At 41.2% G+C, this 243,146-nt stretch overlaps 7 protein-coding genes and 1 pseudogene across 11 annotated transcripts; 3 read left to right on the top strand and 5 right to left on the bottom strand.

Annotated features, from left to right (window-relative positions):
* The first annotated feature begins 7,180 nt into the window (after positions 1 to 7,180).
* LOC117455536 (exostosin-1c) lies at positions 7,181 to 95,822 on the top strand. 2 transcript variants are annotated; one of them, XM_034095072.2, is made up of 12 exons: positions 7,181 to 7,369; positions 20,291 to 21,682; positions 84,023 to 84,116; positions 86,566 to 86,673; positions 88,418 to 88,537; positions 90,535 to 90,667; positions 91,047 to 91,165; positions 91,571 to 91,666; positions 92,108 to 92,194; positions 92,291 to 92,451; positions 94,857 to 95,028; positions 95,118 to 95,822. In XM_034095072.2, the coding sequence occupies exons 2-12, from the start codon at positions 20,736 to 20,738 to the stop codon at positions 95,301 to 95,303; spliced, it is 2,223 nt and encodes a 740-aa protein (XP_033950963.1). In that variant the 5' UTR covers positions 7,181 to 7,369; positions 20,291 to 20,735; the 3' UTR covers positions 95,304 to 95,822. The 2 variants fall into 2 exon arrangements, with proteins under 2 accessions (XP_033950963.1, XP_033950962.1); XM_034095071.2 differs by lacking the exon at positions 7,181 to 7,369 and adding an exon at positions 8,089 to 8,370.
* Positions 95,823 to 96,305: 483 nt separating this feature from the next.
* On the bottom strand, positions 96,306 to 102,382 carry LOC117455181 (mediator of RNA polymerase II transcription subunit 30). Its single transcript, XM_034094577.2, has 5 exons — positions 102,234 to 102,382; positions 101,058 to 101,297; positions 99,905 to 100,063; positions 99,565 to 99,654; positions 96,306 to 97,439 (listed from the first exon to the last, which is right to left on the bottom strand). The coding sequence occupies exons 2-5, from the start codon at positions 101,283 to 101,285 to the stop codon at positions 97,344 to 97,346; spliced, it is 573 nt and encodes a 190-aa protein (XP_033950468.1). The 5' UTR covers positions 101,286 to 101,297; positions 102,234 to 102,382; the 3' UTR covers positions 96,306 to 97,343.
* A 10,680-nt stretch (positions 102,383 to 113,062) lies between these two features.
* LOC117455389 (ras-related protein RabV-like) lies at positions 113,063 to 115,012 on the top strand. Its single transcript, XM_034094897.2, has 2 exons — positions 113,063 to 113,286; positions 113,580 to 115,012. Exons 1-2 carry the CDS (start codon positions 113,233 to 113,235, stop codon positions 113,856 to 113,858), a joined length of 333 nt encoding a protein of 110 aa, XP_033950788.1. The 5' UTR covers positions 113,063 to 113,232; the 3' UTR covers positions 113,859 to 115,012.
* A 2,043-nt stretch (positions 115,013 to 117,055) lies between these two features.
* Positions 117,056 to 118,855, top strand: LOC117454659 (integumentary mucin C.1). 2 transcript variants are annotated; one of them, XM_034093781.2, is made up of 2 exons: positions 117,056 to 117,226; positions 117,702 to 118,855. In XM_034093781.2, exons 1-2 carry the CDS (start codon positions 117,191 to 117,193, stop codon positions 118,470 to 118,472), a joined length of 807 nt encoding a protein of 268 aa, XP_033949672.1. In that variant the 5' UTR covers positions 117,056 to 117,190; the 3' UTR covers positions 118,473 to 118,855. The 2 variants fall into 2 exon arrangements, with proteins under 2 accessions (XP_033949672.1, XP_033949671.1); XM_034093780.2 differs by having other exon boundaries at positions 117,057 to 117,232.
* Positions 118,409 to 124,567, bottom strand: anxa14 (annexin A14). Of its 2 annotated transcripts, none has more exons than XM_034093778.1 (13): positions 124,474 to 124,567; positions 124,129 to 124,168; positions 123,462 to 123,570; positions 123,236 to 123,324; positions 122,170 to 122,283; positions 121,992 to 122,082; positions 121,772 to 121,851; positions 120,893 to 120,931; positions 120,407 to 120,497; positions 120,202 to 120,297; positions 120,049 to 120,104; positions 119,488 to 119,595; positions 118,409 to 119,306 (listed from the first exon to the last, which is right to left on the bottom strand). In XM_034093778.1, the coding sequence occupies exons 2-13, from the start codon at positions 124,153 to 124,155 to the stop codon at positions 119,247 to 119,249; spliced, it is 960 nt and encodes a 319-aa protein (XP_033949669.1). In that variant the 5' UTR covers positions 124,156 to 124,168; positions 124,474 to 124,567; the 3' UTR covers positions 118,409 to 119,246. The 2 variants fall into 2 exon arrangements, with proteins under 2 accessions (XP_033949669.1, XP_033949670.1); XM_034093779.1 differs by having other exon boundaries at positions 123,474 to 123,570.
* A 4,738-nt stretch (positions 124,568 to 129,305) lies between these two features.
* Positions 129,306 to 191,315, bottom strand: LOC117454732 (uncharacterized). The gene is made up of 24 exons (XM_034093874.1): positions 191,015 to 191,315; positions 183,159 to 183,247; positions 164,248 to 164,400; positions 161,579 to 164,010; positions 149,102 to 150,182; positions 148,025 to 148,717; positions 142,933 to 142,980; positions 140,542 to 140,660; positions 137,019 to 137,232; positions 136,151 to 136,290; positions 135,892 to 136,018; positions 135,735 to 135,770; positions 134,994 to 135,133; positions 134,731 to 134,857; positions 133,798 to 133,955; positions 133,581 to 133,707; positions 133,464 to 133,496; positions 132,753 to 132,865; positions 132,477 to 132,606; positions 132,256 to 132,395; positions 131,533 to 131,656; positions 130,889 to 131,047; positions 130,608 to 130,767; positions 129,306 to 130,267 (listed from the first exon to the last, which is right to left on the bottom strand). Exons 1-24 carry the CDS (start codon positions 191,034 to 191,036, stop codon positions 130,179 to 130,181), a joined length of 6,654 nt encoding a protein of 2,217 aa, XP_033949765.1. The 5' UTR covers positions 191,037 to 191,315; the 3' UTR covers positions 129,306 to 130,178.
* A 33,920-nt stretch (positions 191,316 to 225,235) lies between these two features.
* LOC117455280 (PR domain zinc finger protein 1-like) lies at positions 225,236 to 229,933 on the bottom strand (annotated as a pseudogene).
* A 2,833-nt stretch (positions 229,934 to 232,766) lies between these two features.
* On the bottom strand, positions 232,767 to 242,079 carry LOC117455384 (PR domain zinc finger protein 1-like). 2 transcript variants are annotated; one of them, XM_034094891.2, is made up of 6 exons: positions 241,909 to 242,079; positions 238,154 to 238,273; positions 236,583 to 236,823; positions 234,278 to 235,197; positions 234,046 to 234,174; positions 232,767 to 233,628 (listed from the first exon to the last, which is right to left on the bottom strand). In XM_034094891.2, exons 1-6 carry the CDS (start codon positions 242,077 to 242,079, stop codon positions 233,053 to 233,055), a joined length of 2,157 nt encoding a protein of 718 aa, XP_033950782.1. In that variant the 3' UTR covers positions 232,767 to 233,052. The 2 variants fall into 2 exon arrangements, with proteins under 2 accessions (XP_033950782.1, XP_033950783.1); XM_034094892.2 differs by lacking the exons at positions 238,154 to 238,273; positions 241,909 to 242,079 and adding an exon at positions 237,087 to 237,167.
* Positions 242,080 to 243,146: the final 1,067 nt, after the last annotated feature.

The raw sequence follows: 243,146 nt of genomic DNA, 5'->3' as shown, positions 1-243,146 counted from the left end.
GATACTTTTATCACCCTTTCCAGCTTTATGCAAGTCAACCATTCTTAATCGTAGGTCTTCTGAGAGCTCTTTTGTGCGAGGCATGGTTCACATCTGGCAATGCTTCTTAAGAATAGCTCATTCAAAAGTGGTGTGTATTTTTTATAGGGCAGGGCAGCTTTAACCAACACCTCCAATCTCCTCTTATTGATTGGACTCCAGGTTGGCTGACTCCTGACTCCAATTAGCTCTTGAAGAAGTCTTTAGACTAGGGGTTCACTTTTTCCACCCTGCACTGTGAATGTTTACATGGTGTGTTCAATAAAAACATGAAAACATATAATTGTTTGTGTGGTATTAGTTTAAGCAGACTGTGTTTGTCTATTGTTGTGACTTAGATGAAGATCAGAACACATTGTATGACCAACTTATGCAGAAATCCAGGTCATTCCAAAGGGTTCACATACTTTTTCTTGCAACTGTATCCTCCTTGTATTTGCAATGTGTTGTTGTTGCTTTTCTGACTTTATAGAACCGTGAAGAACATGCAAAATGTACTAATCCTCACAAGGTTATAGTTATTACCTCATAGTATGGTAAGGTATAACTTTTGTTTTAAATATAAAGATTTTTTTAACAGACATACATAAGGACAGGGACAATGCTCACACACATTACAAACAGAACAGGACAATAACATGATGGGCCAGGGGGGTATGGGGGTTACAGTGTCAATTCAATTTTATGCATGCACATTCCGTTGTATTATACATGATTTATGTCATAACATAGATATACTTTCATTATTAATGAATAAATGTATATATTTTTTTCTCTAGTTCTAAATTAACTTTCTCCATTTGTCTCACTTTTGTATGGTAAGGTAACTCATTACTAGGCTAATTTCTTCATATTCTCTGAAGAGGACATCTGGAGCATGGCTGTTAGAGCTTGGAAATTAGTTATTGACCTTGGGAACTGTAGTTATATTTAAAAAGAAATCCTTACTCAAGGTGCCTACATTATTAGTTTATATCTATCCTGTTCACTCCAAGTGCGCTAATAACTCTTTCTAGGATTTATGACACTAGAGTGTTTGATAACAAGGACTAATTATATAATAATAATGTTTTTTGTCTAAACTGAATTGTGATACTTTCTTTTGTTGAAGGTAACACTTTAATTCGTCTTTTGACTGCACCAGTGGAGTCTTTCCGCTTCCTGGGCACCATCATCGCCTAGGACCTCAAATGGGAGCAGAACATCTGCTCCCTCATCAAAAAAGCTCAGCACAGGATATTCTTCCTGAGGCAGCTGAATAAATTCAATCTGCCAAAGATGGTGAACTTCTACACCTCCATCATGGAGTCCATCCTCACCTCCTCCATCACCATCTGGTACGCTGCAGCCGCAGCCAAGGATAAGGGCAGACTGCAGCGTGTCATCCGCTCTGCAGAGAAGGTGATCGGCTGCAATCTGCCATCCCTCCACGACCTGCGCGCCTCCAGGACCCTGAGGCGGGCAGGGAAGATAGTGGCCGACCCCTCCCACCCTGCACACAAACTGTTCACCCCCCTCCCCTCTGGCAGGAGGCTGCGCTCCATCAGGACCAAAACCTCTCACCACCTGAACAGTTTCTTCCCCTCCGCTACCGGCCTCTGAAACAAGGCCCGGCCCCCCCACTGACACAACGTAGGCTCAATATGCATTACATTAATGCACACAATGTTCAAATACTGCACATATTCTTATTTCATATTTTATATTCTATAACTCATTGCATTCCATTTCGCTGTAAATGACTGCTTTATTTTATTGCTATTTAACTATATTTCATTACAGTGTCCTTAAAGATTTCTTGTTTTATATTAGATTTCTTGTTTTATATTGATATTCTTTGTTTTATATTTTTTTCAATATTTATTTTCATATTGTATGCAACATGACATCAAGTCAAATTCCTCGTATGTGTGAACAAACCTGGCAATAAACCCGTTTCTGATTCTGATTCTGAAAGGGGAGTGGCTAGCAGCAGCTGTTCCATGTAAAGGTCACAGAATCAGCCATTTTGGAACAGGGCTGGAATAGAGGGGTATGAGGCATGGCTACAATGGGTGATCTGTTTGGTATTTTGAGCAAAAAACTTCACAGACATGTTTTGTATAGGTATGGCCCTATATATTTTTCAAATATAGCCCACTTTAAATAAACCACAACATCTAGTCACAAAATATGTTTTATTTAATCAGGCATTCAAAAATATTCTCTTTACATTATATTTCATTGCTGCTTCGTTCCCCCACCAAAAAGGAATTGTATCAAAAAGATGTGTAAGCATTTCACAATAGAACAGTGTTTGCATTTAAATGCCTGATCTGCTTTTCTAAGCTCTCTAAACTTGCAAGTGAATGTTTAAATGCTCTTTGGAGTGATTAGGTGTAAATGTTCTAAAGGTTCTACATTAATTTTCTCCATTTGTCTCGCTTTTTTTATGGTAAGGTATAACTCATTACTAGGTAGGCCTATGTATATTTCTTCATATTGTCTGAAGAGGAGGAATTAGTGTTGATACTGCAAGGAGACGTATTGTGTGAAAAGAAATGGAAGATGTTGTTGGCCAACTTGGGGCCCCAAGCGACATTGTGAGATGAGCCCCCCCCCCCCCCAACTAGTGCTGCGTACCTGGACTCACATTCAGGTTCAGGTCCGGACTCAAGTCCAGAGGTTCAGGTTCAGGTCCGGACTTATAAGTCCGGACCTGAACCCATGTCTTGTGTCAAGTTGTGTGAGTAACTAAAGTGAACTTATTGTGAGCTAATTATCAATTTAAAATTAACAATAATCAACTCAAATTCAAACTCATCAGGTTTATTGTGCTCCCATCTAACTTGTGTCCACATTTCTCTACAAAGTACAAATGTAGAAAAAACACTTTTTGCCACTTAGTCTACAAATGACTTATGACAGCAACTACAGTGAACTACTACAAAGTTCAAACATTTATTTCATTTACCAAACTAAAGTAACCAAACAGTCCCTGAGCTGACTGAGCCTAAATCCCTAAAACGTTGCTGAAAGGTAGAGTGTAGAGTAGACTATACGCATTACACTGTTACACACCTACTATACAGTATAGGCTAAACTGTAGTGACTGTACAGTCAGAGTGTACTGTCTGTACATTTTCTACAACTCTACATGTGTACATTATACAGTACATACTACATACATAGTGATGTACATACATACTGTTAGAAATTAAAATCAATGTTGATATGGCGTAATTTTGAATTAAATACACTATTTAATTTAAATCAGTTTTATTCTGAATAAAACGGAAGTTCACACTATTAACTTAACTAATACTTTTATTCTGAAAATTCTTCACTTCCGGTTAGCATTAGCATGTGGCGAAAGGCTACGTTTTCAAACCGTGAATCGAAGGTGAAATGACATGTGATGTTGTACACTGAGCACACTGGGATTAGCACTCATTTATTGACGCTGAATAACGTTTATCAGGGAATGTTTAAATAACAACAGACACCAGAATATACGTAAGTGCTAGTTTTTTTGCGAGTCCAAGTACCGGTTCCCGACGTTCCGGTTTTAACCGGACTTGAACCGAAACTTTTTACAAGTCCAGTACCGGTTCGGCTTGCCGGTACGCAGCACTACCCCCAACCGACAGGAGTGAAACATTTTTTAGGCTACATTTTTTAGGCTACCTTGCATGGCCTCAGAACTACTTCATATAGTAAACAAATCTCTTCACTCAGGTATTTTTCCACAGGCCCTGAAAACTGCAGTCATTAAACCGCTCTTAAAAAAGAATAATCTAGATGCTTCAGTAATGAACAATTACAGGCCCATATCAAACCTGCCATTTCTAGGTAAGATTATTGAAAAAGTTGTTTTTCAACAGTTGAGTAATTTCTTGCATTTAAATGGTTGTTTCGATGTGTTCCAGTCAGGCTTTCGTCCAAACCACAGCACTGAGACTGCTCTTGTAAAGGTCTTTAACGACATCCACTTAAACACAGACAGTGGCAGAACTTCAGTGTTAGTATTATTAGATCTCAGTGCTGCGTTTGACACTGTTGACCACAACATATTACTAGACCGACTGGAAAACTGGGTGGGACTTTCGGAAACAGTTCTAAATTGGTTTAAATCCTACTTAAAGGACAGAAACAACTTTGTTTCTATCGGTAAATACACATCTGAGTTGACAAATATGACATGTGGGGTTCCTCAAGGCTCCATCTTAGGGCCTCTTCTCTTTAACATCTACATGCTACCACTGGCTCAGATAATGAAGAACAACAAAATAAGTTACCACAGCTATGCAGATGACACACAAATGTACGTAACAATTTCACCAGGAGACTATGCTCCAATTAAAACACTGAGTAAGTGCATTGAACAAATCAATGACTGGATGTGTCAGAACTTTCTCCAATTAAACAAAGATAAAACTGAGGTAATGGTTTTTGGAGCCAAGGCAGAACGTTTAAAAGTTAGCGCTGAGCTTCAGTGTGCAATGTTCAAACCAACAGATAAAGCCAGAAATCTAGGTGTAGTCATGGACTCTGACCTGAGTTTCAACAGTCACATTAAAACAGTTACTAAATCAGCCTACTATCACCTAAAGAACATATCTAGGATTAAAAGACTAATGTCACAGCAGGATTTGGAAAAACTTGTCCATGCCTTTATCTTCAGTAGACTGGACTACTGCAATGGTGTCTTCACAGGTCTCACTAAAACATCTATTAGAAAGCTGCAGCTAATTCAGAATGCTGCTGCTCGAGTCCTCACTAACACTAAGAAAGTGGATCACATCACTCCTGTTCTGAAGTCTTTACACTGGCTTCCTGTGTGTCAAAGAATAGATTTCAAAATACTGTTGCTGGTTTATAAAGCTTTGAATGGTTTAGGCCCAAAATACATTTCTGACCTCCTGCTAAATTATGAACCATCCAGATCTCTCAGGTCTTCAGGGACTGGTCAGCTTTCTGTCCCCAGAGTCAGAACTAAACATGGTAAAGCAGCGTTCAGTTATTATGCTCCAAATATCTGGAACAAACTCCCAGAAACCTGCAGGTCCGCTGCAACTCTGACTATTTTTAAATCCAGGCTGAAGACTTTTCTTTTTGTAGCTGCTTTTATTTGAACTATTCATATCTTAAACTGCACTGTAACTTTTATCCATGTACTTTTTATTGTAATGTTTAATTGAACTATTTATATTTTAGACTGCACTGTAACTTTTATCCATGTATTTTTTTCTTAATGTTTATTTGATTAGCTTTTCTTTTTTAATGCTTAATGTCTTTTTTTTTTTTTTTTGTAAAGCACTTTGAATTGCCTTGCGTTGAAAAGTGCTCTATAAATAAACTTGCCTTGCCTTGCCTTGCCTTGCCTTGCCTTGCCTTACTTTGTAAATATAATTCCTGTTTATTATTGTTATCAACACAGTTACTTTTTTATACAGTGAGGTAAATGGTAAATGTGCATGTATGTCGTTCAGTATGCGTTTACAGGTGAGTCTGCATTTCCTGCCAAATACTAGCCTCAAAAAGATTAAAATATAATTAATGCAAATAAACTACTTCTACTAATAATAATAATCATAATCAATTCAATAATATAAATACTATATTATTTATCATAATATAGTCAAGACAAAACATTCTTATAACATGCTCAAAAACTGATATTTCTTAAATCTGTATTCAAATGTTCCCACACATTTCTATCAGTATTTCTCTGTGTTGTGGTTGACATGATGATGACTGTTAGGAGTTAAGGGGAGAAGCTGAGCATCACCATGAAATGTGCAAATTGACATAAAAATGAATAAAAGGGGGAAAAATGCTCCATGTTTTTTAAGCTGTAAACTTTAACTGTTATGTAAGCCAAGTAGACATACAGTGTATCACTCTTCCTCCTCTAGCAGATCAAAGGCATAACATACTTGAATGAATGGTAATGCTGGAAATAACTGCATCTCCATTAGCCTATAATATGCTATGCAGAGACTGCCTTCTTCATGTTGTGAATTGCAGCTGATGTTTTAATATAGCAATTGGCAATTTGACTTATACAACATGCGCAAGTTGTACATTGTTGACTCATACAATAACCCACCTTCGAGTGATGCTCAAGTTTCTTAATGTTTTGTTTTTTTCCCCTCTTGCTTGCGCCGGACTGAAACTGTCTTTTCACCGACGTATCAAAGCCGTGATTGATCAGATGTCGATTCATTGCAACGGTGTCGGATTACAGACGTGCTCCCCTTGTCACCTCTCCCTCTCACTCTCACTCTCGCGGGGGGGTGCGGAGAACTGCGCACAGCAGCTGAGGCCCTCTGGGCGGGGCCCCCTGCGCAAGGCGGGGCCCCATGCAGCATGCGTGATTGGCCTGTAGGGAGGGGCTGCCCTGAGCATGGCTGTTAGAGCTTGAGAATTAATTATTGACCTTGGGAACTGTAGTTATATTTAAAAAATAAATCCTTACTCAAGGTGCCTACATTATTAGTTATAAATCCGAGGGAAGGAAAGAAAGAAGGATGACTTAATCCGCACACAGGGCGGCGCAAGAGTCTCAGACATGTTTCAAGGCGCTCAGTCGCTCTCCTCTGTTTCCCGGGTATGTTGTAGCCTACCCACGTTGGCAGTCACACATTTAAAAGACACTCACTACAACACATAATACAGTTGACTATATTAAAATACTTCTGTTAGTGGTGCATTTCGAAACGATCTGATTCCTAACATCCTTGTTGGCTTGTTCAAATCCTTAACTTGAGGCTAAATGGGGATTATTTATTTTTAGATGATTAATGTGTTTAGCTAAATATATGCCAACATATTGCCATTCCAAAAGTGCCGTTTTATAATTTAACAGCTAAAACAACACAACTCTCCCACATTGGTCTCCCTGATAGTCATCATAATGATGGCCCAGTGTTTACACTGATGTATTTGAATAGTTTCCGCAAAGGTGACAAGATATCTATCTAAAGTTCAGCCCGAATGAATAGTCTACATTTAAAGGGGCCATGAGAAATGTGACGCCCATCCATGTCGGTTTAATTCCTGTGCGTAATTCGGTGTTTCCACAGCGAGTTGCACGCGGTTGCATCCAGATGTGTGTGTTTTTCTTTACGCTGAACGAAGACGTCGAGCAGCCTCTGGACCAATCGCTGCCTCTCGGGGGCGGGTCGTGTGTAGACTGTTGTGGATATGGAAAATGGACAATTTAACCCGCACATTCATCATTCATATCCCGACGGGGAGACCTGCACGCTGAATTGATTCGCAAATGCTCGGCCGTGGTGTGAAAAGGAAAATTACCAGAGAGGGGAAGAGGCTGCTTCGCCACCCGGTAAGAGAGCTCTGTTTCGGGGGGGGGGGGGGGGGAGTCGGTGCTCAGCGGGGGATCACACTGTGTTATTTCTGCTCTCTGTGTTTGGATTATGTGTTTCTTGTAGATGTATCGGAGCACTGATAAAGGGAATGATGAGTCTGTTGAGATTATAGATTGCATTTCTATATTCGAAGTTATAGAGCATTCTAAAGGCATGCTAATGTAAATACAACTAAACGCGTAATTGCCCGCTGACACATGTCACAGCCTAGGTTACTATTATAACATGATACAGTGCGTTTTGCCACCATGTAACCTTAAGTGCCTTCAGCTCCTGGTGTATTGTTTGCCCCGTCGCTCAGCAGCAGCGCACCTTTGTCACTCACGCTGCTCGGATGTGGAATTGCAAATGTTGGAGGCAGCCCTCACGATCATACAAAGAGGCAAAACAAGAAATAACCTTTTGTTATTCTGTTGCTTTTATATATAGATGGAATACTGCTATACAAGGTCACCATAATCTGAACTCGGTGTAGGTGCAACAGGGACACTTTAATTCGCCACTGCCTGGTTTATTTATTATGAGGACTGCCAGGTGGCTGTTGGAGCAGCAGCGAGTGATGATGTGCGATCCATGGTGCTCTGAGTGAGAGAGGTGCATGCTGGATAATAAAGGAGAACCCGACAAATCAGCAAATGCGAGATCTGGGAAATGTTGATAACAGACACGAGGGGGCGGTGGGACATGCAGCCTTATTATTTGATGGGCGGTGGGTATGTTTGCGCTTTGTCAGCCTCATAGGCTCGTAAATCGAGTGATGGGTCGCCCCATGAGGAGGAGAAGTTGGTGCTTTGAGCCTCTGCAGCTGGTGTCCTCGGCGAAGTGAGCGGTAGCAGCTCAACAGTTCAGTGCGCAACTGTTCTGCTTCAGGGGGACTGAGGGCCGGAACCACCCTGCCCACAGCTCCATGAACCTGCTGCCGCCACCTGCATCGGATCTCTGTAGCGTTATGTAACAGGTAGGCTGAACAGCTTGATCGAGAGACTTTCACATGTTAAAGTAGCGTCCAAATACTGTGTCACCGTGACTGATTCACTTATGGACCTAAATAATTATCTGTAATTATAATGCTTTGAAGATAATTATTCATTATCTGGATCCGTTCAAAGCTTCCGTAAACTCTCTGAGCTTTTGGAAAATATTCAGCACACGTTTGAATCTTTTGGCAGAGGATCATCTTCTCCCACTGCTCAGATGGGCTGTGGGCTGCACATGACTCTGCCACATCCAAGAATATTAAATAATGTTGCCACTTGTTCAGCTGTTTCTGAGTGCAGGATGGTGCGAAGAACATCCAACCAACCAGGGGCAGATCTAGAAAAAATATTCATGGCGTGGCAAGAGGGTGGCAGGAGATTTTGAGGGGTGACATCCCCTGGCAGAAGTATATGCTGATTTAATCACAGTCATATCAATCAATGTTAACTTGGAAAGCCACAATATTTATATTGTAACTCAATAACATTGGTGACATTATTGTGGCACATCAGTAAAGCCTTAAATAGAAATATATAAGGTGGCAGACAAGGCAAGGCAAGGCAAGTTTATTTATATAGCACCTTTCAACACAAGGCAATTCAAAGTGCTTTACAAAAAACGAAAGACATTAAGAAAATGGCATTTAAAATCAGTTATTAAAAAGAAAAGATAATAAAAGAAACATTAAAAGAAAAAATACATGGATAAAAGTTACAGTGCAGTTTAAGATGTGAATAGTTCAATTAAAAGCAGCGGTAAAAAGAAAAGTCTTTAGTCTGGATTTAAAAGTAGTCAGAGTTGCAGCGGACCTGCAGGTTTCTGGGAGTTTGTTCCAGATATTTGGAGCATAATAACTGAACGCTGCTTTACCATGTTTAGTTCTGACTCTGGGGACAGAAAGCTGACCAGTCCCTGAAGACCTGAGAGATCTGGATGGTTCATAATTTAGCAGGAGGTCAGACATGTATTTTGGACCTAAACCATTCAAAGCTTTATAAACCAGCAACAGTATTTTGAAATCTATTCTTTGACACACAGGAAGCCAGTGTAAAGACTTCAGAACAGGAGTGATGTGATCCACTTTCTTAGTGTTAGTGAGGACTCGAGCAGCAGCATTCTGAATTAGCTGCAGCTTTCTAATAGATTTTTTAGTGAGACCTGTGAAGACACCATTGCAGTAGTCCAGTCTACTGAAGATAAAAGCATGGACAAGTGTTTCCAAATCCTGCTGTGACATTAGTCTTTTAATCCTATGTATATTCTTTAGGTGATAGTAGGCTGATTTAGTAACTGTTTTAATGTGACTGTTGAAACTCAGGTCAGAGTCCATGACTACACCTAGATTTCTGGCTTAATCTGTTGTTTTGAACATTGCAGACTGAAGCTCATTGCTAACTTTTATACGTTCTGCCTTGGCTCCAAAAACCATTACCTCAGTTTTATCTTTGTTTAATTGGAGAAAGTTGTGACACATCCAGTCATTTATTTGTTCAATGCACTTACTCAGTGTTTGAATTGGAGCATAGTCTCCTGGTGAAATTGTTACGTACATTTGTGTGTCATCCGCATAGCTATGATAACTTATTTTGTTGTTTTTCATTATCTGAGCCAGTGGTAGCATGTCGATGTTAAAGAGAAGAGGCCCCAAGATGGAGCCTTGAGGTACCCCACATGTCATATTTGTCAACTCAGATGTGTATTTACCAATAGAAACAAAGTTGTTTCTGTCCTTTAAGTAGGATTCAAACCTATTTAGAACTGTTTTCGAAAGTCCCACCCAGTTTTCTAGTCGGTCGAGTAATATGTTGTGGTCAACAGTGTCAAATGCAGCACTGAGATCTAATAATACTAACACTGAAGTTCTGCCACTGTCTGTGTTTAAGTGGATGTCATTGAAGACCTTGACATAATTTAATGAATTTTAACTGAACAGTAACTGAAGGAGTTTGTTTCACTCTTAGACCAGCAGGGGTACCAAATCTATGCAGACTGCTGCAGTGCCGCAATAAGTACATTAATTAACTGTCTCATCAATGTTTGTCTGAATTAATATAATAATATTAACAATCATATTATTCCTATCAGCTGTCAATCACTGTTATGTTTCACATATTCATTTATTATTGAATAAACTATATTTTTTGGAGGAGTTAATGATGAATGTTCCTTAAGATGCTTGCTCACCCTCCTTCAAATTTGAAAGACAAATTACTATCATATCAAAAATACATAAGAATCAAAAGAACAGTTCAGCGCCCCACAACTTTACTGCAAACAGTTACAACCTTGACTTTACATCAGAAAGAACAAACATTAAAGAAGTGACTAACTGCATCAGTTAGGGTTAAAAAACGTGTATTCATTTAAAACATATACATCGCTGCAGTTATTATCCAGTGTAAAGCCCTTACCTACTGGCCTATGGTTAAATACATGTGGTTTCAGGACTTAAAACTGTTTTTTCAAAAAACAAAAAATATATTCATAAGGTCATCATCTTAACAGTTTTGTATGCTCATCCGTGAGCAGAGCATCAAGTTGGCATGCCCATTACAGCTGAATGCGGCGATTACCATCTTGTTCAGCAAAACGCCTCACAAACTTATTAAGATCCAAAGCTTTAGTGCGTTTTGATTCAATGCTGAGTACAGCCAAACTTGACAGTCTCTTCTCTGTCATTGTAGACCGCAAATACCTCATTCCTTCCGTCTACTTGGGTCCGAATCATAGACTGTTCGAATGCTTCTCGTTTTGCGCCGTCCCGTTCAAATGAAATCGTCGCCAATCATATTTCCACGCTCGCGACAGGGCCGGGGGAGGGCCTACAAGACTCGCGTCTTGTGCTGCATTCACTTGCACTCGGACATTAGGGATTTTCTCTCATAAATGTCCGATGAGCCACAACTTTTATTTCAAAACAAAGCTGCCAACTGGGGTGGCAAGGCTATTTTTTAGGGTGGCAGTTGCCACCCCATGCCACCCCAGTAGATCCGCCCCTGCAACCAACTATGATCTAAACGTAAACTGAATGTAAAGTCTACTTTGCAGAGATATGTACTGATGAATATAGTTACTGCCGCAATTAATTACACCTCTCTAGTTATTTTCATTTGATCCTTTAGTGATCCTAAATAAAGTGCTGCTATTATCAGGGATGTGGGTAAAAGGCTCTCTGGGGAGGCTGAATCCTGATGGCAAGCTGTACATGGATCTCATCTGATTTATGAAATGACTTTATTGTAATGGCGACCCCCTCGTCTAATAGGATTTTGCATTCGTGACGGTTCTCTAATACCCTCCCCGGTGATTAAGAGAAGCACAAATCTTGTCTTGTCAAAGCATTTGGCCAATACAGATACTATTCATATCCCAGATGTGGTGGGCATTTCCATTATCAAGGCTTTTAATAAAGGGGTTGAGGATGTCAGTGTATGACCTTTAAATGCTATTAACCTTGATGGGTCACTGTGCATAGTGATTATCTATTTGCATGCACTTTTGTGTAATAATAACCAAGTCTGGGAGTAAAGCCGTGGCATTAAGGATGACAAAATTACAGTTGTAGTATCTAGTATAGTAGTATAATATAGTGTATAGTAGTATTAATTAATAATACAATGATTGTTATATGTAATATAGAGGGAGACATTGGAGTCTGAAATGTAGCCTATTTATTCTCCTGAATCTTTTCAAGCCAAATTCTGCAAAAACTCCTATTTTAATCTCCAGTGTCAGGGACATTCTACTAATTAAGCCCCCATCTGGAATGTGTCCCTTCCTCCTTATCCCAGGGTCAGATCGTATATCATCCCCGTGTTGTCAAGGTCGGATTGTTTACAGGTCGATCTGATCTGAGTCCTGCGATAGGAATGCCTTCAGCCTGGAGCTCCGGAGATAAGATGAGTTGCAGGTTGGCAGATGGATTTCACTACATGCTGTGTGTGTTGTCAGGTGCACAGCCAGGCACCCTGAACACAGAGAAGCCCACTTACTGTATCAAAAGCTTTCTCACTCTATAAGCTCAGCGCTCTGTGCCACTGGTTTGTGTCATGCATCCTGGTCTGCATGTTTTTTTATCACATTTTTCTGGAACGATCCACTGCTTTGCCAAATTCCGAGCATGAGCTTGAACCCCCTTAATAACTGTTCCTACCCATCTTGTTCATTCTGTTAATTAGCCCTTGTGGCGTTGGAGTGCAGCATATTGTTGAGACATAATTAATCAACCCGGCTTGCAATTATGCGGAGTTTGGAATGTGAGCGCGGTTAGGAGGCCGGTTGCGTCGCAGGGCATTCAGCTTGAGGTAAACATCTTATTAACTGTGTCAGAGTTCCACTGCCCACGCGGAGCAAGTCTTTTTATGGTGCTTTATTAAAGTGAAAGAGAATGTGCTGTTATACACATTATGAAAATGGACTAGTTAAAGAACCACCTTTATGGTCATTGTGGTTCTGAGGTGGTCGATCTAATGGAAATATACTTCAGTAGCTGCTTGTGGACAGTGTTTTTTTATCCAGTAAAAAGCAAATGTTCTCAGCATACACCAAAATGCACATATAGGCTTGTGTATGTGTCTGCTTATATATGCATATGCTGTGTGGGAGTGTAAAGAGCATCTCAATTTCAAAGGGCAACTAGTAGGTGAGGACAGAAAATAGAACTTGGATCACATACAGGTTGTAAGTCTTTAATGCAGATCTGTCAGCAGGCACAGAACTTTTTATTTTGATGCCTGCAGACCTCTTTGACAGTCAGTGACTCCCACTCAGGATCTATGCAGTTAAAAAAAGATAGAAATGCAACCTTGCTTTAATGAAGGAATTTACACTCGCACTAAAAACACACACATATTCTTCACTAGGCTGGCCACTAAGGTCACTTTATCAAGGATGCAATAGTTTCCAACCTAGGCAAGGCAAGGCAAGTTTATTTATATAGCACTTTTCAACACAAGGCAATTCAAAGTGCTTTACAAAAAATGAAAGAGATTAAGCATTACAAAAGAAAAGCTAATAAAATAAACATTCAAATAAAAAATACATGGATAAAAGTTACAGTGCAGTTTAAGATATGAATAGTTCTAAGGGTTCAAGACCTAATATTTGATTTTTGCTGCTGATTTAGATAACTTTATATCCTTTGGCCTTTAAAGTGAGGATCTAAGATTTTCAGGAATCGAGTCCGCATTTACAACAACGTCCTTATCATGCATAAAGGACTCAAAGGAAACAATGCAGCATGGAACCCATTGTAATTTCATTTTATTGATAACCCTGTTCATCTCTTTAGAGCTAACCAAAGCTTTATAAAGATATCACTAATGCATTCCCCACATTTCTTACTGCTGCTGCTTTTCATTAAAAGCATTCAACTGGAAAATCATGGGGTGGCTCCATTAAAACAATGTGAGTTTGTTTTGCTGCACAGATAAACAGTTACTCTTGTTGAGTAGCAGCTCCCTCAGCGTTCACTGCTTCCATAATGCTGAGACCTGTATTACAAACTGCACTTGACTCTTTGTTCGAACTTTCCTCCAATCAGAGACATATTCAACCTGAATTGAGGGGTCACAACTGGAAAGAAGAATCATTTTGAGGGGTCACAAGCGAAAAGATTTGGAAAACTACAATAACACAACAAATTGCAGTGCGGCTATCTTCTGGTCCCAGGTCACGCTGTCACATCTCTCAGGCCCGTAATGACAGAGTCCGGGATTTAATTTTAGCTCGACTGAGGCTTTCACCTTACCACAAAATGTGTGTTTTCTTCAGAACACTTCATTTTACTGAACTAATATGTCGCCAGCAAAAACACACTTGCCAGATGTGTGTATAAGTATAGATCAGACACACTCAAGCACACTCAGCCATAAAAAGTCTCTGAAAGGCCTGGCTACCACCGAACACTGGTATTTGTAAATGCAGTGCATCACCCAGGAGTTATCAGCGTATCAGCTTCCATCATCCGTGTGGTCATAAAGACCACTAAAGCTAATATAAATTCAGATGGAAAAAGGAAATATCATTTTACCAGACATTTAGCCCATCCAGTGTCAATTTACAACCTGGTCTATGATACTACCCAAACAATGTCAGACATAATAATGGTGCTGCTTCTGCTTCTCACAGTATCAGTGGCTCAAACCTGCAAATGACTTAAATAGCAGTGATTTGTATTTTGTGCATCCACAATATTATGCTCAGAACTGGTGATGTGGCCAGGAAACCACCAATTAAACAACTATGAGGAAAGACAATCTGTCCCTGAAAGGCAAAATATCTTAATAAAAATATCCCATTTTCTGGAAGAAAAACGCAAATTGACAAATACTCAATTTGCTGCAGAAGGCCATCACCGGTGACATCCATTTCAAAACACGTCAGTTTTCATTTGTTGTCAAAGACTGCCTAACCACAGTTCAATAAGCTGCTGTGTAAACAGAATTCAGGGGAGACAGATGGGATGACAGAATTCTATTCCATTTCCCCGAATGACTTAATAGTGTAGTTCTGTGGAAAACTCACAGCAGGTAGAAACAGTTGAGGGAAGCCCTTAGTGCCCTCAGAGAGGAGAAGATATAGGGCAGGAAGTAAAGGGACTTGGTCCAGCTGTCATCCATGACATATGGATCATTAATTCCCTCTCCCACTTGTCATCCTCTCCCTCCATGCCTCTTAAATGTCCTTCATCCTCCCCTTTTTTTCCCCTTGACATGTTCCTTTCCTGTCCTTTTTTAATTAATGACCTTCCGTTGCTTGATTTGGGACACTCGCGGTTACTAGAGGTATCGGAAAGAACGTTTTAATACTACAGCACATACCTGTTAAACATTTTTCGATGTAAAGAGAGAAAAGCACCTTAAGTATCTGTTTACACCACAGCTAAACAAACATTGTATTTTAATAAAATAAGTCATTAATAATAGTAACTGTGATCTGATTTTACACTGTACATGGTGTAAGTAGGATCCATACAAGAGCAGTGTAAGGTAAAGTTGTTGACTTGCTTTTAATATTGGGGTGTGCAGCATGTTTTTTACTGAAAATAATGCATACCATACAAATAATCCAAAATAGCCCTTGAGTTAGTTGACATTGGGGATTCTATTTTAAATCCAGTGTGTTCACTCGGAGAGATTATCGAAATGGTTCCATTTTAGAGATGTGAGCAAACAATCTGAGAGGTTCCTCCCATTGCAGTGAGATTATGGAACATTCTCCTGCTCTGCTTGTACAGTACATGCTACACCTGCCACTTTATATTATCTGATTTGAATGCAGCATACATTATTGCCTTTCCATTTGCGGTGTTCACACAATCTCATTGCTTGCTCAGTAAACTCGAAATGAACCCGTCTGGAAGTTTCATGCACTCAAGGCAAACGAATGATCAAAGAATTGTTGGCCTTGCTGGGAGGATTCCTCGTGTCTTTTAAGTGTTTTGTGCTCACCTCCCCCAGCCCCATTTGAAGCGGAAGCAGGAATAATTAAAAGAGGAGAACAGTGCAAAATGTTATTGTTTAGTAAAAACCCTCCATTCAGGTTAGGTAGGAGAGGAAAATTAGGCAAAAAAGAAGGGGAATGATGGAGTGCAGGAAAATAAAAATTATAGAGGGACTGAAGAGCAGTGGAATTGTAGAGCTCTGAATCCTGCTCTCACCTTTCCTTGAACCCTTTCCTTCACCTCTGGCCCCTCAATTCAATGAGCCTTGTGGCTTTTTCCAGTGCTAGTCACCCAACCATAATGATCCATCATTGATCCACGACAGAGGGACTTCTCTCACCACTTAAAGCCACTTACGTGTGTGTATGTGTGCATCCATACGTGTGTGTCACCTTGCTGATTTGTATCTCCAAGGTTGTTGTCAGGTCCGGGCATGCCCGAGAGTTTCTCTGAGTTACATTTATCATTATAGCCGGTTGTTAATGGCCACACAAGGACCATTGTACAGGCTGTCCTTGCACACACAAATTAGGATGGTAGGGAGCAACTTAACAGTTTTAAATGGGAGCTGTTGTGAAGTGAGAGAAGGGTATGAACAAATATATATTATCATTCCCCAATTTTATATATTCTTTTGCTTCTATGATAATATTAATGTCACATATTATCCCCTTTCCTCCTCTAAACCCGAAATGCTTTATTGCCTCGGAAATATCTCTATAATTTTGAAATCAATTCAAATGTGAGCTGCTATTATTTGATAAGTTAAATCAAATAAAGGGTGTAGTGAAGTGAAGGTGTTTAAAAAGATTGTGTTTGATGGTGTTATTGCAGCTTAAAGCCCCTGTCACACTGTCCCGATGGACACACGGATATGGAATTGTGAATTTTGCACGAAGATGGCCCCGAACCACGCACGAAGGCAACATTTACATTACATTTAAGACATACAACTGCAATGAAAGTACCAAAAACAATTATGTTACAGTACTATGATACTGTACTGATATCTTCAGACTTTGTTCTTTACTTTATCCGTCTTTATATGTAGAAAACATTACGTTTTCTCCGTAATGTTGTTTCCATAACAACAACAACTTCCTGTCAACTGTCCTTCAAAATAATATATTATATCCTTTTTATTTTCACAGAACACAAATTGGGTTATTTACATAATATGTTTACATGATTTTGTTGTGCAATAAAACAACCCGATGGACACACGATAAAGGAAATGTTCAAATTTGGCTGTGATCGTAGCAACATCGGGCCATTCGTGAGGGCATCTTAAGCCATCGTATGACCGCTGGTGGAGTTTCTCAAGCTCCGGCAGCAACTTCGTGAGCGGTGGCAAAATCTTTGCCAAGCCAAAAGATTGCAGAAGGACCTTGCGAAGGTTCATTTTCGTGTTGAATTCGTGTGTCAATTTTGCCTTTCGTAAGGCCATCGTGAGGGCATCTTGTTATCATCGGTGCCATCGGGCATTCGCCCCGATCAGAGTGAGGACGAATGCCCGATGGCACCGATGATAACACGAAGATGACACGATTTGACAAGATGCCCTCACGAGTGCCTTACGAAGTTGCCACTCACGAAGTTGCTGCCGGAGCCTGAGAAACTCCACCGGCGGTCATACGATGGCTTAGATGCCCTCACGAATGGCCCGATGTTGCTACGATCACAGCCGAATTTGAACATTTCCTTTATCGTGTGTCCATCGGGTGTCAATTTCGGGACAGTGTGACAGGGGCTTAAGTAGGACATGGAAGCTCCTATTATTGATCCAGCAGTAATAGAGAGACTTCAGTGCACCCAAATCAATGAGGATATCTATACAGGACAACTGCGGGAAGACGAACAAAAGCAATGGATTTCAATAGCATTAGATGATATAAGGCAATGGAATCAATTCTGCGTGCCCATCATCATTACCATCATCATAATGATACCCTCCATCACTTTTGTATTACACCTTCTTGCCAACACCATCAATTATCCCCACAAACACAAATCATCAGGACACAGCTCGTTCTCATCACATGGAGTGTTCCCTGAAGAAGAGTGAGGTCTAATTGTGCGCGTTGGTGGCAGGGGATATAAAGCAGGAAAAAAAATTAAGAAAGACAAATCAATGCCTTAACTAAAGGAGCAAGTGAATTATTGAGGAGCAGAATGTAATGGGATCCCAAGTGTCTATTTCTCTAACTTGGACTGCTTGCTGCTCACGCTGCTACAGTCACAGCCAGAGAAGCAGAAACAAGGAAGGTGCCAAAACCACCCACTTACATCTCCTACAGATTAGCTGGCTTGAAGTATCTGGTCCAGTTTGGCTGACACTACCAGCTGTAGTGTTCACACGCTGGCACTGTAAGAAGCTCATGTACAGATGCTTCTGCTACAGCCAACCTACAGTTAAGTAAAGGGCCTATCACCTTGTCAAGTTTGAATAAATCTGAACTATCATGTCTTTGAATGCTGCCGACGTTGCCTAAACATAACCTCTGTGGAGTTACTGTCGTTCCATTTGTTTGCAGTGACTACTCTGCGTTGCATGATGGACAAGCTATCCGTTTTTTAAGGCAGTTGCATTTCAATTCAGCATTACCCGTGGCTTTTTCCTCTATCTATGGGATCAAATCCAAAATCCTTCCACACATGAATTCTCTGTTGCTTCGGTGACAGGATTATCTGTTTAGCACAGCTTGCTAGGCTTCTCTGTTTTGCGTTAGCAAAGAGAACAACAACATATGAGTGTGAGAACATGGAGGGATGAATTCATGGCAGCCGCTGATAGCATCAGCACATCATTGCAACAGCAATATGACCTGTCTTGAGTTCCCATTCTCAAAATGTAGTGCACTAATGAAAGTAATGAGAGTGTAATTTGCCATTTTAGTTTTGCATGTGATTGCATGTGGCAAAGTATAAATACGCTTGAGGCCTATGTGTCGGTTGTGAGGGTCAGAGCAAGCTTGAGATAGAGGTCTTGTTAGGAGGCTCACTTCCCAAAGCATAAAGACAGAGGAACAAAAAGTGGTTTAAACTAGGAGCAATAATATCTTTTTGCTATGAGGCTCATTAGAAATGGGCCATTTCGTGTGCCTTATGTATGCATTTTTAAGTTATTTTGATGCATTCAAATAGAGGTTGTAAGAGACACAATACTCTATTTTCTTGGAATTGCAGTAGGGGGTGTTAAAGAATGACGCAGTTTTGGAAACACAAATCAAATTAATGTTTTTTTGTGAATTCCCCCCTCAAATGATGAGTTTGAACAGATAATAACAGACTGAGTATTCTAATTTGTAATGGTTATCCATCTTCTGACTTTCAAAAAGTTACAGCCTTATTTCCAAAGCTAAAGACATTTTTCTTGACTGATAAAGTTTCAGGGATTCCGTTGAAAACCAGTTATAGATAAACAGTGTTCATGCTGTTTTCCTTTATTTCTCTGAAGCTGAGGTTTTCCCGATACAAAGCAGAGAACAATCACGAGTAGAAGCCATTAAATTCACACGTTAACCCTCACTTCCTGTAACCTTTTGAGGTGGGAAGATCAGAAAGTGCATTGTTTACGCACATTGCTGGTGTGCTGTTTGTTTTATGGCAAGCAGAGAAGGCAGGCATCACTTCTGCTTGGCTGGAGAAGAGGCAGACACGGGGAATGTGAATGAGAGGTAGAGAGCGAGAGCGGCCAGGTGAGAGCTGAAAGCTGCCTTTGTGTGGCAGCTGGCAGTACGAACACTGCCCTTCACTGTGAGACGATCTCCCCCTACACACACTACGATTAACTGTACATGTTGGGGAGTTATAGGGGGGATGTTTGGCAATAAATACGAGGCTGAAAAACCGTTACAAGTTTTGGGGATGTAACACAGAAAGCCTTCACTCCAAGGTGAACGGACGTTTTAGGGCTATAACGTTGCTCTGTTTTCACTCTGCGTTTCCAAAATCTCCATTTTAGATGCAGTCTCTTTTATTTTCCCCTTCCCTTCACCTCAACTGTATCTGTCTCGGTTGAACTGGAGCTTGAACATGATAATATCTAGTCCTGTCTAAGACTCATCCAGAAGTTAACACATATACATATTTGTACTGGAATGTGGAGGCCAGAGAGAGATGGAGATAGAGAAAAGTTGGACTTAATGAACAGATGGTTCTGAGTTATACTTACCTCTTTATGAGCTCAAGCTACATATGGATTTGAACAGTTTTAAATCATCTGCTGCAAGTTAAACAGTACCCAAATGTTCAGTATTGTTGTTTACATGTGTTAGGAGTGGCAGTCGGTCCAAAATGAAAAACAAATTAAAGCTAATACCCATTGGACAAACAAAGGTGTAAGTTATGGGATCTCTCGAGGCAGTAGTTTTATGATGTATGTCTCTGTATTTGTCGAGGGGCAGCAACTCTGACTGTGTACTGATCTGTATTGTTTTTGTTTACTTCTCCCAAGGAGGGGCCCTGCAGGAAGCGCCAGGCACCATGAGGCAGCAAGCTTGGCCCGAGAGAGTGCAGAAATCACCCTTCATCACCCTCAACCCAGCTGGGCAGCGGAGGAAATGCACACAGAAGCAGCAGCGCATGCCACAGCAGACACAGGCTAATTCACAAATCTGAGAGGACAGTGGAGAGCAAATGGGGGAGGCAGGAAGAGACTGAGAGAGGGGAGTCAGTTACTCGGATTGCGTTATCCTAAATGGCAAAGTGGACTGGGCCACCCTCAGAGGCAGTAATGTCCTTGTTAACACATTGTCCTTCGTTAGACCCTCCTTGTTAAAAAAATCACAAGTCAGTCCCCCCCCCGCCCCTGTGAGGCTGCAGAGCTGAGGGGCAGAGGAGAGGAAAATCAGAGGACGAAAGAGAGACAGAGCGGAATAAAGAGACAGTGACAGGCCCCCATGCAGGCCCGTAAGAAGTATGTTCTGCTGGGCTTGTGTGCGTGCTGCTGGCTGGTCCTCTTTTACTGCGGTGGAGGAGCCCAGCTACGTGTGCTCCGCCTGCTGACACGCCAGCGGGGTGAAGTGATGCGCCCCTGGCCCAACTGGACCGACAGGGCCTTCCTGCCCCGCTATGCCCACCTGGACGAGCTCCAGACGGACCCCGGGACGATTGAGTCGCCCCGCCAGCGACGCCAGGCGTGGTCGACCATTTATAAGGACAGTCGCTGCCGTATGGAGACCTGTTTCGACTTCTCAAGGTGTCGCCGTAGAGGAAGAGAAGGGTTCAGGGTGTATATATATCCGACAGAGAAAAATGACCATGTGTCAGAAAGCTACAGGAAGATCCTGACGTCCATAGGTGAGTCCCGGTACTTCACAACAGACCCCCGTGAAGCGTGCCTGTTTGTGCTCGGGATAGACACCTTAGATCGGGACCAGCTATCAGGACAGTTTGTGCCCAATTTGGATGAACGTATCAAGGGTTACCCGCTCTGGAATGACGGTAGGAACCACCTGATCTTCAACCTGTACTCGGGCACCTGGCCTAACTACACAGAGGACCTAGGCTTCAACATTGGCCAGGCCATCTTAGCCAAAGCCAGCCTCAACACAGAACATTTCAGGCCAGGCTTTGACGTGTCCATCCCGCTGTTTTCAAAGGAACACCCACAGAAGGGCGGAGAGCGGGGATGGCTGGTGAGGAATGCCACACCGCCACGAAGGAAGTACCTGCTGATGTTTAAGGGGAAGCGCTATCTGACGGGCATCGGTTCAGACACCAGAAACGCTCTTCATCACATCCACAACGGAAAGGACATTGTGTCGTTGACGACGTGCCGCCACGGGAAGGACTGGGAGAAGCACAAGGACGCCCGGTGTGACCATGACAACCTGGAATATGAGAGGTAAGAAAGGGGCTGCATGTCCAGCGGGAAGGGCAGTACTGAGGTTATGTTTAAATGAGAAGGAAGGCGTGAGCGAGTGAGGCTCTGTACTACACAGGGAGTTATGGGAAACTGTGTCAAGTGTTATTTTAAGTGTTTTTATAGGAAATGCACAGTGGTGTTTTTCCTTTTGACTTTGAATTTGAACTTAATATGCTGTTTTATTGGTCTTTTATTGATGTAGAGATATCACTGGTTTCTACATGCACTGTTAGCAGTAGCCTTTGGTCCCAGTGGTAATTTTCATGACAGCAAAAGTTTGACGCTTTAAGTTTATGATGTTTGCCATTGTGGAGATCTAAGGTTTTGGAGACGGACTCAAGTCTTTGGACATTAAGATTCAGGTCACTATTTAAAGCAATAATTGTATTATATTTCCTTAGTAATTGCTCAGCTTGTAATAACTGACCTTGAGTTCCTCCATTATTCAGAGTGTAAAATATTTTACACGATGATAGATGAATAAATAACACACTCCCACATTTTGTATTTGGGTGTGTACTTCTATACGACAGATAAATGAACAGCCACAGCTAATTTACTGAAATTACATTGCATAAAGAGCCAAAGCAAAGGTCACCACAAAGAATGGCTTTGTGAAATCTCTGATTACCTCAGAGAATAACCGCTGCTGGTTGTTAAGTGTGAATAATTATTATTTTTTCAATTCAGCCCCTTGTTTCTTCAGGTTTTCTTGCTGTTGTTATTGCGTGGAGAGATAGCCTTGCCATTTCAACTTTGGTTTTAAATTAGCTTACTGATTAGACAGGGGTTGAAGTGGGTACAAAACACTTGAAAAGGAGAATCCAGCAACATCTGCAAGAGTAAGAGCAATGATTTATTATTCAAACCAACCAATTTAAGCATATAACCTTAGCTGGCGTTTGAAAACATTTTGTACAAAGGCACATATATATTTCCAGTTCAGCCCCTATGTGCTTTACAGGCTTTTTCACTGAGTGGTTTTCAAGTATGTGAGAGCCATTGTTGAGTTAATAATGAAAAGCTTTATGAAACACACCCATCTGCCCAATACATGTCACAGCAGCAGCTTGGTGAACATGTCTCATCCACTGAGCACTTTTCTCCTGCTGGCTTATTTGAGTTCAGACAGTGATTTAAAAACAGATTGAAATGGACACATGACCTCAAAACACACAATAGAAACAATTTGATTGTAAAATAGTCTTTTAAATTCTCAGAGGATTAATACAAGAACTACAATATCTCTTACATCTTTTATCTAAATGCAAGTGTGAAGATATTTTTAAAGGGGTCGAGGTAGTGAGAAAAAGGATGTGAGAGGATGTTCAGTTTATCACAAGGTTATCATCTGTAGTAGTCATTACATCGTTTGTACAGAGGAGATATACAGCAGCCCCTCTGTTCTTGCTTAACTTACACTTTGCAATAAAAGTCTCTGAAGCTGAAGTGCTGACAGAGTTCCTCATTATAGAGTCTGAGCCTGTCCATTCATACCCAGTTACCAAGGATAGTCATGGTGCAGAACATCCAGACAGGACAAGATGCATATCAGTGAAAGAGAGATCGGCTGTGTTCCAATACTAACGTACGGCACACTAACGTACCACATCCTTACGACACACTCAATTTATATATTGAATACTGCCTACTAAATAAAGGTTTTACTCACTTGACGTTCCATCCATCCATCCATCCATCCATCCACACATCCATCCATCCACACATCCATCCATCCATCCATCCATCCATCCACACATCCATCCATCCACACATCCATCCATCCACACATCCATCTATCCATCCACACATCCATCCATCCACACATTCATTTAATTTCATTTCAAACCTTTATTTATCCAGATTGGTCCCATTGAGATCAGAGATCTCTTTTTCAAGGGAGACCTGGACCTACATCCACCCATCCATCCATCCATCCATCCACACATCCATCCATCTACACATCCATCCATCCATCCATCTACACATCCATCCATCCACACATCCGTCCATCCATCCGTCCATCCATCCATCTACACATCCATCCATCCACACATCCGTCCATCCATCCGTCCATCCATCCGTCCATCCATCTATCCATCCACCCATCCATCCACACATCCGTCCGTCCGTCCATCCATCCATCCATCCACACATCCATCCATCCACACATCCACCCACCCATCCATCCACACATCCATCCATCCACCCACCCACCCATCCATCCATCCATCCACCCATCCATCTACACATCCATCCACCCATCCATCCATCCATCCATCCATCCATCCATCCATCCATCCATCTATCCATCCATCCATCCATCCACACATCCATCCACCCATCCATCCATCCATCCATCCACACATCCATCCATCCATCCATCCACCCATCCATCCACACATCCATCCATCCACACACACATCCACCCATCCATCCACACATCCACACATCCACACATCCATCCATCCACACATCCACACATCCATCCACACATCCATCCATCCATCCACCCACCCATCCATCCATCCATCCATCCATCCACCCATCCATTTTAGGTTAGCAAGCTAGTTTGCCCGGTTGCTAACGCCACAATAAGTTCAAACAGACACATTTTAAATGTCATCTATTGTCTTAAAGAATTCAAATTAACTGGGACTGGGATTTTCCTTTACTATCAATTAATTTGCTAATCTTTTTTTAAGTATATGTTAAGTCCATTCTATGTCAAGCTCAGGCTGAAACCACAACATTGTATTTCCAAAGTGAGTTAAGCAATAATTGGATTATAGTTGAAGATTAATGTTGTCAGTACGCTAATTAATTAATTGAGTAATTATTTTAGTCCTACAAAGCTCATTCAAGTCATAGTGACATGTCAGGACTCATGGACTATTTATAAGTGAAATAAATGCTAGAAATGTTAAGTAGTTCCTTTTTGATACATTCCTGTATAATATTTAGTAGATCACTAATTCTGAACTGCCTCTGCTTCCTTGAATCGCCTCTCCTAAAGTTGGAAGTTGTTTTCATTTGCCATCAAATGAACACTCGAAGCGAGTATCTATACAATAGGACTTTTCAAATATCCTTTTCCCCGGGAACAGCAGTTGGATGATGGTCCTGATCCAGACACACTCCTTGCTCCTGTGGCTTATAATAACCGGCCACCTTAGGCTTGTTTACATTGGGCCGGGCAGCAGAGGGTCGGAGCTGCTCAACACTGTATGAATGAGCTCATTTATTCCACACAGCCCGCTACTCACACCCGGGTGGGCAGGGGGTGTGTGGGGTGGGTAGGATATTGGGGGAGGTCCCATGTGTTATTTTTCAGTAGGTTTGGATATGGCAATGGCTCTGAGGGTGTAAGGGTGTGAATGGGGGAGGCAACGTGAGAGATAGCTGCCGTTTGTAAGAAAAACACAAAAAGCTGGATGATTTGTTTTTCCCTCACTCCCCTTTTGTATGAAATCCCTTTCTCTGGAAACGGGAGGCCTAGCCTTGGAGATAGAGGTGTGAAGCAGCAATGTGGGGCGGAAAGGGAGGAAAGGTGAGAGGCAGTGGATTTCTCTGTTTGTATCCTTTGAACGTCCTTTTGGGGAGAGAAGAAGGGGACTTCAGAGGAGACACACCATCACCTCTCCATCTGTCTGCTGGCATATTCTCCCTGTGTCTTTTCTTCCATCTATCCATCCTTTTATTTCACTCATTTCTCTTGTCTTTCTGCCAAAAACCCTGCACCTGAAGTATGCTAATAATACCATTGTGCCCTGTGTCTACCTGTGTGTGACCGCCACGGCGATATATGCATGAGATTATTTCTGTGTTTTCGACTGTTGCACGGTCTGTGAGGCTCTTAGAAGGTGGCACCAGGTTAATGAGCGCATGCATCTGGTACACCAGCAGATTAGCCCTGAGGGACCCGGACAAGCTGACAACAAACAGACAAAAGGGCACGAGGAGGAGGGGGGGGGGGGGGGGGAGTCAGACGGACAAATCAATAGAGCGTCATGACATGATTTTACTGACCAAGTAAAGACCTTAACATCCCCTCACACATAACAAACAAATTGTGTGATTACTCCCTACTATTGCAATAAAGTTTGACAATAATATTATTAACTTAGTTTGGTTAAATTTAATGTCAGGTTGTGAACACATTCTACTATATCTCTTTACCGGAGACACTGTAGTGCATACACCTACCTCAGTATATTTCGTCCTGGTTATTTTAATGATCAATACATCTGTTTTATCCACAAAATGGAGTCATTGTCAATTCCAAAACTCATTAAAAGTGTTTTAATGAGGATGTATTAAAAGAGCCTGGCTCAACTTTTGCTGCAACTCAAAACAACATCATCCAGCATCTTCTGTCCAATCAAAAAGGAGCAAGCGCACATTCCGGATGGATTGCTTTATGCTTAAAACCGCCAATTCCTGCTTCTACCTGTGCAGTGTTTCAGTGTCAGATAAGCCTTCGGAAGCTAATGTTCAGTCCTTGTTTGTAGGAAGACCCACATTGACCCAAAAACACATGTTCTTCCCTTTGGTGGTATCTAGCCATGCACATGCAGATAGTGATGGCTTCATTTGCAGAGGTTTTGATCTATTTTATACCACATGGGACCTCCTCACAGCATTAACACAATCATACAGCATCCTGGTTGCTGTATGGGCACACACCATGCTATCAGCAGGCTTCCTTGTCTGTATTTCTTTGGGTGAAAAAGACAAGATCTGTTCCCAGTGGGGTCTCTGGATTATCCTGAATCATCCCTAACAGACGCACCTGTTCACAAAAAGTGAATGTTCTGCAACTCGTGTTCATTCCTTGTTGGCATGAAGACAGAAATGTACCCATTTAGACTGACTGTTGTTGCAGGTTCAAACCACATGACCTCCACTCAGTACCAAATTGACATCAGTGCAAAGCATCGTGAAACTGTTTTGTGCTGTATTGCCGCACTACGAACACTCTTCTGGCTTTATGAAACAATGATAATACCTCTATGGTTATTAACTTTTTTTAAAAAACGGATTAAGTTTAAATACTTTTGTCCCCCCTGCCATTTTTATTAACTACATTTCACTCTTTTAAAATATGGAATGATTGGTAAAGGGCACGCGAAAATCCCATTAAAATACGCCAAAGGGGAAAATAAATCTGAATGGGAACTGAAGCTGCCTGGAAATACTTTTCTCGGGTCTATTGAATTTGGTGTGTAATTTCTGTGTGTGTGCAAGTGTGTATGTGTGTGCATGGATTATGAATGATAGATGAGAAAACAGAACAAAGTAGCAAAGAGACAAGTTGGAGGGAAGACACAGTGGTACCCAAGGCAGTAAGAGCAACAAGACAGAAAGGAAGAAAAGGAGAATGTCATGCGATAAAGATTATGAAAATGAAGGAAAAGAGCGAAGGATACCGCAGGCAACTTAAGGAAAGAGCGCAAATGAAACGGGGCAGCAGGGAGGGGGAAAAAGTGGGAGAGAAAGAGTCGGGAGAGAGGGGATACTTGAAGCAAGGGAGAAGCTGTGCTGCAGCCTAATGGCCTAGTTTCCCTCACTTTAGAGAATTCTCTAAGAAAGGGAAGAGAAACGTGGATTGTACATAGAATGTAAATGAGCAAGAGTGTGAAAAACAGAAAGGGGGGAAAAAGAGAGGGATACTTAGGAGATACAAAGATACCAAAGAAAAGTTTTCAGGTTCCTTTCCTTTAAGAACCGAGAGTGTGTTTGTGCACAGAGATGGACAGGATAGGAGAGAGGGCTCAAAGTGACGGGAGGACGTGTAATGGCAAACCGCTGTACCTCTCTGTTTATCTTAAATGGCCTCGGCCTCGGTGTATTAGGGCCGGTGCAGGAAACCGATGGGTCATTATTCATGACCCTCCTTGAAGGAACTCAAGGTTGCTGAAAGAGAAAGAGAGCAATCAGACTTTAAAACCTGGGTAACACTTCAGCATGAATGCAGCATACTAATCAGACACAACACAACTGTGGGACTGCAACAGAGACGGCTTTAATAATTTATAAGCTACGGTAAAAGTTTGAAGGGAATGCTTTCGAAATGCTCTCATGCATATGTCATTCCAACAGGAGATGTGCAGACTTTTATGCCGTATTGTGTCCAAAAATCGTATAGTAATTTAGATTTCAATGTGCGTAGATCAGGGTTGCTCATTGTTATCAGCTGGCAGACATACAAAGCCCCCCCCATTGGTGTGTAGTTACTACTTCCGCACATGCACGATTTGTTTTAGTTTGTGTGTGTGTCTGTCCCTGTAATAGCTGAACGTGTGTGTGTGTGTGTGTGTGTGTGTGTGTGTGTGTGTGTGTGTGTGTGTGTGTGCACGTGCGATTTTAGATTTTGGCAAACCAAGTAAGAAACACTGCAGTCCACGGTAATTAGGGCCTGTGAAATTGTACCTCTGAAGATGCTGTGGTGTGTGTGTGTGTGTGTGTGTGTGTGTGTGTGTGTGTGTGTGTGTGTGTGTGTGTGTGTGTGTGTGTGTGTGTGTGTGTGTGTGTGTGTGTGTGTGTGGTTTGTGAGGCCAGTCTCTGCTGTCTCTGTTTAGAATACTTGGAAAAAAGAGGCGGCCTTCTCTGTCACTTTTACACTCTTTCCTCCGCTCTTTTTCCTCATATCTTTCCGGTGTATTTCTACACATCAGTAAATCTCGTTTCCACAGTGCCACATATTTATAAAGTCACAGAGTGCTCCAACAGTTCATCAAAGGTTCGACCGAGGGCATGAAATCGACCGGATTTCTCACTCACCAGTGTAGCTGATTGATTTAGTTTTCCTTTAAAGTTGCTCTTATCAGAAATATCATATTAGCAATGGATCAAATGAAAGCACGCAATGTGAGGGGGGGGCTCATAGTGATAAACCCACAGATGATTATCACTCTATTATGCAGTTCCTCCCAGCTATATGTCATTTCAGAGCAAATTTACATCAGTCTTTCATCAAGATCCAGACCACAGTTTTATGTTGCTTTGCTGTTCTGGTTGACGAATGAGACTCACGCCAAGGAATTTTGGGTTTGACTTCATCTGAAATTCCAAGTTTTCCATTATTGTTTTAGGCGCAACTACGAGAGGGATTTGATTTACAATCCCACAGTTGTATTTTCAAGGTCACAGAATAAATGTTATCTTCACTTCAACTGATGGGAATGATTTCGTTGGCTGAAACTCACTTATTCTGTAGGCAAACAAAGGAGTGAACAGTGTTGGCAGAGGTTCTTACAATCTCTGTGAGTCCTCCCTGCAGTTTCCCAGAGTGCAACAGCTTCATTCCTTAGTCTTGAGAAACACAATATTCTTAGTAAAAAAAACAACCCATTGGCAACCCACTTATCATTTCTCACTACAGGGTTGTGGTCAAATCTCCATTGCTTCATTGTTCTCTCAACCACTGCTTACTGTTCCAAAACTTGAGTCATAGTGGAGGCTTCCCACTGCCTACATTCTTCTTTGCAGTTGCTCGTCAGTCTTGTTCATCTATTTAAAAAAACAAAAGTCTGAGGGAGGGGCAAAAGTTTACAAGTCACACGACCTCATGAGACAATAAAGGTCTCAACGGCTTTTTTATTTTTAACAGACTCTGGAAAATGTCAACAGTGTTTGTCATACTGAAACTAAATTGGAAAATGCTACATGACAAAAAGCCTGCCACACATCAGCCACACCCGGACGTAACTACATTAAGGACGTCTTACCTCTAATCCCTGCATTGAAAACAAATCTAATTGCTGTAATAGATGCAATGCATACATGTAGATTCTTCGCAGCTTCCAATATGTATTATATCTTTAACTCGCTATTGGCGTGAATCTCTCCACAACCCCTTAACTTTTCTTGTCCTCTTCCTCCTCCTGTACTTTCCATTCCTACAGTTGAGTGCAAGCCTCCTACAATTTTCCAGTGCTCCAGTATGCATAATGGTATGCATCATTTATCTACACAGCCCTGCTTGTACATAAAGACACACTTTTTCAGACAGCACAGCTTTGGCTGTAGTGTTGCACACAACCGTCTGACACGCCATTGTGTTGTGTTACACGCACAGGGAAGTCCCTTCCCTGCTCTCATCTGTTAATCTACGGATCACTGCTCTGACACCGCTCTCCCCTCCCCCATCACTCACCCTTCACGCGTGTTTTCATGAGCCGGACCGCATCCGGAAGGTTACCAGTTCTTAGGCTCAGAGTGTTAAATAAGGTTACATCTAATCCACTCCCTAAGAAGTGATACATTTGGACTCCTGACTACTGGCTTTGCTAAAGCATGTTAGGCTCGATAATCAGCTGAACTTTTGATCTCGCTCTGGGTAGGGATGGATTGATTACGTAACCATACCATTGTAACAATTGCCAATAAGGCTCCTTTTAAGAGGACGTTAAATCATTTCCTGAAGCTTTATAGATCTGTAATAAAACACTTTAGATTTGCAGCTTGCGAAAATTCTATTTGACTATTTGACCTTTCGGCACTTAGCCTCTGGAGAAGGGTTGCAGAGGATTACAAATGTAATTTAAATCAATTTAACACACGTTTATTTTTTACATTTTACAAACAGAACAGATGAAGACATGCCAAAAGGATTGCGTTGACGATTTTGGCAATACAATAATTAATACTTCAAGGATTAGATTGACATTTTGGCAAACATAGAACAATTTCTTGTCTTTGAGAAGTCTCCAGGCAACCAGCGGAGACTCCAGATAATTAATACACAGAGGCAAATATTTTGTCACATGTTTTTTTGTTAGAAAAGAGAAAAAGATTACTATTAATGAGTAACCTTGGAAGGGTGGAGGTAGCTGGCTTGTGTTCGCACTTTACTTTTCTGTTCAAGGCTATGCTACCATGCTGCTATTTTTCTGTATTAAATGGACCATTATAAGAGAGATTAAAATCTTCCCAAGTAACTCTCTAAAAGAAAGTATTTTTAGTAGAACTATTTAATTAAAAGTCCACAATGTTCAAATTAAATATTGGAACCACTTATTTCTTATAAATTGTTTTTTACTGACTTTTAAATAATGTATTTACCACTCACAAAGAAGCCCTTAGTTACAATTTATAATCCCAGTATAGAAGTTTGCCTGATTATCAAGTGGCACCCTTACCCAGAATCCTCTCTGCTACCTCAGTGCTTAAACTAGACCTAAGCATTTTCAGTTCTCAATGCATGATGTATCATTTTCAGATGAGAGATTTGATTTATCAGTAGAGGCCAACCTTCCTTTTTGAATTCTTTCCATCCTAAAAAGAATCATAAAATGTTTTCATACAGCGTAACTAATACAGTCCAGCTGAAGGAGATCACCTTCCCTGCAATATCCTCTGTCTGTTGGTTGACCTCGCTGTGTTCACTTATTACAGACATATGTGGAAACAGTGATGATTTAAAAATACATATTTTTCGACTGATCTTCTCAAGGAAGGCAATGGTCGCTCAAAGGTCACAGAAGTTCAAACCAAATAACACGGCAGGAAAAACCTCTATTTATTTCATATTATCTTCATCTATGTAGACGATATAAGTGGTGCTGCAGATACTGTAGGGGCTTATCGTCTCACTGATAATGTCGGAGATTTGGTTCAAAGTTATGAAGGTTGTCATGCCATTATGTGTGAGTAGCCATTTTCACTAGAAAAAGTGCAGATTGGAAGGCTAACAAGAGCCAAATGTAATAACAGAGAGGACAAGGTCTTTGTGAAAGCTATGAGACTCAAACAATTTTGCAGGATTTCATCATTTTTGGGATCAAATTAAATGCAGACATAGAAATAAAAAAATTGTGTTGTGAGATTTTTCAGAAAAGGAAAGGTTGGGAAGGTTAAAATTTGGTTTGTGAGCTTTTGAGGAAATTCTGAAAAGAGATATGCAATCTGACCAAGGCTGATGGTCTGTGGGGTCGGTTTTTGTTCATCTGCATACTGAGTGTTTACAGAGAATATAAAAGAAACGGTGCCAGTAATAGTTGCCAGTTTATCAGGGTCTGGATGTTCTGTTCTTCTTTGTGAAGATTTACAGAACATGTGAACTTCCTCTTCGTCATTGTGTTCTGGTCACATCCGTGTAAAGTGATGAGTCAATTTTGATGACTGATTGATTGTTTAGTATGCAAAACAATATTGGTTTGAGGCCGGCTAGCTTTGGGCCAAGAAATTGTGTTAGCAAAGACTCTGGCATGAATCCCTCCTTGAAATCTGAGGGCCTGCATCGGAAAATGTATAACCGACAACCTGACACCCACTTTACAAAGCAATTGGCCAGGTGTGCGGAGGATGTCAAATTCTCTCTCATAGCTCTTTTCTTAGTTTTTTTCTTCTTTCTCGGCTAATATTTTGGCCACACATGCACAGTGACATTGAAAGAGATGTTGAAAATAATGTTTATTGTTCATCATTTTACAGACCTCACACTATGAACAATGTTCAGTCCCATTCTGCATGTTTGGGTGTCTGAGGTTAGGGTAAGGTTTCAGTGTACTATTTGCTGACTGCAGTGTTTCATACGGGTGTAAGCCAGCTCCTATCATTCTTTGTTTTCTCTTTTAAAATATCGAGTGGGCGGCTCCAGTCCGTCAGGTGCCTATCAGTTTTCCTAGGAAGGCCGTTTGGCCCCGGGCTCTCTCAGTCGTGTGGATGTCCTCTTAATGGGTGCCCATTCAGCGCCCTAATGGGCCCTTTATGAACCCTGGCTAACACCACAGCGATCATAGCAGGAAAAGCCTCTGGCGACCTTGCTTGCTATTGTCCAGGCCAACTGGAGCGTAAAAAAGCTTTGACAATGACAATGAATGAGAGAAAAATAGAGACGAGGGGGGAGACATTTCTCATACCTTATGCAGTGAAGGAGCCGAGCCTCCTCTCAGTGGCCTGGATTTCAACTGTTTACTGGTTTTTGATAGCATCTAGTTGACCTTTGACCCCCCCACATGATGTAAGACTATATGGTTTAGAGATTATGGAGCTGAGAAAGATGAGAGATTAGTGTTATCGTTGTGCCTTTCTTGAGATAATGCATGCAGGGGGGAAAGTGGAAGGCATGATTGTTAAGGGATAATTAACTTTTTTGATATATCTTTGATATAATGCCCAACCTTATCAGAACGTAAAATATGCATAAACTTAGAAGTTCAAAGCATTCATTTGAAGAAAAATCCAGCAGCCAAACACACAGCACTCAGACAAGATTTTGCCTCAATTAGGCTGTCCCAAACACACTCCCAAGATGTGTCTCTAGACCTCCTCACAGGACCCCCAATTTGCCTCCGATTTATGGGGTGAAATTAAGTCAAAAAATGTTGTGTAGTAAATTTGCAATAAGATGAAAAGGCTTTTTAATAACGTCTTTTTTTGGCTCTCTTTGATGTACAGAGCAGCCCTCCGATTGGCCGATCTTCAGATGAATGACTGATACATATTGATAATCCCCACCCCTGGAGGGTTCAAAGGACTCACTAATATATGCTGCGGTATCAGCATTAGCATGATCTACGTACGCTGCTTTTTAATAACGCGGTGGGGTATTGGGGTTAAACTGGGATTTGGATCAGAGCAACCTCAAGTATTTTTTTAAATGCAAACTATTTAATAACCCTTCATGTATATTGCTTCATTATTACGCTCATACATCCTCCTTTTATGGAGTTGTTGTCTGTGCAATGAATGTGTGTTTTTCTCCTTTTTGAAGCATGTATCTTGATGTATAATAGCCCTAATTGAGGTTTTTGGGCACTGAAAAAAAAGCTGTTTCTCTCTGAGTTCATGGTGTACCTTTTGAAGAATCTATTTAAAATGGCAGAACAGGCTGTCTTCCAATTGCTCACACTCAAGCAAATAATGCAGAGTCCCACTTCATTGTCACTTCAGGTGTTTGAAAGGGTGATGGTAAAACCGATCAGATACTTTGTTGGAATCTGTTTTCCATGCCATTATCAAAGGAGTACTTATTGTTCTATTTATTTTAATATTAGCCTGGGAAGGGCACCTGTTGTAGCTAACTGCGCACACATGCACTTTTATTTAATTGTGCAATGTCAGAAAGGTTTTGAAATCAGACCTATTGTGTTTCTTCTGTTGTGCTTTTAAGCCAACACCTCTTGATCCAATACGGTTGCTTGGGGAGGGTGGAAACAACTGCCTGAACTGAACAAAGTGGAACTTACAAATAATAAAATCCTCATCACGTTTATTTTCTCTTGTAGTTTTGCCTACGTGCATGGCAGAGAAACAATAATACTTAATTTTCCATGAGCCTCACCTTATTTCTTGTTTCAGTTGAAATGTAATACACTCATCACGAGTTGGAAAGTGCGTGCCAGTGCGTGCCAGTGTGTGTGTGTGTGTGTGTGTGTGTGTGTGTGTGTGTGTGTGTGTGTGTGTGTGTGTGTGTGTGTGTGTGTGTGTGTGTGTGTATGTGTATGTGTGCGTCACTGTTGCCAAGCCCAACAGCAGACACTACGGTATGTGTGCCCCAGATAAGGGCTTGTATTCTTCTACCTAGCAAATGAAGAATGTGTGGAAGATCATGAATTACTCATGAGCTCTGGTGTCGAACTCTTATTTAATGATAGCCGTGCCGGGACCGCTCTGTACCTCTCGCCTGTCTCCCTTCTCATCACCTTTGATGAATTAGAAACAAGGTGAGTGGGAAAGAGAGAGAGAGAGTCAAAACTTCCCCTGAGTTGCTCTCAAAATGTATTTAGTTCTCTCTGAAAGTGCTCCATAGACACAAACCTAGCCACAGTCGCACTTCAGAGTGTGTGATGTATGGCCTGCTGTACTTCCTTGTCAGATGGCCTACTACACCCAACACTCACCTACAGCACGCAACAAAACAGCTTTCCTCTAAATGGAACTGCACCAAATATACACACACTTTGTCAGGTCTGTGTGTCGTGTGAAAAATGGGCTTCATGTCGCCTCCGCCTGCTCAGCCTAAAAGTCTCCTCTCTAGATGAAAGCCTCAGCAAGCCGAGCTCCTTCACACTACAGCAGGCCCTGACTCATTTCAGTCCTCATTTCCTTTACATTTTACACACCATTAGGCTTATTAAGTTCAATGCCTGCCATCGCGCTGTTCCTTGCTTAAAATGATCAAGCTGTCGGTGTGCATCTCTTAACCCTCCAGCTAGATGGTGCGTCAGGGCAGGTGAGTGTGAACAACGCCACGGTTGGATAGTCTAGAATGTAATGTCATTTAAAAAGATTACAATTAAAATTAATGAGACTACACAGCCGTGCTAAGCAGCTCTGTGGAGTGCAGTGGTGCTTTGTGATTAATCAGCAACATTCTCAAAGTTGGGACGACGCTAATAAGCTGATGTTTAGTTTAGTATGTGAGCATACTGAAGTTGGCTGATAAACAAAAAGTAGACTCTGATGTGAAAGCCTTTGGTCCTGCAGATTTTCTACAAATTAGAATCTAGATGAAAAGTTCAGGATCACCACCGTCTTGACGTATCCTGGTGGTGTGGAGATATGTTCAGCTTGTTCCCCCTCAATCTCTTTTCTTGTATTTCTATCAATACCAAATAAATACTATAAGCGTTCCCCGCCAAATAATAAAGGTCTAGACAACATTTTATTCAATTTCACTCACACATTAAAAAAGGTCACATACTATTTCAAAACCTGCTGTCAACCTGGTAGATGTATCACCTTTAGGGTAAATCGTCTGGGAACCAGTACCAACGTTTATACAAAAATACCCAATGAAAGTTGAGATGTATAAAAGTAAAAGCTTCGAAAGTTGAACAACAAAGTCAATAGGGATCATCTTTTTGCGAAGAGGAAATGTCTGTGTAAAATGTCATTGCATTCTTTATAGCTTAGAGATCCAATATGGACCAAAGTGGTGGACTTACAGATGTAAAATGTTATTCCTATAGCCATAGCTAAACATGAAATATATGTATTCCCCCATGTTGTACCTTACCTTCTAACAATTTCCAAGGAGTCATTCATCTCTGGTTTATTTATTGCCTACAGTGATGTCCTGATACCATACCTGCTATTGGCTGTTGGCATCTACTATAACGACCTCTAAGAGTCCGGTATTGGCATCCAGTGACTCTCCCAACCTTTCACCCAGTGCCAACACACATACCCAACCCTCATATGTCCCTACCATCTCTTCCTCTATTTCCTGTCTCTGCTGCTCCTCTTTCGTCGACTCTCGAACACGCGATGCATGGAGGCACACACGCCCCTGCTCATGTTTCCCGCCGTGTGCCCGGCCAGGAGTTACGCTGTCAGCCCTGCGCTGTGTTCCCAGCTGTCCCCTAGTTATCACTCTCTCTGTCTCTCTGGCCACTGGCTGCCAGTAACCAGAGCGCTCTGTCTCTGTCCCCATGTAGTGACCTTCCCTTACTGTAAGATGAGTCTTCACATACTTCCTTCTCTTTGTTGCCTCGCCCCTCCACTCTTTACTTCTGTTTCATACCCTTAAGGAGAAGTGATTTACCTTCTCTGCCTCTTTTACATTTAATTCTCGAAAGTATTCTTTTGCTCCTCTGTTGTCTTTTATTCAGCTGCTCTTGCCTTTCCGCCCAACAGGATGTAATGTGATCAGGTGCAGTGTGAGTGTGAACCCTCTTGGTTATATTCACTTCAAAAAGTAGATTATGTCTGTGTCTTCTCCCTTTCTTCCTATTCCCTCGTGTCATTTTCTCAATTATTCAACTGCTGGAAGAAAAGTGGTGGAAGCCGTATTCAGATTTACCAAGTGAAAGTATCCTAGAGGTAAAACTTCAGCATTCAATTTATCGTAATGTATTAGTGTATCATATATTTCCCTATGTAACAACTCCATTTGTAACTACATCTTCCACATTTAGTGGATTTAAAAGCACAATATTTCCTCCTAAAGTTAAGTGAAGTAAAGTTATAAAACATAAATTCTCAAGTAAATTACCAAAGTAAGAACAAAAGCTTGTTTAAATGTACTTTCTTACCAACCGTGTTCACCTCATCCTTCATGATGCAAAGAGGGTGAATCAAGGTAAACCGTATTGATTTCTCAATAACAATAAGAGTAGTTAAGTGCATGTACTTTAGACATGTCGGATACTAAGAAGCAATTCCAGCAAATCTAATATTTTGTATTCCGCTTCCTTCACCCGCCCGCACCCAGCCTGCCTCTGCTCACTTACTATGCACATGCAAGCACTTACACACACTGTGTCACACTCCATCATGGCCTCTAATAGGGTATAGGCTGATGGAGCAGCCAGGCCTGCTCAGCAGACAGTGGAAGAGTGAATCCATATTCAGTCTCTGCACTTCCTCCTCCTCCTCCGGAGCCTGATGAACTCAAGGGAATCCATGGAGCCAATAAACGCGCTGTGATCTATCGAGGCACCGTCCCTCGAATGCAATCCACACTCCACGGGCCACGCACTGTTTTAGAGAGTCTGTATGTGGTCATTTTTTACTTCGGTGTCTGGTGGTGAGCAAGGTCCAGTGGTTGAGAGGAGGTTTAGCGCATGTGTGCCAGCATTAGTGTAACAGAGAGCCACTAAGTGAAAGTGACACAGTCGGAGAGAGAAAAAGAGGGAATGGATTAGCTGAGTCTCTGCTTTCTCCGTGTTGTGCCTATCGCTTTAGTACAGGTCGACTGCAGCAGATGAGCAAAAGGGAATCACGTTAGCGTCCCATCAAATGCAACTTTCCCTCAGAGGGCCATCACTGCCACATCGCCTCTTAAGTTAATGCAATGATCATTAAACAAGGGGGGGCTTTATTGATCCCCATAGAAACATTCTCTTCCTTCAGAGGTCAGGAAGAGCTAAAGAACGATGTGTCCAAGCTGGCAGTATCCAGTGTCTTAATTCAGCACGGTGATCACTTTTCTACATCGTTCTTAAATAAGTACTTTAATTCACTTCCTTTTCTCCCAAACTGGTTTCATATAAGCATTTCAGATTGTGGTTTGGCTTTACTATTGCTGCTATTATCATTCTCTGTGTTATGTTTGCACATTTTACCTATTGAAGTCTTTACCAAGCAAAGCACATTACCAAAAACATTGCTTCAACAGCTGAGGATGTGTTTAAATTAGAGCCGGGACTCGATTAAAAAAATTAATCTAATTAATTAGAGGCTTTGTAATTAATTAATCGAAATTAATCGCATTTTTAATCAAATATACATATTTGACCTGAGAACAGTGAGAAGCAATTTTCACATGGATGTTACTCCAAGTGGTCTACAGTCGAGTGCAATCCAGTGAGCCAGGGAGTTGGTTATTTTCTCAGACGTGGACTTACTTATCCTGGCCCTGAAACCAGTCATCTGGTTGAGTGTGGGTTGGGTCAGGGTGTGGTTCCTTGCACTCGGAGTCGGGCTAACGTCCACGCTAGCGGCTACATGCTTTGCATTTAGGTGATACTTTAGGCTTGATGTGCTGCGGTGATATGCAAATTATTTTTTGCATAGTTTGCACACAACCGTGCTCTTATCGACGCTTCCATCCGTCCGTTTTTTAAAACAAAATGTCCCATCCACGGGCCGACCAAAGCGGTCTCATCAGCTTGTTCGTTCATGTTTGACTTTTGTTCACTGTGGTTTGTTGTTGTTTGAAGTCCCATGCTGAAGTCATGAACGTTAGTTGGTGCTCCAGTATAATCGGTACGCCTGAAACTCATCCAGTGAGAAACGTTCCGCTGTGCAAAAATAAGTGCGATTAAAATGCGTTAATTGTTGTGTAATTAATTAATCTTAATTAACGCGTTAAAGTCCCGGCCCTAGTTTAAATGATACACAGGGCCTGAATTAAAGAAGTAATGTTAAGGACTGGAAAATGATAGACTGGAAAATGAAAGCATGAACACCAACCACTAATGTCTTAACGTCTTGCTTCTTGTCCTCTGCCTCTGAAAACCTCCTCTGCCTCTCCCTCGGTATTGTGAGCGGCCAGCATTTTGTTTAGCTTGCGCTGTGTCTGTGAGTCCGTGGAGAAAGGCATTACTGAGGTTTGTTTCCCAAACACCTGCTTGGTCTCCTAGGGCATCGGGTTTTTTGACATTGTTGGATTTACTGTTTAAATGTCAATACAGATAGGTGACAAAAAAGGAATATAATACAACATTTTATGTGTTTATTTATTTGATTACAGTTTAACAACGTCTATTGCCTCTATGGAGTAAATATGAATAGTCTCTGGTGGTTTCCAAACCCATACTGGCTGAACTTGTGTACATATCCAGATGATATACTTGCACTTATTTAACTGTTGTCAAGAACATTGGTGTGTAGATCAGCTAAAAGACAGCAGTCTCATCCTGAAAGGCTTTCGTATGCAGTTAGGACACACAATGTGTGTGTGTGTGTGTGTGTGTGTGTGTGTGTGTGTGTGTGTGTGTGTGTGTGTGTGTGTGTGTGTGTGTGTGTGTGTGTGTGTGTGTGTGTGTGTGTGTGTGTGCAACACGTTCTCACTCCCATCCCGTCACATATTGACGGACGGTCAGGGCCCCTCCCCGTCGCTATATTACGTACAGGGTACCCCTTTCCCGTCATTTTCTACGGGCAGGGCGTCCCATAGACCTTCATTGCGGACAGCGGACCCCTTGACCGTCAGGTTTCTACGGGAAGGGCGTCCCATGGACCTTCATTGCGGACAGCGGACCCCTTGACCGTCAGGCTTCTACGGGAAGGGCGTCCCATAGACCTTCATATTGCCTATTTTAAGGTTCATTTGGCCATTAAAATGCGTTTTGATGTCATTGTATAGGAGTAATGAGTTTTTATTTCTGATTATTTGTGCAGTACATGTACATGATGTTTAGTTTGCTAGTTATGACGAAGATTACTTCATGAATGTGTACACATTCATGGTTGCTAAGGTGGTTGCTATGGACGCTGCAACAGCTCCCAGACCACGTGATCAACAACAATGGCTGTCCTTCGTGTTATTCTCGGTGGAAAATGCCTATTTTATTGTTCATTTGGCCATTAATCAATCAATCAATGTTTATTTATATAGCCCAATATCACAAATGTTACATTTGTCTCAGTGGTCTTCACAGTGTGTACAGAATATCAGTATGACAATACGACACCCTCTGTCCTTAGACCCTCACATCGTACAAGGAAAAACTTCCAAAGAAAACCCAGTTTAAAGGGAAAAATGGGAGAAACCTCAGGGAGAGCAACAGAGGAGGGATCCCTCTCCCAGGACGGACAGACGTGCAATAGATGCCGTGTGTAAATTGAAAAGATAATACATTTGCAACATAGGTAGTCCAAATGTTTGGAAATGCATGTGTGTATAATAGGAAGATGAATCCACGAGGATATCCATCCAGGACCTATGATCCAGGACCACAGCCACGACTCAAGATCCAGCGCTCGCGATCCAGGACACAGGACCACAGGATCATCCATGACTCCGGATCCCAGCGTATATAGACACCAAAAAGAAAGACATTTGGGGAAGCTGGGTTAATCGGAACATGAGTGTACACGGGTATAGACAGAGAGAAGGAAGAAGTAAGATGTCCCCCGACAAACTAAGCCTATATCAGCAAAACTAGGGGCTGAATCTAATCAGCCCTAACTATAAGCTTTATCAAAAAGGAAGGTCTTAAGCGCACTCTTAAAAACGGATAGGGTGTCTGCCGCCCGAACACAAACTGGAAGCTGATTCCACAAATGTGGAGCTTGATAAGAAAAGGCTCTGGCTCCCATTGTACTTTTAAAGATTCTAGGAACAACCAACAACCCTGCATTCTTGGAACGCAATGCCCTAGTAGGACAGTAGGGTATAATGAGTTCTTTAAGGTAAGATGGCGCCTGCCCATTAAGGGCTTTGTAGGCGAGAAGAAGAATTTTAAATTCTATCCTGTGTTCTATAGGGAGCCAGTGTAAGGCAGCCAGAACAGGAGTAATGTGGTCCCTTTTCCTAACTCTGGTTAGTACACGAGCCGCAGCATTTTGAATCAGCTGAAGCGACTTGATTGACTTCTTGGTACTCCCTGATAATAAAGAGTTACAATAATCCAGCCTAGAAGTAACAAATGCATGGACTAGTTTCTCTGCATCGTTTTGAGGCAAGATATGCCTGATTTTTGCAATGTTACGTAGATGGAAGTAGGCGGTCCTTGAAATTGATTTTATGTGGGCGTTAAAGGATAAATCCTGATCAAATATAACACCAAGATTCCTTACAGTCTCACTGGAGGCCAAATTAATGCCATCCATAGTTAGTATGTCTTTAGATAATTTGTTTCGTAGATTCTTCGGGCCAAGTACAATAACTTCAGTTTTGGTCGTGTTTAACATAAAAAAGTTTAAGGTCATCCACGTTTTTAAGTCCTTAAGGCAGTCTTGAATTTTATTTAGATGATTAATTTCATCAGGCTTGATTGATAAATATAGTTGAGTATCATCCGCATAACAATGAAAGTTTACAGAATGATTCCTTATAATATTGCCTAACGGAAGCATATATAATGTGAACAAAATGGGTCCGAGCACTGAGCCCTGTGGCACTCCATGGCTAACTTTGGTTTGCGTGGAAGATTCATCGTTAACACGTACAAACTGAGAGCGTTCAGATAGATAGGACCTAAACCAGCCTAAAGCAGTTCCCTGTATGCCAACTAAGTGCTCTAGTCTTTGCAATAGGATATCATGGTCGATAGTATCAAATGCAGCACTAAGATCGAGCAAAACAAGAATAGAGACAAGTCCCTTGTCTGAGGCTATTAGAATATCATTTGTGACTTTAACCAGAGCTGTCTCTGTGCTATGATGTGTTCTAAAGCCAGACTGAAAATCTTCAAATAAATCATTGTTTTTAAAGTAATCACACAACTGTTTTGCGACCGCTTTCTCAAGAATTTTTGAGAGGAACGGAAGATTAGAAATAGGTCTATAGTTGGCTAAAACCTCTGGATCGAGGTTGTGCTTTTTAAGAAGCGGTTTTATCACTGCTACTTTGAATGATTGTGGAACATAGCCTGATAATAAAGACATATTCATAATATTTAATAAAGAAGTGCTAATTAATGGAAAAACTTCCTTCAACAGCTTAGTTGGAATTGGGTCTAACATACACGTTGATGGTTTAGAAGAGAGAATCATTGAATGTAATTGTTCAAGGTTAATGGCTGAAAAGCATTCAAGTTTACTATCTAGTGTAATATTAGAACTTACGATTCCGGGAGCTGTTGATAACACTATACTGGTCGAAGGCAAGAGGTCATTAATTTTGTTTCTAAGAGTAACAATTTTATCGTTAAAAAAGCACATAAAATCATTACTACTGAGTGCTAAGGGAATAGAAGGCTCAATCGAGCTGTGGCTCTCTGTCAGCCTGGCTACAGTGCTGAAAAGAAATCTTGCATTATTCTTATTCTCATCTATTAATGAAGAGTAGTAGGCTGCTCTCGCTTTACGCAGTGCTTTCTTTCATTTCCATTAAAATGCGTTTTGATGTCATTGTATGCGAGTAATGAGTTTTTATTTCTGATTATTTGTGCAGTACATGTACATGATGTTTAGTTTGCTAGTTATGACGAAGATTACCTTACGTCTGTGAGGAAAATGCATGGGGCTCAGAGCCTCGTATTTTTAAATATTTTTTTCCTTCTAATTTGTTATTCTTTTCAAAATAACACACTGTTATTTACTCACCAATAACATACAATTATCCTTGCTTTTATTTATTGGTTTAATTCCATAATCTCGGTCTTTTTTGGCGTTCGTCAGGAACTGAATTTAAAAATAAAAATAACCGGAAACAGACGTGGGCATTTCGAGCGATTACCCAAGATTCTCAGCTACGCTGATTGGATGTTTTAGCCGCAATGCATGCTGGGATTTGGTGTTTATATTATATGAAATCCGGAAAACATTTGAAAAGACTAAAATAATACTTAATTCCGAGTGCTCTTGCTTTTCTCTTTGAAAGTCATCACATAACGGCATTGTAGTACACGGTTCGGCTGCATTACATATTACAGATCTGCCGTAGTTCTTTATTTAGAGAGCCCTGATGAGAAGACCTATGGAAAAACTGAAGAAATGCCGCCGAAACTGAATACTTGACGTGGATCATAAATATATCAACAATTAAAAAACTTCTCAATTTCTCTTCACACAATACGTCTCCTTGCAGTATCAACACTAATTCGGCTGACTTTTACATTTGATGTAATTCATAGATAGGTTATATTTACACCATAACGGTGCACAGCTGATAAAAAAGGACTATAGTTTTTAAAGATATTACTGATTTGAATTGGATTGCATTTTGAATGTAAGAATGTAAATACTGATTCTGAAATAGTATAGCAATATGCTGTAAAATTATGTGAAAGCATGAATAAAACTACACATCTTCAGATGTTGTACATAAGTGTCTGTGTGTACCTTGTGTGCCTAGTGGTTAAAGCACGTTATTGAATTATTGTTTTTATGTGTTATATTTGATTAAAAAAATATTAAGAGTACATATACTTTCATAGGGGGAAAGTAGAAGGTCTGTGATAGAAATATAGAATATAAAAAATCAAGAAGATACTATAAGTGATCTCTTCAATAAAACAGTTTAGTGCAGGATGTACAAAGATATTAATAGGAGGAGGTGCAAAACAGAAAAACGAATTAACCTTTATTTAAACATTAAATAACAGATTACGGTCTTCTTTTAAATAAGAAAAAAACGTTGGGGGTATCTATCTACAGATAAATACAAAGTACTTAACGTCTAATATATTGCTTTCCTGCAATGTTAACTATGTTGAAGCACTTATTTTAACTGATATTATACATATGGATTATACTCTTATGTATGTAGATAGAATAAGAAATGTGCAGAATATGACAGTTTAATGGTGGAGGTACACACATATTGATAGATGTCTTGTACTGCACTGTTGAGGGACCTGTGACCCACGTTTTTCATTCATTTCATAACTACACCGTAAGTTGTGTAAATGATATGTCAATACACCTTTAAAATCTTGAAAGGGATGTGCAAAATAGCCATAATATATAGTCTTTAATTAACTATTAGTAGAGAATAACTAGTAATTAATATACTTTATTACTCGTTTCCATTAATGTCAATTGCAGATACATGTTTAGTCTTCTCAAGCACAAGTATCAAATATCTCTCCTGATTGTTGGCACTTGACAATCACCTTATCTGAATTTTACTCAGGTGTAACTAAAGTCTGATTTAAGGGTTGTTTATATTTCACATCATTAATCAGAATCTGCAAAGTAACTCAAATAAATGCAATAGAGTAAAAATACCAGGTTAACCTCTGAATTGTAGTGGAGTAGAATTACAAAGTATCAATGAGCTTTCATGTGGGTATATTAATGCTATATATTGATGCTGCGCATTATGGACAGCGATTTTTATCCATTTATTAATTATATGTTTTACATTTGATAACACCAATGTGTTTAATACTGGCAACTTCTAATTGTGGGAAAACGAAAAAGTTCAGTAGAGACGTCCCATAGAACATTTTGCGAAACACAATAGTGTAGTGTGTAGTTCTGGGGGGGCGTTCGATTCCAGTTTTGGATAGTCTGGCGTGGTTTTGTTCCATTTCACACAGCTGTTTGACGCTGTAACCTTGGCGCACTGCCACTCCAACATCCAATCCCAGACCTAGAAGAGTAATCACGGGGACTGTAGTCCTCAACGATAGCTGGGGATTCTGGGTAGTGTAGTGTCTTCGGCCGTCCTAAACTCAAACATTTTGACAATCGCAATGATGCTCGAACTGTCCCTTATAGGCCTACGTCTGTTTCCGGTTATTTTTATTTTGAAATTCAGTTCCTGACGAACACCAAAAAAGACCGAGATTATGGAATTAAACCAATAAATAAAAGCAAGGATAATTGTATGTTATTGGTGAGTAAATAACAGTGTGTTATTTTGAAAAGAATAACAAATTAGAAGGAAAAAAAGATTTTAAAAATACGAGGCTCTGAGCCCCATGCATTTTCCTCACAGACGTAAGGTAATCTTCGTCATAACTAGCAAACTAAACATCATGTACATGTACTGCACAACTAATCAGAAATAAAAACTCATTACTCGCATACAATGACATCAAAACGCATTTTAATGGCCAAATTAACCTTAAAATAGGCATTTTTCCACCGAGAATAACACGAAGGACAGCCATTGTTGTTGATCACGTGGTCTGGGAGCTGTTGCAGCATCCATAGCAACCACCTTAGCAACCATGAATGTGTACACATTCATGAAGTAATCTTCGTCATAACTAGCAAACTAAACATCATGTACATGTACTGCACAAATAATCAGAAATAAAAACTCATTACTCGCATAAAATGAGATCAAAACGCATTTTAATGGCCAAATGAACCTTAAAATAGGCATTATGATGGTCTATGGACGCCCTGCCCGTAGAAGCCTGACGGGCAAGGGGTCCGCTGTGTCCGCAATGAAGGTCTATGGGACGCCCTGCCCGTAGAAAATGACGGGAAAGGGGTACGTAATATAGCGACGGGGAGGGGCCCTGACCGTCCGTCAATATGTGACGGGATGAGAGTGAGAACGTGTTGGTGTGTGTGTGTGTGTGTGTGTGTGTGTGTGTGTGTGTGTGTGTGTGTGTGTGTGTGTGTGTGTGTGTGTTGTGTGTGTGTGTGTGTGTGTGTGTGTGTGTGTGTGTGTTTCCTCCATGTGTGCACAAATAGTGCTAATAGCCATTGGTACCCTCTTCATTCATTAAGCCTATAATCAGACCTTTCTTTGTTTTGAAATGGTTTTGCTCTTCGGTTATAGGCTGGAAAGCTGCCATAGTGGTGCTGCGATCTCCCTATTTGATTGGAGATGTAACAATATGGTTGGAATTGAAAGTGAAAGAGATTTAGAGAAAGGAGACATGCTCATAGCAGAGACAACTATTAGTTTGTAACTGGTTCTCTATCTCTCCTGGTCTTTTCCCTCCCTCTTTCCATCTCCCCTTCTCTCTTACGGTAATGCTCCATTGATCTATGCTGGGAAGAGATCTTTTTTAATTCACCGAACCCTGCTCAGTCTCTGCTCTGCCTTTGGCTGATTGCACTGGTTCATCTCTAATGTTCCCTTTCTCTTTGAGCTTTCGGACACGTTTGAACCCCTTCAGCCTTCGATGCAGCAGGGGGGCTGCCGGCTAATGTCGAGGCAGACTAGTCTCTGCAGCAAGTGGTGCTAATGATGACAGCGCCGGAGTACAAGTGCCAAGTGAACTGAGTTTGTAAAAAGAGATGATTTGATGAGCGGTGCTCGGAGCAGTGTGTGCTCACTGGGAACGTTTTTGGAAAAAAAACTTTTGGCTAAAGTTGACACTTTAGTAACTTTAACTACAGACACATTAAATGTAACGATGACTCCAAACTTGGGCTTCTTCTTTCTCCCACTCTCCTCATTCTTCGGTACTTTCATCCAGGGAACCATATAAGTGGATAAATATCAAATGAGGCCCTGGTTCAATAATGGAGCTGCTCATTAAGTCATAGGTAGCTCTTGGTAAACTGATACGGAAATAGAGAATGGAGGTTATTTTAGATATAACGTGTGATACCAACAGCTCGCAGGAAAGTGGAAATATGGCCTGCTAGACAATATTACAGGAAAAAAGAATAGTAAGAACAAAAAGGAAATATTGTATAAAGAAAGGATACAAGGAATGTCAAGGGGCAAAAAACAATACATTTTGAATTGAAATATTAGCTGCCTGGTTGAGGTATCTTTATCTTGGTTTCACACACACACACACACACACACACACACACACACACACACACACACACACACACACACACACACACACACACACACACACACACACACACACACACACACACACACACACACACACACACACACACAGGCTCTCACCCTCTCCCCCCGGATGTCCCCTGTGCGCTGCTTCCTTACTGCAACATAAGGATGCGCACTTCTTCCCTCATCCATCATCTGAATGCCAGGTGGGGCAACCTCTGAAGCACAGTGCGATTAAACTGAACACATTATAACTGAGTTAACTTTGCCAAGGGTAGAAACTTTTAAAAAAGGCAGCTCACGTTTTTTGTATACAAATTCAAGATATATTTAATTGTGCACACAAAGGACTGGGGGTGAACAAAATATTAAGGCTGAAAATGCGTGTTTTCTCCATCTGATCTCATGTTTTGTAAAATGTTTAACTTTATAAACTTCGAATAAACTTTTAAAAAGATGGATTTAAGAATTATTTTGGCATTTAAGAGGAAAAGATTAATGCTCTTTGAATGATAAGCTACATCCAGGAGACAGTTAGCTTAGCTTAGCACAAAGACAGGAAACTAGCTGGGCTCTGTCCAAGGGTAACAAAATGACTTTTTTTGGATGTTTCCTAAAAAGTATATTTTGTCAGACTACTATTTCATTGTTTTTGCCGTACAACTTAAAGGGCCCATGTCATGCTTTTCCGGTTATTGCCCGTCCCCTTGTGTGTTATGAAGGTTTTTATGCATGTAAACGGTCTGCACTGCAGAGTCAAAAACCCTCAAAGTACACCCTGAAGCGAGTAAAACTCTAACACAGTCTATGCTGCCCCAAAACGCCTCGTTGGAGATTTCTCATGTTCCATTGTTTACTTCCTGGGTACTGTGACGTGTGAATGGCCCAGAGGCCACACCCTCTGCCAGCATTTCACGAAACAAAGCTTCCCAAACCTTTCAGCGATTCATGCCGGATATGTACAGCGTAGGGCACTGAAGAACGATGCATGCTGTTCCTACTTAGTTTGGACCAGCGGGAGATTCGGGTACACAACCTGTACGTATTCATTGTTGTTTGTGTATTTATGATGTTTAAAACAAACAAGGTATCTACCACGACTGTTTAAATAAATGGGTAAACGTTTTTCGGGCTGCTAAGTTGGGATCGCGGAGAAATGCTCTCTGCAGACCCATTCTCACAGCGTTATAAACCTTTTTCTTACACAATATCAAGCCACACTTATTGTTTTTACTTCAGCTGTGAGTGTTTGTGTGTGCTCAGGATGAGTTTCGCTTGTTCTCGCTGTATTGCCGACACGGAAGCCTGTCTGCTCCTCGCAGCAGATCACAGCAATGAGCCTCGCAACTTCCCGACCAATCAGAGCACACTGGGCTCACCAACAAACGACGTCATCCGACCAAACCTCCTGTTCTACCTGAGGTCCCTGGCCTGTGCTGACAGTGTGCTGGTTTCTCCTTCCCTGTTCCCCCCAGCAGCTATGTACAACTATGTGACATTTATGCTGCAGAATACCCGCTCCCTCAACAACAAAGCACTACTCATCCACGACATTATCACTGACAGAAGCATTGACATCCTATGCTTAACAGAGACATGGCAAAATCAGCAGGACTTTGTGACACTCAATCAAGCTACACCCCCAGGCTATTTGTACATCCAGAAGCCCTGCTCCCTGGGTCGTGGCGGTGGATTGGCTGGTATCCACCGAGCTGGCATCCTGGTTAAAGAACTCCCAGTACCTACTACCACCTCATTTGAGTGTGTTGTCTTCAAACTGGCTGGGTCTGCTCCACTCCAGGTTGCCCTCATTTACCGCCCACCTAAAGCTTCCACTACCTTCCTGTCTGAGCTGTCTGAGTTACTCACCTCTCTCTGCTCCATGTCTCCATCAACTCTCCTGCTCGGTGATTTTAACATCCACGTGGACTCGAGTAACTGCACATTCGCTGCTGAATTCCTCTCACTTTTGGACTGCTTCAGCATCAAGCAACATGTCCAGGGCCCCACCCACATCAAAGGCCACACGCTGGATCTGGTGTGCTCTACCGGCTCTCCGCCCCCCGACCTACAGCGCCTCGACCTGGCTGTATCTGACCATCACGCCATCCTCTTCACTGTTCCGGTCTCCCTGCCCAGGCAGCATCCTAAACGCACCATTATGTTTAGGAACATTAGGACTGTGAGTGCACCGGCCCTATCCGACCTGATAGCTACCCACATGGCCTCGGGTCCCTCCGACTCCACCGTGGACGGCCTGGTAGCCCACTACAACACTGCCCTATCCCTCAGTCTCAACTCTCTCGCCCCCATTAAAACCCGGACTGTTTCCTTCACCCGCCCTGCCCCCTGGTTCACCACTGAACTCCGCCGTTTGAAGGCCTCTGGTCGCCAGCTGGAGAGGCTCTCCAAAAAAACTGGCCTCACAGTCCACCTCCTGGCCTTTCGTGAGCATATCAAAACGTATAAGGAAGCTCTCTCCCATGCCAAGGCTCACTACTACTCCCGTCTCATTGGTGCTCAGCAAAGCAACCCCAGAAGACTGTTCTCCACCATCAACCGCCTACTACGGCCCCCTGACGCCCCCCAGCCCTCAGGAGCTCCCGATCTGTGCTCCAAATTCCTCGACTTCTTCCAGGCGAAGGTCGAGGCCATCCATCAGCAGCTACTGGTGACTGGCCCTTCCCCCCTACCTGCACCTCAGCCACCTGGTAACGCACCCCAAGTGCCGCGCCTCTCCCACTCCAACCTCTCCTCCTTCTCCCCTGTGGATGCTCTCCAAGTGGCCAAACTGGTCAGCTCGGCCAAGACCTCCACCTGCTCCCTGGACCCCATGCCCACAGCCCTGGTCAAGGACTGCCTACCCACCCTCTGTCCCTATACATGTTGGTCATCATCAACGCTTCTCTGGCTCCTGGTATAGTCCCCACCAGCTTCAAACTGGCCTCAGTCACCCCCATACTCAAAAAACCTGGCCTGGACACCGACGACCTCCAGAACTATGGGCCGATCTCCAACCTTCCCTTCCTCAGCAAAACTCTGGAAAGAGTGGTCGCCGGCCAACTCCATCTGTACATGTCCAACCATGAGCTCTATGAGCCCTTCCAATCCGGCTTCAGACAGCAACACAGCACTGAGACCGCCCTCATCAAGATCACCAACGATCTCCTCATTGCTGCTGACTCTGGCCGCCTCAGCATCCTCATCCTCCTGGACCTCTCTGCAGCGTTTGACACCATCTCTCACAACATCCTCCTCACCCGCCTCTCAGACCTCCTAAGTGTCACTGGCACAGCTCTGTCCTGGTTGACATCCTACCTCCATAACAGGAAACAGTTTGTCTCCATCAGTGGCTCAAACTCACCCCCGGCCCCAGTCCACCACGGCATACCCCAGGGCTCTGTGCTTGGCCCCCTCCTGTTCACCATTTACATGCTCCCCCTCGGCCAGATCATCCGACATCATGGACTCAATTTCCACTGCTACGCTGATGATACCCAATTGTATCTCAGCACCACTCCATCCTCCCAGCTCCCCCCTCAGTCTCTCATCAACTGCCTGCATGACATCAAAACATGGATGTCTTCCAACTATCTTAAGCTGAACAGCAATAAAACAGAGCTCATGGTTGTGGCACCCAAGGCCCTGCTCCAGAAGGTTGGTGACTTTGTCCTTGAGGTCAACGGCTGCTCCATCTCCCCATCTCCTGAAGCCTGCAACCTGGGTGTCATCCTCGACTCCACCGTTTCCTTCCATTCCCACGTCAAATCTATGACCAAATCGGCCTTTTACCACCTGAGGAACATTGCCAGACTCCGACAGTCACTCTCGGAGTCGGTTGCCGAAACCCTAGTGCATGCGTTTGTCACCACCCGCTTGGACTACTGCAATGGTGTCCTGTTCGGGGTTCCCAACAAAACCCCGGACAGGCTCCAGTATGACCAAAACTGTGCTGCTAGGGTACTCACACACACAAAGCCGTGGCAGCACATCACTCCCACCCTCATCCACCTACACTGGTTGCCGGTCAAGTCCCGCATATCTTACAAAGTCCTCCTCCTTACCTACAAGTCCCTCCATGCCCTTGCCCCCCAGTACCTATCGGACATCCTTCACCCACATGCCCCACCCCGGAACCTGCGGTCCTCAGACTCTGGCCTGCTTACCACGCCCCGCACCAAACTGCGAACCTTCAGGGACAGAGCCTTCAGCGTGGCAGCCCCCACCCTCTGGAACGCTCTCCCTGCGGAGATTCGCAACATCCCCACACTTGACGCCTTCAAAAGGGCCCTCAAGTCCCATCTGTTTGCCAAGGCTTTCGGCCCTAAATCGATCTGTTGTTTTGTTATGTTTGTTTTTGCCCTATTACTTGTAAAGCGACCTTGGGTCCCTTGAAAGGCGCTATATAAATCAAAGCTATTATTATTATTATTAGGACAGAGAGTGAATACCGGTGAATACACATACTTTACAGAGATGCTGTATGAGAAACCAATGTGAGTTTGGAAATTGCACACTATCTATTCTAGTAGACCTCAACAATGGAATTATGATCAGTAGAAATGGCCATGACATGGGACCTTTAAGTCGACCATAGAGCTATTTGAAAACATTTTCATCGTCATCACCTTGCCTTAAGCAGAACTTCACTCGCCCAATGTGATTTCCATGACCTCTTTGATGCTTTTAAGGGGCTATTTACATGTCTTTCAAAAGCAGAAAGTTATCTTTGATGGATCTATCAAAGGGGAAAGCTGTTGTGTTTATGTTGAAAGGTTTGTATGTGTGGTGGAACCTCTGTCCCCTACCACAGAAATACTGAAGTGTGTGTGGCGAGTTTGGAGAATGGTGTTTATGGTCCTACTGAGTCGTGACATTTAAAAAATTCTCCATGCAAATCTCTTTTCCCCTGTCTGTCTTTCGTCTCCTCTTTCAGTCTGCAGTCTCGAGTGTCACATCGTCCAACCATCCCCTCTTCTCGCTTCCTCTTCTTTGCATTCTTCTGCACCTGGAAATGTAAATTGACATAGCTTTTAATGTGCACATTGCACACGAGGTGTCAATCACCATTTTGTTTTCATTACATGTTCCTTATCTAGCCTCTCCAGATGTGTGAGAGGGAGGACGAACTGGGGAGTAAGGAAGCATTCATGCTGCTGTTCGCGAGAGTTGAGTTTCTCGCAGTGAGCTGTCCCCAGAGGCTACTGTAGTTCTGCTCTTGTTTTCTGAGCAAGCGAAACCTCTGATTGGCTTGAGGGCTGATCCCCGCATGCCAGTCAACTCTTCCGACTTAATTAACCACTAATATCTCAACTGTCAGCATCTGAGGCGGAAGCTGGATTGACTTCAATCTCCAGCTCTTCTCTGTACCTTTTCCCATGAGCTTTAGGGTCCCTGTTGTCAGAACCCCAACATAGACCGCCACGCTCAAACCAGAGAACTCCAACATCAAATACCCAGCATCATCCCGCTCCGACAGCCAGCAGACGTCAGCCACCCACAGGAAATTGAAATCCGGGTTGGAGCGAGTGAAAATAGCTGTAATTTTTTGCTAACGTTAGAACAAATAATGCAAAGGAAGTCAACCCTGCCAGGAGGGATTGGTTGATGGACAGGCATGTAATGAATTTCTCTCTGAATCAATGATGGAGGGGAGAAGGGGCATTGATGTCAGTGTTTGTTACAGAAGCAGGATAGTTAGTGATTCAGTGAAAACTGAATGCATTACTTTTCTGTTATTCTATATCATGTATCTTTTAGTTTTTTTCCACCTAAAGGGTTAGATCTTCCATTGAGTAAATGATCAATAATGTTTTACTGGCTAAATCAATGTTGCTCTTGGACAAAAAAAAATATCCTTTGGTTAAATGTATTCTGCTATGCTTGCCGTCGTCATGACAGCACAATGGATGCACCCACATTCTTTGGCCTCTACATCACATCATTCACTTTCAACTTTGTTGCCCCTGAGGGGACAACTTGTCTTGCAATTGGGGAACAAATAGACAACATCACAGATCTTAACACAAGATACTGTACGTAAAGCATACCAAGATAGAAATAATAAGAGGGAGCACCGTAGCAATATGTAAAAAGATTGTAAAAATCCACTCAGCAGAAACCCCAGAGAACAGTCATCATCATCTTAAATATATTCAGTGGTTGGAACAACTTCACTGTCACCTGCTGGTGTGCCGGTTTCAATTTCTACAGCATTTAAAGTAATTATTCGCTCACATGGTCTGTTTCAAACTGGTGTCTCTGAGACAGGAATACGCCTCACACGTCAAAGTCTGACGGTTGTCGGCACTTGCACTGATTTAAGGAGGTCACATTGAGAGCAAAACATTCCCACCACTTGTACACAGCAATGGCACTCTTTGTTTAAAAATGTTATCTGCTTGAGTTCATTCCATGCATTCGCTTCCCTTTTTTTTGTCCATTTCCTCTCCGACTTTCATCTTAGAGTTGGTATCAGTCCTCTTGCTTCCAGCGATTCACAAACGATGCTCGGCATATTTTTGAATATGCCCTTGTATGTATGATTGTACATATCGTCTGCACCTCTATGAGCCCACTAGGCGAGTTCAGTGGGAATGTTAGCTCCAATATGTTGCTCTAATTAGATGCAATGTGTCGTTTTGAGGGTGCTCAGCAGGGAGCGGTATGAGGACTTTTGTAGTGCAACGCCAAATATAGTGCGCAAGTCTTGTTGTTTAATTACTGGATGACTTCCCCTGAGCTCCCTTTGCTGCTTCTTAATTCCTATTTCATCCCTTCTTCAGTCCTATCCTTGATATTCTTTCCCCCACCCTCACTTTCTTCCTCCTTCTCAACTTCCTCTATCCATTCTTTTTTCAAACCCTACTAGACCACTTATCATTTCTCCTCTGCAGCTATTCCCTATCTCCTTCCCTCTTTTCATGCTCGTCTCCTCCTTCCTTGTAAAAATCTGTTATCAGAGATGGCTGCTGGCTCATCTGTGACCCAATTAGGCATAAACAAACATTTGGACATCTCCCTCCTGATCCCCTCCCCTGTTGCTTCGTTCCTTTTCTTCAATGTTTCTCCTCACTCAAGGACAACAACATGAGTTTCTTTCTCAATTATAATCGGTGTTCTCAGTGACCCTGACCAACTGAACATAGACGAAATGAGTAGCATAGAAATACAATTTGACAGTTGAAAGAGACAGAAATAAAGAGATGGAACCAGGGAGAATGTGCAGTTTTATAGCAGAGAAGGAATAAAGTAGGAGACGGCAGGATTAAATGGGAGGGAGAGATTTATCTGCAGATGGCAACGTATGCGTCACAAGTTTTTTTAAATTTGTATTCCTTCTTGTATTTGTCTTGCTCTATATACTGCAGTTTCATAAACACTTTGTTATTGAGATACCTTTCAATGTGTTCTGTGTGTGTGTGTGTGTGTGTGTGTGTGTGTGTGTGTGTGTGTGTGTGTGTGTGTGTGTGTGTGTGTGTGTGTGTGTGTGTGTGTGTGTGTGTGTGTGTGTGTGTGTGTGTGTGTGTGTGTGTGTGTGTGTGTGTGCCCACCTGTGCTGGATGTTCATGCGTTTCAAATATCTGTGTGCTACTTTCAATGTAGATCACAGCGAGATACAGCAAGGGTTTTAATACTTTTTTTTGTTATTGACAGTTAATCCCATGTGATGAAGAAAAACAACTTTGATTTTGTTTTTCTCTCAACACTTGTTAGCTTCCCCAGCCAGGCTGCGGCCCATTACCCCAAGCCCAGTCAGTTTCACCAAAGCAAAGATCAACTAGGAGCTGTAGTTAGCAAACATGACTCAAACAAGAGCAAACAGTGTTAGTTTGCTCTTGTTGGGGACTATCTTTAGCTATTGATTTATAAATATTTGGTTATTTGGTATTTATTCAAAGGTATATTTGTGACACACAAAAGTCAAATGTGTTATGTAGAGTAAGTGCGTGCAACATAAAAATATATATTAATACTTATTGACCATTAGTGTAAATACAAATGATCACCAGCCTTATCATTAGCCTTATTTAAATCATGTTTAAAATGCTCTTTCAGAAACATTGACCGTGTCACTTTTCAAATGTTTAGTTAACAGTGAGGAATAGTTTGTACACACCTTTTCTTTAGTTCTTTAACTGAAAACTGAGGACTGTTTTTATGAGAAACCATGAACATCGTTTGAAAATGTTCAATGCTTGGTGCAGCATGAATGAAAGTCCATTCACCTCCACTGTTGTGGTTTGCGGACACAGACAAACTTCAAACCACCCTTTCGCCTGTCTCACTCTTTGACATTGAGGATCCAGACAGACACACATATGCTCACACACATACGGAAACACACAAAGGTGTTGTGGACTAAAAGAAGCTGCTCTGAATTCAAAGCATGACCGAGCTAAGGCTCAGCTGGGAGAGCAGGGTAAACAAAGCAAGATCACTAGATATGTGTGTGCGCGCGCTCGTGCTCAGATCCAACCAGGACGATGTTGGACAAACCGGCCGTGGTCTCTCTTCACCTTGATCCAAAGACAGACAAAAGAGGTTGAAAAGGAGGAGGTAGAGACAATCAGGCAGTTTATGAAGGCTGTGATGAGTTAGTGTCAAAGTATTGACCTTAATATCTGTGGTTTCCTCTTTGTGTGTGTGTTGATCCGTCTAAACCGATGCATATCATGCTGTGTTTCTGCATGCATTTATATGTGTGTTTAGATGTACATCGCAGGCGTGGGGGTGCACTTGTGTGTATATTAAGGCTCAACTACAAATACTCCCAAGCCCTCTCTCCCCTAGAGGTGCTGGGAAGATGATTGTGTCGCAGCAGGAAGAGGCTCTCTCTCAGCTCCATGTCTAATTAACTTTACGCCTCATTTTGTGTGTGTTTGTGTTCAGCGCGTGTGTGGGCTCGGCCGCACACTGTGGCTTTTGCCAGCACTAAAAATGAGAGCCAATTATTTGAAACGAATGTGAAATATTTAAAAGGAGACTGTAATATTGGCCCGGTATTGCCGCAGAAGATGGGAGGCGGAGGATTGACGGGAAAAGAAGAAGTGATTGAGTGGTGAGGAGTGTGTGAACCTCTGGGTTCAGAGACGAAGAGACAGAGAACTGGCGTGTTTTTTTTTGTGGGGTGTTGGTGTGAATATAAATATGAAGTTGTAGAGATTCAATGATAAAAGACGCTGTCACTGTGTGCGTACTGCTTTTTCTGGGATGTTCCAGTTGCGTTTGCCTTGCTTACAAAGGACAGTCCATATGGTTCACTGATGGAACCAATAGAGACACCTATTCTGTTAATTTATTGGTTAGTTTTCACTCGTTTGTTGGCCCACTTTATATTTTCCGTGCATGCATGGAACCAAGGTCTGTGCAATGTCATCTTGTCCCCTGCCCATTACCACAAGGGTAGTCATACATTTTGGGCTCAAAGTCAGAAAATCTACATTTGTGTTGGCGTATGGAGGAACACATTTGTGTACGCAGACTTACATAAAAGTGCATTCGACTAGTATCCTTCAGCAAATAGTACTTTCCTGTGATTCTCATCAAATACTGGTGATCTCAGTCCCATATACGCTCACCTGCTATCACATGACCACAAACCTGCTCTTAGCTCACTTGAAGAATACTGTTCCTTTTGCTTATGAGAAGCAGATAATTGGATCTGTATCTGAATCTATGAATGTGGAAAACAATTCCAAAATGGAGTTAGACAGGGTAAGAAACATGGGCAGCCGCACAATTGGAACATTATGAACTGGCTTTTAACAGTTGAGCATGATCATCTCAACCAAGTATTTGGTTGCAAACAATAAAAGGTGGGTACACACATGTGAGATAAACTACCTTATTGTACCATTACTACAAAGGAGTAGGTCCAAGTTGAACCAGAATAGTTTGGGTTGTTCGCCTTTGTTTGCTTGTCCAATTAAGTTCAGCTATCCTGGAGGTCATGTTTCCTACTCCATTAAAGTCATTTTGACTGATGGTGCCACATTCCCAGATCTCAGCAATACACCTTATGTCACTATGTATGAACAACAATATCCAATTTGTTATTAATTAAGAATGATCCTTTAATACCTGACTGTGTGCATGTCAACAATTCACTTTCTTTGATTTTGAGGTCGTAGCTGAGCTGTCTGACAGGACAGATGTTTGAGGGGCGATAACAAGAAGGCAGTGTGATCATTGCGGTGAATGTGTGTGTGGGGTTTTGTGGTAGAGAAAGTGGGAGGTCTGTCGATAGAGGGCTCACGCTGAGTGGGATTATATCCTGAGTATTACTCACTGACACACACACACACACACACACACACACACACACACACACACACACACACACACACACACACACACACACACACACACACACACACACACACACACACACACACACACACACACACACACACAGGCTTAATATTAGCACACTCAGTGGGGTTCAATCCTTCACAGGGCCTCCTGTTGTCACTGGTGTATTTACTCATTAATCACACGGCCCTTGTGAATTCACAGAGCACCTCAGACCCCTTGTCTGCCACACAGCACCATGGTGGGTAGTAAATACTTCTTACCGGACATATTCATAGAAGCAATGACAAACCATTCCTCAAACAAATAGATATGCATTAGAATACAAATAATACAATGCGGGTGGGTTTTCTCTGGAAGTTTTTCCTTGTACGATGTGAGGGTCTAAGGATAGAGGGTGTCGTTTTTCTCATACTGATATTCTGAACAATCTGTGTTGTTGCTGTAAAGTGTCTCTACTGTAGGCTAATTTTATTATATGTACAGCACTTTGGCTCGACCAAAAATCGTTTATAAATGTGCTATATAAATAAAACTTGATTTGATTTGATTTGAATACATTCATGCAGTATGTAGATACATTTTATGAGAAACAATGAAATACAAGTATCTAAAAACATCAGCGAGCGGATACTAATTTCGATTGACAACTCTATTATTGTAATGTATGTGCCTAGTAAAAACTCACACAGTCGCCCGCACATTAACATGCACCACGCTTCTTTGGCTCAGGTGCTGGTGAATCAATAAAAGTACGATTCAATCTCTCTTAACTTGCTATTGATGTTTCATCTCTCAGTGTTTTCTGCAGCAGACGCCTGTCGCAGCGGCAGCTCGGCAGCAGGCTCACAGCCCGACGTGCCGGCTGTACACGGATGCCGTTTAGACACATCTCAGGAAAATAACACATTAAGACACAGTCAGTCATAGCTGCGTGTCATCTGGTCCATCCACGCTGCACAGTTTGGTATTAACCAGCACTGTATTATCGTTATTAATGTTGTTTTAATTGCATGTGTATCAGAAGTTTGCAAAATGCGTACATCAATTGATTAAATGGAAAGGATGACAATATTATTTTAGTAAAGCTGTAGTGTAGCCGTAGTTAAACAACTGTCTTGCTGTCTTTTCGTGACTAAGAAAAGAAGATTGAAACCAACCTCTTGTCTATACATTGAATTAGAAACCTAATGCCAAACACTATTTAGATTAGCATAGCATTAAGACTGGAAACAGGGGGGAAACTAAATTGTAACTTCAGCCTCAGAACTAATAAAAACAATCCTGCATTGTTGTTTATTTAATATTGAAGTTTTAGCGGCCTTTAAATAACTGCATTTAACATAAGCCCTAGGTTTTTGTACGTATTAAACAAAGGAGATATGACTTAGCTGAATAGCTGCTAGCTGTACCTTCATATTGAGTGTACAGAAAGGAACGTGGTATCAGTCTTGTCATCTAACGCCCCAACAAAAGAGCCAAGTATAGCCCAATTTTACAAAATATTTATTTAATAAGAAGTATCGTTTGCCTATAAAGTATCTTCATCACCCTCATTTTTTATCTTGTCCGTAACAATACCTTTGAATAAACCCTACCAGTATTTCTATAGTAAACTGTCATGGTAACCAAAGTGTTTCTTTTTGCTAAAGTGCACAGCTATGTCAGTGATTTCCACCCACTCTGTGCTGTTTCTGCACATTATGACATGATTGATGTGTGTTGACTGTGGACTAGCAGCGGTTGGTGCGGTCAGATGCTGTCAATCGTGCAGAGGTCAGCTAAACTCAAAATGACTGGGCGAGTCTTTGTCGGATTAGTTTAATCAATTGAGATTTAGTGGAAAATGTGCTCTAAACAAAAACAACAGGCACTTACATCAAGCCGTTTTTGAAGTAAATTAATTGCTTGTAACTGTCTTTTTAATGCTTTTTGAATCTGCATTTGTCACAAAGCTGTCATTATCGCAGGCTGCTGTGAAACCCCGCTAAATCAGAGCATCCCACATAACGATTCCTCATTTAACCCCTGCTGCTACATCATCAAGTTATCAAACAGATTTGCATGAATTGCTTACATTTAAAAAACGTACTATTAAAAAAGAAGCAGACTAGAGAAAAATCGGATGCTGTATGGTAGACAGCTGCCGCTCGTGGAAAACACGGATAATTCATTATTTTAGTGGCAGCGTTAAACAGCATTTTGTGACTGGAATACAGCTGTACCAGTAGGTAAAGGAGGTTTCACGTTTAAACAAGCAAAGCATTCATTACAGTGCTTACGGTCGGGAACCATAAAATGAACACTTATCCCAGTAAAATGATCCTAAATACTAGATTCAGCTGAGCTGCTCTCCACTGATTGCATAATCGAGCCTCTGAGAACGGGCCTTTATTTAAATGTACAAATTGTCAGAGATTACATGAATAATATGCGACGGGTTAATCCCATTTCAGAGTGGATCTTTTTTTCCCTCTGTAGGAATTACGTGGAGCCGGTGTTGGTGTTTGTTGTTTAGCTTGTTTACCAGAAACCATCCAGCCTGCCAGCCTGCGCTCTCTCAAAGGAATGTTCTGGAGAGTTACTGGAGTGAGGCCAGTCCCTCCACACTGCGCCCACTGTCTCCTCATCTCACTGCACTCAGAGCTGCTCAGGCTGAGGGTGGCACGGCCAATAAGGAAGCCTGACAGTGTGGGCATGAGTGTGAGCACTCATGAAGTGGCAGTGCATGTTTAACCGCTGCTCTTTCAAAACCAAACAACCATTAGTTTACACTAGCTGTAATGTATTATCTTTTCAATTTACACACGGCATCTATTGTACGTCTGTCCGTCCTGGGAGAGGGATCCCTCCTCTGTTGCTCTCCCTGAGGTTTCTCCCATGTTCCCTTTAAACTGGGTTTTCTCCGGAAGTTTTTCCTTGTACGATGTGAGGGTCTAAGGACAGAGGGTGTTGTATTGTCAAACTGATATTCTGTACACACTGTGAAGACCACTGAGACAAATGTAACATTTGTGATATTGGGCTATATAAATAAACATTGATTGATTGATTGATAGCTTTGCATGTGTGTGTTGTGTTTAGCAGGCAGTAAGAAATACTTAAAGACACTCTTAGGCTTAATTTTTATTTACAGTATCAGTAATGCACTTTTCAAACTAAGCCCCATTCAAATTGCTACTTCATTCAAAGTGCATCCTTCAAACCCTAGGACCCTAGAACAGTTAAAAAAAAATCCCACTTAAATTGTACTGCTCATGTCCAATCAAAAATAATTGAAGTCATATTGTTCACTTGAAGGCGTCAGACATTATTTCCTCAAAAGGTAGTTTAAAATATGTCTGACTCCATAGAAGAGATATTTTTGTCAAATGAGTGTGCAGTAAGTAGAGAAAGTGAATTCCTAAATATTTAGTGAGGACTGGCTGACCCTGTCTGAACGTGCAGAGTGCTGATATGTTTTAATGAATGGAGGCTTTGAGTGCAGGTGAAAATGAAGGCCTGCAGTTCGATGCAAAAATTGTTGCACTGTGACATGACAAGTCTTTCTTCGCTTAAACCATCTATTACTTATGACCGGCAGTTAAACAAATATATTTTCCAGCTATCCTACAAATTATCCATGTCAGGGATAAGCTTCATACTTCTTATCAGTACAATACAGACAATACAGAACAAATTCAAACTTTCTCAAGCAAGAAAGGGTTACATTCTAAAATGTGATGCAGGAAAAAAACGCCTGCCTTGGCCATACTGTACATCAGGGGTCGTACACCAGGTGAATACCCCACTTGTCACAATAATATTATCATGCCAATGCATATATGTGGTATTTTAGAGTTGACTATATTGATTAAGGCAATAGACTGATATTCTGCTTGCACCTCGCGTGAAATGGTGGATACCGGAAGTACGGTGTCGCCCTCGGCCCAAAACCCGTATATGTGTGTGAAAGAATCGTCCGTTTTGTGATTCTCCAGAGCACACATGTTATGATATTAGGGCAGCGTTTCTCAAAGTGTGGGGCGCGCCCCACTGGTAGAGATTTTTTTTTTTTTCCCCCACACTGGTGGAATATCAAAACAACGGCCCGCCCGGGGTGCAAAACGCATCAATGAAAGCGACCCTCTAACACACAAAACAACACCTGTAGATAACCCAATTTGTGTTCTTCGAAATTGAAAAGGATATTGCATTGTGTTTGTTAATTTCGTTGCAGTTGTATGTCTTAAGTGTAATTTGGCATGCTTTTATTTTGAAGGCGAGTTTACGCTGTTGACAGTTATTTCTATGGAAATAAGAAACGTTTCACAGTGGGCGGATCTTGTCATAAAGTCCGCGATAATAAAGCCCACCCATTTAGAGGGAAGATATGATTGGTCAATTGTACTGTCATTTGACATTACTCTCTCCTTCAGTTACTATAGCGGGCGCTCTGTGAATGTAGAGCTGGACGTCCAATCAGCTCCTGTCTTCACAGACTCGCAGAGAGGAGCTTCTTTCATTTAACCCTTCACATTCAAACAGAAACTGAATAGGCAGATTCAAAGGATTTATTTATTTTGAAATGTTATTTTAAATACAATTTAATCAAGTTATTTTTGGTAAAACTAATGACAAATATTACTAAAAACATATTTAAAAAATATATATAAAGAAAAATATAATTTGTTTTAATGTTTTTAAATATTATTTTGTAGAATATCTTAGGCCCTCAGAGACAGGCTCGCCACTGGTAAAAATCTCTCATACACACATGTGAAAGGCTCTCACAGACACACACAACAGCGTTGCAGTCGGGAAGAAAAGCAATGTGGAGCGAGAGAGAGAGAGAGAGCGAGAGACCAAGAGAGAGCACACCTTTATCTATTTAATAAAGTTGTAAAAAATAAAGTAAGAAATCATTCCAATGTGTACTATAGGACAGTAAAAAGTTTAAAAGGGGAGGGATTAGTCAAATATGCATAAATAAAAAGAAAGAATACTAACTAGGTAACATAAGATAAGAATAAACAAGTTTAAATGATTTGTTGTGATCATATTCTAAAGATGTTTGGATTATTGAAAAGTATACAGCTCCCTTTCATCTGAGTGTTGAGAGCTGTTTCCATAAATTCATGTTGGGCTCAAAGTAGGGCTGCTCGATTATGGCAAAAATCATAATCTCGATTATTTGGGTCAATAATTGATATCACGATTATTAAAAACGATTAACCATTTACTTTGAAAAACATCAATTTATTGAAGAAAATAATTTGAAAAGTATGTTTTTAACAGTTGATTACCCTGAACTTTAAGTATAATTCAACTGAAAAACCTATTTAAAAAAAAAATAAATCATTTTATTTCGATTATGTTGTTTTCATAATCGTTGCAAGCCAAAATCGTAATTGAGATTAAAATACGATTAATTGAGCAGCCCTAGCTCAAAGTGCACCAGATTGATGCATTTAACTTCAACATTTAAAAAAAGATCTTCCTGGGGGTGCATGCCCCCGGACCCAGAGGATGTGACGTCCACCACCAAATAAAGCAGGTTAAAATAATTAAATTGCATACATTTTATTTTAGTAAACACTGAAAACGGGTCCCACAGACTCAAACAGCACTCAAAGGTTAAAGGTAGCATATAATAATGTTAAAATGTGCTAAATATATACACTGCAAAAAAACAAAAAAGAGGAGTAAAAGTAGCTCACGACTTGTTTTATTTTTTGAAATAAAAAGGTTGGAGACCCCTGTTATAGAACGATACATTTGACAATTTTAAGCTTGGCCTACCATTTTATTGGAGCGATGAGGAACAGGTGGGGCTTGAAAAGGCCCACCTGTTCAAAGTGGGGAATGACAGAAAAAGTTTGAGAACCACTGCCCTAGCAAGTCTTAAAAACATTCATATTGATTTTCATTTTAGACTGTCAATCACTACCTAAGAGAATCTACCTCATTATACTTTTAAATGTATCCAAGCAAACTCAACTTGTGTAAGTACTTCTATAATACATTTGTGTGACAGTTAGCACTATACAAATAATAACAGGAGGTCATCTATGCAAGAGCAACCCGTGTTGTTGCTATTTTCAGAGGTCCCGGGTGGAAAGGGGAGCATATGTTTGTGTTAGCACCAGGCTCAGTGTACGTCCAGGGATCTGACCTTTAGCCGTCCTTCAGGAGACAACATGCTCACACCAAACTTCAAAGGTGGAGTGATCCTGCGCACCAGGGATCTAGTTAACCTTCCTGGTTCCTCACCAGTGGTGCTGACAGTTAGCACCACAGGTGAGGCGAAAGCCCACGATGAAACTATATTTACATTACCCCACAGATGGTTCATCAGAGGGCTCTGTCAAACAGATTTTTGGTCTCTACAAAAGAATACTCTGGTGCTAGACCCTGGAGCAAAGGTTCAGTCCGCTGGCAGAAGGTGACCCTAACTTCAAAGTGATGTGACTGGAAATAGCATACTGTAGGCCTACATGTAATGGCTCAACACATCATCAGTGTTGACAGATTGGGGACTGCATGAAAATTATTGGGGGTTGGTGGAAGAAAGGCTATTGCTTAAAGGCCCAACTGGTTTTTGGAATTTGACCTATTTAAAGGGGACCTATCATGCAAAATGCACTTTGTGATATATTTTATCATAAATATGTGTCCCCGGTGCGTCGGGGAACTCACGCAGCGTCAGAAAATAAAACCCTCTCTCTTTTCCTCCGTACCCAAATCTTTTCAAAACGGGTGTACAACGAGCGGATACAGATTCCATCCGAACTGACGTCAAATCGGCAGCGGACCCACAGAAAGTTGCTATCAGAAACAATGCCGTGTGACGTGTTTTGGACGTCTTTGTTTACATTAGCAAGCCTCGCTAACACTCAGAGCTAACCTGTACTGGAGAGCACATGTGTTTAAAAAGCAGGAAATAAAAAAAGGAACTCACCTTGTGATAAACCCGCAAGAGAAAAGGCATTTGAGCTCCATACTATTTCAGAAATAATCCTTGACGTGGTTTAAACAGGATGGCGTTTTATCACAAACGAATTTAACTTTATCTCTGGTAGAATTCTGATCAGGCATTAGCTCCGCCTCCTCTTCTTTCTTTTTTTCAAGCTAAGGACCCAAGATCCGCGTTTCTCTAACAGGGCTTCAAAAGACGGGTTTGAGCAGTATGAGGGATGGCTACAATGGGTGATCTGTTTGGTATTTTGAAATGGGTATGGCCCTACAATATATTTTTCAAATATAGCATGATGTGTCCACTTTAAGTAAATCCATGTCTGTTTGGGGTTATCACTGAAACAGCCAAAAAGTGATATGTCTGGGTCATTTTAGAGACATAATGATGATCATTTTGAGATAACAAAATCCAGTTAATAACTAAAAAGTATATCTTGTGATATATCTCTCATGTGAGCTCTTTGTAAAATACACCTATTTGTTTTTTTGCCAGGAAGTCAATGCGAAGATGTAACTTCGAATGTATCGCAGAGACAAGGGGTATTGATCCTAAAATCTAAATGTCCTGAAATGTCCCATTATTCTTTTAAATGATGCCGTTCTCTCAGAGGAAGAAACACTTTCTACATTTGAGTTTTCTTAAATAAGAGTAAGGTACAACCTTTAACAGAATACATAATCATGACAACAGGAAGAACAATGCAATGGACACACACACGGAATTCCACAGAAATGCCAATTGCTGGCAAATGCTTAACATTGTTTAAATGCCTGCCATAGAGACGTGTGTTTGTGTGTGTTTGTGTGTCTTTGTGTGTGTTTAGAGGCTGGCGATATATGGTGGGTTCAGTGAGAAACAAGTGAGGTCTCAGAGTCAGACTGTGTGTCCAGCCCAATTGAGGTCATGTGCTTTATGGCTTACTTCATAGTGTGTGTGTGTGTGTGTGTGTGTGTGTGTGTGTGTGTGTGTGTGTGTGTGTGTGTGTGTGTGTGTGTGTGTGTGTGTGTGTGTGTGTGTGTGTGTGTGTGTGTGTGTGTGTGTGTGTGTGTGTGTGTGTGTGTGTGTGTGTGTGTGTGTGTGTGTGTGTGTGTGTGTGTGTGTGTGTGTGTGTGTGTGTGTGTGTGTGTGTGTGTGTGTGTGGTGTATTGTGTCATCAGGCTGTTTTGAGTGTGTTTTGTTGTGATCGAGATAAGCTAGCGACTCCGTAAGGGTCAGCGGCCGATGGTGTTTGTGCCTGGAAGCAGTACAACTGTCTGAGGGAGCATGTGCCATTAGACACATGCACATACCTATCACGGTTGCCCTAAAGCACACACACACACACACACACACACACACACACACACACACACACACACACACACACACACACACACACACACACACACACACACACACACACACACACACACACACACACACTCACATACACACACAGTTAAAAGGCTAGTGGCTCCACTGACTTGACCTCTTGTGTCTGCTATATATCTGAGCAATCTGTGTTTAGGCAGGTGTCACATACACAGCCCCACAGACTCACCCATGTCTATGTGTTATAAATACACACACACACACACGCACGCACAGACACACACACACACACACACACACACACACACACACACACACACACACACACACACACACACACACACACACACACACACACACACACACACACAGTTATATGGATTTCCTATTTCTTGCCTACATTTCACTCTGACAGACATGCATGATGATAACCTGCTTTCACTTCACATAAAACACTGGATGTTCTACATTTACTGACAATAATGTTTTTTTATTGTTTTCCAAATGGGGGTCGGGACCCCCACAAGACGTCATGAGATAAATCACAGGGGTCACAAAACACATACTGGGGTAGACAAGAAGAAAAAAGGAATGCTGCAATCAAAAATGGTATTTGTCAGACCATTTCTCTAATCTTTGCTCTTGTTTCTTCTACCGTCTATTTCACCTCGAAACAGTCTGAACCCACATAACCCCAGATACACACATTCACTGTTGCAATCAGAGTCATTGAAAGGCCTGGCGATCAGCCCGCTCTTCTCACCTCGCACTGAGCTGCTCCTTAAATGACATGGCTTCTTTCAATCCCGGGAGACCAGAGGAAATCACCTCCTTACCTGCTGTCTGGCTCTGGACACTCACACATGGACCGATGTTCATGCACACATAGGGACTTGAATTATGAATGTCCGCTCGTCTTTGCTCTGCTCAACATTGCAAGAGATCAACTGACGACATTCTGAACAGCTGCCACAACTTCGAAAAAGGCTAGAAGATCCAAACGCTGAAACTTAGAACAAAGTTTGAATTAAATCCTTTACTTTTCTGAGTCTATGGTCAACGAACAGGCTTACGTTTTGACCACGGTGGGGCTTTCAGAATTAGGAGAGGAATTATTCCAGAAAGGGAAAGCAGGAAGGCAGGATTAAGGATTCAGGATGGCAACAGAGGAATAAGACGTAACTGTGTGAAACGTTGCCATTAGCCTCCATTTGACTTCAACGTGGATTCAGACATGTTTTCTTATATTATGTTAACAATGGAAAAATCACTCAATAAAGTATACCCAAAGATCTGACTATATGGTTTGCATTTATTGTGCAACGTCCTTTTGTTGTGCAAATCCTGTTTTTCTTTTTAGCTCAAGTCCATCTTTACCCTTTGCTTGCTAGAACAAAATGTTGAGTACAGAGATCTATTTGTATGATCATTTTTTTTTTTTAAGTATTTGATTACAATGTATACAAAGTAGCCAATATATAGCAGAAGAAGTTCAATGAAGGAGTGTCCGAATGAGACTGGCACTTTGACACTGTCCAGGAAATCAGAGTTATATCTTAATATGTTTCTGAATCATTCTGCTTGTTGGGTTTCTGGACCGTTAAGATAGCGGAGCAATAATACATGTCGCTTTAGCCTTGTCGCCATGCTTTTACATTCAGATAACAAAACAAACAGGAATCTAGTTTCAGGAGTTATCTCCGCTGCTGTTACATGGAATTAAAAGTTGCCACATTTGCTCTTTAAACACATACACCTTCTAAGTCTTGTGTTTGTGGCCCAAATAAACACCCGCGGGAGATCCTTTAGCTGCTTGGAGAAATACAAACTGCTCGGAGCTGCAAGGCCCGCACCACAGAGGAAAATCTAATCTGCCACACCAGAGAACAAAACAAAAACCCTCGGTTGCCTCACACTGGGGTTCTTATGTAGATGACTTGAGTATTTTAAGAATTTAATCAGGGGCCGACAATGCTTCTGTCTCACTCCCCCCCCCCCCCTCTGCAGTAGCGTCTAGCTTGATAATCTGTGAAATCTCAGCATCACTCACTACACCGGGACTTACAGGTAGAGACAAATCAGTTTGAGCTCGCACGCACACACACACACACACACACACACACACCACACACACACACACACACACACACACACACACACACACACACACACACACACACACACACACACACACACACACACACACACACACACACACACACACACACACACACACACACACACACACACACACACACTGTGTCAGATATGCAGATGCACCGATCTCCTCGCCCCCACACATCCGCCTGTTCATGTGCGACTCCCTAGGGTAGTGTCAGGGCCCTGACTGATGAAAACACAGCAGCAGCGGTGGCGGTGTCAACGCCATAAAACAAAGGCTGCCGTGTAGACGAGTTGCCATCCAGTGATGGATTTCACCGCAAGCACATTTGCTGCTTAAAAACAGACCATTTAGTCTTCCTCGCAACTCTTTTAACTTCCCTCCGTGCTAACTTTAATTCTTCCACTTCTGTAATGTTCTCTCGCTTCCTCTATCAGCTTTATTTGTCTTTTGCATTCGCCAGCCTCCTGTTGGCGAGCTCTGATTTGTCCCTCCACCTCCTGTCCGCACACTTTTCTTGACAATTGTTTGTGCCCTTCAGCCATCTTCCAAGTTGAATGAGTCATGACCCTTACAAAGGAACACATCTGTTACCTGCCAATCCCACGCTGTCTGTTTCTCTGTTGTTGGTCCTTTTCTCCTCTCCGCTCCACTTGTCTGCACACGTCTGCACCCGCCCTGCCTCAGACTGTCTTTTGTCCATTCAATATCCTTCACAGGTGCAAGGGTCACCGCTAGCCCCGATATCCTGTAAGCCCTTTCTGAAATAAGGGTGTGTATCCAGCAAATATCCACCACAGGTGAAAAGTGTCAGCCAGAGATTTGTCACATTTGTGCTTTATATCAACAGAAATGTGTTTGTCGTGTGGCTTTAATATCCATTCTGGAGAAGGTCATTTAAAGTTGTCGCCATCCTGGGGAAGTTTCAGATTGTGTCGGTTATTTACTGTTTTTAAATCAAAATGTCACGGTTTGGCGTTAGTCAGACAAGTGGGATCTTGATTTTGTCGTGGGAGTTTGTTTTGTTTGGGAACATAGTTGCACATTGAGCACCTAAACAGCCCAACGAATTTGATGAAGACTGAAAAAAATACAAAAGAAAATTCATGTGAGCTTTGGTGGCCTAGTTGTCAAAATATCTCTCATCAAAGCAAGTGTTGTATGTTTGTTGGTTCACACATGAAGGATAGGTCGGAAACCTCCTGATGTGCTTCTGTAATATTCATCCTCCATGATCCTCTGATTAGAAAACATCAAAATGAAACATATGCACTGTAATTGCATCGTATTAACCTAGATTGTTGTTGGGAGATTGTAATGCTTTGTTGAGTTGGGCTCCAAACGATTGTTGATCAACATTTCCTGCTGAAATTCCCTGGTGTGAACATAATCTGTCTCCGTGATATTCATCATCTTCTATTAATAGTCACACGGTTTAGGAGCTTTTGCATATTTCACAGAGCTGCATTCTGCAGAAATCTCTGAGTCATGATCAAGCCTGGGTTAACAAGAACCGTCCATGTGGACAATCAACAATCGTTTGGAGCCCAACTCAACAACGCATTACAATCTCCCAACAACAATCTAGGTTAATACGATGCAATTACAGTGCATATGTTTCATTTTGATGTTTTCTAATCAGAGGATCATGGAGGATGAATATTAAAGAAGCACATCAGGAGGTTTCCGACCTATCCTTCATGTGTGAACCAACAAACATACAACACTTGCTTTGATGAGAGATATTTTGACAACTAGGCCACCAAAGCTCACATGAATTTTCTTTTGTATTTTTTTCAGTCTTCATCAAATTCGTTGGGCTGTTTAGGTGCTCAATGTGCAACTATGTTCCCAAACCTTTGGCAAGCTGAAGCCTAAAGGGTTAAACAGCTGCCTCGCTGTGTCTCAGAACAACAGAGAGTGAACCAAAACAGTGAAGTTACGCACCATAGATTGAAAACAATGAACTGACAGATCCTCTAACGCAGTGCTTCTCAAAGTGTGGTCCGCGGACCACTGGTGGTCCCTGAGCGCCCCCTAGCAGTCCGTGAGTATATTTGTAAAATTTCACATTTTAAATAAATAAATACATTTAAGTTTTCCGCACTCTCGCGGGAATATCTCCGCAATGGAGCGAGCTTAAGTTTCACTTTCAATTGCATGATATAGCCCAGATAAACATCTTCATCACACATGTGGCCACTTGTTTGTACCATCTTCAGGCGATTTGTAAAAAACGATGTGTTTTTGGATATTAGTGGAGTTAGGTGGTCCGCGAGTGTTTTTTTATTGGTTAAGTGGTCCTTGGTATGAAAAAGTTTGAGAAACACTGCTCTAACGCTCCACAGAGCAGAAGCAAACTGGAGAGTTGGGTGATCATTTTGGTTTCATCCCATTAGACATTGTCATTTGATTTTTCTTATGAAGATTTTGATTAAGGCACATTTAAAGATGTTCTTGTCGCAGTATACTCATTGAAATGTCACATTAATGGTATTGGAGGAAAGTTCCCAAACTAAACACATTTCCTTCTGGGACACCAACCAGCCGTCCACTGTTTTTATGTTTCATTGTAAAAACCTAAGGTCAGCGCCTTCTGAAGTCCCAAAGGTAGATTTATACTCTATTATCTCAGAGTGGTAGTTCATCTCTTGTGGCATAATGTTCATTAAGGTAGATAATAAGTATTTCACCTGAGCCTGGACACTTCTGTGGTTGGGATCTTTTGACAGTGCATTTGAGCAGAGAACATCCAAAGCCTTTATGTTAAAAGAGGAGCTCTTGGGGGCTTTGTATAGACATAACAGGGGGGTTATACTCTATATATATATGACTAATGATCCCTAGAGTCTCTGCAAACTCTCACTCTGACTTTCCCTCTCGTTTGACTTCAAAAGGAGCCGCCACATGACAGCCATACCTATTGTGGCACCACCTGTGTAAGGGCGTTTCAACCACCGCTATTAGTACAGCTGCCTGTCTATATGTGGCACTATTTGTTGAGTGCTAAAATAGCTTTAATGGCTGTGTGTTTACCACCGTGCTCTTCAAAAACAGCCTCATTGTCAATGATATAATGCCTGTTGTCTGGCTCAAAGGCCTATAGGTGGTCCAGCAATGACGGTGGTGCAGTTGATCGCATTTGTCTGCGTCCGTGTGTGTGTGTGTGTGTGTGTGTGTGTGTGTGTGTGTGTGTGTGTGTGTGTGTGTGTGTGTGTGTGTGTGTGTGTGTGTGTGTGTGTGTGTGTGTGTGTGTGTGTGTGTGTGTGTGTGTGTGTGTGTGTGTGTGTGTGTGTGTGTGTGTGTGTGTGTGTGTGTGTGTGTGTGTGTGTGTGTGTGTGTGTGTGTTGTTGGTAATGGACTACCCAGTGAGCTGCCAGTTGGCTTGCCTCGTCACAAGGTCCAAAATCTGGCAATTCCCCGACAGCCAGGAAACGAACCAAACATTGGTTGGAGCCGTCCGGGTGTGAGACAATTAAAGACACACGATGACACATTAACACGCGTTGTTTTTGTCTGTTTCTCTGTCACACATGTGCCTGCTCATCTGTACGAGTCCCCAACACGTTTTATTTTCAGCATGCAGCAGAGAAATCATAGAGGGGAGAACAACTGTCATTGATGTGTCAATTCACGACGAATAATTCCTCTGCCGCCTCACCCAAAAGACCGTCTTGGCGCGTGGTCGTTGCTCCTGCTTTCAGCTTACGTCTATCTCTCTTACCCTCCCTACCGTATCCATCCCTAACAGCATCCTTGCGTATGAAGCGCAGTAATGAAAGACTCTCATTTTCAGTGTTTTCCTCTGTCCTCCCTCCCTGTGATGGGCACATTGGATACAGTATCCAGCCGCAATAGAAAATGAAAGCAGGGTTATGGCCTACGCACTGGCGCGGTGTGAAAAACAGGGGAAGTGGAAGAGCCCTCGCCTTGCTCAGCTCTATATTTGTATGCAGAAAACCTGATTTCAGATCAGTCACGCTAGACTTGCAGCAGACACCTACTGCATGCCGGGGAGGCAGATAGACAGTGAGCCTTTGCCAGTTCTTTCTATCTCGACTCTGTTGCCAAGAGTGCATGCAGTGTTTTCTTCCTGTCCCGCATACCTTTTGCGTTCTCTCTTTGCTGCTGTGCGTCCTCATTTACCTCTTTCTCTTTTCACTTATTGATCATGCCGCAGCATTCTTCCATAATTGTTTATTCTTTATGATACTGATGCTCATATAAAACAGATTGCTTCCTGCACAGTATCCTCATAAAACAGCAAACATGCAAAAATAAGTGAAATAAATAACGGGTTTTTTCTTTTACCCCTTTAATATTTGTCTAAGAACTACAGCCTGTTAGCATAGCCTAAAGACCTAGCTCTGTCCACCTGCCAACACCTCTAAAGCTCACATAATTGCCAATGTAATTTGATTTATCCATTTCAAAGATTTCAACTAATCTAATCCGCCCTCCCCTGAAGCTTTGTATCTCCTGTTCAGACATGAATAGCAATACCAATGTGTGTGTCTTAATATCAGCATGAAAGAAAATAAGAAATTGTGGAACTATTCCTTTCCTTTATTCCTCTTCAAAACACAGATTAAGATTAGATTTAGTAATAATACTGGACTGGCCTTAAGACATTTGCAATTAATGAAATGAACTACGACCAGCTGACATGCAGAGAGAATTGGCTTTTGGGGCCTCAGGGATGTTTCTAGTTCCTCATGTTGAGTCAGTCTATTTTCTTGGTTAATACTTTCATATTTTACTAGCTTGCTTTAAACTTGATGCAGAATTGTGTTTTCCACTTCTGCTCGCCTTTTCTTTGGATCCTTTACATCCAGATTCTTCTTCTTCTTCTTCTTCTTCTTCTTCTTCTTCTTCTTCTTCTTCTTCTTCTTCTTCTTCTTCTTCTTCTTCTTCTTCTTCTTCTTCTTCTTCTTCTTCTTCTTCTTCTTCAGGTGTTACATGTTACACATCTACTTACAGTAATACAAACCCAGCTCTTCTCACTGTGCTTAGCTCTGTTCTCCCTCCATTTTCCGAGTGCTCTCATCATCTATGTTAAGACTTCCTTTCCCCTCCTTTTTACTCCTAGTCTCCTTTCCATACAGAGGCCATTGACTGCAGGGTCGTGTTCTGGCACTTCTGTGCTTGTAGCCTAATGGACAGACAGCTGCTCTCCCATTTCTATATATAACTGCAGATGATGAATTCTGTCACACCCCCATCCTGTATCTGACCACTATGTTAATGTACAATAATTACTGTACGGGTAAGAATGTGTGTTCCTGGGTTCGTAGTGATGAGGCTGTAAATGCGCAAATATAATCTGCAGTCTTTTTGAGGCTTTTTGCCAAAAAACTACACTTTAATGCTGCTTATTATTTATTAATTTTAGCCAAACTCGAAAATGGTGGGTTGTTTTAAATAAATAAAGCTACATTAAATAGATTTAGTGAAAGGCACTTTGATAAGCCTAGCTGGAACTACTTAAAATACAGTAGTTAATGTAGCTTAATCTGGATAAAAAGCCTTTTGATTCTCTGACATTTCAGCAGATTGCCCACTTTATTTTCACGGGAAAGAAGCAAAGAATGTAGTCATACTGCAGTTATCTTTCACTGAATCACTTATATCATCTTTGAATCCGAGGTTGTTTATAAGCCTTAAGAAGTACACACGCTGAATCTTGTTATGGCACCTTCACCTTTCTGCCCTTCATTTTGTTCAATGATTCGAACATGATTAAGGATACAAATCCCCCTTTTATTAATTTTATATTCACACGCATTTGTGTGTTTAGCTGTCGATCGTGTATCTGAGTTTACGAGAGATGGATTGAGCTATAAGTAACAGTGTTAAAGGATCATCTGCTGCCCGGGTCATATACGTTCAGATTAGAGAGCTTTGTCCTCCCGTCTCTGTGTAATTAACGAGAGACCGAGAGAGAAAGAAACAGATAAAGACAAAGAGGCAGAGAGAAGAGTGAGTACTCATGCAGAGTGGTATTTAGAGAAACCAGCGCACACTCAGGAGCACGCTCAGCACAGGAGGGATTGTATGTAATTATAGGGTCTCCGGCGGTCAGTGTATTTGTGTGCTTGCTGAGCGTATCTGCAGCAGAGCACCACGTCCAGAAACAACAACAGATAGGATATAAAAGGGATGGCCTGGATGTGTGGTTTGTCTAGTCGAGTTCAGGACCTCTATAAAGAGAACGGGGATACTAACTGCAGGATGGCAGGAATGCAGACACACCAATCTGCATGTACAGTACGCACACACACACAACATCAGCAATAACGGAAACATTTAGTTGTTTTACATAACAGGGCTCGATGGTTTTGTAATTGGTGTTTTTGTCACTGAAACGTTTTTATTATTTTTTCTTCAGAAATAAGCAGATGATTTTTCCTCAGATACTTTTTCAAAAATGGCAACATTTTACTTCATGAGTGTCATGTAATAATGAGAAAGGTTGCTTGCCTCTTTTGCCCGTGAGATACACTGATTGCATGAAAATACATTAACTGTAGAATTCAGCAACAAAATAAAGTTTTAGAACAAGTATTGTTTGTAAGAAGAAACTTGACAAGTGTATTTGTAGAGCATCATTTAACAACAATTCAATATGCCTACCACAATACACACAAGAATAATGTATTTTATGATAAGATATAGAAGATAGATGAGGAAATGCAAAACAAAATACGAGCGAAACGCAATAAAATAAAACACGTTGGCAAACAGTGAAGGCTTAAGACTTGATTATCCCCGTAGCAGCTGTATGTTGGCCGATTCTGGTGCTATTTATGCTGTGAAGGCCATTAATGTAATAATTGTTGATTTAAAAAGGTGAACATTAAAGAATAACAGTGGATGCCAGCCTAAATGAGACTGTTAACAGATGCAATACCACAGAGACAGGGACATTGCTGGAACATTATCCTGTCTGCTTGTTAAAAGCTGAATACCGTGTGCAAATTGCAAGTTTTTGGATGAATGAACAGTGTTTGTTTTCTCTCACTATGTCCAACTTTATTTTTAATTGAGTTATACAGCATTTTTAAACATCTCTTTAGGGAACAGTAGTTTAAAAAAAAGCATGTTGTAAAAGTGAAATATGCACAGATTTGTTATTGACGCTCCTAATGAAACAATGACGCACTGTCACAAAGGGAAGACAATTGCATATGACTGCAAAGGGAGACAAAAAAACCACTTCTCTTTAGCTCAAAACTCGAGCTCTCTACAAGAATGACTCTCGATAATTGAGGACGACAAAGCTGCGTGGTAGAACATCCATTAGTGAGTCTGCTGCTCGAGAGCAAAGACACACAGAGGAAAGCTGGCTTTTGATACTGCAAGGCCTACGGCAACGAAGGCACCAGGCAGAACTGCTTCATCTTTTTGTCTGCGTGAGTCTGAGAAGTTCACCCCCATGTCTGACTGAAAAAGACTTGTGTGGAGCCCAGGTGTGTGTTTGATTCGGGGTATGGCTGGTGCGTGGGACCGAGGGTAGAGAGACAAACAATTGAATGAAATGTTGCACCAGTGCCGCAGGTCAAAATCCAAGACTGTATGAAAGATGATTAGAAAAATGTAGGGGCGGTGTTGGTGAAGTCGATAGGGACTTGGCTTAGCAACTGGAAGGTCACCAGTTCAAGTCCCGGAAAGACCAAGTGCTACCGAGGTGTCCCTGAGTAAGGCACCGTTCCCCACACTGCTCCCCGAGCGCCATTCAAAATGGCAGTACACTGCTCCTAACACTAGGATGGGTCAAATGCAGAGAAACAATTTCCCCATGAGGGATTAATAAAAGTCCATCTCTCTCTAGATGTAGTCACGGTGACGTCTTGCTTTGGCCTGTAAACTACTATTTTGAGGGGTCGTGTCGGGCTATTTACCACTAGCAACGAGCGCTCTCTAGATGTAGCTTGATCAGCAAAGTGCATCTGTAATTTGCGATAACGATGATATTAACTGACATTCTAGTTTGGTCAGCGAAAAACAGCCCCAACAAAGGGACAGCCGACACCAAACATTGAACATTAGCCTAGTAGCACTAGCAATCACAAAGCCACGCCTTAAAGCCTGCTTTATATTCCATTCTACTCTAAATGAGACCATCATTTACAAAATGAATAAACCCATCATGGAGATGTTACATAGGTAAATAATCTAGTGAGAAGAAGGTTAATTTTCTCATAGACTTCTATACAACTAGACTTCTTTTCGCAACCAGTGCAGCGTCCCTCCTGGCACTTGGATTCATTTCCGATACCAGAATGTTTCTGCAGTGCTGTTTCAGTCTCTGACCTTTTTAAAGTCTCTGCTGAACCTGTAAGCAGAAATGCTCCATGTTTCTTACTAAATATAATTCACATTTACCAGTTTAGTTTCCCAGAGATTCGCTTTAAGTCATATTAAGCTGGCTCCTGTAAATACTCACCGCAGCTCTGTCCATTTGAATCCTTCCCAGTTCGCTTTGATATCTTTGCTGGCACTATCTGCCCATATAGTATTCTGCACCCCGTAAAGATGTGTTTTCATCATTACTTTTTTTGATAGTCACATTAGATTGCCATCAAATTGCTGAAAGATGAGCGGAGGAAACAGAGAGGAGAGGCGAGAGAGCAGAAGATGAATAAGAAGGAGGGATAGAAGGAAATGGCTTATCTGTCCATCTGCTAATATATTAAGACAGTCGATGAGGCTTAGAAGTGTGTGGTGTGTGTGTGTGTGGGTGTGTGTGTGTGTGTGTGTGTGTGTGTGTGTGTGTGTGTGTGTGGGTGTGTGTGTGTTGTGTGTGTTGTGTAGTGTGTGTGTGTGTGTGTGTGTGTGTGTGTGTGTGTGTGTGTGTGTGTGGTGTGTGTGTGTGTGTGTTGGGGGGGGGGTAGTGGTAGGAGAGACAGTTGTAACAGTACACAACAGCTGCAGGATAGGGTTTAGCATCTGGATCCACCTTCTCTTTCTACACAAGTACACACGAACACCGGTCCATTTTCCATCCTGACCCGGAGATTACTGAAATGAAGACAGAAGGGATGATGAGGAGAAAAAGTGAAGATTATGGGCACAGTTGCTCCCATGTGACATCTCCGAGACATCCTTCACACTCATCTCTCCCTCCCTCTTTCTGTTTAATGTAAATGGATACTAGAAGACCTCATTCCTCTGCATACTGAAACCTGAACTGTCTGTTTAGCCTCGTGCCTTTTCTCTGTCTCTTTTCTCATTCTCAGGATTTGTGTTCCTTTTCCAGGGCTAGTCGATTATGGCAAAAATCATAATCTCGATTATTTGGGTCAATAATTGATTTCACGATTATTAAAAATGATTATCCATTTACTTTGAAAACATCCATTTGTTGGAGAATTTTTTTTTGAACAGTATGTTTTTAACAGTTGATTACCCTGAACTTTAAGTTTAATTCAACTGAAAAACCAAAAAAAAAAAAAAAGTAATAATAAAAAAAATTATCGTTTTATTTCGATTGCGTTGTTTTCGTAATCGTTGCAAGCCATAATGGTAATTGCGATTAAAATACGATTAATTGAGCCGCCCTATCCCTTTCCATGTCCCATTTTTGTTATAATAAGATTTAAAAGTTGCTATTTGGTCTAAAAAATAAACAGCATTTATTTGTTTCCTCTGCTTCTGTTTGGTCTTATGTGTATTGTAGGTTGTATCCCAGTGCCTGACCTATTGCCTGCAGATAGAGCTGTAGTTTTGTGACTCTATCTCCTCCAACCCTCCGAGCCCCAGAAGCTGCAGCAGCTGGCTACACATTACTCTCCCTCTTTATCATTTTCTGTCCCTTCTCTCCCTCGTACATATATTTTATAGCTGGGAGAAAACCCACAATATGCGCCAAATGTGGCCCAGTAGAGTCATATAACTAACTCTGTGTAAGTTTCTCTAGAATCTAGAGTCTAGATAATAGCATCGGCAAAATATGAGTAATTTAAAAATAAAAGGAAATAGAGTTAGGTTGCCCGCATGCACCATATTTCCACAACTAGTCAGTATCATACATGAAAAGCAGTTAGCATAAGAATAACTTCCTTATAATTGATGTTCTGTGTGTAATTCCAAGAATATGCAATGAAATAATAATTGTGGGGGGAAACTGCTGAAGCAATTGGAAACAGGACTCAGAGAGACACGAGGAGAGCTGGAGCTTTGATGGCAAACACTGACGGTTTATTTGGAGTTACGGCCGGAGAATTCACACGACATATCACGGGCCACGAGTTGACCACACGGTAGAGATGCCAAATGAATTCTGAAGAACTCTTCTGTAGCTCGAGGTTTTATAGTTCGGAGTGTAATAATCAACATTCTTTATCAGCGAGATTAAACAAATATGGACCCTGAATCTAACTAGAGCTGTCGTCCATAGAAAACAATGTGTGCCAGGGAACCTACGTTCCAGGAAAGAAGGGCCTCTAGATGTCCCTGAACAATAAACGATCTCATCTCAGCTTGTGCTCGGTCATAAGCTGGCAACAGCAATGCGCCCAAGCTGCCCCTCCTCAAGAGAGATAGCAGCAATACCCAAGGCCGTAGACCTATGCCATGGGAAAAGAGACAGTCAAGGGAGAAAACGATGAACTGTGTCAAAGGTTGAATACCTAAGCAAATTATTCCCTAATAGTAATTATACTTTTTGTTAATGAGGGGGGGGGGGGGGGGGGGGGGGGGGGGTTACTGCATGTAGGGGGTGATGCAGTGCTTCCATATGAAACTGCCCTGTGGAAACCCAAATTAAAGTTATTTTGAGGATTTTTTTGTCTAAAAACATCTTTAAATTTCCATATTTACCCTCATTGATAAACAATATCATTTTTTAGTAGCGCTTGTTCCTTGTTACTCTTAATTTTTGCACTTTGAAAGCAAAACGATTAGAAATGCCCTCGTTCAATCGTTCAATGCACCTTACAAAGACAGGGCAATTGAATGTCATTGTACAGAAACAGTGATTGTTATCGCTGATACGCTGAAGCTTATTGCTTTGTCCATGATCACCCATAACATGGATGTGTGTATCATTCAGGTCTCTTTGTGCTTGATGAGGTATACATGAGAATGAAACATATTGACAGTAGCCTGTTAGTGCTGTGGCAGCTAATCTATAACCTTAGTCAACCACACATTAGTACTCACCAACAGACACACACACACACACACACACACACACAACACACACACACACACACACACACACACACACACACACACACACACACACACACACACACACACACACACACACGCTGGAGCCCTCACTGTATTGACACCTGACCTTTACAGGAAGCAGAGTGAAGCTGCAGTCACTCAAGGAGCATCCTCCCTCCCTCCCTTTCATCCCTTACCTTTCCGATTTCACTCAATATTCATTGAATTGTCAGTGTTTAGTATACATGAGGAATGAGTGTACATGAGGGAATGAGGCAGAAAAAGAAAGAGGGAGTTTAGTTAGAGTAACAAATAAATAAGACTTAGAGGAAAAAAGGAAGGTGAGAATAGATGTACTGAGGGGGGGAGTGTGAAGCTGATGGGTGTGTGAGTGAGAGAAAGGGCTCGGGAGATGATAGGGTGGAGGAGAAACAGATTTGCTTATCAGACAATTCAAAATACACACACACGCGCGCACACACACACACACACACACACACACACACACACACACACTAAACAGTCGGTGACAAAGAATGGTGCCATCTTAGCAAACACAGCTTTGATGATAGCGCTGTCACACTGAGCCCAATGCCTTGACATGAAGAGAGAGAGAGCCTGCTGTGTGTGTGTGTGTGTGTGTGTGTGTGTGTGTGTGTGTGTGTGTGTGTGTGTGTGTGTGTGTGTGTGTGTGTGTGTGTGTGTGTGTGTGTGTGTGGGTGTGTGTGTGTGTGTGTGTGTGTGTGTGTGTGTGTGTGTGTGTGGTGTGTGTGTGTGTGTGTGTGTGTGTGTGTGTGTGTGTGTGTGTGTGTGTGTGTGTGTGTGTGTGTGTGTGTGTGTGTGTGTGAGAGAAACTCTGAGGCATGTGTCTCTATTTACTGTGGCTATCTGTAAATATGAACAAACAGAATAGCAATATGAAGACATCAAATCCTTGATCCAAATGTGCTCCATATAGGATGTTTAATATTTAACTATATCTATCCTCATGGGGCACAGGACTGATTAGTGCTGACGGATAAACATGTAGCACCATCAGCCTTTCATCAGGAAAACCCAAACATGATGCAATCAAGAGCAAATGAGATGGAGATGTATTCAGACAACACCTTGTGTCAAACATTAGGGACAACTTGTTTTCTGTAGATTGTACGCAGGCCCAAACATCACAAGCTGAAACAATGTCTCGTACTAGAAAAGCTGACTGATAATCAATTCATCATTATTATTATTATTATTATTATTTGAATAAGAAGAATGGTTCAGTCTTCTTAAACCTACATTAGCTGTTTTTGCAACATATCTGAGATGGTGACCTTGTTATGAAGTTGTTTACACATATAGCAGACACGCAGCAGTATTAGTATTCATTAGGAGCTGTGTTTGGTGTTGAACAGATAGTGGGTTTTTTTATGTGTGTTTTAAAGCTATTTCTGGCAATGATTGGGAGAAACGGATGCGAATGAACCAAAACAATAACATGAATGGCTCTAAAACCAAAACAATTAGCTAAAAGACTCTAAAATAGCTCCATAGAGTAAACATTTTTATATACACAAAGTCATTTTTGTTTATTGTCACTATTACATTATTGATTATAGCGTCTTAAAATGTAAGGAATGGCTGCTTATTATATTATGGAATCATTTGGTCTTAAACTACTGGTTGAACAAAAAGAATCGATATAAAGATGTCATGTTTTGTCCTAGAAAATTGTTAATATTGTCTACAAATCTGCAGATAGTGAACATAATCCTCACTCAGTCTAAAGTATATTGCATTCTTATTTGCATGCTTACACAGGAAGTCACTGTATTCATTGAAGTATGCACTTTGACACGACCGTAATCTACTATCTGTTTAATAATGCAATCTAATGTGATCCACATCCACAAACAACAGATCTGAGGCTTCCAGATCACAATCGTGCAAAGTGCCACCCAGTGCACACAGCATTCCTGTAAACCTGTAGTATACTGTAAGAGCAGGCATGCACATTACACGACTGATACTGTATGCATGCTCTCCCTCATTAACATGCAGGGAGGCTAGTGCGGTACATCCCCTGCCATGCACGATATGAAATGACACACACATGAATACACAGTGACTCATTGTTATTTAGCCGGGTTTTACCTACAAGCCGACCCCCAACCAAAGGCACACTGACTCAGTTATTCACTCATGCAAATGCTCTTTTTCTTCTTGTCTGTATAATAAGCCAAATTAGCATTTACTTTACCCAAATAAGCGTGCAAAGCCCAAGATAGTATCTTCAGAATCAAGATTCTACTTAACAGAATTTAATTTAATTTGCTATCAACAAAGTAAAAAAAACACTGGAACATGCATTCTTGGCATTTTCCTTGAAAAATTACTTAACTTAAAAAAATGTCTGCTTATGAATTGTATCTACAGCTCTCATGTGGGCGAACCATTCCTCTAACACAGACACACACATTCACACTCTGTGGCCATTTGGCATAGTGTTAAGATCCAGCGCATACCCATATGCATTAACACACATACACTATAACTTGCTATGTATTCCTGTTCAATCTTACTGACAAACAACAGCAACAAACGTGCACACTCAAAGGCAAGGAGACAAGTAGGAGAGAAGCAGCAGGTCTGCTCTTATGCTGTTGGAAACAAAGTGCTGTTAAATGATTTACTTGTCCGTGCATTGAAGTTCATTCCCTCATTAAAGAGCAGCAGTCGACATACAGGCAGGCGAGACAGACTAACTTGTGCACATACATACTCTAATAATTCATGCACGAGCTGACTCCTAGTTCGGCATCATCCAACTGAGACAAATGCACACGCAGCAGAAGTGGGTCAAGCTCACCAGTTCAGTCGCACTATGTTTGCACTCTCACACTAGATACTATACATGTGAATGGACCCATGGTAATGTGCAGCACTGGCACACTCACACATAAGGAACACACGAGTGCTTTCTCACACCAACGTGCCCAAGCTAAGTCCATTTACTCTAGGGGAGATTAAACATGTTTACTTTTTTCAATGCAGCCCACATCCTCAGTTACACATTCATTTACTCCCCACACACACACACACACGCACGCACGCACACACACACACACACACACACACACACACACACACACACCACACACACACACACACACACACACACACACACACACACACACACACACACACACACACACACAGGGGACTTCTTCTAGATGCAATCTACACATGAATGTACTCGTGCATATCTAAATGAATGTGTTTACTAAATCCCTTACTCAGAACAAGATTTGGACTCAAAATCCCTCAGAAATACATTTAGTAAATCTCTTTAGCCGCAGTGACTGGTATTTTGGCTCGTGCGATTCATTTCAAATGTACACCACAGCTGCACTCTGGGACGTTGCGCTGCGGCAGATGCTTAAGGTTCCATCGCACGCCCACACGTGGATGTGCATTTAAAGAAAAGGCAATATAAAAGCTATTTTTTGGCTACCTCTGCCTGCGTCATGTTGAAACAATGCTGATGAGAGCGAACGAAAGAAAGCATGAACATTAAAGGTTCTTAAACCAAATCAAGAAGCTGAAATCTCCCTTGAGCTGAGATCAACCTTTTTTACACAGTCATTTTAAATATGTACGTGTATCAGAATCCGAAAACCTTTATTAGTCGCACAGAGGGGACAATTACAATGTTACAGTAGAAGAGAGCCAAAGACTGCTTAATACCTAACCTAAGTAGCATGCATACAAAATAAAAATTAAAGATTAAAAAACAATTATAATAAAAAAAAAAAGTTACACAATTTACAAAGAACACATCCTGTATCAGTTCTGAGGATTTAGCAGCCAGGTATATATTGCACAGTTATTAACGGCATATATATATATATTGCACATATTGCACATAGTTGTGGTTAACAACAAGGGGTGTTAGTCTGTGTTATTGTTTGTGTGGGGCTCTATAGGGGCCGATGTCTATTTGACACATTCCTATTGAACACACACCCCTCAGTGACATCCATTCAGATGTTGATGTCCACCTCTTGAGTGTGTTCATTGATGCCAACACGAGCTATGAAATCTCCAGTTTCAAAGCAAAAGCAAATCCTGTTTCTCGTCGTTCATTGAGGGTTAAATACATGGCTAAGCGAGGGTGAAGATTAATAGCAGGAACTTTTACTCCGAGGTCCCTTTTGCAAATAAACAAGAAGAGAGCTGGATGCAGAAACAAGGGAGGGCTGAGGAAGATGTTGAGCAGGACCTAAATGAGGGGGGGTGCGAGCAGAGTGAACTCTCCCATAAGAGCCGGTTTGTTTCGCCATCTGTTTACTCCACTGTGCAGTCCTCTGTGCAGTCCTCTACCATGAGGCCCTTACACCACTCCGGCCGTTCCACTCAGCGGATGAAGGCGAGCATTGATGCAGAGGTTTCCATTTGGCTTCGTTTTCACAGCGCGTGTATGAAATACGAGCGCGAAGTGGTGGAGCTCACCCAGGCAACGTACGGCGGCAGTAGTGGCACCAGTTCAAAACCTCTTGTCTACAACACAAATCAATGGAGAACAGAGATTAGGGCATATTTAGTTATGAGCTCAGTGATGGATATATTTCCAACATACAGAAGCTATGAGTGGTGGTGCCAGCATGTCAGCGGAGGTGGGGGGAACTCGATTTATTGCAGCACATAATCCCAGCCATTACGACGAAATATCTGAAATGAAAGGCCACATAAATCCTGGTTTATTTTATGTGTGACAGATGTTAAATATCATATATCAAAAGAGGCATGTGTAACCACGCTGGAGAGGTTATTTATTATTATTATTTATGGATTTGTTTGCTATCGTTTAGTTATGTTAGTACTAGTTACGAGCTTTCTGTTCCACTCATCATTAAATTGTTTGTTTACATATCAGAGGACATTGGTTATTTTTTCTTGAAGGTTCAGGTTATTTATTTGTACCCGTAGGTAGATTCTGTTTGCAGAGAAAAAGACAAGGGTTCCATCCTGACACTAAAAACAAACACAAACAACAGACACATCTCTAATAAAAGGACTAGTCAAAGTACAAGTATACTCTGCTCAACCAAATCTCAACATATTTTAAAAACATTTTAAGAAGGAAAACACTAAACATGGTTTTACTACTTCTGCTTGAAATTGATTTGAAAGGTACACAAATATTTTATTTGTTTAATTTATTTTAACATCATTAACTCTCTTCTGACTTCAATTCATTATTCAACTCCTTATTATTTAACTGACTTTAGGCACACCACCTGACTATAGATCTTGATGAAGAAAACTCAATACAATTAACGTTTGCATTTCCATCAGACAACAATGTGTTTGTTTTAGGCCATCATTTTACCCAAGCAGAGGATCACTGATTTCAGGACTTTTTTTAATATCTTATCTTAACACAGACAAAGTGCATATTATGAGACGTATAAAAAAGCTGCACAGGAAACTATGTATTTACAGACAAACCTATACATCCAGTTAAACTCCTATATGACTATCCTATTGAACCAGTTGTCAGACATTCCAATACAGTTTGACAATGTCATCCCACAACCCCATTCTGTTTTAAATGCTCCTCAAATAAATAATCCGTTTATGTTTCATAATTCTTCTTCTCTTTGTCAGGTTTGATTACCAGGAGCTCCTCCACAACTCCACCTTCTGCCTGGTGCCTCGAGGGCGACGCCTGGGCTCTTTTCGCTTCCTCGAGTCACTCCAGGTAAATATTTATTATGCAATGTAACGAAAACCATCGGTGATATTCATTAATATGTCTGCTCTGTTTACCACGTGATCGTGCTGTAGACTTGCATTCTGCGTCAAGTATAGACACATAACACTGAAGTATTGTTGATTTACATTCTTTGTAAAACTGTGTTGTTTATCCTGCAATCGACTGCTCTCCGGTTTCTTTGAGGGCCACAAAAACAAACAGTTGAAATCTCCACATGCCAACACAGCAATCATCTCATCTTATTAGCTGCAGCATGTCCTTCCGGATAACGCTGTTTGAGTGACCAAATTACTTTTCCAGGAAACTGCTTCAATAAGACCATGCAGCGTTCAGTCAACAAGGAAGTGCACAGTATGCTGAATGTCTAAGTTCCAGAGCCGTGGTTTATATAGTCTTTTCGTTATTGACACCTTAATGGTCACATCTGCAAGTGTTGTCCCCACCATCGTGTTGTGTTGAGAGCAGATAACCATAACGGCTTTATTTGCTATTCAAATGGGTCCATTAATTCACACACACACACACACACACACACACACACACACACACACACACACACACACACACACACACACACACACACACACACACACACACACACACACACACACACACACACACGTACAGAAACACTGGAGTCGTTCATTCAAGTCCATCAGTGAAATGTGCAAAGTACAAACAATGAAGTACCCACAAAGGCGGCGGAGTGAACAGAACAGTTTAAACCAGACCGTCTGTTGTCCCTCTGCCCCCCAAGTGGACAGTCTCACACCGTCGCAGGAAGCCGTAGTGGCTGTTTTTAGAGTTGCCGTTCACTGAACTCTCTGGCTGCTAGTGTTCCCTGGCCACACTGCTCTCTGGGGTGTGTGTGTGTGTGTGTTTGTGTGCATGAGTGCTCCGGAAGCATCCACAGAAGTGGCAACCTGCCCCACCGCTGATGTCTGCTGAATGGACAAATCCACAACCCACTTGGCTTGGCAGCATTCATGGTCTTCTTTCTTTGTCCTCTCTTCCTCCTTCTTAGTCTTCTCCTCCCTTCAGTCCTCTCTCTTGTCCATCCCAGGCACTTTTCGAGACTTTTTCAGTTGTGTTTTTTTCTTCTGCCAGCCAATCCCACAAAGGAACCGGCAATTACCAGTAGCAGTGTGGTAGGAAACGTGCTGCCAGCTTTCCAATATACAGACAGACACATATTTCTAAATACACACCTTCTCAAAGCCTCCCTCCTCGCTATCTCCCAATGCAAACAAACCAAAAACAACTACACAGCCTTTTATATTAACCTTCCTCCAGGCAGGAGGGGGGGGGCTTGAGATGTTTGAAACTCACCCTCACACAGCCTCATCTCTTGGGGAGCAGACTGAGGCGAGCCTGGGGCCGCATTTCAAATGTAAAGGCCTTGGATTATCAGTCTGGGAGTCTTTGTGTGACCTTGTTGTAACCTGGGGCTCATTCTGACACATACACACTCCTACAAACCTCCCTATTTGTTCGAGTGTCCTTCAGCAGGTTTATTCTCGGATGAAATGCAAGAGCATGGAAGCCCCGTTGGGCCAGAGAGAGCGTTTGATCTACACCAATTTCGCCTGCTGCTGCTGCTGCTGCTGTTCTCTGGCGGTTTGATTAGAAAAAAAGTGGGGGGGGGAAATAACACCCAGACCTATCAACACTCCAGACCACAGAGAGAGAGAGAGAGAGAGAGAGAGAGAGAGAGAGAGAGAGAGAGAGAGAGAGAGAGAGCAGGATGGGATGAGAGTGCAGTGGAAATGGAAAAAGGAGTACAGAGAGAGTAAGTGAGAGGGGGAGACCAAAGGAGGGCTTGGCAATACAAATACAAAAAAAGTGGAACAACATCAAAAAGCTGTCAGTGAATGAGCGAATAAGGCAGCATCAACAATCGACTAATAAAGCCGGATGTGTCCACGTATCAACCGGCTCTTTCTAATCTCCTCCCATCCCCTCATCCTTCTCTTTTTTTTCTTCAGTTTCCCCTCCTCCCCTCATATTCTCCCTCCGTGGTTGTTCCTAATTAGTACACAAGGAATCAGCCACATCTGTGTTTGCATGTATATGAGTGGCAGTCCTCTAGGCTTCTGGGAAAGGAGAGATAGGAGGTATAACTCACTGCAGCCACTGCTTAGGGGTCTCGCACACACTCAGCTGCACACACATTTACACACATTGTCTGATCCTCCTGGGGTGTCACCGTGCCAAGCAGCTGAGACTGGACTCCTACAGAGTGTATTATATCCACGCAGCTGCAGTGTGTCATGTTGTGTTGCCAACGAGAAGCTGGCAACAAGGGAGCAACCAAGTCAAACTACAGCTGATTGCAATTAAAAGTGATAGACTGTATATGTTTGTTTCAATTTGCTCTTCATGCCATCAGTGTCAATGTGTCTCCCAGACTGTGATTGTGAATGTGTGTGTCCAGGCGGCGTGTATCCCAGTGCTGCTGAGTAACGGTTGGGAGCTGCCATTCTCTGATGTCATACAGTGGAACCAGGCAGTCATTGAAGGAGATGAGAGATTACTACTACAGGTAACACACACACACACACACACACACACACACACACACACACACACACACACACACACACACACACACACACACACACACACACACACACACACACACACACACACACACACACATACGTTTGCTCACTTCCATTTACAGATGCAGACAAACACAGACACACAACTAGAAAAGGCTGGAGGGTCTTCCTCTCACATCCCAAACTAAGAACAGTTTCAAATCTTTCAATTGCCCCTCCCTGATCGATTAAAGTCAAAATATGGGTATGTGCCTAATTTAAATGGATTATAACATGTTGGACTTGGTAGTAAGTCATCAATGGTGACCTTGGTAACTAGGTTAGGCTTGTTTTTTTGAAGTTGCAATGAACGCAAACAAGAGGGCCTTGAGTATACAGTCAGAAATGTGCACAAAGATATCAGGCAGATCCAGGAGTATGTGATAGCTACAGACAGACAGACAGGTACACACACACACACACACACACACACACACACACACACACACACACACACACACACACGCACACGCACGCACACACACACACACACACACACACACACACACACACACACCAATGTACTAATCAGATGCGGAATGAGAGATTGCATTGAGGAACAGCTTCTAGTTGCTTTGGCCCGACGAGGCTTCATCACTGCGGCTCTCCGTTACCTGTATCACGGAGAGTGGTTGCGGGTTGGGGCCCCTTGACATTACACACCCACAGAGACCTTAATCCAGAGTCAGTTCAAACGCTCTCGCCTGCTCATCCTGTGTATGTCTCTTCTCACACATGCACAAACACAATGGGAAAGCAAAGCCGGCTCACCCTCAGCTACAACCTGTATCTCTCTCCCTCACACAAAGCACACCTGCTCTCGCCCAGTAGAGGACACACATTGGCATTCAGCTAATGAACACGAACCAGACCCCGAGAGCTCGGAGCAGGGGAGACATTTACGAATCAGGGCAGAAATGGACTGAATGAGCCGACCTCATCAGTGGCATTTCTGCACACCTGCACAACTATATAATACGCACACACACATTCTGCCTGTCTATGATCTGAGGGTAAGGAGTGTCAGGTGTTCTGTAGAAGAGGCAGATTGAGGGCACTTCAGACAAACTCTAGTGAAGCTGTCCTTCAGATGTACTTCGGCAAACAAGTAGAAGGATAGGGAGAAAGTGGGAGCAAGGTGGAGTAGTGAAGTCTGGAGAAAGGGAGGTATGTGAAGAGAAAATGTGAGGTTTAAACAACAAAGACAAGAATGTGTGAATAAGAGAGAAAAAAGAGATTTAGCGGCCTCCCGGATTTTTTAACTGGCGCTCATTAGGAAATGTGTTAGCTGTGTGGAGACAAAAGGGTTTAAAGAAGGCAAGAGCTCCCACTTTTCTCAATTCCACTTTGATTGAGCCGCCGAGCTAAACTCTCTAAGTGATTTAATCAATTTTGGGGATTCACTTGAAAATGAATGTCGTCTTTACTAATTAGAGTCTGATTATCTGAACAACAAACCCAAATAAACTCTGATTAAAATGTGTTTTTAGGGGGCCAGATTAACCAACTACTCAATTTAGTTAACGCAGTTTTGATCACTTAAATGCTATTTCCTCCTTTTTCTTTTTTCTCTTCTATTTGAACACAACTTGCTTTCAAAACGAAGTTCAATTATTCCCTGTTCTTCTTTTTCGTTTTGTTTTCTCACTGTCTGGATGTTTTACTCTTCTCATCTTTTGTCTTCAGGTGCCATCCACAGTGAGAGCCGTAGGGAATGAGAGGGTCTTGGCCCTCAGACAGAGGACCCAGATGCTATGGGAAGCCTACTTTTCCTCTGTGGACAAGATAGTCCTCACCACACTGGAGGTGAGCCTCAGCCTTAACACTCAGTAATAATGGCCCCATGTGACAGACATATGTTTCTACTGAAACTAACTGACACAGGGAAGGACTAGTTGGTAAACTGTAGCTGGTGATCTAACCTCTGACACGATTAAGCAAACGGGAAATGTAAGCGCTATATTTACTGTACCAGTTTTCTTTTGGATTGTATATTTGGTACTCATTGGAGAGGGGAACAAAGCTTTCTCAGCCATCAATCTGGCTGTAGGTTACCGACAAATAACAATCGTCATCTAACCGACAGTACAATAAGATATGAACTAACATTTTTGAAAAAATCTTCAGGTCTCTATTTATAATTTCAAGTTTGAGATATTATACATTTCTGACAGAAACTATTTTGCCCACTTAACTTTAATGAGTTCACACATTTATGGTGAACTGTCACTATTGCTCTGCTTTCAAATCAAAATTGGGTTTATCGCAAGGTCGTTTTTCAAATTCCAGAAATTACCTTTTTTTTCTAAACTGTTAATACATCAACACAGTAAGAGGAATTAAAATGTAGAATAAGCATACATATAAAACATTGAATTGTTGATAATACAAGCATGTTGAGTTAATGTTGCATTGCAATGTAGCGGTTTTAAATGCTACAGTCGTCTTAAAGTCAGAACAACTCTAAACGATCATATATAATCTTAGCTTGTTGGCCTCCTCAGGACATCTTGCTCCCACACATGCATTTGGATAATGTAGTTTTTGGCTGCTGAGCATTGCCTAGAAACCAAATGTGTAAACGCTGAGAGTTTCTGCTACCACACAATTCTGTTTGGGAATGTGAGAAGACATCCAGTGAAAACATCTACACAAGCAGCCACTGCAGTAAACACTGGTTTCCTGTTGAACAAACAGCCATAGTTGCTACCTCTCTGTGGTTTACTGCTGTGTGCTATCATCAGTCCTCTCAGAACATCTTTTCACATTTGAATCAAACCAACCTTCTATCATTATGATTACGGGGTTGGACCTTGGCCTGTGCTCCATAGTCCTACCCTTTTACTATCTGTGTGGCACTAAAGGTTTGAGGGAGCATTTCAAAGCAGCCCACATCCGATCCGCCTGAAGTCTCAGAGAAAGTCCCCCGAGAAATGATATGTCATTACTTTGCACATATCAGTCTCAACCTGCCAGTTTCTGCCTCTCTGCTTGCTATTATCAAACCGTTAGAAATGTTACTATTTTTTTTTAATCTCTTATTCAGTAGAATCAGAGAGCTATTTTCTGTGATCTTCGCAGTTCTACTTCTCCAAATGTTGTTTCGGCCTACTATCTTTGAATACGCTAAGCATAAAGTGTACTTCAAAGGTAGTTGTTCCACTAAGTTCATGTCATTTGAAGGTTAGCCTAAGGGTTAGATGATGAAATGGAAAAAAACACCATCTTTTCTGCACACTGCCAATGTGAATTTTAAGCAAATAAAAAAATGGTGGAACAACAGATTGAACCCCTCTGAAATCTGAAGAAATCACACAGTGAGTGGTAGGATTTGCACCGGGTTGTGTATACAGGCGAGTCTGGCAGCCTCCTGGTGTATCTGCTTCTGGGGATTTATGCTAGAGATAATAAAGGAGAGGTTCTGGAGGTTGGTGATAAGCTGCTTATATGCATACAACATGCAGAGGGGAACCTCTCCCCATGGGAGACAGCTGTGCAGTCAGCATGAGGTCAGCGAGGCAGAGGCTGTTGCAGTGTGGACACCTCCTGTTGGTGCAGCATAGGAAGTACACAGTGTATACATTTGGGTTGCTATCATTTGCAAACACAAGTGTGTCAGGTCTCAAATTGCAGTGGAGTTTACATTAAGCGCTAAGACTCTCATCAACCAGTTGAGAGGGAGAAAACATGTGTTGCAGGATTATACCAGATGAGCACAACAGCCACTTTAACAACGCTAAGGACACTCTCTGCTTCTCACATTGCAACCCTTCTGGAACATTGTCCTTTTTTCCCTTCCGCAGATTATTAAGGATCGCGTTTTCTCTCACATATCGAGAAACAAGTACATGTGGAACTCCCTGCCAGGAGGCCTGCTGGTCCTGCCAGAGTACTCCACTCACCTCGCACATTTCCCTTTCTACTACCTGGGATTAGGTAAACACACTCTTCATTTAAATCAGTGTGCACAACATGCACATCTTGATTGCACACCGAGGATGTTGGTGAGGCTATTATGTCAGAGCTATGGAGGTGTGAGTGGAGCAATCAACTGTATTTACTGAAGTACTTTTATGTAGTTGGAATTTTCTTTAAACATGCTAAAATATATGTTAAGAATATAGGGTATGATTATTTCAATTTATTTAAGCAGTAATTTTTTTATGTTTTTAAAGAAACTTGTAACAATTCTGGAAAAACTTGTTGCCTAGCAGCAGCATGTGTGTTACTCTCTTACACAATGTTATTTTGACACCGCCAATGGGTGCGCCAAACACTCGCTTACCCTTTGTATTTTTTCTGTGACCTTACACAGGGGTCAGTCCAGGTCAAGAGTTTACTGCTGTCATCAATGCAGTGTCCCCATTGGTCTCCCAATCTCAGCCAATCATGAAGCTGCTTCAAGTTGTCTCCAAGTCCAAATACTGCTCACAGGTACACAATTTAATTAAATGAATAAGCAAGAAAATAAGTAAAAGAAAAATACTTGTGAGAACCGTACCAGGTGATTTATTTCTCAATATGTAGTTGTCTATATCCCTGGAATTCATTAATGCATGTGAATAAACTACATGAAACTATAATTTGTTAGTTTTGGATTCTTTTTTAGGACATATATTTTTTTTTAATCTGACGTGATAAGCACAGTTAAAACTTGAACAGAAGCTACAATAAGAACCGTCCCTCGCATTTATCATTGTATGAAATAAACATAATGTCAAATGTCAGTTCAATTAATTGTAGAAAAGATGTCCACTATGGCAAGACAATGGGAATCACTGATCTTATATCTCTTTCCCTACAGTATGAGTAATACTAATTGACTTCCTCCTGCTCCAGATCATCATCCTGTGGAACAGCGAGAAGCCCCCACCCAGTCGCAGCAAATGGCCTCCGATGCCCGTCCCCCTCACTGTGACAGACGGCAGGAGGAAGGTGAGAGCCAAAGCCCCCTCACAGCTCACACTGAAGCCCGCCCTGACGTCTGAGTGACAGCATGACAAACTGTCGGCTGCTCAGTCGCTCTTTGTCTTTCTTCCTGTTACCCCATTTTCTGCCCCCCCCTCATTGATGTCTATTTTTCTCTGTCTTTCTTCCTACCCATGTATATCTGACATGTCCACTGATCCGTGTAGCATTCGGTTTCATAAATGTCACTCATCCTCAATATTTCTTCTCCGTCTCACTTTCGCTCTCTGTCTCCTTTGTTTTCCCCAAAGGCAGAATCTGTGGTGATTCAATCATCTCAGTCACTCTACATGATTAACTGTTGCATGGTCATCTCTCACTCACTCTCATAATCTCCCTAAGCAAAGACCAGACACCATAAAGCCCACAGTACCAGAACTACAATTCACTGCTGTATTTCTCTCTCAGACCACCAGTCGGTTCCTACCTCATGTTGCCATAGAGACAGAAGCAGTGCTGAGTCTGGACGAGGATACAGTCCTGCTGACCAGTGAGGTGTGTGTACAAACCAGCAGAACTGCACTCATGTAGATGTCAATATTCCTGAGAAATAAGCAGCAATATGGCTAAATTCCATGTCTGTCCTTGTAGGTGAACTTTGCGTTCTTGGTATGGCGGAGCTTCCCTGAACGCATCGTGGGCTACCCTCCCAGGAGCCACTTCTGGGACCCCCTGAAGCGCGCCTGGGGCTACACCTCGAAATGGACCAATGACTACTCCATCGTCCTGACTGGAGCTGCCTTCTACCACAGGTACACCAACAGACTGAATACATAGAAAGTACCATTTGGAGCCTGTTTTTATTTTCATGTTCTCCCTATAGAAAGGATTAAAATTGCATATTTGAAGTAGGCTTGTATGAGGTATTTATCCAGCCTCGGTCAGTTAGTTTTGTTATTTCAGATTTACCTAGTTCACACAATAACAGCAATAACAACATAAAAACAATGTAACCCATCGAGGCAGTGGTTGATGAGCAGCTGCCTTGTAACTTAAGGTGACATTACAGTTTCTTTCCAGAGAGTGGCATTGAAGAGATTGTAGATAACCACTTGAGTTCCCCTTTGAGAAAAGATATAAAGCTAAGTGTTGCTTCGAGCTAGGGTCATGCTAATCCAGGTAACAATTTTAAATTGAAGTCAGGAGAATCCACAGTAATTAGGATGCATCTATAACGATCCATTTGACAGTAGTTGAGACATTTGAGTCTGGAGAAAAGTGGTGGACTCACCGAACATACTCTTATTTGTCACATTGCCAGCATTTAAGACTGCATATGGTTTGTTTTTGAATATTTTTCATCCGATATTTAACTCATTAACTTCTAACAAGTTTAATATATTCTCCCCGGGCGCCGTACATAATGGCAGCCCACTGCTCCTAACACTAGGATGGGTCAAATGCAGAATGTACATTTCCCCTTTGTGGGACGATTAAGGGTATATAAAATATGCACGCACCTTCATTTAGACATGCAGACTTGTAACCCAGATCAAAAGAAGATTACTTGTCAGACATCAACGACTTAAAACAAGGGACACCTTTATGAATTGCAACAGCAGCGATCATAATCACATAAGTCTCGGCACGAAAACTAAAAAGGGAAAATCAAACAGAAGGGAGTAATTATGTGTATGGGTCAGCGTGAGAGAGAAAGGAGGGAGGATGTTTGACTCACTCAAGATGCTTGATACATTTGAGAAGCCTGAAGTCGATATGTGCGATGGCAGGGCGATGCAGTAAGCTCTTACACATTATGAATGATTATGAATGTAAGAACTCCACAGGCAGGGCACTTTATCAGCTGTTGAAACCATGACACGTTTTCACAAAGTCATTTTTGTCAGCAGTTTTATGAAAACACACTTTTGTCATTTTAATTTGAATCCATAAAGCAACTGACATTTGCAGGGCACATTTTCATTACCACAAATACCTGTTTCATCATTTATCAGATCAATGAAAATGAGACGTCAGTAAAATCCTGGCTTGTTCATTCTGAAAATGCTCAATTTCGTATTTGTTGTCAATTTAGGCAAATGTTTTAATCGCTTGTATTGGTAAAGGGAAGGCACCAAATGGCTTTTCTCAGTAGGCCTACACAACACATTTGACAAAATAACATAGACAATAATTTCCCTGTAAAAAATATCATTAAGTTATACATTGTTATTTTTACTCCCTTTGCAAAATTAAAACTAATTTAAAAAAAGAACAATAACAGCTACTACGTCACAAAAATCTAATGCAGAAATACCAGATAAAATCTCCTGTATTGCAAATTAAAGGAATGTAGAACATATGCATTGAACCACAGTTTGTTGGGCTCAATACATATAAAATCCCACTTGCAGGGAAATGGTTATCTTGTCCCAGATACATATCATCAACATACATCACACCATCTTCGCATTTCTGTCAAGCTACCATGCCTATTAGCATACAGGTGCTGCGTGCCCGGCCCCCACCTGAGATACATCGCATTGCAGAGATCTCTATGATACATACTTATTTTAGGTGCTTATCTGAGGTGTTGACTAAAGGGATTTTCTGTGCAAGTGCAAGTAGCTAGAATTGTGAATACAGACTAATGATAGTGAGACAGAACAGGCAACCGATGTGACAAAATATTCCTGCAAGATGAATAATAGATCAAGGTGTAAATATACATTTTTAAATCCTACTTTGTTTTCTCTTGAAAAAGTTTAAAATCCTGTAGATATTTCTTTTGTCATGGACAATTAGTTAACTAAATCAACAGTATCTATGAAAAACGTGATCCAGCCGTGTCTTTCTGATTGACAAAGCTGGTTTATCTTTATGTTGACAAGTCTTTGATGTCATTCCAGACCTTTTATTTTATCAGTACTTATAGTATTGTATCAGTTTGTGTTCTCCTCTTGTCGTCAAACAGAGAGAGGGTGTTTCATGTCTGCGGCAATATCAACAGAAAATTCTGTTCTGCAATACAAACAGTTGTTAAAGAAAGCAGAGAAAACATTTACACTCCTCATTTAGCTAACATTTTTTGGAAATGTAATCTGTGATGTCCGCGTAGTTATTGAAAGACATACGTTTTTATCCTCACTACAAATGTCCTATCTACATTCTGATAACATGACACCTATGCCTGTATAACGCTCCCCCTGCCCCACAGGTACTACCACTACCTGTTCACACACTACCTGCCCCAGTCTCTGCGCACTCTGGTGGACCACACCTCCAACTGTGAGGACATCCTGATGAACTTCCTGGTCTCCGCGGTTACCCATCTGCCGCCAATCAAAGTTGCCCAAAGGAAGCAGTACAAAGAGTTGCCCAGCCCACAGGTTGGTAGCCATTTGTCTTCCTCAGGTGTGTTTATTGCTGTTGCCTCTAATGTCAGGTGATGATAAATGTGTCTCGTCCTACCTCTCAGGGCACAAAGACCGTCCCCTGGGCCAACCCGGAGCACTTCAACCAGCGGCAGGAGTGTATCAACACCTTCGCCGACTGGTTTGGCTACATGCCTCTGGTCCACTCTCAGTTTCGCCTGGACCCCGTGCTCTTCAAAGATCAAGTGTCTGTCTTCCGCAAGAAGTACAAAGACCTGGAGAGGACATGAAGGATAGAATCGAGGTCTGGTCTAGTAGCCTTTTGGACAGACAGATGGACCAATCAGAGGTGATCAGAGGTTGGAGTGGGTGGGATTTTGCACATTTCTGACATGGACAAAGTACAATCATTCAACAGACCCTGGTGGACTGTTAATAAACATATGAAGAGAAATGGCCTATAAAAGTTTGATAAGAACTTTAAAGGATTCTCCCAGTGTGGTAGGACAACAAAGGAGGACATGTCTTGGCCATGAAAGAGACCCTGTGATTGGGCCTCCAACCGAGGAACATCCAGATTGGACAGCAGAGAAAGGAAGAGTGTGTGTGCTCTTCAGATGTCAGTGCTATTGCTTTGACAATGGGAAGGAAAAGGCTATTTCATGCCAGAAGGGACTGGTATTGGTGCCATGCACTCCAGCTGTCAGTGTGTCTTTCAGCAATCAGTGAAGGGACTGTTGCCATGGAAACAGATCATTTCACATCAAAATGCTATCTGTAAAATCAATAAAGTGATTTATAAATGCAAATTCTGGCATCATGCTGCATACTTTTCAAGTTGTTTCCCGCTAACTTGGAACACCCTTTTTTATTCACGCGAGACCAAGACACATTTTTTTCAGCAGAGATGAATTATGTAAAACACATATTTAGTGAACAGGCAAAAAGAGACAGTAAACTAGTCCTGTATACATTATTGAATAACATATAACCATCCTATTCTTTCAGTCTTGACGAGCACGGCAGCTAACCAATCATTTAATTTTAAATGTGCCACAACACAGCACTAAATAGTCAAGTCTGAGAAGCCGGAACAAGTGAAGTTTTAAATAAATAAAATCAGTTGTCAAAAGTATTTGACAATTCATTTTCTATCAAATGACTAATCATTTTTATTAAACAACTGTCAAAACCGTTTAAATAATTGTATTTTATTTCCTTAGCAAACATTTGGTTGAAAACCCTGTTTGGACAAATGTAATTGGCTGCAATTTATTTAAAAAATACAATTACAGCAATCAAAAGAACTTCTCAATCACACGCCCCATGCTTTTGTGGATGTTCTTTGTTGCCTTGATGTGATGTCGGAGTGTTAAACTGATGATCTGTTGGTGAGTAACGGCAGAAGACTACAAAAGGCCCGGGTCAGAACATGCATCATGTTGTGTTGGTGGATATGCCTTCATACTTATATATCATCTCAATTGTAAAGCAGATCATGCATTCCCACGCCTGTCCTCAGGGTTGGAATTGAAAACAATGACGCAGTGAAACAGTACATGAAAGTATATGTTCAAAAGATTTATTTTATAGAAAACGCAAATTACCCCTTTAGGCTTACCTTTATCCCAGTTTACAAAAATAAATTCACAGGCAAGCAAGTCTGCACACCCTCAGGGTAAACAGGTGTGTAGCACTCAGGAAGCTGATCTCATTAAGCACACGCACACACACACACTCACTTATGTACAAAGCACCTGAGATGCATAGCTGCCACGAGGCTAATTTCAATTCTGAACTCAAAGTGTTTCTACAACTGACGGAGCATAGTAAAGGGGGAAATTGTTCCTTTTGTAAACAGTCATCAGATCAGCTCCTGCACTCTCAGAATCACCTGCATGCATTCAAGTCCGTCTGCTGCTGAGTCAGCACCCGGGGGGAAACACTGAAACCTGAAGAGACCTGAGACAATACAGGTTTTAAATAGTATGAACACATTAGTCCATTTGAGTAAACACCCTGACAAACAGTACAAACCTAAACCTGGCAGCTGCCTTGCAAACAAGAGAATGTTGGAGTTGGAGTGCATCAGGTTAACACATTGTATCCTTGTTGCTCTCATGAATCCTATCTAAATCATATTCCCCTTTAACAGCTTAAATATAATACATTATTAACAGCAGAAGCTCTTGGTGGAACTGTGAGTGTTTCCGTGATGAAGTGCCAACACAAATGTCCTGTATTCCAAATCCAGCTAAATGCTCCCCTTTGCCATGATGCAGTCCATACGCCTACAGAGCAATGCTTCTCCTCATGAGAGAGTGCACGTGTCACTTCCTGAGCGTCAGCATGGCGTTGACGTCCCACAGCAGGTTCCTCATCTGATCCATCAGCACCTTCATCTCCTGGTTCTTCTGACGCACCTTCTGCAGGAAAAGACACATGACGTCCATCAACCTTACAATCATCAGAAAGAACCTAATATACCCACCATAAAAATATATATATTATTGAGGCTTCATTTGATTCTAGCCGGAGGACATTCAGGATTAAAAATATAGTTATTTTAAACGATTTCCTACCATGTAGTTAATAAAACAAACAATCTAACAAGCCTCAGGCAAACTTTTCCTATATTTTGCCGATTGGCTGCCCGACGGCAATTTCCAAACATACCTGAAATCTTCATCCCAATGGAACTCTAAATCCTCTCTTATGTTTACAAAAACACAAACTGGGATTTAAAATGTATTTAAGCTGCACACGATGCTTGTCTTCCTGCATTTCACCCACAAGACCAATGAGTAGCATCTGCCTGTGTCTGCACTATGGGCTCAGAACAGTCTGCACACAGAAGGATTCACACTTGTATTTAATGATCCGCAAAGGGATTCACATTTGTATTTCCGGATCCACACTTGTGTTTTTTCAATGCACACACAAATGTGTTCCGTTTCATATACATGTAAATAAAATCCAAATACAGAAAAAAGTTTTACATATGTATTTTTGATCCTCACGTATTTGTTTTCCGTTTAAATCCCCTGAACCTGCAAACACAAACCGCTTCCTGTGCACGGATCGCTGTGCATTCGTGTGTGGGTTTTTAGAGACTCCCCTGACGGTCAGCCGATTCGTACTTGTAATTATTTCTATCTATAGCCAATCAGATGTCTCCTCCATTCTAAGCCAATCACATGAGCGCGCCCCCACGAGGGTAGATTTCTTGCGTTCATGACGTAGCGCTTCATGTACGCATTTTGCGCAGTCCGGAGCTGACAGGTCCATGGAGCCTGCCTGCAGGCGCTAATCTCAGGACACCTCCACTCTCATTACAGCGCCACTTTCCGAACCATTGATGAACGCTTGAGTACACAAAAAACGGCAGGCAAAACCGTTTTAAATGTGTGTTTCCTCATGGCGAATACAGCTGCTTTATTTGTATTTATATGTCTGTATGAAGTTGTTGTGAGTGTGGAGGGAGCAGCTACAGGTTAGCTTAGTCTAATCGATCAGTGCACTACGAAGCCAGTGCTAAACAGTGAACTGTCAACGGGGGGGAGCCCCGCCGGTCATTATCGGCCGATATTCACTCTTAATAGTTTGATCGGTGCGTGGTCTATAAAGGCCGATCAGGAGAGCTGGATCTGATCGATATGGACATAAACGCGAGTGAAGTGTAACCGGACGCGAGAGAGATCAGATCAGCTGCTGAGTCTGACGGAGACACGCAGCTCTGCATGATCACCTGATGCTCCGCCCTCTGTTTAGCGAGCTGACCGGACTGCGCAAAATGCGTATATGAAGTGCTACGTCATGAACGCAAGAAATCATACCCTCGTGGGGGCGCGCTCATGTGATTGGCTTAGAATGGAGGAGACATCTGATTGGTTATAGATAGAAACAATTACAAGTACGAATCGGCTGACCGTCAGGGGAGTCTCAAAAAACCCACACACGAATGCACAGCGATCCGTGCACAGGAAGCGGTTTGTGTTTGCAGGTGCAGAGATTTTAAACGGAAAACAAATATGTGAGGATCAAAAATACATCTGTAAAACCTTTTTCTGTATTTGGATTTTATTTACATGTATATGAAACGGAACACATTTGTGTGTGCTGTGAAAAACACAAGTGTGGATCCGGATATACAAGTGTGAATCCTTCTGTGTGCATGTGTGTATTATGAGACTGTTCTGAGCACATACTGCACTGCCACCTAGAGGAAGTTGCAGGGAACTCTAAAAGCTACATATTTTGGTTAAACTCAAATCCTAATGAGAAGTCAACTGATGTCACGAATGTAAAAAAAAAAGTATAACAATGTCAGACTTCACTAGATCAATCAATCAATTCGTGGCACTTTCTTCCAATTTGTAATCACCTTACAGCATGAGTTTTATATAATAGTGCAATATAACGACTAATGGGCCACCTGACAGCAGCATAGGGAGGTGTAGCTGTCACACTACTCCTCTCTGTGCAGTGAATACGTGTGAAGTAACTGCTGGTGATTAATACTTGTGACGAAAACAAAAAACAGGAACACACCTCCAGAACCTCTTTCCTCTCCTGGTTGACAGCAGGACTGCAGGGCTCCACTTTGACAGAAAGAAGCTCCTCTCCAACGTATGGCAGAATCTGAGGACACAGAGTACATGGAAAACAGTTATTCCCTCCTGAATGCATTGGGTTTTAATGCAGACAGAAAAGAGGTTTGATAAAAGGCAGAGGATAAACTGACTATTTTGCAGATGTATTCCCTCTTGCCCTGATGAAAGGATAGCAACATATGTGTTTCAAGATATATTTATCATTTATTTCCGTCAAGAAAAAAGGGAAATACACATCAAACTAATATCCAAGCAGGACTGAATGGTCCCTTCCCGACCTCTGCTGGTCCTTCCTGGAGGTCAGAGGTCATCTCCACACAGCGTTCGTACAGCAGCCGCAGCTTCCTGAAGAGCAGGGCGAGCTGCCTCAGGTGTTCCTGCAGCTTCCCAAAGCGGTCCTGGTACATGGCCTGGCTCTGGGTCACACCGTTAGGAAGCTAAGGAAACAAAACACACAGAATCAGTTTCACTATCATTTACATGTGCAGATATCAAAAATGAGTTGCTTATAATCAGAAGAGTCTGAAGACAGAATACAATTCAAGTTTTTACTCTTGGTTTTCTGTGTGGTTAAAAGCTGAAACTGTAAAACATTGTCAAGAATTCCACCTTTTTTCAATATTTTAACACCGTATTTGATGTGATAGAATGTATATGGTGTTGTGTCGAGTGAGTCCACGGTCCTGGTGCTGTTGGTCCTTTGCTGTTGGAGTTTCATTAGAGAGAAAAAAGCTCGCTCAGTTTAAATGGACAAGCTGGGAGAGGTGAGAGAAACACGGTGAGAGACAATTAGAGACAGAGATGAGGGGAGATGGAAGACTTAGTAAGACAGATGCTGAGGAGCATGCTAAGCAGATACGCCAGGGAAGGGTGATAATGCAGACTGACAGATGAGAAAGGATCCCTGTAAGCAAAACACAACAGCCATAAGGTTAACCTCCAAACACACAATACAGGAAGAGCAGAGTGAAGTTTACTCTGTAGTGAAACGTAAGTTAAATTAGGTGACAGTAAAGTCCTGCAATAAAATGTTATGGCCCGCTCATCAATGTAGAGAGGTGGACAAAGCCTCTCCAATCCACTATTGATTACTCCATTCTCTCTCACAGGAAAACCTTTCTCTATTGTAACTGTTTGACCATCATATGTGAGCTTTTGCTGCTATTAGAACTTTTAATAAATGCTTCTTGGAATTGTCATGTTTGAATTATTATTCATACAAAATAATACCCTATAGGCTCTTAAATGTGTCTTTATTACACTACATTCATAAAAGGAAGTTTTTTCTCAAAAGTAGCCACATGGTTTTACTATAACAGGTGATCCTACTAAATAAGAGACTATGTGCTCTAATGCAAAACCAGGCATTCACACCACAGTTCTCATACACATGGAGTAAAACTAATTCAGATCAGTCCATATATCCAGTACCTGCGTTGCTCGTGTGATCTGGAAAATCTCCATGGTGCGAGCGACGATGTCCTGGACGGTCTCCTGTCCGATCCTGCAGAGGAACACCGGGGAGATCTCCCTCAGGGCTCCCTGGGGGGGCACGGGCTGCTGCCCCACGGTCGAGGCAGCACCGGGGGGGGCCAGGTGGGGCTGCTGCTGGGGGGGCATCCCTGCCATCCCTGGCTTCTGAGGCAATGAGGCTGCCATCACTCAGCAGGTCTGTGGGAAAGGGATGAGAGGGACACTTTAAATGCACAAGAAACAGTCAAGTAAGTACCAGTAAGTTGATTTACTCAAGTACTGTACTTAAGTAAGAATTTCAGGTAATTGTACTTTGCTTGGAGTATTTCAATTTGTTGCTACTTTGTACTTCTACTCCACTACAATTGAAGGTGAATTATGTACTTTTACTCCAGAACATTTAATGAATACCTCAGCTCAAGTGACTTTGCAGATTTGGATTAATGATGTGAAATATAATCAACTCTTAAATCAGACTTTAGTTACACCTGGAGTAAATTCACAAGCTACCCTGCAGTATACAAAGTCATTACAACTAGCTGCACCTTTACCAGCTTTGATAACACTTTAATGCATCAATAATTATAATGAAAACATGTAATATATATTATTTTGAAATAGGCAGATCTGCATAATGACTACTTTTACTTGTGGTACTTTAAGTATATTTTGATGCTAATACTTTTACTTGAATAACTTTTTGTATGCAGCAGGACTTGCACTTGTAACAGAGTATTCCTACACTCTGGTACTTACAATAGTACTTTTCTCACCAGTGCAATACATAATGTGATCTTAGTACTCAAAAATAACTTGATGTCTAGAATGGGACTAACGTACTAAGGTTCACAAACGTTCATTATAATAACCGGGAGTTTCAAAATGTACTTTTGCACAAAGTCCTGACGGTGTAACGTGTCTCTACACTATCTACTATCCTCACACTGTTATTGATAACAAACAGGTATATGATTGAACCACCCACTAAACCAAAGGTACTACAGCAACAAAGGCGAGTCTTGGTGGCTAAACAGGATAGCCGAAACAATGTAATGTTAATGTAAAGACACTGAGGCTAGCTAGTTAGCCGCTAGCTAGCTATCTACCTGGCGGCGAGTGCAAATAACTGCTTACCTCAATGATCTTCTATCAGATAAATGCTGTCCAAATATCGCCCTCTTGCTCCAGTAATGGCAACAAATAGTTTGAGTATTTATTATTTTAAATAAAACATAATGAGACCTCTCCACTACTATCTTTCAGAGAGCACTGCACGTTATTGTTTTAATTACGTCACTTCCCGTTAGGACACATATTTCACCACTAGATGGAGACAGAAGTTGTCATTATAAATACCAACCTTAACAATGTGAATGTCATCTTCTCTATACTGTTGTTCTGTCCATTTTGTGTCTCCGGCCTGTAGGCTACTGTACTAAATAAAAAACAGAACTACAAAAAACATAAATACAGCACAGTAGTCTTGGAAGTATTCAGAATGATATAAATTCTGTTAAAATTGACAAGTTGAGGGGACTTCCGGTCTGCTCTTCACCATGTAAGACGTGTCTCCTCGTAGCTCCGTGAGGCTGTGACTAAAGTCAAACTACGAGCACTACTTATTCACAGAAACTTGTTGATACCTTTTATTTATTTGCCTTAGCACAGGTTTATTGTATTTTTTGCACTTTTGAGCCAGCTATGTCGCCTGCACCGAAGACGGATAGGCCTACATCGCGAGGAGGCCGCTCCAAAGCCTCGCCCTCGATTGAACCTGACCCCCTGCCGAAGCTAGATGCTAATCAAGCTAACCCCCCCCCCCCCGACTGGGAACGGCTTGAATCAATGCTCGCTTCTACGAAGGGTGTAATATATGCGGGAGCATTGACTCATTGGCCTCTGAACTTCGCTCTGAGATAACTTCAGTAAAGCAAGAATTAGAAAATACAGTTGAACCCATACGACAGCGGCTTAATTCCCATGACCGGACCATACTTGAGCTGGAGCGGGTGAGCACGGATAACTGTAGCCAACTGTCCGAGCTGGACACGACGATGAACTTTCTCAAAGCTCAGGTGAAATTACTGAGTGACAAGTGTGAGGACTTAGAAGGGAGGTCGAGGAGGAATAACATTCGTCTTATTGGAGTTCCAGAAGGCTTGGAGGGTCCTCGGCCGACCAACTTTGTTGCAGAGCTGCTACGAGACACACTGAAGCTGGATGAGACGCCCCTACTCGACCGAGCCCACCACGCTCTCCATGCAAAGCTTATGCTGCGTTCACACCCTCTAATCGCTCCTATCGCATTGCTCTAAACGCTCGAGTTTCACCGCGGCTATCAGCTGTGTTTACTCGCATCATTCAAACAAGACTCGCTCGCAACTACAACAAAATGAACATATTTGACCGTGATTTAATTGTAATACGCGTTTTTTTTTTTTTAAATGATGCCAAAGTAACAACATACTGATACCGGTTAGTAAAAACCATGAATTAATGCTTTGACAAGTCTGCAGACAAGACGGCGGGTGAAAAACCTTTTAAAATGCGTGTTTTCTGAATGGAGATCAGAGGCCTGTACTACGAAGCTGGTTCAACCTAACCTGGATATGTTTGAGTTAGCCGGTTGGCCTAATCCAAAACATACGCACTCTCGCTAAACTGTACTACGATGCGGGTTATCAAGTGGATCGCTCAAGCCAGCCGTGTACTATCTAGTTATGCGCACGTTCACATGAAAGGGGTGGCATTTGGAGCATTCGACCAATCACAAACATGGACAAGCTATAATATTAGAAGGGAGGTAGAATTAGACATATGAAGAAGTTAAACTTTAAACATCCATGACTTAAACACTTTATCCAGGATAAAAGCCACATAGTTGCACCTGCAAGGTGAATACAGCTGGTAAAAGAAAAAGTGTTTGAATGTGTATTAACAGGTTTATGATATCACTGCCCCGTCTAAGACACGAGTGGATCTGACTTTAATTACATTTGACTCGAGTGTTTCGTCAACTTAATGTGTTGCTTAAAATAATACTTCTGCATACAGTATGTGACACTGTGAGTGTTGCACGGCCAGATACGGCTCAGCTGATAAGGAAATATATATCTTTAATGTTACTCTGATCCGGTTACTTATGTTGTGGCAGATATTTAAGTAAGCTTTCTTAACACTGATGTTATAATAGTCAGATTGCTCTGAAGATGGAGGTGATATTCTATTAATGTTCACGTTCACACAGTCGGTGATTTTTGCCGGCCGTCTTTCCTGCAACGGCAGCTTTTCTGTATTTCCTTTCTCCTGTAATATGACTTGATCGCTTTAAACTCCGCACACTGAGCTCTGATTGGTCAGCAGGCAGTGCTTTCACTGAGTTGAGCTCTTAGCTCTAGACTCTCCCTGCTCAAATAATGTCATAGTTAAATCAACACTAAAAAAATATGGAAACAATTCCGGCGATATTTTGGCCTTCAGACCCCGTCTTTCCTCGCTCCACTAGCAGCGAACCCTTTCTTTCAACCCTCTTTATCAGATGAAACATTCTCCTTCTGGCATGCTTGTGGTATCAAATCAATAAAAGACCTGTACGCAGATAAAGTATTCTCATCTTTCCAACAGCTCTCCGACAACTTTATTCTTCCTAAACGTGATTTGTTCAGGTACTTACAGATACGTAGTTTTGTTAGAAAAACATACCCTAATTTTCCTAACCTTCCAGCAGCTGCTATTGTCGACCCCTTTTTGACTCCACTACCAACTATGAAAGGCAATATCTCTGTTTTGTATGCTCTCATCCACTCTCTAAACCCTGTCTCACTGCACACTATTAAAACACAATGGGAGGGTGATTTACAATTTGAAATTGAACAAGATGTTTGGAATGAGTGTCTGAGACGGGTTCACTCCTCCTCCATCTCTGCTAGGCATGGATTGCTTCAGTGTAAGGTTCTTTACTGCTATCACTTAACTAAGGTCAGGTTATCCAAAATATATGACGGCGTTGATACTGTCTGCGACAGATGCTGTCAACCTCCGGCTACCTACATCCATATGTTTTGGACTTGCCCCTCTCTGCATAACTTTTGGTCTGAAATATTCAATACAATATCACAGGTTATCTCTGAGCCTTCTGCAATCATTGCCCTATTCGGAGTCATGATTAAGCTTGCAATGCAAAATTATAAGAAGAACTTTGTAGCTTTTGTTACCCTCTTAGCTAGACGCTTGATTCTACTCAAGTGCAAATCCCCAGCTTCACCTTCCCATCAGGACTGGATTAGAGATATATTTTTCTTTGTTAATATGGACAAAATTAGATGTACGTTGAGAGGGTCGTCTGCTAGTCTTAAGAAGACATGGGGACCATTTTTTGCATATACTGATAAAATGACCTTTGATACTATCCCGGACTGACAAACTCTTAGACACGCCTAATTAGCTGGAATGTCTTCTTGTATGTTCCTGCCTGTGTACATGACATAAACTGCTGCTCATAACCAATTGCCCCTTGCGGGATTAATAAAGTTGTTGATTGATTGATTGATTGATTGATTGATTGATTACTGCTTTGCACTCAATACATGTACGAGTATATGTGAACTCTCATTTACAACTGCCATGTATCAAGATAATTTCTTAACTGTCAGAGGTGACCTATTGTGTTTGTTTTGTTTGCTTGTGGCTGTTTACTCTCCTTCTCTAATCTTGTATTTCTTACCTGTTTTTGTATTACCTAAAGCCCAATTTGATACTCTGTATACTACTGTTGCCTGTTATTTGTCTGAAAACCCAATAAAAAAAGTCTGAAAAAAAAATTCGGAGAAGACATGGAAACCACAGTGGCAAAGCCCCGGGGGTGGATGAGATCCGCCCAGAAATGCTGAAGGCTCTGGGTGTTGAGGGACTGTCATGGTTGACACGTCTCATTAACGTTGCGTGGAAGTCGGAAACAGTACCGAAGGAGTGGCAGACCGGGGTGGTGGTTCCCCTTTTCAAAAAGGAGGATCAGAGGGTGTGTGCCAATTACAGAGGCATCACACTACTCAGCCTCCCGGGAAAGTTTACTCTAAGGTACTTGAAAGGAGGGTCAGGTCGATTGTCGAACCTCAGATTGAGGAGGAACCATGCGGATTCCGTCCTGGTCGTGGAACAACGGATCAGCTTTTTACTCTCGCAAGGATTCTGGAGGGGGCCTGGGAGTACGCTTATCCGTGTTTTGTAGACTTGGAGAAGGCGTATGACCGAGTTCCCAGGGAGTTACTGTGGGAGGTGCTGCGGGAGTATGGGGTGAGGGGGTCTCTACTCAGTGCCATCCAATCTCTGTACTCCCAAAGCGAGAGCTGTGTCCGGGTCCTCTGCAGTAAGTCGGACCCATTTCCGGTGAGGGTTGGCCTCCGCCAGGGCTGCGCTTTGTCACCAATCCTGTTTGTAATATACATGGATCGGATTTCGAGGCGTAGTCGTGGGGGAGGATGTCTGCAATTCGGTGGACTAAGGATTGCACCACTGCTTTTTGCGGATGATGTGGTTCTAATGGCTTCATTGGGAGGTGTTCCTGGCACGTCCAGCTGGGAAGAGACCAAGGGGTAGACCTAGGACCAGGTGGAGGGATCATATCTCTTCGCTGGCCTGGGAGCGCCTTGGGATCCCCCAGTCAGAGCTGGTTGATGTCGCCAGGGAAAAGAAAGTTTGGGGCTCTCTGCTGGAACTGCTACCCCCGCGACCCGACCACGGATAAGCGGGAGAAGATGGATGGATGAAAAAAATTAAATAATAACAATAATAATTGACAAGTTAAAGTCCTGCATTAAAAAATGTACAAGTCCCCATAGTGTTTTATTTGTACATGTCACAAAGGGTAGACAGTAAGCTAGTATTTGCATGTTTATAAAATATAAATATTATTTATATTTTGAATATCTATATATATTTTATTTACCTCATTAATTAAAATTACATAAATGAGCGTGCACTAATGGGCTATAGTATAGACTTGTTTGGGTAAATGAAGGTCATTTGAGGGAGACTTGAAGCAATGCCCGCCCAGGGAGATTCAGTAAAGGCAAATCATTTATAATGTGTGCTGACCTGCTTTCTTTATCTGTTTAATCAATGTGGCTGACTCTTCCCGTGGTTTACATAAGAGCAAAGGTTGTTAGACGGGCTAGACTTGTTAAGGAAGTACATCATGTTTTTTCGTGCATTGTGGTTTGTAGTTTAAAATGTCTCTTGACCTTTAAAGCAAAAAACGAAAATAGAATAATTTCAATGGGTCCAAGAAAAAATATATATCTCTAATTGCACATTTAAATGTTCTCCAAGGTCGGATTGATAAAATTAGGCGGTCTGCAAAGACACTGGCAAGAACAGGAACAAGAAAAGGAATAAAACACTACATAATCGATTGCAATGCTGAAAGCTGCTCTGTGAAACTGCAATATTTTGTCTGTACAGTGCTTTACCTCTGAACTGTTGGAGGTTTATTTCTGCCTCCCTTTTTTTGTTTATATAATTCATCATTTTCATAAAGGCTGTGTGAGTTAATTGTGGTGATTTAACTTAATAGTATCTTGTGGCAAATTTGGTTTTCAGACAGGCATTAAAGACAGACGTCACAGGAAGACACTGATGACAAGGGAAAGCAAGGACAGTGAATAATCCATGAGTAGAACTCTTACACACATCCTTTTTCAGTTAATGGTTTTCAAAACATTTGATGATTTGATTTGACCTTCTTAAACATCATTCATTGCGATATACTGTCCTCCTCCTTCTTATGCATTCTTTCATGTTATGGCTGAATTCCACCAAAGCAATTAAACATTACTAGCTGAAACCAATCACTTTGATTATCAGACATAACATGGATTACAAGAGAAGTGAATAGCATATTAAATATCAGGAGGGGGCAAAGAATGATATCTTGATTCTGAGCAAATCCAACACACAGATATACACATCACAGTGCCACAAATGAACCACACAGTAGCACTGATGACAGCATGGGCTTATCTGAAGGGGTATTAGAATGTCTGATACAACGAATAAGTGATAACACAACTGATAAAACATTAGAAAGACTCTGCTCCGCTGTCATAGCTACCAGAACATCCTGTTACACACACAGGGTTGTTTCCCTCTCTGTCCTTCAGGTTGTGTGGCAATGATCAGACTAAAGTGGGTTGTGGACTGAATAACTGCATTTGTGGGTTGCATTTGTGGACAGTCAGTTAAAATCTGGAAGCTAAACTCACACAGAGTGTAAACAATTTGTAATTTCACTTTAAACCTCTCTGTCACACCCTTCCCTCTTTCATCTTCAAACGAGTATACAGTCTAAATGGAGAGCAATGTCTGTTTGCTTTTGGCAAAAATAGATATGTTTAAATGTTATTTGAGGTGAAACAAATACCAACATTTTAGTCAGTGCTCTGTTTCTAACAAAGTGATAGGGTGCCAGGTAGGGAGCAGAGTAGGATTCTAGTCTATGAACTATGATTAATTACAAAGTGATTAAGTTATGATAACCTCTAAACTTTAGTTTCAGAATGCAAGAACAGAACTTGTTTATTCGTTATTATTCGATAAAATCTCCTTATTACTAATACTATAATTATTAACTTTTCTGTTATCGTTAACTTTATAGTGGTATGTGGCTCTTGTTAGCTTATTATTAACAACATTTCAAACAAACGGTATGAGAGCAGCGATAGTGAAAACCAACAGAAGGTTTAAGTGCTTGAAAACCAAATAAAACAGAATATAAAACATTAGGTAGGACCAATTTAAGCCCAACACATTTTAGCACAATGTAAAGTGGTAACGTTTTTTTGTTTATTTATTTTCACCATGTAGACACGCAACTCTAAAGGGAATACCTTTATAATTATCTGCAAATACTACCTAAGCTGGGATAAATACAGTGTTAAGGTTTAAGCCATTTTTTTGTAATTTCACGTATTTGCCAAAGCTCTAAAAACAAAATGTAAATCTAGCTAAGGTAACTTTTAATATCTGCTTTTGTTAAAACTCAGTGTGAGATTGAGTCTCAGGCCCTATTTCATTTCACCTGACCTCTCTCAGTATTAAAACCACGGGGCAAAATGGAAAAGTCAAGCACGTGATTTGTTTTTCCCTCCATGACGACCTACAGTTATCAGCATCAGTGTTATGGAAAGCTGGCAGGTATAAAAGGACAGATTAAAGGGTGGGGACGGACGGCTGTAAAGCACACCTGAAGATGGAGAACACAAAGATGATGGTCCTCTCCGCCTGTTTGATCTTCATGATACGGGGCTGCACTCAGGTGAGGGACTCTTTGATGGACCTGACTATTTCAGAGGGCTGTGATGGGCAGAGATGGCCTTAACAGTTCAGCCTCTCTGATTGTTGACACTGTCTGGAAAGGGAATTCATGGGGAGGTCAAAACACACACAGCTGACTCTTGTTTTACTAGTTAAAGTGGTATGCCAGTCAAATTAGTCAGAGGTGAATGCAACATGTAAATGCATCCCAAAGTCTACGCAAATGGGGGTAAATGGAAACACTTAAGAAAAAGGTTTTGGAACAAATAGATCGTACATTTTTCTGTTTGGATTTCATTTTTAACTGAAACAAAATGTATTTCTTGCAAAACTTTAACACTTAATGAGGAGTTAACAAATATTTGGCTCTTGGCTTATTTCATGAGTTTAACCTCATCTTTAAATAGCATCTCAAATTGCAAAAGTTACGAGGGTTAATCGCTTAGATTAACCTTTGGTACAAATTCCTCGGAAAACTGAGTGGTCACTTGTGTTCAATTTCAATTGTTCCACATCTGCGTAATTAAGTCCAGGACATTTATTTATAGCTCCTCCACTTCTATAAATCAGTAAAACTGAATACATTAGATCTAAATTACTTTGTCACCCCTCATTAATCCTTTCTTTTTGCTGGAGGGAGCTTTTTGGTGTCTGCCACTGGAGTTTTAGAACACTGCATATTACTGTTAGGAAAAACAAAGTTTAGATTTGGGCTACGGGCAAGAAAAACAACCAAGAGACAGATGCAGATACACTGTGTGCAGTCAGAGGACAAGCAGTCAAGGGCAGAGATGTACTGCAGGTTTATTCAAACCACAGCACATGCAAATTGTGGTTAATCTCCTCTTGCAGGTGCTTGACCATTGCATCGTGCAGAATCATTTGTCGTCGACACCGAGTGCGTTGTATGTCACCGGCTGATAGTAAAACACAGGCAGGAAATAATAGCAGAATACATCGGTGTCCTTTAAAAGCAGGGAGAAAGAAGGATTAGCCAAGTGATACAATGTAGTCTTCTTATTACTGTTATTAGAAACAAATTGTCATGCCTATAAGTAATGTCTGCTTCTGGAAGCCATTTTTTAAAGTTTTAATCTTTGTTACATTTGTGAACACATGTTACATTTCTGTTTCTCAAAGGTTAATTCACTCAAGTAACCTGTTTCCCTGCTTATTAGTGGTATAAGGTCTACTGTATGTCTAGGATTTCTGCCTCCTGTACAATGGAGGAATTTAATAGGTGTGTGGCGCAGTGGATAGAACCTTGGTGTTGGGATCAGGGGGTCACATGTTCAAACCCCACTGCAGTCAGCATGTCGTTGTGTCCCAGGGCAATACACTTCACCCCAAATTGCTCCTGTGGGGATTGCCCACTTTATTATGTAAGTTGCTTTGGATAAAAGAGTAACATGTAATGTAATACACTGTAGGGCCCAATTAAAAAGGTGAACACTAGCACGTAGTTTACCAATAGCTTAACATTTGCGGAATAATTAAATATGAAGTTCCATATCAATCTCATGGCTGTGCATTTTTTAAAGAGCTAAAATCAGGACAGGTTGCCATACAGTGGCTTAGGGATAGACAATTTGTGGTTTTAGAGGAAGCCACAGGCTGGAACTATAACCGATTTCCAGTTAGCCTTAATAGCACTATTTTTACAAGATAAATGTTAACATATTCCTTTTTCTGATATACATCTTTCCTTAAGCCCATTATGGTTTAGGAATAGTGGTTATGAAAAGACACATGAATGAAAGGCAACACTTTTTTGACAATTAAACCTCATCCATTTAAAATGCAGTATGCCATGCAATAACATACCACAATGGCTGCATCCAGGCACAATTTGCAGTAAGCCAAACTACATGCTTTGTAAGGGCGGCACTTTCAGTACTAAAATAAAAATAAAAAGTATCCAATTTAAAACCCACAGGTTAATCATTGCCCCCCTGTGTTCTTAAATATAAAGTGACTCTGGATTTATCACATCTACATATGCAAACTGTTGTTTTCTTTTGATAGGAGGAACTTGTAGCAAATGCAACAGTGACCTCCAACAATACCACACCACTACTTGGTCACACCTCTGGTCCTCTTATCTCCAACAACTTGTCAGCACCCAGCACCACAGGTCTCCCCCCGCCCACTACCACTACAACCACCCCCATCACTTCATCACGGCAGCCCACTAAGTCCTCTGGAGCCTCGTCACCAGCTCACACCTGCCATCATCTCTCTTCAGCTGCGACCTCTGCTTCTTTCTTCGGGCCATGCAGTCAAGTACTGGTGACTGTTCTGATAGGGTGTGCCTTGCTCTAAAAATGTAAAAGAAATCACAGATTCACCCTTTTTCTCAATGGCAATATTGTATTCCTCACTCTTTGTATCATAATAACGCTGTGCAGTGTTCTGTTTGTCCTGAGATTTTTCCCACTTTTGATCAAGAATGTTCCACAGAATTTCAATAATGGGTGTATAACTCTATGCCTCAGATATAAAAACGAATCTTAATCAAACATAGCAAACATGAACACAAGATATGGCAATTTCCTAGATTTACATTTTAGAACATATATATATATATTTTAGAACATATATATGGCTCAGTGGATAGAGTGCTGGACTTTGAATCAGGGGGTAGTTTGAGTCCCACTGCAGTCAGCATGTCGTTGTGTCCCTGGGCAAGACACTTCACCCCAAATTGCTCCTGTGGGGATCGCCCACAGTACTGAATGTATGTAAGTCGCTTTGGATAAAAGCGTCTAACAAATGACATGTAAAGTAATCAGCATCTTGTATGAAAATGTTGGGAGTTTGTTGGGGTGCAGCGCTCAATAAAACTAGACATTGTACTTCGAAAGCTACCACTTTATTTGCATCTTGCTTTTAATATTAGAACGATACCCCATTGTATATTCAAACAACATCACATTCAAATGAAGGCTGCTCGTCTTGAACAGCATTTAAAGGTCTGTTTTTGTTTTCTTATATAACTTTTGGGCCATTGACAAGACTGTATTTCAGTTTATCGGAAGATTATTGCAAACTGTTAAAGTATGAGGATGACTTACACTTTGGCTCGAGTAGTCTATGTGCAAAATCAATTAAATGTGACAGTATATTAGAGATAAAAGGGGGATTGCTATCGTGGAAATGTAAAGAAAGTCATTTGTGTATTTTACATTTGAGTTGGATACATTTGCTAAAGTGTGCTGATGCGTACCCAGTGTGTGGTTTAAATGCAGGAGATGATCACCAAGGTCTCATCAGATGTTTTATCATTGAACTCAAGTTTTTCAGGTCAACAAATATGTTCCTGAGCAATTTAAATAAAGAGTGTGATATATTTAACACTTCATTCAAGGTGAAGCCTTTATAGACATTATCTTGAAGTACCTGTAGCCTTTTTATCTGTGATTTGCTCACTTCTAGATTGAGTCTACAGATAACAAAACCCAGCTATGAATGGATACCACTCACTGCAGGTATTTAGATAAAGGCAGTGACAAGTTATGTCTTTGTTGTTTTCAATTGGCTCACTGTGAAGTTTTGCATGTGCGGTCCATAGCCTGGGTGGAGACTGAGGAAAAGCTTCCTGGATGGGAAAAGGTATCACGTGAAATCTGAATGCCTTATAAAAGGCCACACTCTAGAAAAACATCTCTTAAAAAGCTCTCAGCAAGGATACACAAGTTTATGACCGACTCGACCTTGAAGGAAAAGACAAAAGTTTTTATAACTGTTAAAAAAACAGCGAGGCTTTCAAAAGATATCTCCAGCTGTCTTCTTGTCCTCAAAAGGAAGTCATCTCTTTTCCAACATGAAGTATCTGGTCCTGGGGCTGTTCTCACTGACTCTGCTGGGATTCATCCAGGTAAACATACTCTTTACCGGCTGTATAATATAGATATAGGGTAGAAATGAACCATAGCCTGAACAAGGAACGAGGAAACTTTGAGTTGAAAGATGAAATCGGACAATTTCTACAACAAGTTAATAAATAAAACAAATTCATCAAAGTGAAATGTCAAAAATCTTTCAATATTCTCCACCTGTATTCCTCATTTAAATTAATTGGAAACAACATTTAATAATAGGCAGGATTATGCTACATTCTATTTACTCTTATGTCTTAAACCTCTGTCTCATCCTTTATCCTTCACACAGAGATCAAATGGCATGTCTGACACACCAATGCCATCCCAAAACAGCACCACTAACATCAATGACAACACCACTAACAGCAACAACAGCAGCAGCAGCAGCAACAACAACAACAACAACAACAACAACAACACCAGCAACAACAACAACAGCAACAACAACAACATACCGACTAAACCCATGACCATGGTTGCCAAGACTACAAAGAACGGACAGAACCACATCTTCACGTCTGTCAGTCTGATAGTCGCATCATTTCTTCTTCACACTCTTTGGCAATGAGCTCCTTTGTGAGTCTTAATAGTGCTGTTGAAAAATCATTGCAAATCTGATTATTTTAGAATATTTGCTATAGAGAAAATATGATTTCAGTTGTGTGTGTTCAACAAGGTGGTGGAATATGAGATTAGGAAATGATTAGCGAGTCTATAGCCAGCTTGTTAATTAACTGACAAATAAACTTTCCACAGACTGTGGTTTAGATTGTGCTCTGATATGTATTACTAACAAGTAGCATGTAATGTAATAGTGATAGAAATGACAGATAGTTATGAATGTTTATTTGTTAAGATGATTGCGGCTTGATCTGCATTCGAGTGTGGCGTATCCTTAATCACATTCACATTTTATTATATACAGTGGCATATTAAAATATCCAATATCCAACATTGTTTGGTAAATTGCCCTGAAGTTCATGATAGAAGCAACGCAGGTTGAATCAACATCGCAGGTGCAGTGAAAAAGATGGATCAGCAAGTCATTCATTCAGTCAGTCAAGTGTGATTCATGTTTGTGTGCTACTGTTCTACTCCTAGTGGATCCTCCAGATGGTTTGATGAACTGCATGTTATCATATGAAATGCATGTCTGCTGCAAAAATGTAAAATAAATATGATTTATATACTGTCGATAGTTAGAAAACTTAAATAAAAGAGAATAACTGATAAAAACAACTCACTTGGACACTGTCTCCCTCTGCAGGCTCAAACATGTATTTTGTCCAACATGGAAAGGTGTGGCTTTCGCAAATACTCTCACGCGTTGTAAAGACATGGAGAGATGATACCAGGAAAAGTCTGTAAAGAAATTCTAAAGAAAAAGGTGGGCTGGTAATGAGCTTTAGAACATTAACCATGGGATTTTCTGGAACATCAGGAAAGCGTTTCAGGGAAAATCAATACAAGATCAAATCAAATAAGAATGTACTTTATTGCATCAGAGGGGATTTTTTGGGGGGGGGAAGTATTTCAGCTGCATTGAGCTTAAAACAATGTGTAGCCAAAGTATTAAATAGGCATTCAAATACAATGAAAGCTGAAACAAAAACATGATTAAATATTACACATGTGCAGTAAGATAAAAATAATCAATACAATATCAAAGTGATGTTTTAAGTAACTGTAAAGCCGAAATAAACTACACTGAAAAAACTGAAACGATTACTTTAATGTCAACACATTCCATATCACTGTATTAGGTTAGTTGAAAGCAATACTGTTAAGTTAAAAATAAGACATATAGTGCCACAGTGACGCGTCCTAAAACCCGGAAGTTTAATTACCACGTCCGGTTCCTTCGACAAAAACCAATGCAATTTCTCCATATGACTTTGGAAAATAGCTCGAAATAAGGTCTGTGGTAGACACAAATTGAAGAGACAGATCACGTTTTGTTCAGCCGGATAATCTCCACATGTCTACCTTACTTTTATAATTTTCGAATCATAAATCTAATCGATAGATTTATGATTAGAAATTAGAAAGTTTTAGGACGCGTCACTGTGGCACTCTATTAGGTTCAACTTAATTAAAGTCAACGTTTAAGCTTTCGCTATGTAGCGGTTGTTTTGGAAGTTGCTGGCTCTGTAACATGTACCTGAAGGTAACATTTGGATACAGTAAGATGATTGGTCCTTTAAATTCTTTAGTTTTTCAGGGGAGAAATATTCTTCCCTGCTTGAATATTTCATTGCTGATTTTACCACATTCTCCATTTTTGATTTGAGACTATAAGGGAGCCATACCAGTACGCCATTTCAAAACTAATGATGCTTTCCATCACAGCATTATAGGACATTATCATTATAAAATGATCTAAAATCATACACCAATATTCTTTGGAGCAAGTCTCTGAGCACACAGAAAATGTAAGTGGGCAGTCCTTTTGAGTTTATAGTCCATTTGTATTCACAAGTATTCATTGGGGGCACGCTTGCCAATTTCAATATTGAGAATGATTAGACATTAACTTTAACCTGTTGGGACCAGTTTGTTAAGACGGAATAGAAAAGGTTTAGAACACAAGTGTGTTGTGATGTGGTTGGTTTATTAAAAGCAGAACGTTAAGAGCAGCATGTTGGTCATTGCTGAATATATATATATATATATATATATATATATATAATATATATGATATGTATTAATCTGAATTTGAAACATAATTGAAAAACAGATTTAGTCAAAGTGAGTAATGGGTTCTGAAACAAAATAAGAACTTATCATGATGACAAACAAAAAAGACAACATGTATTGGTCGATCTCATGTCGGATACATAGAGAATATTGGTGCTGTGTTTGGCCAGGTGCAGACACGAATGCTATCGAATGCTGATTAAAGCCTTTCAGTTGCAGAGTTTGAACAAAAACCTGAATGATTAAAATGTGACAATGATTTCTATCCTGCAACTTAAGCTGTCACGTATGAGGAAATAATATTGTAACCTGTTTGTTAAGCAATTAGTCAATCATACACCAGGAGGAGGAAGGACATTTCATATTTGTTTCCTTCTAATTATTTACCTGTATCAATTAATTATGACTTCTCGAATGAATGTCTATTGACACGCATAGGGAAGTACCTTTTTAGACACTTGTCTGTAGTTACAAATTAAACCAGGAGTTCAGTCACATTGAGGAAGTTGGTAGAATATTTCATCCCAGTACAAAACTAGCATATCTAATATAAAATGTCTTCTTAAGTTTCCCAGGTGCTAATAAATGCACAGAAAGTATAAAGTGTGTTCCAGGAAGTCATTGAGGGGTTTGCTTAAAGGGATGTGCAGCCAATAATCCAAATGTATACTCTCACACACACACACACACACACACACACACACACACACACACACACACACACACACACACACACACACACACACACACACACACACACACACACACACACACACACACACACACACACACACACACACACACACACACACACACACACACACACACACACACACACACACACACACACACACACACGCACACACACATGTACACGCGCACACACACACACACACACGCACGCACGCACACACACACACACACACACACACACACACACACACACACACACACACACACACACACACACACACACACACACACACACACACACACACACACACACACACACACACACACACACACACCTCCCCAGCCAACTTCTTATTGTACGTCAACATAAATTCACACCTACCCCTCCTGAACCATGCTATTGTATTTGGGAACTTCACTTCACTATAAAACCATCCACCTGCTTTCCTTGCATCAGGACACTTTCAGCAACATTTCTGGTACATCTTTGCCTCCTCTCCACTCAACACCATGAAGTTATTTTGCATTATGGCTCTGCTGACATTGGTAAAGGTAACAAACTTTTTTTTGCTTCTCAAGAAAGTATGTCAAAGTATGTATATTGTTTTTGCAAATGCATTATGAATACAAATATTTAACCAACATACATAATCATTATATCATCTAATAGATCTTGAACAGCCATCACATGATTTGTGTAATGTGTTTTTAGCTGTTATAGTCATGAGAAAATAGTTATTTTAAGGACAATTTTTAATCAGAAGGAGTTCCAGAAAAATGCATGTCTTTAAGTTGTTTTCTTTTTGTTTATGTTTTGAGTGGTGTTGGAATAAATTACAAGTGAGCAAAACAAATATCTCATGAAAAGAGAGCTAACGTCTTAGCATCTAACTTTAATAACAGGACAAAAAAGACGTTTAGAAAAAGTATAAATCGCGTTCATTGATGTATTGAAACTATGGAAAGTCGTATTGCTGTACACAATCAACTGATTTTATTATTTTCTCCATTTATTTCAAAGCAGGCACAAACTGAGTCTATAACTCCAACCAACTCCTTAACCACTTCTACAACTGTTGTCCAGTCTACGACTACAACTGTTCCCCCAAGTTCTACAACTACTGATCGGACCACGACCACCCCTACGCCAACAACTACAACCAATTCCCCAACTGCTACTACAACTGTTGCCCAGTCTACGACTACAACTGTTCCCCCAAGTTCTACGACTACTGGTGGGACTACCCCTACGCCAACAACTACAACCAACTACTTAACCACTTCTACAACTTTTGCCCCATCTACGACTACAACTGTTCCCCCAAGTTCTACGACTACTGGTCGGACCACGACCACCCCTACACCCACAACTACAACCAATTCCCCAACTGCTACTACAACTGTTGCCCAGTCTACAACTACAACTGTTCCCCCAAGTTCTACGACTACTGGTCGGACTACCCCTACGCCAACAACTACAACCAACTCTTCACCAACAACACCTAGAACTGTCGTCCCAACCAAAACGACCAGTGGTGTGACCACCCTTACGTCAACGATTGGAACCATCTCCTCAACCACTTCTACTGTTAGTGTTACTGTTACCCCAACCATTTCTGTGACTGCTACCATCAACCCTACCACCATAAGACCAAGCTCCTCTCCAAACACCACAACAACGCCAACAAAGACTTCGACGACCCAAACTACCACCAGTGGAGGCTCAGGAGTCGCTGGAGCCTCTGTGCTGTTTTCTGTTGTGCCATTGTTGCTCTACACGCTCTGCCCCTGAGCAGCAAATCTCACCTAAGGGATGAAAAGAGGAAGAGAGTTCCTTGAGGTTTTAATGTTTCTAAGTGTAAATAGGTAAGTTGAAATGAATGCAGATCCATGTAGGGACTGAATGACCAAGTTACATCTATTCACAGCACAGCATAACATTTTCAGATTGTTCTTTAATTCCGTTACCATGTTTATTAATTAACTTAAGGTATGTATGATCAGCAGGTTAACATTTAACATGTCATATAATGAATCTAAAGTATATCTGGCATCAGGAATAACTATAAACTGAGAAAATTAATGGGATGAATGATGTTACTTGTAAATGTGTGTTTCGTGTATGATTAAGAGCTCCCTATTAAAATGTTTGGTCTGATGGCTGCATGACAATCATATTAGACAGTGTAAGTACATTCCTTATAGGGTCTGTATACACACATTTATACATATACTGTACCAAACATTGATTCTAAATGTATAACATTAACGAGAAAGAGAAAAAATGGTTGCCATTGTAACTTTTTGAACAATATTTTATGTAGATAAAACATTGGGATGAAAAGAGGCATTGTGGCAGATATACAGTACAAAGCAATAAAAGCAAATCACCAAACATAAAAATAATACATTAATTAGCATTTATACACCATTTAAAAAGCATAAGCAAAGCATGCAATTAAATGAGATTCAACTAAATTGTAAAGATGCAATAAAGTATCAAGTTTATTTTTACATTGCCATGTTCGGGGCAAACTACAAATTTAAAAAATGCTGTAGTTTATGTTTAATCTTCAGATCGACAGATGGCCAGCAGAGCCAGTAGATGATCTCCTTTGAACTGTTTCTGTTGGAGAAAGACGTTCACATTTATGAAATTAATATTCCTTTCATTTAATAATACAAACATACTACTTTTCAAAATGTCACTGTTCTGATTTAAATGCATAATTTGAAAAAACATTATCATGTCAAGTATTCAGGTCTTGTGTTATAATGTGTAATACAGTGTAATGAGTGGGACCCACCTGTAGAGCGGTGTAGAGGGACGTGCCTGTTAATTTGAGGTAGGCTGTTCTGATACACAGCAGATCCTCCTCAGAGTGAGACACCATTATCCCCTGCAATATGGGTGTCTGCAAAATGGAAATGTTTTCTGTGTGAACCTTTTTGCGTTTCAAAATCATAGATGTGAGATGATCTTTTTAAATGTATAAAAGTGAATAATAGGTCTGCTTTCAATGGGAGTGATCGTTTAACTTGATCTTTGTATTATTGACCGTGGTCTAGGCAAGGCAAAATAACTTTTATCTGTACACCGCAATCCATACAGGAAGTACTTTTCAGAAATTAAAACTCAAAAACCAGTTGAGAACAAACAAATCACTATAATATATAGCATACAAGACAACGTTACCATTCTATTTAATTTGTTTTTATGAGTATATAAATGTCTGTATAAGTAAAAAGGATATCATAAACCCGATTAATATTATGTACAGAAATGACAGAGAATGATTAGTAGTGCAATAATATAGGCAATGATCAGTCACTCACAAAAGAGACAATTCATTATGAGGGCATTTTACCTTGGTGGCAGTTAGTCTCTTAGCGAGGTAGCTCTCCGGGCTTTGAATGCACTCCACTGTAATAACACAGATTTAAAAAATGTGAGCAATCAAGATGGACAGCTAGTCAGCACTTAATACCCAGAACTAAGAAGAATCTTAAACTATATTTACCTAAAACTTTCAAACCCAGTCGAATGTCTCCTGAAAACTTTTTCTCCAGAGCCTGATCCACCAACTGCCCGATGTTCAGCTCCAGTCCCATCAGCACTGTGAGATACAGATAAACCACATACAAGGTCAGGGGAATGGACTCTAATGTACAGAAACAAATGTACAAGAAAGACGCAAAGGTTAGATAAATATGTTACAGCCTCACCTTTGTTCAGATGGTCCGAGTCTCGAGAGGTCAGTATGTCAATCCACGGTCCTGCCTCAGTTTTTTTCCCATTAAGTGTGGCAGAGAGAGCCTGGAAGAATAAAACACAATCAGAAATTGGGTGACATAACAAACTTGTGATGTAATATGTTACAACTACTACTATACATGGGCCCACATGTACCACATGTACTATGCCAGCTTAGGAACCACATTTCCACAGGAAGCAAACAGCAGGTGTGATACTGAGTCAGAGTACTAGGAAATGTATTCTTTAACACAGTAGTTTATTGGTATTTAATTGAGTCCTGACCAAAATGAGTGATGGTCAGGATAACTTATTTTAGATGACTGAGATTTTCATTTGAAAGAACACTCCTTATCCCCAGGTTTAGTAAGGGTACATATTGCTACTAGCCTTACTATCATATCATATTAAACCTAGACTACAATATTTGTGTAGAAAAATATCATGGGCAATATTACCTCAATATCTCTTCGAACCCCACCAGGAACCTCATCTTTCTGTTGGGAGAGAAGTCAGAACACATTTTTAACTGCTTTATAAGGGTAATCTTAATTAAATGATTACCTGTTACAGATATCACAGACATATTTTCTCTGTAACGGTGCACCACTAATATTTCATACCCAAGATACATAATTTCAATTATATAAAAGGTGGGGGATTAACACCCACTACAATATTATCCAAGGGTCAGCTGGGATTGTTTGAATGTAGGTTGTACGGTTGTATGAGATATTATCCATTGTTTGCGTATAACCTACAGTAGAAGATGGTTGACACACCCCCAGATTGGAGAAACACACTGGAAATACAGCACGGAAGCAAAGCAATATTGTAGTGATTTCAACGGGAGTAGAAGTAAAAATATCATTTATTATTATCTGTGCTTTTGCTAAATCACCAGAACCCATAAATTAGAAAAAAGGAGGCATTAAACCTTCACAGTCAAATAGTGCAATATACCCTGATTGTGTGGAGGCTTTAAAGAGAGCATGGACTTCTGGTCCCTGTCTGGCGGCAGGGTAAAACTGTTAAAATATTTTAAATAAAGTGTAAATTTAACCTCATATGGATTTTTTGGATGGGCCTTTTTTGAGGTGTCTAAAATATGTTTTACTGCAGGTCCCCTTCCACAGCAGTCCATTGCTTAGCTTCCTTGCAAACACTCCTATCTCTTTTTCCAACCTAGGGGTGTGCAGACGGCCATCTACTGTAGGTAACTGACTGACTATGGATAGGTACCAGAAACAACCCCAGTTCAAACAATCCCAATAAAAGGTCTATTTACTTATTTATGAATTTAAAATTGATGGTAAAAGAAACAAAATTAGGATTACATTCAACAAAGCCACGAGAAGCTTGTAAAAGTCTCCACTGGTTTCTCCTTTCAGTTCCTTATCCAGGTCCTTCTTATAAACTAAATGGGGAGATAAAGCAAACAAAATGTCACAAATCCCAGGCAACAAGACATTATAGGATTAGGGATAAGGGTTTAAATGTCCATGATAATCAACCAAACAATTTGTAGGGAAAGACTTTACAAGATGTGTGACTTACTTTCTTTGTATGCAGCACTGATTTCTTGGAGCTCCATCCCAGAATGTGTACACAGGATCTCCAGTAGTGTTTCCTCATCTGTTCCTATACCCTGCACACACAACACATGCTATTCTTAGACCCTGGGATATGACAGGCAGGAAAAATATGTAAACACAAACAAAAACAAGCCACTCACCACCATGGCCTGCTGCAGGCGATATGCCTCGTACTGCAAAGGAGGCATCAGCAGCTCCAACAGGAGGACCTCCAGCTCTCCAGACAGAGCCTTCTTCAGAGCCGCTGCCAGGTCCTGGAACAGAGTCACAGTAAACACTCCTGTTTTCAAATTTCTTAGACATTGACTTCATTTTTCCCTAATGAATATCAATCTATCAGAACAGACGAAAATAACTCTAGGTTTTGTAGGTCTTACTATGCTTTGCTTTGGTAAGACTTTTAGGGGAATGTCCTTCATTTGAGATCTTACTTAATCAAGTACTTAAAGTACCAAAGTACTCAAAACGCAGAATGATTGCCCTGCTAGAAAATTGTATATTACATTTCTGGGCAATGCTTAATTAATGTATGAGTTTTTAATAATGGTTAAGTTGGAGCAAATGTTTTTATTTCTCATAAACTGCCGGGTAGCTTGATGCATTACAATACATCATAATTATTACAATACATCATAATTATTAGTTGATTTACATTTTGTATTAATAAAGTGAATCCGTAGAGATGTTAACATTTCATTATTGGAAACAAATGAAGTGGCATTAAAAGTATAATATTGGCTGCCAACCTAAAGAGGAGAACTTTAATGTAGAATAATACTAAATAAATATAAGTCAGGTACAAGTGCGGTAACATTTGTAACGATCTTGTTTGTAGATAAACGTTGACACTGCAGCATCATATTCATCCTCTACCACACACCTCATACTACTCCTTCTGTAAACAAGGGTGAGTTCCAATCCTTTAAAACCAGTTTAAATCATGTTTGTACAGCAAACACTTGGAAGTGACAGCTGGGCAAACACACATATGCAACATACAGTATTGTCATTGCAACTCCCCATTCTCTTGTACTGCATAGCATACATTTTTAAGAAATATTTCACAAGGGGGGCTGCTGTAGCATCGAGCATTTAAACTATTCTTTTGAATGTAACATTTACATTTCCTAAACAGGTTTTTTTTTGCCTTTTTTGTCTTGTTATATTTCTTATTCTATGTGTTTGTCAGGTTGTTTGTTTCCTTACCTTGTGTGTAATTTCCTCAAAGACCTTGGCGATCTCTTGTCTCTGAGCGTTGGTCCGATTGGTCAAGATTCTCACCAGAGTCCCTGCATCTGAGAAAAGAACAACATATATTCATACTAATATTTAACGATGGGGAGAGGCATGGTATGAGGCAAAACAAAAATGTGAATTGTATGCAGCTTTAGTCAACACTGATGGTCAACCAATTCAAAGGAATGGTTCTAACCATTTGAAGTACCTTTCCTTTCCAATGCTTTCTGGATCTCCATGACATCCAGGTCAGAGTGGAAATTGGCGAAGGGTCGCACCGTTCCCAGGGTGCCCCAGCACATCTCCTAGGAATAGTAGAAAGTGAAACTGTTATTTCGGGAATAATTGCAATGATCAATGAAAAGAAGGATTGAGCATAAATCCTGACACTGGATATTGATTCTGTCTAGTTTATTATTGTTAACATATCAACATATAATACAAGTTTGTCAGGAAGCTAGTGGAATGTGTGAAAGGAAGCTATAGGTGTTGGCCGAAGAGGAGCGAAGATACGTTTTGGTATCTTTGCTCATCTTCTGCCGAGAAGAATGCCAAATATTCTATAGTGCTGCTCTGAGTTTTGCAAGTGTGTGAGGGTGGATGGGGTTACAAGAAACACAATAGTAGATTGGGTAAGAACTTATTCCTTCATTCAGAATAACTTTATGAACATGATTAACTCATTGCAGCATTCCAATAAACATGTCATGTACATAGTGACTTTTGTAGATATCGTTAAAAGGTATGCAGATAATCAGAGAACACGAGACAGCAGATTGCATTATCTGGAAATGTGGCGTCTTGGCAAACAGAGTCTTAATGCAAAGGCAGAAAAAAAGACAAGGAAGAACATGTCTACTTACATAAGATTGGAAATACTCAGGGTCCATGGCTTTGTTTTAACTACAAGAAAGAATGTGAGTAAGTTACAAATGGTCCATCCAGAACAAATACAGACATATGCAGTCAATGACACACACAGGCACATGGACACAGTATAGAACGTATCCAATGTGATGGTGTGAATAAAAGGACATGTAAAATGGAAGTAACCATACTCTGAATTGTTGTGTCCCTTGATGACAATGTATTCATGACTCCAAAGTCCAAAGAAAACTAAACACATAACTCTGTGTTTGCCATTGTAGATTAACACAAACAGCTTACAGAATGACACAAGAACAACATTTTTAAATATGTGTCCTTACCTGTAACAGGATATAGTGGCAGCTGTAGGAAGGTAAGAATGGAGTGGAATTTTTGTTTTACAACCTTCTGTAATCAGTTCCGTATCACCGTCCCACCCTCACTGTGCCACACCTGCTGCAGTAACCCACCTGACTGTAGATCATACAGCTGACCAATCGCTGCTCAATTTCTTCACAGCTGTGTCAACACTATTGGTCTCTAGAAATACTGAGACAGCCCACCTGTAAAAAACTGACATTCCTTTCAGAGGAAGAATGAAGACAGGCAAGTTTGTTTACAGGTAGCCTTTGTTGTGAAATGACCATTGACTGTTGACCTTGTGGCAGATTCTGAAAAAAAGAATAAGTATTGTTGTTTTAGGGTATATAATTAACACTTTTATTGAAGAAAGTTTGGTTTTCAGGTTTTTAAAGTACAGGACTGCTTTGACATTTTTCAGCTGAAATACAAACCCACCAGACAACATGCCTGACAGGGAGTGAGGGGCGTACTCTGGTTTCAGTGTGAAACAGAACTCCATAAGAATGGTGTGCTCATCAATTAGCTGTCTTTAAAATAATGTATCTTGTTTCCAAAACCTGAAAACTGAATTGTGTCTCGATAGAAAACAAAGGGCTATTTACTACCATTAGTACTGACAACAATCTAAAACTCCAAAATGCTTATTTGCCCTTTTCCCTTAGTCGTGACAGAGGGTCAAGAGTAAGAGGCAAAGACACGCATATCATGTTCACTCTCAAACTCAGCAGACACAAATGATAGAGCAGACAAGTTACAGGAACATTGAGTAGAAAAACATTAAGGTGATGTTTAACAGAAAAAACAGTGACTGCCATAGCAAGATAAAACCATTGACCAAGTGTTTTCCTCTTATCATTTTTAATCTCTCCAATCCTCTGTGCTGCTTCACTTCTACCTGCCGAAACACGACACCTGTGTGAATATTACAAACTGCTGATCAACAGATACCTCCTTCACATTTCGGTAACATGAAGTATGATGTGCTCAACATGCATTTCAAAATAAACACATTGCAAAATGATTGGTCATGCTTGTTACAGTACTACGGCTTCCACAGATGACATTTTTGTATGGATTTTTTGTCAAAGCACTTCAGATATTCATTGCTATCGGGATGTTAAGAGCATTCCATGGAATATAACAAAAAGTGTATCTCGAGCCGGTTTCTCAAACTTACCTACCCCACCTTTAAAGGTGACCTATCATGCAAAATGCACTTTTGTACATCTTTTATACATGAATATGTGTCCCCGGTGTTCCAGGGAACTCACCAAGTGTCAGAAAACACAACCCTCTCTCTTTTCCTCCATACCCAAATCTTTAAAAACGGGGCTGCAACGGATCTGATACAGAATGATCCAGATTTGAATTATTTTCTACGTCACAGAAGGGGTGCTCCGCCTATATGGCCAACTCTCCACCTATCAGGGGAATGTGGGGTTGGGCCACTGCCGGCCATTTATGCTCGGAAGCGCTGGAGACGCTGTAGTACATATGCCAGGCCTGTAAGTGGCGCTGTAGTCTGCCACAAAAGACTTCCCGTGCATGGTTGCCATGGTTGCCCTTCAGTTTATTCTCCGCTGTGGCTCTTTTTCTCCCTCCCCGAGGCAAGCTTTTGCTCCTGCTGCTGTTATTCATTGCAATCCCTCCCTCGCTGTAATTCTCTCTGGTAGTCCACCAGCAGATGACAAACACCCACCTCTCCGCCTCTTCCAAGGAACGAGGGGACCGTGCGGCAGAGTTTCAGTTCCATTTTTTTCGCCGGTCAACATGTCCGTTAAAGTTTAAATCTTTCAACAAAATTAGAAAAGTGCTGGTCAAAGGTCTTCTTTGTTATTCATTGAGCTTTAAAACAAATGAATAATGACTCTATATAATCATATGAATACAACACGGAGGACGGAGATGTCTTTTTGTCCCCCTCTTCTCTCCCCTGCAGCCCAGCAGCTGATCTCAAAGCACGCTCCCCTCTCCTGCAGGGGGGCGTGGTCAGCTGCAGCTCACAGAATCAGCCCCCTGCAAAAACAGGGCTGGAAAGAGCAAATGGAGCGAAATGAGGCATGGCTAAAATGCAGGATCTGTTTGGTATTTTGAAAAAAAAACGATATTTATATACTTTATATAGGTATGGCCCTACAATATATTGTTCAAATATAGCATGATAGGTCACCTTTAAGTGTCAATGAGTTTTGCCATTTTTGTGTTGACAACTGAAAAGTTGAACAGAAGAGGAATAATTGTCCTTATTTTTTTCCACCATTGCTCTACAACTGTATTGAAACCTCATTTACTACTGATTGTACAAGTCAGATGTTGATGAGTTAGACAACAGGTCTAAACTGCTTGAAGAAGTGGTTTATTTTTTCTAATGTATTTACCTGTGGTCATCAGCAGGAAACCGATGGACTGTCCACTCCAGGGAATGAGTCCTTAACCCAAGTGAAGGAGTTCAAGTATCTTCAGTTCTTGTTCTCGTGAGAGGGAACAATGGAGCGTGAGATGGGCTGGAGAATCTGAGTGGTATTGCAGTCACTTTACCGCAGGCCCGGTTCTACGGGGGTGCATAAGGGTGCATTGCACCCTCAGTTGAGTCGTTATGCACCCTCATTTGAAAAATTAAAAGTAAAAAAATTAAAAGTGAAAAAAATTACATTTTGCCGACTATTACTAACAATAGTAGTAATAATAATAAGAATATAGTTGAAATAAAATACATTGTAATTGTGGTTGAATAGCATTGTCTGCTGCATTTATTTGATCAATTTAAACGGTAAGTAACGTTATTATGTCAGGTGCGCGTGACCTGTGCCGCTGCACATTCATCATCTGCAAGGTGCTGACACAGCAGTCAGTGATGGATCAGAAAATGGTTAAAACAACCAGCCCTTATCGCCAGCATACACTGCATCTACTGCAGGTAATAACAGTTCAGATCATGGGGACATTACGTTACTGTCGTGGACACAGAGGCGGAGCAGCCACAGCCGTCTTCGTTACCCCAAACACCACCACCCCTCGGCGGCCCGCAAGTGCCAGAGGACCTCGGCAAAACAGAGCCTGCCCAGGTATATTTAAAAAAAGTACCCAACTCTTCTGTCCAGTGGGGTGAGGCGCTCATTTTGCAGCTCATGGTTTCAAAACAGAGATTGGCTGGAATATTCATGTAAAAAAGATGCCATCTTCTGCTATGCAGTAGACATTTCGGTTCAAGTAAGTCAGATGCCTTCACCACAACTAGCTGCAACAACTGGCGCCATGCTCTTATAGGCTACGTGATAAGGGACTGGGAAGGCATGATCAAGCAAAGAGCACATAGATCTCTTAATGTTGCTCTCAAAGTGCACCAGATTGATGGTTTTAACTTCAATATTTAAAAAAAAACTTCCCGGGGGAACATGCCCCCGGACCCCCCCAGAGGAGGTGAGGACCCCCATAGAGGGTGTTAGGTACACTCCCCACTTATAAAAATAGCACTTTACCACTGCACCCTCTCTAATCTCAGATGCACCCTTAGTCATTTTGTTCTGGAACCGGGCCTGCTTTACCGCACCGTTGGGACGAAGAAAGAGCTGAAGCTCTCAGTCTACCAGTCCATCTCTGTCCTACCCTCACCTATGGTCATGACCAAAAGAATAATCCTGGATACAAGTGGCCAAAATGGGTTTACTCCGGAGGTAGGCTGTTATCTCCCTTAGGAATAAGGTGAGAAGTTCAGTCATCTGGGAGGGACTTGGAGTGGAACAGTTGCTCCTTGGCGTTAACAGGAGCCAGCTGAGGTGGTTCAGGGAGATGTTCCAGGCATGTTCATCCGGGAAGAGACAGAGGGGCAGACTCAGGACCAGGTGGAGGGATTGTATCTATACCCTGGCCTGGGAGCACCTTGGAATCCCCCAGTCAGAGCTGGTTGATGTGGCCCGGGAAAGGGACGTTTGGGGCTCTGTGCTGGAACTGCTACCTTCGTGACCCGGCTCGAATAAGTGGTAGAAGATGGATGGATGGACAAGAGGGCACTTTTAAAAATGAACTAAAATGAGTTGTATTATTGCTGGCATGCAACTCTTTAATATTATATTTGTGTTACAAATTATAAGCGCAGTTAGGTATTAGTGCAGTTTATGGTAACTTTTATTTATTCTGAGAGTAGCTTTGCTGGAGTTCAACTTCTTCCAGTTAGATGTAATGGAAGCTTGAAACGCAATGCTTTCCCCCCAACACTGACTGCAGTCATTTTCAAAGTAGAAGACATATACGTTGAACTGTCAAGGGATGTGTAAGTTGATAAAACATCTGTTCACTGTTAAGTGTCAATTGACAGGTGATAACAGTTTAATCTGCATTTAGAGTGTTAATGAAACCATGGAACTGTGTGCTGCGCATCAACAGGAATCAGAAGAAAACCAACTGTCATCAACCCGGTCGTTTATAGCTTCTTAGACATATGCAAGGTAAAAAAATGGAAAAATTGAACATTGATATGATCCCTTTGTTTAGGAGGATGCTGTTGAAATTGATTAAATTAATTAAAATGTACAGATCAATCAGCAAAAGGAGCTTTTTTTTCAAAAAAAAAAAAATTGTATTTATAGCAAGATAATAGTAAGTGGAGATCATGTTATGAAAGTTAATGAATATTAAAAAGAAGAAAAGGGAAGCCTTAATAAAAAAAAATACAAAGAATTTAGTAGGTTTGCTGCATGTGAATAAAGTGTGTATTTAAAGAATACTATTGATAATTGCTTTGAAATTCACAAGACAGCTTTGTTCCAATAAACAAGGTTTAATTATATTTAATATTTCAAAACCACTCCCTCTTACATAAAATCTGACATCACAACTTCAGCATCAAATATTAACCATAGACTATATATTAACATACAGCTGATGCAGACAAAGTAAAATATATGTAACAATTTAAACATTTAAAAGTACAACAAATACATGGTAACTTGACATCTCCTTGCCCTGCACAATTAAATCTGATATACTGCAACATGTCCCACACATAAACATCCATACATACATAACATAAAACACCGTTAATAAAGCAAAGCATACGTTTCCTGCACACTATGCATCTGTTTGGTTTCATTTTTCCACAATCTGTTTAAAGCACTGGTTGCCCCTTGTTTCTTTACAGCAGGAAAACAATGTCTTAAAATGGAAACTAGGTATGCTTCATTGTAAAAAAGGATAACAAAGCATGAACTACATCAACCTTCCACAGTCAGAGAATGTACATGAGCAGTAATCATACATACAGGGAGATTCTAGGTTAAATACTTTAATTAAAGTGATAAGATTTGATAAAAGTCAATTTGTTCTGTCAATGCAGTGTATGTACATTCTCCAAAAATACATTGTATTCCAGCTTTACAACTCGTGATGAACCTCTGCAGCAGGAGAAGGCACTTTCTCTTTTTTTTAAGTCCTTGCATACAGAAATCCTAATTTGACTGGGAGAATTTGAATGACAGAAAAAAGACAAATAGAAAACTCTGCAAAGCACTGCACTATTTGGTGCAGCTTTTCAGTACTTATTTAGATTCTTACTCTCACAATGTTCATACAAGTGACATCATTCATGGAGTGGGAACAAATAATACAGTGGCAGTGGATCCCAGTATCATGGGTTTGTAAAGAGATGCACTGCTGAGGAAAGTTTGAAAAGGGAGATGGGAGCTTTTTATAGCAGCTCTATCTCCCACTGTTGGCTTGGCCTCTCATCATCCTCCGGCATAATCACCAGATGGTCCTTGTCGTAAGATTTGCCACCTGAGGAAATAAAACATGATAACTTAATCAAATATAGCACTAATTCCAAATTCAAGATATAATCTCATGCTATAATGAATATAGATATGGTAAAAATGTATTTTTTAGTAGCAGACAGTGATGGAACACATTCACATGAGTACTTTTTAACAGTTACATTGTACAGAAAAGACAGTCTTCCTATGGATCTATCCATCTCATAATAATTAAGGGACTCATAAATGACCCTAATATAATTTTGCATACATTTTTAGCATTATCAGGAAAAGTGTCATCCATTCATAAATGATTGTGCAATTAGTCAATGCCAATGTTTTTTTCTCTCTCTTTTTTGTCATACCTTTGACATCCATGACGAAGCCAAGGAAAGTCAGGTTGGTGATGAGGCCTCTCATCTTGGCGGACCAGTTCTGGATGGGCTGCCGGGTCTCTGCCCACAGGACCACCTTGGCTCCCGGCTCTACGTTGCCCACCACCTGCAGGCTCATGACGGGGGACAACTGCAGTACACACACACACGGTATAGGATTAGACCGGCTCAGGTAAGATGACAGGTTCAGGCTTTAGTTTGCAACCTGGATCAAACCTTATGAAATGTCCCACATGTCCTGTATTGCTTACCTTGCTCTTGATGAAGCCGTCCTCATAGAACCAGACGTCGCTCATGGGCTCACACTCTGGTGTCACCACCACTCGTCCTGATTTCAGCTCCTCCACGCCGCCCTGGATCGACAGGAAGTGACCCCTCTCTTTGTTCTTGATGCGGAGAAAGTGGCGCTTCTGCAGGAAGCAAAATATCACAAAATATGTTCTTAAGAGTTAGAGATCAATGGAGGTTTGTCTGTGTTGACCCCACGCAAATAAAATCACATTCATTAATACCAAAGGAATAACATAAGATTTTTGTCATATTTAGTTTGAATAGTTTACAGTTTGAGCAGATAATCACATTTAATTCCAGTTCTTCCTCTTTTTTTTTTCATATATTGTTCTTTCTTTTACTTCTGGTACAGGCTTTGTGTTTGGTTAAACAGCCAATAATGTTATCTTAGGCATGTTCTGGTATTCATAGCAGTTAATGCTTATTCATTTGTTCTTTTTACGAAAGTTAGAAAACCCCAACGTTTAAATAAATGTTCTTTAACTTGTGTCAATACTAAAATATAACATCAGTCACAAGAAACTGTACTCTTCAACCATTTAGTTTACTAATGCCGATTTACACATTTAATACACATATTTACCAATATTGAGGGTTAACAAACCTGTCTGATTGGGAACATTGAGCCAATAGTCTCTAGCGAGCTAAACTTCAGCCAGTTGGTGATCTCAATTGGTTCCAGTAGGAATTGGCGCCCCCTGTAGTTACTGTATTGATATATCACCCAACTGCAAAGGAAGAGAGACAACATTAGAGAAGACTTTGCACTCAAAATGTTATTCAAAAAATAAAAGGAAACATTCTGAGTAAGGCTCATATACAGCTCTGAAAAAAATTAAGAGACCACTGAAACAATTCTCATTTTCTCTGGTTTTACTATTTATAGGTATGTGTTAAAATTATATATATTTTGTATTATTCTATAAAATACTGACAACATTTCTCTGTGATGGTCACCGACACTGGAATGGAATGGCTGCCATACATGTAGAGATTGAGATTTAAGAAACATTTTGGAGTGGTCTCATAATTCTTTCAAGAGCTGTATGTTAATGATATTATTAAATAATAAATGTTTAATGCTAAAATGTATTTATCACTTTAATGTTGCAGCTGGTAGAATTTATACTAGATTATGAGTTTCATCAAGGGATCAATAAAGTGTATCTAAACTTATAATAATGTATGATTACATGAAAGTTATTTGTTGATTTATTTGTATTTAATACATTTTTCTGAAGTATATAGTAGCAAGTATGCATAGTGTAGTACGTGATTAATTGTACTCAGTTTTCCAGCACTGCTAGACATTGTGTGAGACGCGTACCAGCCGCTGTTGACTCTGACAGACAGGATGTGGTTGTTGAAGCCCTCTTCCATCATGCTGTGGATCTCTGAGTCCATGGTGATCTCTCTGCCCTCCAGACACTCCATGCCAAACAGAGAGATGGAGGGGACGGAGAATGTCTGGAGAGGGAGAGATGGAGGTTCAGAGCGAGACAAAGGACAGAATACAGAGCATTTTTATTCAAATGAGGGCTCTCTCACTATCGGGACGAGCTTGGCAGAGCGGATGTAGGAGCCGGGCAGACATCCCATGCTGGTCAGATTGGGGTAGTCTCCTTCAGATAAGACGAACAAGTTCCCAGAGTACTTTTTATCCTCGTAGAGCACCCAGCTGAAACACAGACAAACGCAACGTTATGTTTGATCCTCCTCTATCTCACCCTCACCACTGCAACTCCATGTTGTTCACCCATGGACTTGTCCCCTTTTGATCTTTTTTCCTGTGATTATTGTAATGTTTTGGTAAAGGCTCCTCACCTTCCCCCGGACATTCTGCAGGACTTGGTCAGTACTTTTTCTGGGATTTCTTCCTGGTTGTGGTTAAAGATGTGACACTGGCCCTTGAAGTCCGCCTCAGAGTACAGTATCAGCTGTCAGGTAGAGATAGAAGTAAAGGAAAGAAATTAGATGAACACATTTATAACCCGAGGTGTTTTTTTCTTCTAATTATGTTTGCCTTTTTGGCACTGTATGCAACATACTACAAATCAAAGCTTGCCCTGCCCTGTGAAAGCATCTTCATTCTTCATTTGTATAGTGGTCTTTTAATAAAAGGTTCTTACAAAATATAAAAAAGTAAACGTTTGGGTGTCTTTGGCTAAGGAAACCTTGGGCTCCGAAGCAAATCAGTTTCAAGCATCGTTACATGCCGACATATATAAAGGGACTTTCCCTTCATAAACATATGGTCCAGCTTGTGGCCAAAAAATGGGGTTAAAAATGTGCACCATTCTAGCAAAAAAAAAAGGTTTAATCCCAATCTGTAGCCCTGTTGACATAAAAGACGTGTGTGCATCTGTTTAAAAACCCTACATACCATCATTTTCTTGTGTCCAAAAGTCAAGCTATGTTTTGGCAACTATCCTATCTAAGAGTAACATAACACTGCAGATAAAATTGCCTACAATATAAGATAAAATAATGATACGCATAAAACAAGATGAAACTGAGAAAATCAAGTCAGAATACCTCATAGCTGGTCCTTGTGCTGTCCGTTGGAGCCTTAAAAATAACACAGAAAAGCCATCAGCAACATCAGAAATGGATATTTAATTGATATTTTGAAGACGTTGTGATGGCCCTCACCATCAGGATGGGCTGCACGGAGCAGATGCGGTTGTCCTGAGAGCCCCAGTCAGCACAGTTGTTATAGAAACCTTTCTCTAAGATGTACTGGTTACCAGAGAAGTCCACATGAGAATAGGCTATCCATCTGTAAGGAGGAAACAATCACCTCATTAATGTGATGCATTCCCACTTCACAGGAGGATTGTTTAATACGTTGTAGAATCTTTCAACTTACGCCCCGCTGAATACTTCGATGGAGCGCGTGGAGGGTTTGAACTCCAACAGCTCAACGTCAGCAATGGCGTCCGTCACCTCGAAGGTGTTGTCCTCTGCCATTCCCTCCTGGTCTTCCTCTGGCTGCTCAAACATCACCATCATGGGCTCTGTTAGGTCCTGCGCAAAAGAAATAGAAAATGGGTAAACTTTAATTAAGTCTCATGGGGATGAACAGCTATTTTGGGTGAAAATAACATTCTGTTTAAGTCACTTTTCAACTTGTGTCAATGCTAGAATGTGCAGTGAAAATTAGGAAACAGCACTGACAAATTAAAACTATCCCTGCATGATTAACAACATTACAAAAACTGCACAAATGACTTGATATACAAGGTTGAGTATCCTTATTGAAAAAATATTTGAGTATTTTATGTGGCAGATCATACCTGCTGGGAACCACACTCTATTCAAAATGTATTTGTGTTTTGTAAACTGCACCATATTAACATGATCCTGAGCTAATAGATCGGAATTTGAATCATAACGCTGATGCTGTCCCGAGTTGCCTTTCATGCCATTCAACTTGTGGCGCAGGACTATAATGGCCATGCATCAGGGTTCAAAGCCACCTTTACATAAGAAAAGACCCAATTGATGTACAAAACAATATATACACATAATACAAAGTGAATAATGCAGGAAGAGATTAAGCACAGTTTGACTACAGGTATAGTTACTCAAATAAAATGCTAATGTAATGTGGATAATATAACCTATCATCGAATGCCGGTCTGACTTGACGTTTACTGAAACTCAAGATCAGATCAAAGTTAATCCTTCCATTGCAAAATAATGTCATCGTTGGTTAAATCAAGGTTACACAGTCCACCTTCTTTTGTAATTAGACAATTTCATCTGCGGATAGCCCCACCAAATAGTCCTCGTTACTTACTGCTCGTATCACCCTGACGGAGCGCATCTCGATGTCGATGCCCCCCCACACCCTCCAGTCGTGGTACTCCCCCTCCTCCAGCAGGTACTGGCGCCCTCGGTAGCCCTCCTTCTCGTAGCCCACCCAGCTGCAGAAACACACACATTATTTTAATCTTTTCATAGTGGCTCTAAGCCCACCTGAATTGTGGGACTTCATTATTAATCATCACTAAGAAGCCTTTTCAAGGTTCAGTGGATACAAACAGAAAAGGCAGCACTCACATTCCTCCCTGGACTTTAAGAGAGCCCACGTTGTGCATAAAGGCCGTCTGCTGCCGGTCTTCTCTGGTCATGAAGTTCCTCATGTCGGTGTGGATGGTCCTCGATTTCCCAGAGAAGTATGGCTTTTCAAATACCTCCATCTAGGAACCAAGGGTGTCATTTACTATTTGAACAATGATAGTTTCTAAAGTGTCAGTGATCATACTGTGTCTGACATGCAGTACAGTATGACAAGTGGTAGGAGAAGTACTCTAATCATATACTCATGTTAAAGTACATATTCTACAGTGTAGAAATACTGTTAAAAGTGATAGTCCTGAATTCAGTTAGCTACTCAAGTTAAAAGTATATATATTTTACCAAATAACCCATTTCATAATAATAAAACATTATTGGACTATAATCAAACATTTGATAGATAAATGCAATGTTGGAGATTGTAAAGGTGGTCCTAGTTTTTTTTTTTTTTAATATACAGCCGATCAACTTTATCTATAACAATAAAATATCCTGTATTGTTCGTTGAAAAAAGGTGTAGAATAACTGTGTAAACTAACCACGTAGTGGAATAAAAAGCTACAATATTTGCATATGAGATGTACAGTAACATTAAAGTAAACAATTCCAAGTACAATAAGCTTGACATTTTACTTAAATAAAAAGTACGTCTACTTAGTTACTTTACACCAATGCATATCACAGCCTAAGTATTCAGCATACATTTTTGGCATACTTTCTTACCTTTGGTTCACTTTTATTTTCCACTTTAGGTTCACCCTGTGATGAAAAAGAAATACATTTAACTTAATAAAACAAGCAGTGGATATACTTTCATTCATAAGTATACAGACTCAGTAAAGAACATGGCTTGTAAAATATTTTTAACTATGCCACTTACGACTTTGAGTGGATGCAGTGATCCCACATAGGGCTGTTCCACTCCCCATGCCGCGGGATTGGGGAACCCCCCCACCTCCAGGACACGTGGTATGCCCTGGAAGAAGGGATGTGCGTACACCAGCCATCTGAGCAGGAGAAAATACAGAAAACAAGATTAAATTAACCGTAATGGCAAATGATACACTATTATATGAACAACGTTATTATGTAGACAACTTGACACATTTTGTTTTCACAATTTATCATTCAGAACTCACAGCCCAGCATTAATGATGATAGAGTTGGCCTTGATGGGGTAACCAAAAATCCTGGCATCTTCAGACGTGTCTCTGAAGGTGACCTTCTTCCCTTCTGCGTTCTCCTCTGGGAAAAGACTGATTTCTGGGACGCTGTAGTCCTGAGGGAGGACAGAAAGCATATCCAAGTTGTTTAGGTTCTCTGATGCTGTTTTAAATGTATTTTAAAGCCCAACCAGGACCAGTTATTTATGATTGATACCCATACAATCAACACATAACACAAACAACATATTTGAAAAGGATGTGTTTGCTTTTTACAGAAACATGACCAAGATATGGACTGAGCTGGGCATTTTACAATTAAAAAATACATTTGTCATTACTCTCTTGTCGACAAATGGTGGACTATATGATGATGTTTAACAACCTCGAAGATAGCTCCAAAACTAAAAAGCTAATAATGTATAGCTTTATGGTTTTGTAATTCTTGTAGCTTATGTTGTTGCTTTGGTTCACATTGAAAAGTCTGGGACTATACAAAGTGTGAAGTATACGGTGGCTGAGCTGCTGCACTAGTAAACTAGTTAAGATGGAAACATACAGTGAAAAAAAAGATGTTAACAACTTGAAAAATAAATAAAACATTAACTTGAACATTCAATAGGTTTCTCCTTAAAATAATTGAAATATCAAATGCACCAGGTGGTTGCTCATACATTCGACACTAGATGGTGCTACAGAGTTGAAACCCCATCATAACTGATTAGCTACTGTACTAAACAGCCTTTTTAGCATCAGATAACAATGTTAAAGAGATAAGATCAGAACAGAATCACTTTATCCTATTTCTGACGACAGCAAAAACAACAGAGTGAAGTGAACTCACCCTGACTGCTCTTCGAATGGACCCGATGATGAACTTCCTCTCAGGCTTAGTCTCAGTTTTCTCTTCACTTGATTCTCCGTTCTGGTCTCCACCCTCTATCTGCCCGTTCTGCAGTTCTTCCTCTGGGGGGTTGAAGGGGTAGATGAGCTCTAGGTCTCCCTCGTCCAGAGCGATCTTCTCCCCTTTGAAGTTAGGCTTCTCATACAGCACCCATCTAAGAGGGGGAAAGGGCTGGGGTCATAACCTCCACTGTAATATCAGCAGTTCTCCTGGGTGTGTTGGTATACCATGCACAGCCTCTGTTGATGTGTTCTATTATTTTGTTCTTCAACAGTGCTCAGACATGGGCACAAAAGTGTCACCGTTTTTCTCTAAGTGGTGTTGCTGATTATCTTCTCAAACAATGCAACTTGACTTGAAACATCTACATTGTAATGAATGTCCTAACATTTGTTATAATGTCTGAACATTACATATGCTAAATTGTTAAGTTGCTGCCCATCATTTTGAGCCATGGATGTGTACTTACCTACGTATGTAGTCTTTATTTGTATTAGTAACACTGTCGTTCAAATGCAAACACTGTACATTTCCCCGCTGTGGGAGTAATAGGCCTAAAGGATTTCTGATTCTGATAATATATTAGTTTTTACTGGGAAACTGTATTAGAATAAACTAGTGCTGTCAAAATTATCGCGTTAACCCTCTGAGACCCACATAGGACATTTCTGTTTTTGTATATTTTTGTGTTTTGCCTAATAAATTGTCATTTCTTTGCAGTAAAATCAAGTTTTACACATCCCAGAAATCAACACAACCTCAGCTAATGATATGTGTCACTCATTAGAGACTTATATACACTATAATAGGGGATATTTGCCCATAAATAAAAAATAAATAAAAAACGGAGCTTGAATGTTTTACTTATTTCATTAAAAAGAACTGCTAACCATAACATTGAAAGAAACATTCAACACAGAAAATTGCACACATTTATTATCATTGTATCATAACTGATTAGAAGATTCTAACGTATTCTGTTTAATAGTTATGCCCATTCTTTTGGGCAGTGTCCATGGGCGTTTTTTTGCGAAGAATTGTCATTTTCTGTCCTGCCAATTTTGAAGAGTACACATGATATATCATGTCCTCAATCACACATGGCATGCTGAGCAGATTCGTCTGAATTTTCATCAACATTGTCCCCTTGAAAAATCTGCTCCAAAGCCTCAGCTGTAGTAAACGTCTTTGCCGTCCTTGTTTACTTTCAAAACACTAAAAGAACGTATTCCAACTTTTATTTATTTATTTCGCGCGTGGAATTATACCGGCTCTCATTTCAGTAAACATAACATCAGAACAGACAGGCAACCCTCTGAATCAGACTCCGATTGGCTGTGACTGCATCCACTCAGAGTGTCCGATTCAGAAACGTGACTCTTTCACTCTTTACGTCAGAAACAAAGATGGTGGATGAGAATAGATCTATAAATGATGAGCGATGCGCCAGAATCAAGGTGAGACCATCCGCAGCATATACAACTTTATGCATTCATTTCACCGAAATAAGTAAACGCCTCTCAATGAAAAACTGAATAGAGTTGTTTAGTGCCGTTTCTGTAGTTGAAGAGGAAAAACACGGCATGTCTCTGGCTGAAACAGCTGAGAAGTTATGACGCTTTGAACACAACGTGATCTTTGGGATCGTATACGGCCCCGTGGGTCTCAGAGGGTTAACGGCGGTAATTAATTTGTTGAATTAATTGCTTTAAAATATTTAACGCATTTAAGGCATGTGCAGAATGGCCCGCCCCATACGTGAAAACTTTTGTCACGTAGTGATCGTCTTCACAATAGAACATCTTTGATAACGGCGTGGTGTTGTTGCAGGAAGTCCCGACGGAGATTACTTTTGCTGTAGTACAGGGGTGCACATAACTGGTACGCAGGTTATGTGCTTAATCTGAAATGCGTACCGTCACTTGTGTCACAAAGCGCATTTGCGTACCGACGTACTTGTGAAGCTTTTCCAGAAGGCGGTTAGATCACCGGACGACAGAGTCGGTCTCCGTGTGCACAGACAGGGCTGCTGTTAACGTCGGTCTGTACAACGGAATTGTGCCAAAACTACACCAACCGGCTGCGGAGGGAGACTCCCCCCTTCACTGGAGAACTGCGCTAAAACAGCTGATCACAACGTTCACACTCTGTGGTCACGAAGTACTCCACTAGCCCCCCCCCCCCTGTCGACTTTCCTGAAGTAATCCCCGTTGATAGAAATCAACACGTAATGAATTAAGACCCCACGGTTTGATGATTGATAGGTGTGTGGGTTGTCTTTCATTTTGACACGCAGAAATAAACATACATACTGTATGTTAAATGGATATATCCACCTTCTTTCATTTATCTTTCCATTCCCACAACAATATACATACATAAATGGCATATTTTGGACATAGTTCGAATGGTGATTAATCATGATTAATTAATTTTTAAACTGTGATTAATCTGATTAAAAATTGTAATCGTTTGACAGCCCTAGAATAAACACTTCCTTGTCTTTGATATTTTTTAATTAGCTGTGGTTTGGTCAGTAATGCAGGGTGTGATGCTTCAGATGAAAGCTTAATTATTTCTTTGAAGCAGGTGTTAGTCTGGCGGTACAGGTCGGATCAGTTCTGCTCCAACTGAACACTGTGTCTAGGTTTGATAAAACATTCCACATCTGAGGCAAGTGTGTGTTTAAGCATGTGTGTGGGAGTTTGAACAATTTAAGGCATTCACATGACCACAGAGCATCAATAGCTGGTATGTTTTGAAGTGACACCGCATGAAAGTATTCGGAGAGGGTTCGGTGTTTTATTACACAACTATCATTTTCAGTGAAACCAGGACTGGAGGTGTAATCCTATCTACTCGAGCAATTTTGAAGATCTAAGGAGGCTTCGGGTTTATCGTTTGTTATCTGCAACCATTTGCGAAAGTTACAGTCTAGCTGCACCGGATGGTTAAAAAACTAAAAATTTCTAAATGTCTTAAAAGTGTGCAGTGGTATTTGCTTATTGCCTTGTAGCAATTCCACGCTACAAAGTTAAGTAGATTTTAAAGTATATTTTGCATTCACTTTGCAAAGTGACAAAATAAAGTATACTCAAAGCAGTCTAAAAAAGGAAGCCTTCATTTTCTTTCTCGCCGTCAATGTACGCTATTGTCCCACAATGCAATGCACAAGTAAATGAAGGAGACTGCAACAAATAAACTATGATGGGGAAACATTTAACACAAAATAAGACCGAACAGAATCACAATCTTTGGCAATTCCTGTGTCATTTCTTGCATGTACACATTTGCAGAAGTGCAGTATTTTGGGATACAAACTACTTACAGCACCAGCAGTATACAGAAGCTACATTTTGAATGCTGTTTTTTGTACAGTAGTATTGGATTGAATATCGTTTTACGGGAAACATTTACAAATGTACATGAACTTCTGCAATGTGTGTGCCGTTCAGCCACTCACCCTCCTCTGACGACCCTGATGGAGATGGTCTCTTGCAGGTCCCATGGCGTAGCATCGATGACATCACTGCGCACCTCGAGCCTCTGCCCGCACATTCCAGGTCGGTCAAAGATATACAACTAGAGCAAAGGTGAAGAGATTTAGAACAAGATTATAGATCAGATTTACTACACGGTGTTACTTGCGGCCCCAGGGCGGGCGTTTGCCAATACAGGTGTGATGTCTGTGACTGAGGGCAATTGCCTGCTCACTATGCACCTCTGCAGCCTCAGAAAGATTTATTAAAAAGATGTTTCGACAGAAAAGTAGTCCCATGTAATGCTTTGCAAAGGGAGTCATTTTGGTAAGAATGTCGAAATGGCAAACCAAATCAAATCACAGGAATGATAAAGAGTTACTGCAAGCAAGAGTTTAACCTGTTTGACTGAAAAATCCTTTATATGGAAATGTCAAGAAGGGAGCCAATATCATCTTGTTGCATTATCTCAGGTTTCATGTCAAAGCATGAATCTTAAATGTCATGCTTGTCCCTTTAAGACATCAAATACAACACTGTAGAATGTAGGGGTATGGGAGTAAAGTTGCAGAGTTGTCCTAATTATTTATTATTTGCTCAGTGAAAAAGCAGTGAGAGTTATTCTCAGATGGATCAATGATAAACCCAGTCTAGTTAAGAACATAATACTTTAAGAGGCTCTTTGTTTCTTGAGCTTGACTTTGTTGAATGTTGCTTTCTAAATAACCTTTCCCCTTTCTACAGTACAGGCATGTTGGGTCCATTCAGGTTAAGGCCCTGGGGCATGGAAGAGTTCCTAGAAGCTGATCCTAAATGTCAGCTCCACCTCTGGTTCTCAGGATTGCTCGTATACAAGGTGTGCTGCATGCAGCAGCAAGCCTGATCTTTAAAAGTCAATAATCATGTGTCTTGGAATAGGGAAATGTGTGCATTTTAACGGCATACGTCACAACTACCAGGTAGATGTTGCCTGGGGTATTTGGGATGATCTGGTTAAGAACAAACAGTGAATGAATGTGTTGCAGCACAATGCCACACCACCTTAACATCTCACACCTACTGTACCTATTATCACAACGACACCTCTATAACATACAGCTGTCTCTGCAGTTTGTTTATATCAAGATAACTTTGCACTGCTGCAGTTTAAACAATGGTGAAGTATATTCACCTCTAATAGCCAATTTTGTCATTATTCATATCACATGTGTCCAACTCATTTTCAGTTTTCTCTCATAGTTAAATGTTGATGCAGAAACATTCTATTTAACTATGTCTGTAGTAGGTCATTGATATAAGTTGAAAGAACATTGAGCTACACTAAATGCTTCTACCACATTCTAACCTGGGGCCTCATTTATAAAGGGATATACGCTCAAAAAACGGCGTACGCCAGTTTCTACGCAATGTTTCCGATTTATAAAATACTAACTTGACGGGAAAATGTGCGGTCCTCCACGCAAACTCTAACCCATGCGTACGCACAAACCTAACCCATACCTAAGCACAAAAGCGGGAGAGACGAGAACTTGCGACACCGCGTTGGCAGAAGGAAGAATGGAGAGAAATATGTGGAAATAATACCATAAATAAAATGTTACCTCTCATTTATCATATATGAAGAATTTATTTTCAAACATTGATTAAAGCCAATCTTAAAATGATTTAACAAACGCCTGTTTGAGAATCCTCAGGGCACACAAAAACATAACTTGGAGAAATAAATAAATACGGATATGTTATTGAAAACCACCTCGAATATGTTGTGTTAATGTTATGAAATGTTTTCTCATAAATGATGCGGTAAGCAGGAGGACAGAATTACGTCTAAACTGACGCCGTTTTGCATTTCAGTTTGTAGATACGAGCATGGTTTTATATACTTGTTATATCCTGTTTAATCGTGTTTTATGCCATTTGCCAAGACTTGATAAGTCGCTCGTAAAACACAGGAGGTATGGAAACTAAGAACAGCATATCTGGTAAATTGTACAGCTAATATAACACAACACATTAGTTGTATTTCCTTTAACTGGTGGATATAGAGTTGCTGCGGGGAGGGGGGGGGGGTTGAGACGCACAGGCTGCAGTGGAGATGCTGCGCACAGCTGATCGACAGCTGGGACACAAACCACCAAACACAAAAACATAATTCAGATCCAGTCGTCATGACTCCACTCCGGAGGGATTCCCCGTTCACTTCTTACAGTTTCTCATCAAGGGGGGATTGTGTGGGAGAGAAACTCCCTCTGGAATGAACTTTGGGATCTTTGCTTTTGGAGACCATTCTATCGATTTGAACACACATTCGCACATGTACTGTCTCTCACTAGTATTTCGATGAATGTATTGAACTATGTCGTGTGGAGACTCACCTTTCCAGGACGAGGATTGAGCTTCCCATGCTCCTTCTCTTTTGTGAGCTACAAAAGAAAAAACACATTTATTTTAGAAAGCTTTCTTATATATTTAGTATTATCTTAGTGCATTGTCTTTTGTTTTACACACAGTCAAGTTAAAAGCCAAGAGTAAGTACAGTGCTGTATACAAATAAAAGGACTATCAATAATACAAACGACTGTATGAATGTGAAAATAAAGACTGGACTTCAAAAGCATGAGCACTATTACACATTTTTAGGTTAGACCTCATGTCCGCATACATTTTATATCGACTGCACCCAGTTTCTACCTTGTGGATTTACACATGCCAGACAATCTAAAAACATGTGTTTATGTTCAACAGGTTCTGTTGGCGCCGGGGAGGCAGAATGAGAACAGGGGACCACTCCATGACAAAATAAGCACCTCTATGACAGGTGTGAATACTTTACATTCCGCCCTGGTATCTATATACCGAACATTCTAGTACTACTCCCATTGATTACAGGAGATCTGTTCTGAAATGACATGAGGATTGATTGGGTGCGTGTGTGCCTGTTCTTTAGGGCCTTCGAATCTCAGCTGGTATGCTGCTTGAATTTCTAGGTTGTTTGATTGTGCAACTCCGATTATGGTTGCAGATGAGTGCCATGCAATTATCAAATAGAATGTTCAGAGGGAGCAGCGTTTGGTCTCAGGTATCACTCCACTCTCTGGAAGCCCAGTAGGAAACGGGGTATGATCTGGATCAGGTTACAGACCAAAGTCGACCTCCTACAGAAGCTCTCATTTCAACAGGCCGCATTACTGTCCCACCTAGACCTAGCCCTCATTTACTTTAGAAACATTTTTAATTGAATGCATTCTTAGGAAAAATAACCAAACCCAACCAAATGTAGTTGAAATGTAAATAAGAATGGATTTACTTCCTACATTTTCAGTTAAAGCAAGGTGAGGGGATCAATGGTGCTTTTTCAGTATTGACCTTGTGAATAAGAGTAATTCACTGTTCACAAATGTACTACAACAGAAGTTTCCATCTATAAAGCCTATTAGAAAATCTACTCCCTTTTATCTGTGAATTCCCTGCATTTTGAGTCAAGAAGATTAAATGTTTAGCAGATGAGGATCTCGTATTTCTCACAAAATACATTAGCTCCACTTGAATCATGCTTTACATAAAACCAGGAATAAGTGTTAAACCAAAGCTTATTAAAGGCATATCTTCAAGATACCTTTTTCAACCATTTTCAAAACAAAGGACTCAAGTTCAATGTATTAAAGGTGGGGTAGGTAAGTTTGAGAAACCGGCTCGAGATCGCTAGAATTTGAAAATACACAACCGGAGAAAATCTGCCACTTCCTTACAGAGCCCCTCCTCCAACACACACGAACGTGCACATGACCAATGAGGGCACGAGATAAGTTTGTGCCCCGATGGAAGGCTGACAGGCAGGTAGGCCATCCAATCGATTGGTTGTACTTTTTACAGTACTACGGCTTCCACAGATGACATTTTTTTATGGAATTTTTGTCAAAGCACTTCAGATATTCATTGCTATCGGGATGTTAAGAGCATTCCATGGAATATAACAAAAAGTGTATCTCGAGCCGGTTTCTGAAACTTACCTACCCCACCTTTAATTTGTCTCGCAGCCGGACATGGCATAATGTGACTGTATGTTCATGTTATCTTTACAGTTGAGTGACAAACACTGAGACAATGGAGGAGTAGTTGTCGTATCATCTTGCCTGACTGCGACACTTGAATCGGTCTCACAGGGTTTCTTTACAGATAATTTGGGGGACAGTCATGTCTTCTTCTTAGAAGGATTATTACTCAACTCATCTGACAACCATCGGCAAAGGCCTGTGTGACTAAAAGTCTAAGGGTGGAATGTTTTAAGTTAGCCTGACAAAATTAGGCATTGGAATTGTATTTGTGATGTCTATACAATTAAGTCCAGGCCTTCATTGGTTGTCTATTGGTTGCAGTTTGGACAACACATAATCCAGCTAGTCTCCACATGGAGAACCAGTTAAATACATTATTCTGTTCTTTGAATTTTTCATTTGTTAAATGGTAATATTCTAACCTAATGATGCCATTTAATCACATTACATGTATCTTAATTAAACTCTCACTTGCTTCTTGAGCCACACGTATACATTATAGCAATAAAATAGCAAATCACTGACATTCCAATAATTAATACTTCCTCTAAAAGAAGTTCCAATGAAGTCCTGTCAATGCTTTACTCACTGCTGTGTGGTTTTTGCACATGTATTTCTTTCTGTACCAACTTTATGTCTTCACTATGCAGCTAAAGAAAACCCAGCATTACTCATTAGGAGTTCATTGTTTACTGCTGCTTTAATGCCTAATACAAATCTATACTACAACACATATTTCCCCCCTCTCGATCCTTTCACTCCCAGCAGCCTGAAACACGATCTGCTCTCCCATAAAATTAATAACCACATTGTGGAATGTGCCGTTTCAGCAAAGGACATAATAAAAGAAGACTCACAAAGATGTGTGACGAAACTAACGATTCTCACCCTGCCAACTTCATATTCCTCCCTGTCAACTTCACTCAATCGAATATCAACGAATCAAGAAGAGAGATATGCGAATGAAAACAAAAGACGAGGTGTGGCTGTGTCTCTGCAGGATCTGACAGATAACTGGAATGAGTGGATAGCCCAGTGGAAAAAAAAACCAGAGAGAAGCAGAACATTTAATGCAGGGATACAATGATTTAGAGGCCTCACGCCCACCTGCTGATGGTTTACCTGCATTGAAGAGTTTACAGCATGTGCTTGACAAAACGAGATACACACTCATCCTGCAGCCTGTTTAAAAGTCCCATAAAAGAGACGTGTGCCAAATTCCCTTTCCCCAGGTGTTAGTTCAATAGCATCGTTGTTTCCATTTCTTCTTACTTTGTATTGACGTGGCCCAAGCAGGATGCAGCTGTCAAATATATCCCTGTTCCCACCCACTGCATAATAGGAAACCAACACACTACTTCAACTGATACAAGCCAGTTCATTGTCTGAATACCTTGTGTACATAACTTTAGTTTACACAGCGTTATGTATTTTATATAGAACTTAAATCTACATTATAACTACCAGTAAAGATAATGGGCCTTTTAGGTTTACAAAAAGTGGCCTGATATCCAGATCAAACAAACAAGTGATAGGTGACTACCTGTAATTAGCTGCTAAAACAGGAAGGGTGGTGACATTGCATCCTGCCTTCTGTCTGCCTTCTCTCCGTACTGTTTCAAAGCGCTGTTATAAATTCGCGACTAAGGCGGTCAGTTTAAAACTCTTAAAACGTGTGAAATGTTTGTTGTGCTGCAGCAATATAAGGACCCCTCTCTAAAGCATCAGTCTCAGCGGCTCAGCCAGTCATATGAGCCGTGGTCAGACTGCATACTTTAGCCGGGGGAAAGGAGCTGCTGCAGCCATATAACCATCTAATGTATTGCATGAGCATGAACACACATCCTGTGCAAACAGCACAGGATAGCTGTAGAGCAAACAATACTTACATCTCTAGTATCCAGCTGATACTCTGTTGTTATTGCACGGACACAAATAACACTATGGTGGTATGCATGGGAGTAAATTAACAAATAATACCCGTAGGGAACAGCAGAATTAAAAAGGACAATGCTAGGAAATGTTTGTACTGCGTTGGCATAGTACATTCATGGTTAACATATTGGTTACTAGTAGGGTGTGAGATCAACTGTTTTTCTGTGCAGAGGTGAGAACAATAGACATTTGCAGTGTGAACCACACACTTTGCCAAAAACAGAAAGACAGGTAGAAACACAAGTAGAGAGCGTGTGTGTGTGCACACTTGTGAAATGATGTTCTTTCTCATTTAAAGACTTGTCCTCATCAATTAAGCACTTCACCTGAATGCGTGCATCGGAGAGCGAGTGCATACATGAACACAAGACCGCATACACACCCTTTTTTCTGACTCTGCGTGGGGAGTGCATGTACCTGACAGGTGGGGCTTAACGGTTTGGGTCTAATACACTTTTATTTTTGCTTACGGAGCACCACTGATGCACTGGGTTACACCGAAACCAGCCACTTCCAATTGCTCATACACGTACTTGATTGAAATATCTCTATTCATGATGCAGCATCTGAAGCAACATAAAGAGTGTTTTTTCCTGTGTACACAACAACCTACATTTGAAGTCATCTCTCTCACCTAACCTGACCTGCTGCCTGTCTTTTTCACAACCTGATCTGGGAGGTAGGCTAGGAGCCGACATAATAAAAGAGTAAACAGGTATAATACAAAGGAAGATATATGTGTAGAGGATCTTCTTTGTAATGCTGTTACTGTATCGCTATCATTTTAAGCCGCACACACTGTATTTGCATACAGTGCATGCATGAAAGTATGACGAATGATGTCACAAGAAGATAAGTGCTTCTTCTACAGTATTCTCAAACTAAACTTTGCCTGGGGTTGTATAAAATGTGTGACTCATGCAATGTGGGCCTGCTCGAACAGACAGTACCTCTGCAAGCTATTCACCAAAACGTAGACTAGCAATATTCATTATAGAATTGCAAATCCCCATTTTTCTGCAGCAACATCATGCTTGTGAAAATGTCAAATGTATTTGGCTTCCGTGGTGATATACAGAGGAGTGAGTCCTTAAACCCAGAAATGAGTTATAAGCACTTTGTTACTTCAGATCAAAGTTTTGTTTTTTTAAATTGGTTGGATGTCTGAAATAAGGTCTGACTTCTTATTGAACTGGTATAAATTGTTCAGGAGATTGCTAATATACTTCAAAATGTTTACAATTGGTGTTAACTTATGACGATGATCCTTCTGAAAGAGCATTTATTCCCCACCGAGCTAATTCTCAGCAAAAATCCAATAAAAAAGAATTCCCCTTGGGCATTTGTTGAGGGACATTTGATGCTAACTTCTGTTTACGTGGCCTACAACGATAAGTTATCCCTGCACCACATGTGATATATGTCTTCTAAGCAATAACACTAAGTGACACTTTATAACTTTTTTAGGAATACTCACATAGGCATCAGGGAAGGCCCTGTATTTGGGCAATACAATCTTCTCAGGCTCCATTTCTTGCTTGGCCTGGTAGCCCCCCATGCCACCATCACTACTGAAGCTCCTCTGCAGGATAGGATTGCCCAGTGCTCCAGTACCTGCACCAATCCCCTGTGTCTGGCCGAACATGGATAAGGGGGAGTTTGCGGTGTTGTAAGGCCTCTGGAGGTCTATGGTGCCGGTGGGGCTGAGGAGGCGGGTGGGATTGTTGCTGGAGGTGGGTGAGCCGATGCCCAGCAGGGAGGGCCGACTCATGGGGTCTTCGGCCCCGGACGAGGAGTTCAAAAGGAAGGAGAGACGCTCGAAGCGAGACCCCCCTGCTTCTGTTCCCGGTTCACCGAGCTTCTTGTGTCCCATATTGATGCGGTCGTTTGAAAGCCCCGTATCAGGGAGCGAGCCGGTGCGGAAGAGCGGGTAATGGGCCTTTCCGTTTTCCATGGTCTGATCTATGGATGATGACCTGTGTTTTTTAAAGATGAGACTGTTGTCTAGGCGGGAGCCAATGCCGGAAGGTGAATGCAGTCCATTTCCATTCAGCACGGGGGATTTTAATTCCTCAGGCGAAAAGTCAAAGGATGTTCTCATTACTAGACTGTTGGTTGCAGACGCTCTCAGGGGCAAGTTCAGCATATTGGATCCAGGCGGCCGCTGCTCCTACAGGGGAGTAAAGAAGGGTAAAGGCTTGATTAGACCAAGTTACAAACATTTACATTCGGTCTCCTGTTACTTCAGATAAACCACAGATGGATAATTGAAAAATGTAGTTTTTTTTATTTTTACCAGTTAATGAGTTAAAAAAACAGCTGTCAAACCATTTCCAACAGCTAAATATATTTATATAAATAGTACTGTTATGTCATGATGAGCCTAGATGTAAACTGTCATGCTCAATGCAATAATATGCATGAACTGTTGTTGTGAAAAACTGAAAACAGTCGAACTCTGATTTAAATTGCATTTTAGAAGTATGAGATTACGTGTTTTGACTAAGTAACAACAATTCACAGAATTCACAGAATTGAAAATGTCTGAATGTACCTGCTTGAGTAGTTCCAGTGGTGAGCGAGTGTCTCTGGTGATGTTCCTATTCAGTCCCAGATCAGCAGGCAGACTGTAATTTACTTTGATTGACTCTGCAGGGTTTCCCATTGCCTCCATCTTTTTAGTGGGGCTCCTGATGAAGTCAGGCATGTCGGAGGTGATGGGGCTGGGAGTATCTTCATTGATCGGTGGCAGGGAGGAGAGGAGGACCGGAGGAGGCCCACGAAGTGCTGTGTTCCTGGGTCTAAAGGAAGGTCCCATGTTCTTCAGGGTATCCACTAGGTTATCCATGTCCAACTGGTACGGAGAGTCTGCCTCGGGGGAGGAAGGGGGAGTGGAGGGGCGAGCTGCAGGCTCGGAAACCAGCTCCACCAGCCTGGCCTTAAACACTCCAGTAAAGCGGAATGAGTCGTCGTCTTTCTCTTGGAAACTGTCGACGGTGTCCTGGATGGATTGCTGTGTCGAGGTGAAGCTAGACGAAGGCAGTTGCTGTGAGTCCCAGCCTGACTTTATCCTCTCTGACTCTGCCTCTCTCTCCATGGCAGGTGCAGCAGGCTCCTCCTCCACTAAACTCCGCCTCCACTCATCCTTTGGTGCCTCTACTGGCTCGCTCTCATAGCTCTGATAAATCCTGCTCCTGTCAGTCAGTCTGCTGCCATAGAGATCCTCTGAATAGAGGGAGGGGTCACTCAGGTGTTTGTATGCTGAAGCCTCTGGAAGATCAGAGGAGGAGTAGGTGCTGGAGTAGGAGTTTGACATTCTGTAACCCGGAGAGTCAGAATAGGAGGAAGACTCTTTTGTGTACGGTGTGTACTGAGAAATCCCGTCAAATTTGTTCTTCCATCGGTACTCTGAGCCTGTATCTCTAGCCGTGTCCTGGCTATCCTCAGCTTCAGTGGTCAGAGACACTTTACCGTATTTAAATGTGGTATCATCCTCTTCAGGGAGAGATGAATTCTTTAGGGACAGTTTGGTGCTTAGGCTGCTGTAGCCTGAGCTCATTTCGCCCACAGATTCCTTTTCGGCTTTAGGCAGCTGATTCTTTAAAACAAAGCCTTCTGAAGCTACTGTCAGGGATCTGGGTAGATACAGAAAAAAAGGGCAAAGATGAGAAACACAGAATAAACAGCGCCGGAGTTTGATAGACACAGTGTAGCCTCAGGGCGTGGTGGTCATGCCAACAATGCAAATTATACAAAGCAACTTTTATTTTGTCAGGCAATGTCAAATAAAGTTTACAGAGGCCTCATCAATGCAAAAACTGGTGCACTAGGTTCCAATCTCAATTTCCTGTCAAGTAGTTGAAGAGTCTGAATTTCTTGTACAAACTGTTTCTAAAATGCAGTTATGTGACATAATAACTAACAATTAGTTCATGATGGGAGGATCGTATGTACATAAGCAAAAAACGGTAAGCTATAACTCAGGGTTACTCAAAGTCAACACTACATTTATAGTATATGAACTGTGATAAGCAAACTCTTTAGCAATGTCAATATGCTGTATATTTACAGGTATGTACATGCCGTGGCCTAAAGTCAACAACCCCAAGACGATTTTGTTAATGATAAGTAGACTTGTTTCCAAGCACTTCATAAATGTTACACTTCAAATGGCCACATATCGTAAAATGTCTGATTTACTGATGATCAAATGTTTTTTTATTGTTTTACATCTGCAAACCTTTCTAACCGGAATAAAAAGGGAAGTTGGGATTTATTCATGGGTGTAGACAGGAAAGCCCTCAAATCTGACAGTGTAAGTTATGCAAAATGTGGTTTCTATTGATATGTTGAGTCTTGCAAGTTCATGCACGCTTCACATACTTGACAAGAGAACAATACATATGTAATGAGAATTGTGTGGGACTTAAATATGCGTTTAATTAAACGGCAAAAAGCTTTCACAAGTCAAGAGCCAATCCGAGTTAAGCCCAGTGAATCATTTGACATTATAATAATAATAATAATGTTGTGCTGTTCTCACAAACTGTCGTGACTATCAGGTAAAGGTGAAAAGGGTTGCTAAATGACACATAAAAATGCACATCGTGACTCACTGTCATCATGCACAGGGCGGATTTTACAAAGGTCACGAGAATTAAAAAAAAAAAGGATACAATTATACAGGTATTTTGTGGCAGGCATTTGAGCACTGTAACAGAAAAGGGACAGAGGTAACATTTCATAAAACAATTTAAGAAATACATGAAAAATGAGCAGGAATGTCCACACGTTTTGAGGACATGTATCATCATAGCATCATTGGGTGCATGTGTGCAAGACATTTGGGTTTCAGTGGCCGTGAACAGATTTGGTTCCAAACACAGAGAATGAGTCTCTGTATTTGTTGGTTCTGCAGATCCAGCTAAATGGTTCAAGAGGTCTAACATAGATGCTGTTTACAATCAAATGTAATTTAATCTCCCCTGATATTGTAAAGAAATCACTGAACCTTTAAACAAATACACACTAAAACACAAACTCAGTGTAGTAAGCTTTCAATGGTCGAAAGAAAGGAAGTCTTTATTACTTAACTCCTCCTTCACACTGGCATTTATCTTAATATATTCTCGTCAAATTTGTCATTACTTTTTCAATCACCCACACAGATTTCTTTTCAGAAGTGCAATGGAGTAAATTGATTTAAATCCAACAAAATAAAGGTTTAAATGTGAAATAAAAAAAAGAGAGCCAAAAATAGGATATGGATTAGCGTCTGTGGCATCTTCGCCAAGCTCCTTGATCCCCCAGGTGGATACATTCTGCTCCTGGGACATGTGGAGTACATTTCTGCTGTAACCACAGAACCACACGTCCACACCTATCCCAGAGGGCACCTGCACATTCTGGCGCTGATACAACATCTCCTCATAGACTGTACTTCTTTCATGCTAATATATGTCATAATATAATAATATGTCATAATAATATGTCATACCTTACTAAATTTAGCAAGGAGACAGATCGATAAGAACATTAGTATATTAAGTTGAATGTTCAGGAACATTATATAAGCCTAAACAGACATACTCAGAAATGGAATTCCATGTGCTGTAACAAGTATCAGCCTCAACAGGGACTCCGACTGCGTATTCGTATATATAATGACACAAGGGGAAAAAGAGTGTTGCACATGAAAGGAAAGCATACTGTGCATGTTTGAGCATGGTATCATTTGAGTTCTCTTTCACGCTCGGCCATGCAAAACCGAGGATCAAAGAGTTACATCTGCCTTCACTTAATTTCTCAGTAAATATTAAACTCCTCTTAACCGTGAATACTCCTCTTTCTATACTGATTAACATTCTAAAAATACTTCTCTATTATCTCTATGAGGGTAGTCACTGTACGAACTTTAGTCAAACTTTCAAAACAATGGTGAACAAGAGACTATATTGTGATGGGATCACTCAAGCTGCAATTACCTTGGTTGGCCCGGGTTGCAATAGCCATTACCCAACTAGCTAAAAAACAATGGCAGCATCGCTGTCAAGACTGCTGAAAACATGTGCATACCAAAAAAGGTACAACAAGATGCATAGGATATTTTTATATTTTGAAAAGCACATTGACACAATGCTGCGAAGCAAATATTATTATGTGTCTTTACTAGACACCAGTGGCGGCGCCAGAGATTTTCTCTAGGGGGTGCTGTGGGGTAGCTTGACGTTTCATAGAGGGTGCTCAAACATTAAGGGTTTCCCATTAATGCACCGGCGCTACAGTTGAATTTTCTACTGCAACACTCCCCACACACACAAACAGTGCACCCGCGACTGTTAAAATGAAGGCTCGATAATCAGCTCACGGCATATAGGTGTAAGCAGGGGTAAAGTGCTATTTTTACAAGTGGGGAGTGGACCTCACGTCCTCTAGTGGGGTCCGGGGGGATGCTCCCCCGGGAAGATTTTTTTTAAATATTGAAGTTAAAAGCATCAATCTGGTGCACTTTGAGAGCAACATTAAGAGATCTATGGATACATCTCTCATCACCCATATGAAACAGAACAGTAAACAGATTTTCTATTTCTTCATAGACATTTTACAAATCACTCCCCTTTTAAAACAAACCGTTTGAGACCCACTGAGATAACTAGACTAAAGTTAACTATCTAAACACAGAGTCCTTTACTTCACCTGAGCTGAGGTTATCTGAGACTCTCAGTCTGACAGGAGAGAGTTCTCCCTCCACCTTGTTGTTGAAAAAGCTCCTTATACCCGTTGGCTAGCTAGCACCAGATGCTAACCACAACGATCTCCGGTAGATACCCACCGTTGCGCGAGCTCGCTCTCTCTCTCGTTCACACACACACACACACACACACACACACACACACACACACACACACACACACACACACACACACACACACACACACACACACACACACACACACACACACACACACACACACACACACACACACACACACACACACACACACACACACACACACACACACACACACACACACACACACACACACACACACACACACACACACAAGTAAGCTACTTGTACTCACAAGGCCTATTATGTGCAGAATCCCTCTCGCTTTCAGGTGGTTTTGATTGAGTGTCCACACGTGAACGTTTAAGGACAAAAAAACTATCAATTTTTCACTTTGCTGTTAGCAAATCATTTGGCGCTCTAGCTAACAGGAAGTCACTCAAGTGTCACAAAGTAATTTAGCCTATGGGTAGGTCAAAAATCGATTGGGTGCTGGCCATTGGCCTAATCATATCACCTGTGTTGGCTTTATGTTTTTAATCAAACATTTGTTTGTTTCACATTTGCATTGATGTAATCAATATTTTTTCTAATTTATTAAAAATAATAATAATAATGTTCTAAAAAAAACAAAACATATTTCTTGGGGGTGCTTTGGCAATCCTGGGGGGTGCTTCAGCACCACCTAGCTCCCCCCTGGCGCCGCCCCTGCTAAACACAGTAGCTACATCTCGGGTGGAGTCTTTAATAATATTGATTTTGAATGGTTGCCAGTTAAAGTTATGTGCCAAGATGAAATCAAGCATGCAGAACACGTGAAGGCGATGGAAACAAACTTTTTAGATCTAGTTGAGTCTGCATGTCTAAAAATATGATTTCTCTCTATAAATCTATGAGTGGGTAAAGAGCACATTTTTGCTCCCTTTCTCTTTACATATGTTTAGGGCAACCCGGTCTCACAGTCTATGTACAAATGTCACGACTTTGCAAAGGCGTGCAATAGATACGCAGAAGTCCGATTTTGCGTGCATATGATACGCTGATATTGCACCTCATTAAAACAAAGAGCTCTGTGGCTTCAGGCTTGATCGCCGTTCCAATGACAGTTTTAATGTTTGCGGTGCAATAAACGATACAGCAGCTTATTGGGTTATGGTTAGGGTTAAATAAATGGCAAAGATGTATAGAAAATAAACATATTTAAGATACGTTTATAACAAACGTCACGTGGGAGAAAATTGTAGAAAAAAAACGTATTTGACATACGTTCATAACAAACGTAATGTGGGAGTATCATATGCACGCAAAATCGGACTTCTGCGTATCTATTGCATGCCTTTGCAAAGTCGTGATCATTTGTGCGCAGACTGAAGAGAGTGGGCTGGTTTAGGAGATTAGATAATGGTCTACTGAGTATACAGAAGCATGACTGGTGACTGTTTTCCAACATCTGTCTGGCTGTCAGTCAACAGCCAGCAGCTTTACTAAGCTCAAGGCAGAGGGGTTAAGTGTAGTAGAGACATCATCAATGTGAACATTGTCTTCATACCATGAATCCTAAGCATAGGATGTCGCGTCCAGACCTTATGCAATCACATGAGGTTAAGATTTAAAGGGAAGTGCACAGAACCTTTTTTACTTGAAGGAAGAAGAATGTGGTATAAAAAAAAACATCATCTCTGGTTCTGCTTTTGTTGTTGTCAAAAAATTCTAAATCAGTAGAGTGCTCTTTAATATATAATACAACAACAAAAAGAGTACTTTTTACTCAAATGCTGTTGATAAAAAAACTGACATTTAGCCATTTAATACAAGGGTTGGCTACATGTCTATGTCAAGACAAGGTGGGAACTTCTTATGGTTATTTCACCAAAGACTCAAATATGTACTTGGTACTCTTTACATTTTAATTAACAAAGACAAATATCATGTTTTTTGACAAAGGTGCGGATTAAAGAATTGCCTATCCAGTCAGGATCATGAAATGAGTGATTGTTTTGTTCTGACTAGTTGAAATACATACAGTATAGAGTTTATTCAATCAGTGAGAGTTAGGGTCATCAGTTCTCTAAAAGGCAGTCCACGTCATCACTCACTAACAGTGTTAAAGTGGCAATGATGTGGAAAAAGATTTTCTGTTAACCTATCAATTGTTAAACAGTAGGAAAAAGCCTCTAAGAAGTTACTTGTACAGATCGTAGGTGTAAATTAAGTCTGTCAAGCCAAGAGTCAAGAGCTAGGATTTCATGAAGATGTATTTGGTCACAGCATGATTTACACCAGCGATAATTCTCCACAAGTTTGTCATTCCACTAATTATCAAGGAATCTGTCAGACAAAAGCCAGTCTGTCACATGAAAGGAAAACAAAAGACACAGTTTAGTGGCAGAATTCTGACTAACCACCAGCAAGTGGCTCAACTGGCTTTATGATAAGAGAAACATCGCGACACTCTTCTGTAGAAAGAAAACACCCAACAAGGTAATCTGCTGGATTACAATTTTTAAGAAAAGCATCTTCAATCAACACCTTGGATGAGACGGTCGCCACATGTCTCGTTTAGATGCCTAATTGTTCTCCTTAGCAGCTGGAACGGTGTTGATTTAAGAGTGGAAGTTGGTTGGCAGGTTTTGGAAAATGTACACTGAACAAAAATAGAAACGCAACACTTTTGTTCGTCGTCCATAACATACGCCTGCCCATACCATAACCCCACCACCACCATGGGCCACTCGATTCACAACATAACCCTAACCCTACCCCTACCCCTCACACCAGATACTGACTGGTTTTCGGACCCCCCCAGACCCCCCCAATAAAGCAAAACTGCACGTTTCAGAGTGGCCTTTTATTGTGGCCAGCCTAAGGCACACCTGTGCAATAATCATGCTGTCTAATCAGCATCTTGATATGCCACACCTGTGAGGTGGGATGGATTATCTCGGCAAAGGAGAAGTGCTCACGATCACAGATTTTTTCAGATTTGTGAACAATATTTGAGAGAAATGGTTATTTTGTGTATATAGAAAATGTTTTAGATCTTTGAGTTCATCTCATGAAAAATGGGAGCAAAAACAAAAGTGTTGCGTTTATATTTTTGTTCAGTGTAATACGGACACACGCACTGTGGTGAAAAAAGCTGCAGCAGTATAACAACTTCGTCTGTCTTTAATTCATATTATTACACTATGAACTGTAATGTATCTGATATATTGAATACTTACAGTTAAACACAATATATACTTATTTTCCAAAGCAGCCAAGTATTTTGCATCTACATTTTTTTTAATGCATGAACAAAAAATTCATTTAAGTATATACATATACATTTGGAGTTAACTTTTTGTGATAGAGTTGTTTATGTATACAATGAATGCACTGTCCTTACCACTGCATCGCAAAGAGTCTAGGCCCTGTCTTATTTCTTTGTGTTGGTTTCAGTATTCCACTCAACTAAAATGACGCCTTTGCTGCCATCTTGTGCTTCATAAATACTTTATGAAGCACAAATTGGGAAGGGTCTGTGTTTGCATAGGTACTTAAAATAAATGATGCACTAGATGTCAAACCTTTTGAGTTGACATATAATAAGTCTCAAACTATATTAAATTAAAGCATGTTTCCTTGTTTTAATGTTCAATTGTGTGTATCCCTTGTAAAAGCCCTCAAAACTCACATTTTCACTCTTGCCTTCAACTCCTAATCCAACTCCTAATCCTCACCCCTATTCCACCTAGTTTAAAAGCAGTATTTTGTACCCTACTCGCCAAATCATCAAGTTAGACACTCTGTCCAGATGTATTTCTCAGTCCCCTCTGCAAACAAATCGATTGGCAGAAGAGCGTTCATGTTCAAAGCCCCAACAGACTGGAATACTTTACCTGCTGCTATTAGATCTCTTGCATCATTAGGTATGTTTAAACATGCATTATAATCTCACTTTCAACTGGTCTGTACTTGTTATTGATGAAACTGATATTGATGAAACTGATTTGCTCGACTGTCTCTCAAATTGTAATGATTGTACGTATTACTTGAATTTGACTTAACAGACTGTACGTGGTTTGTCTTGTGTGTCATGTTTTGCTTTTTGTTTATGTATGTCTGTAAGTTGTTGCTATTGTCGGGACCCCCTTGAAAACGAGATGGTGCATCTCAAGGGGTTTATCCCAATAAATAAAATGTCTATATATACTGTATATATATAGTTTAGCACTTTTGTTGTTATTTTTTCTTTACTTGCTTGTAAAGCGCTTTGAGCACCAGGAAAAGTGATATATATATAATAGCTTGTATTATTATTATTATTATTATTATGAAGCACTTTGTGTATGAAAGGTGCTACACAAATAAGGTGTATTGATATTATTATGCCACTAAATCCCTTTACATTGCACTCAGAGGGTAGAAGATTAAAGCCTTTCTTTGCTGCTTTGTGGTTTATATAATGATCTGTCGCTGCAACAGAAAATCTGCATCTGTCATCATGTGCCACACATTGCTCAGGAATCTTATCTTTCTCAGGTATCTTTTGGCAGAAAAAAGGAAACCATGGTCTCTGGTAGCAACTGTTTTGATCATGGCAAACACAAACAGATGCCTGTGCATAATGGCACAAAAAACATCACAGCTCCAGTCCTGCTGTGCCTGTTTTACCGTGTCAAATCATTTCCTGTGGAGTCAGATTCTTGATCAAAGGAAACTTTGATTAAACGTTGTGGCAATGCCAAAGCTTTTACATAAAGGTGAAACCTGTGAGTAATGTGTGGCACTTCCTGTGATACTCTTATACCGTAGGCAGTGATGTACCTGAACGCGTTCAATGAACGATCGTTCATGAACGCGTTCATATTTTGGGCGAACGTGAACTGAACGTACTGTATTTCCGCTAGATAAACGTAATTAAGAACGCGTTCATTCTCAGCGCTGTATAACGGCGTTCAAAAGTGCGTTCATTCTCAGCACTGTATTATAACGGCGTTCAAAAGTGTGCCAGATTTCATATGCCTTTCAGCCGAAAACCCAGTTAAAACTAGGCTTCAAAATAATGCGGAAAACCACCCAATCTGGCAACAGCAAGCTGCCTGTGACGCGTACGCGCCTGTCACCCCTGGCTGTCGCACTAAAATATAAATATACTAAATATATCAGACTCCTCACAACAAACAATGTGGAACCGCGGAACCGGCGAGCATTGAATGAATGAATGAATTAGTATGGACGAAGCCGAGAGCAGCTGCAGCAGCACTCGCTCAGAGTGAGACTCTACGGCAGGGGTGGGGAACCTCCGGCCTCCGGTCGTATACGGCCCGCGAGACAATTTGGTACGGCCCTCGAGGTAATTTATAAACACACGCAAAAAAATAAAAAATGAAAGAAATCTAGACCGCAAAAAAATTAAACAAGCGAGTGCCTGTTTTTCCTGGCCAAGGTCAGGGTCCTTGAACACAACACGAGCCTAACGTGTCATCACGTGGTATATGTCTCGACTGACAGGGGTGCAGTTCTGACGGAGAGCACCAGAACGCCGCTCCAGCACTTCAGAAATGGCAGTACCGATAAGTCCATACACATGCCGCAGTTTCTGCGTGTCTGTGTCTTTAGTTGAAAGCCCAGTGGCGATCTGTTCATCTGTCATACTGATCAGACAGTCAATAACTGTGTTGTTATCATTAGCATCTGGTTAGCTAGCTATGCTAACGAATATAAGAAGCTTTGTCTACAACCAGTGAGGTAAAGGCACATCTTTATAGGATCATTATAGTTATAAAAAAAATAAGAGAATAAAGTAAACAGGTATAAAATACTATATGACAGTTATTAATAAAGAAGAATACAGTTTGAAAGGGGAGTGATTTGTCAAATATCCATAAATTAAAAGAAAATCTGCTTACAGTTGTGTTTGGGTGTTGAGAGATGTGTCCATATATCTCCTAATGTTGCTCTCAAAGTGCAACAAATCTTCCCAGGGGAGCATGCCCCCCGGACCCCCCTAGAGGAGGTTAGCCCCCCCCCCCCCACTTAAATCATGTTCACATGGATAGGAAACTAAATACATTTGCACACATCTTGTGTCCATATCTTTCTGTTTTGGTGGTCACGCCACACCGTGCACATGCATGCATGCGCGAGTCATGGTGAGATATCTGGATTAAGAGGTTGCTTTTTCTTTGCACAGCATGAAATGAATGGGCTGTGATTTTAGTTTTTTTAAGCAGAGGTCAATAACTTGTACGGCCCTCTGAGGATATTGTAAACATTGAAATGGCCCATTAACGTCGTACAGGAGACAAATAATAGCTCGCAGCAACGTATTGAAAAAAGAACTATGAACTATAAATTAGTTCATTTTTGAAACCATGAACTTTAGTTCAACATTTTGAATTATGAACTATGAACTGAACTAGTTCATTTTAAAATGTGTGAACTGTGAACTGAACTAGTTCATGTAGAAAGTGAACTTTCCCAACACTGACCGTAGGATGGGGCTCTGCGAGTAAACATACTACTCAGATGTTGTCAACTGCAGGGAGAGGCTGGGATATAAAGGCTGCTGGGACACATGCCACAGTGATAAGTGACCACATCTGTTTGTATGAACTGCTCAAATCTCCATGTCCATATGTGTATGGAACAATTGTTTAAATGATATTCATTATTTACATAGCCATTTTTTTTTCTCCCTCACTTTATCTGTACCATCTGCTGTTGTAATAATGTACATTTCCCTATTGGGACAAATATTTCTAATTCTGATTCTTGAGGTGTGTATAGTTCTTTTAAATAAATTACAATCCAAAAAGACACTTATCTTTTATTATAATTCACTCTAGTATGTTTTGTGACAGTTGATGTAGTGGATCTGAAAGCAATATAGGTGTTTTTGAGTTTAGCATTTTAATTGATTTCCCTCCTTATGCTCTACAAATGTGGTCTTCATAGAAAGAGTATTTAAAGCAGTGTGTGCTTTGGGAGTGAAGAATCATTTACCACAGCCCGCTTCCAGGCACCGATAATCCCAGCTCAAGGCCCAGTGGTCCGCGCAAAGGGCAATGATGATAATGCTACATTGTTAACTTTAAATTCAGGTTGAAATTGGAAAGTGAGAAAATCTAGTAAACGTTGGCTCTTAGCTGTTAGCAGTCGGTAGGCAGCACAGACCTGCTCCTAGCAAACAACAAGTAATGGATGTTGCGTTATGTGAGATAATAATATGTTAGAGATTAATAAATAATGATGTAATAAAACATTATAAGATGTTCAAATGTCAAAATGGAATAAATTCTTTCGAGAAAGTTGAATGGATACAGTTGTTTGAAAGTAATGCCTTCAATATAAAAACTGGGAATTATGTCCTATTTAACTCACACGAGCTCTATGAGTTGTTGAGGAGCATAAAGAAATGTTAAAAACAAGACAATTTATTTTCTTATCATTTGCACTTTGTGGTTTTATGTAAATAACCACAGTTATGGGATGGTTGGAATCATTTTTCAGAAGGGGTCAGAAGTTAGTCTTGAATGAGGGGTCAAATTTGAAATATGTTGTCCTTCTCTCCATTGGCCTGATTTAATACCACGTAAACAAAGGAGTATTGAACTGCTAACAGTGTATTGTGTATTGTACTTTGTGTGCTAACATTACTCTACAGTGGACTAACTGTACTGACTGTACTGAGTTATATCTCAGTCGAACAAAAGGCCTCACTCTGTACAGTATGTAGATGATGCCAGGTGACCTGTTGGCTGCAGATGCTTCATGGATTAGTCAGTCAATCATTACAGTCACAGAGCTGAAGGTATGCGACAATGCTCCTCTGTTATGTCACAGGTATGTGATCAGCTCTGTTGGTAAACAGGGCAGTTCATCCACTTCTGTCTTTTTGTTATCATGGAAACATTTCAGCCTTATCTGAGGGCCACCGGTGAAGTTACTCAAGGTGTCTCATCTCAATTGCACAAGTATATTGATTTACACACAAGAACAAGTGTGTGACGTTCGCTTATGTTTTTAACACTCCCCTTTAGGCTACATGTACAACATTCCAGCGCCAAAGCTACAGGTCTACATTTTCCTAAATGACAGCAATCCCCTTTGAAACAACTTCAAAACTGTTAGCAATCAATTTCTCTAGGTAATAAATTGTTCTTTCACATACTTCATATAATTATGTTGGGCTTTAAATCCAGACGACCTACATGTACTCAACTTTCGTCAAAGATGATAAGACTCTCCACTTACCCCTGGTTCAGGTCGGGTTCCACTTCTGCCGGATGCTTGTATTTCTCTGATGTGTGTGTCTGTGTCTCTGCAGCAGGACGTTGTGTGTCTGCGTTCGGGGCTGACAACTCGACTGCCACCTGTTCTTTCACCGTCCTGGTTCTGTATGTGCTCTGAGTAATTGTATCCACCCACTCACTACTCTTCAGAACCCTATTGTGTTCAACCTCCGTGGCATCTGATTGCAGATCAGCCCTGAGAGTCAAAGTACCTGTGACAACCTGCCCCCTAGCAGGCGTATCTGTGTCTGCACTTGCTGTAGTAACACTGCTGCTTTTTGTGCTTTCTTTGCTCACTTCAACTATTTTGTGTGGCACCACATTGAGTGAAACTAGCTCTCCTGCCTCTCTTAACCTGGGTGTGAGCATGTCTCCCTCTGTTGTGATCCTGGAATCAGCATGTACAGAGCTCACGATGCCTTTGTGACTCCGATACTGCATCACCTCACTCAGGAGTTGCTTGTCCCCATTAGAGTGGTCTTCTTTCTCCAATTCCTCAGTCCAGTTTTCCCTGGACCCCTCCCCCTGCCCATGCAGCTCAGTGGAGGGTGGAGCAAAGTTGCATATCATCAGTGTTTTCACCAGCTGAACCGGTGTGGCAAGTAACTCCTTCTCTCCTTCCTCCTCCCCCTCTTCTCTCACCTGTGGCCATACTGTGGTTGCTACTCCTTTCTCCTGACTCCTTGCATCACCGCCTACAAGAAACGTAGACGTTTCAATGTCCTGCACTTGAGTCTGTGGCCTCTGACCTACTTTTTTCTCCACTTCAATTTGGCTATTGACTCTCTCTTTCCTTTCGTCGTTGCCTTCATTTCGCACTTTAACAATCAACCCCTGAAATTCTCCCTCATCTCTCTTTCTTATCCATCTTTCTGCACTCTCCTCTTGCTGTGGAAACTCAGCCTCTCTCCCCCCGTCTTCCATTGACATTTCTCCCCTTTCCTTCATCGTGTACATCTCTTCTCCCCCGCTCTCCTCCGTGTTGTCTTCTTCAGCACTGTAGTAGATCTCCATACCACTGCCTTCATCTGATCCCATGCTCAGGTATGCTGGACTTACAGGCCATTCAGAGCTCTCCGTCGGTCCAGAAGGAGCAAAAAAAGACTCCCTTGATGCAATTCTTATCTCAAGACACTTTGATGCACTCATTTTTTCAGGCACAGGACTGACGGGACCGACAGGATCGGTGCTTGCTTCGTCCTCGACTAACTGTTTGAATGGGTTCACTCTCTCTTCAGAGGCAGAAACCTGAGTGCCTGCCGCTTGGGATGTTACACATTCAGAAATGGGAGGGGCAGAGCGTTCAACCTCAGGCACAGAACTGACATTGTCTTGAATAGGGCTAAAACTGTCTGATTTCACCTCTGAAAGTGGGTGGGTCATCTCTGAGTAAGGAATTGTATCATTGTCATCTGGTACAGAACCTGAACTGAGAGAGGAATGTGGATATCTGGGGTTAATATAAATAGTTTCTGTCTGATATTCATTAAGCGTTTTAACCACGACAGGCTTTGATGTGGTGTTAAGAAGAATAATCTCAGTATGGACCTTAGGTGGAGGATTTGATATAGGGGTTGACAATATCTCAGAGGTAAAACTCTGGGGGAAAAGAGAGTCATACAAAGCTCCATAAGCAGCATATTCGCTGACAGGAGAACTATTTTCCTTACCAACAGCTGAAGTTGTGATTACACTCGAGGCAGTTTCAGGAGTAGATTTCTCAGATCCAGAAATTGAGAATTCTTGGTGGACAGAAGTTAAATCTGTGACTACAGCTGAGTCTTTAGGGTGAGGAGCAGGGATTGAGTCGGTAATTGTAGCGTCAATTTTGGAGTCAACACCTGCTAGGGAGAGTTTGCCATTTTGCGTGGAAGCTATGTCAGGGGCTTCAGGTTGATTATGTGATACTGTAACTCTGGGGGATTCGGTGAAAGGGATTTCTGTTGTATTAAACTGCTGCAGAATATCATTGTCACTCAAATCATTGCTTGTGGGGTTACCAGCGACAGCTTTGTGATCAGAGCTTGAAGGCTGGCTATCTGGTTGGCTAGGTACAGTTTGGTTTTCGGAGGTGGCTTCTGTTAGAGACTTAGGAGCAGATGGATCAGAGTTATAATGAACAGGAATGTTCTCTTTCTCCTCCAATGAGCCCAGATTATCCATCTCAGGGATGGTAGCAATCTGTGCTTTCTGTGGTTCCTTATGTACGTCAAATATACATGAACCAGATGACTGTGATTGGTTTTGGAGAGTAAAATATGATTCTGATTGGTTTGTGGCCACGGGGGGAGGAGAAGGGATGTTGAATGTATCGAAGGTGTCCAGCTCTGGTTGAGACATGCTGATCTTCCTGTTGGCCTGATCCGACTCCAACTGACTGAGGTCCGAAGGAGTCTAGAAGATAATAATCCAATCATCACAGGTGTATCAGAAAAATACATTTTTAACCCTGCAATAGTAATACAGACAATAATATAAATTCAATGATGATAAAGAAACTGGGGCTATGGATAAATCAGACCAAATAAATATGATTATACTGTAAAGCTACATAGATTATAGTTCATGCACTATATTTGAAAATGTATTTGTCACACGTTTAGTTTAAACACATTCAGTGAACGGGTTTACCTCCTCTTGCTCTTCAATGTCATGTCGATGAAGGCCAAATACGCTCTTAGAGATTCTCTCTTCATTCTTTCTTCTCTTTTTAAAACCAAAGGAGAAGGTAGCAAACCTTTTTGGCTTTCGCAGGTCCAACTCTGAGTAGCTCAACTCTTTGTTCTGAGAGGAAGAAGGAAAAATTAAGGGAAGTAAAGTTAAATAGCGAGAGATGGAGCAAGAAATGAAAAATGTGTGACTTATTTAATCTCAATTCAATAAACATGACATGTCCTTCAAAGCATCCTGCATTAACCAATACTGAATGAAGCAAAGAAGAGGAAGTGCAACTTTCCGAATTTTAAAATAACTGACAATACCATGTATACCAAACACAACTAACCCTTTTAGACCCTTGCCAATGATTCCCTTCACATGCAAGAGTTTACACCCTGACTTCAGGGAATTATTTGGGAAAGAAACCAGCGAGTTAATGTATTTTTAATGATGTTTTACTGAAAGGTTGTAAGGATGAGATCATCTCTTTGAAAATGCAAAACCAATATTATATCACAATTACTTTAACTAAAAAAAATTATAAATCTATAGGAAATATATAACCCTGATTGATTTCTCTTATGCCATGTAAATATGGTAGAATTTGAAACAACTGAGGGAAGAAAGCAAACTGAGGAATTATATTTAAAATAGCTAAATCAGGTGCTTGGTTTGTTGCCAGAGGAAGACGTTTTTCAGATGTTGTTGCGTGATTCACATAGAGGGGAAAACGTGTGTCTTAATAACATAAAGGCTATAAAACCTCTCTGGTTCAGTCAAATCTGGTGAACATGTTGCGCTTAAGACAGATTGTTAATGGTACACAGTGCACTGCAGCGAAAAATATGTGTAGCAACAATGCTGTGATCTGATGAGAAAATGGTGACACATCAAATGTGGTAAAGTCAGGTTGGGGCACAGCGTCAGTCTATCATCAGCTGTTGATTGCCAAGATTGACAGAATGGCTGCCATAACTTCATTGACATAGATCCTGTCTAATTAAAAAGTTATCATCTTGAATGATGATACCAATGGAGACGTGATCTAATCACAAATGTATTTCACACACATACATTAAGTCAAAGTCAAGGCAGGCCACGGCAGAGGAAAATACAAATGGTTATCAATTATCAGTCATTAGCTGTTGATTGTCAAGTTTGACTGAATAGTTAAAATAGCTTCATTGACTTCATTCCACGCAGGTAAAAGTACTCCACCCAAAATAATAAAAAGAAACACTATATGAACACGATCGACTTGACACTAGCGGCTCCTGGCTCCGACACAGAGAATTGGATTGGCTTGGTTAAGGTTAAACAAAACAAATGCAACTTTATGTCCTTTTAAATAACGCTAGTATACTGTTGCATGGCCTGAAGCAGTACAATATATTATTAGATCTACAGCTAATACTATTTGCAGTCAGTGAGAGTCAGTGTATCACCAAACTGTTCCAAACCATTACTGTTACAGAAACTTTTTTTTAACTGATTGAGATAAATGTCAATCTGGCAGGATAAAGTTAAAACACTTTTTTTCGGGAGCGACCTAGTATGTTGTATGTGTTCCTTATCAGATTGTTTAAAAAGACACTAAACACTTACCGATTGAGATGATGTTATTGTAATCTAGTGCATGCACATGTTTTGTTGAGACGCAATGACAAAGGAGAATGGAACCTGCCATCAGCCAAGTTTTGGGTGTGATTGTACTGTATGTATCTGGGTGTGACCGTCAAATTCTTCCTTCTATGTGTAAGTTTGGAAAGTATGAAGAGCAAACACAATGACATGGAATCTTAGCTGAGGTTATAGTGCGAGGATTGTGTAACACTGCTGTTTTAGACATACATCGATCTATTGTCTATCACTGTGATTCAGTTATCCGATATCCAATTTACTGTAAAAGTCCTACCGTTTAAAACTTGTTTCATACTGATCAGTACAAACTTCATAGTAAAAGGACAATTTAGTATGAAGATACCTTTCACAGTGAAGGAAACTCAAGCAAGACTGTATGGATCACAAAGTTACTGGTCCTAGCTTCAGTTGACTTAAAATTGTTTATCACAAGCGTAAATTATAGGCTGCCTCGCACATAGCAAAGTTTCGACATCAATACGTTTGTTTTGCTGGAAGGCAAACCGTTGAAGCTGCCAGAAATAATAATTACTTTCTTAAAGTCTGTAATTTATCATTGCAAATACACATTAATTACATAATATAGATACTGTAACTCCTTTACCATTTTTTTAATGTGCGTGAGCATTTTCCTTGTATTGTATTAATGTCTTTCTAGTTTTATTTTGCTTTGAAAGTGTACAATAAAGAAAACACGCACAAATAATGGTTACTTACTTAAGAACATACATATCCTAAACACATAAACATGAGTGTAGAATCTGCCAAACCAATGAGTAAAACATTAAAGAAATATAATATATGAATGGGACTACTTTCTTTCCATGCCGTCTGTCCTGCAGGTCTCAGCTACACAAAGAAGTCAGATCAGTTTTGAGCTTTACCAAAACACTTTTGTTTAGTTAAGCACTGGCGCTCTCGGCTGGATGGAATAAACAGTAAATAGTGTCCTACTTAGGTTGATCTCACACCGTCATATCGACTGCAATGTTTTCATCACACAGAAAGGTGTTGAACAATATGTATTATATTATGACTTTCTGTCACAAACGCCAGTATGGAAATTCAAACAAATAAAATATTTAGTTTCTGCTTTTGCCAGTCTTAGCAAGGTCTCCCTTGAAAAAGAGATTCACAACCTAATGGTACTTCTCAGGTTAAATAGATTAAAAATGTCACAGTAATGTTGAAATTAAACGATCTAGCGATCTAAAACGTGAACAGACTGATTGCACATGCTGTGCTGGATTGTTTTTTGAGGGTATGGTGCCCTCTAGAGTGGAGTTCTACATATAATTCACCTGCAGCCGATTGTACTGTATGTATTTCTGGGTGTAAATCAATTGGGATTAAGGTTATTAAATCTAAAAGTGATCAAATAACAATGGATGAATAAAGCAGTATAATAAAGAGTGTGCCTTTCTTTCCAGGTGTACATTAGAGTTACCACTAAGTGTGTGCTTTGGAGTGTAAGGGGATCATGATTATGTAAGTTAAACCCTGAGGGAGATTCAGCAAACCGTCGAATGTCGTTACAGTTGAAAAGGAGAGTCATGAAGTTATCCAACAGAGGGACATTTTACTCAATGTCCCCCCAAAAAACGATTTCCCCAAGAATATTTATGTTTCAACAAGTATACTGTATGCGTATACATTTTAACGATGATTTGGGGAAGAAACCAGAATGTAAATGTCCTATGTATTCATGTAAGAAAGAGAAGATCACTTACAGCAACTAAATAAATTAAAATAATGCACCATAATTACTTTTACTAACCTTAATAATGAATATAGAGGAATTTCTTATTCCACGCACATTTTATGTGACTTGCCAAATCATGCGCCAGAGGGACTAACACATAAAGTTTCAACTCAATAACATGCCGTTAGCCTCCAAGGCAGCAGAGGACAGGTTTCCAGATGTTGTCGCTTCATTCTCATACAGAGGAGAACGTTTGTCGTAATATCATTAAGGCAAAGTTTAAAATATAATCAATAAAATAAATCTGTTTTACATTCTGTGCTAAAGATACATTTTAATGGTGTAAAGTGCCGAAGAAATAAGCTAAAATACTAAATACCCGATTCAGAATGTATACTAAGGAATTATCCAAATTGTAGCAACAAAAGTATGATAAGATGAGAAAATTACCGGTAGTCCTACATACATTGTGGTAAAGTCAGGGCAGGGCAGAGCTGACATTTTAAAATGGTTATCTGTCTGTCAACAGCTGCTTGACTGAATACTTGACATATTTTCATTGATTATAATTGTAGACCTGTTAAATTAAAGGTATTTTATTCGTGAATGATTATACTTTTATTTTTTATATTTATTATATATATAAATATTTTATAGTGTTTATATCATGGGCTTTGCTAACATGTCTTTAGTGTCTAATAAGAGTAAATAAATACTATAACCAATGTATTTTGAATTTGATATACCAAAACATTCATTACTTAGTTTGTTAATGAAACTTAGATACTTTACTGCGGCATATGCCCAACTTTATTTTCTCAAAAGTGACAAACATTTCTTGCAAGCTAAAACTAATGCTGTGCCTGTTGCTGCAAAACAAATGTATATACTTAAAATTGACAGTTTTTTTGTTATTAGTCAGAATAATTGGTGTATAACTGCCCATAAAGAAACAATGAGACTATTGTAAAAATGACATTTTTAGTTATCGGTGAACTATAGGTTACTTACGTAACCCCAGTCTTAAGAGTTTGTTTTGCTGGAAGGCAAACCGTTGAAGCTGCCAGAAATAATAATTACTTTCTTAAAGTCTGTAATTTATCATTGCAAAGCTCGGAGTTGAATGGGAACACATTAATTACATAATATATATACTGTAACTCCTTTACCATTTTTTTAATGTGCGTGAGCATTTTCCTTGTATTGTATTAATGTCTTTCTAGTTTTATTTTGCTTTGAAAGTGTATAATAAGAAAACACGCACAAATAATGGTTACTTACTTAAGAACATACATATCCTAAACACATAAACACGAGTGTAGAATCTGCCAAACCAATGAGTAAAACATTAAAGAAATATAATATATGAATGGGACTACTTTCTTTCCATGCCGTCTGTCCTGCAGGTCTCAGCTACACAAAGAAGTCAGATCAGTTTTGAGCTTTACCAAAACACTTTTGTTTAGTTAAGCACTGGCGCTCTCGGCTGGATGGAATAAACAGTAAATAGTGTCCTACTTAGGTTGATCTCACACCGTCATATCGACTGCAATGTTTTCATCACACAGAAAGGTGTTGAACAATATGTATTATGTTCACATGACTTTCTGTCACAAACGCCAGTATGGAAATTCAAACAAATAAAATATTTAGTTTCTGCTTTTGCCAGTCTTAGCAAGGTCTCCCTTGAAAAAGAGATTCACAACCTAATGGTACTTCTCAGGTTAAATAGATTAAAAATGTCACAGTAATGTTGAAATTAAACGATCTAGCGATCTAAAACGTGAACAGACTGATTGCACATGCTGTGCTGGATTGTTTTTTGAGGGTATGGTGCCCTCTAGAGTGGAGTTCTACATATAATTCACCTGCAGCCGATTGTACTGTATGTATTTCTGGGTGTAAATCAATTGGGATTAAGATTATTAAATCTAAAAGTGATCAAATAACAATGGATGAATAAAGCAGTATAATAAAGAGTGTGCCTTTCTTTCCAGGTGTACATTAGAGTTACCACCAAGTGTGTGCTTTGGAGTGTAAGGGGATCATGATTATGTAAGTTAAACCATGAGGGAGATTCAGCAAACCGTCGAATGTCGTTACAGTTGAAAAGGAGAGTCATGAAGTTATCCAACAGAGGGACATTTTACTCAATGTCCCCCCAAAAAACGATTTCCCCAAGAATATTTATGTTTCAACAAGTATACTGTATGCGTATACATTTTAACGATGATTTGGGGAAGAAACCAGAATGTAAATGTCCTATGTATTCATGTAAGAAAGAGAAGATCACTTACAGCAACTAAATAAAATTAAAATAATGCACCATAATTACTTTTACTAACCTTAATAATGAATATAGAGGAATTTCTTATTCCACGCACATTTTATGTGACTTGCCAAATCATGCGCCAGAGGGACTAACACATAAAGTTTCAACTCAATAACATGCCGTTAGCCTCCAAGGCAGCAGAGGACAGGTTTCCAGATGTTGTCGCTTCATTCTCATACAGAGGAGAACGTTTGTCGTAATATCATTAAGGCAAAGTTTAAAATATAATCAATAAAATAAATCTGTTTTACATTCTGTGCTAAAGATACATTTTAATGGTGTAAAGTGCCGAAGAAATAAGCTAAAATACTAAATACCCGATTCAGAATGTATACTAAAGGAATTATCCAAATTGTAGCAACAAAAGTATGATAAGATGAGAAAATTACCGGTAGTCCTACATACATTGTGGTAAAGTCAGGGCAGGGCAGAGCTGACATTTTAAAATGGTTATCTGTCTGTCAACAGCTGCTTGACTGAATACTTGACATATTTTCATTGATTATAATTGTAGACCTGTTAAATTAAAGGTATTTTATTCGTGAATGATTATACTTTTATTTTTTATATTTATTATATATATAAATATTTTATAGTGTTTATATCATGGGCTTTGCTAACATGTCTTTAGTGTCTAATAAGAGTAAATAAATACTATAACCAATGTATTTTGAATTTGATATACCAAAACATTCATTACTTAGTTTGTTAATGAAACTTAGATACTTTACTGCGGCATATGCCCAACTTTATTTTCTCAAAAGTGACAAACATTTCTTGCAAGCTAAAACTAATGCTGTGCCTGTTGCTGCAAAACAAATGTATATACTTAAAATTGACAGTTTTTTTGTTATTAGTCAGAATAATTGGTGTATAACTGCCCATAAAGAAACAATGAGACTATTGTAAAATGACATTTTTAGTTATCGGTGAACTATAGGTTACTTACGTAACCCCAGTCTTAAGAGTTTGTTTTGCTGGAAGGCAAACCGTTGAAGCTGCCAGAAATAATAATTACTTTCTTAAAGTCTGTAATTTATCATTGCAAAGCTCGGAGTTGAATGGGAACACATTAATTACATAATATATATACTGTAACTCCTTTACCATTTTTTTAATGTGCGTGAGCATTTTCCTTGTATTGTATTAATGTCTTTCTAGTTTTATTTTGCTTTGAAAGTGTATAATAAAGAAAACACGCACAAATAATGGTTACTTACTTAAGAACATACATATCCTAAACACATAAACACGAGTGTAGAATCTGCCAAACCAATGAGTAAAACATTAAAGAAATATAATATATGAATGGGACTACTTTCTTTCCATGCCGTCTGTCCTGCAGGTCTCAGCTACACAAAGAAGTCAGATCAGTTTTGAGCTTTACCAAAACACTTTTGTTTAGTTAAGCACTGGCGCTCTCGGCTGGATGGAATAAACAGTAAATAGTGTCCTACTTAGGTTGATCTCACACCGTCATATCGACTGCAATGTTTTCATCACACAGAAAGGTGTTGAACAATATGTATTATGTTCACATGACTTTCTGTCACAAACGCCAGTATGGAAATTCAAACAAATAAAATATTTAGTTTCTGCTTTTGCCAGTCTTAGCAAGGTCTCCCTTGAAAAAGAGATTCACAACCTAATGGTACTTCTCAGGTTAAATAGATTAAAAATGTCACAGTAATGTTGAAATTAAACGATCTAGCGATCTAAAACGTGAACAGACTGATTGCACATGCTGTGCTGGATTGTTTTTTGAGGGTATGGTGCCCTCTAGAGTGGAGTTCTACATATAATTCACCTGCAGCCGATTGTACTGTATGTATTTCTGGGTGTAAATCAATTGGGATTAAGGTTATTAAATCTAAAAGTGATCAAATAACAATGGATGAATAAAGCAGTATAATAAAGAGTGTGCCTTTCTTTCCAGGTGTACATTAGAGTTACCACCAAGTGTGTGCTTTGGAGTGTAAGGGGATCATGATTATGTAAGTTAAACCATGAGGGAGATTCAGCAAACCGTCGAATGTCGTTACAGTTGAAAAGGAGAGTCATGAAGTTATCCAACAGAGGGACATTTTACTCAATGTCCCCCCAAAAAACGATTTCCCCAAGAATATTTATGTTTCAACAAGTATACTGTATGCGTATACATTTTAACGATGATTTGGGGAAGAAACCAGAATGTAAATGTCCTATGTATTCATGTAAGAAAGAGAAGATCACTTACAGCAACTAAATAAAATTAAAATAATGCACCATAATTACTTTTACTAACCTTAATAATGAATATAGAGGAATTTCTTATTCCACGCACATTTTATGTGACTTGCCAAATCATGCGCCAGAGGGACTAACACATAAAGTTTCAACTCAATAACATGCCGTTAGCCTCCAAGGCAGCAGAGGACAGGTTTCCAGATGTTGTCGCTTCATTCTCATACAGAGGAGAACGTTTGTCGTAATATCATTAAGGCAAAGTTTAAAATATAATCAATAAAATAAATCTGTTTTACATTCTGTGCTAAAGATACATTTTAATGGTGTAAAGTGCCGAAGAAATAAGCTAAAATACTAAATACCCGATTCAGAATGTATACTAAAGGAATTATCCAAATTGTAGCAACAAAAGTATGATAAGATGAGAAAATTACCGGTAGTCCTACATACATTGTGGTAAAGTCAGGGCAGGGCAGAGCTGACATTTTAAAATGGTTATCTGTCTGTCAACAGCTGCTTGACTGAATACTTGACATATTTTCATTGATTATAATTGTAGACCTGTTAAATTAAAGGTATTTTATTCGTGAATGATTATACTTTTATTTTTTATATTTATTATATATATAAATATTTTATAGTGTTTATATCATGGGCTTTGCTAACATGTCTTTAGTGTCTAATAAGAGTAAATAAATACTATAACCAATGTATTTTGAATTTGATATACCAAAACATTCATTACTTAGTTTGTTAATGAAACTTAGATACTTTACTGCGGCATATGCCCAACTTTATTTTCTCAAAAGTGACAAACATTTCTTGCAAGCTAAAACTAATGCTGTGCCTGTTGCTGCAAAACAAATGTATATACTTAAAATTGACAGTTTTTTTGTTATTAGTCAGAATAATTGGTGTATAACTGCCCATAAAGAAACAATGAGACTATTGTAAAAATGACATTTTTAGTTATCGGTGAACTATAGGTTACTTACGTAACCCCAGTCTTAAGAGTTTGTTTTGCTGGAAGGCAAACCGTTGAAGCTGCCAGAAATAATAATTACTTTCTTAAAGTCTGTAATTTATCATTGCAAAGCTCGGAGTTGAATGGGAACACATTAATTACATAATATATATACTGTAACTCCTTTACCATTTTTTTAATGTGCGTGAGCATTTTCCTTGTATTGTATTAATGTCTTTCTAGTTTTATTTTGCTTTGAAAGTGTATAATAAAGAAAACACGCACAAATAATGGTTACTTACTTAAGAACATACATATCCTAAACACATAAACACGAGTGTAGAATCTGCCAAACCAATGAGTAAAACATTAAAGAAATATAATATATGAATGGGACTACTTTCTTTCCATGCCGTCTGTCCTGCAGGTCTCAGCTACACAAAGAAGTCAGATCAGTTTTGAGCTTTACCAAAACACTTTTGTTTAGTTAAGCACTGGCGCTCTCGGCTGGATGGAATAAACAGTAAATAGTGTCCTACTTAGGTTGATCTCACACCGTCATATCGACTGCAATGTTTTCATCACACAGAAAGGTGTTGAACAATATGTATTATGTTCACATGACTTTCTGTCACAAACGCCAGTATGGAAATTCAAACAAATAAAATATTTAGTTTCTGCTTTTGCCAGTCTTAGCAAGGTCTCCCTTGAAAAAGAGATTCACAACCTAATGGTACTTCTCAGGTTAAATAGATTAAAAATGTCACAGTAATGTTGAAATTAAACGATCTAGCGATCTAAAACGTGAACAGACTGATTGCACATGCTGTGCTGGATTGTTTTTTGAGGGTATGGTGCCCTCTAGAGTGGAGTTCTACATATAATTCACCTGCAGCCGATTGTACTGTATGTATTTCTGGGTGTAAATCAATTGGGATTAAGATTATTAAATCTAAAAGTGATCAAATAACAATGGATGAATAAAGCAGTATAATAAAGAGTGTGCCTTTCTTTCCAGGTGTACATTAGAGTTACCACTAAGTGTGTGCTTTGGAGTGTAAGGGGATCATGATTATGTAAGTTAAACCATGAGGGAGATTCAGCAAACCGTCGAATGTCGTTACAGTTGAAAAGGAGAGTCATGAAGTTATCCAACAGAGGGACATTTTACTCAATGTCCCCCCAAAAAACGATTTCCCCAAGAATATTTATGTTTCAACAAGTATACTGTATGCGTATACATTTTAACGATGATTTGGGGAAGAAACCAGAATGTAAATGTCCTATGTATTCATGTAAGAAAGAGAAGATCACTTACAGCAACTAAATAAAATTAAAATAATGCACCATAATTACTTTTACTAACCTTAATAATGAATATAGAGGAATTTCTTATTCCACGCACATTTTATGTGACTTGCCAAATCATGCGCCAGAGGGACTAACACATAAAGTTTCAACTCAATAACATGCCGTTAGCCTCCAAGGCAGCAGAGGACAGGTTTCCAGATGTTGTCGCTTCATTCTCATACAGAGGAGAACGTTTGTCGTAATATCATTAAGGCAAAGTTTAAAATATAATCAATAAAATAAATCTGTTTTACATTCTGTGCTAAAGATACATTTTAATGGTGTAAAGTGCCGAAGAAATAAGCTAAAATACTAAATACCCGATTCAGAATGTATACTAAAGGAATTATCCAAATTGTAGCAACAAAAGTATGATAAGATGAGAAAATTACCGGTAGTCCTACATACATTGTGGTAAAGTCAGGGCAGGGCAGAGCTGACATTTTAAAATGGTTATCTGTCTGTCAACAGCTGCTTGACTGAATACTTGACATATTTTCATTGATTATAATTGTAGACCTGTTAAATTAAAAGGTATTTTATTCGTGAATGATTATACTTTTATTTTTTATATTTGTTATATATATAAATATTTTATAGTGTTTATATCATGGGCTTTGCTAACATGTCTTTAGTGTCTAATAAGAGTAAATAAATACTATAACCAATGTATTTTGAATTTGATATACCAAAACATTCATTACTTAGTTTGTTAATGAAACTTAGATACTTTACTGCGGCATATGCCCAACTTTATTTTCTCAAAAGTGACAAACATTTCTTGCAAGCTAAAACTAATGCTGTGCCTGTTGCTGCAAAACAAATGTATATACTTAAAATTGACAGTTTTTTTGTTATTAGTCAGAATAATTGGTGTATAACTGCCCATAAAGAAACAATGAGACTATTGTAAAAATGACATTTTTAGTTATTGGTGAACTATAGGTTACTTACGTAACCCCAGTCCTCAGAGTAACATGAAGTGAGATGTCTCACTTTGGGATGCGCCTCATCGCGGAGCAAACAGAAGCATCAATCTCATTACGCCAATCCTGATTGGCTGGTGAACTTGACGTCAGCGTCAGGGGAAATCAACCCCTATAAGTAGCTTGCGCCACAACGCATGCGTCATTCTAAATAAACACCTCTTCTCGCTTCACCATAGCAAGGAGGCCGTCTGGTGAGACATCTCACTTCATGTTACTCTGAGGACTGGGGTTACGTAAGTAACCTATAGCTCTCATTCATAACACTCCGTTCGATGTCTCACTATGGGATATTGTAGCTCCCGTATTGCCAGACAAGCTTATCTCGAAAATCACCGATCAACCAGAATTTAATAGGTAGAGTCCCGACTCAACAAGGTGCCCAGCACTGCTCGGGCCACGCTTGGAGCGGAGACGTCTAGCCTGTAAAAGCAGACAAAAGTAAGCAGCGAGGACCAGCTCGCCGCTGCACAGATGTCTTGGATGGAAACACCCTTGAACAAAGCCCAGGATGTAGCCAGGCCCCGAGTTGAGTGAGCCCGCAGACCCGAAGGTGCTTGCAAATTCTGACTTGTATAGGCCAAAGCAATTGCCTCCACAATTCAGTGGGAGAGCCGTTGCTTAGTAACGTTGCTTGTGAGGTTTAGCCCAGGACACGAAGAGTTGGTCATTAAGACGAAGCTCCTTTGATCTGTCCATATATGTGTGTAAAGCTCGGACTGGACACAACAGATCCTGCTGCTGCTCCCCGGAGGAAACCAGCGGCAGAGGAAATGCCTCAATTGGGGTACACGAACCAACCACCTTTGGTGTAAAGGCAGGGTTGGGTTTCAACAACACTCTCGTTTGCCCTGGGGCAAACTGAGTGCATGAGGGATGTACAGACAGTGCATGAATATCGCTGACCCGCTTGGCTGACAGATGTTTCATGTCAGCTCCTTCCAGGGGTTCAAATGGGGTCATTTTGAGCCCATTTAAAACCACTGCCAGGTCCCATAAGGGCACCAGCGACCTGGAGACAGGGAGGAGCCTGCGAGCTCCCTTCATAAAACGGCAAACCAAAGGATGTTGGCTAGCCGTCTTACCCTCAAAGCTCACATGGCATGCAGCAATAGCAGCCAGGTACACCTTGATCGTGGAGAAAGCTCTGTGTTTATCGATCAAGTCCTGTAGGAATGATAAAATCACCCCGACAGGACATTGAAAGGAGATGTGACCTTCTTGAAGGCACCACTCCTCAAACACTCTCCACTTACAGTCGTAAAGAGACCTGGTGGAGGACGCTCTCGCACTCTGAATAGTGTTCATCACCTTCTGAGGGAGTCCCACTGTATTCAGATTGTACCACTCACGGGTCAGGCCCATAGTGCCCCGCGCTCTGGGCGTGGGTGAAGGATCGCCCCCCCCGCCTGAGACAATCTGTCCCTGCGTGGTGGGGGCTGCCATGGCTGCCTGCACAACAGCTGATATATCTCCGCCAGCTCGTACGTTGCGGGCTAGGGCGGAAACATCAGAGTAAGTGTGTGGCGTTGCTCCTTCACTCTGGCCAGAGTTGGGGGTAACAGAGCCAGGGGTGGGCCTAACAGTGCGTTTAAATCGTGCATTAAAGAGAACAGCTGTCATTGAGCATTTTTTCTTTATGAGAACCGATTTAACGCGGCTCCGCCGTAACGCACCCACAGCGGACTCTCGATCCTTGGATGTGAGTCCAGTCTGCATAGAGTGGTGCGCCTCTGTACAGTAGTACTGTCCCGAGGTGCATCACTCCCGGTACCTGTGTCGTTCTCAGAGAGAGGAGACGTCTGCCGCTCAAAGGGATCAGTTTGTGTGCCAGTGTGTGTGACTGGAGACAACGCAACCTCCCTTGGCGGTTCATACACGATATCGTGTTGTCTGTCCTCACGAGGACATGGTGTCCTCTGAGAGAAGGCAGGAAGCGTTTTAGGGTGGGGAACACCGCTAAAAGCTCTGGGTAATTTACGTGCGCCCGCTGGAGGTCTCTGCTCTAGAGCAGTGGTTCCCAAACGGTGTGCCGCGGCACACTGGTGTGCCGTGAGGCAAGTCCGGGTGTGCCGTGGGATTTTGTGAGAACCATACGTTATTATTGCAATATACAACTACACAAAAATAATTATTTTTTAATTTACTATATCAGTACTTTGTAGGTTTATATGTACGTAATCTGCGCGATTTGCGCGTCCACATCTCCACGTGCAGTGCTGCATAAACATGGCTGAGTCAGTGATAACTCTCGAGGGGTGGAGGTATGCCCATTATTTTGAGTTCATCCGAAGAATAGACAGGAATGTGACGGTGAGGTGCAAACTGTGTCCAGGCCAGAAGCTGTTATCCACTGCTATAAACACCACGTCAAACCTCAACAAGCACCTGCAAAGAACACATGCTAAGGTGGAGCTACCGCACACGCTATTTGTTGTATGTTTATATCACAGTCTGTTCTTCTTCTCTGTCTTCCGATTGTTGCCTGTTTTGAATGACGAATAGACACTACCGCCACCTGCTGGTAAGGAGAGTTATTGCCACCCACGCATGCGCAGTTCGTACGTGCTCGGTCTGAAGTCTTTGCGGTTGTCTGGTTCCAGTGTTAACACATGGCCAACACGCAGAGAGAAACACGCCGACGCAACAGAGGTGAGCAGAGATAGACCTGCGCAAAATATACAGGTGACCACCTTCCGTGAAAGGACAGCACCCGTAGGCGCGTCCCGCACTAGAAAAGTCGGGTGTAGTGCCACCAGGGTTGGGTTGTAACGGAATACATGTAACGGCGTTACCTAATCAGAATACAAAAATCAAGTAACTGTATTCAGCTCGCGTTACATTTGAAAAACGAGTAATCTCCACAGTGGCAAAGCCCCGGGGGTGGATGAGATCCGCCCGGAAATGCTGAAGGCTCTGGGTGTTGAGGGACTGTCATGGTTGACACGTCTCATCAACGTTGCGTGGAAGTCGGAAACAGTACCGAAGGAGTGGCAGGACCGGGGTGGTGGTCCCCCTTTTCAAAAAGGGGGATCAGAGGGCTGTGTGCCAATTACAGAGGCATCACACTACTCAGCCTCCCCGGGAAAGTTTACTCCAAGGTACTCGAAAGGAGGGTTCAGGCCGATTGTCGAACCTCAGATTGAGGAGGAACAATGCGGATTCCGTCCTGGTCGTGGAACGACGGATCAGCTTTTTACTCTCGCAAGGATCCTGGAGGGGGCCTGGGAGTACGCTTATCCGGTTCTACATGTGTTTGTAGACTTGGAGAAGGCGTACTGACCGGGTTCCCAGGGAGTTACTGTGGGATGGTGCTGCGGGAGTATGGGGTGAGGGGGTCTCTACTCAGGGCCATCCAATCTCTGTACTCCCAAAGCGAGAGCTGTGTCCGGGTCCCTCGGCAGTAAGTCGGACCCATTTCCGGTGAGGGTTGGCCTCCGCCAGGGCTGCGCTTTGTACCACCATCCTGTTTGTAATATACATGGATCGGATTTCTCGTAGTCGTGGGGGGGGGGGGGGGTCTGCAGTTCGGTGGACTAAGGATTGCACCACTGCTTTTTGCAGATGATGTGGTTCTGATGGCTTCATCGGTCTGCGACCTTCAGCACTCACTGGATCGGTTCGCAACCGAGTGTGAAGCGGCTGGGATGAGGATCAGCACCTCCAAATCTGAGGCCATGGTTCTCAGCAGGAACCCGATGGACTGTCTACTCCAAGTAGGGAATGAGTCCTTACCCCAAGTGAAGGAGTTCAAGTATCTCGGGGTCTCTGTTTCTCGAGTGAGGGATCATGGAGCGTGAGATGGGCCGGAGAATCGAGGAGCAGCGGGGAGCGGTATTGCAGTCGCTTTACCGCACCGTTTGTGACGAAAAGGGAGCTGAGCCGGAAGGCAAAGCTCTCTGTCTACCGGGCCATTTTCGTTCCTACCCTCACCTCTGGTCATGAAGGATGGGTTCATGACCGAAAGAACGAGATCGCGGATACAAGCGGCCGAGATGGGTTTCCTCCGCGGGTGGCTGGTGTCTCCCTTAGAGATAAGGTGAGAAGTTCGGTCATCAGGGAGGGACTCGGAGTTGAGCCGCTCCTTCCTTCGCGTCGAAAGAAGCCAGTTGAGGTGGTTCGGGCACCTAGTTAGGATGCCACCTGGGCGCCTCCCTAGGGAGGTTGTTCCCAGACCACGTCCAGGCTGGGAAGAGACCAAGGGGTAGACCTAGGACCAGGTGGAGGGATTATATCTCTTCGCTGGCCTGGGAGCGCCTTGGGATCCCCCAGTCAGAGCTGGTTTGATGTCGCCAGGGAAAGAAAGTTTGGGGCTCTCTGCTGGAACTGCTACCCCCGCGACCCGACCACGGATAAGCGGGAGAAGATGGATGGATGGTAATCTGATTACAGTTACTTTCATAAACCTGAAGTGAATACATTTTTGGATTACTTATTGGAATTATTGGTGGAAAGATTTCCTCACAAATTTAATATTCATTACTAAAGGTACAGCCGAATCATCACAGTGCACAAAACCTATTACCGCCACAAGATGGGCCAAAAAGCGGGTCCGCTCGCTCAGTGAAAACAATAACAACGAAACATGGAGGAACACAAGTCTGCGTTTTAAATCGCGTTGTGTGTGTGTGGTTTAAAAACACATCAGCCTGCGGTCGCTCTTTAGCCTATACTAATGATTATTTCTGAAGGTAAACACAGTGAAGGCGGTGCGTGAAAGGCGGTGCGTGAAAGGCGGTGCTTGAAAGGCACTGCGAGCTTGTCTTCTCAGAGGCTGAGTTAACCCTCCTGCTTGCCTCCTGGTTGCTGCAGAGATTTCATGAAGTGAAGGAGGTTTTCCTTCTATAAAACAGCTGTGGGCAGCAAATACTGTGAGTGTCACGGACATGAATACATAGATCAAGGCAGACTGGTGCACAGAGTCTCCTGCTTTGCCGATCCGGTGCTAAAACAAATATAGCTCTACACCCCTGCCCTGGTCGAAATGTCCTTAAAATGAAGTCCGAGTTCGACATTTTAATTAATGTCCTGCCAACACTGGCAGGATAGAAGGCGACACGCTCGTTCTAAGCCGTGTCCCTCACTCCTCACATCCCAAGCTGCATCCCCAAAAAGTGTATTATGTTGTTACACATCGTTTCAGATGTTATGTTTCAGTTGTGCTCTTGATAAGCCATTAAAACACGTTCAGTTTCCTTTTGCTTTTTGTGTCTCCTGTTCACCAAAACATACCCATCTGTGATGGAAAATGAAAGTAATCCAAAAGTAATCTAAAAGTAATCTGATTACGTTACACGTAACTGTAACTGTATTCGGATTACTTTCAGAGCCATGTAATCAGTAACTGATTACATTTACAAAGTAACCCTCCCAACCCTGAGTGCCACTACGCATTACATAGTAACCAATACTCTCCGCACGCCGTGGCGCGCGGGGTTTAGTTTTATTATGAGACCCATGTTGAGCGGGTGCTTTACGAGGACATTTGTCTGCGTAATCTGACTCTGCTCGGCGGGCATTATAGATAAAACCCTTCTTTCTAGGAGAGAGAGGGCCTCTCTCTCCAGAATATGGGTTGACTCTCTCTGGGCTTGTGAAAACAGATAAAGTATAATTGTTTTGAGAAGCCCAGGCAGATGTCGTGAGTATCTCCTGCTGTATGCTCCTTAGAGCCAGCTGAGATGTCACGCTTACGGCTCCAGCCGGCACTGAGCATGCGCGTGACGGTGGTGCCTTCACAGCTTCCAGCCGGCACTGCGCCTTGCGCGTGTCGGTGGTGCCTTCACAGCTCCAGCCGGCACTGCGCCTGCGGCGTGTCGGTGGTGCCTTCACAGCTCCAGCCGGCACTGCGCCTGCGCGTGTCGGTGGTGCCTTCACAGCTCCAGCCGGCACTGCGCCTGCGCGTGTCGGTGGTGCCTTCACAGCTCCAGCCGCACTGGCAGCTGCGCCTGCGCGTGTCGGTGGTGCCTTCACAGCTCCAGCCGGCACTGCGCCTGCCGCGTGTCGGTGGTGCCTTCACAGCTCCAGCCGGCACTGCGCCTGCGCGTGTCGGTGGTGCCTTCACAGCTCCAGCCGGCACTCCGCCTGCGCGTGTCGGTGGTGCCTTCACAGCTCCAGCCGGCACTGCGCCTGCGCGTGTCGGTGGTGCCTTCACAGCTCCAGCCGGCACTGCGCCTGCGCGTGTCGGTGGTGCCTTCACAGCTCCAGCCGGCACTGCGCCTGCGCGTGTCGGTGGTGCCTTCACCGCTCCAGCCGGCACTGCGCCTGCGCGTGTCGGTGGTGCCTTCACAGCTCCAGCCGGCACTCCGCCTGCGCGTGTCGGTGTGCCTTCACAGCTCCAGCCGGCACTGCGCCTGCGCGTGTCGGTGGTGCCTTCACAGCTCCAGCCGGCACTGCGCCTGCGCGTGTCGGTGGTGCCTTTACAGCTCCAGCCGGCACAGCGCATGCGTGTGACGGTGGAGCCCTTACGGACCCAGCCGGCACTGCACATGCGCGTGACGGTGGCGTCCTTAAAGCCCCAGCCGGCACTGCGCGTGCGCGTGGCGGTGGTGCCTTCACAGACCCGTCAATAATCCGCCGTTTGAGAGATGCCGTAGCTGCTCTCAAAAGGGGAAGAATTGGCGGGCTGTTTATTGGTTTTATTGATTTTATTGATTTTCTTTTCATTTTTTTGAGCTGCGCCCTCGACCTGAAGCCTGGATGCGTCAGCGGCAAATGTTTTATGACAGAGGAATCAATCAGCATGTGACATGTGTTTGTGCGGACTTGAGGATGGTGTTTAGGCATCTCTCGAGGCGGCGGGAACACATTCACGGAGGGGAGAAGGAGGGACTGTCACGCCGCTGGCTTCTTCTTCCTCGACTGCTGGCCGAAATTCTGGGTTGGCTGAGCCTGAGCTGCAGCCGGAACCAGCCAACTTGCCCTTGTCTACAGCCTAGCTTGAAAAAAATCGGACCTACCTTACTTTCTCGTAGAGAAGGGCGAGGTCGATTTTTTTCCAAGTACTAACGGCGTTAGTACTACCGTCTTCCTGCGAAGCAGAAGGAGTAGCCGGCTAGCGCCCGTCGACCGAAATGGTATTTTGGGTTCAGTCTGTGGACAGTGAAGCTTACCCGGCTACTGTGAGATGTGCTCTGAAGCGAGAAGAGGTGTTTGAATGACGCATGCGTTGTGGCGCAAGCTACTTATAGGGGGTGATTTCCCCTGACGCTGACGTCAAGATCACCAGCCAATCAGGATTGGCGTAATGAGATTGATGCTTCCGTTTGCTCCGCGATGAGGCGCATCCCATAGTGAGACATCGAACGGAGTGAATGAGAACGAATGAGAACTTCAATGTTTACTGTACCTAACATCCCAGGAATTTGAGTGACTGTGAAACCTAAAAGGCAATCTTGTTAAACAAAAAGGTTTATTACTCATGTCAGGTCCCAACAAACCTTGCTGATGCCATTTCAAATGTATTGCCTTGTTGGGCATTTGGCTTGAACACTTTTAGACTAACACACAAAGACCACACCTATACACACATACAACAGACCCCCCCTTGACATAATTCTGTCAAAAATGTTTCCTGTTGTTCTGCATTGTTTAAAGTACTAGAACACATATTGGTGATGGATAATGGTGATTATCAACAAAAATACCTGTGAACAATGTACACAAGGAACGCAGTGGACTGACCTTTGACCTGGGTGCGGTGCCGGTAGAGAGAAGACCTCTTGTTGTCTGAGGTGATGTTGTCAGACGTTGCTTCTCCATCCTCAACAGCACTGAGAGATACACAGTTAAACATTTGAAATTAGTACATTCTATAACTGAAACCCACTTGAAATTATTACAGCTAATATGGCCTTTTATAATTTTTCAAATAGCAGAAAGAATATGTAATGTAAGCTTTTTAAGTAACGTTTTGTCCAACATCTGACATTTTCTTATTCTTTTTTTTATTACAGTATATGAACATTGGGAGACCTCTTTTGTAAAATGACTGCAGTGATGTAGTATAGTGAGGACTACATACAGTCATCCTGTCTGACCAGCATAACCAGTGGCTTAAAAAGACAGTCAAATATGCTGCCTAGAGCAGTGAATCATTGCATAGGGAATGATGAATAGAAACTGACTACGCAGAGAGGGAGTTTACATTTCAGCCTTGCTTGGTGAGTATGACTTGTATAAAAAACAACATTCATTGGGTTAAAATGAATTATTTAGTTATTTAATTGGGATAATTTCCATGTGCTCTATTCTGAAACATGTTTTTTAGTTGTATTCTTTACTGACTCTTGGGGAGGTCAGTGAGGTGGCAGGGGCTTCAGAGTAAACAGAGAGGCTCCATCAATAATCACGAGCCCTCATCACATCAAACAAATCCTACAAAGGTCGCTTTATGCACAAAGGCAGTCCTCCTTTGTACAACTGGATGCAACAGGAAGTCAAATTACCAGCAAACATTAGTAGCGGTGACACATTTAATAACCCACTGGGACATAAAATCTCATGCGTTTTTACCAGTGAGAATGAGCAAGGCCTAAGACCCCATTTACACGGGAACGCAAACGAAACAAACTCGATATAAAAAAAGTCTTCCGTTCCCACGGATATGGCTCAATAAACATGGACGTACACACGGAGCCGTTTGGCCCCCCAGAGCGTTCCGTCTGCAGATCTATCCACCTTGGGAACCGTTATCGTTTTAGGGGTCCGTTTCTGCGGTTCTGTTACGGCCTCTTGTGAACGAACTGGCTTTACGAAGAGAAAAGTAGCGGATACAACCCGTTTAGTTCCTGTGTAAACAGCACATAAAGCAGCTCCAACAGTTCAGTATTGACTCTCTATGACAGGCTCACATGGACACAAATACATGCAACAAGACAAACACGTCACACACATGTTGTGTTTAAACAGCTACAAAATGGTGTGTATTTGTTTCTTTCACACACAAAAGCAGGCCGCCAATCAGGCAGGTATTGCGAGTATGAGGCAAATAAGCCATTTAGGAGTCAGGACAGATATCCAGTGATACAAACATGTGTCTTATCTTTGACCCAAGGTGTTTACATGTCAACTCAAGGGAACTATTTGAACTTCAACACCAAGACATGCTATTGTGAAAAATATAATCCTGATATGGACGAAGTTCAACAGGATGTTCTGTGCCTGTGCAGTATTGTGTGGGAATGCTTGTTTGCATAAAAACCAGAATGATATAGAGAGAGGGAACTAAGGTGAGGCCTCCAGCAGTGAACCAAAAACATTTGCATTTATATCATCAAACTGGCACACACTTGCTACAGCCAAGCCACGTATATTTTCTGTATGCACATAGGCAACAACCCGCGATAATTAATTGTGGTAATTATTGTGTTTCAATTGGACGATTATTTTTAGAATTATTTAGCGTGATATGCAGATACACATATTTGTCTTCCATATTGGACAAACAAACATATTCAATTTTAAATATGTATCTGGAGCAAGCAGCTCCAGATAGCATCATCACTGGAACAGCTAGTCTGGCTCAGTCTAAAGGTGACAAAACCTGGTGCAAACTTGTTATCTCCAGCCAGGCCACATGTTTCCACTGTTTCCAGTCTGTGTGCTAAGCTAAGCAAACCCACCTGCTAGCTTTAGCATCACATTTTCTGAGCAGACAAAACAGGCATCGTCAAATAACTCTTGGCACAAATATAAACCCTGTTAGAAGCAAAAATTACATCTAGAAAGGCAAGTTTACTTTTTTTTTAAAATTACATTACATTGCATTTAGCTGACGCTTTTATCCAAAGTAACTTACAATAAGTGCATTCGACCAAGAAGATACAAACTTGAAGAAAACTGAATCATATACTGTAAGTACATCAGGTTTCATAGAGCCAAAACATTTCAAGTGCTACTCAAATGGCTTTAGATAAGCCAGTCCTTTATTAGTATACAAGTGCTTTGTTAGTAATTGTATTGCTCGAAGAAGAGTCGAAAGAGATTAGTTTCCAGTCTGCACCGGAAGATGTGTAGGCTATCTGCTGTCCTGATGTCAATGGGGAGCTCATTCCACCATTTTGGAGCCAGGATAGCAAACCGACGTGTTTATGCTGATGGAAACTTGGGTCCCCTTTGCAGTGCGGGTGCAGCGAACCGTTTGGCTGATGCCGAGCAGAGTGCACATGCTGGGGTGTATGGTTTAACCATGTCCTGGATCTAGGAAGGGCCAGATCCATTCGCAGCATGGTACGCAAGTACCAGTGTCTTGAAGTGGATTCTAGCAGTTACTGGAAGCCAGTGGAGGGAGCGGAGGAGTGGTGTGGTGTGGGAAAATGTAGGAAGGTTGAAGACCAGACGAGCCGCTGCATTCTGGATGAGCTACAGAGGTCGGATGGCACATGCAGGTAGACCAGCCAGGAGGGAGTTGCAGTAGTCTAGGCGTGAGAGGAGGAGAGCCTGGACCAGAAGTTGCGTCGCTTTCTGGGTCAGGAGGGGACGTATCCTCCTGATGTTGTAAAGCGTGTATCTGCAGCAGCGGGTTGTTGCAGCGATGTTTGCAGTGAAGGACAGGTTGTTATCTAGGGTCACACCCAGATTCCTTGCAGTCTGAGTCGGGGAAACAACAGAGGTGCCGATGTTGATTGTTAGGTCAAGGGTGGGACACTCTTTTCCCGGAAGAAAAAGCAGTTCAGTCTTGTCAAGGTTGAGCTTGAGGTGGTGAGCAGACATCCACTGAGAGATGTCTGTTAGACAAGCAGAGATGCGTGCGACGACCTGGGTCTCTGAACGTGGACAAGACAGAATTAATTGGGTGTCGTCAGCGTAGCAGTGGTATGAAAAACCATAAGGGCTAATGACTGATCCCAGCGAGTTTGTGTACAGAGAGAAGAGAAGGGGACCAAGGACAAAACCCTGAGGGACCCCTGTAGTTAATTGACATGGGTCGGACTCTGACCCTCTCCAAGTTACCCTCTAGGTGCGGTCTTTGAGGTATGAGGTGAGGAGGGAAAGTGCAGAGCCTGAAACTCCAAGTTCTTGGAGAGTGTGAAGGAGGATCTGATGGTTCACTGTGTCGAATGGAGCAGACAGGTCCAAAAGGATGATGACAGAGGAGAGGGAGGCTGCTTTAGTCGTGTGCAGTTCCTCAGTGACAGCAAGGAGGGCAGTTTCTGTTGAGTGACCTGCCTTGAAACCAGACTGGTGCGGATCCAGAAGGTTGTTCTGGTGGAGATAGCAGGAGAGTTGTCTAAAGACAGCGCGTTCAAGTGTTTTAGACAGGAACGTGAGGAGAGAGACAGGCCTGTAGTTTATAACATCGGACGGGTTGAGAGTGGGTTTCTTTAGGAGAGGGTTTACTCTTGCCTCCTTGAGACTGTTTGGAAAGTGACCAGAAGTTAGAGAAGTGTTGATGAGATGGGTGAGAAATGGTAGAATATCAGGAGCAATAGTCTGAAGGAGGTTTGAGGGGATAGGATCCAGAGGACAGGTGGTAGGGCGGGCAGAGGTAATGAGGGTAAGAACCTCACTTGGAGAGAGAGGGGAAAGGGAGGTTAGTGTGTGGGTGAATGGTGGGACTGGCGACCCAGTGGTGACTAATGGTGAGTTGGAAAAAGAAGAGCGAATATCATCAACTTTTTTTCAAAGTAGTTAACAAAGTCGCTTGAAAGGGAGGAGGGGGGAGGGGCTCTGGGGGGGTCGAGAAGATGGAAAATTGTTGTTTGGGATTGGAATAGGAAGAATGGATCTTATCTTGAAAGAAAGTGCTTTTTGCCTGAGAGATTGAAGATGAGAAAGAGGAGAGGAGAGATTGATAGGTTAGGAGGTTGTCAGGGTGTTTGGATTTCCACCATTTCCGCTCAGCTGCCCGAAGGATGGTTCTATTAGCACGCAGTGCGTCATTTAGCCAGGGAGCAGGAGGGGACTGATGAGCCTGCCGAGATGTGAGAGGACAGAGAGAGTCCAGAGAGGAGGAGAGAGTAGAGAGGAGAGTTTCTGCAGCAGAGTTTGGAGGAAGGAGTTGGAACGAGTCAGAGGAAGGGAGGGCTAAGAGCACCGATGAGGCAAAGGTAGAGGGGGAGAGGGAACGAAGGTTACGGATGACAGGTGCAGGATGAGATTAGTTTGTTATGTTTGGAAAGGGGTAGAGAGAATGAAATGAAGAAGTGATCGGATGTGTGGAGCGGGTTTACAGAGAGGTTAGAAGTAGTGCAGTTCCTTGAGAATATGAGATCAAGGACATTGCCAGCTTTATGAGTTGGTGGGGACGGAGACAGTGAGAAAGCAAAGGCGGTCAGTTTCAGGGCCAGTTTCAGGGATGTGTGAGAGGAGATGATCTAATTCCTCCAAGAAGTCCCCCAAGGCGCCTGGTGGACAGTAGAGAACAACAATGGTTAATTGTATAGGATGGGTTACAGTAACGGCATGGAATTCAAAGGTGGAAGGAGTGAAGTTAGGTAGTTGATAGAAGGAAAAGCTCCATTTGTGAGAGAGCAGGAGACCAGTGCCACCTCCTCTGCCAGTGAGTCTAGGTGTATGGGTGAAGGCTGTGTTCTGGAGAGAGCTGCTGGTGTGACTGTGTTGGATGGGGTAATCCAGGTCTCAGAGAGCAAGGAAATCCAGAGACTGCAGGGAAGCGTAGAGAGAAATGAAGTCAGCCTTAGGAACAGCTGACTGGCAGTTCCACAGGCCACCTGTAACTATGATCTCAGTTCTAAAGAACTTATAAGAAATCGGACAAGCAGAAATGTCCTCGCCAAATATATCGCCCACTGTTAACTTTTTGCAGATATATTGGTATCAGTCAGTAACAAGATACCCCAATGGCAGCAATGACAGTAGAGACATTTCAAAATGTTACTAGAAACCATTTTGTAATGAGATTACACTTGCCGCAACGCCACATTGGGCCAAAGGTTGGGGGGATGGGGGTTCCTCAGCCCTGTTTCTGTTGCCGTCATTAGGTCCACACCCATATTCAAACTCAGGTTCATCTAAACTACTCATCTGTTTTCCGTATTGTTTTTTTGAAGCTTCCATAGTTGTGATGCAATTGTCTATTCCAAAGACAGTCAGAAATACAGACAGAAAATAACATTGTCAGGAAGTTTGTCAATTATAAAGCACTGACACATGCGTGAGGATGATCATGTATTTATACAGGGAAATGTTCAACAAACTCACTCTATATAAACACAACAGTTCATACTTAAAAAACAGGTTATGGGTATGACTCATAATGACCTCTATTGTTTGGAATAAGGTCAGACGTGTTATCATTGCTGAGGTAAGGCATGTAAGGCATGTAACTGATACTACGATGTTGCCAAAGTATCCCTTGGCACAATGATGGTGTGTGTGTTTATTTGTATTGTGCTAAAATAGTAGTAGTCATGTGGAACGGCTGGTTTCTCTACAGGATTTATTCACTCATAACTCCATTTGGAAACCCGCCTAACTTTAACAGGAAATAAAAATGTGGTTGTGTTTAGCTTGTTTGAAAATGCAACTTGAGTTTTCCTGTCATTTCATAAAAGGGGAGGTCAAGTTTAAAAAAATATCCAATACAACTTACAATACAACATCCCCCCTTGAACTGTACGAAATGCTTTATAGAGTCAAAACAAAAACAAGACATACATTTCTTAGACCCTGAAATCCTCAAATCTTGGTGGGATTAAACCCTGGATATGGATTAAAACTACATCCTTAACTAACAACAAAAACAGATTTAGCATTTGTCTGGAATTAACACTGATCTAGGACAATCATCTACACTGTCAACAATTAAGGAATGCAATAAGGCACTGCAAATCACTAGAAGAGAAAATAAAGCTCATTTCAAGAAGTGACTGTTATTAGGAATTGTTGTTGGTCACTTTTGTTTTTTTACTGATTGTGTTTGCCGTTAAACTTTACCCCTGTATGAAGCTCTTGTGTGCCAAGGCGGTTCTCGCAGGGTCAGCCCATCATTTTTTTTCCCCTTGTGCAAACACAAGCTGTCACTAAGTCTGATCTACCACCACATGGACAACATGATTACATTGTCCTGTTTTATGACTTGTGGCTCAACCATGGCCTCACCCCCTGCTTGTTTATTGTGCGAGATTCAAACGGAGCGCTGTGTATCCTTCGGAAACATTTAACAACGCTACGGTAAAGTTGACAGACTTCAAAACTGACTTTTAAAACTGCAGTTTACAAGATGCATCCATCTCTCACCTCAGTCCTTTCTTGAACCCAACTATATAAGAGGTGAAAATGCAATATCTCGCAGAGACATTGCGTAATATTCTACGGTCTTGTGTGGTGTCATGTTTTCATGTGTTACGTATGACCAGGAAAAAAGGAAAGTAGCTCATTTGTAGTTTTGAAAGTAAAAAGATATCAAGGGTTTGTCCACTGATAGTAGCAGAGATGAACGAAAGCAGCTTCCTGGTTTAGACGGTTTGACGGTGACCTAACTATCTGTCAATATTGGCTAATCACATATTGGTATAGTAATTCAGAAACCCTGATCCTTGTTTGAGGATCATACATTGAGCATTATATTTGTACCTTGTAGAGGAGCCTGCATTGTTTGCAATTGAGCAGATGTTGTGACTATCTCTTTTTACAATCATGACTTTATTGCTCAGCTGTAAAAATAAATAAATCGACCTGCAGCATCAATGCTTAAAAAGTCAATGACTAAGAGTAGGCTACCTCAGGTCAAATTGAGGGAGCCTGACTTGCATCTTTTACACATTTGTTAGCAGATAACAGTATCGGACAGCGTCTTTAACATAAGTGGGTCTGCTCCAATTTTGCTTACAATAACTTTTAATTAGAATATTCACACTGAGAAGTTAGAGCCAGAGGTTTTTAACTTAAAGTTTAATGGAAAATATTGTCAAAATACTTGCTGATTGGTATTCTGTTGCAGCTCTCTATAACGGATCAACAGTTTCAACTTAAAATGTTGGAGGAACAGAGTTTTGCTTGTCTCCTAAAATGATATAATATAATAGTAAAAATAATGCAAGTTGAAAAGATTCACGCCTAATAGGGCTTTTAATGCATTTGAGTTGTTCTAAGTCTGACCATGAGCTGTTAGTATGTTCCCTGCATGACTGCAAGCTCAGAGAACTAGAGGAGGTTTCATTTCTCCCCATCTAATTTGCTCTTTTGCACAATTACATAATATCTGAAGGAATGGACTGCAACTTTATGAATTTCACAGTTCAACAGTCTTGTCAAAGTGTGCTATGTACCATCCGTAGGTCCGTTCAGGCCGTCACATACAACATTTATGAACATGACAGTTATATACATGGCAAAAATAAATACATGAGTGTGCCAGAAGATTAATTATTGGAGGTTAATGGACGACTACAATTTAGTGCGGGTTCATTTTAAGCTAAACCTTTGTATGTCTAAATTAAAACAGGAGCACTGTAAGCTAACTGCAGATGTATGTCTCCTTAAGCGTCAGACGCTGCTTCATCTTGCTTCTATGAGAAAACATGACACAGGCACAGGCATGAAAACCAGGCAATGAAGATGATTGTGCAACTAACCTGTGCAGCTGCTGGCTCTCATTAGCCGGGACGGGGGAAGGGTCACTCTTCGGCTTTGTCTTGAACTTTAAGAACTTGAATCTCTTCTTCTCTCCCTTCTCTCCCGAATCTGTCAGGTTCGCTTCGCTCCTGGAGAACAAACTTTTCAGAGTCTTTCTGGAGGAACTCTTCGCCATCTCTGCCGCTGTGCGTAAAGCCACCGAGGGTATTTGTCCTTACACAGAGTTACAACTACTTTCCCGCTTATGGTCGGTTATTAACCTGATCTTCGAAGTGGGGAAAGTGCACAGATGGCACTTGTTGACAGATGACAACCGCCGCTGCTGCCTCTTTTTCTGTGCAGTATGCATATCAGGTGTGGCGACACGCCCCTTAGGAAAACACCCAACTCCAGGCAGCCTGAGACTCCAGCTGGTCCCCTATATAATACAATACAATTAATAAAAAAATTATTTTTATTTAGTCTACTTTAATAAGTCAGGGAGTTATATTCTGCGTTTCAAAGTTGCATTAAATAATTCCAAAGTTTGCACTTTTATTGGTAATAATAGTTTCACTTCCATTTATTTCAGGTGAGTTATGGGTTTCCACATCAAGAAGGGAAATAAGAACGTGGTTTAATAGGATTGAGGCGGCGGGTACTGTAGACTAGGGAAGGCTAAGCCTTCCCAAATATTTGTAATCTAATATTTTTGTCACTGCATCCTGGTAAAATTTAAATATAATGTATAATGTTTGTGTCTTTGACATTAGCGCTGCTATGCAGCCACCAATAAACTGTAGCCTACTACGAAGCCAGTTCAACATACCCTGGATATGTTTGAGTTATATTAACTAACCCTAACAAACAAGATCTCGCTAAGCGGTCAGTTCTTATTATACATCCATGGTCCTAAAACACTGGTTATCAACTCAGTAAATCAACCCAGGGGTTCTCTCTCCGGCTGAGAGCGCGTTCAAGGGGCGGGGCTAGCAACATTTGACCAATCACAAACATGGACAAGCGTACTGACAGCGCAGCGTCATACTTCATTAATGAAAATTAAACAATAATATTAGACAAATATGAAGATGTTAAACTTTAAACATCCATGACTTAAACACTTTATCCAGGATAAAAGCAACATAGTTGCACATGCAAGGTGAATACAGAACAGCTGGTTAAAAAATGAATAAACTACCGAGTGTTTGAATGCGTAGGCCTACATTAACAGGTTTATGATATCACTGCCTCATCTAAGACACGAGTGGATCTGACTTTAATTACATTTGAGTTGAGTGTTTTGTCAACTTAACTTCAGTGCTTTCACTGAGTTGATCTTTTATCTACAGACGCCGGAGGCGGGCAGCGTCAAGTAAAAAAAAGTAATTTAGCCAGCCCAAACCTGAGCCTCACGCGCCGCTATGGGATTATCACCACTTGATAACATCGGATTGTGTTATGTTTTATGAATATGGAAGAATAAAGTTTAAAATTGTAAAACATCTATGTTTATCGGCTTCGTGTAGATTATAATATATCCTGCAAGGAATTCGCTGGCAACACTTTCAAGGATACAATTTGAAAGCCTCAGAATAATATATATATTACTTCTGTGGTGTTAGCTGTTATGCTTTTATTGTGATAGAGCTAACAGGATGTAGAGACCGGATGTGGACACGACGGGAGACTACTACAAAATGACATGGGGCCCTCCCGATAATGGAGGATCTATAACCGAGGAACCACCAGACCATCCTTTGATGAAATCCTCAGACACTCGCCCCGCCCCCTTACTGTGTATCGCTCACTGATTGAAGTGTGGCTACAGACGGAGTTCACTCCATCACGGAGGGGTAGGATCGAGGGAGTGGTTTGGGATTGGGCCGGAGTGAACTCCGTCTGTAGCCACACTCGCAGCTCAACGAGGCTCCCTCCTGTCAGATGGAGGGAGTAAATACAGCAGCAAGCTTTGGGACCCTCCCCTCTCTCCGGCAGAAACAGGAAATGCCGTAACTGTATGTAACAACGGTTTCAAATCAGCATCTCTTAGACAAAAAGTTTAAATGAATAACTCAAATAAAACTCCAAACATCTTTCATTGTGTTTCAAAGCTCTTTTAGTTTTAAACCTGATGTTTATAAGCTTCTTAGTTTTTGCAACGGTCTGTAAATATACACAATGTATCAGTGGAGCACCCCCCAGGATTGCCAAAGCACCCCCTAAGCACCCCCAAGAAATATGTTTGTTTGTTTTTTTTAGAAAATTATTATTATTATTTTTATTAAATTAGAAAAAATATTGATTACATCAATGCAAATGTGAAACAAACAAATGGTTGACTAAAAACATAAAGCCACTCCACACTCCAATGGACCACTTTTTTACAGCAATGGCGGATCGTGGAGCCTCTCAATCGTTCCCCGGAAGTTAGCGCCAAGGCTAGCAGAGCTGTGGAGTTGCTGCATAATAGACCGTTCGTGACGGACTTTTAAAGGTAAGAAGAAGTTTAAAGATTTATATTGCGGATATTATCAGTACATCTGATTCAAATTAACTTGTGTATTAAAGGATGTCAGTGGATTATCCCTAAATTAGTAGATTTAGGGAATGTTTACAGATAACAGATCAAGCTAGGATACCGAAGCAAGTTAGCAACACACGTTGAACAGCCTTTCAATTGTAAATTCCGTTCTCTTAATGTCTATTTGGTCCAACATGTTGAATTAGAGAAGAGGGGCTTCTAAACGGGATTGTATGCGGGGGTGGAGGGAGTTAAATATTCGATAAATATAACTTTGGTGCGTGTAAGAGAGAGTGTTTTTAGCAGAGCCATATTGTGTCCTTGTGATTATGTTGATTATTACCTGTCTGTATAATGTTGCAGCTCAGCTGATTTTGGATTGATGGCAAAGGAAGAGGGACTTAAGTGAGAGTGAAAACACAAGGTAAGTTTAATACTACTGTTTTATATAAGTAAGCATACTAAACATGTATTCTATCACTGTATTATATAAGTAATCTTGTTAGTAACCTACTGTATGGCAGGTGGAGGGGCAGTGATGTTACAGGTGGAGGAGCAAAACTGCAAGACTGCAAACTCACAAGACAGAGAAATCAAAGTTTGTTCTCCAGAAAAGAGGTTGATTTCACTCCAATTTTTTCATATTTTCTAAAGATGTGGAAATGGCACAAAAAAAAACTTGAGAGCTGTAACCAAGACAAATGTAACAACATGAGTAGAGAGCCACCAAGGTTTTTCAAGTCCCTCTCTTACTCCATTTTGCCAACCCAAACTTCCAGGTACATGACGGGACACCTTGCTTGTTTTTGTTGTTTGCGCTCCTCTGGCCGGGTGCTGGCAGGTGGAGGGCAGTGATCCCTTCCCTTCTTCCCTCAATCTTTGAGACTAATGTAAGTAGAAGACATGGCACTGTAAATGTTCGAACATTTAAAATATTATACCACTTAAAAATAAGAAATATTACTTTTGTTACTAAGAGTTCATACTTATTATACCTGTGTCACCTTTCACACTATCGCTGTGATCATGAGCTATGGGCTTTGTAGATACAGGGGCCCTTCTCTTTTTGACCACAGGGCGATGCACGAAGATGGTGGGTATAGCCTCTGCTCTCAGCCTTGCCCTTTTTTGTCTTGACAAACGAGTGACTTGAGGTTACTTCACACACAGAACAACTCAGTTTTGTCTGCCCACATACATATTCCATAGTGGTTGAATACACAGTATTAGGAAACACTTTATACTTACTGGACATGTTATACTCATTACATACTGTATATAAAATATGACCAAGAATGTGAGACAACTTTATAGAAATTCATATCACATCTGTTACTGATGCCATTTGTCATACTTTGTTAAACTCACAAATAATACATTTCCATAACTTCAGTTGGGAATAGAGACCACACCTTATCTCCCCAAGGCATTTCCCATCCAATAGGTGTGCTGTGTGTGTATAACCCTTTCTCCTGTCTGTTACTCCCTCTTTCAGCACAAGAACCAGAGGGGGATTCAATGGAGCCTGAATACCTGCACTGAGACCCTCACCCTGCACCCTGAGTCTCAACTCTGTGTTTTTCAAGCCTTTCCCTGTTTTTTTGTATTAAACAAAACATTAAGCTTTCCCAATGGTGTGGTTTTCGTTTTGTGAAAAAGTGCAAATGCAGTGTTTGTATATAATTACATCACATATTTTGTTGCTGTTGGTCGTGAAATTGCTCCTGCTTCTTCCGCTCTGTGTCAGTGGGGAAGCCGTACATTCATACTCCTTTCTCTGAGCGATTGGAGCATCCCCAGGCAGCACAGCAAACCATGGTGGCGACTAGGAGGCAGCACAGCAAACCAGGACAACATGGAGGAAAAGGCACTGACAAACTGCATGATATGCTATTCAATGTTTATTGAATTCCATGTATTTGCAATGGATGTTCCTAAAACAACACATTTAACATCATCATCATCATCATCATCATCATCATCATCATCATCATCATCATGCTGCTGCTGCTAGTCCTTTGATAGCCACCTGTCGGTCTCCTGTCCTTTCTGAAAGCCATAAAGATGACATTAGTCATTTAGATAACTTGTGTCCTCAATTACCAGGGGATTACTGAAACTACCATGAATTAAAGAAAATGGTAGAAATTAATCTAATCTGAATTTTAAAGCATTACTTTAGATCCCCTCCCTCTAAATCAGGGGTGGGGAACCTCCGGCCCCCGGGCCGTATACGGCCCGCGAGACCATTTGGTTTGGCCCTCGAGGTAATTTATAAACACACGCAAAAAAGAAAAACATTAAAGAAATCTAGACCGCAAAATAATTAAACAAGCGAGTGCCTGTTTTTCCTGGCAACGGTCATGTTCCTTGAACACAACACGAGCCTAACGTGTCACCACGTGGTATATGTCTCGTCTGACAGGGGTGCAGTGCTGACGGAGAGCACCAGAACCACTCCGGGGCCCTTTCTCATTTTATCAAATCCCCCTCCTCGACTCCTCGACTCCTCGGTCCTCCGGTAGTGACCCGGAAATGAATTTCAGCGCGCCATGTTGAAGGACATCTCATTTCTCTAAATGCACTTCGAGGACCGAGGATCGAGCGTCGAGGAGGCTCTCTGGAGGAGCTATAACCGAGGATACACTGATGGGTCCTCCACGGTCCTCCACGGTCCTCCACGGCTGCTTCGTGGATGCATTTCCGGCAACAGAGATGTTTCAAAGACTCGTGACGCACGGCCGGACTTATCTCAGCCAATCACAGCTCTGCATGCATCCCCTGGATATTATTTTATTAACTGCTTTCATCGCGACGCGATGTTTACAGTGAGAACAGCTGTGAGGTCCGTGCAGAAAGCAGAGCAGTGTGTATAATATATATCACTCAGTAGAACAGGCCTACTCTTTTTGCTTTAGTTTAGTAGATATCTACAAACAAAGAGTCGATATTTTTCTAAGACCATTTAGTGCTTCACAATAAAATACACCACGGCTGTAGCCTGTTTTAGGAGCTGTATATGCGTGTGTGTGGTACAGTGTGTGCATAGATGCAGCAGACAGACAGGTGTCAGTTGGTTTGGTGTCCTCTGCTTACTTTTAATACTTGTAAATAAAACTTTTGCCCCGTAATTTATTTTCCACATTGTAGCGACCAGAGAGGGGGGGGGGATATATCCAGTCTCTGATAGTGTTACGTTATTATGAGAGTGCTCTGCTTGATTCTGAAATTGTATATATTTATATAAATATATACATATATATATATATGTGTGTGTGTGTCCACATCTGTAGCCATTATTGTCTCATTATACCGCACTGTGAATGAATCAAAGTAAATATATAAGTCGTCATGAACACATCTGTCCATCAGACAGAGGGCTGCTGTGCCTCCTGTCATCATTAATGGACGTCTCTTTAAAATGACCGCACAGAGGAGAGGAGTTCTCATTTCTCTAACCGCCTGCTGCTTCCCCTCCTCGGCTCCTCCGCTCGCATCTCCTGTGGGCGGGACTAAGTATCGAGGATAGGAGTCGAGGAGGGGAGTTCGAGAAATGAGAAAGGGCCCGGGACTTCAAAAAATGGCAGTACCCATAAGTCCGTAGGCTACACATGCTGCAGTTTTTGCGTGGCTGTGTCTTAGTTGTAAGCCCAGTGGCGATCTGTTCATCTGTCATATTGATCAGACAGTCAATCACTTTGTTGTTATTAGCTGGTTAGCTAGCTGTGCTAACAAATATAAGAAGCTTTTTCTCCAACCAGAGGTAAAGGCACATCTTTATATGATCATTATCGTTATCAAAAAACAAGAGAATAAAGTAAACGGGTATAAAATACATATAGTATTTTATACCTGTTTACTTTATTCAGTAAAAAAAAGTTATTAATAAACAAGAATACAGTTTGAAAGGAGAGTGATTTGTAAAATATCCATAAAGAAAAAGTAAATCTGTTTACAGTTCTGTTTCATATGGGTGTTGAGAAATGTATCCATAGATCTCTTCATTTTGCTCTCAAAGTGCACCAGATTGATGCTTTTAACTGCAATATTTAAAAAAAAAAAACCCGGACCCCCCTAGAGGAGGTTAGGTCCCCCCCACTTAAATCATGTCCATGGATAGGAAACTAAATACATTTGCACACATCTTGTATCCATATATTTCTGTTTGGTGGTCATGCCACACCGTGCACGTGAATGCATGCGCGAGTCATGGCAAGATATCTGGATTAAGAGGTTGCTTTTTCTTTGCACAGCATGAAAGAAAAGGCCAAATGAATGTGCTGTGATTTTTAAGCAGAGGTCAATAATTTGTACGGCCCTCGGAGGATGTTGAAAATATTGAAATGGCCCTTGAGAGGAAAAAGGTTCCCCACCCCTGCTCTAAATGTATCAATAAACATTAGAAAGTGATGCTCCTGACTACCATACGAGTTTAAGAAGATAATATTGGTTTGAAAGAATTCAAAGCTATAAATAAACAGCAACAGGCTCTTTAACCAAGGCACTGTTAGCCTAACATGTAAACTAGCTGTTCACACTAATCCTAATATTATCACTTAATATTAGCAAATTCTATTATTTTTTAAAACATATTGATGTAAATACATACACATATCGATTTGTTGTATAAATATTGCAAATCAAAACCTTTATTCACTAATAATTACCAAAAATCGTAGTTCTATCTCCTGTTATCAATGCATTCACATTGTCCACCATGAACTTCCGGGGAACGATCCTCGTCTACATGAACCACGTGACGATAACCGTTTTTGGAATTCCGTTGTCGTAACTCTTCTATTATACAGCTCTGGACCTACCCATAGGCTAAATTACTTTGTGACACTTGAGTGACTTCCTGTTAGCTAGAGCGCCAAATGATTGTGAAAAATCAAAGTGAAAAATGTATCGTTTTTTAGTCCTTAAACGTCCAGAGGGATTCTGCACATAATAGGCCTTGTGAGTACAAGTAGCTTACTTCTGGGTCTCTGTGTTTCATTCAAGCCCTGCTCTGTGTGTGTGTGTGTGTGTGTGTGTGTGTGTGTGTGTGTGTGTGTGTGTGTGTGTGTGTGTGTGTGTGTGTGTGTGTGTGTGTGTGTGTGTGTGTGTGTGTGTGTGTGTGTGTGTGTGTGTGTGTGTGTGTGTGTGTGTGTGTGTGTGTGTGTGTGTGTGTGTGTGGCACGAGCCATTTTGTGTGCCTGCGCGAACGAGCGAGAGAGAGCTCGCGCAGCGGTGGGTATCTACCGGAGATCGTTGTGGTTAGCATCTGGTGCTAGCTAGCCACGCTAACGGGTATAAGGAGCTTTTTCAACAACAAGGTGGAGGGAGAACTCTCTCCTGTCAGACTGAGAGTCTCAGATAACCTCAGCTCAGGTGAAGTAAAGGACTCTGTGTTTAGATAGTTAACTTTAGTCATCTCAGTGGGTCTCAAACGGTTTGTTTTAAAAGGGGAGTGATTTGTAAAATGTCTATGAAGAAATAGAAAATCTGTTTACTGTTCTGTTTCATATGGGTGATGAGAGATGTATCCATAGATCTCTTAATGTTGCTCTCAAAGTGCACCAGATTGATGCTGAATATTTAAAAAAAATCTTCCCGGGGGAGCCTCCCCCCGGACGCCACTAGAGGACGTGAGGTCCACTCCCCACTTGTAAAAATAGCACTTTACCCCTGCTTACACCTATATGCCGTGAGCTGATTATTGAGCCTTCATTTTAACAGTCGCGGGTGCACTGTTTGTGTGTGTGGGGAGTGTTGCAGTAGAAAATTCAACTGTAGCGCCGGTGCATTAATGGGAAACCATTAATGTTTGAGCACCCTCTATGAAACGTCAAGCTACCCCACAGCACCCCCTAGAGAAAATCTCTGGCACCGCCACTGCTCCAGTAAGGTAGAGACCGGTCTCAAGTCAGCACCGCTGCAGACTCGCTGTTTGAGGGCTTGATAGCCCACTCCCCCTCCACACTCGTTGCGTTGGAACAGCCCTCAATATGGCGGACCCTCCGCGTGAACGCGCAAACGGAGGGGTAGGGTGTAGGGGTAGGGTGTAGGGGGCGGTTTGGGAATGGGCCCTAATTTCCCTGCTTATCGTGGTTTCCTTGCATCTCTCCATGCTTCCCTGGTGGGAGGGACTAGTCGCAGGGAAACGACCGAAACGACACAAGTGAGGGACGCAAGGAATCCATTTAACCGAAGTGAGAAGGGCCCATGGAGAGTACAAGCCTGAATAAAGTACCATGCTCTAAACCGTCTGTATTACTTTACGCTTACCACGACATGGTGTCAGAACGTGGGCAGCGGTAAAGACTTCCGGTATGATGGTGGAGTGAGAAGACGCTAGTTAACCAACTCTCTCAGGTCGATCCCGAATAAACCCAGTAACGCCAAATACTCGACGAGAAAAAGTAAAAAATGAGTGGGAGAAACAATAGAAAAAGCCGGAAAGCTAACAAAAGTCAAGACGAAGTAGGAGAACAACCCGAAATGGACGAATCCGCCGAAGCTAGCGAACAGGAGGAAGAGCTAACAGAGGCAACGGAGCCACGAGATACGGCAGATATGCTACGTGCCGGGCTAACAGCTATTAGCAAGGATATCCGAGAGCTCAAGCAGGATATACGACACCAGCTATCCACATTTAAAGATGAACTGAAGAAAGAAGTGAAAGAAGAAATCAATAACCTCCGGCAAGAATTATATAATAAACTCACAGAAAACCAAAACGAACTACAGACACAGAAAAGCTGTGTTAGCGAAGCCGAGACACGCATCGCTGAGTTGGAAGAGTGGCAGTCAGTGGCTAATTGTGCACTGTTGGGGATGTCGGATCATACAAGGCAGATGCAAGACAAATTAACGGACCTTGAGGGAAGAACAAGAAGAAATAACATCAGGATCTTCGGCGTGCCGGAGGATGCGGAGGGGAGCTCCGCCGGTAAATATCTGGAACGACTCCTCAGCATTGAACTCGAGCTCTCCGACGGACCCCCCCTCCGGATCCAAAGTGCACACCGAGCCCTCGGCCAAAAGCCGCCCCCGAGTGCACCCCCAAGATCAATGATAGTGAACTTTCAAACGTATGAGACTAAGGACATGATTCTAAAGAAAGCATGGCAGAAGAGGATTAAAGTAGGAGACAGGCAAATCTTTTTTGATTATGCGACAGAGATCGTGCAGAAAAGGAAGGCATACTCTGGTATTAAAACTATCTTGAAGGAAAAGGCAATTCGCTTTCAGACACCCATGGCAAAAATAAGGATACATTGGAACAACGGAGTAAAGACGTATGGAAGCGCCAGAGAGGCTGCACAAGATATGAGAGAAAGAGGCTACTCGGTGGAAACTCCAGAAGGTGACACAGAATCAACAGCGGAGGGGAGACTGCGAGGAGGGACGGAGTGGCAGTCGGTGAAGGGGGCGAAGACGAGAAGGGAGACAGCGCTCCGGGCGAGAGAAAAGCTACAAACCTACCAGCTGAGAGCTAAGCCAAAGCCTTAGGACGCTTTAACAAAGTACAGAGGTTAGACATCTGAATACAAAAGCAGGTATGGCTATAAAGTTAAACTGTTAAAGTCACTAAAGGCTTATTTAAGTGAATACAATATGAGACGACCTAGAGATGTTGAGTTAGATATGTTGGACATGATTGGACTTTATGGACCCCCCTTTTGTGGGTCTAGTTTGAGGTCCAAGGAGGGGCCCTCTTTGAAGAGGAGGACTTTCCCCACACACTGTGATGGAAGATTCCCACATATTTGGAAGCCCTTTTTATTTCTGATTTGTGTTTTGTTCATAATGTTGTTCATGTTTACTTATTGCAGAGTCGTTTTGGGAGCACATATTGAGGAAGCAATGAAACGTAATGATGTCTAACAGTACCAATATAGTGTCGCTGAATGTAAATGGTCTAAACACACCAAAGAAAAGAGAGAGGGTTATAAGAAAATTGAAAAAGGAAAATGTACAAATCATATTCCTTCAGGAGACCCATTTATCCAGATTAGAACATGAAAAACTGAGAAGGTACGGTTACAGAAATGTATACTATAGTTCATATAAGGAGGGGAGGAGAAGAGGAGTTGCAATATTAATATCCAATCAAACGCAATTTGAATATGAAAAAGAAATCAAAGAAAAAGAAGGAAGGTATATCATAGTTAAAGGAAGGTTAGAAAATGAACCAATAACACTGATAAATATATATGCACCTCCAGAAAGCGATAAAAACTTTTTAAAATCCTTGTTCGATGTAATTGCTGTAGAAACAAAGGGACTCTTAATTTGCGGTGGAGATTTGAATGTTGTTATGAATCATAGTAAGGATACAACTAGTCACAAAAGATCCAAACGGCAATTATCAAAATTTGTAAATATATCACTGGAAGAAATGGGGATGATAGATGTATGGAGAACCCTACATCCTTTGGAAAAAGACATTTTTCGGCCGCCCATAAGGTCCACTCAAGGATAGATTATTTTCTCATAAATGAAAATGATATACACAGGGTAAAGGAATGCAGGATAGGAGGGGCGGATGTGTCGGACCACAATCCAGTCTAGAGATGTCCCGATCCGATCACGTGATCGGGGATCGGAGCCGATCACGTGATTTTAAAAAGATCGGGGATCGGGAGAAAAAAATCGGGGATCGGGATTTTTTTTTTTTTTTTTTTTAATAAAATATTTTTTTTTAATTTAATGTTACAAAACAAAAATGACCATGTTCACGTCTTAAAGTCATCCTGAGGACTTAGTTTTGGTTTAAAATTACACAACATTATGTATGTGTTGCTTTCTTTGGGCTTGTTTTCAGACCTGGTTGCTTATTTCTCTGAAATCTGGCAACAGAGTGGGCGCAGTGTCTAATAGTAGCAGGAAGCTAACGAGAGGCTACGTTCAGCTGGTGACTCGGGAGTCGGGACAGAGAAAATGTCAGGAGTTTGGAAGTATTATAAAATTGAAAGCGAAGGCAGTGTAACAGCCAGATGCAATGTTTGCAAGGCAGAGGTTCCGCGTGGTGGAAAGAACAGAGCTACGTTCAACACGACCAATCTAATACGCTACCTGAGAAACAAACACCAACAACAACACGGCGAGTACACAGCGGCCACTCAGGTAACGGCACTGAAACAACCGACACTTTCAGAGGCTTTTAAAAGGAAAGAGAAACTGCCCCAGAACAGTGAAAAGGCCAACACAATAACAGCCAAGATAGCTGAATTCATCGCGTTGGATGACCCGCCGTTATCTGTTACCTTTTTTTTCTCTTAATGCATTGCATAAAGATCGGATCGGGAAAAATCGGTATCGGCAGATTGTCAAAATCAAATGATCGGAATCGGATCGGGAGCAAAAAAAGGTGATCGGGACAACCCTAATCCAGTCTTCTTAAAAATATGTTTAAATAACAGGACACGACACACTGTCTGGAGACTCAATTCTGGAATATTAAATAGTGAACAAAGAAAGGAGAGAATAAAAACAGATATTGCAGAATACATAGAGGAGAATGACAATGGAACAGTAGACCCTACAATCCTATGGGATGCCATGAAAGCGGTCATCAGAGGGAAATTGATAGCTGAAACTGCAAATGCAAAAAAGATTAAATTAGAGGCATATAGAAAATATTCAAAAAGATTAAGATAATTGGAAAGGGAATTTCAGAATACAAAAGAATCAGAAACAGAACAAGAAATCAAACATTTGAGAACAAAGATAAATGATTTACTACTTGATGAAATTGAAAAGAGAAACAAGTTTGTGAAACAAAACTATTATGAAACTGGACCCAGAGCCACTAAACTATTAGCAAAACGTTTACGAAAACAACAAGTCATCAACACTATAAATAAAATTAGGGAACCAGATACAAACGCGCTAACATATACACCGGAGAATATAGAAATAATTGTTCAGGATTACTATAGACAATTATATACGCAACCAGCATCCGCAGATAAAGAGGAAATGAGAACTTTTTTTAAACTCACTAGACTTGCCGTCAATTGGCAACATACAAAACGATGTTCTTACAGCGGAGGAGGTGAATAACGCAATAAGTTCATTAAAAAATAATAAATCACCAGGTAGTGATGGATACCCTGCAGAGTGGTACAAGATGTTTAGAGAAGAACTGGCACCGCTTCTACTATCCTCTTTCAATTGGACAATTCAAAATAACAAGATGCCACCATCATGGACTGAGGCAATCATTTCAGTCATACCTAAACCAGGAAGAGATAAAGAACACTGTGGAAACTATAGACCCATCTCAATATTGAACGTAGACTATAAAATATACACACAAATTCTTTCTAAACGACTGAACACCTTTATATCAGAAATGATAGAAGAAGACCAGACCGGATTCGTAAGCCAATGTCAAGCACAAGATAATATTAGAAGAACCCTACATATAGTGGACCATGCACAAAAGACTAAACAAAGTACTGTACTAGTAAGCATTGACGCGGAAAAAGCATTTGACCGGGTAAACTGGGAATTTTTGTATCAAATATTGGAACGTATTGGATTTAATAAGAAGGCAACACAATGCATAAGAACATTATATCAAAAACCAACGGCTAGAATCAAAATTAATGGAAGCTTGACAGACAAAATTGATTTACAGAGATCAACCAGACAAGGATGTTGTCTATCACCCACTCTATTTGCTCTTTTCATGGAGCCCTTGGCACAGGCCATTCGCCAAAATAAAGAAATTAAGGGTGTTGAGATAAATGGGATGGAACATAAGATAGGGCTTTTTGCAGATGATGTCATAGCCTTCCTTGAACAACCGAATACATCACTTCCGGTGCTTATTGAGCTTCTGGAAACATATGGACACCTTTCTGGATATAAAATTAATATTTCAAAAACACAGATACTAACACTTAACTACACACAATCAACAATGATTATGGACACATTCAATCTTAATTGGAATTTAAAGCAAATAAAATATTTGGGGATCAACATTACTAGAGGATTAAATAAAATATACAAAGCAAACTACAATAAGATAAATCAAGAGATACAAAAAGATATCGAGAGATGGTCTACTCTACCACTAGACTTTACCTCTAGAATTGAGACGGTGAAAATGAATCTTCTGCCACGACTTCTCTACCTGTTCCAATCCCTGCCAGTGGAGGTCCCCCAAACTCAATTTACAACATGGGACAGGCAAATATCAAGGTTTATTTGGGGGGGCAAAAAACCCAGAGTAAAATATGAAACCCTCCAGTTATCTAAAAACAAAGGGGGCATGGGACTTCCAAAATTAAAAGAATACTATAATGCTGCTCAATTAAGATATGTTGTATGCTGGTGCAAACCAGATTACACATCAAAGTGGAAGGAAATAGAAAAAAAATGTGTTGAATATCCGATCCAGAATATTATTGGCGATAAAGAAGTATACGAGAAAATACAGAACCAACTAGATTTAATTACATCCTTCACTCTGAAATTATGGTTTCAAATAGTTAAAAAGCACGGGATAGGGAAAGATATACATTTACTAAAATGGGTAGCATTTGATAGTAGCTTTAAACCTGCTGGATATGATAAGGGATTCAAACTATGGATAACCAAGGGGATATCAGCATGGTGCACATTAGAGAAGGATGGGGAGATGCAGAGCTTCCAGAATCTGAAGGATAAATATTATCTGGACAAACATGACTTCTATAAGTACTTGCAAGTAAGGGACTACTACAAAAAGCAAATTAAAAGAGACCCCTCTGCGGAAGTGAATGGTGTGATTCAACTCATAACTAATGCATACAAAGAAACCACAATCAGAATCATAACTGCTCTATACAAAGTATTGTCCACAAATAAACATTCAACTAAATATATAAAAGAAAAATGGGAAACAGAATTTACCACAACCATTTCAGATGATGATTGGCCAAACATGTGGAAGATACATCAAACATCCACCAATTCACGGATATGGAGGGAATTCTCATGGAAGAATTTGATCAGATTTTTTATCACACCTAAGATTCAGAGTAAATATTTAAATACAGGTTCTCTGTGCTGGAGAGAATGTGGAGAATCAGAGGCCAACCATACACACATATTTTGGAAATGCCAGAAAATACACAAGTTCTGGGAATCGATACACAAGGTTATGCAAAAGATACTGAGCTATGAGGTTCCTATGGACTACATGGTATTCTATCTGGGCAATTTAGATATCTTGTAAAAATACTGATGATAGCTGGCAAGAAAGCCATAACTAGGAAGTGGTGCAAGGTGGAGCCTCCTACTGTGGAGCAGTGGATGGAGATTGTGGAGGAGATCCACATAATGGAAAAAATGACATATCGTCTGAGACTACAAGAAACACAATATGAAGAGAAATGGGAGAAATGGTCAATGTATAAGAAGCAAACCAGCGACAAGTAATACGGAATGATTGATTAAGAAGTACTGTTCAAACAAATGTTCAAATGAGAATGTGACTCCCGACTGCATTTTTACCTTTTATTTTATTTATTTGTATTTTATACTATCTGTATTTGTACCTATAGCTCCATTGCATTGTTTACTTTATTTGTGTTGTTATGAACGTGCACATCTGTTGTTGTAATGCTTTTATATAATAAAAACTAAAGTGATAAAAAAAAAATAAAAATAAAAAAGCTGCTGTGTGGACGTACCGTAATGCTAACGCTCCTCCGAGCGCTACGTTCACTATCCAACCACCTGAAGCATTCGACTTTGCAAAGCCTCAGGACTGGGAGCGATGGATACGCAGGTTCGAGAGATTCAGACTGGCCAGCAACCTCCATCTTAGCTCCCCTACTGCATGGGGGATGAAGCAGACGCCATCCTACGGGGTCATGATTTATCCGACGCACAGTGACAGCAGTACACTTCGGTAAAAGCCACACTTGAAACGTACTTTGTGCCTAGAAAGAACGTGATATATGAGAGGGCAAGATTCAATCAGAGTGTGCAGCAACCAAACGAGGCTGTAGACGCTTTCATTACTGCATTGTATGCCCTAGCAGAAAACTGCAAATACGGAGCACTCCACGACGAGTTAATAAGAGACCGGCTCGTAGTGGGGTTGAGAGACACCAGTCTAGCTGAGAGGATGCAGTTAGACAAGGATTTGACGCTCGAAAAAGCAGTCAATATGGCCAGACAGTCCGAAGTGATTAAAAGGTAGCAAACAGACCTCAGAGGAGGGGGTAGAATGGACATTGATGCAGTAACAAAAGGCAGAAGACAAAACCCATTCACCCCAATGTCCCCTCATCAACCAATGCACCCATCAACAAAACCACAGCCATCATCTGATCTCCAGTCATGATACAGATGTGGAAAGTCCCCTGGTCATGCAAATGCGCAGTGCCCAGCCAGAGAGGTGACATGTCATGCATGTGGAAAGAGAGGTCATTACAGTAAAGTATGTAAATCTACCAAAGTAGTACATGCTGTAGAAACAGAAAGTTGCTATGATGATGATGATGATGATGATGATGATGATGATGATGGTGGTGATGATGATGATGATGATGCTGATGATGATGATGATGATGATGATGATGATGATGATGATGATGATGATGATGATGATGATGATGATGATGATGATGATGATGATGATGATTGATGATACTCCCTTGTTCCTAGGCTCAGTAGATGCAGGTTTAGACCCATGGTATGCTGATTTGACTATAAGGGACCATAAGGTCAGGTTTAAGATAGACACAGGAGCTGATGTCTCAGTTATTCCAGCCCAGACCTACTATGCCATTGCTGAGAGCAACACACAGTTAGCTAAGCCTGACAGACCACTATTTGGCCCAGGTCGCATGCTTCTATCTGTTTTATGCAGATACAGAGAGTCACTATGCAAAGGAGAGCAAGTGATACAGGAGGATGTTTACGTTGTCAATGACTTAAACGTAGCCTTGTTAAGCAGACCAGCAAGTGTAAAGCTTAAACTAGTCTACAGAGCAGACAGCATAGACAAGTCAGAGATGGAAGAGTCCTACCCAAAGTTGTGTTAGGGTTTAGGTATGATGCAGCAGCCATACACTATTAAACTCAGGCCAGACGCTATTCCCTATTCCCTGGCCACACCTAGACGGGTCCCCATCCCTCTACTTGATAAAGTGAAAGAGGAGCTCAAACAAATGGAGGACATTGGGGTCATCTCCAGAGTTGAAGAGCCGACCGACTGGTGTTCGGGCATGGTTCCGGTGCCTACAAAGACTGGCTCAGTGCGCATCTGCGTCGACCTTACTTACTCAACGAAGCAGTTCGCAGAGAAAAATACATATTGCCTTCAGTTGAGCAGACAATTGGATCTCTGGCAGGAGCCCAGATCTTCAGCAAGTTAGATGCCAACAGGGGATTTTGGCAGATTCCATTATCCCCGAGTCGTCACTGTACACAACGTTCATAACTCCCTTTGGGCGTTTTTTCGGCATAGCGTCAGCCCCAGAACATTTTCAGCGGCGCATGTCAATGATTATCGACGGGCTGCAGGGGGTTGTATGTCACATGGATGATGTCATCTGGGGGAGAGATCAACAGCAGCACGACATCAGACTACACACTGTCCTCAACAAGCTCCAAGACGCCGGGGTCACACTAAACATGGAGAAGTGTGAGCTAAGCAAACGTGAAGTCAAGTTCCTAGGTCATATTCTGTCAGCTGACGGTGTGCAGCCAGACCCAGACAAGGTAAAGGCTGTCATGTCCATGAGAGAGCCGTCCAACACAGGAGTAAATTACATGCCAGTGTTTTATCTTTTTATTTTAAAATCGTATAATGTCGGACTTTTTTTCTGTGAGGAAAAGAAATGGGGAAATCTTTTTTGTTATTCTTTTCTAAATAACACACTGTTATTTACTCAACAATAACACACAACTATCCTTGTTTTTATTTATTCGTTTAATTCTATAATCTTGGGCTTTTTAGCATGCTTTTTAGCCGTAAATAAAGTCACCGGAAACAGACGTAGGCCTATAAGGAACATTTCGAGGATACACATCACAAACCCATTGAACAGATTACCCAAGATCCTCAGCTTGAAGCTCGTTGATTGGATATTTTAGCCGCAATGCATGTTGGGATATGATGTTAATCAGGGGTGGCGGGTGCTGTAGGCTAGGGAAGGCTAAGCCTTCCCAAATATTTGTGTCACTGCATCCTGGTAAAATACAAATATAATGTATAATGTCTGTGACATTAGCACTGCTAGCCACCTGTGCCCTGTACTACGAAGCCAGTTCAACATACCCTGGATATATTTGAGTAGCAAACAAACTAACAACAACAAACTAACAAACGAGATCTCGCTAAGCGGTCCTACGACGCTGGTTATCAACTCGGTAAATCAAGCCAGGGTTTCTCTCACCAGCTGAGAGCGCGTTCACGGGGGCGGGGTTAGCTACATTTGACCAATCACAAACAGGGACAAGTGTACTGACAGCGCAGCGTCATACTTCACTAATGAAAAGTAAACTAATATTAGACAAATATGAGCTTTAAACATCCATGACTTAAACATATAATCCAGGATACAAGCCACAGAGTTTCACCTGCAAGGTGAATACAGAACAACTGGTTAAAAAATAACTAGGCCTACCGAGTGTTTGAAAGCGTATAGTTTTATGATATCACTGCCCCATCTAAGACACGAGTGGATCTGACTTTAATTACATTTGACTCGAGTGTTTCGTCAACATAATGTGTTGCTTAAAATAATACTTCTACATACAGTATGTGACACTGTAAGTGTTGCTCGGCCAGATACGGCTGGAGAAGCTGTCTCAGAGAAGGAAATATATGATATATTATGATATTATATGATCGATGATCTGATTGATGATGTAATATGAATGATAAGTGCGACACGTCGGCGTCTTCTCTGCATACGGCAGTTTAAACTGTATTTCCTTTATCCTGTAATATGACTTGAGAGATTTAAACTCCGCACACTGAGTTGATCTCTTTTCTATAGACGCCGGAGGCGGGCAGCGTCAGGTAAAAAAAGTTATTTAGCCTTCCCAAACGTGCCGCCTATGATGTTAATGCGATATGATATCCGAAAACATTTAAAAAAAAAAAAAATAATACTTTATTCCGAGTGTTCTTGCTTTTCTCTTTGGAAGTCATCACATACAGTAACGGCATTGTAATACACGGTTCGGCTGCATTAAATATTACACATCTGCCGTAGTTCTTTATTTATAGAACCCTGATCAGAAGACTTCTGGACAAACTTGAAGATCTGCCGCCAAAACTGAATATGCGACGTGGATCATAAATATATCAACAATTAAACAACATCTTGCATTTCTTTTCACAAAATACGTCTCCTTGCAGTATCAATAGTAATTCAGCTGACTTTTATATTTGATCCAATTGGTAGATAGGTTATATTTACACCATAACGGTGCACAGCTGATAGAAAAGGACTTGTAGTTTTTAAAGATATTACTGATTTTCTTTGAATATGAGAATGTAAATACTGAGTTGAGAGAATAGTCAGGGGATTTGGGTGATGGGAGACACATCTATGGAATCACAATTTCAATAGCTGACCATTAAATTACGGATATGCCTTTCTGTCTGTGATGTTTTACAAATCAGATATTAATGTGTAGAAGTAAAACATGAGAAATAGTATAGCAATATCCTGTAAAATTATGTAAAATCATGAATAAAACTACACATCTTCAGATGTTATACATACATAAGTGTCGACACTAATAATACAAAGTTATTATTAGTATGCTGTGTGTACCTTGTGTGCACCGCCTAGTGGTTAAAGCACGTTATTGAATTATTTTTGTTGAATAATGTTATTTTTGTTGAATAATGTTATTTGATGAAAAAAATATTAAGAGTACATACTTTCATAGGGGGAAAGTAGAAGGTCAATGATAGAAGTATGTAAAAAGAAATCAAAACGATACTGTAAGTGATCTCTACAATAAAACAGTTTAGTGCCGGATGTACTGTACAAAGATATTAATAGGAGGATGTGAAAAACAGACCAACTAATTAACCTTACACATTAAAGAATACCTTAGGTTAAGGTCTTCTTTCAAATAAGAAAAAAGCTTTGGGGGTATCTATCTACAGATAAATATTAAGCCTGACAAAGTACTTAACGTCTAATATATTGCTTTCCTGCAATGTTAACTATGTTGAAGCACGTATTTTAACTGATATTATACATATGAATTATACTCTTATGTATGTAGATAGAATAAGAAATGTGCAGAATATGACAGTTTAATGGTGAAGGTACACACATATTGATAGATGTCTTGTAATGCACTGTTGAGGGACCTGTGACCCAAGTTTTTCATTCATTGCATAACTACACCGTAGTTGTGTATATGATATGTCAATAAACCTTAGAAAATCTTGAAATCTTGAAAGGGATGTGCAAAAACGATGTACGATGGCGCTGCCACGGGTGGCTGCCTGCTAGAGTTTATGATTGCATTGATTGTGTCACCATCTATGTTTCTATGTTTCATGTTGTCGGTGGATGTTTGATTGCTCTTTTTCTGCTGTGTTTATTGTGTTTTGTTACTCTGTTACTCTGGCACAACAATTTCCTTCGGGATGAATAAAGTCTTATCTTATCTTATCTTAAATAGCCATTATATACAGTCTTTAATTAACTATTAGCAGAGAATAACGATTAATGAATATACTTTATAGAGATCTGCAGATAAATGTTTTGTCTTCTGAAGCACCAACTATCAAATATCTCTCCTGATTGTTGGCACTTGACAATCACCTTTCCCTGAATTTTACTCAGGTGTAACTAAAGTCTGCTTTAAGGGTTGTTTATATTCCACATCATTAATCAGAATCTGCAAAGTAACTCAAATAAATGTAGTGGAGTAAAAATACCAGGTTAACCTCTGAATTGTAGTGGAGTAGAATATATATTAATGCTGCGCATTATGGATACAAGCGATTTTCACCCATGTAGTAATTACATGTTTTACATTTGTACACACCAATTTGTTTCCTATCCCCTAAACCTCCAGGGCTGTACACAGTTTAATACTGTCAACTTCTAATTTTTGGAAAAACGAAAACGTCTTTTAAAACTACAATTCCCAGTAGAGACGTGCCATAGAGAACATGTTGCGAAACACAATAGCCAGCATGTGTATTTCTGGGGGGGGTGTTCGAGTCCAGTTTTGAATAGTCTGCCGTGGTTTCGTTCCATTTCAAAGAGCTTGATGCTCGGCGTAACCTTGGCGCACTGCAACTCCAACATCCAATCCCAGAGCTTGAAGATTAATCACGGGGTTTGTCAATGGGACTGTAGTCCCAAACGATAGCTGGGGATTATGGGTAGTGTAGTGTCTTTTTTCGGATATCATATTGCATTAACAACACCACATCTGGCGTCACAGAGATCTTCTGTTACTGTCCATTCTTCTTAGAGGAAGTACAGAAACACGTAACTCTGGATTTGTTTTAATGTTTGAGGTGCAATAAACGACACAGCAGCTTTTTGGCATGTTAAAAACTATTATTTTCTGCCTAGCTCATGAGAGTAACAGCTGGAGAAATTATAGCCTCGTCTATTGATTTCAAATGTGTGCTCTAAAATGATATTTATAAATGACTATTATCATTATTATAAGCAAGACAATAAATGGCAAAGATATGTAGAAAATAAACGTATTTGAGAAACGTTCATAACGAACGTAACGTGGGAGAAAATACGTTTCTAGAAGATATGTAGAAAATAAACATATTTAAGATACGTTCATAACGAACGTAACGTGGGAGAAAATAAGTTTCTAGCTAAACGTAATTGAGAATGCAGTTTAGTTCTGTGGGAACGTAATTTTTAGGAGACAGGGTTGCACACACACACCTGGCAAAGCCCTGTTTACAGCCGACACTCTCTCACGCTCACCTGTCAGTCAAAACTCAAGTTCAAAACTGACAGACAACGACTTAATGGAAGACACAAACATCTATGTGGATGAAATCATCAATAGCATGCCTGCCAGCTCAACATACATGGCACAACTGAGAGAGCGACTGCAGGAAGACAGTGTTTGCTCGGAGGTCATGTCACACTGTCAGAGAGGATGGCCTGACCACAGCCAGCTCACAGGTCCAGTTAAAGCTTACTGGCCTGATAGAGCTGTACTTACTGTACATAATGGACTCCTGCTCATGGGCTCCAGACTAGTCATTCCCACAGCGATGCGCAACACTGTCCTTGATGCACTACACGAGGAACATCAGGGGATGACCAGGTGCAGAGAGCGGGCCAGAGAGACGGTATGGTGGCTTGGCTTGAGCGGCCAACTAAACGAGCTGGTGAGAAATTGCAAAACATGCATCAAAGAACGTGGCAATCCTGTGGAGCCATTAATGTCCAGTGAGCTCCCAGAGAGACCATGGCAAAAAGTAGGTTCTGATTTATTCACACTCAACCATGATAACTACCTACTAGTAGTGGACTACTACTCTAGGTATGTAGAGATTGCCAAACTAACTCCCACACGATCTCAGGATGTTATTGTGCATCTCAAATCAATATTCTCTAGACATGGGGTCCCAGAGAATTTTTTTAGTGACAATGGCCCCCAGTACTCCAGTCAACAGTTCAAGGACTTTGCAGTAGCCTACGGGTTCAAACATGTCACTAGTAGCCCTAGGTTCGCTCAGAGTAACGGGGAGGCGGAACGTCACGTTCAGACTGTGAAACAGCTGCTAAAGAAAGCTAAGGATCCGTATCTGGCTCTGTTGGCCTATAGAGCTACACCACTTGCTAATGGCTACAGTCCTGCCCAGCTCCTCATGGGCAGGAGACTGCGCACTCCAGTGCCCCAGCATCCCTCTCTACTCACCCCAGAGCTTCCAGACAGCAGTTGTCCAGAGACTGTACCACACACACCTCACACTCCAACACCCAGCACACCACCCCAACCAGGTGAGCCTACACTGGGTTCTCCAGAACGCCCTGAGTCACCAACACAGACTCCCAAGGGGCACACACCTGTCCGTACACACACACACACACACACACACACACACACACACACACACACACACACACACACACACACACACACACACACACACACACACACACACACACACACACACACACACACACACACACACACACACACACACACGTGACTGTGTAAACAGATTTAGGTCCCCACAAGTATAGTAATGCTAGGTCACACACACACACACACACACACACACACACACACACACACACACACACACACACACACACACACACACACACACACACACACACACACACACACACACACACGGCCCTACCACTAGGTATGGCAGAGTGGTGGTAAAACTTCACAGACTGGACTTGTGAACTGGGGGGGGGGACAAATGAATGTGAAAAAAAGGGAAGAATGTTGAATAATTTTGTGTTTTGATGTTTAGATCACTTATGCTCACAAAGATATTGCCTGACTCAGTGGTTGTTTTTGTTATTTTTCATGAGAAGCCTTAAGAGTGCAATGTTCTATTTTTGAGTAAATAGCTATGTGATTGTGCAGAAAGAAGTGTGATGACATGTTCTGAGGTTCTTGCAGAGTTTTCAGTTTATCACCAGATTTTGCATTTTCTGAGTCACAGTATATACATGTGACAGTCTGTTCTGTTTTCTTAAGAAAGGGAGATGTGGTGTTAGCTGTTAAGCTTTTATTGTGATAGAGCTAACAGGATGTAGAGACCGGATGTGGACACAACGGGAGACTACTACAAAATGACATGGAGAGTACAAGCCTGAATAAAGTAACCACCATGCTCTAAACCGTCTGTATTACTTTATGCTTACCACGACAACTTCTAACTATAGCCTTGTTTTTGAATAATAACAATCATGCCAATAATATAAAACATAAATAGATGCATTATTTTATTTAACATTTAATGTTACACAGAGACATTTGATGAAAACAAATTGTGTATCAACATGTAGCCTATTGCAACACATTTTGAAACGTCAAAAATATGCAATAATGTTAAACGGTGTGAGACTACAATCACAGTGGATGAACAGGGACATCGTGTGGTCTCTGTGTGGTTTGCAGTCAGAAGAAAGGTCACAAAAGAGGCTTCTCAATACTCAAATTTCCCCTCCTCGACTCCTCGGTCCTCCGGTAGTGACCCGGAAATGAATTTTGAAGGACGTCTCATTTCTCTAAATGCACACCGAGGATCGAGCATCGAGGAGGCTCTCTGGAGGAGCTATAACCGAGGATACACTGATGGTTCCTCCACGGATGCATTTCCGGGAACGGTGGAGGCGTGACGCACGGCCGGACTTATCTCAGCCAATGACAGCTCTGCATGCATCCCCTGGATATTATTTGAGAACCTGCTCTCATCGCAACGCGATGTTTACAGTGAGAACAGCTGTGAGGTCCTGCAGAAAGCAGAGCAGTGTGTAAAATATATATCACTCAGTATAACAGACCTACTCTCTTTATTTGCTTTAGTTTAGTAGATATCTACAAAGAGTCCATATTTTTCTAAAACCATTTAGTGCTTCACATAATAAAATACACAACGGCTGTAGCCTGATTATGCTTTAGCAGCTGTAGGTGTGTGTGGTACAGTATGTAGGTGTGTGTTGTACAGTGTGTAGGTGTGTGTGTTGTACAGTGCGCAGATGCCGCGGACAGACGGGTCTCAGTTGGTTTGATGTCCTTACTTTTAATACTTGCAAATACAACTTTTGGCCCGTAATTTCAATTCCCCATTTCAGCGACCAGAGAGGGGGGGGGGGGGGGGGGGGGATATATCCAGTCTCTGATTGTGTTACGTTATTATGAGAGTGCTCTCATACTTTAAATTGTATATATTTATATAAATATATTTGTGTGTGTGTCCGCATCTGTAGCCTGTTATTGTCTCATTATACCGCACTCTCAATGAATTCAAAGTAAATATGTGGGGGAACAATGTTCAGCTGATCTAACAGAGATTATAAAATATGACAAAACACTCGACAGCTGATACAGCTGTTGCCACGTAATAATGAACGGACGTCGCTTTAATATGACCGCTCAGAGGAGAGGAGTTCTCATTTCTTTAAACGTCTGCTGCTTCCCCTCCTCTTTCCTCGGTTCCCCTCCTCGGTCCTCCGCTCGCATCTCCTGTGGGCGGGTCTAAGTCTCGAGGAGGGGAGTCGAGGAGGGGAAATTTGAGTATTGAGAAGCCTCTAGGGACATTCATGTACACACATGCATGTGGCCTACTCTGCCCCACGATGGCGCTACCATCCTGCTGAATCCAATAAAAAACGACAAGGTGGAGAACAATAGTAAAGGTAAACATCGGTTCAAGAATGTGTTTTATGACTAGTCTAAACTGACAGATGCAATGAATGGTTCACAAAATAAAAGAATAAAATGCAGCTTTTACCCCTCTCAGTGACATATGGGAATGACTTGCACAATACTGTATATACTTTGCCCATAAATAAGGATTTTTAGCTATATATGCACATATTGGGGGGGAAACCGACTCGAAAAATATGTGAAATGTCATCATCTTAATAAGCACTTGTGAAAGTTGTATTGCTTCACTCTTACAGTAGCCCATTATGGCATTATCATAAGGAGATAAGAAATGACTAAAACAAATGTTACATGATTTCATTTGTATAGGGATGGTATCATGGTAATTATAGTGAGTGTGCTGGGATTCCCCTGCAGTAACCTTCAGGTTACAAGTTATGTGTTCATTTAACATTTTTTTTTTAATTTATTCTACTAAAATCATACAAAAACAAAAACGTATAATTCATACACACAAATGAACAAAATTAGTAGAAGCGGCAGGGCTGAAGCATAGCTTATGGGGAGTAGCCCTCCCGTGCATCATCATTAGCATCAATATAGTAATGGCACATATTTCGTCAAAAACGTATAGAAATTAAGGAGTACAAAAAAATAAAGAAAACTAACGAAAACTGGAAAAAAAAAAAAAAATAACAGTTAGGGCAAGAAAAAAGTAAATGCATATATAAGCAACACTGGGAATATCAAATACTTGTTAGCTGGAGTAATCTGCAAATATAATTGTTTTTACTTTAGTTTTGAATTGTTGATGACTAGTAATACTTGAAAGGTCTGAGTGAAGTCCATTCCACGTTCTAACTCCGATTATGGATAAGCTTTGTGATTTGATGGTTGTTCTACAGGGCTTGCTATACAACCAGTTAGGATGCCTGGTTGGGTATTTCCTAACTGTGGTTTGGAACTGCTTTTGAATGTTAGTAGGCATTTTGTTATGGTAAATGTTGTGCATAATCAGTACTGTTTTAAGTTTTACTATATCAACAAATTTGAATAGATTGAGTTTTTTTAATATGGGAGTTGTGTGTTCATATTTACCAACACCACAGACTATTCGTAATACTTTTTTTTGGGATGTTATTATTTTTTGTAGATTTGTTGCGTACGTGTTTCCCCATATTTCGGAGCAGTAATAAAGGTAAGGGAGAAATAGACTGTTATAAAGAGTTCTGAGTATTTTTTTCTCGAGAATGTTCTTAGTACGATACAAAATACCTATTATTTTTGACAGTTTAGTTTGTACATAATTTATATGATGCTTCCAGTTGAGTTTTTCATCAACAATGAGTCCTAAAAATTTACATGCACCAACTTTCTCTATCTCAGTATTGCAAATCCGTATAATACAGTCATTTCTACTCTCAGACTTTGTATTGAATAACATGTAATTTGTTTTGGCCACATTGAAAAACATGTAATTCGATTTTGCCATCAGAACATGAAATAAATCGTCCAACAATAATATTTGTTTTCTCTTTCACATTTCACTTACGAATATTGCTATATTCATACAGTATGTACATATTACTTAATACAAAATGGCAGACAGATTGTACACATCTAAGCACAAGTAAGGAGTACGTGCTAGATAAGGACAGTATCAGATGCATATCAATTTCAAAAGACAGCCTAAAAATCTGGTAATAAAGCAGAACCCACCAAACAGTAACTTCATTACAAATACACATATTTGTGCAGTGATGGAAAGATAGATAATCTCTTAATCTGACTGTCAGCAAATAAAAAAAGGATTTTATAAAATATATCTTTTATAAAAGATGAAGCTGTATCTTTAAGGTCGTTATTGTGTCAGTTTAAGTTTTGTATGTTCCCATTTTACCAAACAAAATTAAAATGAATCTTTTCACCAAGGATAAATGATTTATATACAGTAAATGCATGCATGTAGGGCACTGAGGCAGTTGCTTACTTTGCCTGGTTTGTAAAACAATTGTGTTTACAATACATCCATCCAATAAAACAGCTTGAGATTCTTATTGAGCTGATGGATAAGATTTAAACTTACTAGTATTTTTTTTAGTGTGACAGGCAAACTGTTAGAGGATTAGGTTTCACTGATTGACATAGTTTAATGGCCTCTTAACTAAAGTGAACTGACTAAATATGGTGATATAAAACTATGGTGATAACATTTGTTATCTTTTTATGTTAAACCTTTAGACCCATTTAACTGAAAACGTCAGTGTCACAGCCATGTGCTGTTACTCAGTGCCACACTCCCATGTATATTATGGCCCTAACTGCTGCTAAAAACTGACTGCAACTGAAAGTCAAACACTGAGGTCAAACTGGAACTCAAGAAGATTATGGGATTAATTGCTTCCACCTATGATCTGTGTTGGAAAAACATATTTGTATCATGGCTATCAGTAACTTCAAACTGAAAGTGAATATTCGCATCAGAGCAATGTCTCTTTGTTTTTTTGGCATTCTCAATGCCCATTCATCCACACACACACACACACACACACACACACACACACACACACACACACACACACACACACACCACACACACACACACACACACACACACACACACACGCACGCACGCACGCACGCACACACACACACACACACACACACACACACACACACACACACACACACACACACCTGATGTCATGTGTGACATTATCCTCTTGCAATCTTTCTGATGAAATTAAACAGAAAGTCATGTGATGCTCAGAGATCACAGCTGTTGGTTATTTGGTTATTATCCATAACATAGCAATTATCTTCCAAGTAAAAGGGCAAAAGCCAAAATGGTTGGCTACAGGCAAAAACACTGTTTCAATATCACCTGTTAATTCACTTAAATTAAATTACTTTTATCACTCACATTACATACACAGGTTGACATACATGAACACATGCACAAACAGAACCACATGCAGGATGGGAGAGGGAGGGGAACCGGCGACGCTTTTGTTTAAAGTCCACGCCCCTACAAGGCATGAACGCTACTTCATACAGAAAACATTCTTGACAAATAAATATGAAATGGATAGAAGATAACTGTTGGCCAATGAAAAAAGGTCCAGAAATCTCTTGAGAGAAACCCGTGATATGTTTGAATGTACTTTGATGTAGAACTAAAACGTAAGGACAATATCAAAGGGCCACTTTTACTAATACTGCTAGAGAGGACACATAAGTTCTCTTCACTATGTGTCCTGTTTCAAAACTGCAAAGACATTACAGTAATTGATGACAACATAGCGTAATGAAATCTCAGGATGTATTCATCTGATTTACAACCATTGAAGGTTTGGCACGGTATAATCATAGCCTGTATAGGATGCAACATTATGTCTTTAAATACTTTTAACGGTAAACTATGATTATTAATATGTTTGCTCAGAATGTCCAAGTTGGTTTGCTGATGAATGGATAATGCAGATCAAGAAATCTTCTGTGCAAAGTAAAACGTTTGCTGGGGGAAACGTTGAAGATGTACAACTGGAGAGATTTTCTGACCACTTATTAAAGTATTTTTTGTAAAAATAACTTTTTAACATTCTAATGAATTTGTCATTGTTGCCAATGTATGCTGGCACTGAAAATACCTCTTTACTGAGAAGAGATTACAAAAAGAACTCCTGTTTCCTCCCTTAATGTCTCTTTTGTGTCTTCCTCCCCCATCTACTGCGACACTGAATCACTGTACTATAATTGTTATCTAATTTTGTCCAGGCAGAGCTTTACATTTCCTGTTAACATTGTGGCAATGACACACTGATCTGTCAGGAACCGGTGAGTTGCACTTCAAATCTGTTCAATGGAAAATTCCTCTATTACACTTTAGTATTCTTTATCGTTTTGTGAAGTTTGAGAAAATTGGACATTAGACCACGCACCACCATGGATCATTGATTATGTTTTATGTTGTAGCAGTTAAGTACAGGGGTGAGGGTTCAGTCCTAATGATATTAAATTCGCTCCAGGGGATGGTGATAGCTTATTGGACATGCATGCATGTGTGTGTTTTTGAAGAATACTGTGGTGACCACCTATTACCAATCCCACAAGCGTTTATATGTTTAAATACGTTTATACTTAGCCAAATTATACAGTAAGTTTATTTTATTTATCACCAAATTTAAACGGGATACACCAAACAAAGTGATTATTTTCACATACGGACACCATCCATCCATCCATCCATCCTTTCATCTTCTCCCACTTATCCGTGGTCGGGTCGCGGGGGTAGCAGTTCCAGCAGATAGCCCCAAACTTCCTTTTCCCTGGCGACATCAACCAGCTCTGACTGGGGGATCCCAAGGCGCTCCCAGGCCAGCGAAGAGATATAATCCCTCCACCTGGTCCTAGGTCTACCCCTTGGTCTCTTCCCAGCTGGACGTGCCTGGAACACCTCCCTAGGGAGGCGCCCAGGTGGCATCCTAACTAGGTGCCCGAACCACCTCAACTGGCTCCTTTTGACCCGAAGGAGGAGCAGCTCAACTCCGAGTCCCTCCCTGATGACCGAACTTCTCACCTTATCCCTAAGGGAGACACCAGCCACCCGGCGGAGGAAACCCATCTCGGCCGCTTGTATCCGCGATCTCGTTCTTTCGGTCATGACCCATCCTTCATGACCAGAGGTGAGGGTAGGAACGAAAATGGCCCGGTAGACAGAGAGCTTTGCCTTCTGGCTCAGCTCCCTTTTCGTCACAACGGTGCGGTAAAGCGACTGCAGTACCGCTCCCGCTGCTCCGATTCTCCGGCCCATCTCACGCTCCATTGTTCCCTCACTCGAGAACAAGACCCCGAGATACTTGAACTCCTTCACTTGGGGTAAGGGCTCATTCCCTACTTGGAGTGGACAGTCCATCGGTTTCCTGCTGAGAACCATGGCCTCAGATTTGGAGGTGCTGATCCTCATCCCAGCCGCTTCACACTCGGTTGCGAACCGATCCAGTGAGTGCTGAAGGTCGCAGACCGATGAAGCCATTAGAACCACATTATCTGCAAAAAGCAGTGGTGCAATCCTTAGTCCACTGAACTGCAGACCCCCTCCCCCATGACTATGCCTCGGAATCCGATCCATGTATATTACAAACAGGATTGGTGACAAAGCGCAGCCCCGGCGGAGGCCAACCCTCACCGGAAATGGGTCCGACTTACTGCCGAGGACCCGGACACAGCTCTCGCTTTGGGAGTACAGAGATTGGATGGCCCTGAGTAGAGACCCCCTCACCCCATACTCCCGCAGCACCTCCCACAGTAACTCCCTGGGAACTCGGTCATACGCCTTCTCCAAGTCTACAAAACACATGTAGACCGGATAAGCGTACTCCCAGGCCCCCTCCAGGATCCTTGCGATAGTAAAAGGCTGATCCGTCGTTCCACGACCAGGACGGAATCCGCATTGTTCCTCCTCAATCTGAGGTTCGACAATTGGCCTGACCCTCCTTTCGAGTACCTTAGAGTAAACTTTCGGACACGTTTTTGTGAAATATTCACAGCCAGTAACTTGAAACTTGTGTAACAATAAACCAACTGATAAAGCCAACGTTAGCTTGATGTAATTTAAAACCCATATAGAGTTAAGAGTAAAAGACAAGGAGTTGATACTTGATATCTTACCTGCCACTTAAAATGTTTCATTATTATTTAAGAATATGTAATTGACATTTCACAAATATAACAAAATCTAGTAACATTAGGTTTTATGACCAAATATTGTAATTTACGTTAGCCTAACCAAATATTTCCCACTTATTTTAAACGTCATGAATATGACAAAAACCTGTTTGTATTTTTTTTTCTTAAGGTATTTTACTGCTTCTATTGCTACTGAGGCTGTGGCCACACGAGGACGAAAACGGCTAAACGCATAGGATTAACGCAAACGCAATCGCAAACAAGCTTCCGTCCACACGCAATAGTTATCCGGATAGTGTCTGCCCACACGAGACCGCTCCGTTTAGCTCCAACCGCCGGAGAAGCTGCAGTACATATGCAGGAGCCTGTACGTGGCGCTGTAACTTCCTCCACAAAAGCAGCGAAGAAGCATGGTTGTCATGGTTGCCCTTCTCTTTATTCTCCGCGGTGGGGGCCGAGGGAACCGGGCAGAGTTTTTCGCCAGTCAACGTGTCGTGTATTAAAGTTTAAATCTTCCGGACAAAATTATAAAAGTGCCGGTCAAAGGTCTTCTTTGTTATTTATTGAGCTTTAAAACAAATGAATAACGACTCTATATAATATGATAATAAAATACACGGAGCCTCTCTTTTTCCTCCCTCTCTTCGGACAGCGCCAGTGTCTGTCTCATACAGCAGCTGATCCAGTAATGAGTGACCCGGCCGACAGTAAAAATAAACATATTTATAACTAGTTTAGGGAGTTTGAGAGGTAATTAAAATAGCTAAGGGTGATGATCTGACTTGAAGTGTGTGTTTTGCTGCAGCGGGAGGAGCTGCAGGTGAGCAGAGTTGCGTGTCTCCGTCCTGTCAGATTAGACTTCACTCGCGTTTAGGTCCATATCGAGAGAAAGATAAATAATCTGAATTCAGGGTGCAGTTTACTTTGACGCGGGGGTGAGCAGCAGAGGTGGGGAGAGGCGGGGCTATTGCCTCATCATTATTGCTGTAGATGTTGCACAAACAACTGTAGCATGGTCAATAGCGTCCGGAGCATGATAGCAACTCTGCGATCCGCCATTGTTGTTGTTGGTGGCGAAACACTTCAGCAATGGCGCGGGGTAAACGGAGGTGAGCAGAAGAGGTGGGGAGAGGCGGGGCTATTGCGCAATCACTATCAGTGATCTGAAAATGTTCGGATAGGGCGTACACACGGAGCCGTTTGACCCCCCAGAGAGTTGCGTATGCCTTTCTATCCACCTTGGGACCCGTTATCGTTTCCTCAGTCGTTTAGTGCCGTATTCGGTCGTCCTCGTGTGGCCGAACGGTCTATATGACACTAAACAGTAACGCAAACAACCAAATTCGTCCTCGTGTGGCCGCAGCCTGAGACATTGTTGATTGCTTTAGATTAGACAGAGATACAGATTCTTACTAGCAAGCAATTTACATATCTTTCAAATCTTTAGCTTTTGTTAAGTTTTACTGCTGCAACCTGATCTGTTAAATCCCTCATTTAAACTAGATAATAGTGGGAATGAAATGTAGGGACTTTGAACCCTAACTTAGTGATAGATTAACAAATAGCAGATGCAAACCAGTCGTCTTACGTGCACAGTCATTTATTTTTCCCTTTAAGGATGTGGTACACAATACTGTGCAGTTTACACAGGATATTGATTTTACTGGATGTTACCATGCTGTGTGTTTCCCTTCTCTCTACCTGAACAGCATACTGGCATTGAACATGTTCCTTGACTTTGCTTCTATTCTATTGCACAATGGGTAGATGTGTGGCTGGCAGTGCAGCCGGCAGCCTGCCAGAAGGAAAGGATTTCCTGTCACCACTTCAGTCTGACAGCACATGTTAACATGGTTTAGGTGTTTGCTGTGGGGTTCTCCCCCAAAATGCTATAGAATGAGATGTCGTTGCTAAGCATAAAGAAAGTGGTTAAGACACAAAGAGAGAGAGGAAGCCAAATAATTACTGTAAAGACCACACTGCTTACAACAACTTTGCTAAAGACTTTGTAAATTGAAAGTCTGCCTCACTGTCATGTGATGCCAATGATCACATACGTATCATATGATAAGGTTTCATGTTCGTTTAGGTATGACTGCTCTGCCCATGAAATCACACTGTTGCTGTCTGGATTCAGCTTTTTAATCTGCAAAAGGCATGTTTATAGAGGCAATTATCTATGCCTTTGACCAAATAAGGTTTCCGACCTCAGAGTAGTTGTATCAATAAAACTGTAAAAGAGTCAAAACTCATACCTGCTGTAAATACTGTCAGCATCGGTTATTCATACACCCCACCAAAATGCAAAGTTAATTGTTCAATCATCATGCAATATAAAAATGGTGATGTACTGTAAGCAGTGTCATTTCTGAGTTTCTTTGGTGACTGAGGAGTTAATTTCCTCTATTTTCTAGGAAAAAGACCCTGAAAAGTGAACGCATCAAGGGAATCTAGTGTGGGATTAGAGTTTATTGCCAGCAGGAAAGGGGAATAGGATGTTTAAAGAGCTTTGAATGTGTGTCAATACCCAGCCAGAGGAAATATGTAAGCACAGCTTTCAGTTAATAGGAAAAGGCTTCTTTGATATGAGACATCAATGGTCTCATTTCAAATGACCAGAAATTAGGATAAAAAGACATTGAATTTCATTTTTGCTGTTGTTAAATAGTACTATTACTTTAATTATTTTTGGATTCTCCATTAACTGGGGAGACAAAAAGCATCTTCAAGATTTCAAGGTAACAATAAATGAGTAATTGATATTGAAATCGGTGATGTACTCTTTTAAACAATGAAAATAAATGTCTCCCAACCTTAAAGATTCTTCTACAGTAGGTTCCCAAACCTAACTATTGCATTATCACATCATAAACTATTTTTTCAGAGGATTAGGGACCTCATCATGGTCTTAATGAAGGGGATTGGTGATTGTAAAAGGTCAGCTTTGTCTTTGGAAAGTCAATTGAACACCGACAGAAATAACGCATTGCTTAATGAACATGGAACAATGTAGCAACCTCCCTGTTGCTGTAAAACTCCACTTCTCAATCTTATACTAATATGAAAACACACGCATAACACTAGAATTATAGAAACAATATCTTTAATATGCTACATCGTGTAAATATAAAAGTATCATCAAAATAGTCTCTCACATATAAATTCTTAACATCTTGTTTCCAAAAATAAACTAAATAGACAAACATATTGTACAAAAGAAGGAAAACACTACAAACAGGATAAAAGAAATACATTATTAACTCAGTAGTACAATTTGCAAAGACAGTACCTCCCTGCTGGTTTTCTATAACAACCAGAATAACACAGATCGGGTTGCCTTTTTATTCCAGTGCTAATTGACAAAAATATTAACAATGTTAGATTAATGTGCTTCTGTGTTGCATGTTTTTGATGTCAAAAACATTTACAGTAAAGCTTTGTAGGTAAGAAATATCAGATACAAGCAACTTAGCGATTTATGGTCTTTTAGTGGCATTTGGCTTCATTTAGCACATTGTGTCTTTGATATTTTGTTATCTAAAGCTGTGAGAGGTTGCTAAATGATCAAGAAAAGGTTAATTATATAAGAATGAATTGACTAATGATCCAAAAACAGTGCTACGCATTCATGTTCTTTGATCGAATTTTGGCAATTGCTTATTAATACACAGTCTCAAGAAACCTGATTTTCCCTTTTTTATAATAAATAAAATAGTTGCAAACAGTTAAAGAGCAGGAAAGGATTGTGCTCTATCGTTCATACAGTAATTACTTCCACTCGCTGTACACATGCACCCAGAAGCTCAAACATGCTTTCACACAAAGTACAGCCTTGCTCAATACAACAAGTGAAGACTCAATCCTCATTTTAATAAGAGATCAAATCTCTTAGGAAACACATAAAAAAAACACTAACAGAAAAAACATACTAAAATAAAACTAAATAAATAAAGATGACTTACATTTCCCAAAAGGTAATAAGTTAAAGCACACAAAAAGTAATCACTTCTCTACCTGAGTGAAAAGAGTTTTGAATAATTCACAGCTTAACAACATCCTCCTCCATATTCACTTTTGAAACTGAGTTTTGGGAGGAAGTACAATCACTGAATACCCTCGCCCAGTCTTTGGAATGCTCTTCTTTTGGTGCTGTGCTCATTGGATAACAAACGTTTTTATTCCCGTTAATGCCCTTCATGGACTTTATATAGGGAGTTTTATTTGGCGACATTTTTTTGTTTTTGTTAATGGTAATGAATGCTGTATGTCCTCTTTCAATCTTTTCTCACTGTCCTTCTGCCTTCACTGTTGGCCATTGGTGGAGATGAACAACACTGGCCCTCTCCTGATAGGCCAGTGGAGGTGAGTGGTGTGACGTAGCTATGGGCGATTTGGCCATGGGCATTGCTGGAGCATTGATTGCCGCCGTCAGAGCTTTCAGTAGTACGGTGGCTTCCTTCTGGTCCTCTTTCCCTTCACCTTCCAAGGTACGAGCTAACCAGTGCTCCACCGCTTCCTCCACCTGCCTTGCCGACGCCGCCTCTGTGAGCATGTCCGCCTCTTGGCTGGCGTCAAACTGCTCCACCATCTGCTTCATGTGGACATTGACGGGTGCGCTGGAGTTGGCCATGCAGCAGCTGCACTGGTGGATGCGTAGGGAGAAGTGGTGGAAGAAGGCCTGGGCGCAGAGCTGGCAGCGATAGGGCCGGTCGCGGCTGCTGTGGAGGCGACGGTGCAGTTTGAGGTGGATGTACTGGGTGAACTTGGTGCCGCACAGCTTGCACTGGTATGGCCTTTCACCAGAGTGGAGGCGCAGGTGTGTTTTCAAGTTGCTGGTGCTGCTGAAGCGCTTGTGACACACCTGGAAACATGAAATGAAAGATTAGGGCTTTTGTGAGCAACATTCACGTGACTGATCGTTGACACCTTAAAAAAACAAATCGATTGTGTTTGTTTTGTCATAGTGTCAGGGCTGATCATGTAATTCCAGTTCTTGTATAAAGGGACTGCTTTTCCTATTATCGTAAGTACCAGTGTGTCCTCACCCTGAACACTCACACCCAAAGAGTCACACTTTTTAACAATAGCAGGACAAAGCGGGTAATGGCTCATTGAAAATCAAACACACTGCCTTACCAGAAAGTGATGTGAGTCAGAGAGCATTTACGTTTGTTTCCTTGTGAGGTTTTCACACTCTTGGTATAACTTATGGTATACGTTTGTAGCTTGTAAGCAGCATGTAGAGAGAGAAGAAAAAAAAGTCCTTTGATCAACATACCTGACATTCATGTGGCTTCTCCCCCGTGTGGACCAGGTGGTGTTTCTGGAGGTGGGCCAGCTGAGTGAAGCTCTTTTTACATAGGTAACACTGGAACGGTCTCTCACCACTGTGCACTCGAAGATGGACCTACAGAAAATAAAAAAAGTAATGAGCACTGGTGCCAGCTAATATCCGTAATGTGGAACACATTCAATTCAAATATAAGCTGTAGCAGGGGAATGAAAGTTACCTTGAGATTCGACAGCTGTCCAAAAGTTTTTGAGCAGATATTGCATTCATATTTGATCTTTCCATTCTGCTTGTGAAGGGGGTAGGGCAGCGATTTATGGCCATGGCTGTTGCGTATCGACGGTTCGCTTTTCAACGTGTCCAGGCTTAGATTCATGGCTTCTTCGCAGCCAGAGGAGGACTGCTCATTATACTGATGCTGACTGTCGGGCTTTGGGAGAGGGGAAAGCTCTGGGGTGGCTGGGGCGCCCCTTGGGGGAGATATATTTGGTTTGAGTTCTTTCAGACCCCCCTGTGAAGACATAGGGTACGGGATGGACACTGGCAGCAGGTTAGGTGGGCCGACAGGTGGGTAGGGGAGTTCGTCTGTGCCCGGATAGCTGTTGTATCGAAGGGATCCTCTTGAGGGCATCATCCAAGGGAAGGGAGGTGAGTACGAGGGGAGGAGAAGGCGAGGATAGTGTGGGCTGTAGGGAGGAAGGAGCTGGTAATTGGGTTGGAGGGGTTTGGTTTGAGGGTAAAGGGGGTAAGATGAAACACCTCCCCTGTAGAGGCCATGGAGGTGTAGAGGGAGACTTCTGTGCTGAGATGGCAGCGCATGATGGGGATCTGGTAAGAACGGGCGATTTAAGCCCAGGATAGGCTCTCTGTGTTGGGGCTTGGGGGAGGGAATGAGCCCCTGGTCTTCTGATTCTCTGTCACACTCCTCCTTCTCAACCTTTTTGCTGAAGTCCATGATCTGGTCGTAAGGCGTTACTGGCGGAGTGTCTCTCTCCAAAATCTCCACGTCAATCTTCTCCTCTTCATCTTCTTCCCTCTCTTCTTTCACTTCTCCCTTTGTTCTTTCTGTGAGCCATGTCTTGTGAGGTAGGTGCTGTTTGGTATACTCCGACTCATGGTCTTCATCAGAACTCATGTATTCTGTAAAATAATACAAGCAAAATTGAGTATTTTCACAGGAATGGATATGACATCAAAAAATGGTGTAACACACAAGCACACACAATCAAAAGCACACACACACACATCCGCCCACAGAAGGCACTCCCTCTTATGGTAAATGATAGTAGTTTCCATCTGAGTTGTAAATCATACGGTTATCACTGGTTTCTGTTTGTCTATTACAGTAGTGATTTTAATGTGGGAGAATGAGTTGGCGGTATAGTGTGTGGGAGTCCATTATGTCATGTCATAGTCGTTTCTTTTGCGAAACCTTTTCTGGGTATAGCTATCTTACTACTTGCCACACCAACTTGCCTTTTTTCCTTCTCTTTTTCTTTATGAGAATATCTCACTATCACTATATGTCAACTACTGTGTGTTAAGGGTCATGTCATTCTGCTGTGTTCATTATGCTAATTGCATTTCGGGTCATGTAGCACTGTTTTTGCATGGTTTTTCCCCTTTACAACAATTAATTTGTACATTAAATCACTAATTCAAATGTTTGCCCCTGGTTTCCTTTCTCCTTTAGCTTAATATGAAAATAAGCATTGGTGCCCGAAACTTCCTCAACCAGTACCTGAGCTTCTGAACTAAATTGCCTTCAATATAAATATAACAGAAAATCAAACCCTGGACGCAAAAGGAAGGTGAAAGCTTTTAAGATCCTATAAATAAATTAAACAACGTAATCATACTGCCTTATAATTAGGCATCACAATGAAAAGGCACCCATCTGGTGTATCCAGTTGGCATGAGTCACCAGACTTTGCGGTAACAGACAATCATTCATCAGGGGATGACTTGCTATTCTACTTATAGCTGAAACCAAGTGACTCACAAAGGTACTTTGACCAAGCACTTTTCCCATTAGATCTCCCCTCCCCGTAATATACCGTAATTTACCACATCATGAGATACTGAGATTTCCGTCTTTTGTGTGTGCATTTCCATAATCTTAAACAATGGCCTGAGGACTTAACAGGTCTTCAGGTTTTTAACAGAAAGGCAATAATCACGTGCCACATGAATTACAATTCAAGTGATATCATTTTGCTGATAGATCTCCTAACACAGCCCGTATGCTTTGGGTTTAGTCAGCCATGGATCTAAATCTGTCATTTTGTCATGTTGATTTTTGGTGTGTAATTGTGCTGGCTTGCCATCAAAACAGCTGATAATCATCAGTCTTTCACTGCTTCTCACTGAATCATTCCTCAGCGTAGCATGGTTCCAAAAAACGTTAATCACATCAATTACTAGCAATTGCATAAAGAAGCTCTTTTCTTTTCTGCGTCTAAAGGTATGTGTAAAGCTGAGGCGGAAGACCTTCACATCCTGATGTAAAATGATAAATGCTCACTTTTTTTGATGTCTTCATGCTGGCCGCAGAGCCTCTGGGCAAACTCCTGGCTGTACCACACCAGCAGCTCCTGATTGGGCTCCACCGGCCGGATGGTGTAGAAGTAGATGTCTCTGCCGTTTTGGCATGCCATCAGGTTTTGTTCCGGCGAAGAGCAGGCCGGGTTGACATAACGCATCCAGTTGCTCCTGTTTGACGTCATTGCCATCAACAAAGTTTTGAAGCTGCCCACCGCTGTAAATCTGAAGAGGAAAAAGAAAAATGGGATTAAAACATGGACGCAAAAACATTTAAAGCAACTGAGTTGTATTTTGCATTATGACAATTGGTTGTACATTAAAATATAAACGTACACATTTTTGTTAAAATAATTATTTTGTTCATCTGTTGTATGAACATGAAGGTGCTATAATTCCTTGAAATTTAGACATTTGAAAAATATCATTTATAATTCCAGTAAATGTCAACACCTCTATAAAAAACTATTTGTTTTATAAAGAAAATAATCACCTCTGCCATCTACAGTTAAATGTCCTATAATTATCAATATCTGTTGGTCCTTTGGTCTGCAGCGTACTGTTCTGCTCTCTGTGTGTCCTCGGTGTGTGTGTTTGTGTCTGTGTCACTGTAGGTCGGTGGAGGTCGATGGAGGTGTGGCCGATAGCTCAGTGACTCTCACTCTCCCTCTTTACAAATGTTCTCTTTCTGTTTCTCACTGTTGATATGTTGCTTTTTATTTATTTAAGGGTATGTAGTGATGTAGTGTAGTGATTACTTGTGCCATTGCACAATTAATCATGTCTTTCTTAGGAAAAAAGCGTTGGCTTATGAAAACAAACTAGATCAAATGAACAGGCAGGTTTTGGCAGGCAGCCAGAAGCACACACACGCAGGCTTGCCCGTGGCGGCACGTCCGTCCCCACCCTCCACCTGTGTCACGAGGTTCAAAATATGATAATTTCTTCAGAACGTCAACCTTTCACTATTGCACTAGTGAACATCCCTTGCACGGCTTTACAGGAAATAAACCGGAAGGAAAACACGTAGGGTGGCAACAAAAAGTCCTTATGGGAATTGACTCAGCGGAAAAGAAAATTTCCTAAGTGACATAACATGGATGAGAGAGAGAGAAAAGAAACCTGGGACCTGAAGACTAAAGGGGGTGGAATTAAAAGTACTTACTAAGTGTGTACATGTATATTCAACAATAGTCCCTTCCCTTTGTGTATGTGACACTTGTGACGGAGCAGAGTGCCAGTAAAGCTGTGTGAGAGTGGATTGTTTAGGTGTTTGCTGTGGGGTTCTCCCCCAAAATGCTATAGAATGAGATGTCGTTGCTAAGCATAAAGAAAGTGGTTAAGACACAAAGAGAGAGAGGAAGCCAAATAATTACTGTAAAGACCACACTGCTTACAACAACTTTGCTAAAGACTTGTAAATTGAAAGTCTGCCTCACTGTCATGTGATGCCAATGATCACATACGTATCATATGATAAGGTTTCATGTTCGTTTAGGTATGACTGCTCTGCCCATGAAATCACACTGTTGCTGTCTGGATTCAGCTTTTTAATCTGCAAAAGGCATGTTTATAGAGGCAATTATCTATGCCTTTGACCAAATAAGGTTTCCGACCTCAGAGTAGTTGTATCAATAAAACTGTAAAAGAGTCAAAACTCATACCTGCTGTAAATACTGTCAGCATCGGTTATTCATACACCCCACCAAAATGCAAAGTTAATTGTTCAATCATCATGCAATATAAAATGGTGATGTACTGTAAGCAGTGTCATTTCTGAGTTTCTTTGGTGACTGAGGAGTTAATTTCCTCTATTTTCTAGGAAAAAGACCCTGAAAAGTGAACGCATCAAGGGAATCTAGTGTGGGATTAGAGTTTATTGCCAGCAGGAAAGGGGAATAGGATGTTTAAAGAGCTTTGAATGTGTGTCAATACCCAGCCAGAGGAAATATGTAAGCACAGCTTTCAGTTAATAGGAAAAGGCTTCTTTGATATGAGACATCAATGGTCTCATTTCAAATGACCAGAAATTAGGATAAAAAGACATTGAATTTCATTTTTGCTGTTGTTAAATAGTACTATTACTTTAATTATTTTTGGATTCTCCATTAACTGGGGAGACAAAAAGCATCTTCAAGATTTCAAGGTAACAATAAATGAGTAATTGATATTGAAATCGGTGATGTACTCTTTTAAACAATGAAAATAAATGTCTCCCAACCTTAAAGATTCTTCTACAGTAGGTTCCCAAACCTAACTATTGCATTATCACATCATAAACATTTTTTCAGAGGATTAGGGACCTCATCATGGTCTTAATGAAGGGGATTGGTGATTGTAAAAGGTCAGCTTTGTCTTTGGAAAGTCAATTGAACACCGACAGAAATAACGCATTGCTTAATGAACATGGAACAATGTAGCAACCTCCCTGTTGCTGTAAAACTCCACTTCTCAATCTTATACTAATATGAAAACACACGCATAACACTAGAATTATAGAAACAATATCTTTAATATGCTACATCGTGTAAATATAAAAGTATCATCAAAATAGTCTCTCACATATAAATTCTTAACATCTTGTTTCCAAAAATAAACTAAATAGACAAACATATTGTACAAAAGAAGGAAAACACTACAAACAGGATAAAAGAAATACATTATTAACTCAGTAGTACAATTTGCAAAGACAGTACCTCCCTGCTGGTTTTCTATAACAACCAGAATAACACAGATCGGGTTGCCTTTTTATTCCAGTGCTAATTGACAAAAATATTAACAATGTTAGATTAATGTGCTTCTGTGTTGCATGTTTTTGATGTCAAAAACATTTACAGTAAAGCTTTGTAGGTAAGAAATATCAGATACAAGCAACTTAGCGATTTATGGTCTTTTAGTGCATTTGGCTTCATTTAGCACATTGTGTCTTTGATATTTTGTTATCTAAAGCTGTGAGAGGTTGCTAAATGATCAAGAAAAGGTTAATTATATAAGAATGAATTGACTAATGATCCAAAAACAGTGCTACGCATTCATGTTCTTTGATCGAATTTGGCAATTGCTTATTAATACACAGTCTCAAGAAACCCTGATTTTCCCTTTTTTATAATAAATAAATAGTTGCAAACAGTTAAAGAGCAGGAAAGGATTGTGCTCTATCTTTCATACAGTAATTACTTCCACTCGCTGTACACATGCACCCAGAAGCTCAAACATGCTTTCACACAAAGTACAGCCTTGCTCAATACAACAAGTGAAGACTCAATCCTCATTTTAATAAGAGATCAAATCTCTTAGGAAACACATAAAAAAAACACTAACAGAAAAAACATACTAAACTAAAACTAAATAAATAAAGATGACTTACATTTCCCAAAAGGTAATAAGTTAAAAGCACACAAAAAGTAATCACTTCTCTACCTGAGTGAAAAGAGTTTTGAATAATTCACAGCTTAACAACATCCTCCTCCATATTCACTTTTGAAACTGAGTTTTGGGAGGAAGTACAATCACTGAATACCCTCGCCCAGTCTTTGGAATGCTCTTCTTTTGGTGCTGTGCTCATTGGATAACAAACGTTTTTATTCCCGTTAATGCCCTTCATGGACTTTATATAGGGAGTTTTATTTGGCGACATTTTTTTTGTTTTTGTTAATGGTAATGAATGCTGTATGTCCTCTTTCAATCTTTTCTCACTGTCCTTCTGCCTTCACTGTTGGCCATTGGTGGAGATGAACAACACTGGCCCTCTCCTGATAGGCCAGTGGAGGTGAGTGGTGTGACGTAGCTATGGGCGATTTGGCCATGGGCATTGCTGGAGCATTGATTGCCGCCGTCAGAGCTTTCAGTAGTACGGTGGCTTCCTTCTGGTCCTCTTTCCCTTCACCTTCCAAGGTACGAGCTAACCAGTGCTCCACCGCTTCCTCCACCTGCCTTGCCGACGCCGCCTCTGTGAGCATGTCCGCCTCTTGGCTGGCGTCAAACTGCTCCACCATCTGCTTCATGTGGACATTGACGGGTGCGCTGGAGTTGGCCATGCAGCAGCTGCACTGGTGGATGCGTAGGGAGAAGTGGTGGAAGAAGGCCTGGGCGCAGAGCTGGCAGCGATAGGGCCGGTCGCGGCTGCTGTGGAGGCGACGGTGCAGTTTGAGGTGGATGTACTGGGTGAACTTGGTGCCGCACAGCTTGCACTGGTATGGCCTTTCACCAGAGTGGAGGCGCAGGTGTGTTTTCAAGTTGCTGGTGCTGCTGAAGCGCTTGTGACACACCTGGAAACATGAAATGAAAGATTAGGGCTTTTGTGAGCAACATTCACGTGACTGATCGTTGACACCTTAAAAAAACAAATCGATTGTGTTTGTTTTGTCATAGTGTCAGGGCTGATCATGTAATTCCAGTTCTTGTATAAAGGGACTGCTTTTCCTATTATCGTAAGTACCAGTGTGTCCTCACCCTGAACACTCACACCCAAAGAGTCACACTTTTTAACAATAGCAGGACAAAGCGGGTAATGGCTCATTGAAAATCAAACACACTGCCTTACCAGAAAGTGATGTGAGTCAGAGAGCATTTACGTTTGTTTCCTTGTGAGGTTTTCACACTCTTGGTATAACTTATGGTATACGTTTGTAGCTTGTAAGCAGCATGTAGAGAGAGAAGAAAAAAAAGTCCTTTGATCAACATACCTGACATTCATGTGGCTTCTCCCCCGTGTGGACCAGGTGGTGTTTCTGGAGGTGGGCCAGCTGAGTGAAGCTCTTTTTACATAGGTAACACTGGAACGGTCTCTCACCACTGTGCACTCGAAGATGGACCTACAGAAAATAAAAAAAGTAATGAGCACTGGTGCCAGCTAATATCCGTAATGTGGAACACATTCAATTCAAATATAAGCTGTAGCAGGGGAATGAAAGTTACCTTGAGATTCGACAGCTGTCCAAAAGTTTTTGAGCAGATATTGCATTCATATTTGATCTTTCCATTCTGCTTGTGAAGGGGGTAGGGCAGCGATTTATGGCCATGGCTGTTGCGTATCGACGGTTCGCTTTTCAACGTGTCCAGGCTTAGATTCATGGCTTCTTCGCAGCCAGAGGAGGACTGCTCATTATACTGATGCTGACTGTCGGGCTTTGGGAGAGGGGAAAGCTCTGGGGTGGCTGGGGCGCCCCTTGGGGGAGATATATTTGGTTTGAGTTCTTTCAGACCCCCCTGTGAAGACATAGGGTACGGGATGGACACTGGCAGCAGGTTAGGTGGGCCGACAGGTGGGTAGGGGAGTTCGTCTGTGCCCGGATAGCTGTTGTATCGAAGGGATCCTCTTGAGGGCATCATCCAAGGGAAGGGAGGTGAGTACGAGGGGAGGAGAAGGCGAGGATAGTGTGGGCTGTAGGGAGGAAGGAGCTGGTAATTGGGTTGGAGGGGTTTGGTTTGAGGGTAAAGGGGGTAAGATGAAACACCTCCCCTGTAGAGGCCATGGAGGTGTAGAGGGAGACTTCTGTGCTGAGATGGCAGCGCATGATGGGGATCTGGTAAGAACGGGCGATTTAAGCCCAGGATAGGCTCTCTGTGTTGGGGCTTGGGGGAGGGAATGAGCCCCTGGTCTTCTGATTCTCTGTCACACTCCTCCTTCTCAACCTTTTTGCTGAAGTCCATGATCTGGTCGTAAGGCGTTACTGGCGGAGTGTCTCTCTCCAAAATCTCCACGTCAATCTTCTCCTCTTCATCTTCTTCCCTCTCTTCTTTCACTTCTCCCTTTGTTCTTTCTGTGAGCCATGTCTTGTGAGGTAGGTGCTGTTTGGTATACTCCGACTCATGGTCTTCATCAGAACTCATGTATTCTGTAAAATAATACAAGCAAAATTGAGTATTTTCACAGGAATGGATATGACATCAAAAAATGGTGTAACACACAAGCACACACAATCAAAAGCACACACACACACATCCGCCCACAGAAGGCACTCCCTCTTATGGTAAATGATAGTAGTTTCCATCTGAGTTGTAAATCATACGGTTATCACTGGTTTCTGTTTGTCTATTACAGTAGTGATTTTAATGTGGGAGAATGAGTTGGCGGTATAGTGTGTGGGAGTCCATTATGTCATGTCATAGTCGTTTCTTTTGCGAAACCTTTTCTGGGTATAGCTATCTTACTACTTGCCACACCAACTTGCCTTTTTTCCTTCTCTTTTTCTTTATGAGAATATCTCACTATCACTATATGTCAACTACTGTGTGTTAAGGGTCATGTCATTCTGCTGTGTTCATTATGCTAATTGCATTTCGGGTCATGTAGCACTGTTTTTGCATGGTTTTTCCCCTTTACAACAATTAATTTGTACATTAAATCACTAATTCAAATGTTTGCCCCTGGTTTCCTTTCTCCTTTAGCTTAATATGAAAATAAGCATTGGTGCCCGAAACTTCCTCAACCAGTACCTGAGCTTCTGAACTAAATTGCCTTCAATATAAATATAACAGAAAATCAAACCCTGGACGCAAAAGGAAGGTGAAAGCTTTTAAGATCCTATAAATAAATTAAACAACGTAATCATACTGCCTTATAATTAGGCATCACAATGAAAAGGCACCCATCTGGTGTATCCAGTTGGCATGAGTCACCAGACTTTGCGGTAACAGACAATCATTCATCAGGGGATGACTTGCTATTCTACTTATAGCTGAAACCAAGTGACTCACAAAGGTACTTTGACCAAGCACTTTTCCCATTAGATCTCCCCTCCCCGTAATATACCGTAATTTACCACATCATGAGATACTGAGATTTCCGTCTTTTGTGTGTGCATTTCCATAATCTTAAACAATGGCCTGAGGACTTAACAGGTCTTCAGGTTTTTAACAGAAAGGCAATAATCACGTGCCACATGAATTACAATTCAAGTGATATCATTTTGCTGATAGATCTCCTAACACAGCCCGTATGCTTTGGGTTTAGTCAGCCATGGATCTAAATCTGTCATTTTGTCATGTTGATTTTTGGTGTGTAATTGTGCTGGCTTGCCATCAAAACAGCTGATAATCATCAGTCTTTCACTGCTTCTCACTGAATCATTCCTCAGCGTAGCATGGTTCCAAAAAACGTTAATCACATCAATTACTAGCAATTGCATAAAGAAGCTCTTTTCTTTTCTGCGTCTAAAGGTATGTGTAAAGCTGAGGCGGAAGACCTTCACATCCTGATGTAAAATGATAAATTGCTCACTTTTTTTGATGTCTTCATGCTGGCCGCAGAGCCTCTGGGCAAACTCCTGGCTGTACCACACCAGCAGCTCCTGATTGGGCTCCACCGGCCGGATGGTGTAGAAGTAGATGTCTCTGCCGTTTTGGCATGCCATCAGGTTTTGTTCCGGCGAAGAGCAGGCCGGGTTGACATAACGCATCCAGTTGCTCCTGTTGACGTCATTGCCATCAACAAAGTTTTGAAGCTGCCCACCGCTGTAAATCTGAAGAGGAAAAAGAAAATGGGATTAAAACATGGACGCAAAACATTTAAAGCAACTGAGTTGTATTTTGCATTATGACAATTGGTTGTACATTAAAATATAAACGTACACATTTTTGTTAAAATAATTATTTTGTTCATCTGTTGTATGAACATGAAGGTGCTATAATTCCTTGAATTTAGACATTTGAAAAATATCATTTAATTCCAGTAAATGTCAACACCTCTATAAAAAACTATTTGTTTTATAAAGAAAATAATCACCTCTGCCATCTACAGTTAAATGTCCTATAATTATCAATATCTGTTGGTCCTTTGGTCTGCAGCGTACTGTTCTGCTCTCTGTGTGTCCTCGGTGTGTGTGTTTGTGTCTGTGTCACTGTAGGTCGGTGGAGGTCGATGGAGGTGTGGCCGATAGCTCAGTGACTCTCACTCTCCCTCTTTACAAATGTTCTCTTTCTGTTTCTCACTGTTGATATGTTGCTTTTTATTTATTTAAGGGTATGTAGTGATGTAGTGTAGTGATTACTTGTGCCATTGCACAATTAATCATGTCTTTCTTAGGAAAAAAGCGTTGGCTTATGAAAACAAACTAGATCAAATGAACAGGCAGGTTTTGGCAGGCAGCCAGAAGCACACACACGCAGGCTTGCCCGTGGCGGCACGTCCGTCCCCACCCTCCACCTGTGTCACGAGGTTCAAAATATGATAATTTCTTCAGAACGTCAACCTTTCACTATTGCACTAGTGAAACATCCCTTGCACGGCTTTACAGGAAATAAACCGGAAGGAAAACACGTAGGGTGGCAACAAAAAGTCCTTATGGGAATTGACTCAGCAGAAAAGAAAATTTCCTAAGTGACATAACATGGATGAGAGAGAGAGAAAAGAAACCTGGGACCTGAAGACTAAAGGGGGTGGAATTAAAAGTACTTACTAAGTGTGTACATGTATATTCAACAATAGTCCCTTCCCTTTGTGTATGTGACACTTGTGACGGAGCAGAGTGCCAGTAAAGCTGTGTGAGAGTGGATTCATTGTTACGTGTACCAGCGTTAACAACTTCCTCTAAAAGTTTTCAGCAAAACCACTGTACCAGAGCGTTGTGTGTGAAAGCATTTTTTGTTTCCTTATTGAGGTAATGACCTGGACTTGGTGTGAAACAGAGGAAGAAGAAACCATTTCACCAGCTACTCTTCAACCATTCTATTTCTTAGGATCGAGACTTTCCCCTATCTGACCAGTTTCACACTGAGCCAGGGTGGCAGTATTAATGTGATTTTAAGTATTTGTTGAATAGATTCATCTTTATGTCTATACAATTCCCTTACCCTCCAGAAGTATTTCCTGTTGGCCTGTTTTGGAACGTTGTCTTTGGTGTAGATGACTCCTTGCAGAGGGCCAAAGCGAGTCCCCTGGGGAATGTATTCTTTGCTGAACACGCCCATTACCTGGAACACATAACAAATACATGATTCTATTGAAGTATATTTCTCAGTACAATATACACAGCAATTTGATTTTGCAGTTCTTTGTCATGTTGACCCAGACAGTTCTAGAGCCAGGTGCAAACCCACAAGGTGACACACTTTCAACACTTACAAGTGAATTGAATGAAGAGAATTACACTTTCTCTGACCTACTCCACTGATCTCTGAGCTGCTGTCCTTATAAACACGTGTTAGGAACACGAGACGGAGAAAGCACTGTCACCTGTTGTTTTTCTTGTGAACTGTATCAATGCTTGTCTAATTTATGAAGCATTTTAAAATTCAAAGAAGACAACACTTTTGATAAGCCACAAAGACAAACCAAGAAATATAAAATATCATTCTGATTATTCTTCCTATTTAGTTTGTTTCAAAGTCAAAAAGCTCGATTGCAAAATGTTTCATCTATGGATGACACACCTTTGCATATACTGTGACGCATGTCAACACGCATGTCAAAACATAGATATTGCAAAATTGAAATGTGCGTGGGATTTTCTTTACCATGAGCAACTTTTTCCCCAGGGACCCTTAATCTTCTCTGCCCTGCAGGGGATTGAGTCTTTCCTGAATGTTGAGGTCATTTTTGAGACAGTTGGATAAGAAACAATTGTGTTTGTAAAGATGGTTAATCCAGAGCGATGAGGTAAAAGATATGTCAGTGTCCTCTTTGTTGAGTTATGAGTCACACTTTCATAGAAAGTGCACAGGCTTGGGGTCAACCCTTCTCAAAATGAACCCAAACACACGCACACACACACACACACACACACACACGCCATCAGGCAGCAGCATCTGCGGCATACACACAGCCTTCGTGTCTTGAGGAGCTTTGTGTTCCCCCCCTGACCCCCCCCCCCCCATAGATAAGCACACACTCTTTCCCCCTGTCAATAAGCAATTCAAACTGGCCCTAAATCCTTTAAAGCACAAACATTTAAAAACATTTACAAACAACTGAACTGAAGGGAAGGAGTTGGATTTCGTAAATGATGCATTAGCAGTCAATTAAAAGAACAACAGGTCAGTGAGGTCACGATGTGTGTGTGTGTGTGTGTGTGTGTGTGTGTGTGTGTGTGTGTGTGTGTGTGTGTGTGTGTGTGTGTGTGTGTGTGTGTGTGTGTGTGTGTGTGTGTGTGTGTGTGTGTGTGTGTGTGTGTGTGTGTGTGTGTGTGTGTGTGTGTGTGTGTGTGTGTGTGTGTGTGTGTGTGTGTGTGTGTGAGTCAAGCAACTGTGGTAGGCAAGTGAGGTGATTCCTGGATGCGATGACCCAGTGTGACAGGGACATTGTGCTTTGCTGGCGTTGCGTGACTAACGAATCGCTGTGGCCGCTGCTGCTGCTAACCGCTCAGTCCAGCCAGGTTGGGAGTAAGGGGGAGGCAGTTGGGGGGGGGGGGGGGCAGAGGGTGTTGAAGAACGGAAGAAAAGAGGATGGGCGTTCTTAAACGGACCCACGCTATCACACTCCCGATCACCCTCCTTTCCCCCTGCCTTCCCCCCAGTTCTTTTCTTAACCCTCTGGAAATAGCTTGTGTGGCTGCCAGGTCGAGGCCTGGCGTACGCACACGCTGCCTGGCCGGCTGCCTGTCCCCAACGAAAGTTAATCATCTGGTTTTAACCTAAATCTCCCAACACACCCTCCTCTCCCCCACCTTCTCCCTCCCCATCCATCCCCTTCGCTGCCTCTGCCGCAGCTCACTGGCACCCGTTGATAACGCCCCATCTGCCACGTGCCCCCTCCACCCGTCTGTGTATTTCCTGGCACGCTTCACAATGAAAATGGGAGGAAAAGGAGGCTTAAAAAAAGTGTGAAGAAGTTAAAAGGGATAGAAGATAAGTGGGCCCAACATTCCTCCTGTTAGCCAAACATGGTGTGCATGGGACAAGCAAGTTAACCACATTTTTAGTTTTTATCTAGACCCTTAAGGTTTGACCGCTAAACTGAAACAAGTGTACCATTCGCGCACCTGTGTAAAAAATCCCCTTCAATGGAGCCTTCCTATACATGTTAAGAGCTGTGCCTTACATTAAAGGTGACACATGCATGCGCTACTACCCACTAACCCACACAAAGGAGGGAGTGTGTTTCACAGTAAATGCGTTACCTAGCTCAAGCTTCTGCGAGTCAAGGAAAAAGATTCACATGACACCTTCTTTGGGAAGGGAAACTACTCAATGGACAAGGGACGTGTTGAAGCAGGCAGATTGCTGATGCTTGTTTTCAAGTCTTACCTCTTATCTGATATCTTTCTGACTCGCCCTTTTCATATGCATGCACATACGTGAGCACCTACCTATCTGGCAGTACGTGTTTGATGGGGGTTAGGGTTAGGGTTATACAACACAATTCAAATACATTCTTAGATAGCACTTCAACACATGAGCACAATCAAATGGCAAATCATGTTTGGCTGCAACAAGTGTGAGTGTGTGAAGTGTTTGAGAGATGTGTTTTTGGCAAAGAAGGGCTGGGGATTTTAAATAATCCCTCAAAGTGATTTTATCCCCTTGCTTTGCATGCCTTACCCTTGCAGCAGTAAGAAAGATGAGAGTCTGAGAAGTTGACAAAAGGAACGTTGGCAGAAAGTGTTGCAGGGTTTAGTACAGAAAGAGGAAGGGGACAGCGGAGAATACCACAAGCATCAAGTGTTGAGCCAAACACCAAGTACAAAAGGAGTGACTGTGTGACATCTTTCTCTCTTCCTTTCTGATATGATGATTCTCTCTTTAGGTACAGTAAAAATCCCCTTGCTTTGAGTCTTGATTGCAGTGCTTTACACAGACATGTACAGGCAGATACCGGATGTCAATGCCTTCCAAGCCAAACAGCTGACTTTAATAGCTCAAGGGGTTTGTTTGTATTTCCTGACTCACCTGAGAGGGAGGGACGTGGGAGGTAAATAGGACAGGCATGGTTTTAAAAAAGAAAAACAAGGGAGGAGGGAAGTCTTGATCCAATATACGATCACTTGGTATAATCCTTCCCTGATAACTTTCTCTGTGGGCGGGTCTTAATGTCCTGAGTAAGGGAGTTTTCGCATTGCAACATTATGTGCGATGCTCAGAAGCCGCACACTGGTGTAAACATTAGGGTGACATCATGGAAGTTAAGGTGGTCCGAAGATCTCACATGCTCCCTGACCTCAAGCTGCCAGTGGCCTCATGTTCAGAGCAACTCACACACACACACACACACACACACACACACACACACACACACACACACACACACACACACACACACACACACACACACACACACACACACACACACACACACACACACACACACACACACACACACACACACACACACACACACACACACACACACTACTGTATGTGCCAAGAACTAATTTGTCAGCAGATCTTGTGTTCAAGTTATCCTAATGCAGATGGCCGAGAAAATTATGCAACACAGAATTCCTATTTTTAGTTATAAAAACGAAAGCTTTAATCAAGCAAAACTAAGCATTTAGGGCCGACATCTAGGATCTTGCATCTAGTTTAACGGAGGGTGTGCGAGATTAATATACAAAATATATATATTTTAAATATGCTGGTTAAATAATTTAAATACGTTAAATTGCTCTTACCTCATTGTCTGTGCTGTACTCGAAGGTGAGGTTGCGTGGGATGGAGGTCATGGCTTTGGGCAGGCTAAAGTTAGGGTCCGAAACCTGGTCCGGCACAATGTAGGTGCAGTTTAGGACAAAGTCCACCTCCCTCCACCTGCTCATGTCTCCTGGCGTGCTCTCCAATTTCATCTTGAAAATATAGGATCTGCTGTAGGTGATTAATTAAGGCTTTAAAGCTTCAGCTTGGTCTGTTTCTGTTGGGTTTAGGTTGCTTTGATATAGAAGTACTTTGGTTTGGTTGGGTAGCACCCTTGGTTAAAGCTCAGGTTCTGGAAAAGAAAGAGGGAGAAAGAAATGTTAGTGCCAGCTCGAGTGCGCTAGAATTTGAAAGAACACAACCGAAAAAATATGCCTCTTCCTTCAGACTTCCTTACAAACCCCCTCCTCCAATACACACGAACGCGCACATGAGCAATGAGGGCACGAGATAAGTTTGTGTACAGATGAAAGGCTGACAGGCAGGTAGGCCATCCAGTTATTTTAGCCGGGCCGGCACAAATGATTGGTCGTGCTTTTTACAGTACTACGGCTTCCACAGATTAAATGTTCTTATGTATTTATTGTCAAAGCACTTAAGATAATTTATTGCTATTGGGATGTTAAGAGCATTCCATGGAATATAACAAAAAGTGTTTCTGAAGTGAATTACCTACCCCACCTTTAAGAGGCAAAGTACAAGTTTAGATTAAATGAAAATGTGCAGTACAAAAAGTAAAACCTCTTGTATAGCCTGTTATCAATAAGTCTTTACCCAACACAAACCGACAGTAACATTATAAAAGTAAAACATCACAACAGCAGGTAAACCTGAAGTTTAATAGAACTCATCTGATTATTTTAAGTCAATTAAATCTATGGCAATCCATTTGAAAGAGTTAGTATTATCCAATATTTAAAATGTCTTCTGCATTATTTAGGTGGCCAATTCCATTCATAAGGAACCATAGTTCATAGACACTTGGTGAAATTCCCAATGCCCGACATTCAGTTTGACCAGTCCTTTCTTATGAGGCCAGTAGGTCATTTTGTTCTTTTATAACTATACTATAAATAACTTATCCTACTGTCAAGGCTATCTTTGCCAGCAAAAAATAAATAAGAAGATATGACTTACTTTCACACATTCATTCAGCTTTAGGATCCTCATTTCTTTGGCTATGTCATCCCTTGATTGTTATTTATCTGCCGTCCCCTTT

Source organism: Pseudochaenichthys georgianus, chromosome 11 (genome assembly GCF_902827115.2).
Source record: "Pseudochaenichthys georgianus chromosome 11, fPseGeo1.2, whole genome shotgun sequence".
Classification (NCBI taxonomy): domain Eukaryota; kingdom Metazoa; phylum Chordata; class Actinopteri; order Perciformes; family Channichthyidae; genus Pseudochaenichthys; species Pseudochaenichthys georgianus.
The sequence above is the reverse complement of the archived record's forward strand: the minus strand, read 5'-3'. Positions and strand labels throughout refer to the sequence as shown.

Bases quoted from the DNA above. Each gene is read 5' to 3' on its own strand.
- LOC117455181 (XM_034094577.2), bottom strand. From the start codon at position 101,285: ATGGCAGCCTCATTGCCTCAGAAGCCAGGGATGGCAGGGATGCCCCCC. The intron at 99,655-99,904 runs GTCGGGAAGGGA...CTGTGTCCTCAG, and splicing joins TCCAGGAAGGACCAGCAGAG to ATTCTGCCATACGTTGGAGA. The intron at 97,440-99,564 runs GTGTGTTCCTGT...CTTTTCCTGCAG, and splicing joins AGAGGAAAGAGGTTCTGGAG to AAGGTGCGTCAGAAGAACCA.
- anxa14 (XM_034093778.1), bottom strand. From the start codon at position 124,155: ATGGACCCTGAGTATTTCCAATCTTAT. The intron at 123,571-124,128 runs GTAAGTAGACAT...TACTATTCCTAG, and splicing joins CTGAGTATTTCCAATCTTAT to GAGATGTGCTGGGGCACCCT. The intron at 119,596-120,048 runs GTAAAATGCCCT...TCCATTTTGCAG, and splicing joins AGAGACTAACTGCCACCAAG to ACACCCATATTGCAGGGGAT.
- LOC117454732 (XM_034093874.1), bottom strand. From the start codon at position 191,036: ATGAGAGCCAGCAGCTGCACAG. The intron at 137,233-140,541 runs GTGAGTGGCTGA...TCCCCCTCTTAG, and splicing joins ATCAGGGTCGTCAGAGGAGG to ATGGGTGCTGTATGAGAAGC. The intron at 133,708-133,797 runs GTAAGTTGAAAG...TCCTCCTTACAG, and splicing joins ATCGAAGTATTCAGCGGGGC to ATGGATAGCCTATTCTCATG.
- LOC117455389 (XM_034094897.2), top strand. From the start codon at position 113,233: ATGAAGTATCTGGTCCTGGGGCTGTTCTCACTGACTCTGCTGGGATTC. The intron at 113,287-113,579 runs GTAAACATACTC...TCCTTCACACAG, and splicing joins CTCTGCTGGGATTCATCCAG to AGATCAAATGGCATGTCTGA.
- LOC117455384 (XM_034094891.2), bottom strand. From the start codon at position 242,079: ATGAAATTGGAGAGCACGCCAGGAGACATGAGCAGGTGGAGGGAGGTG. The intron at 235,198-236,582 runs GTGAGCAATTTA...ATTATTTTACAG, and splicing joins GCATGAAGACATCAAAAAAA to AATACATGAGTTCTGATGAA. The intron at 233,629-234,045 runs GTATGTTGATCA...TCATGTTTCCAG, and splicing joins AGAAGCCACATGAATGTCAG to GTGTGTCACAAGCGCTTCAG.
- LOC117454659 (XM_034093780.2), top strand. From the start codon at position 117,191: ATGAAGTTATTTTGCATTATGGCTCTGCTGACATTGGTAAAG. The intron at 117,233-117,701 runs GTAACAAACTTT...TTTATTTCAAAG, and splicing joins CTCTGCTGACATTGGTAAAG to CAGGCACAAACTGAGTCTAT.
- LOC117455536 (XM_034095072.2), top strand. From the start codon at position 20,736: ATGCAGGCCCGTAAGAAGTATGTTCTGCTGGGCTTGTGTGCGTGCTGC. The intron at 86,674-88,417 runs GTAACACACACA...TTTTGTCTTCAG, and splicing joins ATGAGAGATTACTACTACAG to GTGCCATCCACAGTGAGAGC. The intron at 90,668-91,046 runs GTAAACACACTC...GACCTTACACAG, and splicing joins TTTCTACTACCTGGGATTAG to GGGTCAGTCCAGGTCAAGAG.